At 29.6% G+C, this 226,628-nt stretch overlaps 22 protein-coding genes, 1 long non-coding RNA gene and 1 other non-coding gene across 35 annotated transcripts; 11 read left to right on the top strand and 13 right to left on the bottom strand.

Annotated features, from left to right (window-relative positions):
- Positions 1–19,976: 19,976 nt before the first annotated feature.
- On the bottom strand, positions 19,977–59,922 carry LOC134827327 (uncharacterized). Of its 2 annotated transcripts, none has more exons than XM_063839925.1 (2): positions 58,991–59,922; positions 19,977–20,106 (listed from the first exon to the last, which is right to left on the bottom strand). In XM_063839925.1, the coding sequence occupies exons 1-2, from the start codon at positions 59,560–59,562 to the stop codon at positions 20,040–20,042; spliced, it is 639 nt and encodes a 212-aa protein (XP_063695995.1). In that variant the 5' UTR covers positions 59,563–59,922; the 3' UTR covers positions 19,977–20,039. The 2 variants fall into 2 exon arrangements, with proteins under 2 accessions (XP_063695995.1, XP_063695996.1); XM_063839926.1 differs by lacking the exon at positions 19,977–20,106 and adding an exon at positions 48,337–48,422.
- A 1,286-nt stretch (positions 59,923–61,208) lies between these two features.
- Positions 61,209–66,160, bottom strand: LOC134827500 (phospholipase D2). Of its 2 annotated transcripts, none has more exons than XM_063840173.1 (6): positions 66,122–66,160; positions 64,690–65,059; positions 63,799–64,631; positions 63,506–63,741; positions 62,550–63,345; positions 61,209–62,489 (listed from the first exon to the last, which is right to left on the bottom strand). In XM_063840173.1, exons 2-6 carry the CDS (start codon positions 65,052–65,054, stop codon positions 61,237–61,239), a joined length of 3,483 nt encoding a protein of 1,160 aa, XP_063696243.1. In that variant the 5' UTR covers positions 65,055–65,059; positions 66,122–66,160; the 3' UTR covers positions 61,209–61,236. The 2 variants fall into 2 exon arrangements, with proteins under 2 accessions (XP_063696243.1, XP_063696242.1); XM_063840172.1 differs by lacking the exon at positions 66,122–66,160 and adding an exon at positions 65,750–66,059.
- A 3,118-nt stretch (positions 66,161–69,278) lies between these two features.
- LOC134827523 (uncharacterized) lies at positions 69,279–77,590 on the top strand. The gene is made up of 7 exons (XM_063840207.1): positions 69,279–69,393; positions 70,280–72,690; positions 72,744–72,889; positions 72,949–74,076; positions 74,137–76,701; positions 76,763–76,933; positions 76,994–77,590. Exons 2-7 carry the CDS (start codon positions 70,362–70,364, stop codon positions 77,252–77,254), a joined length of 6,600 nt encoding a protein of 2,199 aa, XP_063696277.1. The 5' UTR covers positions 69,279–69,393; positions 70,280–70,361; the 3' UTR covers positions 77,255–77,590.
- Positions 77,561–78,157, bottom strand: LOC134827532 (uncharacterized). The gene has a single exon (XM_063840220.1). The coding sequence runs from the start codon at positions 78,102–78,104 to the stop codon at positions 77,631–77,633; it is 474 nt and encodes a 157-aa protein (XP_063696290.1). The 5' UTR covers positions 78,105–78,157; the 3' UTR covers positions 77,561–77,630.
- Positions 78,158–78,398: 241 nt separating this feature from the next.
- LOC134836351 (uncharacterized) lies at positions 78,399–82,994 on the top strand. Its single transcript, XM_063851573.1, has 5 exons — positions 78,399–78,513; positions 78,571–81,380; positions 81,442–81,705; positions 81,767–82,590; positions 82,652–82,994. The coding sequence occupies exons 1-5, from the start codon at positions 78,498–78,500 to the stop codon at positions 82,929–82,931; spliced, it is 4,194 nt and encodes a 1,397-aa protein (XP_063707643.1). The 5' UTR covers positions 78,399–78,497; the 3' UTR covers positions 82,932–82,994.
- A 105-nt stretch (positions 82,995–83,099) lies between these two features.
- Positions 83,100–85,365, bottom strand: LOC134827089 (zinc finger protein with KRAB and SCAN domains 5). Its single transcript, XM_063839632.1, has 3 exons — positions 84,769–85,365; positions 84,041–84,153; positions 83,100–83,968 (listed from the first exon to the last, which is right to left on the bottom strand). The coding sequence occupies exons 1-3, from the start codon at positions 85,363–85,365 to the stop codon at positions 83,152–83,154; spliced, it is 1,527 nt and encodes a 508-aa protein (XP_063695702.1). The 3' UTR covers positions 83,100–83,151.
- A 399-nt stretch (positions 85,366–85,764) lies between these two features.
- LOC134828932 (eukaryotic translation initiation factor 3 subunit B) lies at positions 85,765–88,691 on the top strand. The gene is made up of 5 exons (XM_063841925.1): positions 85,765–85,963; positions 86,112–86,156; positions 86,249–87,750; positions 87,820–88,138; positions 88,201–88,691. Exons 1-5 carry the CDS (start codon positions 85,870–85,872, stop codon positions 88,293–88,295), a joined length of 2,055 nt encoding a protein of 684 aa, XP_063697995.1. The 5' UTR covers positions 85,765–85,869; the 3' UTR covers positions 88,296–88,691.
- Positions 88,692–92,871: 4,180 nt separating this feature from the next.
- Positions 92,872–111,388, bottom strand: LOC134829766 (SH3 domain-binding protein 5 homolog). The gene is made up of 4 exons (XM_063843015.1): positions 110,970–111,388; positions 101,573–101,635; positions 94,930–95,107; positions 92,872–94,865 (listed from the first exon to the last, which is right to left on the bottom strand). The coding sequence occupies exons 1-4, from the start codon at positions 111,024–111,026 to the stop codon at positions 93,850–93,852; spliced, it is 1,314 nt and encodes a 437-aa protein (XP_063699085.1). The 5' UTR covers positions 111,027–111,388; the 3' UTR covers positions 92,872–93,849.
- LOC134827965 (probable cytochrome P450 6d4) lies at positions 103,057–105,178 on the top strand. The gene is made up of 3 exons (XM_063840881.1): positions 103,057–103,733; positions 104,288–104,922; positions 104,984–105,178. The coding sequence occupies exons 1-3, from the start codon at positions 103,057–103,059 to the stop codon at positions 105,142–105,144; spliced, it is 1,473 nt and encodes a 490-aa protein (XP_063696951.1). The 3' UTR covers positions 105,145–105,178.
- Positions 105,296–106,889, top strand: LOC134827959 (probable cytochrome P450 6d4). Its single transcript, XM_063840874.1, has 2 exons — positions 105,296–106,022; positions 106,124–106,889. Exons 1-2 carry the CDS (start codon positions 105,343–105,345, stop codon positions 106,788–106,790), a joined length of 1,347 nt encoding a protein of 448 aa, XP_063696944.1. The 5' UTR covers positions 105,296–105,342; the 3' UTR covers positions 106,791–106,889.
- A 389-nt stretch (positions 111,389–111,777) lies between the features above and the next one.
- LOC134838087 (ATM interactor) lies at positions 111,778–113,983 on the top strand. Of its 6 annotated transcripts, none has more exons than XM_063853545.1 (2): positions 111,778–113,155; positions 113,831–113,983. In XM_063853545.1, the coding sequence occupies exon 1, from the start codon at positions 111,916–111,918 to the stop codon at positions 113,059–113,061; it is 1,146 nt and encodes a 381-aa protein (XP_063709615.1). In that variant the 5' UTR covers positions 111,778–111,915; the 3' UTR covers positions 113,062–113,155; positions 113,831–113,983. The 6 variants fall into 6 exon arrangements, with proteins under 6 accessions (XP_063709615.1, XP_063709614.1, XP_063709613.1 ...); XM_063853544.1 differs by having other exon boundaries at positions 113,795–113,983; XM_063853543.1 differs by having other exon boundaries at positions 113,760–113,983.
- A 235-nt stretch (positions 113,984–114,218) lies between these two features.
- LOC134834319 (lysosome-associated membrane glycoprotein 5) lies at positions 114,219–118,067 on the top strand. 2 transcript variants are annotated; one of them, XM_063848953.1, is made up of 6 exons: positions 114,219–114,307; positions 114,377–114,456; positions 116,424–116,543; positions 117,127–117,432; positions 117,490–117,698; positions 117,761–118,067. In XM_063848953.1, the coding sequence occupies exons 1-6, from the start codon at positions 114,271–114,273 to the stop codon at positions 117,801–117,803; spliced, it is 795 nt and encodes a 264-aa protein (XP_063705023.1). In that variant the 5' UTR covers positions 114,219–114,270; the 3' UTR covers positions 117,804–118,067. The 2 variants fall into 2 exon arrangements, with proteins under 2 accessions (XP_063705023.1, XP_063705014.1); XM_063848944.1 differs by having other exon boundaries at positions 117,127–117,698.
- Positions 114,382–116,314, bottom strand: LOC134834311 (UDP-glycosyltransferase UGT4-like). Its single transcript, XM_063848934.1, has 2 exons — positions 115,854–116,314; positions 114,382–115,800 (listed from the first exon to the last, which is right to left on the bottom strand). Exons 1-2 carry the CDS (start codon positions 116,107–116,109, stop codon positions 114,464–114,466), a joined length of 1,593 nt encoding a protein of 530 aa, XP_063705004.1. The 5' UTR covers positions 116,110–116,314; the 3' UTR covers positions 114,382–114,463.
- Positions 118,068–121,540: 3,473 nt separating the features above from the next.
- On the bottom strand, positions 121,541–121,705 carry LOC134828254 (U1 spliceosomal RNA). Its single transcript, XR_010161884.1, has one exon. It is a non-coding gene; the product is annotated as a U1 spliceosomal RNA (small nuclear RNA).
- A 920-nt stretch (positions 121,706–122,625) lies between these two features.
- LOC134838253 (uncharacterized) lies at positions 122,626–124,244 on the bottom strand. The gene is made up of 2 exons (XM_063853745.1): positions 123,977–124,244; positions 122,626–123,910 (listed from the first exon to the last, which is right to left on the bottom strand). Exons 1-2 carry the CDS (start codon positions 124,059–124,061, stop codon positions 122,739–122,741), a joined length of 1,257 nt encoding a protein of 418 aa, XP_063709815.1. The 5' UTR covers positions 124,062–124,244; the 3' UTR covers positions 122,626–122,738.
- An 831-nt stretch (positions 124,245–125,075) lies between these two features.
- On the top strand, positions 125,076–125,653 carry LOC134827425 (uncharacterized). The gene is made up of 3 exons (XR_010161791.1): positions 125,076–125,237; positions 125,294–125,390; positions 125,518–125,653. It is a non-coding gene; the product is annotated as an uncharacterized LOC134827425 (long non-coding RNA).
- A 3,209-nt stretch (positions 125,654–128,862) lies between these two features.
- On the top strand, positions 128,863–131,031 carry LOC134838365 (homeobox protein SIX2). The gene is made up of 5 exons (XM_063853881.1): positions 128,863–128,989; positions 129,187–129,334; positions 129,480–129,719; positions 129,798–130,202; positions 130,720–131,031. Exons 1-5 carry the CDS (start codon positions 128,863–128,865, stop codon positions 130,871–130,873), a joined length of 1,074 nt encoding a protein of 357 aa, XP_063709951.1. The 3' UTR covers positions 130,874–131,031.
- On the bottom strand, positions 130,962–133,484 carry LOC134838364 (probable cytochrome P450 9f2). Its single transcript, XM_063853880.1, has 3 exons — positions 133,059–133,484; positions 131,672–132,521; positions 130,962–131,615 (listed from the first exon to the last, which is right to left on the bottom strand). Exons 1-3 carry the CDS (start codon positions 133,338–133,340, stop codon positions 131,188–131,190), a joined length of 1,560 nt encoding a protein of 519 aa, XP_063709950.1. The 5' UTR covers positions 133,341–133,484; the 3' UTR covers positions 130,962–131,187.
- Positions 133,485–133,625: 141 nt separating this feature from the next.
- Positions 133,626–135,622, bottom strand: LOC134838362 (probable cytochrome P450 9f2). The gene is made up of 3 exons (XM_063853877.1): positions 134,601–135,622; positions 134,321–134,545; positions 133,626–134,253 (listed from the first exon to the last, which is right to left on the bottom strand). Exons 1-3 carry the CDS (start codon positions 135,544–135,546, stop codon positions 133,826–133,828), a joined length of 1,599 nt encoding a protein of 532 aa, XP_063709947.1. The 5' UTR covers positions 135,547–135,622; the 3' UTR covers positions 133,626–133,825.
- Positions 135,623–136,282: 660 nt separating this feature from the next.
- Positions 136,283–137,949, bottom strand: LOC134838363 (probable cytochrome P450 9f2). The gene has a single exon (XM_063853879.1). It carries the CDS (start codon positions 137,898–137,900, stop codon positions 136,308–136,310), a length of 1,593 nt encoding a protein of 530 aa, XP_063709949.1. The 5' UTR covers positions 137,901–137,949; the 3' UTR covers positions 136,283–136,307.
- A 1,171-nt stretch (positions 137,950–139,120) lies between these two features.
- On the top strand, positions 139,121–148,298 carry LOC134836107 (long-chain-fatty-acid--CoA ligase 1). Of its 2 annotated transcripts, XM_063851313.1 has the most exons (8): positions 139,121–139,259; positions 141,203–141,449; positions 143,511–143,665; positions 146,082–146,255; positions 146,316–146,787; positions 146,852–147,792; positions 147,851–148,024; positions 148,098–148,298. In XM_063851313.1, exons 2-8 carry the CDS (start codon positions 141,428–141,430, stop codon positions 148,233–148,235), a joined length of 2,076 nt encoding a protein of 691 aa, XP_063707383.1. In that variant the 5' UTR covers positions 139,121–139,259; positions 141,203–141,427; the 3' UTR covers positions 148,236–148,298. The 2 variants fall into 2 exon arrangements, with proteins under 2 accessions (XP_063707383.1, XP_063707391.1); XM_063851321.1 differs by lacking the exons at positions 139,121–139,259; positions 141,203–141,449; positions 143,511–143,665 and adding an exon at positions 144,645–145,100.
- Positions 148,299–149,601: 1,303 nt separating this feature from the next.
- LOC134830493 (sodium/hydrogen exchanger 7) lies at positions 149,602–154,158 on the bottom strand. Of its 3 annotated transcripts, XM_063844007.1 has the most exons (10): positions 153,823–154,158; positions 153,619–153,727; positions 152,488–153,554; positions 151,696–151,961; positions 151,576–151,630; positions 151,405–151,434; positions 150,997–151,097; positions 150,825–150,933; positions 150,661–150,765; positions 149,602–150,292 (listed from the first exon to the last, which is right to left on the bottom strand). In XM_063844007.1, exons 1-10 carry the CDS (start codon positions 153,961–153,963, stop codon positions 150,257–150,259), a joined length of 2,019 nt encoding a protein of 672 aa, XP_063700077.1. In that variant the 5' UTR covers positions 153,964–154,158; the 3' UTR covers positions 149,602–150,256. The 3 variants fall into 3 exon arrangements, with proteins under 3 accessions (XP_063700077.1, XP_063700069.1, XP_063700085.1); XM_063843999.1 differs by lacking the exon at positions 149,602–150,292 and having other exon boundaries at positions 150,595–150,765; XM_063844015.1 differs by lacking the exons at positions 149,602–150,292; positions 151,405–151,434 and having other exon boundaries at positions 150,595–150,765.
- Positions 154,159–162,225: 8,067 nt separating this feature from the next.
- LOC134827008 (uncharacterized) lies at positions 162,226–163,207 on the top strand. Its single transcript, XM_063839534.1, has 3 exons — positions 162,226–162,341; positions 162,420–162,829; positions 162,890–163,207. The coding sequence occupies exons 1-3, from the start codon at positions 162,257–162,259 to the stop codon at positions 163,205–163,207; spliced, it is 813 nt and encodes a 270-aa protein (XP_063695604.1). The 5' UTR covers positions 162,226–162,256.
- Positions 163,208–165,244: 2,037 nt separating this feature from the next.
- Positions 165,245–166,099, bottom strand: LOC134826998 (zinc metalloproteinase nas-13). The gene is made up of 3 exons (XM_063839523.1): positions 165,916–166,099; positions 165,555–165,863; positions 165,245–165,498 (listed from the first exon to the last, which is right to left on the bottom strand). The coding sequence occupies exons 1-3, from the start codon at positions 166,097–166,099 to the stop codon at positions 165,245–165,247; spliced, it is 747 nt and encodes a 248-aa protein (XP_063695593.1).
- Positions 166,100–226,628: the final 60,529 nt, after the last annotated feature.

Raw genomic sequence — 226,628 nt, 5'->3', positions numbered from 1 at the left:
TGCCATTTCCTTCGTCATTTTGGTTCGGCAGCGAAATTCTATTCATCGCGCATTTATTGTTTATTGTTGTCGTTCACAAATGAGCGCGATATCATTGACACTCTGGATGGATGGAAATAATTTGTCTCTGTGTTCACATGATGAGCGAGAAGGGTGCGAAATAACAATAAAAATGTTGCACGTGATTATTTTTCCTACGAATTAATATATTTTGTTATATAACATCATTAATCCACAAAATGGAACAATAGAAAATGTTTTCTTTAATAATATCAGAATAATACTGAACAGAAAAAAAGAACTACACTCAAGTGTCGATATGAATGGAGAGTCCTCCTGCATTGAATGCATATTGTATAAAAAGTGTATTACGTAACAACAATAAACGTTTTTTTCCTCTCTTACTCGCAGCTCGTATGATAATAATAATGAAACAGACTTCATACATCAAGTTCAATCACCGCAAAGTTTAATAATAAAATGTTTTATATATAAACGTGACTAGATTGACGACAGACCTAACACACGCACACAAACTCACGTCATGGGACTTCGTCGTCGTCGCCGTCGACGCATGTGTGTTTTTTCGTCTCTACTTCAACAATAATAATCGCCGCTGCTACAAAATGACTTTTGATGCATTTTTTTGTGCGTTCATCCATCGATGATGATGATGATGCTACAAAAGCTCATTATGATAAAAACTATTTTAAATATTTTAACCGAACATATTAAAATTTCCAAGTACTTTTGTGCGCTGCGGTGAGTAATCTCTCGGCGCGGCGCGACATATTGATCGTGTCCAATGACGAATGATGGGTACAGGAAACCAACAACATATTTATTCCTTTCATAAATAATATAATAACTACAGCAATAACAATAATCGCAATTTGAATGAATTGATAATATTATCATTAACATAATAATGCGTGTGCCTATTATAACATCCAGCGGCAACAAAACATTCCAAAATAAAATACTATTAATACGATGCATTAAGTTAAACATTAAAAGTTCGTTCAATTCAATGTGAAATTTGTAACATTTTGATTTCATAAATAAGGCCGCTCCAAATGAAAATTAAAAATAAAGTCCAAAATTTTTGAAAAAAAAATGGGGGGGGGGGGGGCAAATAAAAAAAAAATTTAAAATACTTATTTTCATACAAAATGACAAAATTTTAGCAATTTTTGATCGTTGATCAACATTTTTGTTGTTTTTTAATAATCTTCTTTGAAACTTTCAAATTAAAAATTGATTTTAGATCATTTTTCAAGTTAAAAATTGAAAAATTAAAATTTCATAAAATATAACTGTCAAAAAAATTTGAAAAAAAAAAATTCAGTAATTTTATGGAAAATATTTTTAGAGAAGAAAATTCAAGTTAAAATATTATTTTCAAAACAAAAATTAAAATAATTGAAAATTTTTTATAAATTTTTTTGAAAATGTCTTGAAAAATTATGAAAATACGCCAAAAAACGATCAATTTTGATGAAATTTTTAACTTTTTTTTTTATTTTGCCCCATTGGATTTTTGACTTTTAAAATGGGGCATCGGACTTTATTTTTGATTTTCGTTTGGAGCGGCCTAAATACATGCTGATCATGCGTTTATGTTTTATAATTATCACAACAAATTATTTTTATTTCTGCGGCGAAATGTTACACGTTTTTATTTACTACTGGCGAGAGATAAAACACGTCGTTCCATGATAAAATGCATCCATTATGTTTCATTTATCCTGTACACTTTTTTATTGCTTTTATTCCGCAAAAAGCACTTCTTACTGTTTCACGCCTCTTTTCACATCCTTTCAGAGAAACTTTTTTATTTTGAAGTTCAAAGTGGTATACCTGCAAAGAGAAACAACAAAAGAATAGTTTTGTTAATTAAATTGGATAAAAGTAATTAAAAGTTTGTTTTTGTTTGTTTGTTTGAACACAGTTTGAAATTGCCACTAAATTCGAATAAAATTATGCTTATTCGTCTTACTTTGCCGTTCTAACGGAGGAGAGAGAATACAGATGACACTCGAGACGAGAGAGAGACAAAATGTTGAAAAATTAACTACAAAAGTTATGGGAAAATTCGAGCCAGACACTTTTGAATGCGTTTCGGTGTTTAATTTAGAAAAAAAAAAGTTTGTCATAATTTGCAAAAAATATTGTTTATAATTAAAATGTTTTTGGTCATTGTAGATTTTTTTTTCTGCGAATTTATTCGTATTTCAGAATTTGAACTCGTTTATGCAGCTATTTATTAAAAGTTCATCTTCTTCAGAATTTAAAGAGGTTGTTTATTAAGTTTGCATTTAATTTTATTTAAAAGAATTTTCTTCTTTATATCGAAATTGAATGAAAAAAGGAAGAAAATGAATACAAAACTAAAAGAAACTTTTCTATAAATATTTTTCTTTTTATTTTTTTCTCTCTATAAATTCTTCAAAATGCAATGCAATGAAAGAAATTCCAAAGTTCTTGCAGAATTTTATTGATTTTCCCAACATCTCAGAATAATAATATCATAAAAACATATTATTATTAACTTAACATTGATTTCCATTCAAAGTGCGAACATGATGATTCCCATGGTTGTTAACAAGCACACACACGAAATATACGATTATCGCATTTAAAAGACACATACTTTGCTTATCACCTTTATTCGATCGGAACACATATTTATATATTCCCCCATGCCGCTTAAATTTAGGCATTAAAACGCTAAAAACGCATGAAAATAAACAACAATACACTTGAAAATATTTTGATATTTCACGCATTTCAAGGAATACACATTTTCAATTTCAGTCACACATACGTGATTCGCTTCCGGCATAAATACGACAATATTTGTTCATATATATATTCTCTGTCGTCGCTCTTTACAACGTTATTTAAAACACATTTACATAAAATATCACACAGAACACTTCATAAAATCACAGAAGAAGATGTGAAAGAGTGCGATAATGAAAATAATTTTTTGAAAAGAAGACATTACGATTGTCAACAATCGCAGAAAATGAAATCTCGTTACACCGTTAAAAGAACATACACAATTGGATTAAGAGCTTTCAAAGGATAAAATTACAGAAGAACAAAAGTCAAGTGCGGTTAAATATTAAAATGTATGCCTCGAAATCTTTATTGATGAATTTAATTTTTTACCCAAAAAAATAAGGGATTTTAAAGCGGAAACAGCTTTCTTTGCCTCTCCTGCTTATATTTTTTTTTCGTTTTAGGCCGTTCCAAATTTTTTCCGATGTTTTTGTCCCAAAACATTTTTTTTCAAAATGGGGGGGGGGCAAAATATAAAAAAAAAAGTTTTGAAATACTTTTTCATACAAAATGACAAAATTTTAACAAATTTTGGTCTTTCATGAATATTTTAGATGTTTTTATAATATGCACATTTAGATTTGATGATTTAATATTGATTTGAAGTTAAAAATTTTAACAAAAAAAATTTCATAAAAATAACCGTCAAAAATTTTTGAAAAATAATTTTTAGGAAATATTTTTATAGAAGAAAATTCATGTAAAATTTCGATTTTCAACACAAAAAATTTAAAAAATTGAAAATATTTTTAAAAAATTTTGAAAATTCCTTGAAAAAGTAAGGAAAATGACCAAAAAATGGTCAATTTTGATGAAATTTTTAACATTTTTTTTTATTTTGCCCCATTGGATTTTCGGCTTTTAAAATGGGGCAAGGGACAAAAACATAGAAAAAAATTTGGAGCGGCCTTATTTAATTTCTTGACATATTTCTTTCAAATGCATTCCTCGACAGTTTTCGAGAAATAAAAAAAAACTCACACACACTCCCCTCCGGAAGTTGAAAACTAAAAAAAATGTTTTCAAGTACCCTGCTAACTAGTTATTTAACGTCGAGTGTCAAATGCGTGCATAAGAACGTTTATTTGCAAGTTCAAGTGGCTGTTTTGTGTGTCGACGACGGAAACTGACTCGTTTTGCACTAAATGCGAAAGGTAACAATGTTGCACATTATAATATTTGTGTCGATGGGAAATATTTCGCGCGACATTCCGTGGCAAATTAACGTTATAAACACGCACATATCTTAAAATAATGTGTATAATTATCACTTCATAATGGGTTTTTATGCTTTGTGCATGCGGCAACGCGATGTTCTCTATGAGCTTTTGAGTTAATCGATTCTTTCATCTCGTTTCATCTCGCGCGGAAAGTTACAAAGAACTTTTTTTTCTCCTCCGATGTTGTGAATTAATTAGCGGCAAAAATCGTGATACTTTGCTTGGATATTTAAATAATTAACATTTATGATTATTTTATTAAGTCTTCTGTTCAAGTCAAAATTCCGATAAATGAAATATGATACCCGTTTTGTCTCGTCTTCGAGATATTTTCTTTCGCGCCCGATGGATGTTTGTTGTTTGAGCAGATGAATAAACAGCGTCTCGACTTCATCATCTTTTTGATTCATTAAGTTTCGTGTTTTGTGTTATTGTCTGCTGAAATTTCGTTAATTGGGAACTTGTTGATTTAGGAGATTAGTTAAAATCTCTGTGACAAAGACAAATTTCATTCGGCGCCCATTATTATTATAAACTCAACTAATGAAGGGTGTTGATGACCTTCATTCAAATTTGATTTGGTTTCTCGTGTGACAAAATTCTTATCGCATTTCTCAGCAAGATATCTTGATTATGCGAAATTCGCAAAAAAAAAAACTATAAAAATCGGCAAGAATTTCGTCAATCCAGACAAAACCTGTACACATGAGATTTGAAAATAGTTTCTCTCGCAATTTCTTGATGAAGCTGATAAAATGTTCAAGTTAATAGTATTCTCCTTTCCCTGTTCATAACAACCAATATGTCTCGCAGGAATGTCTTGTACCTTGACACAGAAGCGCTATTCACGGAGTTCAATATCCGATTATTCTCGTACTATAACTAGTTTTCTTTACACTTGCAACACTGTAAAAAATTGGTGTCTCGCAAGCAAAAAATTCCGCGAGACACTTTGCGAGACACCATGAAAAATTTTAAAATTTTGAAAATTTTTGGAGGAAATTTTTTTTTTCGATATTTTTTGTTAATTTTATGATTGAAAATGGTTAGCAGATGAATTAAGTGACTAAAGTGAACTTTTATTTCTGCAAATTTTGCTCAAATTTTTGAGATATTTTGTGAATATTTTTCTTTTTTCTCCCAAAATAACATTAAAATGAAAAAATTATACGTTAAAAAAACAAAAAATGGGACATAAAAAATGAAATTGACGGAGAAATTAAGAAGCTCTTAACTTATAATTTTAATTAATTTTTTTAACTTTCTAAAAAAATTTAACAATCTTAAATAAAAGTAAAGTTTTGGTAAAATATTAGTTAAAATCATCAGAATTGAAGAATTGAATTTTTTTTAATTAATACAACTTTTTTTTTTTAATAAATACTACTATTTTTATTGATAGACAATAAAACTTGTTAAAAATTTAAAAATTCGACAAAAAAATTTCAGAGTTTCAAAAAAAATGAGAGAAAATAAAAAAAATAATTTACTTTTTTAAAATTGGCATTTTTTTTTTTTGATTTTTATAGTTCAAACATTTGATCGAAAAACGAAAGTTAATGCGTAAAAAATATAAAAATTTGCGCAAAACATTAAAAAATTCAATTTCAGTAATTCAGTGGTTTTTCACCAAATATTGCATTTTAGCTCAATACTTAAATATTTTGCCAAAATTTTCCTATTTTTTACTCATGAATTTTTGATTTACCATCCTACCCGGGGCTATTTGTTTTATACTTTTAAGTTTGATTTTTCCATATTTTATTTTTTTTTTCAATATCATTTATTTTATAATTTTTTTACTTTTTTACACAACAAGCAATGTGTTATTTTATTTTCATTTATTTTTTGTTTTATTTTTCGTTCATATTTTAGTCAAATTCAGTCTCACACATATACCACAGAAATTGACACAAATTTAGCGCTATTCATTTGAGTAATCAATATTGCAAAAAACGATTTTCTCCAAAAGTTTACTAAATAAAATAGTTTTCGCAAAGTTTACACTTGCAAGAAACACATGTACGAAAAATAAAAATTTATTATAATCAAGTTCTTGCTGCTTCTGCCTCGAAGTAAGACGATAAAATGTTGCGGAACGTAAAAGTTTTTTGACAACGATGTTGCGGTATTTAGTGTTTAGTAACATCAACGTTGTTGTCGTCGCGTCGCATCGCATCGCTATCATGTCAAGTATTTTGTAAATAAAACTGAGCAAAATGTCAATCAAGTTGTTTATGTCTTAATTTTTCGAGTTTCGTGTGTTTATTTTGCTCGCGAGAGATTTTTTTCTGCTTATTTCCTGCGCTAATCATGAGAAAGTTAACATATTGTTCGTTCTTTTGTTGAGATTTTTTGAAATGAAATGCAAGAGCAGATCATGAATGCACATCATTCACAATGGAAAACCATTTCAAGTGACGACGCGTCGGTTTCCTCCTCTGATTCTTTTTTTTTTTTCGAGACATGTGAGATGAGACGTGAGTGAATAAATAGAATGGCAGAGAGAGGCACGTGCGCGAATTATTTTATGTTTTTACAGAATAAAAGAACTTTTTTTTTTGTTCCTCTTCTTCACATAAAAGTACAAATATGAACGGGAAAAAATCTCGAAAGTAAATGTTTTGCTGCAAAACAAGCCGCATTTTAATCCCAAATGATCCCAATTGAATAATAAATAGCAAAATAAATTGATAATGGATTCTATTAAGTTTGAAAAATGTGATTGTTTTTCTTTCATTTGTGCTGCTTGAATTGCCTTTCAACAACAATTACTTCCGTACGTCGAACGTGATGTTTGTCGTTAACAGCATCATTAGCTACTTGCAATTTTCTTGTTGATGATGACCCTCAGGACAATTGTTCGGGATTTTCTCTCTTTCATTTCGATAAATTAATTAATTAGAGACTGTCGCACTTTTGAAGCGTGTCGAACAAAAAAAAAATCTTTTAATCTTCGATAACATCAAGGAAACTCATGGCAGTGTTCTAATGTTATTTTTTTTTTTTGTTCACTGCATGCTTAATCCAACTTTTTAATAATAAAACTGAATTCTAAGTAATTTGCATTACAATTACTTTAGGCGACGTCGCGCTGATATGTCATGTGCAATCCCTTTTTGTCGTTCACTCTTTTTTTTTTTTTTTTGCTGAACGGTAACGATGTGCGATGTAATTATCCTGAATTTCGAATCCCCTTCCCGTTTTTCCCATCTCTCGTCGTCTATTTGATTTAGAAATACGGTTAGAAAGATGTGAGATCGAAAAAAAAAATTGAAAGCGATGAGAGAGGGATGTCATGTGATTTCATTTAAGGTATTTTCGTTGCGAACGAATTTTTTTCATCTAAAAGGAAGTAGAATGAGATCGACACATGAAGACAAATGCATTGTTCGTGTCTATCGAATGAAGCTTTAAAAATGTTTCTTTCATTTTTTCGGATAAGGCCGCTCCAAATGAAAATCAAAAATAAAGTCCGATGCCCCATTTTAAAAGTAAAAAATCCAATGGGGCAAAATAAAAAAAAAAGTTAAAAATTTCATCAAAATTGATCGTTTTTTGTTGTATTTTCATAATTTTTCAAGACATTTTCAAAAAAATTTATAAAAAATTTTCAATTATTTTAATTTTTGTTATGAAAATCATATTTTAACTTGAATTTTCTTCTCTAAAAAAATTTTTCATAAAATTACTGAATTTTTTTTTTCAAATTTTTTTGACAGTTATTTTTTATGAAATTTTAATTTTTCAATTTTTAACTTAAAATGATCTTAAATCAATTTTTAATTTGAAAGTTTCAAAGAAGATTATTAAAAAACAACAAAAATATTTATCAACGATCAAAAACTGCTAAAATTTTGTCATTTTGTATGAAAATAAGTATTTCAAATTTTTTTTTTATTTTGCCCCCCCCCCCCCCATTTTATTTTCAAAAATTTTGGACTTTATTTTTGATTTTCATTTGGAGCGGCCTAAAAATGAATTTTGTGACCTTCAAACCAGTTTCCTCCCTTGTGCATCAAATCGCTTAGAAATCCTTTCTCGCGTAACCAAACAAATATTTGTCCAAGAGAACCCTCAATAATTTCGTGTTGTATGCGCTTTAATCAATAAAGGGACATCTACACTGATCTTCATGATGCGCGAGTACTACTTTAGTCCTTTTGAAAATACTTTTATTATTAGATACACACACACACTCACATACGCAAACATGACAAGGACAATAAAATAATTTTCCTTTTATCAAAACTTTTGTGCGTTATGAGGGATAAGGGATTGACCACGACAACCCTCGTTTTGTTCAACATTTAATTTCCTTTTCTACCCGTGCATGCCCGAAAAATTGCATGAAAGTGTACTTGTGAATGCACATCTCAGAGAGTCGGTAAACTGTAATCACAAAAACCGAACAAAGTAGTATGCACTCGACTGACAATCTAACTAATAATGTTTAATTATAAATACATGCACGAGAGAAGAGAAGTGTGTCCCTTTATGTAAAAGATCCATGTTTTTAGCCGTTGCATAAATTATACAGCTTAGAGCAAAACAAATTACGTGCGAGACGGTTGTTATTGTTGTTGGCCAATGTCGTCGATTTTCTGCCAGTGTGCCGTTTAAGGTATTAACATTATTGCATATCAAGATTAAAAACAGGATTTATGAATATTTTTCATGCCTTTCCTATCTTCAAACCCGAAAAAATATTGTCTCCGTTGTCTCTATCTCTACAACAAAAGGGTTAGGACATAAAAATTTTAACAGTTTCATGCTAAACAATAAATAATAAACGCTTTAATATTAAAAAACAGTACCTTCTGGTCATCTCTTTAAAAATTATTTTAAATAATTCAAAACGAAAAATTTTTAAATCGTGAATATGGCATATTTTGTTCCGGGAATCCGTTTATCCTAAATTCAACTACATAGGTAAACATAGATTTAGATTTTTTTGTATATATTTTTATTTTTTGGTTTGATTTGTAGCCAAGAGCTTCCAAAAATGTGCATGAATACTAATACGATTAAATTTTTTTTATTCGTCTCCATGGCGTATGATAGCATGGAATCAATATCTTGGCACGATTGTACAAACCCGACCCGATCAGAGTGGCACAAGGCTTTAGAGCAAATTTGTATGCATTTTTTAATAGTTTTTTTTTTGGGCATTTGCGTTTATGTCGTCGAATCGACTCGATTTTTGGTCGTTCAGTTGCCAACCGACAAAAAAAAAATCATTAAAAAATACATTTTTAAAAAGTGAATTGACCACATCTGTGCATCTTTTTTATGTCATGTTGGTTGGTCAGTCGACAACGAAGTGCAATATACACACTGTTAGTTCAAGGCTCTCGCAATATTTTTATGACAGTCATGCAAATAAACAGTTCAGTGTGTGGTCAACAGAGAATTTTTGTTGTTGTTCTGATATTATTACAATGTGTTCGCATGCACTTTCTTCAGCAATATGTTGCGAAATTCGGGGAAATAATTATCGTTTTGAGTCATGAGGTGCCAATTTCTCATGAAACTTTTTTTTTTGTTGTTTATCACGCACATCAGGAAACTGTTTATCAATGTTCTTGCTTGTTTGTGTGACTGAGAGAAAAAAGTAATTTATATTTATTGCATCGTAATGTAAATATATTACACATAAAATTAATGTCATTTGTCACTTGGCTACAAGTGTAAATATTTATAAAGTATGAGTTTGACTTGTCCTTTAATTATATGCCTTGTAATTATTTTCATGTTGAAATGCGTGACAAAGCAAAGTGTTGAAAACTTGAGAGAATTTTTCTTTGATCTACAAAACTTTATGTTTTTATATAAAATTAATTTTGCACCTGCTGAGTATCATAACTTTTTCTCTTTTTTTCTTCTTGTTTAAACATTTTACAAACTAACGGCGAGTCAATTTGATTGAAATTAATTAAACGATACTTTTTTTCCATTTTGCACAAAACTTTTCCCATTGAATTCCCTCTCCAGACGTCTTTTTTTTTGTTTCGTTCAAAATCCGGACCATTTTTCATCTCAAAATGAACCATAAGGCAGTAATTATAGGTCTATTGCCTGTTCTGTCGTTGTTTCATCATGCAAATGAAATAGATACTGCACACACGAGAGCTTTGCACAGCAAACAGCAAAAGTGAAGAAGCATGAATAATAAAATAATTTATGAATAACTTTTTTTTTTCAAATTTTATTATATCGCTTATTCTTTCTTTACTTTACTGTAATTGTTATTCTCTACCGCTATACCACATATTTTTCATTTTTTTTTTACCGTCGACACTCGTCGAAAAAAAAAATGTGACTCCAGAATTTACATAATATGCATAATAATAGCAAATAGGACAAATAATAACCACTTTGCATTACAATCCTTTTTTTCTTCTACTTTTTTTTATTTTATAAAATTTTTTACATTGTTTTTTTTTTTGCATGTTTCGCGCTTCATACGGGTTTCTACTTAAATAACTGAATTTGTAACGAGTGTGTGTTTTATTTTATTTATGTGTTTTTTTTTCATGAAAAAAAAGAACTTTTCACGAGAAAAATATTATTTAATTCTCCGCTAATTCATTTTATTATATTTTTTATTATATTATACACACGATACACAGTTGCTCTCATTGTTTATTAAATATGCAACAAAAAGGTCTGAATTAGCGAATGTCCGTCGATATTGCTTGTTTGTGTACAAACGAGAAAAAAAAATAAATGAAGCACAATGCAATTCATTCACTGCAGTAAGAGTTGATTTTCCTGTAAAATATTTATAAAAAATATAAATATATAACAAGAGGACAAGAACCCAAGAGAGATGAAAAGAGAGAACTTTTAATGACCTTTTTTATATTTTTTTTTTCAACTTTTTTTTTATGATTTAATAATGTGATTAAACTTTTATACGTGTTTATGTCTTTGTTTGTGGATTTCGTATCAAGTTACATGATCTCAAAGTAAGCCATGAGGATGTTTTTTTTTGTGTAATATAATTGTTTAATTCAATCATGTTGATTTGTCTGGTCTGGACTTTTTTATTTAGTTAGTTCAGATTTTTTTATATACCTACTGCCAAAAAAAAAGTATACCTACAATAAAAAATGAATGAATTTTTAATATTTTTATATATTTTTTTTTATGGAAAAATGTGCTTTTCATTAAAATTGATTCAAATTTGATAAGTAAATATTTCATTCATTTTTCTGACAGCAGCATTCGCGCAAAAATGAAGCGTTTTTCATGCTTTTTTTCCTCTTCTCATCATTACATGTCCCGAATTCCCGAAAAAATATCAACATATGTGATGTTTTGATGGTGTGCGGTATTAAAAATCATTGTATACATTATTAAATTTCCACTATTATACACACTTAACTAAGCAAATTACATTTTGTGGCCCCCTGCTATTGCTCTTCGACGATCTGAACGCGTTCGAGTTCTATTTTTCCTTTTTTTTTCCAGACATGCACAATGTACCGACAATAACACTACAGGGATTTATGAAATATTACTTTAGGTTGCGGTTCTATGATATATAGTCGTTTGTTATATTTAAATATGTACAAAATACAAACAACTATCGCAAAACAGCATTTACTTTTAAACAACAACAACAAAAAAAGGGATTTGAGCATTTTTGAGTTTTCCATCGTTTCAATTGCCACAAGTACTTTTGAAGAAAAATCACTCAGGAGGCAGTAATTGATACGATAATTGCTTACATTTACTCCCGCAAATGATTTCTTTAATGAAGACTTTATCTTTCTCTTTTGTAAATTTACTTCCTACATAAAATCATTCACTCGAACACACACTAAAATATTTGTAAATCATAATTTTTTGACAGGCTTTGTCTAAATTTCGTATTTTAAATTCATACCATTTACGCCCGAGTTAGATTTTAGACATGATAATGATATATGTGAAAAGTACCTTTTGAATTTTAGTTTTGAACTCGACATAAGAGCGTATTGTATATCAATCCAGCCCTTTATGTTTGACCTAAACCGTACAAGAACAAAAACGTGTCTGCCAAATATGAATATTCAGAAATCGTTCAAGTGCTGCAAAACTCATTTTTTTTTCTCGAAGGCTTGAAGTTAATTCCAAAATATATAGTTTAGGTACTAAAGTTAATAAATAATAAAATAAATGTTTATTCATACAATATTTTTTATAGAGTTGTTCAAAAAAATGATAGTCAAGTTCTTAATGATGATGTTTAATTAAGATAAAAACACAAATGAGGAAAGAAAAAGAAGAAATCCTAACTTTTGTTGTTGCGTTGGATTAAACGTTCAAATATTGGTCAAATAATAATAAAATATTACGTTCTACGTTCTTTATAAATTTCTAATTGAAATGTAAAGTTAAAAAAAGAGTATTTTGTTTATTTTTCGTATCAACTAACAATATTAAAGAGTAAACAGTTAAACACATGTATAGACGATCAACAAATAAATGTTTGCTAACTAGATAAGGAACAATTTGTGCAAACTTTATAAATTTTTTTCGCAAATAAATATCCCATTGATATTGTATGTTCCCCTTTTTCATAAGTTCTTTCTTTATTATTATTATTATTTTCACATGTATACTGCAATAAAGTCGTCTTGAAGGGAGAGAGAGAGAAAAAGTTAATGAAATATGTTGACTTGCTTACTTACCGGGATTTGGATTTTACGACACGTCGTTCCTGCTAATTGAAACTTAATACGAAATTCAGACGGCGTGAGAATAATATCGTCGTCTAACGTTGCTTTCAAGTTTGTTATAACGAAGCGTAATGAAGTAAAAAGTTCTAATCAACGATACGATAAACCAATTAATGCTCAAGCGCACCCCAAAAAACTTTATTAATTCCCGTTTTAAATGCATTTTCATTATGTATTAGTCAACTCCCGCGTGGTGTCCCTCGCATGCAATGATCAAACATTCATAAATTATTATCATCGTCGCATTATTAATAATCCCTCTCTTGCTGTCTCTCCATTTGTTTGTCGCTGCATAAGTTTCCAGACAGTGAAAAATTTACGAGCGAATTAACGAATCAGGAATAGAAAATAATTTAATCTTAGTTAGAGAGTATACTTTGCTTCGTTACATGGTCAGCGGGATTTTTTTCGATTCGTTTCTTAATTAAAGTTGTTGAGACACCCTCTTGAAACAAATGCTTGATTGTCCATTCAAGAAGGAAACTTCTTTTGGAAACCACACTCAGACACATTTGTTATGTGAGTATCCTTTTTATTATCCGCATTGTAGAACAATAAATAATTTTTGATACAAATTCCGAGATTATCCTTCTACTCGGCTCAAAATTAAATATTTACATTAACAGCTTTAATTATTTATTTATAATTGTATGTTTGATATAAACATCACTTTTTTTGCTCTCGTTGTTGTTGTTGTTGTTGTTATTTGCTGTTATCAACATACGTCGAACCTAATGAAACATTGCCGCCTGAGACTCCGCAAAAAAGGTACAAAAACATTATTATTCATTTAAAATTTTATACATGCATCTCTAATCTACGACACATTTTGTCTCTCATTCCTTTTTTAGGCAAAACAATGTTTAGAGAACACAACTGCGTAGAGATAATTCAACTTTTGTTAACTCAAAAAACACCAGAATTTCTAATTTCGGCAATTTTGTAGCAGAAATTAAACAATTTCCATGCAACGTGAGAAGGTAGAACGAGCGAGAGAGACACCAAACACACAAGAAAAGGGTCGCATTTATTATTTTGTAGTACAAATTTATATAGTTTCTGTGTGCTCGTCATCCTCGAAGAACACTTGTCGAGGCAATATCCGAATGTTATAATGTTGAAAATCTTTGTGGTTTCCTTTTTATATCTCATATATAATTCAAATATTGTGGAAGCGAATTCATGAGTCTCCTGCTCCTCGTCGTTTTCACGCATCGTTATTGCTGAGACACATTCCTTTCATGAAACAGGAAGAGCAATGCACATGGCGGGCGAGCGATAAACTGCCTGCAGTTGCCAAACTCTCTCTCTTAGGTTTTAATTATTTTAATGTGTATTCGTTTCCTCCGGTTTTAAAAGTACATAAATACAAGACTAAACTAGTTGAGAGAGAGATAAAAAGGGAAGATTTAAACAATTTGTCAACCTCTAATATAATGCAATATAAATTAAAAAAGTTTCTCTTGTAAGGACTTTTATTCGCTGTGACATTTTAAATCCATTTAATCCACTCCATTCAAAAAAATATACAAAATCGTGACGAATTGCTGCATCGGTAACCTTGAATCCGAAAAAATTAAACGTGATCCGTTTGACATGATCTTGCAAAAAAAACAAAAAAGATCAAATTAACTACGCGGCAAAAAATGATGCGGAGTTTCATTGAAATTGGAGTTCTCTCATAGAATTTTCGGGCTATTATTTTTGCTGTATGTAAACAAAAAATACAAGAAGCGTATAAAATTACAATCTACTAATAATTGCATTCCGTAACATTTTTACGCAGAGACAGACAATCATCCAGTGCGCGCGAATTATTACGGGACAATGGCTTCGAGCGTAAAACAACAACTCTTGTACAAACAAAAACAACAAAAAACTTAACACGATAAAAAATACTAATGAATAACAGATTCGGTTACCATAGACGGGACAAATCCGCTCCTCGTTGTTGTATTTCTTGTTGCTGTTGTTTGTATATTGCTGTTAATATTCGACTAATAAATAAATTTTTCTCCTCTCCTGGATGGTTTACTTTTAATTTTTAAGCTTCCACGAATAAAATATATTTACGGTCTATTCACAGATTTATGGCTTCAGGCTACATTTAAATCATGAAATCAAAACAGTGAAACGGCGTATATGGACCCGCTGCTTTGTTTTGCGTACCACGCATTTAAATTTACCTGATGCATGTGATGTGCAACACAAATAAATAACAGAAAAGGCTTACATTGGGAAAAAATAATCGCACACACACATATTCAAATTTACCGTTCGAGACAACAATGCCGCAGCATCAATTTAGGAGTAAATATACACAAGCACCCACATTACTTGTCACACACGATTTTTTTTTCACGGCTCAGGGATGGCTATGGATAGAGAGAGAGAGAGACAATTGGTTGTTAAAAGGATTCAAAAGATTTGGGCACTCATCCGTATCGAAAGAGAGGCACTCTTGAAGCTGTTATTACACATACGCGATGCATCACGCGTGTGAATTTTAATTAAACACGGGTGAGTTAAACTTTGTATCGCCTCTCGTCATCGTTTGTATTCAAATTTATGCATGCAGATCACAAAAAAAAAATAACGAAGAATATTCTTGTGCACTCCCAATAATATTAATAACAAGCAAACAAAAATTATGCAAAAAAAAGATTGAAAATCATCCGCGGAACGAACAGCTTAACTGCATTTTATTCTGTTTTATTAAAAAAATATTTTTTGAACTTTCATTAAAAATTTATTAATTATGAAAAATTAATGATATTGTTCTATATATTATTGACTCATTTTTTAAACATTTTTTCCCAAATTTTAAAATTAAAATTTTCACACATTTTCATAAAAAAATAATTTTCTATTAAAATTAATATTCCAAATTTTCAAAAAAATTTTTTTTTTTATGAAAAACATTGAAAAAACTCAAAACAACAAAAACATTGATTAACGATCAAAAATTTTTAAAAAATTTAGCATTTTGTATGAAAAATAGTATCTCAAAAATTTTTTTTTTTTGCCCCCCCCCCCCATTTTTATTTCAAAAATTTTGGACAAAACTATTGCGTTTCATTTGGAGCGGCCTAATTATGAAAAATTAATGATATTGTTCTAAAAAATTTTTTTTTTTTCCAATTTTAAAATTTTTTCAAAAAAAAAAATTTTTTTTTTTTATGAAAAACATTGATCAGAGTAAGTTTCATGAAAAGGCGAAGAGAAAAAATTTTTTTTTTCCATATTTTCAAAAAAAAAATTTTTTTTTTTTTTTTTTTGATGAAAAACATTGCTCCAGACAAGTTTCGTGGGAAGGCGTTTTACGAAGAGAAATTTTTTTTTTCCAAATTTTCAAAAAAAAAATTTTTTTTTTTGATGAAAAACATTGTTTAGGGTAAGTTTCATGAGAAGGCGTTTTACGAAGAGAAAAAATTTTTTTTTTCCAATTTTTTTTTTTTTTGATGAAAACCGTATTTACGGTGAAAAATTAAAAATTTTCACTATTAAAAATTTAATTAATTATAAATTTTTTTGAAAGTTGTAAAAATTTCAAAGAATTTTCATCATGTTTAAATTTTTGTTATGATTTTTTTTTAAATTCCTTTTTTTTATTTTTTTAGATTTTCATAACTTGTCACAGACTGAATGATAAACATCTTTTCAAAATAAAACCGAAATGCAGTAAAAAAAAAAGCTACAGCAGCACAATGATGTTGATGACGATCGAACGACGAGGTAGAGAGTGTATTGCACTTTACACTTGAATCTGTTTCGCTTGCCTGAACTCGCTTGCATGACCATCATCAACACGATGGCAAAGAAAGACGAATGTTAATGTTAAACAAATTCGCAACAAACGAGCTGCTGGAGGCACCATGACACAAAAAAAAACTGTTAGATTATAGCTTCGAGACGCCCTTGTGTGTGTTTTTCCGCCGAAAAAATGCGACGCAGGATGGCGATTGGATTGATGAAGCCACATAATACAATATACAACACAATACAAATAACGGCATCGAACTCACGAAAAAAAATGTATGAGACCGGAATAAAAAATAATATTTTTCGTCTGTGTTTTATGCGTGCGTGCTTTTTGTTGATGTTGCTGCTCTCCGTCAACATTGGGAGTCGCATTACAATACCAATCTTCTTCTGATTGTTAACTTGATGGAAGTTTTATGCGAGGCACTTATTGGAAAAAGATTATTAGATTATGTGCATTGACGTGCAATTCATACGAAGTTATTCAAAATTTTATGAGGTAAGCGAGAGCAAAAAAAAAAATGAACGAGACGGGCTTTGATTGTATCGCGCCTGCATAAAATTAATGATAAAAAATTTCTATAAATATATTTTTTTTTTCATAAAATAATATTAATATACAAAAAATTGTCTGTTTTTGTTGTTCATTCAGTAGATTCGCCATCATCAGAGGACTCTGTCTCTTGGAAAAAAAAATGCACAAAAAAATCGTGTAAAAAACCGTCTGTTGTTTGTGCCATATTTTACATAAACATGCTAAAAACGAGTGTAATTGAAATTTGTGATAAGGCCAATGCATAGACGAGAGGAGAAAAAGTAATAAAATGATGCAAAGCCTCCACGGGATATCATCGAGTCTCTCTCTCTCTCAGACATTTTTAATGGGAATTCATAGCACATTCAATGTTAATGTAATCCTATTATTATTATTTTTATTATAAACAACGTTGCCCTGCTTCACAAAAAAAAATAAAAATAATAATTCAAAGCCCGATATTGAATATTGAAAATATTATTATAATGATTTATTCATAAGAATGATAAAGATTCTTCCGTTATTCAATTTTTTGCAACAAATTTTTCAATTTTCGAACATCTGTCAAATGCTTCAAGAACAGCTTTTTTTGACACACTGCAAGATAATTTAATAACAAGCTGTAAGCTCATTATCTTCTTGTTATTTATCATCGTCGAAGTTTATCTAGAACGGAGTTTCTCTTTATCATCATGCATGCTAGTTATTATGTAAACTGATAAAAAAGTGCATTAAGCTTCATTACTTTGCATATACAAAGACACAAAAAGACGCACAAACACACGCACGCAACATTATCATCATCATCATTTGTAAATAGCTGCAAAAACTAAAAAAGAGCTCGAGCTCACAAAACATCAGCAACATGTTAATGCCAACAACGTATGCTGAGTGCAGATAAATAACATGTTGAATAATGATAAAAAATACGGCATGAAAAAAGACATGTGCTTAACCTCAAAATGCATCGTAATGTGTGTGTTGCATACACAGCAATAATAATAATAATAGTAAAATAATGCATTACATTTGCAGCGAGTGGTTGTTGTTGTGACAAAGTTGCGTCACGTATGAACACTTTTTTGCCTTTTGTATTCATGATGGATTTTAGTCATTATGTGGTACGTGTTAAATGCAATTACATACGATTATTGTTATTAGCTGTGTACAAGTCCAATAAAATAACAACAACAGCCTAAAGCGCGATGTCACTGAAAATGCAGGTGCACCAAAAATACATTCGTGTGTGTGAGGAAAAGGACCAACGTGATTTTTTGTTCCTATATATATTTTTATTTAAAACAAGAAGCAACAAAAAAGTAACTTGAATTAGCAACCAAATTTGAATTGTAGTATATTTTTGTAACTTTTGTTTTGAATGTCAAAATTAAAGATGAAATGCAAAAAAAATTTTTTTTCTTTCAAAAAAAAAAAAAAAATTAAAAAAATTTATTCGAAACAAGTTAGCCCGAGTTCAATTTTTATATTTTGACTTTTAATTTTGTTTTGAATCAATTTTTTTTTATTTTTTTTAATTTTTTTAATATTTTTTTTGAAACATTAAAGCCAAAAAATTTTTTTTTTAAATATTTTTTTTTTAAAAATTTTTTTTAGAATATTTTTTTTTTCGAAAAATTTTTTTTTTTTATTTCAACTTTAAAGTGTTAAATTTATAGTTTTCCAAAATAAACTTATCGATACTTTTTAAAAATTATTTACTGCAAATTGTACGACTTTTATTTAAACAAATCAAATTTTAAAATATTTTTTTTTTAAAATTAAAATATTTTTAAAATTGCAAAAAAAAATTCAATAACTAAAAAAGTTTTAGTGAAATATTTGGTAAGAAAGAGTTTGTAAATTTCCACGTGATTCGCAGGCGCAAAATCAATATAAAAATGGTAATAAGAGGCTCTGAGTGAATTTTTTTTTCAAATTTCTCCAAATTTTTTTCGTGAACATTATGGGGGACGTCATAACTATTTTTCTCATTTTTATTTAACGTATATTTTCTAAACACTGATCGAATCCACATTTTTGAATGAAAATACAATATAAAAATGGTAATTAATGATGAAGATCTGAAGAAAAATTTTAAAGAATTATTTTGAAAGTTATGTTTTTGTTAACGATCATATTCTATATAAAAATCAATTTTAAAAAAAATTTAATTTTTTTTGAAAAATTTTCTGCTATGAAAAACATAAAAAAAAACAAAGTAGTTCATGGAACATATACTACAAAAAAAAAACTTGACACATGTATATCTAAAATATTTGTTTCACATTTGTTTCGTTTTAATTAAACATCATAATCTCAAATCCCAACCGACGCGTCGTTGAAAACCACAAAACACTCAAAACAGATTATCATTTAATAACTTTTAATAACTTTTTGGTCGTTTCCGTTGTTCTTTTGTTATTTGTTTATGTGTTTCAATCAAAAATCATCATCATTCCCGTACTCATGCACACAATTGAACATCAACAACGCAAAAAGTAACCACAGACATTACTTAAATTGAAACATTTCGCGGCAATATTTTGTTTCATATATATTTTTTTATCGGAATATGTCATGATCAAGTATGTGTGTGTGTGTTTTTTTGTGCGTTTGGTGCTCTATATATTAAAAACAAAACGGGAGTATCATCGACTTTTTTTTCATTCATTATATTTGGTCGCGTGCCAATTTACACACAACATAAATAATTGATATTGGCACTTATTTTATTTATTTGCATGTGGTCTTTCTCTGTAATTTACGAACATTTTTATTTTTCTCCTCAAACGAAATTGTATGACAACAAAAAAAAAACGTAATTTAATTAAAAATGTTTCCTTATACAAAATTAAGTGAATAAAATGCATTCTATTGAAATGCCGGCCGACCAACAACGTGAACTTGGGAACGACTAAATTATAGTACTCACAATTAAATTTGTTTTTAATGACATGGCAATCCCGTTTCTCTGTGTTTAATGAGGTTAAGAACATATTTCAGCTGTACATACCTGCAAGAGAAAAAAAAAGAGAAAGGAAAAAAAATAATTATATTAGCAACTTCGTTACAAAGATTTTTGCTTTAAAGCAAGTAGAAGAATAAAAAGTAAATTAAAAAGGACATCACTCCCCATTTTTCTCTCTCTCGCACGCAGAACGTGACAATGGGAAAAAGAAAACCGAGAAAAGTCTTTAATAACTAATTTCCTCTTTTGTCAAGGCATGACAGAAATTGTTGATGAGGATGTTTTGTCATCAGATTCGTAGAGAAAATGCATCATTATTATTATCAATTTACACAAAAGGACAAATATTAATTTAAGCACCCTCATTTTCCAACGTTTTATTTCATATCATCATTTAGGTCTCCTACACATTACATTACGGGTCTTTACGTTGGTTTTGTCATGATGATGATGATGATGTTGATCAAACTGAAGCTTGTTGCAAACAAACATATATCCGCACTGCACACAATGAAAACAAAAAAAAAATAAATATATATTTAGAGAAAATAAAGGAAGAGACGTTTTTTATTTGTCTCTAAAAGTGCAAAAAATACAAAACGTAGAAAATGTACACAGGAACACATTATTATCATGTCTGCTAAGCCCAACCGTCATAATAATAGAAATTTTTTGTGCGTTTATTTTTTCGATTATACCTTTATCCATTCTTCTTTCGCTTTTGTCTCTAACGTCGAGGCAGAGAACATGTGAAAGAAGAGCGCGTTTCATTTTTATTTTTTTTTTTTTTTTGGCATCACACATTTTTATTGGAAAAATTTGGTCGATCATTCTGTTACATTTCCCTTTTATTTCTCTAATAGCCGGGCAATAATGAAGTTAACGGACCACAATTGTCGTTGTTGACTCCTTGTGCCATTAAGCTTTCGTTCGTTACTCATCACGACATTGCAAAAATGCGTTTTACGAGCAACGGAATGAGAAAGCGGATTAACACATCGTCTGCCCGTTTTTTTTCTCTATCCGAAAAAAAAAGTTTGCAGTTCGATAAAACATTTTTTTTTTTTTGGGAAGAAAATGAATATTAATTAAATACATTAGCATTTTTCCGTCTGACTCGACATGATTATCGTCGTTGATGATACGATGAGAAGGAGGAACATTTTAATCGTTTCAGAAGAACAACAAAATTAAAAATGATTGATAGAATTAATTTTATAAGCTGTGTGGGTCTGTTACTCCATGACCAATAAATGATTTATGGCAGGTCGAAAGGAGAGATAAAAATTTGTAATTCATGGCAGTGCGTTAACGAACCCGTGTCGTTTTGTAAAACAAGCCAAAGGGCGGCTAATATCAACAACATTGATTTTCGGGATTACTTTTTTTTTTTTTGAAAGGTGAACCGTCGTCATTATAATTTTTTCCATTCCGCAAGAAAAAAAAAACGGGAAAAGTGATTTTTCAAGTGATTTCGAAAAAATATTCGAGTGAGGTTAAAAATGCTTGAGTGAATATTGGCGACGATAACAATCGTTCGATCCAATTTTGATTCTCTTCTGCTTCAATTTGATAATGAGAAACCCTGTGCATGAAAGTGTTCATGTTTAAAATGAATAAATTGAATAGAAATTGACTGTATAAATAAAATGGTGCTCATTATTATGATTGTTATTACACATTTATAGACCCACTCTACGATTTTTATTATATTTTATTATACTTACTACTAAATTGCATTCTTCTTTCTTCAAATAAACAAACATGCCACATAAAATACAATACAATAGAAGGCAATAAGTGAGTACATAAATATCATGCACACAAAAAAATTGTTCCTCTCTAATGTTGTGCTTTGTTGAATTTTTGTTCACAATGCACATAATAATAGCTTCGAGTGTCTCTCGTTCTCTTGAAAACTTAATAAATCGATGGGGTGGATTCTCCCCTTTTTTCTTCTTCTTTTTCTTCCTGGTACCTTTTACAATATTTATATTATAAATAGACAAATAACGCGTTACTGCATACATATTTTACACATCACCCAACAATTATATTGCCTCTGTCTCGCTCATCGCGTGGAAAATGTGTTTGAATTTACTTTTCCTCCATACCATACATACACACGTAATAACAAGCGAAACCGAGAAAAATGAATGGATTTATGAGAAAATATTATGATTACACACTCCAATATTAAATATTTAAACTCTTAAAGCAATTATAAGAATTCATGTAAAAGATAAATTAGACTTCTGTTCTGTTTTACACGAACATATATGTGCGAAAATTGTGGTTTTCCTTCCGGCGCGGAAATTTTTGATCAAAGAGTTTTTTGTTAGCTGTCGGAATCACTTAAACGCTCATTAAAAATACATTTTCATAATTATTTCATGCAAGTGTCCAAAATTCAATTTTGCACGGTTATTATCCTTCAAAAACCCCGCAATTCAAAATGATCGATTGCTCTGATCCATTCACAAAAGTTATTTTTGTTGTAAATGTTATAAAAAAATAATAAGGCCGTTCCAAATTTTTTCCGATGTTTTTGTCCCAAAACATTTTTTTCAAAATGGGGGGGGGCAAAATAAAAAAAAAGTTTTGAAATACTTTTTCATACAAAATGCCAAAATTTTAACAAATTTTGATCTTTCATGAATATTTTAGATTTTTTTATGGTATCTACATTTAGATTTGATGATTTAAAATTGATTTGAAAGTAATTTAAGTTAAAAATTTTAACAAAAAAATTGTATAAAAATAACCGTCAAAAATTTTTGAAAAATAATTTTTAGGAAATATTTTTAGAGAAGAAAATTCATGTAAAATTTCGATTTTCAACACAAAAAAATTTAAAAATTAAAAATATTTTAAAAAATTTTTGAAAATTCCTTAAAAAAGTAAGGAAAATAACCAAAAATTGTCAATTTTGATGAAATTTTTAACTTTTTTTTTATTTTGCCCCATTGGATTTTCGGCTTTTAAAATGGGGCAGGGGACAAAAACATAGAAAAAAATTTGGAGCGGCCTAAATGTTATAAAAAAAATAATAAATAATTGAAAGAAAATAAAGACAACACGTAAAAATTTCTTAACAAGTCTCACCTGCCCTCATGTAATTCCTCGTACTTGTATAAAAAATAATAAAAAGATAACAAACATAAAAAGGTTAAACATTTTTTTTTTATTATTTTAAATAACTTGAACATCGTTTTAGTGTATAAATTTTATTTTTATCCAAAAGTTGAACGGATAAATTGTTAGTCGTATTATTAGGTATTATTTATTAGGAGTTCTTTTTCTTTGTTTTAAAATACTATACTACAGACCCGTTTGAAAAAAAGGTTGATTACATTTTATTGGCATATGTCAAATGGAATTATGATCAAAATATATAAAAATAAAAAAAAAAGTACGAGAAAGGAGCCTTGACAAAAACAGTGTCAGGTGTATTTTGTTGAAAAGGTGTCATGTGTTTAATATTGACAGAAGTCAAAAATGATGATGATTATTATCTACCTTGCTTTTTTGGTATAAATAAATAAAATAGGGAACGATTTTTGTCGTAAAGAAAGGAAGATTCTGTCATCGCCTCAAATATTTATAGTATTTATTTATTGATAAAATAATTGTACATTTAAACCTTGTTTAATAAATAATAATTTTCATCGTTGTCGAAACAAAGCTCGTGATTACGAGCAAACTAAGTGAACAAACAAAACGTGAGTAACATAATTTATTTGCACAGATGACATGACGCACATAGCACACACAACTATTGAACAATGAAAGCATAATAATAACAATAATAGCACAAGAACTTTGCCTTACTTTCAAGATTTTCAAGCATAAAATCGAAAGTTTTGACTGTCAATACGAAACCGAGACACTTGATAAATGTGTTTCTCGTTGTCTTACGTGTTTCATCGTTCTCTCGAACGATGTTCAATGTACCGAAGATGTCGGTTTAATGTTATTGTTTTACTTTTGAAAAGTGGGTGTAATGTTGATATACTTTTGAAAACTTGTATTAAACAAAAACAATAATATTAATCCTACGGAGGTATAATGCTCAAATAATGACGACAAGAAATGTAGAAACTTTTCGAATCACGTTTCTCGAGTAAAATAAAGTTTGTAACAATTTTCTAATCTAATTTTAAATCGCATGCTTATATTATGATTATTATATTACAACAATCAATTACAAATATATAATATAATAAATAAACAGTTATTTCAATATAATAACTTGAATAATAATATGTTGTAATAATAATCATCGTCTTCTTGGTATTTTCTGAGAAACATTCGAGAACATCGATTTCAAATTATATAATGATGAGCAAATTGCATAATTCCTGTTAACATTCAAATCAAATAGAAAAGATATTATTATTATTTAGGCGAATAAATTTAATATATCCATTTTTTGTCTCCCCCCCCCTCGGATTTTGTCGAAAAAATTCAGGGGGAAAAATAAAAATTAAATATAAAATACAAATATTTTTGACATATTTTGGAATTTTTATAATAAAAAATCATGAAAAATTACTGTTTATGGTAAAATTATACAAAAAACTAAAGAAATTTGCTTAATTACGACATTTTCTATTGAAATGTTGAAAAACATTTTTTTGAAAGTCACGTGACCAAAATTATTTTTTTTCAAAAATTTTTATTTTGGGAGATTTTGTTGATTTTTCTTTACTTTTAAGTTCAAATTTTAAAATAAAATAAACTAAAATTAAATAAATGTTAAGAATCAACGTTTAACGTCTAAAAACGTTAAAAAATTACAAACAAAAAATTCAAAAATATTTATTTTTTTTATTTCCCCCCCCCCTCGAGAAAATCCTCATGGGACAAAAAATGAAAATATTAAATTTATTCGCCTTATTTATATAGAAAGATGAATAGATAATAGGATGATGAGAAAACATGACTTTTAATGTTAATGACGGTGCTAATTATGAACAAACATATCACATTTATTAAAAATAATTAATGTTATGTGTGAGAATATGGGATTGGAAATGAAAAATGTAAACAATGTTTCAAATACTATCAAAGAAAGTGTCATTATAATTAAAGCTTATCTCTTAATCCCTTCAATTTGACTATAACCATCAAGATAATCGGTTTAAAGTTATCAACAATCGATGGCAATTATTATAATAATAAGCGATTATAACATGAAGAGTATTTATAGGTAAAACAAGTTCACTGACAGAGTCAAGAGTAGATAAACAAACAATAACGATTGAAAAAGTTGAATAAAACTACTTGATAATTACTCATATGCTTATATCGTCAAGATTTATTTACATTTGTAAAAAGTTTTCAACTCCGTTATTATATAGCATGTGTGCAAGGATTAAAATTGCAGTTAGTAAAGCAGTTTGTGTGTAAACATTTTTAATGGATTCACTTTATAAGCTACTTTAATACATGCGTCGTAAAATATAATTAACTTGATTTGAATTTAAAGTACAATAAAATAATAGCAGCTCATAATTGTATTATATGTATTATACTATTAAGCTCAACATAGGTTTTTAAATTAAATTCTTGTATAAAATTATCATGCGAGTGATTTGTTCTTCATTTCATTATGAATTTTTTTTCGCATTTAGCAAGTCTTTTCATAATGTGTTATTTTTTTTTTCATTCTTTTATTTTTCTTTCTTTTGTATGTTGTGAGCTACAATTTAAAAGGCCATTTTAATAATAATATGAAGGAACAATAATGATGATGATGATGATGATAGTATCACGCATTCATAAATATTTCATATTTATTTTTATTTATTTATCTCGTTTTTTTTTCAGCAGCAGTAGCAGACATACTTTTTTGCAATATTTATAACAGTTATTTCCTTTTCACGCGTAATTTGGTTGCTGTTCTCCTGCCATTGTGCATGTCCATCCTCAACGTGGCAAATATGGCATGTGGAGTAATAAAGTAAAGTCTGGGTAAATTAACTGGCACTTGCTACGTCGACGACGACGACGTGAATTGAGGATGGCAGCAGACTGAGCGAGTAAGAAAAATGGATGTATTGTAATAAAAATACATAAAAAACACCACGACACAAATGAACATAATTCATTTTAACATCTCCCCAATGCCCTTAGATTTTTGTTTCTTTTTTTTTTTGTTAATAAAAAAGGGCTCCAAATATTTTTATTTAACCGTTCGCTTTTTATTTTTTCAATAGAGAACGAGAAAAAATTATAATGAAATAAGTTTTAATGGTATCCAGTCTTCATCTCTCATCTCCATTAACTTCAACTGTTTTGTATTTTATTTATCATAAAGTAATAATATTAATATAATGGAAAAAATTAGGCGTGACTTTTAAATCTGAAGGTAAATAATAAAAGAAGGTATTTAGGCCGCTCCAAATGAAAATCAAAAATAAAGTCCAAAATTTTTTAAAATAAAATGGGGGGGGGGGGCAAAATAAAAAAAAAATTTTGAAATACTTATTTTCATACAAAATGACAGAATTTTAGCAATTTTTGATCGTTGATTAAACATTTTTGTTGTTTTTTAATAATCTTCTTTGAAATTTTCAAATTAAAAATTGATTTTAGATCATTTTAAGTTAAAAATTGAAAAATTAAAATTTCATAAAAAATAACTGTCAAAAAAATTTGAAAAAAAAATTCAGTAATTTTATGAAAAATATTTTTAGAGAAGAAAATTTAAGTTAAAATATGATTTTCAAAACAAAAATTAGAATAAATTAAAAATTTTTCAAAAATTTTCTTGAAAATTTTTTGAAAAATTATGAAAATACACTGGAAAACGGTCATTTTTGATGAAATTTTTAACTTTTTTTTTTATTTTGCCCCATTGGATTTTTGACTTTTAAAATGGGGCATCGGACTTTATTTTTGATTTTCATTTGGAGCGGCCTTAAATGATTAATAATCGTACTAACGGTACTTCTACTGAGATTTAGAGAAATCTAGTTTTTTTTTCAACAGCATCCTTCAGAAACAGAAATGAGCTCATATTTTACGCCATCAATATTTTCATCATGAGCGAACACAGCATGAATGCCCAACGCACGTCACACGCAGACAGACACGCACCTTGACCATCAAACACATACAGGATATCCAATATCGATAAATTTATCAAATCAATGACGCGTACTCTTTAATGAAACCAATGATTATGATGATAATGAAACACAAATGACACGTACGCGTATAATATGTTACCGCCCGCTGCAGCACGAAACAACACAACGAAATAATCGATCAAACAAAAATTTCTCCTTTTTGTTCCTTTTGCGAAAAAAAAAACATTACTTTTTTCCGTTGTTTAGGACACTCTCCCAGACACAAACACGAACAAAATTTATAATAGAAAAATAATAATAACAACGTTCGTTCTCTTTTCTCTGTGCTCGGCTTTTTTTCCATTTGACTAAACATTACAGTTACAAAAGCGACATCATCATCATCATCATCACGAAGTTGGAGCTCGAGCTTACATGAAATTGCATATTGCGGGCGTTTGTTTTGCAGTCCTTCGATGAACACAATATTTCATCATTATTACGACGAGTAGGTACAACGACGACAAAACAAAGCATCTGAAGAGGAGTGGGAGAGAAAATCGAGTCGAGCCAAAAATCTTTTTTTTTATTTATTTTTCCAATTGATGTCTCGATTTTGTCGTTTTTTAGACGTTTGCATGCAGATCCCAACATAATAAATGTGTTCACAGAGACGTTGGGCTGTTTCCTTTTTATAGACAATTGTTTTGTTAACCTTTTTTTTTTTACTTATAAACACATGTAGGCACAGTAACGGCTCAGATGGAAATTCAATTTTCAATGTTTTATCCAATTTTTTGATACTCTGAACAGTCTCAGTACACTTGACAGCTTTTTCGTTATTTTTATTGCTGGTTTTTTTCGCTTGTTTAACAAAAAGAAAGCAAATAATAGATCACAAACGGACACAAAAAAAAAAGTAAACGGAGAATTAATAAAAAAGAGAGTTTATGTGGTGTTAGCACGTAATAAACGTAATGAAATGTAGCAAAAAGGATTTCAAGTTGATGGACTCTTTTATTGCGAGGCGTTTAACAATCTCCCGCCAACTAAATTTATTGTCATTCTGTTGCGTGATTGACGTAATTGGACAACTTCTGTCGTTATAGCAAAACTTTTTCTTTTCTTCTGATGCATCTCTAAAAAAAAAAGGATAATGTGTGTGAGAAATATTAAAAAATTTTGAGAAGATAAATTTTTCTCACAAGTGACGTTAATTTTATTGCCTTTTCCTGCATTTCATTTCATGAGAAAGCATATGCATCAACGGCTTTCAAATGAAAGTACATTGAATTAGCAAAGCAAATTCGAATTGTAGTATATGTTTGTTACATAATCCTTTTGTTTACATGATTCAATGTTTAGAATATGAGAAATGAGTTATAAGAAAAAATTTAAAAAAAATTTTTTTGAACAAAAAAAAAAATGAAAAAAAAATTTTTGAAAAAAAATATTAAAAAAAAAAATTTTTTTTTGAAAAAAAAAATTCTTTGAATAAATATATAAAAAAAAAAAAATTTTGAAAAAAAAAATTTTTTTCGAAAAAATTCTCGGCTATGAAAATAAGGATACTTTTTTGCCCAAAAAATGACGTTTTTTCGCCATTTTTCCCAACTTTGAGGCCTGGGCTCGAGGTTTTTTTGTTCAAGCCGGGAAATTTTATGCCTGATTTCGAATTCCATGGAAAGTTTACTCTCGTTTAGCACCTTACCGCCTTTGATTCTGACAATTTTTCGACGTTTTCTCGATAGGGTATCACAAAATGTGCCTTTTTTATGCACCAAAAACAAAGTAGTATATGGAACATATACTACAAATAACTTCATTCCAGACGAGAGGCGAGACGAGACAAGACAAGACAAGCAAACCAATAATTTCGTTCTTCTAACTTTTTTGGGAGCACGTGCATGACGTTCTTCTGCATGCATTGGCGATGCGATGTTTGAGTTGCTGGCTGCTTAAAAACGTTCCGAATCTCAGACACTTTCTAACAAATGTGTTTGTTTCTGCATTGCAACACGTCTAAAAAATCTCAAATAATTGAATAAAAATAACTTTTTCGTTCATTCGCGCACTTGCATTTTGTGTAAATATACATAACGGAACATGCTAATTTTATTATCCATCCGACAACGACCGACGTTTCGTGTTGAAGTAGTTAGCGAACAAAATAGTAAGTGTTAAATACTAACGAGTAACGACTCTTACTTGTCTGTCATGTTTGAGTGTCGTCTCATTTGATGCATTCGATGTTAATGAAAAATGAGGAAAAACTTTTTTTTTTCACTTTTATTGAAAACTATCATCAATGCGGAGAATGAACATCGCAAAGCGAGAGAGACAAAGAGATAAGTTATAGACAGTCGCTTCCTTTTCAATAACTTTTTCTTCCTATATGTTTGTTCATGCAAAACGATTTTTTATTGTGTTAGAATGCTTTTGCATTCGTCGGTTGCATAATAATAATCAGGCAGAAAGGAAGACAGATAAATAAATTCAGTCCATTGTCTCGTCTGTTCTGAATTTCCTAAACACAAACATTTGTCGTCGACGAGCATTTTATTATGACTGACTTCTATTTGTAATTCTAATTCTGTCATATTCTAAAATATATTCTACTTGCTTCCGGTTTATGACAAAATTACATAATGATCGGACAAGTTTGATTGTTGTTGTCGTTGTTGACCTGCTGTAAAAGAAGAGAATTTTGATATGCATATCGATAAAAAGTTTTTTTATTTTATTTTAAGGCGGCTCCAAATTTTTTTTCGAACTTTTTGTCCCAAAAACTTTATTTCAAAATGGGGGGGGCAAAATAAAAAAAAAGAAATTGAAATACTGTTTCATACAAAATGACAAAATTAACAGTTTTTTGTGATAAATCAATATTTTAGTTGATTTTATGGTATCTACATTGAGATTTGATAATTTAAAATTTATCTCAGAGTATTTTAAGTTAAAAATTTAAACAAAAAAATTTCGTAAAAATAACTGTCAAAAAATTTTGAAAAATAATTTTTTTGAAAAAAATTTTAAAGAAGAAAATTCATGTTAAAATACGATTTTTGATACAAAAATTCTTAAAAATTGAAAATTTTTTAAAAAATTTAGGGAAATTCCTTGAAAAAAGACCAAAAAACGGTCAATTTTGATGAAATTTTTAACTTTTTTTTTTATTTTGCCCCATTGGATTTTCGACTTTTGAAATGGGGCATGGGACAAAAAGTTCAAAAAAAATTTGGAGCGGCCTAATGCGCAAACGGAAGACAAAAAATCAAAGTTTCCTTTTTGTGTTCGAACAAAAGTTTTATTTTTTCCAACAATTTGTCCCTTTTTAACTTTATGTTGCCTTGAAAACTTAATGGAAATTGATGTGACATAAGAAAGTTTTGCATTTGACAAAATTGGTCATTTTTTCGGGGGCACAAATTGAATGAATGATCGGATATCGGAGGAAGGAGAAACTTGATGAAGTGCTAAAGGAGGTGAAAATTTTTTAAAAATTGAAATTTTCTCGTTGTTGTTGAATATTCGCGTGGAATGAACTGTGAAGAAAGCAAATAGGAAGGAAGACACTTTTTTTTTTTTTAAAGAAAATAGACGTTGAAAGGTATCAACACTCGCGCACTTTTCACACAAAATAAGAAAAGAAAAAAGAAACGTCAACGAAGACGACAGAAACGGAAATGAGTGTGAAAATGAAATAATGGATCCCGTCTTCCCTCTGCTTCGTCTTGTTGTAATTTTTAACGTCTTATCTATCAAGAAAGTGTTTGCGATGCGATACGATATACGATACGATGCTCTCCAGACTTCATTCGTGATATGTTAAGTAAAGTTCGGGAGAGAGAAAAAGAGTGTTGGAAACAAAAGTTGTCTACTTTAATTCTTAAAATAATGTATTTTATCAATGTTTTATGGCTTTGGCATGGAATGAGTGTGATAAAAATAGAGGCGAACACAGAGGCAAGACAAGACAAATTTTTGCGGAAAACTTTTTCTTTTGTTTGTATTTGTTCTTTCGCCTCAGCATAAGAAAAGTTATCGCTTCACAAGCGATTTTGCATGTCCATCCGAGAAAATGCAATGAATAGAAATACGTCAAAAATGCGATAACGAGTGAAAATTTTACACTTTTTTTTATCAAAATATTTACGCTTACTCACGTAAAAAAGAGCAAATCCCAGCAATTTTCCTTTTTTGTATTTCTTCCGAACAATTCCCTTGGTGCATTCCTTTTTCCTCGTTCTTATTCTTCGTCTTCTGTATAATTTGTTCCCCGAAACATTATCACCAAATGCACCCTTTTTGTTGAAAAAAACAAATTTTCCGAGAGAACACAATTTTTGATTTATGCGAGCACGCACTCCTTTGCCTAATTTCTCCAAAAAATAATTTGAATAAATATTCATTCATTCAAAACTTATTGAAAAAACGTTTTCCATCTCCGCAGCGTCGTAACTCAATTAAAAGGCACTTTTGATTATTTTGTGCGTCTGTGCGTAAGGAAAGTATTTTAAATTTATTAAAAAGATATTTCATTGTTTTTATGTGATTATAATGAATTGCCTTTTGTTTTACTTTCCAGAGAATCGGGTGCACGACGAAAGTGATATAACCGCATATGGAGTGAGAGACACTTTTGCTATTATTTTTTATTAGAATCATGGAAAAAAGTCTTAAAAACGACCCATTATAGGATGAAAACTCCGTTCAATTTATAACTTCCTTTCAGAAAAACTTGTGTTAAGGACTCATATATCATATTTTACGGAGCAGCAGGCACTCTGAGCACAATCACACAAAAGACCAAAGCACACATCAGATAAAGTTCGTAGACGTCTTTTCCGACGAAGACAACAACAACAACAACAATAACAACAAAACACAACGACGACATTTACCAGAAGAACACTTTGTGACGAGCAATTTATTTTTGCAAAACTTTTGTAAATGATTCTTTTTTTTTCTTCGTTCGTAAAACGTTCTTTCAGTAACGCAGTAGCCGACACTCGACAATGTCATCGTGTTGCGTTGCTAAAAAGAAGACAATCTATTTTTAATCAAAAGAACGAAAAAAAAGTAAACCGGTTGTGCGTGACATGCTTACCATTACAATACATACATTTCGTGGCTAGATATATTTTCCGCGCGTACTCATGACAAATGGATTCAATTTTCCAAAAGATTTTCGCGAAGACAATGCACGCAACTCGTTTACTCAACCCTCACATGATGTAACAAAATTCTGACATGCAAAAAAAAATTTTTTTTTTATTCCTAAATTAAAAAGTTTTTACATTAAAAGTAAAAAATATGATTCAATAACAAAAAAAAAAAAAAATAAAAATTGAAAAAATAAAGTGAGAAACTCGTTAAAAAATTGAAAAATAACAAAATTACGGAAGACGACACGAACAAAGAAAAAAATGAGTTACACAAACATTTCATTGGCTGACTTGCAGTTTGAGATTGAGGAAAAGGATTTGTATGTAAAGCAGAGGGAACTTATTTCCCAAACAACAGTTTTAGCAGAGCAACTTTTAGAGCCAGAAGAAGATGAAGTTTTGGAAACAAACGATAACAATCTAATCGAAAGTTCGTTCAATGAGGAATCAATCTGTGAGTATGAAGAAGAAGAAGAGGAAAAACAAGAGGAAATTGAGGAAATCGAAGTTTCTTTGGAGAAAAGTCTTTCAGTAGTAACAATACAGAGCAAATACAAAGAGTATCAAGAAGAATGTTTGAAGTACATGATACAACCCTTATCGAGAATGGCTACAATTGGAGAGATTACTCAATTGAACTTTGCGGTAAGTGTCTCAAAAGTTGAATTTTATCATATTTTTATTGAATTTCTGTCATTTAGTGCTTAACTTTGGGAGATTTTCACATCAGGATAATCCTAAATCATCTTTTGGATTATAATCTCTTGCAACTGACACACTTGAATCTCTCGAAAAATCCATTAACTCCGTGTACGTGTGAAGTTCTTGCAGATTATATTATGACAAACGCAAATTTGTCACATTTGGTCTTGAGTGAATGTTGGTAAGTAATATATATATATTTGAATTCAATTGCAGACAATTTTTTATAAATAAATATCATCAAACACGTAAAAAATGTCACACATTAAAGGATTGGTCCCGAGGGAGTGGAAAAGTTGTCTGATGCTCTCGCATACTCAACGTCGCTCAAGTACATAAACTTATCGAAATGCGATTTAAATGATGCTGGGGGAGTGACGGTTGTCGCAGCAATGCAAATAAACGACTTGTGCCAAATACTTGATCTCGGTCATAATAAATTGTCCTCTCGAACAGCTGCCAAATTGGAAGAATTGCTCGCGGAAAAAGAAACACTCGAGACACTAATTTTAAATTGGAATGAATTTTATCCGGAAAAAGGTGAGAGCAATTGTTTTCTGTCTCAGCTGCTATCGAAAATTAATTTTCGTTTCATCTGCTGCATAGAATCCATTGTCAAGATAATGAAGGGATTAGAAAGGAATCAATCACTCAGGGAGCTCCATTTGGCATGGAACGGCATAACGGGACCTGTTTTTACGAAATTTCTAATGAAAGCATTAAAAGGAAATCAATCACTGAAGACGTTAAATCTGGATTTTAATTTGTAAGACACAAACATTTTTATTGACCAGAGGTTTAACCATCTGTCTTACCTCATTATTTTTAGATTGAAGGGTGACGACATCACAGGGTTGCTGAAAGCTGTACAAAAGTCCCAAAGTTTACGGAATTTATCACTCAAGGGAAATCCTTTTACTCGTGAAGATGCGTTGATTCTGTTGGATGTGTTTGAAGAAACGACAAGTTTGAAATTTTTAGACATTGGCACAGAATTTTGGCAAAATGACAATTTTTTGGCGAGAATTAAAGACATTCTACAACAAAATCCCGAGTTACAAATCAACTATCAACCAATAAGGATAAAGAAAAATCCCCAAAAAGTCAAATTAAAACCAATTATCGTTGATCGCATACATTTCCTATCCAAGAAGGCAATGAACGGTAAATCGAAGAAGAAAAGATGGGACTTTGCTGACTTAATGCATGACATAATTGACAAGAAACAAGAAGCAAAAGAACAGCAAGTCATCGACAAAGCCGACTTTCATAAAGTAATTCTTCAAAAACGTTACAAAATCCCAAAGGAAACAATTGACCACTTAATGGATGAATTTTCACGAGTCATTCCTTCGTCAAATGCCAAACGGAAACCCAAAACAAAAGTTGATTTATTGCAAATGTCCGAATATTACTTGAATCGTTTTAAAATACAGCCAAGAGTGAAGGAAGCACCGAAGGAAAAGGAAAAGAAATCTCGAGGAAAGAAAGGGAAAAGGAGCAGAAGCAAGCCAAGCCACAAATAGATATCGAAAAACACGTGTAAGTCTATTAACTTCTTGCATTTCAATTTCACAAGACAATTTCGGAGGAGAAAACGGAGGAAGGATTAACACACACACACAAACAAACAAAGCTGATGAAGGGTAAATGAAAATTATATTGACCGCAAATATTGCTCGTTGTGCGAATCTTTATTTACATACAAAGTCTTATTGCTTTTCTCTCCCTTTTTAGCTTGATGTCAATTTGAACGAAAATCCCTTTCTCCCATAACAATAATACGCCATGGTCTACGAGGAATGTGATAAATGTGATTACCATCGACAATTTATCGGAAGATATTTGCGCGTTTGTGTCACTTAATTGAATCAAATTCAATCCAATTTCTCGTGTTTTGTGACAAAGTGACGAGCAATTCGTAATCCTTACACGTACAGACAGAAACAACTTGAGACAGATATAATTAATTTTGCAGCGTTCGCATTTTGTGTCTCAAACCAAGTTAGGCAGAAAAAACACACGTATTTTTTCCGGTACGATCTATAAATGTTTATCTAATTGATTCCTCCTGTCCTGTGACGTGATAAGGTTCTCGACACTTAAGTAAACAGTCAATCAAAACAAAATCTCACCCCGACTAATTTCAACAAACAAACACACAAAAAAAAAAACGAAATAAATCGATATTGTCTGATGATCCCGACATTTTTCTACTAAATTACGTTTTCTTTTTGTGCTTTTTGTACATCGTGTTGTCGTGAATTTCCTTTTTTTTCTCTTTTTTTTTTTTCCTCCATAAGAAGAAAAAGTCATTGATAAGGTTTTGTCATCGCTTTGTTTGCCAAAATGCAATGCGCGAGAAAAAAGGAAGGAAAGGAGGGTGATTTTCAAATTTTTATCACGAACAAGAAAAATTACCGAGCATTAACATATTTACATGAAGTAATAATAACAAGATCATGAGAAGAAAAATAGTTGGTTTCCATTTCAGCGCGCTCCGTCACACATCAAGCAACACTCTGTGTCTCGAAAACTATGAGGAAGTTGCGAGATTTATGGTTTTCTGAATGTTTTTTTGATTATTCGATTTAAAACTTTCGTTCCACAGCAAAAAAAAAAGCAAAATCCTGTCAAGTAACAGATTTATTGTTTTAATTAATGACTCAATGGTTATCATTATGGACCACAGATTTTCAAACAAATATTTATAAAGTTTGTTTTTCTTTCCATTTTCTCCCTCCCTCCCTACTCATTTGCCAAAGGCTGACAGGCAAATCGATTGTGACAATAATTTCGGGTAATATCATCAATTTAGCACGTCGTCCATCTCCAACTCTCGACTCGTTTTGTGTATGATCGAAAAATTGTCCTAAATTTCTATTCAAACATCATCTTTTAAGGGTTAACATGAGAAATATATTGTTTAAATAATAATAATAATCATAATCTATAAAATGGAGAATGTCATTGAAGTTATCTATTTCGAACAATCTCTTACCCTTTTTCAGCAGCAAAAGATCCCATCTCGTCATGTTTTAACAATAATAGAACACGACCAAGGATACAATTTATTTATAGATACCATACAGTAGATAAAATAGGTTTATTTCGTAACCATCTCTCTCGCACTCTCTGACATGCATATGGTGAATGTGTATATCGCAAATGCATTTATATTTTCATGTTTATTATTAAATCAGTCTCCAGCTCCCTTGAAAGTACAGGAAATAATAGAATTGAATCACCCTCATAACCTTTTTTATATAAAAATAAAAATATACACACACAGACAGGGAGCAAACACATGACACGACAACCACTATTAATCCAATATATTGACTCAGTTGACGCTCCGTGATCAAAATATGTACAAAATGCGAAAAAATGGTCGGCGATGCAGTTAATAATAATATCTACGGAGGGAGACACACGTATAAATCTCAAGAGATTTATTAAATGAAATATAAAAGTAATCTACGGAGAAATTTGTCTGTTTTTGAATGTTATTCCAAAATGGTAATTTTGCAGTGAACTTGAAAGGACTCGCGGCGATAAAAAGGGTGTGAATCCTTTGATCTGCCAACGACAAGTGTGACGTGCAAGGCCAAAATGAACAAGTGTTTGTCATTTAAGCGATAAGAAAGCAGCTGACCTAATATCTGCCTCCAAACATACATATCTGAATGACATGTCGAGAAACACTTTTCGTTATCATCAACACTCTATCAACAACCCAAAATATAAACACACAGAATTTCTGATAATAAAATTTTCTTATCTCGTCAATGTCAATGTACGTTTTTTTTTGTATTTTGTTGCTTTACGTGATAAGACGTCAAGTAAATTGTGATTATTAATAATATTTAATAATGAAGTAGCCATTCAACAATTCACTCGAGTAATCATAAATAATAAAGGGGAAATGTTTGGTAAATGATGTTACCGAATGCAATAAAAGTAAGGGAAGTAAGTAGTATTCACAAAGGATTGATGTTACAATTATTAATATAAAATACAATTAAAATTATTTTATGGTGCTCATCATGCATATTAAAATATTTGTTTGTAACATTCTTATCATGGTTGCTTGATGGCAGCAATTTGAATTATTTTTTATCATTAATTAACGACGAATAAATAAACATAAAATTAAATAGTTTCAGAAGAAATGGATGGAAGACCTCCAACACTGCAAAAAATTGGTGTCTCGCAAAGTGTCTCGCGACCAAAAATATCCGCGAGACACACGCGAGACACTTTGCGAGACACTTTGCGAGACATTTTGCGAGACACCATGAAAAATTTTAAAATTTTGTAAATTTTTGTAGGAAATTTTTTTTTTCGATGTTTTTTGTAAGTTTTTTGATTAAAAATGATTAGCAGATGAATTAAGCAACCAACTTAAGCTATTACTTCATCAAAATTTGTTCAAATTTCTGTGATTTTTTGTAAAAAATATGTGTGAGTTTTAACTTTTTTCTTATTTTGACTAAAATATGAACGAAAAATAAAACAAAAAATGAAAAAAAGTAAAAAAAAAAAAATTTAAAATAAATGATATTGAAAAAAAAAATAAAATATGGAAAAATCAAACTTAAAAGTATAAAACAAATAGCCCCGGTAGGATGGTAAATCAAAAATTCATGAGTAAAAAATAGGAAAATTTTGGCAAAATATTTAAGTATTGAGCTAAAATGCAATATTTGGTGAAAAACCACTGAATTACTGAAATTAAATTTTTTAATGTTTTGCGCAAATTTTTATACTTTTTACGCATTAACTTTCGATTTTCTATCAAATGTTTTGTTTGAATTGAACTATAAAAATTTAAAAAAATTGCCAATTTTAAAAAAGTAAATTAATTAATATTTAATAAATTGTTTTAAATTTATTAATATATATTTTTTATTTTTTTCAAATTAAATTTTTTTTTATCAAAAAAGTAATATGTACAATTTATTAAAAAAAAAAAACTAATCATCTCCAAGAGCGAAAAATTCTTCAATTCTGATGATTTTAACTAATATTTTACCAAAACTTTACTTTTATTAAAGATTGTTAATTGTTTTTAGAAAGTTAAGAAAATTACTTAAAATTATAAGTTAAGAGCTTCGTAATTTCTCCGTCAATTTCATTTTTTATGTCCTATTTTTGTTTTTTAACGTATAAATTTTTCATTTTAATTTTATTTTGGGTGAAAAAAGAAAAATATTCACAAAATATCTCAAAAATTTGAGCAAAATTTGCAGAAATAAAAGTTCACTTTAGTCACTTAATTCATCTGCTAACCATTTTCAATCATAAAATTAACAAAAAATATCGAAAAAAAAAATTTCCTCCAAAAATTTTCAAAATTTTAAAATTTTTCATGAATTTTTCATGTCTCGCGGAATTTTTTGCTTGCGAGACACCAATTTTTTATAGTGAAGACTTGTCATCGCCGTTTTAATGAACATGTTGCATTATAGGACGATCATCTATTTTTTTATGGTTTGAGTTAGTTAATTAATTGCATTCCAGGTAACTTTTACGATTATTATTATCATTTATTATTTTTTATTGGAAGAAAACGAGCTTGTCGTTCCCACAAATATCATGATCTTCTTCTCTTTAAAGACAAGGAAGATCGTAGAAGTTTACAAATTAATTACCATGACAATAAAATATATGCAATAATAACTTTTCCCATTTTGGTTAATTAACTACTCGACGACAAGATGATCGTTTGTTGGTATAAATAACTAAACTTTAAAGTACTGTAGACTGAAATAATAATGCGAAATGTTGTAAGAAAATAAATAATTAATAAAAGTTGCAGCTGCGTACCAATATTAAGTACTATTTGTTAATGTATTAAAAAAATCTTGTAATAATACGAACCGCACATTTTTCCGCACCAAAAACTCTTTTGAGCCTACACTTTTTGTGTGTGCCATTATTATACCATTACTCTCAACTAAATGGAGTAATACTATGATTATATTATTATTGTTGTTTTTAGCATGTTATCGACTAACCGGCCTACTCACTCACACAACTCACAACAAAAACATTTTCTTCGCTTGTTTGTACAAGACATTTATTATAATATTTACCTATGTTTATGTTTTTATTTGGTTTTCGGAATCAAAGCACATGTACGACGCGTCGTCAACAACGACGATGGAAGAAAAAAGAAACCACTTATGATAAATTTCATACACATTTTTTTTTTACAAATACGACTCTCGAGACATGCTTCTTGTTGTGCTGATAAATAAATACATAAATTCACAAAACAACGATACGAAACATGAAGTGAACATGGATAACAAATAACTAATTGAAATGTGAAGGAAATGAAAAATGTAAATATTATGCTTATTTTGACATTTAAGAGGATTTAAAGCGAATATTTCAGACGTCTTTTGAAATCGTTCTTATTTAATAATGCGATAAAGAAAATCTGCATTGAAAATCATAACAATTTTTTTTTTTGTATTTGATGAAAATTCTTCATCGTCTTTGCTATGTAAATCTGCGTGATATAATGAGCAACAACAAAAGAGGTTTTAAGCAAATTTCCATTCCGCGTTCGTTATGAAACAGCCAGAAAAACTCTGATTGCATTCCGTAACAAAACCAAAGCAAAATTGTTTTAAGCGTCGTCGTCGTCGAACGAACGAACGAACGAAAGTTGTCAGCAGCAAGCAAACTTCTCTCTCTGTAGAAAATAAAATGTTTTGAATTATTTTAAAAGGTTATTTTTAGTTCAAAGGTGCATGTCTCTCTCTTCGTATGATATTGCACTTATGCAGGCGATATATTTTGCATGTCACAAAACAAAGCAAAGCAACGCATCGTCTGTGCGTTTGAACGACAACGAGGAAAATACTTGAAATTTCAACAAACAATTTTTATTTAAATTTAAAATGAAAATATTTGTATATGATTATCATACGTTTTCAAAACAAAAACAATATTTAGATGGATATGACTTGAATTTTTTCTTTTCATTGTTTTTCAATCAGTGAGAAACTTCTCGATTCTGTGTAACGAAGATGTACATGTTTGATGGTTTTTATACTTAAAATTGATTAAAAAATACGAAAATTTACTTTGAATGTTAATTTGAAGGTTTTAAGTCTTAAAAATTCATAAATATAAAAATACGTAAAAAAATACGTAAAAATCTCTTTGAAAAAACTTTTTTTTTTTTTTTTTTTTTTTTTTTTTTTTTTTGTTTTGTTTTTTTTTTTTTTTTTTTTTTTTTTTTTTTTTTTTTTTTTTTTTTTTTTTTTTTTTTGATTAAAAAACTTGTTCAGGACAAGTTTCATGGGAAGGCGTTTGACGAAGAGAAAAATTTTTTTTTTCCAAATTTTCAAAAAAAATTTTTTTTTTTAATTAAAAAACTTGTTCATTTTTTTTTTTTGAAAAAAAAATTTTTTTTTTTTATTAAAAAACTTGTTCAGGACAAGTTTCATGGGAAGGCGTTTGACGAAGAGAAAATTTTTTTTTTCCAAATTTTCAAAAAAAAATTTTTTTTTTTTGAAAAATTTTTTTTTCCAAATTTTCAAAAAAAAATTTTTTTTTTTTTTTTTGATTAAAAAACTTGAATGTCCATTTTATAGTTCTTAAGGTTGAAAATTGAAAAATATGAAAATTGGAAAAATATCTATTTGTTCGTTTTTAAGCTTGAAATTAATCAAAAAATACATTAAATTGTTTTTGAAGTTAATAGTACAACAAGTTTGGTTCTCATCGACCATCGAATGAAGTCAGATAAATTGGATATGAAATGCTCGAACAACACCCGCAGTGCAGTTGGTAAGTTTTTATCTCATTTTTTTATATGAACAAGTTTACTGTTGTAATAAATATTATAAAAATCAATAGATTCAACATACGCACCAATAACTTTTGTGTCGAAAACATAACCACAAGTACGGCGATAAAACAGCATAAATAAACATAAACGTGTTTAAAGGCTTTTTACTCGAGTTTGTCTCTTGAACTGTGTGAGTGTTGTTGACAAAACTCACTTACTTAATTTTGTATCAAATTTACAAGTTGACATTGTTGTGACTTGTCATGTCTTGCACATAAACTTTTATTCTTCTTCTTCTTCTGATGCTGCATGGGATTTTGTGTCACTGAACCGAATGTATGTTAATAAGCGAGCAAGAAGGAAGCACTTACGAGCAATCTCTCTCTCTTCACTTTTCATGCATGTGATATCGTCGTCGTCGTCGTTGTCGTAACTAGACTTGACACTTGCTCAAAGCATTTTACTCGATTATGTGCAATGGTTGAACGCACCTTTGATGCATCAGCTCTTGTTTGTTTTAAATAACATTCCAAGCCATTTGTGTATACCTTTGAGAATGAAAAATAAAAACTGTAAAAAAAAACGTAGGATGCAATAACATGGATGATTCGTTTCGCTTTCAAGCGTGTGAGAGAAAGAGAGCACTTGACACACTTTGCTCCCCTTTTTCCTGATGAACCGAGTAAACGATGAATGAAGTTATCCATCAGAGATTCTAATCAACGGTGTTAAAAATAAACCACACAGGCGGCTTATTACTCACTCTGTGCTGATGGTTGAAATAAAATGCTCGATAGCAAAAAAAAAATTTTTTTTTTTTGCATAAAACGATAAAAATACAATAATAGGTCATTCGCATTGAGTCACAAGCAATCGAGCAGGCACAACATTATTAGTCAACATTTATATTTACGAGCGACGTTGAAAGGAGTGGTTCAGTGTGAAATATTGTGAGCAATAAACTTATGCTTTTATTTATTTGTTTGTTACGAGTGTCGTGTATATCCGCCGTTCATGCGTTTTTAAACAGTTAATTCCCTTCGCCGAAAAAAAAAATCTGTAAAATCGTCACATCAATAAATTAAAAAAGTTGCTGTGGCTTTTTTGTGCATTAACACGAAGATACTTAATATTCAAAAGAACAAGAAACAGGAAGTTGCAAATAATAAACTTGCGACATTGATATGAGGAGAAAGTCATTAAACCCCTAAGCAACTCTAATTAACATTTCTCCCCTGTTTTTTTCGTTGCCTTTGTTGTTCGCCAAGTTTGCTCCGTCTTCTGTCAATACAGTTGGATGGAAGACCAAAAAGGGTGATATTTGATACACATTGTTGCCATCATCATCATCATCATCATGCAGGATGATTTTATCACCATTGATTGCTGCCTTGCATGTTTAACATTTTTCTCGGGAATTAAATTGCGCGCACAACAACATGCACGGCAAAAAATAGAAAATCAAAAGGATTCGTAAAGCATGATGATTTAGCACATCATTTAATCGCACTCAATACATTTTTTTTTTGCGAGTCCCCTTGTTGTTGACGACGAATTGTTCTCCGAAAGGGTAAGGGATCTTGATAGTAATGTTACGTTATTACTCCTTTATTTCGCCGCCGCCTGTTTGAATGAAGACGAACGCTTATTTAAAATAATGTAATAAAAGCAGTTCATGTGAAAAAACCTCATGATTCGTGACATTTCTCACACGACAACACGAGCGCTTTTAGTATTTGTTCTCGTCAAGCCAATGGAAATTCGTAAAAACCATTTTTTTTTGTCTCCGACGAAACGCATCTATTTTTATTAGAATTGAACAATCATCGTCGTCATTGCATTCTCTCTCTTGACGAGCGAAAAAAGGGTTCTTCATTACAATACTCTCGAAAAAATGTTGTTTCCTCTTCTTCACTTTTATGATCCTATGATGCGAGAAAAAAAAATTGAATTATAAAAGGAATGTCACTCAAAACAGAAAAAAATAATAAATCCGGGATAAAGGTTACTCATACAAAAAATAAATTTATTCAATTCAATTGATTTTTTTTTTGTTGCTGTCACCCGAATACGGCAATATGTTATCTTTTCATATTATAATATGCGAAAAAAAAATATTAAAAATATGCAGGCACACTTCATGAATTTTATCATTAAGGATCGATCAATCGACGAATGTAATGTATTCCGAATGAATAGTAATTCAATTTAGAACTCATTTTTTTGTTTGAGCGAAACGAAATTTATTGTTAATGATGTAAAAGTAAATCGATTGTTGATCTACCGCAGCGTGATGCTCAGCAAGACGTGCAGACTCATAAATTATGATACTTTTATCCATGAAATTCACTTTTTTTTTTCTTTAAATTACCACGAACGAAGTAATTGAAGTGTATGATGTAACATATTTAGTTCTGATCTTTCGTTTGCTTGCTTGCTCTCTTGCTTTTGGGCATTGAAAATGGCAATTTTATACAAAAATTATCACGATATTTTTAGAAGACGAGCCAACATGGCACGTTTTCAGCAATTTTTTCTCTCTCTCTGTGCATCTAATGCTGTGCCACAGAGCAATATCCTTCGGCAAATTAGTCTGAATGAATTGCATGGGACTGACTGAATTTTCAAAACAGCACTTTTCGTCAGCGCACGTACACACGAAATTCAATATAAAATTTGTTCATTTGAACCGTGAAAATGTACTATAATTAAATTGAAAATTCATTTCCCTGGCATAAACCAAATAGGAAGTTGGATTCAGGCGCACAAAGTGCATTGCGGCGCCGCTCACAAAATATTTTGCTGTAAAAGTAAATAAAACTTAATGGAATGCTAATCTGGGAATGAAGAAGATACGTTAAGCCATCCATCGTCCATCCATCACGGCGTAAGCGAATATTTGAGTGAATAAAGGAAATGTCAGAATCAATATTTTGTGTTCGCTCGGTCTATTAATAAAACTGTCAAAACTTTTGCTGTATATGTGAAAATTATTCGAACATCACATATCTGCCCATTTTTCATGCAGAAAACAAAGTAGTAATAAGTAGATGAACGTAATAAAACATAACAATAATGAACATCGCAAACAAGTTCAAGTCCTGGAAAATTACGATAATTAATCAAAAGCAGAGAGAAAGTTTCTTTTCCCTTTTCTTCGTGTTTTGTTTAGTTTTTGCTCCGGGCGACGATTCAACTTGCAAGAAGGAGTTTCGATGCACGCTTCAATGGACTTATTGATTTACTGTAACTTACAACTTTTGCTCATTCACACATATTTTGGCAACTAACACGAGAAATTCTTTTGCACCAGTAAAAGCAATTAAGTGAGAAAGAGCATTTGAAATGATTCCAACAGGGTGTCATGTCAGTATCGCAAGGTATAAACGTTGACAGTCAACGGAGTGTTTACCGTCATTTATCAAAATAATTGTGTTACCGGTTGAATGGATCTGTATCGAAATGCAAGTTCATACATTTTTTTTCTGCCTTTTCCCTTCAAAAAAGGGCTTCAGAAGAAACTTTCTAAACGAATGGCGATGATAAGTGCTTATCATGATTGAATTATCTTATGATGTGGAAAATTTAAACAAAGTTTACAAATGCCGTACGTTACATGCTACATCCTACTTAGACTCGTCTTTCAGTTTGATAGATATCTCCAGCACGTACATTAAACAAATTTTAATTACAATTTAACCTTTTCGTTTTCGTCTTCTTCCGAGTTGTTTGCTATGATGGCGAAATGGGGATTTAACGAGCTTCTAATGAAAAATTTATTTGTGTTTACTTTTGAACACAACTTTTAATTCGTTCTTTTCAAACAATTATCCTGTTAACTGACCCGAAATTTGCCACAGAAGAACATTAAAAGAGCTCATCGTCAGCCACGCAGAGAGCATAAACTCATAAACATCAATTACGACACTTTTTTTTTTGCTGCAAGTTATTATGCTAAAAACTAATTAACATGTATTGCACACGTTGCGTTATGGCGTCATTCATTAATGGCATCGGTAAAAATAGGGCATTTTTTGACCCCCCCTAATTGACGACGTGTTTTTTAACTTAACCCCTCCCCCTCACTGAAAAGGAAATTTTTAGTACCAGTTGAAATTTCAATAAAAGCCTGTGAAAAATTTGAAAAAAAAAACTCAAATTAATGAAAATTAAAAAAAAATGATTACAAAGTCTGAAATATTTCAAAAATTATTTTAAATAATTCAAAACGAAAAATTTTTAAATCGTGAATATGGCATATTTTTACGACGTCGTACATTTCTGTTTACCCCCCTCCCCCCCTCGTCGGATTCCGTCGTAAATTTGATGAACCCCACCCCCCCTAAACTGCCGACGCCATTAATGGATGACGCCTTATGGGGAAGAGAAAAAATGTTTTTTAAAAATGCAGCAGTTAATATTACAAATTTATCGCTTACCGCAAAAACGTCGTGCACGGAGGCGCATAATTCATACTTATAATAATTTGCATCTTTTTATCATTTTATTACTAAAACCATTAAAAGTTGGGTGTAATTCTCATATGTCGTATCGTTTTTCGAAGCGATAAAAGGGTAACTTATACTGGTTGTTGTTGGCATAAACGGCAATTAAAGCAACTACTCTATAACTTGCTTAATTCGATCACACAGAGATCGTCTCAACTCGTCAGAATATATGTTGCGAAGTTAATTAAGAAGTTGCAAGAAACGAAGATATGTGGGTTTCGTACTCGACTAAAACTATTATTCAAGTTATTTGCATATTTTTTGCCTATTTTATGCTTTGAGAGGGAAATGTGTGACTTTTGATATTTTTATTACGATGATTAATATTTCATTTTATGCCCGCATGTGTTTTCCGCTCCTCCTGTGTGTCAATTAAATTTTGGGCTAATTTGCATCAGGAGTAACTGCAAACAAGCAGCATTCAATTAACCTCGTAGAATGTTAATCAAAGCGAATGAAAACCCACAAACTTGATCACAATCATCGATTGTGGTTTCATATTGCATTTTGCACTCTTGCATAACAACAAAACCAATATCCGCTGCTACTCTCAACTAATATACTACTATTTATATTAGAGTAGGTCGAATTGCGATGCAAGAAAAAAAAAAATCAATCACGTTGTTGATTGAAATATTTCCTCTATCTATTGCATCGAAAGCAGCAAGAGTTGCGCCAAAATTGGTAGCAAAGTCATTTAACGTTTATTTAATAGGCATAAAAAAAAACAATTTTCTATCAGAAATTCAATCAAATGATCATTCCTCGTGCATGTTCGCCGACTTTTGCCAACCAACCTCGATCATTTATTATTACTGCTACTTTTTGCCGTATCTATGTTTTGCTGTGAGAGACCAACTCTCAATTTAAAAGTAATAGTAGGTGTAGGTTACGTTCCGTTTTGTACAATTTATTGCACATTTATTGCTAATTTACGTTTATGTTCCCATCCAACTTAATTACGAGCGAGATAAATAAATAACTAGATCGTTTGGAATCGTGTCACAATCATTAATAATGTAATCTGCTTCGATGGAGAAGTCTGGTTTCTTTTCGTAGAATTCTTTCACGAAACAAAAAAAACAATAAATCAACGCAAAAGTTGTCACATTCACGAGAAATCATTGAAAAATGAGTAAAATGACAAAATAATCGTTTTAGCAAAATAAACATTTGAGTGTCATTGATGCGGATGTCATTGCATTATCAAACGAACGAGTCAAAAGTCATTCAAGCAATCAAGTAGAATGCTTACGGATTGTTCAAGCATTTAAATTGAATTCCTTCTAAGAACAGATTTCTTGTCTTCTGAAAGATGCGGGAAATGTGAAATAAAACGAAATAAATGAAAATACTTCAATTTTTCAAATTTTTTGATTAAAAATTTAAAAAAACTGAAAAAAAAATTAAAATGAAAATTGATACATTTTTTTTTAAATAAAAAAAAAAATTGGAAAATTAAAAAAAAAATTGGAAAAAAAAAATTTTGAGAAAACATTTTTTTTAATTTTTGAAGATTCCGAGTACATTTTAATTTTATCAAATTTTTTTTCTCAAATTTTTTTTTTCAATTTTTCTGATATTTTTAAATAATTTTTCTTAATTTCAATTTTTAATTAAATTAAAAATAAAATAAAAATACTTTAATTATTCAAATTTTTTCAAAAATTGAAAAAAATTTTAATGAAAGAAAAAATTGAAACATTTTTTTAAATAAAAAAAAAATATAAAAAAATTGGAAAATTAAAAAAAAATTGGAAAAAAAATATATTTTAATTTTCTCAAATTTTTTTCTTAATTTCATTTTTTTTTAATTTTTATTATTTTTCCTTGTTAAAATAATTCAAAAAATTTAAGTATTTCATTTCTTTCAACATTTCCCGCATCTTCCTGATCTATTCGTGCTCGCATAACTCATAAGAACATGCAAAAAAATTATTTCTATACATTTTACCTTGAATTATGCAAAAAACGAACTAAAGAACAATATGCACAAAAAACAACAACAACAAGCTGCTGAAGCTGCTCATAGCACATTATTATATTATTATTATTATTACGTTTGTTGGTTGATCGTTTGTGTATTTATTTTGCTAACCTTGGCGCGTTTAAATTGCATGCACGTTCGTTTCTGCTTTTTTTTTTTTTTAAATGTAGGAATACAAAAAATATATAAATAAATTAGTTAAGACAAAAAAAAAAGTGCATGCATTTAATTATGTAATCGACGAGTAATTGACAAATCGACGGTATCATAAATAATTTCCATCAGATAACGATAAAAAGTTACATACAACTGCCTTGGATCAGAACGAAAAACTAACGATGCACGAAATAACCACCAAAAATTATTATTTTATTTTTCCATTACCATTAACACTGCTGCTTGCTGTGTCATTTATCATGCTTCTCAGTTGGAAAAAATTCTCGTTTTTTTTTTTTGCTGCAGTTATTCTAGCAAGTTACGACACAGAAGAGAGTGTAACATTAATAATTGCATATAATTTATTTAACAGTCAGGAAATGAACCTTTATATTTGTTTAAAATTGCGTTTGTATGCGACGACGACGACGAACACTGCAAAAAATGACCGTCGAAGTTGTACGACGACACTCATTCATTCACTGCCAACACTTTATTTTATATTTTTATATTCGCATCTATTGCATACGCTTTAATGTACTCTACTAACATTGAATTGCAGTTTTTTGTGTGTTTGTGCATAAAGTGTGTGTGCAAAACTAGCGGAACGTAAGAATGTTGATGAACGAGTAATTTGCTAGATTTTTGATGAAGATTACTTTTGCAATTACCGTGAACATAAAATTTGTTTGCAATGGATGGAAACATAATTACAATTTTTTTCGAGAGAAAAAAAAATGTAAAAAGCTGCAGTACTTTGCTCTTTTGAGTCAATTATTACCATAATTCTGTTTGATCAGTGTATTCATAAACTTACTTCTTGCTGCTAACTGCTAATGAAATGATGTCCCTTTAATATTTACATTTTTCGTCTTTTTTTAATAAGAAGAAGAAGGAGGAGGGAGATGCTTCCGAAAAAATGATGTTTACTTTGTACAATAAATCAATATTTACCTGCAAAGAAAAATTAAACAGAAAAACTTTTATTAGAAATGTCCATAAATTACCATGAAGAAAAGTAAAGTAAATTATCATCAAAAGTTCATTTTTTTTCATGTTATGTATTTTTAATAGTATTCTTGAACCACACAAGAGAAAACGAACGAAAAACTTTTTTTGTTTCTATTTAAATGAATGTTAACATAAACAAACAACAATCATCTGCCTCAGTAAACATTTATGTTCATTTATGTAAATGTGATCTATTTAAACCGGACGTTATCGTTCATGTGATGTGACATTCGTTTACATGACACACGAACAACATTACTAATATATGTCACATAATATTTTATGTTAAAATTTTTTAAGAAGTTAGAACAACAAGTTACGTTTTGTTCAGACATCTTTTGAAAAATATGAAACATTTTTTTTTTTGTTAAAAAGCATAAAAGGTAAAAACTATATTTTATAAATATTTTTAAAAAACAAAAAAAATAATAATGCAAAAAGAAGAAGATAATTAAATTATCATAAAAAAAAATTTTTTTAAATGAAAATTAACTTGAACTTTTTATTAATTAATGAAAATCAGAAAAAAATATGAAAATTAACTTTTAACTTAGGCGAATAAATTTAATATTTTCATTTTTTGTCCCATGAGGATTTTCTCAAGGGGGGGGGGATAAAAAAATAAATATTTTTGAATTTTTTGTTTTTAATTTTTTAACGTTTTTAGACGTTAAACGTTGATTCTTAACATTTATTTAATTTTAATTTATATTATTTTAAAATTTGAACTTAAAAGTAAAGAAAAATCAACAAAATCTCCCAAAATAAAAATTTTTGAAAAATAATAATTTTGGTCACGTGATTTTAAAAAAAAATGTTTTTCAACATTTCAATAGAAAATGTCGTAAATTAGCAAATTTCTTTAGTTTTTTGTATAATTTTACCATAAACAATAATTTTTCATGATTTTTTAATATAAAAATTCCAAAATATGTCAAAAATATTTGTATTTTATATTTAATTTTTATTTTTCCCCCTGAATTTTTTCGACAAAATCCGAAAATGGGGACAAAAAATTTATATATTAAATTTATTCGCCTTATCATAAAAAAAAAATATTTTTTTCTATGAAAATTAACTTGAACTTTTTTTTTAATTAATGAAAATCAGAAAAAAATATGTTCATATATATTTAAATATTTAATTTAATTTATATAGTTCAATATTTAATTTAAAAAAAAAATGAAAAATAGAAAAAAATTATTATATAATTATTTGAAAAAAAAAATATGAAAAATTACTGTTAAATTAAATTTTTCGAAAAGTGACGTATTTCGTAAAAATCGTAAATATTATAAAATAATAAAAGGGTCATTGACCATGTATCTATTAGAATGTTGTTAACTAGTTTGAAGCATTTAAAAGTTAGTATTCATCACATGTACGGAAAAGAATTGGAGATACAACATAGATAAAAATGTTTCAGCCTTCTTGTGTTACTTTCGTTCTTCTCGTTTTGTGTCTGCATGAGTCAAAGAGGAATATCGCACGAACCAGTCTTACACTTGTAACTCATTAATAATAAAAATTCTTATAAAAATTGTAAAGAACGAACGAGAAAAAAACAAGCAGATGAAGAAAACACGTTTCATTCCAACTACTTTGCTGTTACATTTTGTATGAGTGAGCTTTTAATAAAAATAATAAGCTTTCAGGCGATGATTCACTTTCCCGCAACGAACCTTTAACAAAACTTATCAAAGGAAAACCACATCACACAAAACCGCTTTTGTTTTGTCAATCTCCTTTCTATTTTCCATGGAATATCTCCGTTTTAATTTTTTTTGCGTGAAGCAGAAAATAAATTCATATAATTATTATCACCCATCATACACAAAAGACATAAAACATTCAACAGTAATGAAGATAAACTTAACCAACTGCTGCTTTTTGGTTTTGCGGTCAAGTTTGTTTGGCAAGAAGACGATTGAATCGTAAAAGTAGAACAATAAAAAGAAAAGAAATGTCCAACCCTTTTCCCAAACAAATCTCGTATCATGAATAACGTGTCGTCGTTAAATCCTTTTTAAGAGGACTTTCTTTGCCTGTCTCGGCAAAATGTAAATAGTAGTGTGTTACACAAAAGAAAGCAGAAAGGAATCGGGACATTGAATAAATTTACTTACGGCATTATCTTATGGGATCTTTTGTTTCTAACATCGAGGCACGATAATGTCTTCAAAAACAGACTTTAAAATTTTCATACACATTTTGTCACTTCGTTGTCGCCAAAAGCTATTTTCATTTTGGCATTACCGGCTTAATGGAAAATGGGAATTTAATGCTCGCCATTTTTCACACGCAAGGTATGTACCGTGTAGCATTTTCAATCAAAAATTTAATAAAAAATCGCATTCCCCTCAGGAAACTTTTTTTTTTGTTTTAAAGATTAACGTGTGTGCGTCTTCCGTTTTAGTGAGCAAGAAGTCAATAGTCGATCCTTTATTTTTATTAGAAATTAAATCGACCATTTGGGAGTCTTGTACCTACAACACAAACAATGCTTAATGTTGCAATGTTCAAAGAGAAGAAACCTGTTTTGCTGTTGCTTACCCACTTTTTTTTAATAATATTCTCGTTTCTTTATTGCTAATCGTTTGTTACGGACCTTGCTACTGTCAGACATCGTTTTTGTTGCTGCTGTCGAATGTCAAAAGGAGTCAGCAGATTTTTGTGTGTTATAATCCAAATTGATGGGAAAAGGATGTTGTTGTGATGTGATGCAGATTCTCAAATGCCAATCGAAATATTTATTATATTAAAATTTTCGTAAAATTTTTGGTAACAATGTGTCGTTGTCCCATGCTCTGAAGTATGCAGTAGCAGTAGGTAAAGGGAATGTAAATTCCAGAAGTATTTGAATAATTTTTCGTTCGTTTCTCTCCCTGTCCTGTACCTGTTATGATGTTGTTATGGTTATGCAGTGGACAAAACACAGCAAAAAAAAATGTCTTTGAGTTCATAAATTGGATAAAAAAGGGATCGCTTAAGTGTTTCTCGAAACATCGTGCAACATCGTGAAATGGATCCTAAATAATATGTCTCGTAGTAGTAATGCATTTCGCTCAAGGGTGTTTTAAACTGTTATTTTTTTCTGTTTTCATCTTCACTTGCTTTTTATTTAGTCAGAATCTCTCGTTTTTCGTAAAAAAAAAAAAAAAATGTTGCGAGAGATGCTTTTCCGACATTCGCTGTGCCTTCAAGCAATATTTTGCTCTCTCTTCCTCTGTTTCTGTTCCTTCTTACATAAACACAATTTAGTTAGATGCAGAAAAATAACTATCTTCGTATTCTTTTTGACCGTGTTTCATTCACGCATTCATCTAAAGTTCAAATGACTCGACAAAGTGCACGAAGAGGAATAAATAACTGGTTAGACGATGTATATATTTAGTTTACAAACACAGAAAAAAATATGTTTATATAAAATTTATATTTATACATTGAAAAAAAAAGGAAAAAAAAATGCATCAACACACACACAAAGAGAGGAATTAAAACAAAAAGAAGTTAGATGATGAAAGATTTACAAAATCAAGATAACAGTGCAGCTTGAATGCATTTCTTTATTATTGTGCGAGACACAAAACTTGCGTTGTTTGTCACAAAACGGCTCCCAACTGCCGCCTATGTCATAACTTTTTATGCTCATGGCGGCGAGCGGTGTTTAATTTCATCTCTTTCTTTGCGCTTTTCTGATTGTTTGTCCTCTTAACTCCCGTCATCGTCAAAGTCCGATGATAATTAAAACGTTTTTCATGTATCCATCATCAAGCATCGTCGGGTCTCTTTCGAGAGAGAGATAGAGAGTAAAAGAAGAGTCAATATTGATGCACTTCAAAAAAATATATAAGGCCGCTCCAAATTTTTTTCGAACTTTTTGTCCCAAAAACTTTTTTTCAAAATGGGGGGGGCAAAAAAATAAAAAAAAAAGTTTTGAAATACTTTTTCATACAAAATGCAAAAATTTAAACAATTTTTGGCTGTTAATAAATATTTTAGTTTTTTTTTGTGGTATCTACATTGAGATTTTTTAATTAAAAATTTATATCAGAGTATTTCAAGTCAAAAATTTAAAAAAAAAAAATTCATAAAAATAACTGTCAAAAAGTTTTGAAAAATAATTTTTTTGAAAAAATTTTTAGAGAAGAAAATTCATGTTAAATTTCGTTTTTCAATACAAAATTTCTTAAAAATTAAAATTTTTTGAAAAATTTTTTAAAAATTTCTTTAAAAAATTTGAAAAAAGGCCAAAAACGGTCAATTTTGATGATATTTTCAACTTTTTTTTTTTATTTCGGACAAAAAGTTAAAAAAATAAAAAAAAAAAAAAATAAAAATAAAAAAAAAAATTTCGTACAAATAACTATCGAAAAATTTTGAAAAATAATTTTTTTGAAAAAAAATTTTAGAGAAGAAAATTCCCCATTGGATTTTCGACTTTTGAAATGGGGCATGGGACAAAAAGTTCAAAAAAAAAATTTGGAGCGGCCTAAATTTTAATGAAATGAACAACTTTATCTATTCATCGCGTTCTGACATCATTTGTCCTAAATTTAAACGATTGCGACTCCAGACGTGCATTTCTGTTTGATGATGTGCAATTTCGCATGCAAAAATCTTCTTACCCATACACTAATTTATTGCACTTCCAATTAAATTAAAACACAAATCACATGTTGTCAACATTATTATCAGATGTTTTATTATTATTGTTATTATTTTCCGTTTTTCTTCGTGTAACATATTTTGTTGTTCGTGCCCTATTCGCATATATACATATGCACTTGCACGCAGCAAATACGTATAATTATCGTTTCTGTCTCGTCTTTTTATGTCTTTTCATCTTCCTTAATAGCCACACATGGTCCCGCTTTCTGTATGCGCGAACCACGAACGTGCTGTACAAAAAAAACATGCACACGCAACATTTATCGCATGTTAAAAAAAAAACTAAAGACTTTTTTTTTGTAATATTACAGGTTTTTGTACAATACACACACCTAACTAACTAAGGGAACAGGTTTTGCATTCGCACGAAATTCGCCACAAAAGGAGGAAAACTTTCCGGAAATATCTTCTCCATCCTCATTTTTTTTTTCGTGACTTTTGTCCTGCGAGTTAAGCTTCAGACACTCCTCAATGGTTAAAAAAGAGAAATGATACACGGAAAAAATTCACTGCATTTTTTGTCAAGAGCCATAAAAACATTATCCCATAACATTAACGACATTTACAACAACCAAAAATAAATAGCACAGATTTGTTTCGTTGTCGGCGACGTACGTTGTCGTCACCCCTCGACGTTGCTCTCCATCCCCTTGCTCGAAGTTTGGCCAAATGTATATTAACGTTTTGATCCTTTCCAAGCAAAGCACATATAGAACCTCTCTTTCACTATCGAACGACGACGACGACGACGACGGGCGAATGAGGTAAAATCAGATGATTAAATAAAATATCACACACACACAAAAAATGTTCACATAAAATGGCTGCTGCTGCTGCTGTTATTTTATCCCATCGTGAACTACCTACCAAAAAAATCCCGTCAAAAAGAATAACACAATTATTTTTTGATACTTGATCCCAATCCATTACCATGGGAAACGCCACAGCTACCGTTTTAATACTCTCTTTCCGCAGACTCTCACTCCCTACTCGCATTATGTTTTATTATATTAATACTACAAAAAGCATCATTGGATACATTACTCACTCGCTCTGTGACGAATCAAAAATGAATGAAAGTCCTAATAATAAAACATTTAGTAGGAGTTGCATCAAAAAAAAAAAAAAAAAAAAAAAATACAAAAAACTTATATATATGAACATTAACGCAGTGTGTGTTCCATTTTTTGTGATCTTTTGTGTGAAACTCACATTTTATTTTTTTTTATGAAGCGCGAAAAACAGGAAGTCATAAAGGGAAAAGGGCTCAGTCATCATCAGGAATATTAACTTTCGCTTCATAAACAATAATTTCACACACAACAACAACAAAAAACATCAAGGTTCAAGGTTTCCTAATGTACAAAAAATTACTTGGCAAGAATTTCTCATTTCATATCATTCCATACCGAAAAAAAACATTCCGCGCTAAAATATTGCAGCAAGTTTTGTTGCTGTATAAAATACTCATTTTTTCTATCGGTAAGGCCGCTCCAAATAAAAATCAAAAATAAAGTCCGATGCCCCATTTTAAAAGTCGAAAATCCAAAGGGGCAAAATAAAAAAAAAGTTAAAAATTTAACCAAAAATTACCGTTTTTGGGTGTATTTTCATAATTTTTCAAGAAAATTTCCAACAATTTTTTGAAAAATTTTCAATTTTTTCTAATATTTTGTTTTGGCAATCATATTTTATCATAAATTTTCTTCTCTAAAAATATTTTTCATAAAATTATTAAATTTTTTTTCAAATTTTTTTGACAGTTATTTTTTATGAATTTTTTTTCTTTAATTTTTAATATGAAATATTCGAAAATCTATTTTAAATAAGCCAATTTCAACGTAAATAGTAAAAAAAACATCAAAATATTATTTAACGCTTAAAAATTGATAAAATTTTGTCTTTTGGTATGAAAATAGTATTTCAAAACTTTTTTTTTTATTTTGCCCCCCCCCCCCCATTTTATTTTAAAAAATTTTGGACTTTATTTTTGATTTTCATTTGGAGCGGCCTAAATATTTTTGTATTGCAGAGCAATGAGAAGACTACTTTACGTCGTCATCTCTTCTTTCTCAAAAAAAAAAAAAAAAGTATAAGAAAAAATCACGATTATTGCGTATAAATCTGTACAAACCAATGTAGTGAGAAAGATTTGCAATTTTTTGCATAGAGAAGAAAAAAAAACAATATTCTTACGACCTACTGTAATAATAAAAAATTCAACAAAAGCTGGCAACAAACAGGCGCGACGATTATAGTATTCTAACTACTTCATATAGGTAGGTACTACATATGAAATGCGAAAAGAGAGCAATGTACTCCCATTCGATTCGTTCGGTTAATCGAGTTCCGTATGTGCATTTGTGGCAGAAACGAACGATGATCAAGTCAAGTCGTCGAATGAATACGTACTTATTATTACGTTCTTTTTTTGCGTTCGCACTGTGTTGGAGATTCGCGTTTTTTGTTTAGAGGTAGTTTCAGTCAGTCTAAGTTCGTATTGCAGAAAGAAGGAATGATGATGATGGTATTTTTAGGTAAAGTTTCAAGTAAAAAAAAAAATTGAAAACTCTATTCAAGAACTATTAAAACTTTTCCAATAACTCGCTCCTCTCGTTATCTTTAAATAAAATTAAACTTTGTAGAATTTTGTACTTCAAAAAAGAACCATCGAAAACTGTTAATGACTAATTTCCCCGAGGAAATTCAAAAATGCCTAAATCTAACATTTTCTAAATTCCATATGTATACGAAAATTGATATTTTAGGGTTTTTTGTTTAGGGACTAATTTTATCAAGTTTCTCTTACACACATGAAAAAACACAATATGTATGGGAATTTACGGTGAAAAATTAAATTGAAAATAAATTTGACAATAAATAATCGTTTGCATATTAAACCATTTTTGTCCCTTTTCTGAAATGTGATTCGAGTGTTTGTGTGTGTTTTGTTTGTAAATAATGTTATTAATAATAATGAAATTGGACATTTGTAACATGTGTTTCTAAAATAATGTGCCCGTTACGTCCTAAATTGTGATCAATTGCACTGTGCTTTGCTAATTTATTCCGTTTGAGTCAAGGTCTTTTTTACCGCATTTCGAAGAAAAAATGCAGGCCGCTCCAAATGAAAATCAAAAATAAAGTCGTTTTTAAAATAAAATGGGAGGACCCTGAAAATAAAAAAAAAAATGTGGGCAGTCCCTTGGGTTGTGAGGTTTGGAATTTGAGTGTTAAATATTTTTTATTTAAAATTTTTTTGAGGAGTTAAAATTTGAAATGAGGTGAGAAAATTTGAAAATAGAGAACATAAATATTAAAAATTAAAGATGAAAAAAATTCATAAAAAATAACTGTCAAAAATATTTGAAAAATAAATTCAGTAATTTTGTAACAAAAAAATTAAATAATAAAATTTATGAAATTACGAAAAAATTATTGAAAAATTTAGGGCTTTTTAAAAAAATTTCTAAAAATGAGGGGTTGAAAAATTATGAAAATACGAAAAGCAAAGATTTTTATGCAAATTTTCGAAATGCGGTTTTTATTTTGCCCCATACATGTCGTTCTTTAGACGGGGCTACTTTATTTTTGATTTTCATTTGGAGCGGCCTTATTCCGTGAGACGTGAGAACGGCGGCAAAACCCGATAACGCGAGCAAAAATAATTACTTTTTACTACAAATCGTGTTCATGTCGTCATAAATAAGCAAAAATGAGTTGAAAGTGAAAACTAAATAAATAACACTCGTTCCTCATATAAAATATCGTACATTGCATAAAAAAAATTGTTTACCGCGTTATTAAATAATAATAATTGCCGTGCCTATATTTTGCACTTTATCGTACTATGTATTAGAGTCTACATTTTTTTTTTTTTGAAGAGATGACGACAACAGAACGGTTTTTTGCTATTTTTGGTTTATTATTTATGTCTGTGACGCTTCGTTTGCACAAGTGATATGAGATCTTTATATCTCGTACATTAATAATAATAACAAAGCGTTTTTGTCAGAGAGAAGACGAAAAATTTAAGAATTTGTTAAAAATTTGTGTGTGTGAAACAGAGAGAGAGACTTGAAACTTGTTATCGCTTCTGTTTCTCATGTTTTTTTTTTTGTATTGTTTCATACAAATATTTCGTACCGCATGACGATAAATACTTATATTTAAACCTGATTTAAAAACCTACCGCAAATAAATACAAATATTTTGTTCATGAGATCAAAAGTTTTTGTATATAATCAGTTAATCTGTAATATTTAAGTAATGACAGTTGAGTCATTATTTTATGTTTTGTATTTCAACGATGCTATTTTACAGCAAATTTTGCATTGAAATTGATCAATTCTCTCTCACTCTCAAAATATTTATTCTCGAGATACGTTTTAAATTATTTTGGCACATATACGAACGTTTTATTGAATAAAAAATAAAATATAATAATAAACGCGAAAAATGTTCGGTTTTGTGTATATGATGAGATGTGACATATAAACGAACATTAAGAACGTCGCGTATACGGAGTCATGGTCACATTCAACATCGACAGTGAACTTAAATTTAAAATTTTGTTGGGCAAGGTATTTTAAAATTTATTGATCTTTCTCTCAAAAAAAAAAATTTTTTTTTTTGTTTGGTTCATGACAAAACTGTCGACAGATACGAGACAGGTAATTTTGATAAATAAATGTCGTAAATAATTGTCTTTGTTAACCTGTCAGAGTGTGGATTACTTTGTTTTATTATAAATTAGAGTAATTGGTTCTTGTTTGAGAGAGGAAACAAAAGAAGAACAAAACACTTTGAGCTAATTTAAATTCGTTCCAAATAAACAAATAATTTAATGTGAATTTGGCAACGTAACGACATGAACGAAGGACAATCCTCCCCTTTTTACATGTCTTGGCACTTATGTTAAAGAGATAAGCACAATTTTAATCTCAAAAGTAAGTGTAAAGTCATCATCTTCTTGTTTGCATCTTGTGTCGTTACAAAGTATCGGGTCGACGAGGAAGACAAAATTTTAGTGCATAAGAAGCTTGAGATCATTTAATTTATATTGTTTTATTGAGCATCAGACAAACAAATTTTACGGTGCAACACTAAAGAAGGGAATTTGGATTAAATTTTGTACATGTGAGTGTAACCGCAAAATTTCCTTTAAAAACACATTTTAGGACGACGAGAGATTTTATCATCATCATCATCAACGTGAACCATCATCTTTCTTCGTCTCAAAAATTTATTTGAAGAGCTTTACGGGTGTTACGGGAATTGCTAAGTCAGGTTCTCTGTTCGTGTGTGAGAAAAGGAATAAAAATGCTTTTCGTACGATTCGACATTATTTCTACCGTAATGCTTGTACGCAGGAATTTCTGTCATGCACAGAGGAACGTTGTCGTCTTCTTCTTTTGGTCGATGAAATATCTTATAAGGTTGTTTCGTGTCGTGTTGCGAGAATGGAATGAGAAACGCAGAACAAAAAACACACAAATGAAGAAAGAGGAAAGCAAATGAACACAAAGAATCGACGAAACACGACGACGGACAGTGAAAACAACGAACGAGCGACGGCACTAATATCACGTTTTGTATTTTATATATTTTTTATTTAAACTTTGCTGTCGAGTATCTTCCTCTTTATTTCCTAAGTTTCCTCGATGTCGACGTCTCGTGTACACAACAAAAAAAAAAAAAAGAAAAAGAAAAAGTTTTGACAAAAAGGAAATTGTGATAATTAAAAATTGTCCGAAAAATTTCGAAGGATGATGGAAATTATGATAAGAGTTAATGATGCAACGCAAATTTTAGGGAGTCAGTGAACTTGTTATACATACCTGTCTGATGATTCTGACGAGTCATATCGATCGGCGCATCGTTTCTTGCGATCTTCGATGTCTTGCAAATCTCTCTGCAACTTTGTCAACGTGATGCCGGGCTTATTTTTCAGCAAATGTTTCGGCGATAATAACGCGGGAACAGCAGGACTCGGCATAATATCCTTCTTGGGCGTAATTGTGGTCGAACCTTTCGTTAATCCTGTGATCGTTTGTTGTTTGTGCAACATTGATACGGATGACACAGATATGGACAAGTTTTTATTACTATTGAAGAGCACACTTGTGTCATGCTTCTTAGCACTGTTATTGTTATTCTTAATACTAAAACTTTGTTTGCCATTCAATGCACTGAAATTAGCACTTGTACACTTTAGATTATCGAATTTATCTTTGATTAGTTGGAAACTTGCCGCAAGAGATTTGTTTAGATTCGGATTGTTGTTTAGAATGTTGTTGGCTTGTTCGCGCACTGCCTTGCTATTCACAACGACAATCGGCGTAATCGATGTCGAGGCGACAGTTAAGGGAGCTGTAAATTTCGGCGGAAACTTATTCTTCTCGGGATCCATTATGCTCTGTTGTTTACAATTTCACTCTGTTTTTATTCTTTCAATTTTTATGCATTATTTTGCTGTTGCATTATTTATTCTCTATTGAATAATCTTCTCTTTTACTCTTTCTTTCTTGCGTATTATTATTTCATACAATTTTTTGCTTCACATACAATTCACATAATAATAACCGCCTTTCAAGTGCAGTTTATTTATTCACGCTGTTTGCTCGCTCACTCGCGATGACTTTACTCGTCGTCGTCGTCGTCGTCGTACGACTATTAAAAAATTTGTTTCCTGATAAGTTTTTTTCGCAGATTTTCACCAAAATAACTCGATGTCACTCGAAACTGCAAAACCATAAATTTTCCCGTAATGCGGTTCTCAAGGAAAACGTAATGTTTTTAAGCACTAAAAGTATGATATTGGAATTTTTCCCCTTGTGTATGTAAGAACATTGAACACGACACCATCTTTCCTGAACAACTTAACTATAAATGAGACACACAGCGAGCAAAACAACTGAATGAACCGTCGAAATGTGTGGTGTGTTGAATTGCTGAGGTGAATTTGTGCGCCGAGAGTTTGCTCATTTTTCAAATACTTGCGAGCACGAAACACATGGGGAAACCTGTCTCGTCGTCGTCGTACTGTATTAACATATTGTTGTAGGTATTCGAACGACGAAAATACGAAGCTTTCCTAAAGCGGTAACTGTACACGACGAACAATATGTTAGAACATATCACAGCTGCTCGCACTGCGATACACAAAATGCCATCTCTCTCGCGGTGCGTTTGTGGGACACTTAATTAAATGCGAAAATGCTTGCAATTGATTTTATTTTTGTCTCTCCATATGGAATGGATTTTCATGAATTTCGAATAACTTTTTTTAATACAAAATTTCACGAAAAATCATTCATGTTCGAAATTTATTCGAAAATGTGAAAATTTCTTCGAAAAACACGACGGAAATAAATGAAATGAATGAAGTACTTCCTATATCGAAAGCTCAAAATGCTTTTAACGTAATTATTATTTGAAATTTAAGTTCATTCTGAGACGAATGAAAATGATGAATTTCCAAAATTTTTGAATTTAAACGACAGTTATTTTAATTTTGTACTCCTCATTTTTTATCCGAAATTTTAAAAAATTTTATTTTGAAATTAGGCCGCTCCAAATGAAAATCAAAAATAAAGTCCAAAATTTTTGAAAATAAAATGAGGGGGAGGGCAAAATAAAAAAAAAAATTTGAAATACTTATTTTCATACAAAATGACAAAATTTTAGCAATTTTTGACCAAACATTTTTGAATAAATTCTTTGGAACTCTCATATTAAAAAATGATTTAAGATCATTTTAAGTTAAAAATTGAAAAATTAAAATTTTTTAAAAAATAACTGTCCGAAAAATTTGAAAAAAAAATTTTTATTTTATGAAAAATTTTTTTTTTAAAATATGATTTTCAAAGCAAAAATTAAAATGATTGAAAATTTTTTATAAATTTTTTTGAAAAATCTTGAAATTTAGTGAAAATACAACAAAAAACGATCAATTTTGATGAAATTTTTAACTTTTTTTTTTATTTTGCCCCACTGGATTTTTGACTTTTAAAATGGGGCATCGGACTTTATTTTTGATTTTCATTTGGAGCGGCCTTATTTTTATTTAATTAAAAATTCCTATCTAAACCCATAAAGAGATTGGCATGATTCCTTCTTTGCTTGTAGCAGGCGGCGTAAGAACTTCCTTTTTGAGGAATTCCAATGGAAGATCGACTAGATATCCTTCAATTTGTTCGATACGTTTTTCGGCAGCTTTAACATCCGTTTTGCACAGAGGATCCTCTTCCAAATAGCTCTTCAATTGCACAAACGTTTCCGTATTGTTGGTCGGAATACAATGGAAGACTTCGTCAAAGATGCGTGTATTTCTGTTTGACGTTCTTCGCCAAATCCCGTTGTAAAATTGATCCGAAATGGGATCCGTGACGTCGATTTGTCGTTGATGCGGTTTCGGCTCTAAAATTCCCAAATGTTCTTTGAACAAGAATCTCCGTAAACGTCCTGCGTAGAGTCCCGATGGGAAAGTTTCTCCATTCATGCGCCCATCCTCGAAGGCTTCGTCTTGAATGATAACCGCAACTTCTGAATCTCGCTTTCCGATGAGCGAACGATCGTTGATGTTTGCTGATCCGCAAATAATTGTCTTGTCATCGCAAATTAGCAACTTGGAATGCACGTAAATGAGTTCGGTGATGGGAAAACCATCTAATACTGAATGCGTTCGCAAACTGTGGAAAGTAATGTATTGAAAGGGGTCTTCGACGCCTGCCGCGATCAAACGTTGAATAAGAGAGTATTTTCCTCGATTGATGGAAGAATAATTCCAATGCGTTATTACACGAACAGCATTTCCTGTTGTTCCGCCAACGTCTCCTTCGAAGCCCGGAAGTAAAGGCATTACAACGAAAACACGAAAAACTTTATTTTCCTTCACAGCTCGCATAATTCGTTCAAATAGCCGTTCTGCAATTCCATTTCGAACATTTAAATTTCCCCTTTCCAAACTAATGAAGAATTGATTTTCGATGTAAATGTAATGCTGCGCTTTTGTAATTGTATCGATGTAGGCTTCGTGAATTGATTGTTCAACATATTCAGGATCTAAAAATCCTGCACTCCAAGATGACGACGATCGAAGAACTTGACACGTTACTCGACTCAAGGGAATTGATATGAAATTCGGATCAATTTTGATCTCTTGATATGTACGAGGCATGAGATATGGATATGATAAGTTATCACGAGCTTTTTCTAATTTCACTGAATTCCATCGTTGAATGAAATGACGAGCAGCGTCACGAGCTGAGGCACCAACAACAACTGTTGCAATATCATGCCATGGCATTCGGGGGGTTTGAGTACGATCGACAAAATCTACAAAAAAAAAATTGAATTAAAATTTTATGAAAAAAAAAAAAATTAAAAATTTCTTACCATCATGAGGCATATCAAGATTAATGAAATCTTTGTAGATGAAATTGCAATAATCTTTTCCAATCCAAAGTTTTGCCTGTCCCGTTAACGTTTCAACCATGGGATCTGTGTACTTTTGAGATGGATCTTCGACGCCTGCACAAGAAGCTTCTTTTATTTCATCATCGTTAAAATGCAAATTTCTACAAACATCGTCTTTTCCCTTCTTTGTCGCACTTTCCGGCGCAACAATTTCCGACTCGTTCAAAGATAACAAATTCATGAAATCACGTCCTTTTGTTTTGACTTTATCTTTTACTGCTGATAATCGATTTTTTCTCTCCATTTCCGGCGTGTTTTGCTTTTGACCTGGTTTAAGTTCGGCAACTTGTCGCATAAAAGCGTCTTCGGGATCTTCAATTTGCACGACACGTTTGCTCTGAATTGGAGTCGAAGCATCTACAGTATCAACTCCCGTTGCTTTTGTGAACATATTCGAAGCTCCTTTGATTAACATTGTGATGGGATTTTGCAAAGGCGTCGAAATACTTCCCAAATCTGTTAATCTATGCATATGATCATCCCATCTTCCGTAACACAAATCAATTCCTCCAACAAAGGCGTATGTTTGATCAATTATAACTAATTTTTCGTGATGCGCCCAAAAGAAGACTCCAACTCTCGCATGATCTGGATGTCGTAAAACACGAATATTCTCATGCAATGAAGCTAACTGTTGTTTACTGTAAAAACTGTTAATTCCTAATGCCATTTCAACTTCCTTGTACAAAAGGACAAATATTTTAACACCTTGTTTCTGTGATGGGGCAAAATAAAAAAAAAAAGTTAAAAATTTCATCAAAAATGACCGTTTTTTGGTCTATTTTCATAATTTTTGAAGGAATTTTTAAAAAAAAATTTTTTTAAAATATTTTTTTTAAATCGTTCAATATGTCATCAAAAAATAATTTTTTTACCGCTTTACGAAGGAGAATTTTATCAAGTCTCCAATACAATCCATCAATTGCGGGGCGTTTCATATAAATTTCAGGACTTAACCACCAATCAGCAATGTAAATTTCATCTTGAGCTCTTTCAAGGGCATCAGCAACACACGACATATAACTTGCGCCATCAACAAACCATCCTGCGCTCATTCCCGTACGAACAGGTGCAAATGAATTGTGCGGATTTGATTTCACGAATTGACTTGCTAAAAAATTCTTATTAGAATTTTTGTTTAAAAAAAAATCTTGTTGAAAAAACTCACCTGAATTATTTGCGACATGTTTAATATACTCTAACCATTCTTTTGTGCTTCGTCGTGTTGCGCCTTTTAACATAACAAATCTACTGTGATTGTACAATTGAATTCCATTCTTCATTCCTGTGCTATAAACTCCTTGCGAAACATCAAATCCTTGATCAAATAAACCAACACATCGCACGACTCCGTCTTTTGGTCTAATATATCCCCAAAATGTGTCTTTTACGAAGAACCAAGAGTTTTTCCATCGCGAACACATGCCTGTCGTACAAAATTGATTACAACGAAAACAACAATCTGTACTGAAACATCCAAAACAATCACATCCCGATTGTCCGGGTCTTGTTGAACCGCTTCTCTTCTTCAAGGCGCCTTCTTTTCCTTTTCCTCCGAGTGACGAAATGAACGACAACGGAGATACTTCTAAAAATTCAACAGTTTCGGGATGTTGACGATAAATCGAAATTGTGAGAAGATTCTTTAAAAATTCTTCGAGTTGTTTCATTCGAACGGGAATTGATTCAAATGGCACTAAAGCATCTGGTTTATTGGGAAATCTCGGAAGAGCTCCCTTTTTTACTTTTTTCACTTTGCCATCTTTTTCATCCTTTTTTGTCTCATCGATAATTGTGGTTTGACCATTTTGCTCTTCTCCATTTGTCGCATCATTTTCTTTCGCTCTAAAACTTGCGCGAATCTCCTTTTGTGCTTTTGTGAGAAATGGAAAGTTCAACGACGCTTTGAACATCATCAATTGTGTGTGCAATTTCTGAAAATCCGTATATCTTCGTTTAATTTGCCACGTAAATTGTCCATGCTTCAACGTTATTGTATATCTGTGAATAAAAAAAAATCAATTAAAATTACAATTCAATCATCAGAATCATGACTCACAAATTGGGATTCAGCAAATGATATGTTACATTCCGATCAAAGTCGGTAATCTCAACGTTAATATCAACATTTGGCAGAAACAATTTCCTCTGTTTCTGTTTAAACTTTTCGGGGGTATTGAAAATTGTACTATGCGGGATCTCCGTGAGTGCTAAAACATCGTCGTGCGTTCGATTGACGATATGTTTTTCGCCATCTATCGTTATGACAGTAGCATCATCTAAACCTTCGATACCGAGAGTTTCATCGAACTCCGAATCAGGGGAAAACTGTTGTTCGATCAGTTGGAAACAATCAAAGGCAGAATGACGTCTCACGGTTTCTTCTACAGCTATATTTTGATTAGATTTTGTTTGATTCGCCATTTCCTCTGAAATTTAAAAAAAGAAAAAATTTAATGAATATTAATTGAAGTTAATTTAAAGAAGGCGTCAAAAAGAATTTTGTTTCATTAGAAAACTTTCTTTTCATTTTTCGCAAGAAGATCGTTAAAAAACACCTGTTTCGATAACAAAAATATTTTGCTTATCATCGAGAATTTCGATTTTGTCATTAACTGATAAATATCAGGATAACTTCAAGTTAGTTATCTCTTCATTTGAAGTCAATATCGGCAGAATAATAATTAGCTAATGAAAAACTGATTTTTTTGCCTTCAACAAAAAGTATGATGATAAGAATTTTTTCCATTTTTCAAAGACAAACAGATGGAATTTAAAAAATTCCGCAATATGATACATATCAAAATATTTCCCGCTTTTAATTAAAAATACTAAACACAACAAACGTTTATAGTACACACATAAATAAACAACTTGTTCTTTTCTTATAAAACTTGCAACAATTTTTTAAATGATTCATAGGAAGCCGCACTTCAGTGTGTTGTCTTGTCTTTTCGTACATATATCGTTGAAAGTCACTCGTCTTTTAATATATGACTTTATTGCGGTATAATATGAGTTTTAATGACGTAATCGCTTTAATTTGAGCCAACAAACAGTTTTTGTTACAATAATAACGGCCCTTTTAGTTGACACACATTCATTTTTTTTGGCTTTACCTGTGCTTTGAAGAAGCATCGAAATGCTTCGATTTAACGGAGGCACAGCACTCACAGCCATTATTTACACTTCTAACTTCAATATTTGTCTTGTGATGACTAAATTCAAGTTTCACACTGTCAAATCTACGATAATCACAAAATTGATTCGTTGACCCTGAGATTTTCTTTACTACATTTTTTATTAGTTTTATTTACTACACAACGTTATTCTCAAGTTTATTTTGACTTGACGTGCACGCTGATTATTATTTATAAATACGTATGAATTTTTCTTAAATAATTATGTAAAAGAATTTCAGTCAAATGTGTGCCGTGTCTCGTTGTGAACTGACGAATATACGAGCTTTGAACTCTTTTACGCGAGCCTACCTGTTTCGTTTCGCCGTGTGTTCGGATCCAATTCACTGATAACTTGTCTCGTCGTGTTTTATTATCTTTTCCAAACACAGTTGTGTTTTGATAATAATTTCGTTTACTATTATTTCATTAGAGGAAGATACTTTGCAACATTTTATATACTCTTTCCTCGCTTTTAAGCGAAATAACAATTACAATAACAATAAACAACAAAAATAATCACGTAAAAAGCCCGAATATTCAAATAAACTACTGACACATCTTTTTTTGTGTATTTGCCATGCAATAAAGAGTAAAAAATTATATTTTTAAAAGAAAGGCAAAAACACGCACTGACTGCCTTGACTTTACAAACAAAACTACTCTCAAAATGTTGAAAAAGAACTGTAGAAACACATTGAACCGAAACAGCTAACAACAAACAACTGAGAATTCCGTCATCATCATATGTTTTCAATGGATACTCTCTCTGTGTGTTGTTTACATTTTCGTATGCGACTACTCCGTACCTTTTTATACTTTGAATATTGATACTCATTCCATTCATAAATTAATTGCAACATGAAGTAGTGAGAGAATTACATACAGACATGCGAGATTTGGGTGAGCTCTTTGATGACGATATGGCAATTATAATTATTTTCCCGGGTTTTTATTTGTTTACGATGTACCATGTTTTATGGATTTTTGACAACCGTGAAGTATTATAGTTCTCTGAATTCTAAATTAAATAACTTGATAACAATTTTTTTTTGATATCAAACTTACGATCTTCCAAATTAGCAAAAAAGTTTTTTTTTAAATTCTTTGATTTTTATGTTTTGAATTTCTGAAAAATTTGAATTTAAAAAAAAAATTATTTAATTTTTATAAAATATTCAAAAATTTAATGAATTACTAATTCTTTAAACGAGACTCATGAAAAAAAAGACTGAGCATGGGCGTAGCAAGCCGAAAATTTTTGGAGGGGCAAGCAGATCGAATACAGCTTCCGATCCCCAAATTTTAAAAATTTATTTTGAAAAATTTTGGGGGGGGGCTACTGACGACTTTTCATGATTTATCGTGCCTTTCAACGTGTCATCTTTTACAGTCAAGATAAACTTTTCAGGCTTTCAAATTTTGACTTCTTTGAATTTTTCCTGCATTATTTAAGATAAGAAAAGTTTTCCGTACAATCGACTTCAATAATAATAAGTGTTTTATTTGATTTTAACGTCAAGAGATCAAACAGCGATATTCGCCGTTGAAGATATTCAGCATGTGTCGGGTCATCCACGAAAATCCAGAAGCTAATGAGATGTATTCGATGGTACATTGCAGTCCATGGGCATCAATGATGAAGTTATTGAACTCCTTCCCGGCATCATTTGTGTGGCGATTGTCGGAGTAAGTCATTGCTGACGCATAGCCAACGGACTTCCACGCTTCGAACAGCCAGGCATTGAGATCATCCTCATTCTGATGGGCTATTTTTGCCGGGATGTTGTGCCCTGCCTCAACGACTGAGACGAAGACCGAATCTGCCTTCAACTCTGGCCCTTCCTGCACAATTTCGTTCGCAACGACGAACATCTTGCGGAAGTCGCCGCCACGACGGGAATTGAGGTCGTCCATCGTGGTCCCTGCGATCTTCGCCTCAATGCCCCGACAGATATTATAGCATTGGAAGTCGATGCGTTGATCAGCCTGGTAGCTTTCTCCACAATACTTCCCCAACATAAAGGATGCAGCTAATAGGTAGTATACCCTTATGCCGTAGAAGTTATGGAGATGAGCTTCGATGAATTTGGTGACCTCGGATGTGAAGATAAAGTACGTTACCGGGCAGTCGTACATCGATGAGGATCGCTTAAAACACTCCCATCTGTAAACATAAAATGAAAAACGTAATATAAAAATATGAAGAAAGGAAATCAAAATAAAATTAATGAAATTACCGATTTAAGGGATTAATGCTTAATAAAACTGATTTTTGTGAATTGAATGTGACTTTATTGAAGTAAATAATGAGAAAAAGTAAATGCAAATTCTTACTTGTTGTTTTGATGATAGGAAATAATAAAATTTTTAATTTTGAGTATGTTTTTTAAAGTAATGATCAGTTTATTTTCGAATTTTTATGATGTTAATTGTTAAAGCTGATTGTTGATGCTAATTGTTACTTAAAAGAATTGCCAAACCATTTTGAAATGCGGATTTTTTTTGGAAAATATGTTTTTAGTTTTTAAATTAAGGTTAGTTTAAAAAAAACAAATATTTATTTCTTTCAAAAGTACAAAGTTCAGACTCTCACAAGCGCGTAGCGTCAAGTTTTCAAAGCAAATTTTCAAAATTTTGGGATCGGAAGCTGTATGTGTTCTGTTTGCCCCTTTAAAAATTTTCGGCTTACTACGCCCATGGTCAGTCTTTTTCTACATAAGTCTCGTTCAAAAAGTTAGTAATTCTTTAAATTAAAAAATTAAATAATAAAAATTAAACAATAAAAATTAAAATAATTTTTTTTTTAATTTTTCAATTTATTTTTTTTAGAAATTCAAAACATAAAAATCAAAGAGTTTAGAAAAAAAACTTTTTTCGTCTATACGTCAGCCGAAAGTATTACAATCACGTTTCATTGCGCATGTCAGTAAAACGCTATTTTGAAAAACACTCCTATTGCGTTTAACTTTTGAACTGTCATCTGTTGTCTGATTTTCGACTTATATATCACATTAAAAGGAAAATAAAATGAATGAATATCGCTTGTTTGACTTTTGATATAGAATCTTTGGATTATTTTTCATAAGATTATCAAAAATTTTAAGAGAATTAAAGTTTATTATTGAGAAAATTTCAATTTGCATCATTTTATAAAATACCGCGTGCCATATTGAATGACTTTACCATTGTGTTGCGATGAGTTAGCGTTTTATAATGTTGCGATATTTCTGAAAATATTAACAATTAAATTACTTATAAAACTCTCAATTAAAAGAAATTTTAATGGAAATGGGTTTCTTTATTCACAAAAGTAATAGTTTAGTCTTCTGTTGTTCATTTATTTGCATTTAATTGGGAATTTTACCGAAAATCGTCTTAAGCTTGGGTTAAATGATTTGTTTGGTGGGCAAATGAGGTTTAGTGTATTATTCTTGCTTTTTGACAGAACCAAAATAACCCCGTATAAAATTATTGTGTTTATCTTTTAACAAGAAGGTTTAACAAAATAATTGAAAATTAATTAAATTGAGTTATATTAATCGGAAATTGACAAATAATTGCGGAAATGTGTTGTTAAATAGGTAAATAACTAATATAATATGAAATATTAATGCAAAATACCAATAAACAATGTGAAAATGTGTGTTAAATATAGGGAAGAATTTTTTTCATTTTTGCTACCACTTTAATGTATGTGACAAATGAAATGACGATTCTCCGTCTTTTGATCAATTTCTAAGTTATTTTTTTTTTCTTCCTTCAAATGAAAATAGCTCTCTTTCGTTGTAAATACTATTAATGAAGGGAGAATGGTAACCTTCATATAAATAAGAATAAAGACGGAGAAGCTAAAATTCGTTTTATGATAGAAAAAATATTTTTTCCGTGCGGAAAATTTTCAAGCGTCGTAAAAGGGTTGAGCGAGTGACAGAAAAATAACAAAATGGCGCCGCGTATAAACTTCTAGATTAGCAAAAAAAAGATCGGATCGTGAAAAATATTGAAAAATATAATAAAATAATAAAGAAATAAAGAGTAAAATAAGGTAATGGGGAACAGTGAAAGAGTTAAATGTAAAAAGTAGGAAATGCAAATTGAGGTTATGTGCAAAAACTAATGAAGCGTAATAACAAAGAAAATGACGTCGTAAAAATAAAAATTTTGATCAAATGATATTATTTTAAGTTGAATTGAGTAAAAATGTGTAATTTTTAAATACTTTATTTTCATTTTCCGTGGAAAAAATTCAATGAAAATTTTTGGCGTTGTTCAAGTATTTCGTAACAAAAAAAAATTTTTTTTTTTCGAATATTTTTCATTTGTTTAATTTTACATAAAAATAATAAATTTTTGATTATTTTAAGAAATGATTTTTGTGTTACGAAATGTTTGAACGCTCCCTGCACGTGTCGAAAAAAACCTCATTGTCTAATATTTGTTTTTAATTCTTCTTGTTTTTATTTTTAGTCAAACAACATAAAAAACTGTGATCTACCAATAATTTGGTGCATTCCTTCAACATTAACAACAAACAAAAGACATCACGAAGATGAAAATTTCTCGCGAGGAATACAAAAACATCCGATACATCTGCAAAAAGTTCAACATTTCTCCCGAGTCATTTCGCATCAAAACATTAGCAGCAACGCTCGATAAGCGTCTTCTTCGTCGTCGATTTGTGTTGTGTTTTGCCGTGAAACACACACGAAAGGGACACTTTCTTGTTTGGAATTCCCTCAAACGAATCGACATCCGTGACAAATTCCTCAAGAAAAATGCACAAAATCGTAAACACAAGCATATCAAATGGCGTCGTGCTGTGCGAAAAGTACGAAAATTGGAGCCCATTAAGACAGAAGAACAAGAAGAACCGCTCGAAGAAAATGAAATTGAGACACAAGAAGTGCGGGATAAGTTGAAGGAGCAACTTCAGCTCTTACAACAGGGAAAGAAAAACAAGTTGATTGAAGAAACGAGTTCAGATCCCGTTTGCAATGGCACAGCACACAGTCCAAAGAGCTCCAAATGCTCCGAAAATGGTATGAATGGCGAGTGTTTTGACGATTTGGATGACATGGAATCGCTTCGTGTTACGCCCGACATTACGAGCGAATGCGAAGAAAAAGAACTCGTCGATCATAAAACGCCTGTAAAGGAAAATGACGTAAAATCCGATTCAGAACACGAAGAAACACCCAAATTGTCGGATACGGGATACAATTCTCCAGCTGTTACTCCAAGCAAGAAAGGATTTCTTGATTCGTTGCTGAACAAATTCAAAACAACCGACGTAATAACAGAAAAGCCAACGACGCGAGCATCAAAAAAGGCAAAAGAAACAATTGTTGAGGAGGAAATTGTCGATGAAGAAATGTTACCTGAACCAATTCTTGTTCCGATGGCTATTGAACCTGAGCCTCGTACAACGAGAATGAGAGCTCGCAAAACAATTCATCAGATAAAGAAAGAACCGGAAGATTCAACGAAAAATGATTTGTTCAAATTGGGCGAAAAAGATGTCCCGGGTCTTTTAGCGACGCCCAAAGCAAAAAACACAAAAGTTTCAGCATTCGTCGATCAAGAAACCGCAGCAGAAGTAAAAATCAAATTAGAAAAGTTGGATGATGATTCCAACAATTTTGATCAGAAAGAACACGAAGGACTCGTTTGTTCGGGAATTAAGCCGCCGCATCTTGAGAAACCAAAGAAATTCATGGATCTCGAACGTCCTCGTACAGTCTATGAGAAACGACAACTGATGCAAAAGAAGAAAGGCATCCAATTCCTCATGATGGAAAACGAATCGAAGATTTACAATGAACTTGCGAAAATCAATCGCGAAGATTACGACTACCAATTCAACTTTCCCATGTTGACAGCTTTGCAAAAAGAGACTGTTCCTTATCGACGAGATGCTTGGCGTGCCTTGAGTTTTCTCAAAACTGAGAAGAATCGTTTCTTCTACAAAGTTCTCTTCATTGACGGCGTAAAATGCAATTTGCTCGGAAGTAGAGGAAATTTCGATGGCAAAAAGAAATTCAAAACAACTTCGAGCCCATTTCCCAAATATTTGGCGTACAAAAACAAGAATCCGTGTTGTAAACCAATCAAAATGCCAAAGAATGTGAAATTCAACTTAAATATCCCGCAAGCGAATGCTGAACAGGAACAACATACGACAAGCAAAAAACTTCTTGATTACGACAAAACGATGTTAAACATGAAACCTGCTCCTTTGAGTGTAAAACTTCGTAAACAAACATCTCGTCTCAGTACAGATGAATGTTTAGGTCCATTGGAGTTGTACACAATGCCTACTGTCGAATTGGAAGTTCATCCAAAAGTCGGAAGACAATTAGATCCGAAAATTCATCCATATCTGAAATATTTGTTGCCATACGAGAATATCACAGAGACATGGGCACGATTTTCCGTCTCTCTGTTGAAAAAAGATGAAAAAGACATTGACGGAGACGAGAAAAAGTTTTCCTTTCCAATTCCGTATTCAAATAATCAAAACAAAATTATGGTAAGACGTCGAAAGGAAATCGCTCACAGTACCAATATCAGTATTGAAGACAAGGAACTCGCGGAAGACCTTGAAAAGCCATTGACTTTTACAAATGTCATCAAACCAAACGACAAATTGGGACAAGAAATCGCAGATATCCTCACGGAAATGACAAATTCGGTAGCGATTGGATTGTCAGAGAGTAGTTTCATTCAAAATGATCCCGATTTGGATTACACACAAAATGACAAACCTTTGGAAGTTGCTCCTGTGAAGGCGGTAAAAGAAACAGTTTTGTCGAAAAAAATTGTTCGAGAATTGAGGAAACTAAATGCAACTTTTATCACAGCAGCAGAAAATCCAACAAGTAAGAAAATTTTCTCAAATTTATCATAAAATCCTAATTTTTTTTTCTTTCAGCAAAATGTAGCGAAAAATACTGTGAACAAGGATGTGTGTGTGAAAGTTTATCTACATCGCTCGTTTTCAAGAATCATTGTAAAAAACAGGATTGTATGATCGAATGTAATTGTGCTTCGAACCGTTTTCATCAAGAAGATATTAAAGTAAGAATTTTTTTTTTATTTGTCAAAAAAAAAATCTAATTTTTTTTCTATTTTCACAGGATTGTAATTTTACGAGCGATGAAGTTCAATCGTTGCGTGAAAAAGCAACTGCTCGTCTTGCTCCAATGGAAAAAGATTTCACTCCAACGCTCGTTCTTTCAAACAACAGTACCTATTTGATTCCCGGATCAGATCGTGAACACTCTCGTCGCTCAAAGAAAGTTCCTGCTCGTTACAGTGACTATGTTGATCCGAGCAAAACAAGTATCGCTGCAGATGAAAGTTCAGAAATTGTCCCGTTAACGGAATTGACAAAGACAAAATATACTCCGAAAGATCCTCTTGAAGCTGCTGTTTTCCAAATGAAACATTGCAATGTCGTATTACGCCCATTAAACCATGTTAGTCAAATTGAACCGTGGTGTATGGTTCATCGCTTGTACAAGTGTTTTTGCAATGGACAAGCTGTTGAAGGGCGTCCTTTTACATTTGACGATGTCGAGGAAGGTTTGATGGAACGTTACGAGTATGGAAATCGCAAGCCTCGTTATGAATTTGAACGAAACGACGCACGAATGCCATTGAAACGTGATCGTCGTACGTCATCTGGAGCAAATTCAACAAATACATCGCCCTCAGCGAAAATTCGAAGAACATCTTCAGGTATGATGGATTTGGATTCGTTAGATCTTGTTCGAATTGACACGAATACAGCACAACGATGCTTCCCAATTGATCGAAAATACATAAAACGAGATCCACGCGAAACAAATCTCAAGAAAACAGCGATTAAAAAGTACGAAGAGAAACATTCTTACACAGAAGCGTTGTTGAAAAAGAGATTGGAAGAGTGTGAACGTCATTTCCATCGAGAATTGCGAAGAAAATTAGAGCAAACAGACAAAAAAGCTTTAGAGCAAGAAGTAACAACGGAAGAAGATGATGCTACTGAAGAGCAAGATGATTCAATGGGCAAAAATAAACGTGTCAAAAAACTTACACGCCCCATTCGTTTGAACATTCGAAACAGTCCCGAAGAAATTATGACAATATCGATGCTAAAGCCATTAATTACGAAAAATGTCATTTTAGTGGCAACAGGAAAAAATAAAATTTATGCCAAAAAGGATTATTTCTACGCTGGAAAGTTGGATTTCACAAAAGTCTTGAAAAAGACAAAAAATACTGTAAGAATTTTTTTTTAATTTTTTTTTTAATTTCCTTAAAAAAATATTTTTTTTTTACAGATTTTTATTATTGAAAAAACCGATGAAGAAGTAGCAAACTGTTCTGATTTCTTGCGTTTCAATCCTCTCATCCGAAGAACAAAACTTGTCGATTTAAAATTGATTATAAACATCATTTTGCAACCCGAAAATGAGAAAGCCAACAATTTCTCCTTTGATTTGGCTTCTCAACATGAACAAGGAGTTCAAGAAGAAACAGAAAAAGAAGAAATTCCTTCATCTCAAGGCACGTTAGCAATTGAACCCTCTGACGTAGCTTCGGAAATCGGTAAGAAGAAGGTACAACATATCAATACGATGATCAGTAAAGCCATGCAATACATCTGTAAATTACAAAAACAAAATTCGCCAACACTTGTTGAACCGACTCAATCCAAAATGTACTTTTTCACATGGCGATGCATGATTCAAGGATTTCAACAGGGCTTATTGTCTGTTTGGGAAATCCGTTGTATTGGAAATCGATGTGCTGTAGTCGTAACACAAGCAGGAAATTACCCAACGATTGAATATTTGGAGGAGATTAAAAATATTCGAGATTGTACAGTCGAAACTCCCGGATTATCATTGTACTCGAAAATGTTGTTGCTCAAAGTAGAGAATGAAAAGACGAAAAATCTTTCTCTCGTTCTTTACGGAGGCATAAACTTTTGGCGTATCACGGGTTTCGTCAATAGTGAGACAAATTATCAACAACATGGAATAATTGCGCGTCCCACGCCTCAAACGCATCCTGTATTATCGGCAAAAATCAATCATTTATTCAATATGTTGCATCATCGTCGTGAATCTGAAATTAATTTTGACGAAGTACCTGTAGAAAAGAAGGAAAAAGCTCCTGTAAAGCCTCCCGTCTATAAAACAAACATCAAAATTTGTTCAACTGAAAACATGCCATCAATTCGAAGTTTGTTCTTGCCAATTCCCGAAGTTGCTCATCAACGTTGGTTCATGTTACAAATCGAAAATGACTTTTCAGACATTTTCATTCCGAATTGGGAAGATTACTTATCGTACGATAAAGTAACGTATGCACTTCAACTCGCAAAAACACATTCGAAAACGGTGCGTGTCACAATGAACGACAAATTTCCCGAAATTTATGCGACGCCAAGACGATCAAATTGCATCTTTTTCGGGCCTTATAGCATGAAAAGCGATATCGATTACGTGTTGTGTCAAAATGTCGATGGAAAAATTATCGATCGTGAAACGTACGAAGAAAAATACAAAGTTAAGAGAGATCGTGCAACAATCGGAAGTTGGCTATATCCGAAGAAAGATGGAGATTCAACAAGTCCCGAAGGCGAACCAAGTCCAAAAGTGCGAAAAGTTATTGTGAAGAAAAAGTCACTTGACAAGACAAACAGCGAAAAACTACCTTTTGTCATTAGTCAAGTACAAACAGCGATAACTGATCCAAAGTTGATTCCCAAAAACGAGAGTTCAGATGAGGAAAACACAGCAAAACGACTTGTCTTGAAACGAGTTTCACGCGAAATGATAAACAACGACTTGAAACGTCAAAAGTTAGAAAATCCGACAAATCCGTTGAAAGTAACGTTATTGAAGAAAGCTGGCGAAGGCGGATATGCTATCAAACCAGGTACAGGTCTCAAACCTGTTCAAGTAGTTAAACGAACATCGTTACCTGAAACAGGAATAACAGATCACAAATTAACGGGAAAGCGTATTTCTCTTCCCCTGAGTGCTGTAAAGTCGATGAAAACGATGATGTTACAAAAAGGAGTAAAGTTGATGAAAACAGCTCCAACAGTTGTTGCAAATCAAACACAAGTAAAGCCTGTAGGACAAAATTCTGCTTTGTCAGATAAACCAAGTACTTCGAAAGAACTGATAAGACCAAATGTAGTGAAACGTCTTGCCATAAAAACGAATTCAGGCGTTCAAATTACCTCAGTTGTTCGTAACACAGAGGAGACTGAAAGTAAAAAAGTTAATGATGTTCCTCCTCCGCCAGTTATTAAAATTGAAAAAACACCTGTAGACAACAAAAAAGTACAAAATATTCAAAAAACGTTGCCATCAGCAATTACAGTAAGATCCTTAACTCCTGATCAAAACAAGAAAGATTCTTCAGCAATGCCTGCAATTAAAACAGTAACAATTAAACCTTCATCAACGGATGCTAAAACAACATTACCGGCGAAATCTCAAGTTGTTATCAAAAAAGAAGATGAAAAATCTGTTCCTGTAACTAACAAACTTTCGACAAATTCAACTACTTCGACAGCATCAACAGTTTCAGCAACAGAAACTGACGTCGTTCATGGCTTTTACATCAGTAACGTTATTGCGATTGGTCGTATTATTGCAGAAAAACGAGTGAACAAATTAATTCTCAAGATGCGAAATTCGGATGGATATTACGTTCGTCGACAATTCATGACGGGACAATCAATTTTGTACCTAAATCGTTATTTGCGAGGACTTGTGCATAGTTTCATCCCTGAAAATTTCATGCTGAATTGGAGATTTGAAACAAACAAGGAAATTGTTGACAAATATCCTGAACATGATCCCAATAAAGTACCTCGAAAAATGGTATGTTTTTAAAATTTTTAAATTTCTTTGTAAAAAAATTCATAATTTTTGTTTTTTGTAGATCATCACGAGACAAGGAGGCATTTCATTGAAGCAATCATGGGATCAACTCGCCTATTTGGAAAAGTACGACAAAAATCAATACCTCAAAATATTGCTTATTAAATTAGCAGAAGATTGTTTCCCTGAACAAAAGTTTACCAATTGGGATGTTCTTCAAATTTTGCAAACGGTGAGTTACAAAAAAAAAAATTTTTTTTAAACAAAAATTTAATTTTAATTACTTCGACAGTCACAAAAGGAAATTCTGGATCTCGAAACGAAATCTCTTCGTTTAACAAAAACAAAATCGGAAGAAGAAGAAAAGAAAATAAATTTACTCCTCAAATTAGATGCCCTTAAAATGTTGTATCCTGATGTGAAATTGCCAACATCTCAGCCAACAACAAATGTGAAACAAGAAAAAATTGAGGATAGCGACGATGACGATGTAGTTGAAGTAGTTTCTGTCAAAAAAGGCATTGAAGTTATTTGTCTAAGCGATGACGACTAAAAACCGGGATTTTTCCATAAAATGACCTTATTGTGATAAAAGTTACTAAAAATGTTTTTTAAAGTTAATTAGGTTAAAATTATTTTTTTACAATTGAAAATTGTTTGAAGAGATGTAAATACGGTACATAATATTTTTTATCATTTAAAATTCTAAATGTATTCTTTAATACATATACTAACAACATTCGTTGCCTTTGTTTTAAAACTTTATTTAAGACATCAATTAATTTTAAGAATTTTTATCTTTTTTTCTTAAATTTTTGAAATATAATATGTAAATTGTTGGAATAAAGCACAAACCAAATTGAAAAAACAACAACTTCTACAATTTATTCTAATAATTTTATTTATGTTCTATCTTAAAAAAGTCACTTTTATGCCTCCGCTTTGGGCTTGTAGAAATTATACATGCCCTGTTTGAGTTTCAGCGGTATTTTTGGTATTGTGTCTGTTTCTTTTTCGATGCACATAAGTTCTTTTAACATGGGCGGTAAATCCATCGTACTCGGCACTTCTCTTATTTTAACCTCAGGTAATGGCGGCGGAGTCCAATCTCGTGGCATCAAAATAAAATCTGGCTTGTATGTTGTCGATTCCATTTCAACAGGTCTATCGATACGATGTCCTCGAAATACTCTCTCAACATAAACACGAACTTTGCGATTTGGTTCTTCGGGCAAAGCTTCGACTTTCAAGATCCGCATGTAACAAGGTTCGGGATATCTTTCGAAGGAATTTCGCTTGAAATAACGCCCGACACCGAAGTTCTTCAAGTTGCCAACAATCTCCCAAACTGTCTTGCCTACTTGATTCGATGTTCGACCAACATATTTTATTACTGTTGCCATTTTTGAACTATTTTTTCGGAAATCACAAAAATTTTTCCCTTATTTTTTGTTGACATTACAGAAGGGCGATACAATGTTTGAAAATATTCACTTTATTATTTTTTCAAGAAATTTTTCAATTTTTGTGAAAGAAAAATACAATTTTTTAAAGAATTATAATAATTTTAAATATTTTTGTACAAAACAATGTAAAAGTTTTAGAAATTCTGTTGAAAATTTTGATTGTTTTCATTTAAATTTTTAGAGGCATAAAACATTTTTGATAATTGTATCGCCCTTACCATCTGTCAAATATTCAAAAAAGTAAACAAATCCACATGGAGTTGAAGTCGATTTTAAAGACTCATTAAATAATTGAATTTAAAGTACTTTTCAACTTAACTATCCTCAAAAATGGATCACGCTGAAGGTAAATATCATTTTCTCTTATTGAAAGTCATTTTTTAATTCGAATTTTGTTTTAAAGGACTTCGATCGTGGCTTCAAAACAACTATGAAACTTTTCCCGAAAGTTTAAATTTTGGAATGAAAATTATTCAATCTCCAGAATTTCCATTAAACACAAAGTATGAAACTGTTTTTGAATATTTCTGCGAAAAGTTGCCCGAGTATCGCAAAACTTTGATAAAATCAGGAGAAAATTTCGACGATGGATGGAAAGTTGTGAATCAATTTCTTTCGATGTCTTTTCCATCAACTGCTATCAGTGTGAGAATGCAAGAAACAATTGTCGAAACAATTTGTACAGAAGCTAACAAGACATCAAAGTCTCCAAACAAAGGAATTCTCGAAAGTCTCGTGAAAATCATCGAGCATAATTGCTACAAAAAATTCTTCAAAGGAAATTTGGAGAAATATGCAAATGTCATTGCTACAATATTTGAATATGCTTCGAGCAAGGCATTCTTTGAGGATGTTGACAGTAATTTACTTCAAAAAATAATTGATGATCTTGCTCATTACGTTAAAGGAGCACGTATCAATACGGATTTCCGTCAAATGTTTTATGAAACGATTCTTGGACCATTTACTGCTTTTGTCAACACTCAAGAACAACATGAAATCCCGTCGTCTCGAACGGATTTGCTCAATTTCTTGCAACAATTGTATTTTATCGAAGAAAATTTGGAGCTTTATACTAAAATAATTGATGGCGAAACAAATGAAGACCTCGTCAATGTTTTTGACACGGAAAATGCATCGAAAGAGACATTTTTTGTTTTGATCGAAGGCTTTTTAAGAGCTTACAAAACCGTAAATTCATCATTTTTGGAATTTCTTTTCGAACGTCTTTATAATCCAGCATTAGAAGTTCTTTCTGTCGAAGATTGTCTCGAATCGACAATTAATTTCATCAAATTATTGAAAAAATATGATATCAAGATACGTAAACAAGAAGTCGTAGATGAAGTTGACATGATCGAATATTTGCGTGAAAAGATGGAAAATATTTGTACTGAATACTATGAGACAATGACGAGCAAAGTGTTGGAATTGGTAGTTACGACAGTTTCTTACAATCCATTGATCATGGAGAGAAGATCGTTTTCTGTTTTGGTAAATTGCATGTTTGTTACCAAAGGAACAATGGCAATCAACGAGTTGTATGAGAAATTCGTAAAAACCATCATTCGTATGACGAACGATTTACGACGAGGAGAATATTTTGTCGTTTATTTGATCAAAGCTGTAAGAGAAAAGCTCGAAAGTTACGAAATTCCAAAGAAATTGAAACGAAAAGCTCTGAATGATGGAAAAAGCAGTTCGAAAAAACAAAAACAAGGAAACGGCGAAGCAACAGAACTCAATTCGTCAACTTCTGTATTAGATGAAACGCTTCTCGAACCAAATGAGACATCAAAATTTAAAGAAATTGCATATGCTTGGCCTTATGATGCAACGAGTGAAGAGTTTTCTCATCTTATATCGCTTTTAACGTCGCGACAAATGATGACAGCATGGAGACTTTTGTGTGAGTTCTTGAAAGAAGAACTTTCAACTCTCGATTCATCTGCAACGGAAAACAAATTGTTCATCATTGATTTGCTTTCGTGTTTGTTGTGTCAATTTTTATCAAACAATCAACTTGCAGAGCAATCACATCTCTATTGGGACGTCATTGTCGAACGATGTGATGTAATGAAGGATCTTTTGAAGACTTTTGGCAAGGCACTTCTTCATATGGAACACAATCGACGTCTCATCAACGCTTTTCTCTCAATTTCCTATGAATTCAGTAGTTTTGAGTCCCTTTTGTGGAATTATTGTCCTGACTCGATAGCAACTGACAAAACTCTGAAAGAGCAATATCCTGATTTGCCGGAATTGGATTTGAAGAAGCAATCAAAACAACTTTTCGACTATTTGGATCAAGAGGAATGGAAATTAATCGAGCAACGAATCAAAAATTTCGGAAAATTCGAATGCTGTTACAACATTGGACTTATTCACTTACAAAAAGTGCATTCTGCATTGTTATTCGAAGGCAACAAAGGATTCAAGAAGAACTGGAGTAATTTAGTTGATCTTGTAATGTCTGACGAAAAATTAACAATTGCCTTATTGAACGACGATGCCGTTAATACTTGGTTTATCGAACATTTGGATAGAAAACAATTAACAAAAGTAGCGGAAATGTTGCTAAAAACACCGCAAACACAAAAAATTTCATTCATCAAGAAAGATTTCATGGAAATATCGGAAATGGCAAATTTAGTATCTTTAATGGCATTCAAAGATATTTGTTCAACGAAGAAATCAACACTTGAAAATATCGATTTTGCTGAAATTTTAGAACTAAATGTTACTTACGTGACTTCTGCTATTAGTGAGGCACTTTTGAAATCTGAAAAAACGAAAGAAGTTCGACACGATTCGACAAATATTGATCTTTTGTGTCATTTACCTCTTGGAAATGTTTCGAGGGAATGCAAAACTATCATTTTTGGGCTTTTGTTGGGACTTTTAACTGACTTGGGTACAAGCGAAAGTCACATTGATGAACGTAAAAGAGTTATGGGATGTTTATCGGTATTGCTTCACTTCCCAGATGACTTCCCTGATATCTTTCAATATTACACAATTGATCTTCTATTGACGACTTTAACACAAATCGATGGAGAAAAAGAACTTCTTCATGATATTTTCAACCAATCAATCTTTTACATGACTGATGTAACATACGAAACTATCAAAAAATTCGTTAAAAGACTGAAGAAGGATGCTTCCAAGCCAGTTCTTGATCTTTGTACTGTTATATTGAAATGTTTATCAACTGTGAGTTTTTTTTTAATTTTTGTTAAATTCAATTTTAATTTAATTTTTATGTAAATTTCAGGTTCATTACATCAAAAACAAGCAATTTACAAAAGATGAACTCGAAAAACTTGAGTACAAATATGCTGATGCGATATTTTCATATATAACTTCGGAAATTGCAACAGAAAATGCTGAAGAATTGTCAAAATCTGAAAAAAAGTTTATCAAGAACTCGAGTGAATCGTTTCAAGTTTTGTTAAAGTCCTATATCGGTAGAAAAAATAAGACGGATGATCTTGTAGAAGAACATAACAAACTTTTGACGAAATATTTAAAAGCAATGGTAATTATAATTTTTGTTTGTTTCCTAAAATTTTCAACAAACTAACATTTTTTCGTTACAGGGTTCTAATGGCGATGATGAAAATACAAATTTAGCAATAATAATTCTTGAAAACAAAACGAAATTCCAACTTGAATCAGAGACAATTTCTGGATTACTTCAACGTTTATGGGACAAATTTATCCAAATCTTGTCTATTGAGAAAATTGATCAAGGCTCTGCTTTGGATAAAGCGAAGAAAAATATAATTTCTCTCATTTTCGGGCTCAAAACAAAAGAAGAACTTGAAACAATCTGCAAAGAAATTGAAGAAACTGTAAAATCCGCTCCAACAAATTTCCAATCTGTAAGTCACGCCACACGAATTTTGCTTGAAATCGCTGAACATGGAATCAGCAAGAGCAAAACTAACGATGCTTTGGAGAAAAACAACACTTTTGGTATCTATGCAAGACAAATTTTGTCTCAAATTGTCTCGCACACGTTTGAAGACAAAGTTTTAACGTCTCAAGAATGCGTTTCGTTGGTAAAGGAAATCCTTCGAACACAAATTGCCGTTTCTTCGAACATTCGAGTTCCTATTTCATCGGATATGGTAAACGAATGTATTAGTTTCATGTTGAAAATTAACTTGAAAAACCTAAAAGTTGTTGATATGGAAAGCGTTACAACATTTGTCGATCTTCACAAATTGATGGCTGAATTGATGTTCATTTTAGTGACACAACGATCCGATCAAACGATGAATTATTTGCCTTCATTGTTGTTATTGTTCAAAGATTTGCTTTTAGTTATCAGTTTGTACAGAAGTGAACGCCCCATGGATGAGGCTTTGAATAATTCGGAAATTTCGTTGTTAGCTGATTTGGCACATAAACTTGAAAAGTAAGAAATTTTTTTTTTTTTTTGAAAAATATTTTTTTAAATAATTTTTTGCCTTTTTTAGGATAACGAATCAACTTATCAAACACGATAGAGCACTGAAATTAGTTACTCCTTTCCTCATCACGTCTGTGATCGAAACAATGACCGCAAGCAAACGTTCAACGACTTTACATGACAAAGTGAAAAACATTTTTAAGAATATTTGTTACTCTTTGATCGACATAACTGACAGTCATCATCATAAATTCATCCTCAGAAGTAGCGAAGAAGCGACGCGAGACATTTACAACTTATTGTATAAGGAATATCAGAAATTCAGAGCCTTCAGAGGAAAAGTTTAAATCTTTTATATGCAAAAAATATATTTTTACGATAGAATTACAATCGATATTGTATAAAAATAGTGACTAGTTATTTAATTTCACATTTAGGCCGCTCCAAATCTTTTATATGCAAAAAATATATTTTTACGATAGAATTACAATCGATATTGTATAAAAATAGTGACTAGTTATTTAATTTCACATTCATGACAAGAAAAAAAAACACAGCAAAGTAAATTTAAGACATTATTTGTCCATGTTGTTGCAACTGAGCCTGCAGTTGCTGAGCTTGAACAATTTGTTGTTGGATCAGAGACTGTTGAATATTATTCAAATGTTGTTGCTGTCCATTTCCCTGTTGTTGTTGAATATTTCCATTCGTATTCTGAATTTGTTGTACATTTGTTTGAGCTCCATCTTGAGCTTCTCCATTCTCTCCGGGTTGTCCCTGATTCAATTCCGCCTTTAATCGACGAGCAATATGACTTCTTGTATGCTTTCTCAAATGATCTTTGCGATAAAAACCTTTACCGCATTCGGAGCAAACATGTCGTTTTTCGCCGCTGTGAATAACAGCGTGGAGCGTCAATTGTTCCTTTCGTTTGAAGCCTTTCATACAAAAAGTACAAATAAACGGGCGTTGCGGATTATGAGATTGCTTGTGACGTGTGAGATGATCTTTGCGTTTTAATCCAGCATTGCACACATCACACACAAATTTTCTTTCCAAATTATGTCCTATCATGTGTTGTTCAAGAATTCCTCGTTCAGGATAACAAACTTGACAATCGGGACATTCGTATAACGTACTGCCATCCAAAGCTGTCGTTAAACGAACTTCTCCGGGCTTGAGTCTTGGTTTTCTCTCCTTTGGCGGTTTCTTTTTCTTCTTTTTTTGCTTTTTGACAGCAGGAGTTGTTGCTTGAGTTACTTGTTGTTGCGTATTTGATACGTTATTTGTCGTGTTATTGACTTGAGATGCATTTCCTTGATTTACATTTACTTGATTTTGAACAACTTGAATGTTTTGTAAGTTTGTATTTTGTTGCAATTGAGTAGAATTTTGGATGTTATTTGTAGTAACGGGCTGTGTGATGATCGTTTGTGACTGATTCTGTTGTTGTAATTGTTGCTGTTGAATAATATTAGCGATAGAAGTCGTTGATGGAAGAAGACTTGAAGTTAAGTTATTCAAGTTGATTTGAGATGTCGTCGTTTGGGTTTGAGATATGTCGATTGTCTGAAAAAAGAAAAAAATTAAATTAAAAAGTAGGACAAGTTTCATGGGAAGGCATTTTACGAAGAGAAAAATTTTTTTTTTTTTTTTTTTTTTTTTTTTTTTTTTTTTTTTTTTTTTTTGATGAAAAACATTGTTCAGGGTAAGTTTCATGAGAAGGCGTTTTACGAAGAGAAAAAATTTTTTTTTCCAAATTTTCAAAAAAAAATTTTTTTTTTTTTTTTTTTTTTTGATGAAAAACATTGTTCAGGGTAAGTTTCATGGGAAGGCAAATGACGAAGAGAAACATTTTTTTTTTCCAAATTTTGAAAAAAAAAATTTTTTTTCATGGGAAGGTTTTTACGAAGAGAAAAAAATTTTTTTTCCAAATTTTCAAAAAAATTTTTTTTTTTTTTTTTTTTGATGAAAAACATTGTTCAGGGTAAGTTTCATGAGAAGGCGTTTTACGAAGAGAAAAATTTTTTTTTCCAAATTTTCAAAAAAAAAATTTTTTTTTTTTTTTTTTGATGAAAAACATTGTTCAGGGTAAGTTTCATGAGAAGGCGTTTTACGAAGAGAAAAAATTTTTTTTTCCAAATTTTCAAAAAAAAAAAATTTTTTTTTGAGTCAAAAACTTACCGTTAATGGATTTTGAGTCTCCTTCTTGATATTTTCCGCAGAGTATTTCAAGAAATGATGAAGAGACAATGGTAAAGTACTCGCAGGAAGATGCGAAAGATAATCCGCAACTGAAGTAGCTGGCGTTGTTAATGTTTGCCAACTCGTGTTCACGTTCTGCAAAACGCGTTTCGTATCAGTTTGCTGCAATAATGCTGTAATATCTTGCGTTAAGTCGGAATGTTGTTGTTGAATAACATTATCTTTCATCTGAAGATTATTCGTAATTTGGTAATTGCTGTTGGAAAGGGTCAAATTACTTTTCGTATCGTTATTGGGCTGAGAATACGAAACTGTTCCATATTGTGCCGTTGTTGCTGTTTGATTCACGTATTTGTTGATAATATTATTTGTCGAAACAACATTTGTCTCCAAATCATTCCGAAATTTTGTCTGATTGAAATTATTCGAAAGATTGTTTGTATTGTTGTTTGATGTTGAGCTACTTGAAGTGTTTGTGTTATATCGCGTTTGATTGTTTCCCGAATTGTTTTCCTGCGTTGTCGATACAAATTGATGAATTCCGGGAAAATGTGTACTGAATGGAGAGAAATTCATGATGATCCGATGTGAATTTAATTGATAAAATTGAAATTTAATCCTGCGGCATCAATTCACCATTTTCAATTTTTATCCTTTTTTTGACATTTGGAAATTGGATGGAAAGCTTGAAAAGCGGGCGGAAAACTTGCGCAGAAAACTTGTTTTTCACTTAACGTTTACGAAGTATTTTTTTGTCTTGTATTAAAATTTAAATAATTATGAAAGGAAATTTATTTAAAAATTTTCATTTTTCATAATTTTTCATTGGAAAACTCATTCACGAGAAAAAAAGGATTTAAAAATAAAAATTTTTATCCCGTTTTTTTGAAGAGAGGGGATATGGAAGGAAAAAAAAAATTTTTTGTAAAGCCCTATTTTATTTGACAACGTCAAATGGGTTGACTGAATGAAACAAAGTTTATTGAACAGAGTTCCCGCAGTCGAATTTTCACGTGTCGGATTTTATTTTTCAATAAAAAAGCCCCTCAAAAGCGAGTGATAAAAGCGAACCAGTGAAAAATGGCGAGGAAAAAAAACGAAGAATACAGCGGCGATGAAGAAGAGCCCGATTTCGAGGATCCCGAAGGATTCGTAGATGATATAACTGACGAAGGTAAGAGCCGCCTCGTAGCTGTATTGATTTCTGTACGAGATTTGACAAAAATGGACACGAAAGCATTTATGCAAAAATTTATCATAAGAAACATGGAAAAAGTAAAAGCCCTCCAATGCTAATTTCGAGTTTTTTCTTTTCTTTACAGAGCTCTTGGCTGATTTATTGAAAAAGAAGCCATGTGAAACCGATGGTATGTTTGAAAAAATGTTTTAACCAAACACACAAAATTGTTTTAACCTCTTGTTGAATTCGCTAATCGTTGACATATATTTTTTTTCGCAGGCATGGAAAATGTCGTTGTTGTAGATAATATCCCGAAAGTAGGTCCAACTCGTCAAGATAAGTTAAATAGCATTATCCGGAAGATTTTCGGTACTTGCGGAACAATCGTGAATGTCGAGTATCCAAAAGACGAAGAAGGAAACACGAAAGGATTCGCTTTCTTGGAATACAAGGATAGCACGAGTGCTGAAGAAGCTGTTAAAGTGTTGAATAATCATCGTCTCGATAAGGCACACACATTCAATGTGAATCTTTTCACCGACTTTTCGAAGTACGAGCATATCCCCGAAGAATGGTCTCCTCCTGAACCGCAACCCTTCAAAGTGCAAAATGATTTGTACAATTTCTTGTCGGAGCCTGATGCGCACGATCAATTTTGCGTCGTTGCTGAAACGATTCCCAACAGCGTTCAAGTTCAATTTTGGCAGAATACGCAACCTGAACTCACGGAGCTGTTAACGCGTGAGAAATTCACGGAGAACTTTATTAAATGGTCCCCCAATGGCACGTACATCGTAACTTTCCATAAGCAAGGCGTTATGCTATGGGGAGGCACAAGTTTCACGAAAGTCAACAAATTCGCACATCCCTCAACGCAAATAGTCGATTTTTCGCCGTGTGAACAATATTTGGTAACATACGGTCCATCGCCAAGCGGGCAAAAGATCACAATTTGGGATATCCGAAGCGGATTGGAAAAGCGTTCGTTCGTCAACGAGAACATGGATAACATTTCGATGTTCAAATGGTCGAAAGACGACAAATATGTTGCTTCGATGGGCGATGGAGCAATCCATATTTACGAAACACCCAGTTTCTATTTGCTCGAAATGAAATCCATCAAAGTACCCGGAATCAAGAGTTTCAGTTGGTCTCCGACGGAAAATGTCATAGCTTATTGGGTTGCGGAAGAGACTGATGTCCCGGCGAAAGTAACGTTACTCGAGATTCCTCGCAAACGTGAAATTCGTACGAAGAATTTGTTCAACGTAGCTGACTGTAATATTCATTGGCAAAAATCTGGCGATTATTTGTGCGTTAAAGTAGATCGGTATACAAAATGCAAAAAGGACAAGAAAGATACCGAACCAAAATATTACGGAATGTTCTATAACTTTGAAATTTTCCATATGCGCGAGAAGGATATACCCGTTGACTCGGTTGAAATCAAGGAAAATATTCATGCGTTCGCATGGGAGCCCGTTGGATGCAAATTTGCCATTATTCACGGCGAAGCAAGTAATGCAAGCGTTAGTTTTTACGAAACGAAGAAAGGGCAAAAACCACAATTGATCAAAAAAATGGAGAAGAAAGTTTGCAGTCATCTATTTTGGTCTCCGAGAGGGCAATTTGTCGTTCTTGCAAACTTACAAGGAGGCTCATTCGAGTTTGTCGATACAAATGACTTTGTTACGATGAACAGCGGAGATCATTATCGAGCTTCTGACGTTGAATGGGACCCAACAGGAAGATATGTCATGACAGGAGTTTCTTCATATAAAGTAAATTTGTGCACAAACACATTTTTTTAATAATTTTATAACTTTTTTTTGTTGTAAATAATTTTTCAGGTTAAAGAAGATCACGGATATTACTTATGGTCGTTCCAAGGTCGAATCCTTAAGCGATGCAACTTGAAAAACTTTATTCAATTCTCATGGCGTCCTCGTCCCCCAACGCTACTTTCTGTCGAACAACAGAAGGAAATCAAGAAGAACTTGAAGAAATACTATCAACAATTCGAGAGCAAGGATCGTATGAGAATGACACGAGCATCCAAGGAACTTCTCGAGAAACGCGCCAAACTCCGTGAACAATTCATGGAATACAGACAGAAACGTATTGTCGAATGGGAAGATCAAAAACTCAAACGTTTACAATTACGCAACAGTAAGTTCTTAAAATCAAATTTTTTTTTGTGAAAAAATTTTTAAAAAAATATTTTTTTTTAGATATTGACACTGATAAATTAGATGCCGACGCAAGCAACGTAGAAGAAGAAATTGTCGAATTTTTGGTGAAAGAAGAAACAACTCCTCTCGAGTAATCAACATAACCAAACGACTGTATTCAATCCACGGTGTCTTATTTCAATTTTTTACCTAAAAATTATAGCGGGACATTGTGTGATTCTTTTTCCCATTTTTTCCATCATCCAACAAGAACTTTGTAAGACTAAAGTCAAGAACAAGAAATCGCGCATTTTTAGTAAAATTTTCTACGATTCTTCGATACCAATTAACTTCAGGTCAAAACTTTTAAATAACTAAAAAGAACTTAGCTGATATAGATATTTAATGATGAGCTATGAAGCAAATTATAAAAGTTATTCAATTTATTGTAATAAATACTATATTAATAGGAAGTATCAAATAATGTTTTCAAATGTAGTAAACAAGAATAAACATTTAATAAATACTTTTTGTTCGTGCATAGTCTTCAAAACAAACCTTTAATGAGTTTCATTACCGTAATGTAGAGAATGCTAAGAGAATTTAAAAATCTGTTCTCTTAACGAAAATGGAAGTTAAAATTCGTTTTCTTAATATTTTTTGTTTCAAATTCTAATTTTTAAAGATTAATTCCAAATGCATAAAAATTTATCAGAAGGGCTCTAATTTATCATTTTTAATCATTTTATAACTCAAAACTGCCAAAAAATTGAAACTGAAAAAAATTTTTCCTTTGACATAGTTTTGTTTTAAAAACTAAATCAAGAGCAAAAAAAACTGTGTCAAAAACTGTGTCAAAGCAATTTTTGTCAAATCTTGCTCCAAATGGATTGAAATTTGTCAGAGGGCTCTAATTTATCATTTTTAATCATTTTATAACTCAAAACTCATTATAACTCAAAACTGCCAAAAAATTGAAACTGAAAAAAATTTTTTTCTTTGACATAGTTTTGTTTTGAAAACTAAATCAAGAGCAAAAAAACTGTGTCAAAAACTGTGTCAAAGCAATTTTTGTCAAATCTTGCTCCAAATGGATTGAAATTTGTCAGAGGGCTCTAATTTATCATTTTTAATCATTTTATAACTCAAAACTGCCAAAAAATTGAAACTGAAAAAAAATTTTTTCTTTGACATAGTTTTGTTTTAAAAACTAAATCAAGAGCAAAAAAAACTGTGTCAAATCTTGCTCCAAATGGATAAAAATTTGTCAGAGGGCTCTAATTTATCATTTTTAATCATTTTATAACTCAAAACTGCCAAAAAATTGAAACTGAAAAAAATTTTTTTCAATAGTTTTGTTTTGAAAACTAAATCAAGAGAAAAAAAACTGTGTCAAAAACTTTTTGCCAAATCTTGCTCCAAATGGATAAAAATTTGTCAGAGGGCTCTAATTTATCATTTTTAATCATTTTATAACTCAAAACTGCCAAAAAATTGAAACTGAAAAAAATTTTTTCTTTTTTGTTTTAAAAACTAAATCAAGAGCAAAAAAACTGACATAGTTTTGTTTTAAAAACTAAATCAAGAGCAAAAAAAAACTGAAAAACATTTTTTTCTTTGACTGTGTCAAAAACTGTGTCAAAGCAATTTTTGTCAAATCTTGCTCCAAATGGATAAAAATTTGTCAGAGGGCTCTAATTTATCATTTTTAATCATTTTATAACTCAAAACTGCCAAAAAATTGAAACTGAAAAAAAATTTTTTCTTTGACATAGTTTTGTTTTAAAAACTAAATCAAGAGCAAAAAAAACTGTGTCAAAAACTGTGTCAAAGCAATTTTTGTCAAATCTTGCTCCAAATGGATTGAAGTTTGTCAGAGAGCTCTAATTTATCATTTTTAATCATTTTATAACTCAAAACTGCCAAAAAATTGAAACTGAAAAAAATTTTTTTCTTTGACATAGTTTTGTTTTAAAAACTAAATCAAGAGCAAAAAAAACTGTGTCAAAAACTGTGTCAAAGCAATTTTTGTCAAATCTTGCTCCAAATGGATAAAAATTTGTCAGAGGGCTCTAATTTATCATTTTTAATCATTTTATAACTCAAAACTGCCAAAAAATTGAAACTGAAAAAAATTTTTTTCTTTGACATAGTTTTGTTTTAAAAACTAAATCAAGAGCAAAAAAACTGTGTCAAAAACTGTGTCAAAGCATTTTTTTTCAAATCTTGCTCCAAATGGATTGAAATTTGTCAGAGGGCTCTAATTTATCATTTTTAATCATTTTATAACTCAAAACTGCCAAAAAATTGAAACTGAAAAAAATTTTTTTCTTTGACATAGTTTTTTTTTAAAAACTAAATAAAGAGCAAAAAAACTGTGTCAAAGCAATTTTTGTCAAATCTTGCTCCAAATGGATTGAAATTTGTCAGAGGGCTCTAATTTATCATTTTTAATCATTTTATAACTCAAAACTGCCAAAAAATTGAAACTGAAAAAAATTTTTTTCTTTGACATAGTTTTGTTTTAAAAACTAAATCAAGAGCAAAAAAAACTGTGTCAAAAACTGTGTCAAAGCAATTTTTGTCAAATCTTGCTCCAAATGGATAAAAATTTGTCAGAGGGCTCTAATTTATCATTTTTAATCATTTTAAAAAAAATTGAAACTGAAAAACATTTTTTTCTTTGAAGTTTTGTTTTGAAAACTAAATCAAGAGCAAAAAAACTTTGTTTTCCAAAAATTTATCTTTTTAATCATTTTATAACTCAAAACTGTTTTGTTTTAAAAACTAAATCAAGAGCAAAAAAAACTGTGTCAAAAACTGTGTCAAAGCAATTTTTGTCAAATCTTGCTCCAAATGGATTGAAATTTGTCAGAGGGCTCTAATTTATCATTTTTAATCATTTTATAACTCAAAACTGCCAAAAAATTGAAACTGAAAAAAAATTTTTTCTTTGACATAGTTTTGTTTTAAAAACTAAATCAAGAGCAAAAAAACTGTGTCAAAAACTGTGTCAAAGCCATTTTTGTCAAATCTTGCTCCAAATGGATAAAAATTTGTCAGAGGGCTCTAATTTATCATTTTTAATCATTTTATAACTCAAAACTGCCAAAAAATTGAAACTGAAAAAAATTTTTTTCTTTGACATAGTTTTGTTTTAAAAACTAAATCAAGAGCAAAAAAAACTGTGTCAAAAACTGTGTCAAAGCCATTTTTGTCAAATCTTGCTCCAAATGGATAAAAATTTGTCAGAGGGCTCTAATTTATCATTTTTAATCATTTTATAACTCAAAACTGCCAAAAAATTGAAACTGAAAAAAAATTTTTTCTTTGACATAGTTTTGTTTTAAAAACTAAATCAAGAGCAAAAAAACTGTGTCAATAATCATTTTCTAACTTAAAACTGCTAATAAATTGAAACTGAAAAAATTTTTTTCTTTGACATAGCTTTGTTTTGAAAACTAAATCAAGAACAAAAAAACTGTGTCAAAAACTGTGTCAAAGCAATTTTTGTCAAATCTTGCTCCAAATGGATAAAAATTTGTCAGAGGGCTCTAATTTATCATTTTTAGTTATTTTATAACTCAAAACTGCCAAAAAATTGAAACTGAAAAAAATTTTTTTCTTTGACATAGTTTTGTTTTAAAAACTAAATCAAGAGCAAAAAAACTGTCAGAGGGATCTAATTTATCATTTTTAATCATTTTATAACTCAAAACTGCCAAAAAATTGAAACTTTTTTTTCTTTGTAGTTTTGTTTTGAAAACAAATCTTGCTCCAAATGGATAAAAATTTGTCAGAGGGCTCTAATTTATCATTTTTAATCATTTTATAACTCAAAACTGCCAAAAAATTGAAACTGAAAAAAATTTTTTTCTTTGACATAGTTTTGTTTTAAAAACTAAATCAAGAGCAAAAAAAACTGTGTCAAAGCCATTTTTGTCAAATCTTGCTCCAAATGGATAAAAATTTGTCAGAGGGCTCTAATTTATCATTTTTAATCATTTTATAACTCAAAACTGCTTTGACAAAAAAACTAAATTGAAAAACTGTGTCAAAAAATTTTTGTCAAATCTTTGACAGAGGGCTCTAATTTATCATTTTTAATCATTTTATAACTCAAAACTCAAAAAATTGAAACTGAAAAAAACTTTGTAGTTTTGTTTTAAAACCAAATCAAGAGCAAAAAAACTGTGTCAAAAACTGTGTCAAAGCCATTTTTGTCAAATCTTGCTCCAAATGGATTGAAATTTGTCAGAGGGCTCTAATTTATCATTTTTAATCATTTTATAACTCAAAACTGCCAAAAAATTGAAACTGAAAAACATTTTTTTCTTTGACATAGTTTTGTTTTAAAAACTAAATCAAGAGCAAAAAAAACTGTGTCAAAGCCATTTTTGTCAAATCTTGCTCCAAATGGATTGAAATTTGTCAGAGGGCTCTAATTTATCATTTTTAATCATTTTATAACTCAAAACTGCCAAAAAATTGAAACTGAAAAAAATTTTTTTCTTTGATAGAAACTGAAAAAAAAAAGCCATTTTTGTCAAATTTGCTCCAAATGGATTGAAATTTGTCAATTTTAACTCAAAACTGCCAAAAAATAGAAACCGAAAAAAATTTCTTTGACATAGTTTTGTTTTGAAAACTACCTATTTCAACAAACGAAGGACTTGTCAAGAAAAAACATTTTTTTACATATTTTAACCATAGTTTATTATTTATTTTCTCAGATCAATTTCAAAATAAACAACTTTTAAAATGTTCTCATTATATTCTTAATTCTCTATTTTTATTAATTTTTACCATTTTTATTGTATTTTTCTCTTAAAATGTCAAATTTCTCATTTTTTTAACTTTAATTAAAATTAAGACTATAACAAAGCTTGATCAATACTTTTATCAATAAACTCTAACTAACCCTTATATTTGCGAGACATTTTCAGACTCTTTACGCTCACTCTTTAATAAAAAAGATATCTTTTGAAAGAGCGATCAATTAAATTTACACAATTAAAGCTCTTAACTATTTCTTCAATTCAATTTCTTTTAAAATTACTTTTTGCACTTTCTTCAATTTCTTATTTTTATTCGGATTTCGTGATACGTAAAATTAACAAGAGTCAGGTATGGTTAATGATTATTTTTTCTGTAAATTTTATTATTGCTACGTATTTTAAGTTTTTTTTTCTGTATCTGTGCTGTTTTGTTATTTTTACTTTTTTTTCAGATGTGATAATAACATTGAGATATTATTGTAGGTTTGACATAAAAAGTTGAGAGTACGAGAAAATTTCTATTTTTTTTTATATTGTTTATCAGTAGATCTGGAAACTTAATTAATAGGTATTTTGAAAATCATGAGCGATGGGATTGTATCATTAATTTTTTTTTTACTAAAATTAAACTAAAACTACGTTTATCAGGAAAATAAAACTCAAACAAAAATTGAGAGAGGATTTTGGAGAAGAAAAAAATTATAATTTATTCAAATTTTTTTTACGAAAGAAATTTTTTGTTATTTTTGTGACAAAATACGAAATAAATACATGAACAAACAAACAAACGTTCAACTATAACGTGACGTCATAAAAGAGAAGAAGAGACAGAAGTAGAAGAAAAAGTATAAAGCACCCTATTCGTAAATGCTTGTAAAGTCTGAGTTTCTGTGCTGACATCGCGCGGTGAGTGTTAATGCTTAAAAAATATTTATTGTGACAATTTGCGCCGTCTTTGTTGTTGCGTCGATGGCACATCACTGGTTGGAAGCATGTACATTGAGACATTGGCAAGCGGTAACGGATCCGCCTTCTCGAGACGTTTGAGTGCAGGATTCGTTGGTGTGGAAGGTAATGTAGCTGTTGACGACGCTTTGTGTTTCGGGCTATTCGGTAAGCTGCTCGTGTTCTTTTGCGACGCTGACAATTCGCGAATCATCATAAGATGATCAAGTTTATCGACAGTTGTGTGAAGTTCGTGTTCCCAATTTGTCGTATCTGTGGGTTGTCCATCGCCGCCTTCGACGGGACGAACTGCGAGTGTTTTGACCTTTTGTCGCAACTCCTCGAGATCCAAATCATCCGGATCTTCTTCGTCGGGATCCTTTTCACTCACAGCTGAACTTGCTACCGTCGAATTCGTCGTCGACGGATACTCGCATTTGTCTAATTCTGCCGTAAAATCGGGCAACGTTTGAGGCAATAGAGATGAGTTCATTGTCTGATTTATTTTTCGGTTAGCGGATTTTGTCATCTCGCTGATATCACAGCCAACACCCGGTTGACGAGGCCCCGGAGGAGGAGGTTCGTGCAAATCGCCGCGTTGTCGATGAATATCTTCGCTAATTTGTTCGAGATTTCTCAACGATGTCGCATACGCTGTCTTGCAAGCCTGTAATTGTGCCTGAAGTTGTTGAATTCTGCCTTTTTGCGTTTCCAACTGATCTTGACACACTTGTTTCTCCTCGAAATATCGACGTGATTTGTTGATAGATCCGCGATATTTGTCTTCTAATTCTTGAACACGTTTTTCCGCCGCACTAAAAACTGCAGCTCTTCGTTGATGTTCAGCTACTGTTTCAGCCTTGTTCTTTTCAGCTTCCATTACCTTGAGTGTAGCATGGTTGAGCATTTCTTGCCACGCATTATCGAACTGCCATTCGTGAGAGTTGCTCATGAAACGTTGTTCCGCCAATGCGACAGTTTCTTTTGCAGCTGCATGGATTTCTGTTTAGAAAGAAAAAAACAATAAAAATATGTTTGAAACACGAGAAATTACGCAAAAAATTACCATTAGCACGTTGATATTTCACCGCAGCTGATTGACATTCAATTTGTGCTTTTCTTGCTGCTTCAACAGCTTCGTGATAAGGCCTTGCTTTCTCAATTGAAGAACCCAGCTTCTTGACCAACAGCTTAAGTCTCCTCGTTGATTCATTTAGTAAAATATTGAAAGTTGCATTCGCTTCCTGAAATTGAAAAAAAATGATAGAAATCGTTATTTTATGTTTGTTATTGAACAAAGATTAATGAGAAAAAAAGTCGATAAGACACAAATTGAGTTTTTTTTTGCTACTAAAGGCGCGTGCGAATGTTACATGATTGGATCGACAGACAAAGGAATCGAAAACGACACAATAGACCGATTGATAGAATCGAGCATTGATAAGAAGATAAGCATAATTGAATTTGAATCTGAGTATTTGCTCTCTTTTTCTTCTTCTTTGTCGACAAAATTGATTTTTTCTTGTGAAGTTTAACAAAAAACTTTAATTAAGTTTTTCTAATTAAATTTTTTTCAAAGAGTTTGCATAATTTTTTACAATTTGTCACTATTCTCAAGACGACGACTTTTGTAACACCTGCTTGCATGTTGCCCGTTACGAAAGTTCATGATCCATGACATGTCTTGTTATCGTCGCCCTACCTTTGTCTCTATTTTGCCGTCGTCATTTAATTATTCATGTTTCTATCTAAATTTATGAAAATTACTATCGAGACAAAATAAGGGTATGGCAAACACGTGCAGAGAAAAGTCCTTCGAAGTACAAGGCTACAAAAAGTCATCAACATCGCATCAATCGATTGCCAAAATAATAATCGTAACAGACAATCCGGAACAAAGTAGGAATGTTGTTGACAACAAATACTCGGCCTACTTCTTTAAAGATCGCATTATTGTCTCGTTTGGTCAAATATGCCAAATAAAAAAAAAAATTCTGTGTGTAGGAATTTTATGACTCAGAAAATAAACATCGACGACGACGAGAAAGCGAAAATATTTTCAGCGAGAGACACGTTTAGAACATTAACCGCCAAGAACAGTAAATTGAGTGTGAAAACAAAAATGTACAAATTACGCAAGATTTAATTTCCCTTTGCCTTCCTCTGTGAATTTACACGATTTTCTGTAATTTCGTATGCATAAAACAGGAAATTTAAATGGTTTAAGGTAGAACGAAAAAGTTTTTCGTTGATTGAATTACTTTTTAACATTCGATGCTCGGAAAATCGTTTAGTAGTTTTTCAAAAGTGCAAGCACGTGAATGTTAATCATGTTGCAAAAATGTAAAGAAAAACATAAATACTCGTCTAACCGCATAATTATAAATATGTAAGTAGAAAAACCTGAAGAAGAAGAAGCCATATATATAATTCAGATTTTCTCGTTTTTTTTTCATACAAATAGACGAGCGTTCATGGAAAGGAAAGCACTTTCGATTTTATCGACATGGTTTATTCACTCTCTTATCATGTTTAACCTTTTTGCATATTTAACGAACAAAAATGTAAAAAAAAATCATCCTGTCAAAAAATTTAAAAAAATAAATTCAGTAATTTTATGAAAACATTTTTAGAAGCGAAATTTTATGTTAAAATTTGATTTTTAGACAAAAATCAGTAAAAATTGAAAAAAAAATTTAAAAATTTCTTGAAATTTATGAAAAAGTCCAAAAACAGGACGATTTTGATGATATTTTTTACTTTAAAATGGGGTATCGGACTTTATTTTTGATTTTCATTTGAAGCGGCCTTAATGAAAAAAAAAATGTTGGCAAGGAAGGAATCTTCTAATTTATGAATGTAATGAAGCAAAATTGATTGCATGAATTTTTACAATAATTTATTTGCGGATTTTTTCTATTCTCTTGGGCAGTTCGTCGTATGTAGCACGAGTAAATAAAGAGGATTACGAGTAATTCCGTTAGTTATAAATTGTCCTATTTTTCGGTTAAAGCTGCTTTCATTCACATATTTGACTTTTAGTGCGAACAATATTCCCCTCGCCGCACACAGTTCTACTTGAACTATTTCTCATATTTCGTTTTGTGCGCTATAATTTACGATAATTTTACTAAATATTCTACGGTTAGAATAAAATATTGCCGTTATTTCACAATGAATTATAAGTACCGCGTGAATATATGGGCTTTGTATGATAATTTGCTTATTCGACTATAAAATGTTCGTTCTAAGCTGTGCCTAATACAAATCGAATTGCACTTCAATCAAAATTTTCTGGAAAATCCGATTAAAATCAATAAGAAACGCGAGTTTTCGTGTAAAAACTCATCGGGGGGAACATATCCCTCCCCTTTTGTGAAGTAAATTGCATACTTTTGATTCTTTCTTGCATTCCAACAAAATGAATATTGAAGAAAAAATCAGTGTCATTCCATAAAATATGTATAAGGCCGATCCAAATTTTTTTGTGCGCCCTATTTTTAGTCGAAAATTTTACAAAATAAAAAACGGTTGAAAATTTCAAAAATTGACCGTTTTTTCACAATGAATTTGTAAAATTTTTTTTGAAAAATTTCAATTTTTAAAAATATTTATATTGAAAATAGTATTTCAACATGAATTTCCTTCTTTAAAATTTTTTTCCAAAAAAATTTCTTTTCAGAATTTTTTGACAGTTATTATTATGAATTTTTTTGGTTTAAATTTTTATCTTGAAATACTCTGAGATTAATTTTAAATTATCAAATCTCAATGCAAATACCATAAAAATAACTAAAATATTCATTATTGATCAAAAATTGTTAAAATTTTGTCATTTTGTATGAAAAAGTATTTCAAAACTTTTTTTTTATTTTTTTGCCCCCCCCATTTTGAAAAAAAGTTTTTGGGACAAAAAGTTCGAAAAAAATTTGGAGCGGCCTAAAACGAAAAAAACAAATAAGAATGCAATCATGTTATCATGCACATATATGCACTTAATTAAACGTTTGCATACTTTTACGACTTGAACAATAAAACTTTGTTTGTTTCCATATCACAGAACTTTTGAACATGCAATTTACATTTGTTCGCCATAAATAAGTAAATTTTAGTACAAAATTTTGTAAAAAAAATGGAACGCGTTATAATTCGCAGATTTTGTCACCAAAATGTTCATTTTTTTTTTAATTGAATGAAATGCGAAAAAAGTCACAAAAACAACTAGTTTACTGTTTTTATTCCCGTAAATAAATATTTAATGTTAAAAAATGAGAAACAATGCACGTGGTCATGCCTGAGAAAACATACGTTCATTCACACTTTACAACTTTACATGAAATAGCATTTTTTTTATTTATTTACAGCAGTTTCAGAGTCAAAACATTTTTTTTTTGTATCATTCCGTGACGAGTTAGAGAAATGTTGAAATCCCCCATATATGAAAGTATTTTTTTTTTGTGTATCGCGATGGAAAAATTGTCACATGTGAAATTCCATTCAATTTACGCATATTTTATATTTTTAGACGAAAAAACTTTTTCTTTGTCCCTGAGAGCGAGTTATTTATATTTTTTCATATTTTCTGCTCGTGGCATATCATTACGCTATTTTGATGTACAGACAGTTAAGTGGATGATCGTTGCGGATTTATGTTTGTTTTGAACTGAAATAACAATATTTTCATTAAAATATATAAAAATAGAAAGAGTCACATGGCGCATCACATGAGGAAAAGACATTTAAATTGTTGATTTTTGTTTGTCTCGTGTGAATTTGCATATTTTTTGATCATTAAAAAGAATTAAATATTTGTGTTTTTATTCTATGGGGGTTTTCAGATTTTATTTTTTGTGAAAATTCAGAATCAAGGTCTTCGAGAAGATTTTTTGTTTGCTTTTCAATCAAATCATATCAAACATTTCAGTTCACTGACTCGTCAAAGTCATATCCATTGTATTGCGGGATTATTGTGTCTCTGCAAAAAAAAAACTGACACGACATTCGTTGGAATTATGCATGATGGTTTGCAAGATGGCACGATGACAAGCTGTTATATGTTATTTTTTATTACAAGGAAAGTAATAAATTATGTAAAAAAAACAAGTGAGGCACATGTTCCTTTTCGCTCTTTCTCTGTTCCAATACATTTTTCATTGTCTCTTAAAATATTAAACTTCATGTTTCGTGTCAAACTTTCGTTTTGATTTCGCCTTTAACCTCGTGAATGAGAAAAAAAGGAAGAAAAACATTTGGAAATGAATGAAATACCTGAGGGACAAAATTTATGTTTTTACGAAGGTTACACGATTGATAAATTACTGTTTTTTCTCTACTTTTTTTTTGTGAATCATGAACTTTATCGTAGCTCCAATGGATAATGAAGTGACGAAAAAACTGTTAACCCTTTTTTCGTGGCTTAACATGTTTTTGCTCAATCCCGACGTTAAATGCTATAATCTTACCACACAATTCAGATAAGCTACGTTGATCGCATTAAAATAGCAAAGAGGTTTCTTCAGCATAAAACAATGAATAATGCAAAGTTTTGCTCTGCTAGAAAGAACAATAGCGCATACTATTAACATTTTTTGTGTTAACAGCTACCTTGTGATATTAAATATACGCAAGCAACATGCAGATTAGCCGACTTGAATGAAGTCAAGGTATGATGTCGGCTCTTTAAAAGACGAACGACAGGTTAAAATATTGTTGAACATCATCTCGCTGTGTGAAAAGAAGTGAATGTTTGTTCTGAGAATTATTAATATTATGCAAAATAATTCCAGACAGAGCATCTTCTTAAATTCTGTTGCTGTAATAATATTGCCAATCATGCTAATTACAAAAATAATAGCAACAATCGTGCAACGAAGCCAATATTCGTGCAAATACCGCAATTCAATTCGACTCTTCTGCCATGTAATTATGGTATTGTATTTTCAACGTTGATTCCATCGATAAAGCAAAAACGGTGTCTGTTTATGTTACATGGCTACATCAATTTAACGATTTGTTCAACCTTCATTGCATGTTTAGCGCATTATTGTTAGTTGTACAAACTCTAACATAGTCCGTTATTTTCATACAAAAATTTATGCAAAAATACGCTTTGAACAATTTCTAATGACACTCATTAATTTACGATTAAATTGAGGTTTTTTTTTTACTTCATGCTATTTTAGACGTCGAGCAATTTGTTGATGACATAATCAAATTTACCTAAAAATTACTTTCTTTCTTTCTTTGGAGACATTTTTGTAAAAAAAAACTCGAAAAGTAGCGATTATTTCATCAAAATAGAAAAAAACGTAAAGTTACATCGCTCGATACAGGAAATAAAAAAAAATGTTGTGCAATCAAATAAAATGTATGAATGAGTTTAGTTGTTTGTGCGTCGTTCGATATCGATTTTATCACTCAAAATTATGTAAATATCGAAGTAATTTCAATCAAAATCAAATATTATTGGTTCTTCCGACATTTTATGATCGTTTGAACACTTTGCGGTGCAATGTGTTGATAAATAATGCAGCTTTTAATTAATCACACATATCGCTTAACGATGCGAAAATTGAACAATTGTTTTGCAAACAAACACGATACTTTGGCATTTCTGCGAAATAGTGTGGGAAAATACGAGTTAATTGCTTTAACCTTTAAAAATGTTTAATGAAACAAGTGATGTGCACATCAGAGTGTTGCGGCGCGCGCTGTTCTGTAAATTAGTTTGTGTGGTTTTTTGTTTGACATGTTTCGCATCTTTAGTGCATTGTTTCGTGTGTTTGATGAAATGTTTGTGGCTAAACAAAGGGAGAGGAGTAATTGCCCTCGACATTGCTCACGGTATTTTTTGGATATTACGAGGTCTGTGAACTATCGAAAAAATTGAATGTCATCTAAAATGGTAAGTTTTAATATTTTAATCGAAATTTTTTAAGATCTATTTCAATTAATCCAATCCAAGCATTTAAACTTGTATTTTTTTTTTGTGGATAGACAACAAATTGTCTTATTCCTTCCATATACAAAGTGCAATCAGAAGGGCAAATGAAAAAAAAAAAGCCCTTTTGAAATACAGTTTTCATACAAAATGACAAAATTTTGTACAAGGTATTTTTCGATCTTTCTGAATATTTTCAAACAGATATTGTAACATTTTAACATTTACAAATTACAGAACAAAATTTTGAAAAGTTTGTTTGCGTCCTCACCCGGTCAACCGGCAGTTGTCTATTTGTAACGAAATGACAGAGATTTTGGATCAATTTGTAAAATTTTAAATTCTTTAAAAATTTTCATGAAAAAAATCCTTTGCGGAAAATGTGCAAACAATTCATCGAAAACATTTTTTGATTCCATTAAATTTTTTAAGAATGAAACTTTCAAGTTTGTTTATTTTATTTTTTTTTAAAAATACTTAAAATTTTTTTTTTTTTTTTTTGCTTTTTTTTTAGTTAAAATGTCTGTTTTTTTTTTTATTTTTACGCACTGGCATGATGCATTTTAGTAGTCCGGGAAATTTGATGAGAATTTTTCAAAACTTTTTTTTTATTTTGCCCCATTGGCGCTACGTAAGACAATTTTGTTTAGTTGGAAAATTTTCAGATGATGTTCACTTGACTGCCTTAATCGAATATTATTTTATAAATCTTTTCAATTAATCCAATCCAAGCATTTAAACTTGTATTTAAAAGGAATAAAAAACTCACCTCAAGTTCAATTTCCAGTTTATTGATCCCATCTGTTGCTGTATTCAGGTTCTCCAGTTCGATCTGAAACGACAAGAAAGAACACATTGAACTCCATATCATTACACAAAGGCAATAAAATAGATGGTAGATGCAGTAGATCGAGAAAAACGGATAGAGAAGAAGTGAACGAGAGAAAAACAGGTCTATTAAATAATACAAAACGCTGCTGACTGCATAATAATACTTAATAATTACAAAGTTAAATTCCCCCGGCAATCTCAACTATTCAAGCTATTCTTTCTTCCTCCATTTCTTCGTATTTATTGCCATTAAATGTGAAACACACCAAGAAGAGCATTTTAATTTTCTAATTAAAAATTGTAACAATTTCATTGTTATGCAGAAAAAAAATGGAATTAACGGAAATGAAATGCGAAAGTCACGTCACAGATCACGCAAGCAACTATTGTGTTAAAAGAGTACGACACCTTCAGTCCATTCTCTTGTTCTCATTCACTTAGTTATCAAGTAATTCTCGTTGACACACAACTAACTCTATTGTTAAGATATTTTTCAAAAGGCTCATAGTCTCAACATTTCTAAAGAGCCCGAAAAACTTTATTATTGTTGCTATAACAACGCGTCTCGTACGAACAATTTAACATTTTTTTTCATCTCTTTCGATGTCATCGCAGTCTTTGGTATCATTATGTATTATTCTATACAAGGTATTTATTCACAAAAACCGTCACGAGGTATTTTTGAAGATGACGACAATACAAAATGTGCCTATAGACGGCTATTTAGGTTGCTATTTTGTTTGCATTTATTCATGATGTTGTTCGCTTTTTTTCATCTTCATTCAAATTTTATCATATTTTAGTAACGAATAGATGCTGTTTTTGTCGTGCAAATTGTTTTCGTGGAAGGAGACACACATAACGGAATAAAAGGGTAAAAACTGCGTAAATTGCAGCACATGTTAACGAGATGAACGAACGGTACAAGATGGTACGAGCAAATTAACTTCGCATATGTATGTGTAGGACGACGAAGCAAAAAAACAAGTTTGTCGTGAACTTTCAGCTTCTGAATGAAATTTTATGCGTAATTTGAGATGTTGTTTGAAAGAATCCGCACAAACAGTTGTTGCTGATTGACGTCATTTAAAAAGCGATTAGATGCCATCTGAATTAACAGTTCTCGATATGATTGATGGAAAACTCATGCTAATTGCTGTTTTTCGTAACTCGCACGTAAGAAACAAGGTAAACGTCTTTGCGAGACAAACAGAAATTCGCAATATCATCATTACTCCTGATCCGGTCTTGGATGAAAATAACAAGTTTGATCTTCAAAGACGATGATTGACAGAAAAATGTCATGGGTGTACCTATTCACAGAAGTTGAATAATAATTACTGTTTTGATAACGAAAACTAATTTCAATCATTACATTCCCTCAGTTCAATTTAACTATTTGCTTTGAACAGACGATCAAAAATGTTTGCAATTTACTTTTTTACCATCACTTTTGTTGCGTTGTACGCATTGCTGAAATACATTTTCACATATTGGGAGCGTCGCGATTTCCCATATTTGGAGCCTACATTTGTTTTTGGCAATATGAAGTCATTCGTGTTGCGAAAGCGTTCTTTTGGTCTTGCAATTTGGGATTTGTATCGAAAAACGACGAAACCTGTCGTTGGCGTTTACATGTTGACCAATCCGGGAGTTCTTGTGCGTGATTTGGAGCTCGTGAAAAAAGTTCTTGTTACGGATTTTGATCACTTTTATGATCGTGGCATGTACAATAATAAGAAACGAGAACCAATAGCGTCGTTTCTTGCTGCTGAACGAGGCGAAGATTGGAAAACTTTGAGACAAAAATTGTCTCCGTTATTTTCTTCGGGTAAATTGAGGCTTATGTTTCCAACGATATTGCAACAAGTCAAGAGATTAGAAGAACATTTGAAACCGATGGCAGAGAGAAATGAGATTGTTGGCATGAAAGATATTCTCATCAGATACGCATTGGATGTTGTTGGATCTATTTTCTTCGGAACTGATGTTAATACGATGCAAAATCCTGATCAAGATTTTTATCGAATGAACAAAATTTTAAATAGCCCGGATTTTAAAGAGAATTTACGCATGGGATTAGTTTTCATTGCTCCAAAGTAAGTTTTTTCTCTCTAAGGCGAATAAATTTAATATTTTCATTTTTTGTCCCATGAGGATTTTCTCGAGGGGGGGGGGGGGGGTAAATAAAAAAAAATAAATATTTTTGAATTTTTTGTTTGTAATTTTTTAACGTTTTTAGACGTTAAACGTTGATTCTTAACATTTATTTAATTTTAGTTTATATTATTTTAAAATTTGAACTTAAAAGTAAAGAAAAATCTCCCAAAATAAAAATTTTTGAAAAAAAATAATTTTGGTCACGTGACTTTCAAAAAAATGTTTTTCAACATTTCAATAGAAAATGTCGTAATTAAGCAAATTTCTTTAGTTTTTTGTATAATTTTACCATAAACAGTAATTTTTCATGATTTTCTAATATAAAAATTCCAAAATATGTCAAAAATATTTGTATTTTATATTTAATTTTTATTTTTCCCCCTGAATTTTTTCGACAAAATCCGAGGGGGGGGGGAGACAAAAAATGGATATATTAAATTTATTCGCCTAAAAATAAAATTTTTAAAAATTTTTCGTTATTTTTATTTTTCAGAATTATCGATTTTCTTCGAATGTCACCTTTCAATCCTGAAGCCAAACGTTTTTTTCTCGAGCTAACTACTGCAACAATTAAACATCGAGAAGAAAATAAAGTTGATCGCAACGATTTTATGAAATTAATGCTCGAATTACGTGAATCTGAGAAAGGCACAACGCATCAACTTTCCATCGAAGAAATTGCTTCGAATTGTCTCTTGTTTTACAATGCGGGAACGGAAACCACATCAGGCACTGTTGGTTTTCTCTTGTACGAATTGGCATTGAATCCGCAAGTCATGCAAACTCTTTTGCACGAGATTGACGAAACATTGGCAAAAAGCAATGAGATATCGTATGACATGATACAAGATATGACATATTTGGACATGTGTTTGAAGGAAACATTGCGAAAGTATCCTGGCTTGGCAAGTCTGAATCGAGAATGTACGAAAGATTATCGAATTCCAGGAACGAAATTTACAATCAAGAAAGGCATGTCAACGATAATTTCTGTAATGGGTTTGCATTATGACTCACGTTACTTTCCGAATCCAGAAGTGTTTGATCCTGAACGCTTTCGAAAAGGCAATGAAACGTACAATAAAGATGCTTATATGCCATTTGGGGATGGGCCTCGTCAATGTATCGGTAAGAAATTCGTTGAAATTGAAGAGAAATCAATCATTTTCTCGTGAAATACCCTCTTTAGCTGTCAGATTGGGATTCATTGAGGCGAAATTAGCGGCTGTGATGCTACTGTCGAAGTATAAATTTGAAACGATTCATCAAAAACCCATGGAATTCGATGGATATGCGTTAACGTTGCAAGCGAAGGATGGATTGCCATTAAAGATATCGCTCAGACATTAGAATACATTACAAGAACACGCGCCAACAAGATGAACCTCGTTCTTTCTTTCGAAAAAATCAATCATTTGTTTTATCTTTCTTTTTTTATCATCAACATTTCTTCTTATCAGGTGCAAAAACATTTAAAAAGGGCAATTTTGGTTAAGAAAATTTTTAGTTTTGTATCAATTGTCATTCAGTCAAGACACTTTTGTAACAATGATTTTCTTGTATCTCATATTTTTAGTGATTTTAGCCATTTATGGTGCATTAAAATATCATTTCTCCTTTTGGCGACGTCATGGCATTCAATATCTCGAACCAGAATTGATTTTTGGCAACATTAAGCCTTTTGTGAAGAAGTACAAATCGCTCGGGATGAATATTTGGGATTTGTATAACCAAACCAAGAGACCTTTCATCGGGGTTTTCATGTTTTTCAATCCGGGAATTCTCATAAGAGACGTAGATTTAGTGAAAAAGGTACTCATTACGGATTTTAATCACTTTTACAACAGAGGTTTGTATTTGAATAAGCAAAAAGCGCCATTAGCTGTCTCCCTTACGACACTAAAGGGCAAGGAATGGAAAGATTTGCGCATGAAATTGAACCCTTTATTCTCATCTGGTCGAATGAAAAGTATTTTTCCAACAATTGCTTTTGAAGCTGATCGTTTAGAGAGATATTTCGAAGCACGAGTCATGGAAGGAACAGAAATTATTGAAATAAAAGATGTTCTCATAAGATATGCATTGGATGTGATTGGTTCTGTGTTTTATGGAAACGACACAAATACAGTTGAAAATCCGAATCAAGAATTTCGGCGAATGTTCAAGTTGATCAATAGTCCAAATTTTAAAGAAAGAATTCGAATGGCTTTACTTTTTATCGCCCCAAAGTAAGTTCTTGAACAAAATTTTTTTTTTAATTTTTTCTTAAATATTTTTTTTTTAAAGTTTTTTTTAACATTAAAAATATTTTTTTTTCATTCTTTTTTAGAATGCTCGATTGGTTGAACATGGATCCTGTGAACTCTGAAGTTACTAATTTCTTCCTCGAGATGATACGAATGACAATCAAACATCGCGAAGACAACAAAATTTATCGAAACGACTTTATGCAAGTGTTTATCGAGTTACGTGAACAAGACAAGGGCACTGATAATGAATTTACAGTCGAAGAAATCGCTGCTAATTGCATTTTGTTTTATAACGCGGGCACAGTATCGACTTCCGGAACTGTTGGATATCTCTTGTACGAAACAGCGCTGCAACCTGATATCATGCAAAAACTTCAATCGGAAATTGATGATACTTTGGCAGCAAATAATGGAGAATTTTCGTATGACATGTTACATGAAATGACATATTTGGATCTTTGTGTGAAAGAAACTCTTCGAAAGTATCCTGGATTGCCGCATCTTAATCGTGAGTGTTCGAAAGACTATAAACTTCCGAATACGGAATTTACGATCAAAAATGGAACTCCTGTTGTTATTTCCGTCATGGGATTACATTATAACCCAAAAAATTTTGAAGATCCTGAAAGATTCGATCCAGAACGTTTTCGAAAAGGCAAAGAAACGTACAATAAAGACGCTTACATTCCTTTTGGAGATGGTCCTCGACAATGTCTCGGTAAGCTTTTTTACTTAAAATCAATTTAATTTGAGGAAAATTTAATTTTTTCAACATTTTAGCTGTTCGCATGGGAATTTTAGAAGTAAAAATCGCTGTTGCAAAACTTCTTGCCAAATTCAACTTTGAACCTGTCAACCACAAACGCATTGAATTTGATACTTTTGCGATGTCGCTTCAGCCGAAAGATGGTTTGCCCATGAAGGTGACTCTGCGAACTCGTTAACTTTTTTGTAATATATACAATTAGCGTTATCAACCAGTATAATGAGCGACTTCTCGCAGATAATCTCATCAACGGAAAAAAACAATAGCAATTAAATCATCACCGAAGCTCATTTAATCAAGCACACATACAACAATGAGACATAAAACAAAAAAAAACATAATAAAAAATCGTTTTCTCGTAATTAAAATTCATCCGGCGTTCACATATTTCAGTCAACCGGGCATTTCGCGTGTAAAAAAAAAACAATTCCTACTTTTTCCAACTTGCATGTCTTTAACACAGTGCGAACTTTAAACTTGGCAAAAAACAGAAATTCCAATAACCATAACCAGTTTTGCTTCGTTTGCCATATTTATTCGAAAAGCGTGATAGGTACGAAACATTTGTGCGAACGTAAACAGAATAAGCAAAGTGTTTGAAAATAAAGTATTCTATTGATTACGTATTTAAAGCGTAAATATTGTTGTTATAAAATTTAAAATGCTTACAATAAAAGTTCAGTTTTAATTGATCGAACATTTCTTGTGTTGTTTATTTACATTATCTGTGGAATTTATGTGTGTCTCGCACCGAGAGTTAGTTAATCATAGCGTTATTTATCAATTGAACCGCATTCGAGGCGTTGCTATATAGATAAAAGTGAAATGAAATCGTTGAACTGAATGCCTGCTGTTGTAATTTAACTCATTATTATCATGATTCAGAGTAATTTTTTTTGTCGTTTTATTTTTATCAGTTGCTATCTTATCATCACAAACGACTTCTGGAGAGTCATTTCCATGCCGACGAGCGACACGTTGGGAATTTACTGCATTTTGTGAATGGACATTAATCTCTTCATGCTTCATGATAAGTTAATGAAATTTTTTTTAGAAAAATTTGTCCCATGCCCCATTTACAAAATTCGAAAATTCAAGGGGGCAAAATAAAAAAAAAATTAAAAATTTCATCAAAATTTTTATTATCGCGTCTTCCCATTGATAAGAATTTCACAAAAACTTTAAAAAATTTTCAATTATTAAGAATTTTTGCCTATTCGTCAAATGTTTTTAACAAGAATTTTCTTCATTTAAAGATTATTTTCGACCATTTATTTTTTTCAAAATTTTTTGACAAAACAACAGACAAAGAGCACATTTTTGTTGATAAAATTTTTGATTGAAATACTTTCTGAGATCAATTTGAAAATTACATATCTCAATGTAATAACACATAAAAAAAAGATCTCGTTGTATTATCGTTTCACTTAAAATTTTGTCATTTTGTATTAAATATTATTTCAAATTTTTTTTTTACCCCCCCCCCTCATTTTGAAAAAGTTTTTGGGACAAAAAGTTCGAAATAAATTTGGAGCGGCCTTAATGAAATAAGAAAAATTGTAGCATTTACGACAAATTGCTCAAGGGTTGACGTCAATATCAAACTTTTTTTCCGTTTCAAATACAAAAATTTTTATTATCGCGTCGAAAATTCCCATTGATATGAAATTGATTTGAACTCAACTCATTACGTTATCAGCTGAATCTTTATGCCTCGAGTGTCGTCAAATGTTCTGACGTTTTTTTTTCTGTCATTGCGAGACGAGAATATTTATCGACAATTTATTGATATTTATGCGGAATAACTAACAAAACAACAGACAAAGAGCACACTATTTAGAGATTGTATAAAAAGATTGAATTTATTTTCTTGACTTGATTTGAACAACTCACAAAATCGTGATGCTGGAATAACACAAAAAAAAATGGATCTCGTTGTATTATCGTTTCACTTTGTTTTTTATGTAGTTCGGGGCAAAGGTCGTTCACGATTCTTCGTTGCGGTTGCCCACATTCAAAAAGTTTTCAAGATGAAACCTTTCAAAGGTAATTGTGCAAGAGCTTCTTTTAATCAATTTACTGCTTTTCTCTTCTTGTTTGCACAAAGAGCGACGAAGATGACACAAAAAGTTTCCTAATGAGTTTAATCAATATTTATTGTGACGTTTGGTAATTTACGCTAATTTCGAGTAATTGCTTTCTGTACCTCAAAAGGGTTCGTGTGAGAAAAATTTCGACATTTTGTTTACTTAACGCATTAAGATTTTGTACCTAGGTTGCATGGTTCTATTTAGCCTTTATGCTTTACTAAATTCAGAATCTTATTAATTTTTTTATCGAAATTGAGAAGAATTTTTACCGCTCCATTTTTTTTTAAACGCCAATTTAAAGCAATTTCATGGCGAAAATCAATTAAAATTATTCGATTGGGATTGTGAAGAATAAATTTTTATTTACAAGACCTTTTTTTTTAAACGAGAAAAATGAAAAAATCATATTTTAACTTGCGAGTTTTTTAAAAAATATTTTTATTAAAATTTAAGTCCAATTTATTTTTCAAAAATTAAAATTCAATTTTTAATGAGAAAATTTTTGAAGATTTTAAAAACAAAAATTGCTAAAATTCTGTTGAAAATGAGTATTTCAACTTTTTTTTATTTTGCCGAAAAAAATTTTGGACTTTATTTTTGATTTTCATTTGAAGGGGCCTTATTAAACTTTTTTTTGATGAATCTGGCAATTTAAATAAATTACTTTCATTTTCGTTTAATCAACAAGGAAGACAAGCCAATTTAAAGTAATTTATAAGCACTTCAATTATTTTATTTCTTGTTCTTGTGCATGTGCGAAATCTTCAATTACCGCTAATATGAAATTATTCGATGCCCTTTGGGATTGTGAAGAATTTTTGTATTGATTTTTCTTTACAAAAATTAATCAAAAAATTTTAAGATTTTTATTTTTTTAAATTTTTAAGAAAAAAATGTTAACTAAAAATACCAACTTTAAAATTGAAAAGAAAATTTTTTCAAAAGCACTTTTAGATAATCATCATATTAAAAACTTTCGAGGAAATTGCTCATCATAAGACTTAACGACCCTTTCTGAACTTTAATTCATGCAAATCATGCAACAATGGCAATTCTCTTCATTTTTTTTTTCTGCAAAACAATCACAATTTTCAAAGATTTGCTTGATTCATGATGCATTTTGATCCATTTCATTGCACATTCACAGGAAAGAAAGTTTTTTCGGTGGTTGCTTTGTTTTCACGATGTTTTCCCCGTTTGTTTGTTTCAATGAAATATGTTTCGAAACAAATGCAAGAGCAAAAAAAAAATGAAAGCAAAGAAATGTTTTTCATTTCAGCAATGATCGGCATAAATATTTGCCTGTAAATTGTATAATATTTTGAGTTTAGATTATCGTCGCTCTTGTTGCTGCGAGCGAAAAAAGTAAACATTAAACAAGTTTGACGGGAAGTGAATATTTTTTTTGTTTTGCGCATTTTGTCAAACTGAATTTATGAGATAAAGATTCTCAAGAAGAAACAAAGTATTGTTTTTTTTTTTCGCAAAGTATCACACAATTCTTGATTAAATTTATTCCGTATCATGTTTGAATATTCATAAATTGTGCTCCTAATCGGCGTATTCCGTATCAGCTTATGCACTGGCACGTAAGAATTTTCATTGTTTATTTACCTGCATGCATTAACATCACACGAGCGACATGGCAACAACAACAGGTCATATATATGTACGAAAGTAATGTGGGAGAGGCAACAATATTTTATTTGTAAATAGTACACATGACTCAAGCCTCGACACACACGAAGCTTTTAACTAAATGTATTTTCCTAACTCGTTTGCGCGATGAATCAGCAAATCAAATAAGGCGCACACGATAAAATACATAAATTTCGTGTCCTCAAACGAAACGCGATTCTGAAGGAAAGTTGACTCAGACTCTTTTTGTTTCTTATCAAAAATTAAACGATAAATTTACGTCACACTCGGGCAATAAAAATCAATTTTTGTTTTGTTTACCCAAATAAATCACAACAATAATAACCGTATAAATCTGGGTTAGTTGGCAAACGATTGCGAAATGAGATTGCTTATAAGAATCTAATTGCACAAAAACTTATAACAACTCACCTGTATCCTCGGATCCAATTGTTCTTCGGGAACTTGACCTGAATCTGTATCATCCATTATTAAAAATATTTTATTTTATTTTATTGCTAACTATTCCGGGTTCATTTGAGATTTACTACGTTTTAAATATTCTCGGAGACTTGTTATTTTTGAGTCGTAGAATTTTATTTATTTTTATTATTATTTTTTTTTGCCTCTTTGTGTAGATGTACGGGAATTAATTCAATTTTCACTTTCTTTTTGTCACTTTTCAGGCAATTTCAGGAGGAATTTAATGCCTTGCGAGTGTTGTGTTGCGATTAGATGGTTGGATTTTTGATATTTTCAGGTGTAAATCCCGCAGAAGTTAAATAATAATAACTAAAGAAAAAAATATTCAGAGCAATTTACTGCGAGTTTGAAAATACACCCGAACAAATCGAAATCTCAAACAACACTGACGAAATTTATTGAGAAAGGTCCGAACTTCTATGAGTAACTTTTGATTTTTGCACCAAACTTGATAAACTTTTGATGCAGCATGATGAAAAATAATTTAATTTACACTTTTGCATTTATATTTGGACAATTTTCTCGGGAAATTCAGTGAAAATGCGAAAAATAAAGTCGTTATTTGTGAAATAGTATTCGCTAATTCAACTAAAATGAGACGAATGAAATTGATAAATTGCAATTTTGCTAATTCAATTCTCAGATGGCGCTGTAAAAACGAAATCCATATCCTGTTTGGCGCCGGAAATGCGGAGAAAATAAGAAACAATTTGACATATTTTTTATTTATTGAATTCTCGTCAAAACATTCTCCGAAAAAGCTACTTAATTTATAGATTTCAATAATAATTTATTAAAAACTCAAGAAGGAATGCAGAGAAGAAGTGCAGAATAATCAACCAAGCAGGTTGAACAAGGAAATTTTAAATTTTGATCAAAAAGGAAATCAAGGAAAATGTCTGTGGAAATTGTACATCATCATCAAAGGCACATAATTCCTGAGCGATCAGAGTTGTTAATTGGTCACAAGACAATCAAATGCAGCGAACAAGGTTGTGAGAGTACGTTCAAAAGTCAGAGTAATTTGACCTTGCATCTTTTAAAAATACATAAGAAAAATGTCAGTCTCGCGTTTCGACATCAAGATCAAGTCGACTTTTATTATTGCCCTGAAGAAGATTGTGTTTACAATCGTGCGAGAAATATCGAGAAAAACAGATATTATTTTAGTGAATTGAAACATTTGAAGCAACATTTTCGAAAAGTGCACAAAGAAAAGGAATTCGAGTGTTCAAACTGCAAAAAGGCTTTTCCGGATGAAATAACCCTCAAACGACATGTAAAAGTTTGTGGACAGAAATTTTATTGCGGAATTTGCGGATCGTCGTATAAGAGTCAAACAAGTTTGGTTTATCATGTCAAGCAAAAAGGGCATTCTTTCGAAATGACCGAATACGATGCTCTGTTGGATGTTTATGGAACAAAAGATACAGATGAAAGCAAAGGAAAACCAAGTAAGACGAAGAAAGTGAAAACTCATCAAGCGATTCAAACTGAACAAACGAAAATCAAAACAAAGAAACGTCCCGGAGTAACACAAACAACTCAAACACTCGCGCAAACAAACAAACGCTCAAAAGCAACAAAAGAAACTCCGTCGGAACAAACTCAAAAGTTAGAAGCTGCCTCAACACAAACATTACCCATCGATATATTTGATGATCCAATGTTAACGTACGCCGATAATTCGTCTCAAACGAGTCATGATCTCATTTCGCACTTTCACATGGAAACACAAACAGATCCCAACGCAACAACAAACCTAATGGAAACTCTCACCGAATACGATCCTTTGCTGTTCAACCATATGCATACCCAAACGACAAATGAACTGCTCGAAGACACTTGCTTCGACATTCACACTCAAACACATTTCGATACTGAATTCGACTATTACACGGATTATCAGGAACTCGTATCCACGGAAACGCAAACTTGCAATCCGCGCAATAATTTATACGCAAATAACTCGTCGTCATACACCCAAACTTCGCAATCCATTGAAGCACTAAATCAGATTGACATCCACACGCAAACATGATATTTGTGCAGAGAAAGGGATTTCAATCTCTTGAACGACTGCTTTTTGTTCGAGTACAACAATGGAGATTACAACTTTAATGAAAAAGCCGAAAGTGAAGATAATGAATTCTAATTTAAAAGGTTAGGCCGCTCCAAATTTTTTTCGAGCTTTTTGTCCCAAAAACTATTTTTCAAAATAAGGGGGGCAAAAAAATAAAAAAAAATTTTGAAATATTTTTTCATACAAAATTCAAACAATTTTTGATCATTAATTGATATTTTAGTTGTTTTTATGGTCTATATTGAGTTTTGATAGTTTAAAATTGATATAAGAGTATTTTAAGCTAATTTCTACAAAAAAAAAATCATAAAAAACTGTCAAAAATTTTGAAAAGTAATTTTTTTGAAAAAAATTTTAGAGAAGAAAATTCATGTGAAATTTCGTTTTTCAATACAAAAATTCTTAAAAATTAAAATTTAAAAAAAAAACAAAATTCGAAAAATTCTTGATGAACTATGAAAAAAGACCAAATAATGGTCAATTTTGATGATTTTTTCAATTTTTTTTTTATTTTGCCCCATTGGATTTTAGACTTTTGAAATGGGGCATGGGACAAAAAGTTCAAAAAAAAATTTGGAGCGGCCTTAAGAAAAAGAAAAAACGTCTTATTGCAATATTATTTTTAGCACATTATTTATTGATTTTTTTTTAATTAGTTTTAATAGTAAATGAAATTATATTACTCAATTAGTGTACATTCCTCGATAATAATTTTCAAATTAAAAAGAGCTCAAAAAATTCTTGAAATGTGGAAAAATTTTTGACTGAAGTAACAAAAAATGTTTTATATGGAAAAAATCTCAACGTACAAGTTTCAACTTAAAATCTTCTTAAAAACATGAAAATCTGATTGTTAACTTTTAATGATGTACCATAATAAAAATTAAAAAAATGAAATAAAATGAATCTATATTTATGTTAAAAAAGTAAAAATAACGAAAAAATTTTAAATATCCCCTTTTTCCATTTATATCAATATCCTTAAATCAATGCGCATGCCTTAAATCTGTCATAAGTTAAAAATCTCACTTTTCTTATCGTGTCTTCCAATTTCATTCAAAAAATAAAATTTTGAAAAATTAATAACATCAATTAAGGAATAATTAAATTTAGCTAATAATATTATTAAAAATTTATATAAATTAATTGAGGAAAAACTTTTTCGCAATGAATTTGGAGTTTTTTTCAATTGTCATATTTATTGGTAAAAAAAAATTTAAAACTCAAATATTTAAAAAAAATTAATTTATACAACTAAAATATATTTTTAAAGGTCTAATAAGCGGTATAACTTCCCAAAGTTTATCTACAAAGAGACCATCAGGAAAAACGGGAAAAGCTGCAAAAACGACGGTAAATTTTATTCAACTTTATTTTTCTGTAAATTATGATTTTTCAGACAGGAACAACATATTTTGACTAAATTTTTGATAATCCATGCGAATAATAAGCCAATTATTGTTACAGCAAAAATAACATCCAACATGTAAAATTCCCATAAATGCAACTTTATCGCTTTGCTAATGAGAAACTCACGAGCCTTTTTATGTTTCGCAACATATTCTATCCAATAAATTGCTGTCTCCATTGGTTCTTTCAAATTGTCATTGAATATTTCAGCTACTTCTTGAGCTCTGATTCTGTATTTCTCGTCGTTTAACAAATCGCTAATTGTTTGATTTAAACTTTCATGGGTTATTTCGTGCAAAAATTGTTTCTTTCCATAACCCTCTCTCGTTGCTCGTGCAGCATTTTTGAATTGATCATTGAAAAATGGTATAATTAGCATTGGGATACCATTAAAGAGAGATTCTTGCATACTAAAAAGTCCTCCGTGAGTGATAAAGAGACGAACGTTTGGATGTGCAAGAATATCGTGTTGAGGAAACCATTTCCAAATGAGGATATTTTCGGGTATATTTTCAGGGACAACACCTTCAAATTTCCATAATACTCTTTGCGGTAAATTTCTAAAGACTTCAATGAAAGTTTCTTGTAGTTTTTCCGGCATATCTTGCCCTCGAATGTTTGATCCAAAACTGAAATAAATCACACCGTGCGATGCTTCGTCAATGAATTTCTTCAAATCCTCAGGCAATGGATTCGTCGGTCTCAAATGAATACCTCCAACATTTATCAAATTGGGCATTGAAGGTCTCGGATGATCCAAAGCAACGTGACTATTAACCAAAATCAAAGCAACTTTACGTTCTAACTTGTAAATATCTGGAAAACTTTCATTTTTCATCAATTTCATATGAGGCACAAAATATTCGTCAATTAATGCTTGTTGTTTCGGATAATGATAAAAATTTCGCAATGCCCAATCAATCGAACAAATCAGTGCATTGTGAGCACGTTCGATAAATGACATTTCATCATTATAGGGCAGCAAATGATGAGAAACAACAGACCAAGGAGTGTAATATCCGTATATGCGATCATAAGCATCCGAATATCCGAAAGTGTTTAATGTCACGACAGGCGCTCTGTACTTGTAAGCAAACATCAACCAACTCTCTTGCATGAATTGCTCGGCGATTATTATGTCAAAATGGTTTTCGTCGCTTTTTATCAAATGTTGAACTTTTTTGTCTTGCAATCCGTGCTTCGAAGTTGCATATCCAATATCATAAATATTAAGCAGCGATGTTACATGAGAATGGCTTTTTCTTTCATAAAATTGCTTGAACGACACTAAAATTGTAAAAAAAAAATTATTTCAGTTTTGGACAAATTTAAAAACTTACCCATCGAATCAGGATTGAAAGGCGGATCAATTAAAATTTCCGTATAATTTTCATGCCCATTTAACAACAAACCGCGATCCGGCTTGAAACTTGTAATTGCTGTAACTTCATGTTCTCGTCTTAAAAGCTCTTCAATTAGATATTCGAACATGAGCCAATGACTTTTGGCAGTGAAAGGAAATAGCACTAAAATTTTGTAACTATTTGCGGGCAGTATCGAAAAAAATAAAAACACAAAATATTTGTAAAAATGCATCTTGTGCTCAAGTCTGTGTACACTCTTCAATTTCTCGACTTTGACTGACTTTGAATATATTTCTTAATGTTTTTATGTACTTTTCTATTTTTATCTCCGAAAGAATTTCTTGTTTATCAGGTAGAATTTTTTGTTGACGTTGGTCGGGTACGTTATCTGGATGATGATTTTATTTTTTGTCATGACTCATTAACGTTATATCTGTTATTATTATCACACGACAAAACAGAAGAGGCATTGACCCAATTGCAATCTATGATCTATTGTCGTTTTTTTTGCATAACTAATTTTTTTGCAAAAAATTTTTTTTTCAGCCATTTCCATCAACTTCAGCCTTGTATCGCTTAAACAACCAAAATGGAGTTACTTGCACTCTTGTTGAATCTGATGCCCTTCTTACCATTCATTATTTTGATAAAGCAGGACAGAAAAAGGTAATCAAATAAAAAAAAAAGTTAGGCCGCTCCAAACGAAAATCAAAAATAAAGTCCGATGCAACATTTTAAAAGTCAAAAATCCAAAAAATCAAAAAATAAAAAAAAAGTTAAAAATTTCATCAAAATTGATCGTTTTTTGTATTAATTCATAATTTTTTGACATTTTCAAAAAAATTTACAAAAAATTTTCAATTATTTAAAATTTATGTTCAAAATTTCATATTAAAAATTTTTCTTCTCTAAAAAAAAAAATTCATAAAAATAACTGTCAAAAATTTTTGAAAAATTTTTTTTGAAAAAAATTTTTTATGAAAAGAAAATTTTTCAATAAAATACGATTTTTGAAAATGATCTTAAAAATTGGAATTTTTTTTGAAAATTTCAAAGAAATTTTTGAAAAATAACAAAAATGTTGACCCAAAAAAACGTCATTTTTTATGAAATTTTTAACTTTTTTTTTTATTTTGCCCCATTGGATTTTCGACTTTTAAAATGGGGCATCGGACTTTATTTTTGATTTTCATTTGGAGCGGCCTTATTTGGATTTTTCTTAAATTTAATATTTTTTTTTGAATTTTAGGATGTTAACATGTACTTACCGGATCAAGTAGATATCAAAGGAAATTGCGGAGAAGATGAATCAAGCTTGATTGTTACACACGAAGGTTTTACGATGACTTTATGGTTTGCAAAGACTCCGGGGCGTGAGAGATGGTATTTGCGTAACAGCGAAGTGACATATTCAACTTCGAATCCGAAATTTGAGAATATTTATCGACCTGGCATTGATGTTAGATTAGTTTCTGCTGAAAATTCGTATTATTTTGCAACGCCTGCGGGAAGATCTTTCCTTTGTGCAAATGATACAGTTGTAAATTTATCAGGCGTAAGTTTTTTTTTCGTTATTTTCATCAGAAAATGTTCAAAAATGTATGATTTTCAGGATGAAGATGATCGTACAGGTCACACTGCTGAACTTTCGTTACGAAAAGTACATGTTCAAGCATTCATGTTCAAGAAAAAGAATGCATGGGGTCCTGATTTCATTTGTAGCGCTACAGGAACGTATCGTGATGAAGCTGCTCCATTATATACGGGACTTACATTAGCATTTGCAGGCGTTGGAACGATTGCTGGATATGGAGTTTACAGGTAAGATACACGTTAATGTAAAATTTATTGTTTTTTCTAATGAAAAAAATATTTTTTTTTAGATATATGAAAATCAAAAAATTCCAATATGGAACAATGGCTTAAAAACGACACGAAATTTTATTTCAAGTATGTAAGAAACCGCGTGATGTGTAAAGAAAGATCCGCAACAATATTACATGCATATCATTAGAAACAAATTAGAAATTAACCATAAAACTATATGCTTCATGTTTCTTTAAAATATAAGATAAAAGTGTCGAAATTCATCGTCTTCCATGGTAACAAATTCAAATAAAGTCTTCCATTTACCAATCAAAAATTAATGAATAAGAATTGATGTTTGTTAAAAAAAAATATGTATTAGAAGTTGTGTTCTGAAAAAATAATAAAATTCTGTTTAAAAATAAATATTACCAATTTAGCTTTTATTGAAACGTATTCTATTATAAAATCAAGATTATATGAATATTTAAAGTAAAAATTAAAAAAAAAAATATGAATTATATTAAAAGTTAAATACAGTGTATTATTAAGTTTGAAACTTTTTTTGTCCTTTCAAGGCCGCTCCAAATGAAAATCAAAAATAAAGTTCGATGCCCCATTTTAAAAGTCGAAAATCCAAAGGGGCAAAATAAAAAAAAAAGTTAAAAATTTAACCAAAAATGACCGTTTTTGGGTGTATTTTCATAATTTTTCAAGAAAATTTCCAAAAAAATTTTGAAAAATTTTTAATTTATTCTAATTTTTGTTTTTGAAATCATATTTTATCATGAATTTTCTTTAAAAATATTTTTCATAAAATAATTAATTTTTTTTTTTTCAAAATTTTTTGACAGTTATTTTTTATGAAATTTTTTTCTTTAATTTTTAGTAAAAATTAAAAAAAAAAATATGAATTATATTAAAAGTTAAATACAGTGTATTATTAAGTTTGAAACTTTTTTTGTCCTTTTAAATTATTTCAATGAAATTTTTTCCGATTAATAATCTGGTTGGGGAATCCATCGACCATATGCATTGTATCGATTTCCGTATCTTTCGTAATAAGTATCATAAGGCAAACCGCTTCTTCCGCGATATCTGTCGTAATGATAGTTCAAATTGACATTCGGCGGAGTGCGAACAACTTCGGGCAATGTTGTGTAATAAATAATGCGTTTATTTCTGTTCTCAGGACTCAATGGGGGAGCTTCTGTTGGCGGATATACACTCGGCGATGTACTTGGCGGAGGTAAATACGGATACGGCGATGGATAAGTATTTGGTAAAGCAGCAGGAACATATGGAGGTTGACGATTCTCAATTGGCATGTCGTACATCTTATTGCTTGGATAATAATTTGGATTGTAATTGTAATAGGGATCAACCATGGGACGAGGAGGCATCATTGGTACATAATCTTGTCCCGGATATGTTCGACGATTATCGTAATAGTCACGTTGTGTCATTGGCGGAGCATATCGATCGATGTAATTCGCCTGATATCCTTGTTGATATTGATATCCATTGTCATACATGTTATATCCTCCCATTGCTGGATATTGCGGAGGTATACGTTGCGGATAATTTTTGTGAAATAGATCAAAGCTACGAGTTTCAGGATAAATCGATTTTGCATCTTGTCGAGATTCAGCTAAGTCAAGTTGTTTTGCTTCTCGTCCCGATGTTTCGCGATTGTTGTTCGAACTGTCGCGTGTACGTGAAACGAAATTTACTCTTGGTTTCCTTGAACTAATTCCCTCATTTTGTGATGTTTCAGGTTCTTTTTCGCTAATTTGCCCATATTGAGATTCTTGATAACGACCTGCGTGTGAAAGAAGTTTTTCCGGCGACGGAAGAGATTCGTCTCTCTTATTGCCTCCGGGATCATCTCCAAAAACTTGTATAATATTAAGTAAGAGAATTACTGCTATCGAGACTAAAAGTAAATGTCGCATTTTGAGAGACACGCGATTTTAGATCTAATGCGTTCGAAAGTTAAAGCTCAACTGACTCGATTAGGCATCAGTTTTGTCGAATGATCATCAGAGTTAATTGTACGCATGAAATTTTGTGATAATAATAACATCATGCAATTTTTATCGGGCATTCATCCACGTTATTCATGCACACAGCGAAAAATGTGAACAAAGCAAACCGAAACCTATTATCAATTGGTCAATTCGAATAATAATTGCTTAAAAGCGCTATATAGGAGGAAAAGAGAAATTATGATTCTGGGTCTGCTAAAGCTCCAAGAGTAGATCAATAACCTGAATAAACACGTCAATCCAAATACGATACGATAAATAGGTGCGTTGCTGCTTTGTTGGTCTATGATGATGATGATGATGAAAAACCACGCCACACATTTTAAACGGTTATAATTTATAGAAAAAAATACGAGATAAAATTGTATTCAAACACCGTGAATCCGCCAAAACTAACAAATATATTTTATGACATTTTTTACTGCTTCATCACCGCTGTGTTCTCATCAACGCATTTAATCGGGAAATCAGAGCAGATATTGTGTAATTTTTTACCAATTTTTGATTGACAAGGAAATGGATCATGAAGATTTATTGCTCAATTGTGTGAAATGCAACAATGTGTGATGAAATTGTCCAAATCAATATTTGACTGCCTTAGTGCCTTGAATTAGAAAGTAAATTTCATTATTATGTTTTTATAGAATTATTTTAGATTTGATAGATAAAAATAAAAATTTCTATTAATTTTTTTTTAAATTAAAAAAAAATATTTTTTTATTATTTTGCAAAATTTTAATGTTCATTTGCTTTCTTGAAAATTATTTTGACTATGATTTCTTAATACTCATTAAAAATTGAAATAAAACAAAAAACGTAAATATTTATAAACATTTGTTTTTTTTTAATTTATTTTTAGGCCGTTCCAAATTTTTTCCGATGTTTTTGTCCCAAAACATTTTTTTTAAATAAAAAAAAAGTTTTGAAATACATTTTCATACAAAATGACAAAATGTTAACCATTTTGAGCCCTTAATGCATATTTTAGTAGTTTTTGTGGTATTTACATTGAGATTTGATGATTTAAAATTGATCTCAGAGTATTTCAAGTTAAAAATTTCTACAAAAAAACTTTATAAAAATAACTGTCGAAAAATTTTGAAAAATATTTTTTTTGAAAATATTTTTGAGAATGAATTTTTCATGTTAAGTTTCGTTTTTCAATACAAAAATTCTTGAAAATTAAAAATATTTTAAAAAATTTTTGAAAATTTCTTGAAAAAATAAAGTAAAAGACCAAAAAATGGTCAATGATGAAATTTTTTACTTTTTTTTTTTATTTTGCCCCATTGGATTTTCGGCATTTGAAATGGGGCAGAGGACAAAAACATAGAAAAAAATTTGGAGCGGACTTATATGCTTTCAAAAATTTTTTTCTCAAATTTTGTTCCTTTTTTATCATTTTCATGAGCTTTAAATCAAAATTTTTAATTTGATGGTCAATATATGAAAAATCCGTAATTTTTTCCAATGTCTATGTTCGTTTTTAAGCTTGAAAATTGAAAAATATAAAATTCCGTAAAAAATACGGAAATTTTTTCTAATATCTATTTGTTGAAATTTATCAAGAATTAATAAATATTAAAATACTGAAAAAAAAATTAATTAATTAAAAAAATTAACTAATCGTGATAGAAATATTTTTATTGTGTTCAAAGTTATTTAAATATTTTTTTTAATATTTTTTAAATGCAACATTATTAATTACATCAAATATCATAAAACAATATAGGTATCAAATAAAACATAAGCAAATAATATGAAAATTATTTTTTTTTTCAAGCCTATTTTTTTTGTTTTTATTTTTTGTCGGGATAAGCGCGAACGCAAATCCCGGCTACCAAAAATTACGCACACCAGTTATCCACATTAGGGATAATGGCGAGAGTCAGCTAATCCGAAGTGCAATGGAAAAGCCTCATCCCGAGAGAGCTACCTTCATGATCATAGCAAACTCTTGTGCCAGGTAAGTATGAGTTCCTGACATTTTGCCAACGTATGTAAAGAAACGAAAACATTTCTTGTTTGTGAAATACAGAAGGAATTTAAAAGAAAGGGGAAGTAATAAGAAAATTATATTTCTTACGGAATTGAAAGGTTTTACTCAGGTAGACGTTTCAATAAGTAAGAAAGAGAAAACTATATAAAGAACAAAAAAATCCTTAAATTATTTTGTTTAAAATGTAGGTACATTTTTTTGCATATTTTAAAAAATAAAAAAAAATTAATGAAGACAACAAAAAAAAAATATAAAAACCAAATATGCCATTTTTGACTAATTGAAAGTTATTCTATTCCCAAGATAATAAGACAACAATACGCTAATGAACTCGATTTATTAAATTCCCTAATAAAGTAATTTTCGTCAAACCTATCTACAAGTATCAAATTCATGTCATAACTTTTCCCTAAAACAAAAAAAAAGTTTACCCGTGTCGAAGTCATGTAAAGTAAATGCGCATAAATCATTAACCCTACTTTCACGGTCCATGGAGACAACTTTGTACATCTGTATTAAAACTATTTATTTTGATTTTTTTTTTTTTCCAAAAACCTGTTCAATTATTCATCTTTGATACAAATATGACACTAATTAACCGAACATTTATTCGACATATGCTTTTCTGTGCATCATTTCACGAAAAAAAAAACAACAAAACAGGGTGTGCTGTGATTCGTAACCATAGAAATGATTCCCGTATGTCTAGCTGAGTAAGTTGAGATCCAAAATAATTGTCTAAAATTATTTCAGTGTGGCGATGAAAAGGGGATGAATTTGATACTTTTCTTTTTTTTTTGTTCAAAAATTGTACACTGCGCGCAATGAACTGAAAATTTTTAAACAGCGGCGCATGTTGGCAATTATTGAAGACTTTAAGAGAATCAAAGTTGACTTGATAACGAAATGCTACGAATCAATCGTAAAATTTATTGAGACATATTTTCTATAAAACACTATTCTACGTGTAAATATTCTACTTGTACAGATACGATCAACGTTTTTTTTCTATTTTTTACTTAAATTCAAGTTTAATTCGAGTTGATAATGTTGTCGCAGTCCTGTCAAAAAGTCATTCAAGTCGCACATATACATGTAACCTGCTTCAATGTATGCCTTTTCAGCCTTTTTTGATTTCTCCATTTTTTGTTTGTCGTCACACTTGTAGTATCTTTCGTATTTTTGCCCGCAAATGTCGTTGCAAATCGTGTAACCGTGTATGCGATTTTCAATTGACTCGCGTTTTATGTACGGATTGTTGACACTAACGATGACGAACCATTCATCCGTTTGAATAACGTGAATTATTTTGTAAAATGCCTTTGGAATGGGAATTTTATCGGGATTTCCGGGTATAAGATACAACGGGACATTATCATATGCGAAAATGCCAAATGTACCGGTAAATATTTCCAAAATGTAATCGGGATTGTTTTTGACAATTTTTTTGATGCCATCTTCCATGTTCGACCAATTTCCATTGTTGATGCTTTGCCATTGGGGAGCAGCGTTTATTAAATGACACGTGATGAGTTTCTTTGGAGCAAACACAAAATCTCCTTTTGGCGCCAAATGACCTCGAGCAAGGAATTTTTTCGCACTGTTAACATCAATTAACTTTTCTGCCTTTGCACGATTGAGTTGCACTCGTAAACTGTCAAAGGCAATTCTCTTCGTGTAACGATTGTTAGCATTTATTCCTCCAAAATATCCGCGATATTTCCAATTGTCAGGACAGTCGACGTTTGGTTGTTGTTTCAAATTCGTTTTAGAGAACTCATGACGAACGAAGATTGGATTACTTGCTTCCATGTCATAACAGACGTCATACAAGCGACGAAACTTTTTCGCTCCCGCAATAAATAAGTCAAAGCCAACACGTAATAAGGTACCTTTGTTTGAACAAACGGTATTTGTGTGTAAAATATGGGGCTCAAAGTTCGATGTACATGTAAAATCATCCAACAAATCCATTTCTGTGCCGTCTGGCGTTTGATACGTCGTATTTCCGAGACATTCCATCATTTCGCAAAATTCGGGACAACACACGCCAATTTGAGCTCCATGAGCGATATTTATCACGCCATCGCCTTCCTTGGGCAATAAAATGTGACGCAAATCTGATGACAAGAACAACGGTTGTCGCGGTTTGAATTTGTCAGTCACTTTAATTTGACATCCTGTAATAAAATCGATTGTGATTGTGAGATAAGAATCTAGAAGTTACGAATAAATAATATATTCACCTCTTTGTAGAATACTACTGCAAACGCATACGAACCACATTTGTATGAGATTTGCCGCAAAAATTGACCTCATTTTGATTCTCATTTTGTGATTTTAACGAACTGACTGGAGTGATTTATGAACAATTCAATAAATTTAGAAATAATTGACTCTTGAACACAATTATTCTGTTTGCCGTTCGTGTAATCACAGTCCCTCTTGCTATAGAGAGCAACATAAACTGTCTCGTCTTGCTGCTATCGCGTTTACTGAATGAATGACTTAAGTATTTGAGACGCTCCACAATTTTGTTCAGAATGTACTCAAAATTTTATTATTTTAATTCTCAATAATTCGACTCTCTTTCTTCAGCTCACACTCGAGACATGGAGAATGTTCAGAAAGTACAAAAAACATCAAAATATTTTGTTATCAATACAAATGAGTTGTGAAACTTGATTTTTTTTACATCGATTGACGAGTTTTTCGAGATCGTAAACTCAAACAGGTTGTAAAAAAATTTTTTTTGAGTAAATTTTCAGAACGTTTGATTGATGAGAGTTGCTTTTGCATCTATTTGAGCACTTTGAATCACAGCAATAATAGACAGACGCGTAATTTTCCAGTTTTTAAGTTTATAAACGGACTAATTGGATTATGAAACACATGTACGTTGTAGATATTGATGTTGTTAGAAGCGATGAGAACGCATGTCATTATTATTAGCTTTTATGCAAATTTAAGAACTGGAAGAAAATAATTGAAATACGACGATTTTTTTTTTTGTTTAAATGTTCAAAGAAGAGTGTGACCAATTTGCTCGTTGAATTCGACAAACTTTATGGATTATTGCACAATATCCTTTAATCCAAATTTGATGACATTTTCCTGCCATCGTGTTATTTTTATTGTCGCAAACCCCCATTGTTGATGTGTAACAATAACTTTTCTCTAAAAGAACATGCCGGTTCAAATTTTTCGAAATGCAGAGCAAAAACGACAATTACATGCTCATTACACAATACCACTCGAAACTGAATGCAATTTACAACAACAACAAACTGTCATCGCATCATCAACGTCAATAGGTCTGAAGTGTTTGTTGCACTAATAAAATGTGTAGTAAAATGATTCAAATGAAATAAAATAAACGATTTTAATCCTCTTTATTATTTTTCATTGTACTTCTGTGCATATGTACGAAAATAGCAACAACGATGTCAGGAACGACAAGAAAAGAGGAGACAGGATGTACAGTGTGAATTGAAAAGTAACATACAGGTAAGTAAAGATTTAATCCCTTGTAAATTTTGTATTGTAGACAAAACATTCGGTAGAACTTTTGACACAAAATTACACAAACATAATGAATGAGATTTTCGGGCACTTATGAATGAAGTTTATTTACATAATTTGTGGGCTGCATAAGATGAGGTAATATATTTTTATGAAAAAATCTTAATTTTAATAAAAAATCTTAGAGATGGCATCATTTCATTGCAAATTTATATAGAAAACATATTTCTCAAAAATATTTTTCTATTTTTTTTATCATTCACAGATCTTCTTCCTTTAATTCTTTAAAATTGTGTCTCTCTAAAACTGTCGAAATTTAACACTCATCAAAAATATTTGCAATGGTCGTCCCAAATCTATTATTATTAATACATATTATTATCAAATTGAACCAATCAGAGGATTATGGGTGCTAATAAGTTGTGTTGTTGATCAAGATTACAGAAAGTTTGTATTTACGTTGAAATTGTATTCAAAATCATTGACATTCCGTTCTAAGCTTCATATCTCTTTTCAATAGAAAGAAGAATTATCCTTAAAAAATAAAATTTAAACAAAAATATTTTGAAAATTTTTCTTGTTTTAAGACAACTTTCGTGATAAGCATTCCAAAAGGATTCAATTTTTCAATCAAACCACTATTTACATTATTTTAGATGTAAAATATACGAATCATTATTTTATTATGTCTTTTTGTAGATGTTCAAGTGTCATGTTACACACCCAAAAGTGGATAAATGTAATAAGTTTATGTAATAACAAGCAGATTACAGATTTCTCTGTGACATCCCTCGAGTTTGAAGAATATCGAAGCGAGAGGTGTTAAATGAATATCACACAACAAGGGGGAAAATTAATAAATAGAAGAGGATTGGTAGTCATAGAAGCATTTTTGTGATACAACTTGTGAGATTCGCTACTCGAGTGTCTAACGGAGATTTACAAATAATGAATTTTGTTGACACCCTTTTTAGAACATTTTTTTCAGGTTTGATTCAATTATTACAATAATAACGGTAAGTATTCGTGAAATTTAACACTTAAGAGAAAATTAAATGAACATCGTTTTTTCTATTGAATATTTAAAGATAATTTTTTTATAATTTTTCTATTTTTATTATTTTTTATTTTTTTTATTTTATTATTTTTTTTTTAAATAAGGCCGCTCCAAATGAAAATTAAAAATGAAGTCCAAAATTTTTGAAAATAAAATGGGGGGGCAAAATAAAAAAAAAATTTGAAATACTATTTTCATACAAAATGACAAAATTTTTAACTATTTTTGAGTGTTAAATATTTTTATTTATTTTTTTTTAATTATCTTTTTTGAGATTTGCTAATTTAAAATAGATTTCAGAATATTACATATTAAAAATTAAAGAAAAAAAATCATAAAAAATAACTGTAAAAAAAAATTGGAAAATAAATTCAGTAATTTTGTAAAAAAAAATTTAAATAAGAAAAATTATGTTTAATTACGATTTTTTAAACAAAAATTATTAATAATTTGAAACTTTAAAAAAAAATCTAAAAACATCTTGAAAAATTATGAAAATACACAAAACGGCAATTTTTGATAAAATTTTTAACTTTTTTTTTTTTGCCCCATTGGATTTTCGACTTTTAAAATGGGGCATCGAACTTTATTTTTGATTTTCATTTGGAGCGGCCTAATTTTTAGTAAAAAAAAATACTTGAGCGCATTTTTTTATGTTTTGCACAGTTTTAATCTTAAAATTAACAAGCTCATCAAGTAAATGTAAACATCGCCAACATATATTAAAGCCCAAATTAGCTATTAACACGTGAAATTGCAAAAAAAAAATGTAATTCAAATCATGTTCATTTGTTGAATTATGTTGCTGCAGAACTATGTTCGCATCAGTAAATGATGTTAAGGCACGAAAAACTATGCAAACAAAAACAACAAACAGGACATGTATTAATCAAAACAAACATAATTATGATTCTGATAAACAATTAATAATCTGAATGTGAGTTTTATTTGATACAAACAATCAAGTTCGTTGAGTGTTTTTAGACATGCGATTTTTTTTTCTTCGTTTTCTTTCATATATGCGTCGCTGTTTCCGATGACGACTCTGTGATCTGCATGTTTTGGAATATTGTATCAGATTTCTGCTTTCTTTGCAGTTATTTGTTTGTATTTCTATATTTTTGCTGCTGCTTTCGTTTATAAACATTTTTTTTTGTTTACTTTTCTGAACGTATTTAGCTCGTTGTTTTAGAGAATGAATACGACAAATGCAAGAAATATGAGAAAAGAACATCAAGTACATGAAACAAAAAGTTAAACAAATTAAATTTTGTTGTAGGTGAGAAAATAATGCAACTTAATATTCTTTGTTGGTTCAAATAGTTGCGGACTTGACGCTTAAAATATTATAATTATGACAAATTACGTGAGTGATGTGAGGCGATGATGAGATATTTCACGAGAAAATATTTAAAAATTTTATTCAGATAAAAATGGAAGTCTTCAAAAGTGTCAAACTAAAGAGCATGCGCCTAAATTTTCAATGGGCGGATGTTTTCTGTTCTCCCCTTGTTTTGTTTGGGAGAAAATTATGAACCATTTTCCTTCATAAACTTATATTTGTTGATATTTTCAATCATTTATTATCAAAAACTTTTTTTTTTGTTTTCAGTAATTTTTGCATGGTTTGATCATGACAATGAAAACACAAATTCGAATCGTGGGAATGGAATTTGAGTTAAAACGAAATTTTGTCGATGGAAATTTTTGCCCTTATTCAGCATTTGAACGTCACTTAAATGTACCTATTGGATATATGACTAACAATCACGTACAATCCAAGTGTTTTGCCGAAAAAAAATGGGACATTGACTCAAATCAGAATTCTTTGCCGTGTTGTGTTCGCGAAACATCAAGGGCATTCGCTTTTGACTCGAAAAACACTTGTTTTGTTATCATTTCACCGCCAAAGTTCTTTTATAATTCAATCAACTCCAAAACAAACATCTTGGAAGAATTTTTAATTAAGCTCTTGCAAGGATTCGCTTAACATATCGCAGCATAACAACACATAAAGCAACATACTAAAAGTGAAAATAAGAGGCGTGGCTTGCAAAATATATCCCTTATTCATGTTGTTTTTCTTCGTCGTTCATATATTTCGTTCATTCATGCATTCTACTCGCTTCGTAACTTGCGCTATAACAAACAAGAGGAATAAGGACAACATAACATTTGATATGTGTTTATTTTTCTATATTAAAACAGTTTGTTAGAACCGAATTTAAAACTACAAAGGAAATTTTCAGTTAGTGTGCGCCTGTGTTTTAATGAAACAAGACGTTTAGCGGTTGAAAAATTAAAAAAAAAAAATTATGAACTATTGAAAATATTGACTAAAAAAGAATTAGAAAATAAAAATATGAAAAATTATTAAAATAGAAAAATAAGAAAAAATTTACTTTAATGAGATGTTTATTGAATATTAATAAGAAAAATTAATTTACAAAAATGAATTTTCAATAAATCTCAAATTCCGTGTACAAATATTTATAAAATTGTAATTTAGTGTAAAAGAAAATTAATTATAAATTCGTCAAATATCATTTAAAAATGGATTCTTCAGGATTATCTCCATTGGGAGACTTAGATTCAAGTTCAGGCGGCTCAGAAGGCACAATTCCGGGATATTTATCAACTTCAGTATCACATTCGCATCAGCAAGGATTATATGTTAATGGTAAGTTATTTATTAATTTCTTTTTAATTAATTAAAAATCTCTGTAAAAAAGTTTTTAAACCAATTTTTTTTTTGCAATGAAAAATTATTGCCGTCGGCTTTGATTTGTCATTATGGCGTTTTTATCAATCGTTTACAAATTGCTGTAAAAATATTAAATTTTAGTAAAGTCATCGCAATTATTATTTTGTTTGTAGGTCTAAACAATCGAGACAACTTGACTCCGCCTGTACGTTCATTGTTTTTCTCGGAAAAATGTCAGGAATTTAATGCATTAGCAGCGAACGATAAAGAATTTGACAAAAAATTTATCGAAAATAATTATCAACACATTAAAATGCAGTCGTCACATCACTCGATACATCATCCCGTTATGCATTCTGATTTAGCAAGTTATTATGGTTAGTTCTAAAGATTTCATTGATAAAAGCCCTTTTTAATCCCTTTCTTTTACAGCAGATAAAAATCTAAATGATTTGGTACAAAATAGAGAAAACAACAACACATACTTACATGGACCCATGACTCATAGTATAACACCTCCGAATGTTCTTTCTTCATCAAATGACATCGAAAATAGTGCGAATCGACGATATTTGAACTTTAGTCCCGATCAGGTGCAATGCATGTGCGAGGCACTCCAACAAAAGGGCGATATTGATAAATTAGCTTCCTTTTTGTTCAGTTTGCCTCCCACAGAGTTGATGCGAAACAACGAAAGTGTGCTGAGGTAATTATCATGTTGTTTTATTTAATGGGAAGGTGTTAATTTAGGGCGAATCGTTTTATTTTTATTTTTTTTAAACAGAGCAAGAGCGTTAGTTGCATATCACAAAGGAATGTTTCACGAGTTGTACAGCCTATTAGAGACTCATTATTTCTCGCCCAAATTCCATACCGAACTTCAATCACTGTGGTTCAAAGCACATTACAGAGAAGCGGAAAAAGTTCGAGGAAGAGCTTTGGGAGCTGTCGACAAATATCGCTTACGCAAGAAATATCCGTTACCAAAAACCATATGGGATGGCGAAGAAACTGTTTATTGTTTCAAGGAAAAAAGTAGGAATGCACTAAAAGATTGTTACACGAGAAATCGGTATCCAACGCCAGATGAGAAGAAAACATTAGCTAAAAAGACAGGGCTCACGCTGACACAAGTCTCGAATTGGTTTAAGAATCGAAGACAAAGAGATCGAACACCCCAATCAAGAACGTAAGCACTTTTTTGACAAATTTATTTGACCTGAACACACATGTCAAGTTAATTTCTTGTAAAAATTTATGTTAAATAGTTCGCTCGGGATCAAAGACATACAATTTGTTGCATAAATCTTTTATTTTTACACAAAAAAAATTAGAAAAAGATAGTTTTGAAGCACATGTTTTTAATATGCATTGATTCTTTTGTCTCCAAATTTATTGAATAACGTTTGTAACAAATTTTTTTTTTTGCTTTTTAAAAAACTCATTTTTTGTAAAATAATAATTTTTTTTGACCACAAAATATTTATATTTTTTCCGTTATCTCTTCTTTTATTTTAATGAAATTTTTTAAGTTCAACTATTATTTCTTCATTTTCGCTTTTAATTTGAACTTTACAAAAGTCACGTTTTGTTTTGACTACTTTTTACTCAGAATGAAAATAATAAAGAAAGTACAAAGCTACCGACTCTTAATAATTTTCGAGTAAAGCAAAATAAAAATGTTTTTAATTCTTTTTATTTCACAGGGACTTGATGATGCCAATGTTGCCCGTTAGCCCATCGATGGATTCGGGATTTGCACGCTCGTTATTCAACAGTTCATATCACGGTAGTCACGGATATATTGGAGGAAATTGCCAAAATGACAAATATTCAGAAGGCATGTTTGTTGGTCAATAGCATTTGTGCTGCTTGGATTTAAATTAAATTAAAAGACATTTTTAACGACTGCAAAGAAGTAAAAAACAATGAAATACAAAAAAAGGAAGTGATGCGTAAAAATGCATTTTATTACCAATAAAAATCGTCTAGCTACTGTGCATTAAGCCATTTCGTATTTCTGACCTGAGAACAAGTTGAAGGTCAAGTTAGTGCAATAATTCTAATGAAAAATCTTACAAAATAAAAAAGTGAACAAAATCTAATGTAAAACTACTTATAATAATAGATGATTTATTACTATATATTAAAAAAATCGAATAAATTTCGTAATTTTATCTTCTTAAACGATATTTCAAATGCAAATCATTTGCGGGTGTAACGTTAAAAGAGCCCAATTTAACTTTAATTGAATTTTCTGTTTCTTTCACAAAGTCAATTTCATATTTTCGCAACATATAAAAGAAGAAAGTTTTAATTTCCATTGATCCAAAACGATTTCCAATACAATAACGAGGCCCAATACCAAACGGTAAATATGCTCCTGAAACAATTGCATCTTTATTCTCATCAGAAAACCTTTCGGGATCAAATTTCTCAGGTTCAGCAAAAAAATTGGGATCGTGATGGAGTGCAATAAGCGGAATAAAAACGGCATCGCCAACATTCAGTGTTACACTTTGTCCCGAGGAATCTTCGAGAACGTATGGAGATGAGCATACTCGATCAACGCCTGTAACGGGAGTCCATTTTCGAAGAGTTTCTGAAAAAACATTAAAATTTTTAAATGTTTTTATTTTTACATAAGCTCTGAATTACCTGATAAAACCATATCTAAGTACTTTAATTTATTGATGTCTTCATACGTTGGATGACGATCTCCTAAATTATCCCAAGCTGTTATTATTTCTTCATGCAAACGATTTTGAATGTTTTTATTGAGAGCTAATTCATAAGACATGAATGTCATTGTCATGCTACTCGTTTCGAATCCCGCCATAAAAAATACAAGACACTGAGCAACGAAATCATCCTCAGTCCAATCAATTAAGTTCGAAGTTTTTTCAAAAATTTCTTCCGTTTCATTTTCTTCTAAAATTCGACCTTTATTTTTTGCCTCAAGCAGCAAATGAATCAAATCAGGCCTCGAAATTTTTGTATTTTCACGTTCATGCAAAGTTTTCAAAATTATATTTCGGAAAAACGTTACCGATTCCTTATCCAAAATTGTAATTTTCAGCGATTTCATTATCCAAGGCAAAGTATTTGACAGAATAAATTTCAGCGTGAACAAAACAGTTGCCAAACAAGAAATTATCCTTCCATGTTTGTAAAAATCATTTTTGGGATCTTTCAGCGAGTTTACTTCCAATCCAAAGGCAGTTGTTGCAATAATATCATTTGAAAAACGACTCAAGAAATCAACTGCTTCAAATTCAAAACTATTTTCGTGCAAATCTACATAAGCAACGGTTCTTTCAGCACATTCGCGAATTAGTTGGAACATAAAACGCATTTTTGCCAAACTGAATGCCGGCGAAAGAACTTTTCGCATTTTTCGCCAACGATTTCCTTTGATGGCAAAGAGATTTCTTCCGACAATTGGTTCAACAGAGGGATCTACTGTGAAACGATGATCGAGGAAATTGTCACCGTCTTTGATGCAAACCTAAAAAAAAATATTTTTTTTAATTTTTTTTTATTTAAGGCCGAAAATCAAAAATAAAGTCCAAAATTTTTGAAAATAAAATTGGGGGTGCAAAATAAAAAAAAAAAAATTTTGAGATACTTATTTTAATACAAAATGACATAATTTTAGCAATTTTTTATCGTTGATATTTTTGTTGTTTTTTAATAATCTTCTTGAAATTTTCAAATTAAAAATTGATTTTAGATCATTTTAAGTTAAAAATTGAAAAATTAAAATTTCATAACTGTCAAAAAAATTTGAAAAAAAAATTCAGTAATTTTATGAAAATTCTTTTTAAAGAAAATTCAAGTTAAAATATGATTTTCAAAACAAAAATTAAAATAATTGAAAATTTTTTATAAATTTTTTTGAAAATGTCTTGAAAAATTATGAAAATGAAATTTTTAACTTTTTTTTTATTTTGCCCCATTGGATTTTTGACTTTTACAATGAGGCATCGGACTTTATTTTTGATTTTTATTTGGAGCGGCCTTAAATGTTAAAATAAACAATTACCTGTTTAATGAGTTCAGGATCTTTCAAAATGTAGAGAGGTTTTAGAAAGTCGAAAATTCCCACAAAACCTTGTTCAGGATGATTTTTAAGGATTTCAATGTACACTTCCATGTAACTTTTTTTCTTGGTTATCGCAGAAGCAAGAGATCCCAAGAAAAATGTTGGTTTCACAAACACGACGCCTCGTTCCTTGAAATAACCATTATTTTTTGTGACAACATGATAGAAGGAGACACAAATGACGATAGTTGTAACTATCACTGTTAATATCGATTCCCACATTTTGACAGGAAATATGTATTGCAGACAGTAGTTCTTATTAGATGCGACGACAAAGCAATACTAACGTGATTTTTTCAGAAAACTTTAAATAAAACGCGAGAAACCCATATAGGTATTTATTTATATAAACGACTTTGTTATAGCTCTCCATTCATTATAATAATATAAATAATGTTGATAACGACGATCACCAAGTATAATATTTGCGTTCGTACATTGGTGTAAAATAGATATTTTTGGACGATGTTTGTTGTTCTAAGAACTCAAATAAAATATTTAAACACATACACGAAAAAAAGAACAAAAAGCAAATTTATATGCAAATTTCTTTTGGTCACGTTTTCAGAACGAACCATAATTATACACATAATACTTTGGTTGTAAAATATACACGAAACGACCTTGACAATCAATATTCACGTTTTCAATTCATAAGCTTAATATCTAAATTATCGCTTAAACTTTTGTAATACTCGAATTTGAAATCAATTCCGTAAAGATAATTTAAGCCACATTCCTTTTTCGGGGATCATTGCAAATGTGTTTTTCTTAAATTGCACGGGAACTTGCGTTTTTTCACTTCTCTCAATTCTAAATTTGCTCAAGAGATTGTAAAAGATACATTTTCCCTCCATCATGACGAAACGATTTCCGATGCACATTCTTGGCCCAATACCGAACGTCAAAAATGTATAGGGATTAATTTTGTCTTTGTTTTCGGGCAACCATCTCTCCGGCACGAATTTATCTGCGTCTTCGTAATATTTTGGATCTCGTTGCAATCCAATAACGGGTAAACTAATGAAATCTCCTTCTTTGAATTCGTGCGCTTTGCCTTTTGAGTCGACGAGAGTGCAGTCTTTCGTACAACGACGATCGTTTGCGATGTTAACGGGCCACAAACGAAGTGTTTCTGTACAAATGGCAGAGAATAATAATGTGATTATTAGAATAATTTTATGACATCATCATCAACTAACCTTGAACTACGCAGTCAAAGTATTTCATACTTTGGAGATATTCATACGTGATGGGTTTGTCGCCATGAAGTTTATTTGCTTCGTCAATTTCGGCCAGTAACTTATCCTGAACTTCTTGGTTTAGAGCGAGTTCGTATGCCATAAACATGAACCATGTAGCAGCTGTTTCGAAGCCCGCGAAAAAGAAAACGACGCACTGAGTAACAAATTCATCCAAATCCCATTCTAAAAAAAAAAAATTTAAAAAAAAAAAAAAATATTGTGAAATTCGAAGACTTACTTTTCGAAATGATCTCTTCTGTATCGTCGCCCTTGACTACATACTCATTATCGAGTTCCTTATCAGTACTTTGAACGCCTTTTTGATTTTCAATATACATATTGATCATATCGGGTCGCACAATATTATTATCGATGCGATATTGGATCGTGTCTTTAACTAAATCGATAAAATAATTGGAAGCTTTGATGTCGAGCAAATTAATTCTGAATAATTTGAATAATTTTGGTACAATAAAGATGAAAAAGAATTTCATAGATGCTACGGAATCAAATGTCGTTAGTTTTTTGCCCATTAAAAAGAATTCATTCTCTTTTTCTTTGATGGAATTGACTTCTAAACCGAAAATTGTTGTTGCAATTGTATCATTGCAGTATCTGTTGAACAAATCTTTGATCTCAATTGTCACTTCTGTGCCTTTCGCTTGTTCCTTGAGCGATTCAACTGTTCCAAGGGCGCAATCGTGCATCAATTTAAACATCGTTCTCATCTTTGAGCCCGTAAAAGCCGGCGAAATCATGTTTCTTGTCACTTTCCATTTTTGATCTTTCATCGTGAACAAAGATTTGGAAAAAAGTTTGTCAACATCAGGTACTTCGCTCAATACGTGATTCAAAAAATGATCAAATTTCTTCACAGTTATCTCTCTTATCAGTTCGACATCGCGCACAATTAACATAGGTGTCACAATTTGCATAAAACCCGAAACACTTTCGTCTTGCATATCGAAATAATTCTTTCGAAACGACTCGAAAAAGGTAACTTTTCGCAACATCAAGTCATTTACGTGCCCAAACCAAATACTTGGCGTTCTGTGTGCAATTCCGCGACGTTTAAAGATTCCATTATGCCAAATTCGCCAATAGTATAAGACGGTGAGTGCAGTGACGACAAGTACGCCGGGCAGAGATAACACAAAAGTAAAAAGTGAACCTAACAGGTTCATGATTGACGAGATACTGAATTAAATGTGGGAAGAGACTTCGTTTTATACATGTATGGTTATTAATTGTTTGTTGTTTATTTTACGTTCTCGGTTTTTGTTCGCGTGGATTTTTTGCGTATCATTGTTGTGTCTCTCGGCTTTTGATAAATTAAGTTAATTGTATTGGGTATATTTACTTAGCACTCGTTCGATCGATTCGAACTTAATATCTTATCAAAACGCTTTCAATATTAATTAAGGCCGCTCCAATTTTTTTTCTATGTTTTTGTCCCCTGCCCCATTTCAAAAGCCGAAAATCCAATGGGGCAAAATAAAAAAAAAAGTTAAAAATTTCATCAAAATTGGCCATTTTGTAGTCCTTTTCCTTACTTTTTCAAGGAATTTTCAAAAATTTATTAAAATATTTTTAATTTTTAAATATTTTTGTGTTGAAAATCGAGAATTTACATGAATTTTCTTCTCTAAAAATATTTTCTAAAAAATATTTTTCAAAAATTTTTGACCGTTATTTTTATGAAATTTTTTTGTTAAAATTTTTAACTTAAAATACTTTCAGATCAATTTTAAATCATCGAATCTCAATGTAGATAAAAACATCTAAAATATTCATGAAAGACCAAAATTTGTTAAAATTTTGGCATTTTGTATGAAACAGTATTTCAAACTTTTTTTTTTTATTTTGCCCCCCCCCCCCATTTAAAAAAAAAATGTTTTGGGACAAAAACATCGGAAAAAATTTGGAACGGCCTAATTTGCAAAATTTATTTTCTTGTTTTAAAATGTAACCAAATTCCATTTTTAGCATATGTACCAAAAGTTCCTTTTTTGTATTCCAATGGAATGGGCGTCTTTTCGTATGCAACAAGTTTAAATTTGCTCAAAAAAGTAAAAAATAAAATTTTAGCCTCCATTAATGCGAATCTATTTCCAATGCATTGTCGAGGTCCAATTCCAAACGGCATGAAAACTCCTTGATCAATTTTATGTTTATTCTCGTCATTGAAACGTTCAGGATCGAATTTTGAAGGATTTTCCCAAAAACGAGTGTCATGATGAAATCCAACAGTTGACAGAAAAACTGCATCTCCCGATTGAAGTTGAATTTTTTGTCCGGTTTTGTCTTCCAAAGTATACGGTTTGTTCGCGACACGATCAACGCCAATATTGGGAGGATGTTTTCTCAAACTTTCCTGAATTACCATATCCAAATATTTCATTTGCATAATTGTCTCGTAATCGATTGGTTTATCGCCAAGTTGCTCAAGAACATCGTCAATTTCTTGCAAAAGTCTCTCTTGAATATCTTCATTAATCGCTAATTCATACGCCATGTAGTTGAACAATGTTGTAGCTGTTTCGAAGCCAGCAAGGAAGAAAATTACGCTTTGTGCGACGAAATCATTGTCACTCCAATCGTGCTTCAAAGGTTCATTTCCAACAAAATATTCGTTTTCTTCGCCTTTTTCTACTTCAATTTTTCCCTTTGTCTTTGCCTGCAACAGAATTTGAACGAAATCGGGTCTTGATGTTTTGTTAACTTGTCTTTCTTGCATCACATCAAGGAGGCATGTCTTGAAGAAAGACGTATATTCGTCTTCCAATATTTTGAGACGAAGAAAAGCTCCCAATTTGGGCCATGTGAGATACACAAAAAATCTCATTGTTCTTGAAAATTTGGTAAAATCCGCCATTTTATATCCTTTATCGTAAAATTCGTTCGTTTTATCCTTAATTGAGTTCACTTCGATGCCAAAAGCAGCAGATGCAATGACATCAACACTGCATCGCGTAAACAAATCTCTCGCTTCAAACTCATAAATCCCATTTGTCTTCTTCGCTTCGTTCACCAAATAATCCGTTGTATTGCACAAAGAATCGCGAATCGACGAAAATAAGAAACGCATTTTTGTGCCTGTAAAAGCGGGACTCATGATGTTTCGCATCAACTTCCATTTAGCATCTTTGATGACAAATAAATTTCCTCCAAATATTGGATCGACATCTTGATCGATCGAGACACGATGATTAACAAAACTGTCAAAATCCTTGATACAAATTTGCTTCACCAAATCTGGGTCGCGAATCATGAGAATTGGGCGTGTAAACTCAAATGATCCAAACATTCCGACATCCTTGAATTGATTGTAAATTGAGAGATAATGTTCCCAAAAGTTTTTTTGATGCGACATTATTGACCAAAGATTTCCGAAAAACGGAACAGGTTTCAGATACACTATGCCACGTTTTTCGAAAAAGTCATTATTCTTCGTTGCCCAATAATACAACAGACTAAATATGATAATTACATAAATTGTCGTTTGGCAAAAAAGCAACGAAATTAAAAATGATAACATTTTTAAAGTTCTTTACGAGATGACTTCACGAACGATACTAAATCGAATTCTATAAAAACTCTTGTTTAAAAATGTTTATAGTATTTACTCGACGTAAATATAATATTTGATGATAATTTCAATATACACAAAGTACAATGTACAAAGTACAAAGTACAAAGTACAAAGTACGTATAGTACAATCTTTTAGGCCGCTCCAAATTTTTTTCTATGTTTTTGTTCTCTGCCCCATTTCAAATGCCGAAAATCCAATGGGGGAAAATAAAAAAAAAATTAAAAATTTCATCAAACTTGATCATTTTTTGATCTTTTTTCTCATTTTTTCAAGAAATTTTTCAAAATATTTTAAATTTTCAAGAATTTTTGTATTGAAATTTAACATGAAAAATTCATTCTCAAAAATGTTTGCAAAAAAATATTTTTTAAATTTTTTGACGGTTTTTTTAATAAATTTTTTTTGTTTGAGTTTTTACCTTGAAATACTCTGAGATTGATTTTAAAGTACCAAATCTTAACGTAAATACCATAAGAACAACTAAATTATTCTTTAATGACCAAAATTTGTTAATATTTTTCCATTTTGTATGAAAAAGTATTTCAAAACTTTTTTTTTATTTTGCCCCTTCCATTTTGAAAAAAATCTTTTAGGACAAATACATCGGAAAAAAATTGGAACGGCCTTACTTGATAACTAAAATAAATTTTTCTATATATATGTAGATTGAAGTGTTTTGATAAACAAAAGAATCAAGCAAACAATCTGGCAAATTATTATCAGCTGACTCAAATTATCTGACTCGACTTTGTTATGGTATCAGAAATACTTCTGAATCAGAAAATCAGAAATACTGATACTTATGGTATCAGAAATACAATAACAAAAAAAAAATTCAATGAAGTTAACGAACAAATTAGTTTCATTGAAATTGAATTTTTGAAGTTTTTATTCTGTTCAAAAGAGGGCATTCATTTATTTTATGTAATTTTTGCATGTAACAAAAAAATATTAAATAAATTTAATTTTATACATTTTTTAATAATTTTAAAATTAATAATTTAAAATTTATCAAGAATTTTATTAAAATAAATAATTAATAAATTATTTTTTTTTTTTAAATTTCGAATGTATAAAACTTTTTCGAACTCGACATTCGAAATTTAAGGTTACCTTGTGAATTTTTCGTTCTGTCATTCAGTTTCTGACACATTCATAATCATGAATGGCAATTGCGTTTACTTTTCTTAAAAATTATATAAAAAATATCAAATAAAGTTAAAAGTAACACTGAAATTGTTAAAGTTACTTGTTTCATAGTGCTTATTCCGATACGCTTATGCAAAGTTTCCTGTCAATTCACGGTAAAAACACAACTTGAATTTCGCAGAAAAGCGAAAAAAAAATCAATGATAATTGCTATGTGCTAAACTTCTGTAACATACCCGGCATATATTTTGCGTTCGGTTCAAATTTATCATAAAATTATATTTTCCTGTGCAAAATAAAACAAAAACTGTACAAAAGGTTAAAAATAAACTGCAAAAATTAGAAAAGAAGTTCGTTTTCGAGCGCGTTTGTCGTCGCTTTACATAAAACAAGACGGAAAAATTGAATGAAAAATTGTGTCAAATATTGATTTTCCTATTTGATTCTTCCCTGAACTAAATAGCTACTTAGCCGTTCATTTATTATTAAATTATTCTTGTACTGGCTTCTTCCGTGACGTCAGTTCAATGAAAAAAAAACGTAACAAGGGAAATTTATTTTGTTACTGTTTTTTTTTTTTAAGTTTTAATGATACGAATGAGTGATTAAAAATTTATGAGAGAACGTATCATAAGGTTTATATCGTGCGACTCTCTAGAGTTATCGATAAAAAATTATATAATCAGTTGTCTGTAACTTGAAATCGGTAGCAGTGTTTTAGAGAAGTTTAATTCAAGCCGTAAAGCACGTGTTATTATCATTCAAGTATGATACAAATTCGTTCTCGTCAGTCACTCAAGATAATAATACGAGTAAACAAAAAAAAATAACGGAGAATGTAAATAGAAATCAATACGAGAGTACAAAGTCTTTCGCTAACCATTCATTAAATTCATCTTAAAAAGTCTCAATCAGATTCGCCATCTCTGACCAAATCAAATATTTGAAGCGGTTAATGATCTCTTTAGTGCTATTTTTGTCGTGTCGCTCTTCGTAAATAAATAATACGCAAAAGACGATCGACAGAGCATAGTTTTGATAATGTAGTAAAAAATTTATCGAGATTGATTTGCATGAACGTATAGGAAAAAAACAAAACATTAAGAAACGGTATCTCGTTTGTTTTGAGATTCAAGGTTTTGGCTATTCAGCTCTTCAAGCTTCGATTTGAAAGTTTAAAAGGGATAAAAAATTCAAATGTGAAGAAAAAACTTCAGAACAAAGAAATCAAGTCCAAATAAGAAGAAAATAATATAAAGTGCATGTGTATACAATTCTTTATAAACGAACAAAGAGAAATAAATAGTGTCTCAGTGAATCATTTGCAAAATGGATTGTTGCAAAATGCATTTAGAACTTTAGAATTTAACCTAACGGGTTAAGGCAGTTAAGAAATTCGCGACAATTTAAAGAATTCACAATAAAAACAGTAAAGTACGCATGCTGTCTACTCCTTTAATTACCTCTATGAATGTAGTTGTGCATAAGAACAACCACGTGAACTCTCTCGTCAGACGAGCCTCATGCCATAATCAGCAGTTCTGTGACGTGACGACAATAAGAGTGAGAGTTTGCGCATTGTTGGTAAAAATTATTTGCAGTTTTTGTTGTGTGTCAATGTTGATCGGCGATGTCGGTATCGTCGTCGCAGTGATTTGTGTTCATCTACAAAAGATAATTAATTAATTGTAAAGCATTATCAGAAGTTAACAAAAGGTGAAATAGGGCAGTTCAGTGTTAATATTCAAGACAGACAAAAAAAAAACAATTAAATTAAAATTAAAAAAAAATCGCTAAAAACAAAAATATATGCAAATGTTCTGTCAATTTGAGTCACATCCAGTCTACTATAGATGGTTGTGAATTATACGGAAATTATGGCGCATTGATAATAATAATAATGAAAACCATGAAGGTTGATATGTGTGTGGATAACAAAAACGTCATTGGATTAAGAATTTGTTATATGGACTTTGATGGAGTTACGCTATTCTTATCATCAATATTGTGCCGTTTAATAATCGATACGCAATTTTAAATCGTCTCTATTTTAAAATTAAATTTAAATTATAGTTTTGCATTTTTTTTTTCTTTATAGGTTTTATAACATTAAAATCACAACATATTAGCAATATTGAAAGGACACAATATTAATACTTATATAAATAATTCAGTGCTTAAAAATGATTTGATATTATTGAATATCAAAAAAAAAACTTTAAAAAAGGTTCTAACAAACATCACAAGCAAGTTAAATATTTAGAAACATTATATAAATAAAAATAACTTTAAAAATAAGATATTGAAACTCATCAATTCCAACATGAGTAACGGAACAAACTATTGTAAGTATTAATTTTTTATATTATTTTATTTATAAGAATTCTATTTTATTAAAAAAAAAAATTAAAAACATTAATTAATTAAAAATAATTAATTTTTTACAAAAACTATTTTAATAATTTAATTTATTTATTAATTTATTTAATTTATTAAATTATTAATTTTTTAAAATAAAATGTTTTTGATAAAATTAAAATATTTTTATTTATAATAATTGTATTTTATTAAAAAAAAATTAAAAACATTAATTAATTAAAAATAATTAATTTTTTACAAAAACTATTTTAATAATTTAATTTATTTATTATTTATTTATTTAATTTATTAAATTATTAATTTTTTAAAATAAAATGTTTTTGATAAAATTAAAATATTTTTATTTATAATAATTCTATTTTATTAAAAAAAAATTAAAAACATTAATTAATTAAAAATAATAAATTTTTTACAAAAACTATTTTAATAATTTAATTTATTTATTATTTATTTATTTAATTTATTAAATTAATAATTTTTTAAAATAAAATGTTTTTGATAAAATTAAAATATTTTTATTTATAATAATTCTATTTTATTAAAAAAAATTAAAAACATTAATTAATTAAAAATAATTAATTTTTTACAAAAACTATTTTAATAATTTAATTTATTTATTATTTATTTATTTTTATTAAATTATTAATTTTTTAAAATAAAATGTTTTTGATAAAATTAAAATATTTTTATTTATAATAATTGTATTTTATTAAAAAAAAATTAAAAACATTAATTAATTAAAAATAATTAATTTTTTACAAAAACTATTTTAATAATTTAATTTATTTATTATTTATTTATTTAATTTATTAAATTATTAATTTTTTAAAATAAAATGTTTTTGATAAAATTAAAATATTTTTATTTATAATAATTCTATTTTATTAAAAAAAAATTAAAAACATTAATTAATTAAAAATAATTATTTTTTTACAAAAACTATTTTAATAATTTAATTTATTTATTATTTATTTATTTAATTTATTAAATTAATAATTTTTTAAAATAAAATGTTTTTGATAAAATTAAAATATTTTTATTTATAATAATTCTATTTTATTTTAAAAAAAATAATTTAAAAACATTAATTATTTAATTAAAAATAATTAATTTTTTACAAAAACTATTTTAATAATTTAATTTATTTATTATTTATTTATTTAATTTATTAAATTATTAATTTTTTAAAATTAAAGTTTTTGATAAAATTAAAATATTTTTGTTGAAAATAAAATATAGTTAAAAATAAAAATATCTAATTACCTTCAATTTGTATATCAAGTTCATCCCTTATATGTACAAATAATTTTGACTTACATGGATTTTAGAGCCTTATCATTGAAATCGATTAAAACGTATCATAGTGAAAAACTGTTTAAATCACTGTCCTACATGAAGCTATAAATGTTCATTGTTATAAATAATTACTGATATCAATATCTCTCTACGTCGCTAAAGTACTGAATATTAGTCTCAATTTTTTTTAAACAACTCTGTTATCTACAAATAATCGTCGTTTTATTTTTTGCGTTTCATGATGTTTTTACATCAGTCTTCTGTTGACAGTTGTTTTAATCTGTTGGGATTTTTCAAACATTTTTTTTTCCTTTTTTTTAATTAAATAAATTTCAAATTGAACAAGTTTATCATTAATTAACTTAGAAAGTAAAAACTTGTCAAAAACAGGTTAGTTCGTTACAAATATTATTTTTAAAAAATCGATCGTACATTGAAAAATATTAATTGCATCTGTTGCAAAGACCTTCATACGAGTTCAAGGTTTCTCAATTATATCGATAACTTTAATTGATTATTTGCTCTACATAATGATTAGGGAGGAAATAGTGATATCAGGTTAATGTAAACTCATGTGATTCATTTTTAATAATAACATCCATGTCTGTCAATTGATTATAATTTTTCTTCCATTATCGTTGACCCATAAATTTTATTACACTTGATCAAGGTTTAAATTGTTATGATGGAATAAAGTGAATGAACTTACATTATTTTACCTTTCGTTTCAGGGGAAAACATGGATGATTGCTTACAATATGTCGGAGGAACTGTGGGAGCTGTTACGTTATCGAGTATTGCGGCAGCAACAGCTTATTATTACGCTACAAGACCATCCCCACAAATACCGTTAGTGCCTCTTGAAGATCAATCGCCGATTTTAGACGTAAGTTATGACGTTGTATCTCTGTTTTGCGTTAACGTCATCAATATCTTTCCAAGCTCTTTATAAAATTCAGTATTTTGTCTATTTTTAACTAGTTCTATTTTAAATTTTATCACACACTTGCGGATCAAACCTACGATATATTCTTTTTATTCAATTTCGTTACTTACTCATTCATAAAAAGTGAGAGACTTTTTCTGTTATTTTAACATTGACATCCAATTCTCGTGAGAAGTTTCTTATTAAATTAACTTTGAGACACTTTCATGGTCGACGAGCGTTCGGACTTTATCATTCTCGACATGTTCGAACGATATAAATCGCGAGTGTGTGTGCAAAATGATGATGATTATTATTATTTCTCATCTATAGAAAATATTCTGCTTTACTCATCTTTTTCTTTCTATATTGTCATGCATATTATGTTTGTAATTGAAATTATTTTGTCTCGGTAGTCAACTTTGAGAATCTAAACGATTCAGAAGTGCGCATCATTTCAAACTTTTTTTTCGCTCAAAGTCTCGTTGCTTCAAAAAACTCATCGCATCTTAAACAAAAAAAAAATAAAAATTAATAAATATGCATAAAAATGAAAAAATGACAAAATAAGTGAATTAGTGATAAGACATAAAAATTATTGGAAAAGAAAATTTTATGATGATAAGAAAATTAAATTAAAAAAAATTACATTTAAAAAAAATAAAAATAAAGAAAATAATCAAGAATGAAAAGTAAATAAATGCGTGTACGAAAAACTGTTATGTAATTAGGTATATGTGTTCAGAAAGTGTACCGATTTATTCATGGTTAAATTTTTAAAATTAAAAAGATCAAAAAATCTCCCAACCAACCCACAGTTTATTTGATTCAGCATCAACCCATCCAATTTCGCACGAATAAAGCGGAAAATTGATGTTGTCCCAATTATATTTTTTTCTTCAAATTTTAGCCTTTTGCCGGCGCAAGCTGATTTAATATCTTTAAAGACGCTCATTGTGCGCGAAAAACCCTCTGTGATTTTTTTTTGCAATGACGTTGAAAATATCTTGTGAAATAACGAATTTTAATGTTTTCTTTTAATTTTATTTATTTGGGACGACAGACTATGTCGCAGTCTACTACAGATTTATGTCATCATTTTATTTTGTAGCTTTGAATGTTCTCGCATTTGAGGCAAATGGTCACCTGTTTTTTTTTTTTGTTGAATTCTTTAGAGCATACAATTTAAGCAATAATAAGTGCAAAAACATTTAAAAATACATTTTTTTGTTTCGAACAGATGAAAATCTTTAAAACAATAAAACAAAAATACCATAAAACAGTTAATAAGTGAGTAAATAAAAAAAAGTATAAATCATAAAGAATGTCTTGTTGCGGATCAGCAGCGCCTTTAAGGCCCCCAATTGATTTTGCACAGCAAAGTGAAACATTAAGGGTAAGGTTGAAAATTATCATTCGAAAAAAAAAAAATTAAAAACATGTGACAAAAACAATAAGATTAACATTTAATCAATATCTTATCAAATGATTTGAAATATTTGGTTGTCATGATGTTTTACTAAATTTTTAACATATTCAGAAGCACAGTGTCATTAGACTTATTTTTAGTAAGGTATATGAATATGAAAGAGGACTGTTTAAAAAAATGTTTATATACGATGAGACATGAATAAACACAAATCATTAGGATGTCTATTTTTCAAACTGAATTTTGTCTTACCTTATGACTTGCCTTGACACAGAGCCAAAGTTGGAAAATATTTAAACTGTCATTCACTTTTCACTGTTTTCAAACAATACAATCAATATAATAATGATAAATTAACAAAGCTAAAGAGAAAATCACACGTCCCAATTATGACGCCAAAAAAACTATCGTTGTAGCTGAGCAATTTGCGAACAATCTTAAAAAGAGATGAAGAAAGAACTACATCATGTGATGTCTTGCCAAAAAAAAAATTACCCGATTTATGAAAGGTTTGTCAAGATCATATGGTCATCTCAGGAAATAATTTAAAAGGTTTTCGTAAATTATAAAATGAATAAAAATAAATTGTTGCTTCTTTTATCGTCAAAAATTAGGAAGTCAAAATTTTATGATTCTGTTTATTTACGAATCTGTCAACGCTGAGCATTGATCAAAGGAGAGCTCTATTTTGAATGTGTTTTTTTTTTAAATAAATATTTTACGATGCACATCATTGAGAATTTCCAATCTATACGTTAGTATATACTTCAAAAATACGGAATAGTTTTTAGTTTTGCTTTGAAAATATTACAATGACAGACGATGAATTTGTATTTGCGATGGTTAATTAATTGTGACAGTGATAATAAATGAGCAATTAAGGGGATATCTTGATGATGCGATGAATTATATTTTTATTTATAGAGAAAATTTTGGATTTTTTTGCAGGGTCCTGAACAAATACACGTCTCCAAGTTTTACAAAGACTCGAGAGATGGAAAATTCTTGAGTTATCTGCATGAAGATGCTCGAACCCTTTACGAAACATTTAGAAAAGGTGCTTACGATTCAAATAACGGACCATGTTTGGGTTGGAGAGAACCTGTAACAGCGCCCTATTCGGTAAGAATATCTTTAAATTTATCTTTTTTCTTGCTTATGGATAAATTTTTACATTTTTAGTGGATGACATACAACGAAGCATTATTGCGAGCAAAGAATTTCGGATCAGGTCTCATTGCATTAGGATTGAAACCGGGCCCCCAAACTCTTGTCGGCATTTATTCACAAAATAGACCGGAATGGATATTATTCGAGCAAGGATGTTATTGTTACTCGTTAGCGCTTGTGCCGTTATACGATACTTTGGGCCCCGATGCATGCTCGTTCATTATAAATAAGGCTGATTTAAGTATCGTTGCTGTCGAAGATGATGCACGGATAAATTTGTTGTTAGACAAAGCGCCTCGTGTGCTGCAAAAGATAATTGTAATCAAAGAAATTAAACCTGCGACAATGCAACGTGCGAAAAATCGCGGAATTGATGTATTGACATTTGCTGAAGTTGAAAAGTTAGGTGCGTTACACAATCATCCGGAAGTTCCCCCAAAACCAACGGATTTATGTACAATTTGTTATACATCAGGAACAACGGGTAAGTTTCACATAAAAAAATTTTAATTGCGAATTTTGTAAAAAAAAAATTAATTTTTTTTCAGGCGATCCAAAGGGAGTTATGTTATCGCATGCTAATCTCGTAGCAGCAATTTGTTCAGTTAATTTGCAATTCGGAGATCATAAACTGAGATCTACAGATATCATGTTGTCGTTCCTTCCTCTTGCGCATATGCTTGAGCGTGCATGTGAAAATGCCGTTTACTACTTTGGCGGAGCTGTGGGATTCTTTTCGGGCGATATAAAACGCCTTGCTGACGATTTAAAAGCCTTACGCCCTACTGTTATGCCTGCTGTGCCTCGATTACTGAATCGCATCTACGACAAAGCCAATTCGGAAGCCGCCAAATCTAAAATCAAAAAGCTCATTCTCAGTATGGCAATCAATTCGAAGGAAGCAGAGTTACAAAAACGCATAATTCGGCGCAACAGTATTTGGGATAAACTCGTGTTCAAAAAGGTACAAGACAATTTTGGCGGAAACTTAAGACTTTTGCTGACAGGTTCAGCGCCTCTTGCGCCAAATGTTTTGACTTTTATGCGATGCGCACTCGGATGTGTCGTCGTTGAAGGATATGGACAAACAGAATGCAGTGCTCCGTGTACATTGACGGTGCAAGGAGATCATGATACAGGACATGTTGGTCCTCCAATTGCTTGTAATGCCGTGAAACTCGTAGACGTGCCCGAGATGGAATATTATGCGATCCAACAACAGGGTGAAATATGCATAAAGGGCACGAACGTGTTCCTCGGATATTACAAGGATCCAACAAAGACAGCAGAAGCAATTGACGCCGATGGATGGTTGCATACCGGAGACATTGGCGAATGGAGGAGAAATGGCACATTGAAAGTTATTGATCGCAGAAAACACATTTTCAAACTGAGTCAAGGCGAATATATCGTTCCTGAAAAGATTGAAAATGTCTATGTGCGAAGTCAATACATCGAACAAGTTTTCGTTCATGGAGAAAGTTTGAAGGTAATTTATTACAAATTTTCGTTTAAAATATCAAAAACTATATTTTAACATTCAACAGAGTTGTGTCGTTGCAATTGTCGTCCCTGATGTAGAAGTTGTTAAACGTTGGGCAAACCATAATGGTATCGCAGGAACATTGAGTGTGCTTTGCAACAATCCAGATGTAAAAGCTCTTATTTTAGCGGATATGTTAGAACTCGGAAAGAAATCAGGTTTAAAATCTTTTGAACAGGTTCGTCAAATAAAAATATTTTATCATAATTTTCTTATCATCAACCCATTTTTTTTCTTTTTTCAATTCACAGGTTAAAGACATTTATCTGCATCCCGATCCATTTTCTGTACAAAATGGTCTTTTGACGCCTACCTTTAAATCAAGAAGACCGGAAATCAAAAATTATTTCAAGCCCCAGTTAGATGATATGTATAAAACTTTAGATTGAAACGGTACCAATGATATATCAAAATTGTAAAAATAAATAAATGTGGCAATTATTTCTAACATACCTAATAATTAAAAACGAGTTTATTAAGTACGTACTTTAATATAAAAAAAAAATTCAAAAATAAATTGAAATACTTAAAAATACATGAAAATTTAAATTATAAGTAGGAAAAAAATATAAATTAGTATAAGCTTGTTTGGTAATGAGAATTATCATCAAAGTGAATAAAAACACACATCACATTGTCTGTTATAAGACCTAAATTTTCACTTTGTGGATTTCTTATTGCTCAATTACAATGCACTGCAAGTTGTGAACTTTTTAACATTTTCCTGCTAGATAAAAAAAATAAACATTTTTAGACTTAATTTATCAATCCAAATATAAAAAAAACTTTTTTTTCCTTGTTATAATTAGCGATAAAATTATTATTATGATGAATAGTAAAATGCAGTGATGGTTGAAGCCAAGCTTTATTTTTTATTAAATCAATAGATATTATTTGAATAAGTTATTGTTTAAATGAATTGTGACTAAAAAAGTAAAGAAAATTCTTGGAATTTTAATTTTTTTGTTTTACTTTATGTTATTGAATCATATACATTATTACTTAAAGTAATTTTTGGATTTGGTACTATATTAAATAGGAGACATGTAATGAATATTGGGAAAGAAAATAAACTACAAATTTATCACATAAATAATCATCACACTTAAATTGTTTTTTTTTTCAAATGTAAATAAGGTATTTGTCCCATTTTGGAATCCAAAAATCGAGTAACAAAAAATTGTTTTAAAAAAGCATAATTTTTTGAAATTAAAAAATAATATCTAAATAAAATAAAAAAAGACTTAAACTAAATTTTAAAAAATTTGGTAAAAAGAAGCATACATGTTGCAGATAAAGTGAAAAAAACAGACAAGATCGATAGTATGTAAAAGTGTATTTGCGTGAAATGAATGCTTAAAATTTTTAGGAGACCTTCAGATTATAAAAAAATTAAAAAATGAACATTATTTTGATAATTTAGAAAAATAATAAACTTTTGTTCGACAATAGTTTATAAGAAAATTGAAGAAATGGTAAAGATCAGAAAAACTAATAAAGAAATCTCCTGAGAAAAATCTTTTTTTTTTCGAATATTTCATTCAAACAGATCATGAAATATTTAAAAATTATATTTTTGTTAAAATTTCTCTCGATTCAGGTATAACTTTTGTTTTGAATGTCGGAATGAAACAAATGAAGGCTTTTGTAATTTGAGGGATTTAAGGAGTTCTGGGCTCTGACAATAAAAAATGCTTTTTTCTCATTCTTTAAATTACTTTTTATTCTTAACATTTTTGTTTTTATTTTCAATTCTAGTTTGTAGAACGTTGAAGCTTACATTTCAATATGTTGTTATATTTTACTCAAACATTTGATGAATCACAGCCATTCTCCAACGTAAAAGCATACATATTTATTAATTCATCTACTTAATTTTTTTCAACTAATAATATATTTTTTATTATTTTTTTTTTGTCTTCATAGAGGATTCAATTCACATTTTTATTTTTGGCAATTGTAACTAACTGACTTCCTGTTTAATTTTCTTCCTTTTTTTATGGTTAACATTTTTACAGAATTTTCAATCAAGGCAATATATATATTTTTTGAATGAGTTGAAATATCATGACTATCTTTTTGAAAGATCAACTTCAGTATTTAAAAAAACTTTTTTTTTACATTTCGTTAAAGTATATTTTTCTAACTTATATTTTTCTATTGAAAGTTACCAATAATTAACACAGCAAAATTATATCACACATAAATAATCTTTGTATAACAAAATATATATATATTAAATAATACTCTAATTAGAACATAAAATGTCAATCAATTTAATTTCAATGCTCGAAACATTTTTCTTTTTTCCTTTTAACAAAATTTGGGTAAGTACTTGCTTTACTTTGAATTGAAGTAAACTAAAAATAATAGGATATAAAATATAGTAAATAAATCAACCTAAAAAGCGTCAAGCGAAAGGATTATCGGGATCTTCTATGTAATGCTGAAAATTAAAATAAATAAAAATCATAAATAAATAATAATGAAATTAAATAAAATTAAATAAATTCACTTGAAAAGGAACCTAAATCCTCTATTGTTTCACTAATTTCTTCGGTAACATTTCTCGTCTATAGATTTTTAATTAAATTTTTATGACAATAAATATATTATAACATCCAAAAGAGGAACCAACGGATGCGTGCAATTAAATTGAAATATTTTTCGTATAATATCCAATATTTTATAATATTTTTTATATAAATTCCTTTGTTTCTTTTTTTGTATTTGAACATAAATAACATTTTACTCGCGATTCTTATAACTAGCTAAAAATGTATTTTTATCGTCAGAAACTAAACGTATACTTACTCTTCCAACTGAATTTCTCCTTACATTTCCGCTTTCACTGCGTGACATTGACTCATTTATACAAAGATCCGAGTCAGAATCCCCTGTTCGACGAACTGATGGATCCTGAAATCAAAAAAATGAGAGTTTAAGATAACTTTTGATAAAATTTTAATATTTAATACTTGATTTAGCTGTTCTGTGGTTGTTAGAAGTCTCCCAATTGGAGTAAGAAATACGGGAAGAGTATCCAATAAAGTAGGTCTCGAGTGTGTTAAAAAGGGTTTCATATACCTAAAATATAAAAATGAAAAAATTAGTTAAAAAATCAAAACACATACAACCAAATGAACTTACTTTGAATCAAAACTACCCCAAACACGAGCTAAAACTGCTTTTTCGTTGTTGTGAGGCGTTCCTCCGGGTGTTGTTACTCCTGCTTCTGCACTTTGAGGATCCTAAAATTTGATCAAATGTTTAAACACTTTTTATAAATTTTTTTCAACAACACAAAACGCATGCTAAAAATATTTTCCGATAGTTTCAATTGACAATTAAAACATTGAATGGGGTGAAAAATGTCAACTAAAGAAATGAAACATGCTAATTTTTTCTTACCATCGTTACAATTATGGGATCAAAACGTGATTCGTGCAAATTGGATTGGTTTGACTGAATATGAAAGGCGAATGAAAATAAATTTGAAGGAAAATGAAATTGAAACAATGAACATCGAAGAAATTGAGAGAAACAGACTAAACATACCCCATTTGTATTTTCCATCGTGTTGTATACCTTTTTATAGAATTTTTATTTTTTTTGCAATGTGCGTTGAAAGTGACGAAAGATAAACGAATCAAAATGTGAAGTGAGTGAGGCAAAAAAAATTTTTTTTTTTTTGATAAAGTAAGATAAATTAATGTTATGAGAACTTACGCTTCGAACTCCTTGATAATTGTTCAATTGTTCTTGTTCTTCATCTACTCCGTGTCTAATGAAAAAGTTGAAATTTAAAATTTGATCTAAAAAAAATGAAAAAAAAAAAAAAAATCTTACGGTATCTTCAGTAGATTCAATAAATACGACGAAGCTCCTCCTTGAACAATTACTGTAATGATGACTATGAGTGAAGTTGTTGTTAACATTGTTTGTCGTGCATCCGATACGGTATTTCTGATTGCCAATGCGAATGACATTGCTCCTCTGAGTCCCGCGAAAAAGAGCATATGTTGATAATTAAACGGAATTGCAGGCTTTCTTCCTAAATTAAGAAGCCATGAAAGCGGATAGATGTTAACAGCCCGACCAATTAATGCGCATAACTAAAAAAAATATAAAAAAGTTAAATTTTAAAACTTAAGTTAGGCCGTTCCAAATTTATTTCGAACTTTTTGTCCGAAAAACTTTTTTTCAAAATGGGCAAAATAAAAAAAATTTAAAATACTTTTTCATACAAAACGACAAAATTTTAAAGTTTTTGAGATTTGATAATTTAAAATTTATCTCAGAGTAATAAATTTCAAGTAATAAATTTAAACAAAAAATTTCGTAAAAATAACTGTCAAAAAATTTTGAAAATAAATTTTTTTGAAAAAAATTTTAAAGAAGAAAATTCATGCTAAAATACGATTTTTAATAAAAAAATTCTTAAAAATTGAAATTTTTTTTTTAAATTTTGGGAAATTTCTTGAAAAAATATGAAAAAAGACCAAAAAATGGTCAATTTTGATGAAATTTTTAACTTTTTTTTTTATTTTGCCCCATTGGATTTTCGACTTTTGAAATGGGGCATGGGACAAAAAGTTCAAAAAAAATTTGGAGCGGCCTTATTTAAAAGTAACAACTTACAAATCCAGAAACGGTAAACAACATGTCAAAATGATGTTTCGGAAAAGTAAACATCGACACTCCAATGTAGGAAAAGATGAAATTTTCCGCGAGGAAATTAAGCAACTCGAAAATTTGTTTTGTTCGTGCTCTTGAATCGGGCGACAAATTGTTGTAAGTGTAATGAGCTTGACAAATTCCGCAAAATAATACAGCAACAACGCCCGTTAGTTCAGCAGCTTCTGCAATTAAGAAAGTACTGTATGACATCAAAACAAATAATGCTGATTCAAGTAACGGGAAATCCTTGACTTTTGTGAATTTTGTCATGAGAGCTGTGCAACATCCCATCGTTGCTCCAATAATAAGTGAAAAGAAAAACACGCCAAAGAAATCGCCGAGTGCTTTTATGAAAGCATGTGACTCAAAATCGCCCGTTGTTGAATAATGTTCGCCATAATTTTGTATTGATCCTGATAAGACAATAGCTACTGCGTCATTTAATACACTTTCGCCGAATACTAATGCATATAAGTTAACATCGACATGCATATCGCTAAAGATTGCAAGGATCGTAAGCGGATCTGTTGGCGAAATTAAAGCTCCAAAATATAAGGTATCCAAAAAAGTAAAGCTGCTACTTAAACGTTCAGGCATTATTTGAACAACTCCGTACATTAAGCCTCCGATAAGGAAAGCTGATAATGTTGTTCCAACGATGGCATATGTAAAAATTGCTCCCAAATTGCGAAAAAAGTATTTTCGTTTCAAACTGTATCCCGCATGAAATATAATGGGCGGCAAAATTATATTGAAGAAGATTTCGGGATCAAATGTTGCCTTGAAATCAATTTCATTCTCTTCAATGCCAACAACTTGACTTCTGAACGTATACGCATACGTTTTATTTTGCTTTGGTCCTTCATTATTGACAACTTGTGCTTGTGTTCTTCCCGGAAAATCGAACCAAAGCGTATCAGGAGGAATACTCAAATTATATTTGGGAGCTTCCGTTTCAGGAATAACTTTTAAATGAACCACAGGAGTTGTCGTGCCCGCATATCGGATAATCGCTCCAACAATCAAACCTAAATTATTCATATTATTAAATCTAATGAACATATGGAAGCGAATTATTCGAAGGATACGAACCATAAATGACAGCAAGTCCTGTCTCGTGTAACCAAGCAACTCGATGATGTTTAAAAAGCCAAGTTGTAAGTACTGTTAACGCAATCAGGACTGTGTAAACCAAAAGATTCTGAAAATAAAAAAAAACACGGAAGCGAATTTCATCAATGATAAGGGATACGTGTTACATTGAAACGCGATAAGTTTTTTTTACGTCTTACTCACCAATGAATCAATCTGATGTAATTTTGTTGCTTTTGCATCTAATTCAATGTCTGTCTTTTCTGCATTGATGCAAACTCCAAATATGAGAAATATCGTGATGAATGCAAGCGACAATCGCATTTTTCGTAATTTTATTCCCATTTTTCAGAGAGTCTCTCCATATGATAAAGTAAAAATACTTCGAACGATTTCTTGTCGTCAATTCGGTTTAATTGCGATGCGAGGACAATTTAATATCAATTTTGAGTAAAACTTTCAAATCCTTTAAATGTCCTTCCTGTTTTTACAGTCTGATTTTTCCTTTTCGATTTTTTTTTTCAAAACAAATAGCAGTATTATTTTCCTCCGAATACGAATCTTGAAGTGAAATTTGCTGATGTGCCTCCCATGATGAAATTCGTTACTCACCTAAATATGAAAAAAAAGTTCGTTATTAAATTTTTAGGTAATTTTAAGACATTTTTAGCTTTTATTAATTCTTATGTAAGGCGAATAAATTTAATATTTTCATTTTTTGTCCCATGAGGATTTTCTCGAGGGGGGGGGGGGAAATAAAAAAATAAATATTTTTGAACTTTTTGTTTGTAATTTTTAACGTTTTTAGACGTTAAACGTTGATTCTTATTATTTTAAAATTATTATTTTTATCTTATTATTTTAAATCAAACAAAATTTTTCAAAATAAAAATTTTTGAAAAAATTTTTTGGTCACGTGACTTTCAAAAAAAAATGTTTTTCAACATTTCAATATAAAATGGTGTAATTAAGCAAATTTCATAAAAAAATTTTAAAAAAAATTTTGATAAACAGTAATTTTTTAAAAATTTTTAATATAAAAATTTCAAAATATGTCAAAAATATTTGTATTTTATATTTAATTTTTATTTTTCCCCCTGAATTTTTTCGACAAAATCCGAGGGGGGGAGACAAAAAATGGATATATGTATTAAATTTTTTCGCCTAACTTTTTTTTTTATCCAAAAACTTGTTGCTAATAATCGATTTATTTCTTTAGATTTGATCAAAAAAAAAAAAATAATAAATAAATTGAAATATGATGTTCATCATTTTTGAGAAACTAACAACAATTCTTTTATTATTTTTTCTAAAGACTTAATTGCTTTTTTCACCCATTTAATTTTTGTTGAACATTACCGAAGAAGTTTAAACATTCTCCTATTTTTCCAATTTAGAAACATCAACAAACAACAAACGAGAGAGAAAATCAACAGAAGACCACAGAGAGGCAAACATCAAACAAAGAAACTTTTTTAATATAATGAAGAATGGATGTTTTTTCTCGCAAGTCCGTTTTCAAAGAAAATTGTTTGAAGATTACAGCGTTGAAGAAAAGGAGATGGACATGGAGTTATACTTTGTGCAGTAGCTAAACTAAATGGAGCATAAAAATCTTAGAATGAAAAAATTAAAAAAAAGAAAGAAAAAGCGAACTTTCTCTATTACAAGATTATGCCATTAGCTTTGAAGAGCAAACATCATTGTTTGCACCTTTTACATAGTTCTGACTATTCGTGACACGATCAAGAAAGCAGATTTTATTCTATTTGCCGTAGATTTTATTTGTTTTCCTGTCGTTTTCTTTGATTTCATTTTTTAACCTTTTTCTCTTTCAAGGCACTACTTTGGGAAAAGTGAAAAGAGCAAAGGAAAAAACGCTGAAGAAGAAAATGGAATTCCAAAGCAAATATGGAGTGAATAAAAATTATCATAAAAAGTAATGCATAATGCATTTTTTTCCGATACGACACATTCGCAACGGTAAGGAAGTAGTCTATTTGCGATGAAAGCTCTCTTTAACTCTTTTAAGCATTTTTATTATTCGAAAAATTCCTTTGTTTCTACGACAACGATGCTCCTTTCTCCATCCGCCTTTTTTTTTTTTTTGTAATAATAATCTGTAACATTATGAACATTTACTTTATCTTGCAGTGTTTTCGCGCTAATAGAAGCCCCGTTTTTTTCACTTGAATGAATAAAGTTTTTAATGGATTTTAAGAAGTTTGTCATTTAACTATGGCCTGCAAAATGAAATGGCACGAAAAAAAATCCGCATGCATGTCAAAAGTGTTTCGGCTCGTCAGGCAACACTGCAACCTCAAATGGGAGCCCATTTACATATAAATGTCACTTAATTTGATCCCTTGTGAGATATCTTTTGATTTTCCTGCATTTTTATTATTACGATGTACGATGATGATGATGAGTGACACGCCGTTTAAGCGCAATGCATCATGAAAATCTTGTGCCTTTTTTTCCGCAGCAAAAGGTTGAAAATTGAATTCATGTACCAAGCAGTCAATCATGGTACTATTCACTCCCTCTCATACAACAAGAGAATATAATTTAAATTTTTTCGTTATTTATCAGAGATTTACATAAATCCACAATTGTTTTGTCACTTTTCGTGTAGTTCTGTATGCAAAAAAAAAAAATTGACATTTCTTTTTTTGAAAAATTTTTCTTCTTCATGCCGTATCACGTGTGAGTCGAAGCTTTACAACTCAACAAAAAAGACAGGTAATCAATCATTGAATGTGTGTTTTTTCCCGAATATGTTTTACATATTTATATTGTTTTCTTTTGTAGGATATAAAAAGCCGGAAAAAAGAAGGAAAATTTAAAGGAAATTCGATGTAATCGTTTCCTTTCGTCAAATTTTTTTGCTCTCAACTATTTTTACACTTTTTGTGCACTGAACTGAACTTAACTGGTTTCGAAATTGTTATCGATAAACACACCTTTAATTCTTTTTGTGCTATACTCAAAAACAAAACAAAAAATAATAAGCTATAGAGTTCAATGATCGCTTTGACAAATTTATTGACGATGACAAATGATCAATTTTTTATGTAATTGAGAAAGAAAGAATTGTTATATAATGTTAAAAATTTTGCGAGTTGAAAAGCGAGCGTTAACAAAGCAGAAAAATAGGATATTGATTAAAACATCAAAATATTCGAGTCACATTGTATCTCTTCCATCTCATGGCAGAATCATTAAGATTGCAAATAATTAAAATGAAACTCAATAGTTTTGTCCGAAATTTAAAAAAAAGGGGGGGCAAAAAAAAATTGAAATACTTTTTTTCATACAAAATGCCAATTTTTTTATTAATTTTTGATTTTTAATCAATGTTTTTGTTGTTTTGAGTTTTTTACATTAATATTTGTGTATTAAAAATTGATTTAAAAATTTTTTAATTAAAATTGAAAAAAATGAATTTTAAAAAAATAACTGTAAAAATTTTTTTGAAAACAAAAATTCAATAATTTCAAAAAAAATATTTTTAAAAGAAAATTTTATGTTGAAATACGATTTGAAATACGAAAAATTTTCTTAAAAGTTTTATGAAAAATTATGGAAATTCACCAAAATTCGCTAATTTTCGATAAAACTTTTAACTTTTTTTTTTATTTTGCCCCATTGGATTTTCGAATTTAAAATGAGGCATCGGACAAAACTATTGAGTTTCATTTGGAGCGGCTTAATTAAAAAAAAACCAAAGAAAATTTATTATTATGATAATATTTGGGAAATTTTTTCTCTTCTAATGAGCTTGGCGGACTTCTTGCTAATATTTTATGCGTGCTTTTCACACACCCAACTTTGTTTGTTTATTCAAGTGATAAATTATTTATTTGCGTGAATGAATACTAAAACAAGGTTAAGTAATTTTCCTTTCGTCGAAAAAAAAAAAGATACTCTTCACATATAAATCAGACATCACACATCCTCCGTAAAATGGCAAAGATAAAAACGAGTCTATATTTTCAGGTTAATTAAATTCAATATTGACCCTTTTAACACTTGGGTTTTAAGAAGATTTAATTCTGCACAATCAAGGAAAATGCCAATTTATTTAGAAAAACAACACAACTTACCGATTACTAATTTGACCCTTTGTGAAACGAAAGACAACCATTAAGAGATAAAAATGAAATAAGGAGAATTTCCACTTGATTTGTCATGAATGGCAATATTTTTACCAACAACCGATGAAATTCTCGAATTATTATCACGTTCAAGATGTTTTGTTGTTTTCTTACCTGATTATGGAATATTTTGTATCGCTTGACACGTGACCAGGATGCTATTTTAGTGTAAAAATTATGAGTAATCTGCTTGAATTGACATAAGAAACTTTGTGATTTACAATTTTTTTCTACTATTTGGAGGACTTTTTCAAGTACTTCAACTCTTTTCATAAGCTTAAGAACAGAAACTTTACAAAAATAAAATAACAATGATGCTTTTTTTTATTTTCAGCAATATCAATCGAGAAATTTTTCCATTGCAAGTTCAAGGAATGCAAGCAAAAAATCAATTCATATCGCAAATTTTAGCAATCTTTAGGTTTAAAACTTCTTCAAAAAATGGACCGAAAAATCACGAAAGTTTTTCATGTAGTTTACAAGAAACGAGTCATCTTGAAGAAAAGATAAACCATGGGGATATTTGTGTCACTTTTATCCTGCAGCGAGCGAAGAATTTTCAGTTGGAGGATATGTCTCTTGATCCCATTTAAGAGTGTGTGCATGAACTTTTTATATATTTATGTAATTGTATTGTTATTGTTGTATGCTTTTGCAGGTGAAACAGAAATAAGAGCAGAGGGATGACAAAAACCCGAAATGTTAATGTTCTGTTAAATTATGTAAAGCTATGCGCTTGTCTATTTTTCTATTCATTTTTTGTATTTTTTTTTTTTTTTGTGTTGTCTACCTTAAAATGGCTTAGAGGTGTTTCGTTGTTAAATTTTTTATCTGTCAGGCAATTTTTTTTTTGTTTTGTTGTTTTTCAATGTTATTTTTATTTTTGGATGTAAATAAATTTTTTCCACAGAAACATCGGAATAATTTTGAAAATTTTATTATTTTAACAGCAAACGCGCGCGCTAAATAACTAAATTATTTATTGTGGCTAATTCATGTTTATCCATGAAATTTAGCGTAAAATTTATTAATAATTCATTTGCTTACTGCAAATCGGACCAAAACACAACAGGACATACGCGAGAATTATGAATAAAATATTTGTATAATTATTCATCGGGTATAACCATAATGGGCTGAACTTTGCTAAAGCAAAAAGTAAATTATTTGTTCAAATATGGGCACGTTCGCGTCAAATTTGAAAGAGTTGGAGGATTGTTGTTTCGAAAAACAAATTATATGTCCATGTTGTCCATCTCGAGACATAAAACTTTTGTTCTGGAACTTTTGATTTGGCAAAAATGACTTGAAAAAAAAAAATCAGAGTTTTTACCTCCAAACTTTTTTTTGTTTTTCAAATTCGACCCAATATGAACAAAAATCATTTTTAGAATGAATATTTATTCAATTTTAGGCTTAAAAGTGATCAAAAAATGACTTGCAAAAAAAATGCAAAACTCCCTTTGAACTTTCCAAATCTGGGGGTAAATATCGATAATATGAACAGAAATGAACTTTAGAATGAATATTTATTAAAATTTAGGCTTAAAAGTGATCAAAAAATGACTTGCAAAAAAAATTCAGTGAGTTTGAAAAACTCTGATTTTTTTGTTACGTCAAATATCGACCCAATATGAACAGAAATGAACTTTAGAATGAATATTTATTCAATTTTAGGCTTAAAAGTGATCAAAAAATGACTTGCAAAAAAATCAGAGTTTGAACCTCCAAACTCTGATTTTTTTGTTACGGCAAATATCAACCCAATATGCACAGAAATGAGCTTTAGAATGGATATTTATTCAATTTTAGCTTTGAAATCCATCAAAAGTTTGTTAAAACTTGACTTGAAAAATTTCATGACCGTTTTTCTTCTTTTTCGAGGAGTACGAAATTAGGGGTACAAAATTATGAAATATATGCATTTCAATGGAAAGTCTGTAGTTGATAAAAAGTTCGGAAAATTGAAATGAGGAGTATGAAATTGTAAAGTGAGGACAACAATAAAGATATGTATGTAATATCGAAATGCGGTATAGTATGTCGTTCTTTAGACGACTACTTTTTCTATTTTTTTCTCTTCTAATGAGCTTGGCGGACTTCTTGCTAATATTTTATGCGTGCTTTTCACACACCCAACTTTGTTTGTTTATTCAAGTGATAAATTATTTATTTGCGTGAATGAATACTAAAACAAGGTTAAGTAATTTTCCTTTCGTCGAAAAAAAAAGATACTCTTCACATATAAATCAGACATCACACATCCTCCGTAAAATGGCAAAGATAAAAACGAGTCTATATTTTCAGGTTAATTAAATTCAATATTGACCCTTTTAACACTTGGGTGTCTCGTAAGAAGATTTAATTCTGCACAATCAAGGAAAATGCCAATTTATTTAGAAAAACAACACAACGTACCGATTACTAATTTGACCCTTTGTGAAACGAAAGACAACCATTAAGAGATAAAAATGAAATAAGGAGAATTTCCACTTGATTTGTCATGAATGGCAATATTTTTACCAACAACCGATAAAATTCTCGAATTATTATCACGTTCAAGAAGTTTTGTTGTTTTCTTACCTGATTATGGAATATTTTGTATCGCTTGACACGTGACCAGGATGCTATTTTAGTGTAAAAATTATGAGTAATCTGCTTGAATTGACATAAGAAACTTTGTGATTTACAATTTTTTTCTGCTATTTGGAGGACTTTTTCAAGTACTTCAACTCTTTTCATAATCTAAAGGAAAAAATTTTACAAAAATAAAATAATAATACTTTTTTTTGTTTTCAGCAATATCAACCGAGAAATTTTTCCATTGCAAGTTCAAGGAATGCAAGCAAAAAATCAATTCATATCGCAAATTAAGCATCTCATCCGGTTTTTGTCTTCTTCAATTGGACCGAGACACGAAAGTTTTTCATGTAGTTTACAAGAAACGAGTCATCTTGAAGAAAAGATAAACCATGGGGATATTTGTGTCACTTTTATCCTGCAGCGAGCGAAGAATTTTCAGTTGGAGGATATGTCTCTTGATCCCATTTAAGAGTGTGTGCATGAACTTTTTATATATTTATGTAATTGTATTGTTATTGTTGTATGCTTTTGCAGGTGAAACAGAAATAAGAACAGAGGGATGACAAAAACCCGAAATGTTAATGTTCTGTTAAATTATGTAAAGCTATGCGCTTGTCTATTTTTCTATTCATTTTTTGTATTTTTTTTTTTTGTGTTGTCTACCTTAAAATGGCTTAGAGGTGTTTCGTTGTTAAATTTTTTATCTGTCAGGCAACTTTTTTTTATTGTTGTTTTTCAATGTTATTTTTATTTTTGGATGTAAATAAATTTTTTTCCGCAGAAACATCGGAATAATTTTGAAAATTTTATTATTTTAACAGCAAACGCGCGCGCTAAATAACTAAATTATTTATTGTGGCTAATTCATGTTTATCCATGAAATTTAGCGTAAAATTTATTAATAATTCATTTGCTTACTGCAAATCGGACCAAAACACAACAGGACATACGCGAGAATTATGAATAAAATATTTGTATAATTATTCATCGGGTATAACCATAATGGGCTGAACTTTGCTAAAGCAAAAAGTAAATTATTTGTTCAAATATGTATTTTTGAGAACATGCATTTGGGATAAACATTAATTAAAACCCATCAGCAAAATGTTATTTTGACTAAACATTCATTTTGAGTAAATTTGAATTTCTTGCATTAAATTTTGACTTTAATATATAAAAAGTAAATAAATATAATAATTTAATAAAATATAATAATACATGTATAACATATAACATATAATATAATATAATATATAACATAAAATAATAAAAATTCACAAAAATTTTAGAAAAATAATTAGATTTTGCCAATAGGGACTTGTTATATTTAAATTATGTATCTTAAATTGTTTTGAATTTTTATATATCTTATATAACATATATCATAAAAAAAATTGATATTAAATTTAGAAATGTCGATTGCGAAGATTATAATGAAAAAGTGATCGAAAAAAGTCAATATAAAGATTATAATGTTTAAGATTTCTTGTCGGTTACCCTTTTAAGTGATAAAAGTTGTTCTGTTGATATAAAATTTATAAGTAATATATTCTTGTTCTGTTCAAGAGTTAATAAAAAAAGATCTTATATGTCATGTTTGATGAATCTCTTCATTTTTGTCTTCATTTTAATGTTTATATCAATTGTACGACAGTCGATTGATGTCATAAATAAAGTCTTACCTGTGAGATTGTTCAATATTTCTTTTTATCTTGTTAGCATTTCCTTTTCTCTTCTTCTGTGTATACAAAATAATATTCTTTCTCGTTTTCGCAACAGCAAATATAACTTCGCAATCGCATATAAATAGCGATCAACGATGATCAGGCTCGTTAGACTTTATTTGAACTTCTTAAAAGCGTGAGGTGTGTTCTCAATACTAAAAAAATAAAGTTAAAATGTTGAAAATTTCTTTAGTAACATTTATTTTAAGCGTTTTGGTTTGCAAAAGTTTGTGTTATGAATTCAACGATCCCGAATTCAGTGAGTAATTTGATTTTTTTTTAATTTTTATTAAATTTTAATTAAATATTCTTTAATTTTCTCAACTAAAACGTATAGACAAAATTTTATTGGATGACTTAATTGAATATGAGGCATTGGCGGATGACGAATTGCCATTGCAAGATATTGCAGACAGAGTAAGACGTGATGTTAGCGAAGTTGCAATGATAAAAGAGAAGGAGAAGGAGAGCAATTCAAATGCAAAGGAAGAAAAATGTAAAAAACCACATTTTGGTCGACACAATCGTTGTTGTAATGATGGATTCGAGAAATCAGAAGAGATGAAGGCACTGAAAAAAGAATGTTTTGGCGAAATGAAGAAACATCGGAAGTCACGCAAAGAAGGAGACGTCGCCGATAATATGAAGGACGACAGTACTTTGGATGTATTTTCATGCGAAAAAGTAGAAAAGAACAAAAATAATGTCGTTTGTGCGATGGAATGTGTTGCTAAGAAGCAAGGAACAGTAAGTCACAAAATTTTTAATTTCTCAATAGTTTCGTTTTAATTTCCGATTCGCTTTTAGTTAACGGACGAAGGCATTCCCGACGTTGATAAACTCAAAGAAATCATGAAGAAACAATATAAAGAAGATGCATGGCAGTTGAAGCATATTGATGATTTTGTCGATTCGTGTTTGGCTGAAGTCGCAGCTAAAATGGTGATGCAAAAAATGAATGCAACAACTACAATGACGAATGAACAATCAAAATGCAATGCAGGACCTTCAATTATGGCACATTGCTTATGGCGAAAAATTGTTTTGAACTGCCCTGAAGAGTTACAAGACAAATCTCAACAATGTCAAAACATGCGCGAAAAGGAACAAAAGAAGCAAAATTAAGCTTGATTTCAAATAATCAGAATGTCTTTCAATAATTATGTTTTTCTAAATGTGAAATTGATATTACGAACACAAAATAACAAGATTAATTCTGTCCCTCCTTCTCATTTTTAAGGAATCTGCATTTCCATGTACCAATGTACTATTTAAATATTAAGCTCCAAGGATTATACAGATTAAGAAGGCTTGACTGCTTTTTGTTTTCTTTTTAAGCATTCGGTTGTCTAAATAAACAGTCGTGTTCTTGAATGTGAAAATGTTGAAGAAGATGTAAAATTATAAAGAAAGTCGAGATTAAACAAACATCATTATGAACATTGTCATCTGAATATTAATCTCAAGCGATTATGAATGAAACAATTACAAGTTAGTTAATTTTTGAACTTTTTGTGCAACCTCTTAGCTTGGTCCTTTGTAATATTTTAACTTGTGTACATTTTATCCCTTTTATTCACTCCATTTTTCGTTCTATTGAAAACATTTGTGCTCGTACCTCTCATGATGAAAATGAGCTTCATCATAGAAATACCCTGCTAATATGACAGAAACTAAATAAGACAATGAGAAGAAGTAAAATAAACTAAAGTTATGTGTTTGTGTGTATCCTTTGGGAAAACAAATGCAAATAATTATTATTAATATTGTCTTGATGTCATGTCTTTACATTTATAGTTTATATTGCGACTACAACGAACGACTTTATTGAGATAATTAGTGAAAAGCTCGAAGGATTTGTTAAGCTAAAATAACACAATTATCTGTTGTTTTCGTGTCACACATTTTCGAAAAACTGTTTAACCGAAAACTTTTTCATCGCCTTACCGCACAAAGGTTATTTCTTGTATGTAAATATTTAACCGAAGTGCATTAAAGCAAAAAGTGGTTTTGAAAAAATTCGAACACATAAATGTTGTGTGTGCAAAACTTTTTGTTGAAAACCCTTTTTGGATACCTTTGATGTTTGCCCCAAAAATTTATTTTCTCTGATCAATTACTCATGGAAACCTCAAAAATCCTATTGTAAACTTAAAATAGAACAATTTTACATAAAATTTAACAAGATATCCAATTTTATTTTCTCAACTTATATTGTTATAGGACATTGTCCAGTTGTGTTGTACTTTTTACTCAACTCGAAAGTGTCATCGAATGACGACGACGAGGAATGAGATTATCAGAGAGTGTAAAATAAATAGAGAAGGCAATCTAACATTCGAGCAATGGACATTCGAAACTGCCTCTTATTGTATTATTTCATTTTTGTGTAAATATTTGACCATGCTACAATAAATTCTGATTATTTCTATAATGTTCTGTTACACTTTTTACTATAAGGCCGCTCCAAACGAAAATCAAAAATAAAGTCCGATGCCCCATTTTAAAAGTCTAAAATCCAATGGGGCAAAATAAAAAAAAAAGTTAAAAATTTCATCAAAATTGATCGTTTTTTGATGTATTTTCATAATTTTTCAAGACATTTTCAAAAAAATTTATAAAAAATTTTCAATTATTTTAATTTTTGTTTTGAAAATAATATTTTAACTTGAATTTTCTTCTCTAAAAAAATTTTTCATAAAATTACAGAAAATTTTTTTTTTCAAATTTTTTTGACAGTTATTTTTTATGAAATTTTAATTTTTCAATTTTTAACTTAAAATGATCTTAAATCAATTTTTAATTTGAAAGTTTCAAAGAAGATTATTAAAAACAACAAAAATATTGATCAACGATCAAAAATTGCTAAAATTTTGTCATTTTGTATGAAAATAAGTATTTCAAATTTTTTTTTATTTTGCCCCCCCCCCCCATTTTATTTTCAAAAATTTTGGACTTTATTTTTGATTTTCATTTGGAGCGGCCTAACATCGTTTTTGTAAGTTGTCTGTATTTTTAACAGTTTTACTCTGTCCGAAAGTATAATAAATAAATTTGTTATTTTTCGTTTTGTTATTTTTGTCGTTTTAAAAGGACTCGGTTGTTGTTTATTTTCCTAAAATATAAACATTAGTCCATCATTGTTCAGCATGTTTTTCATATTCACATCGATGTTTTGTTGTCGTTGTCATTTTTTGAACAGTTGTACATTCTTCGTACTTTTTCCAAGTCAAGGAATGATGGGCCTTCTGTTTGACCTAATTCCATTTCTGTGTCATTGAGAGCTACCATCGTGAAAAGATCAGCTTGTTTGGAGAATGCATTTCTCGGATAATGCATGAGACTTTTGAAATCATACGGTAAGTCAAAAGTTGTTGCAAAATCGGCAGGAAGTTTAATGAAATTTTGACGAAATTCTAAAAATAAATTTAAAAAAAAATATGTTGATTAAAAAAATTAAAAAAATATTTACGTGGTTTAATATTGTCCCATAAAACTTTAATATGTTCATCTCGATCTGGTCGACATTGTTCATGAAATAATCCCGTAACGTGTAAAAGCTCATGAATGATGGCGCCTGGTCTTTCTAAGCAATGTTGATTATAAGATACTTCCATTGGGACATCTACATTTTTTCGATATCCAATTTGACTTCCGCATCCCCCTGCTTTTACGAACTTTATATAAGTGTCATTTTCTTCGCGGTACTCAACAAAATCCACACATGTATCTTTTTCTATTTCGTACATGGCATGCAAAACTTTAAAACGATCAAAATGAGCTACAAATAAAAATTAAGAATTAATTTTGGATACGATTAAAAAAAAACTTACAATAATCTTCGCTAAAAATGTACGGAATTTTCGCATTGGGCCATTTGTAATCATCAATATTTATAGCATTTCGATCCAAAATTGAGTTACTTTCAAACAAATCTTCAAAATATTCGTCAGAAGCTCCGATTAGTTTGAAAAGAAGCACAAACAATGAAAATCCACGTTTGAAGAATGAATCCATTTCTAAACAAATAAATTGAATTGCAGTTAATTGCTTGTTTTTATACACAAAGATAAGGATATATTGACTCAAAATGCATTCAAGCGCGAAAATGTAAATTAATTGATTAACATAAATGTAAACAGTAATTCTAATTACCTGCAATGATTGATAATGAAAATGAACATGACACAATTGCGGATGAAAATCCATTTAGCGACAAACGGCATAGAGTCATAAATCTTTCAATTTCACATCTTACTTGAAAACTTTGTAATTTGCTGCAATATGGCTCACCTGAGACAGCTTTTGCCGCACACACTATGGAATGAGGAGCAGAGTTGAATTTTCTTTTGTAGCTTTCAAAGAAAAAAAAAGAAAAGAAAGAAAAGTAAATGAATTATTAGAAAAGTTCTTCTATGAAGTGAGTGTCAAAAGTAAGAAAGTGAGAAGTTAAAAATTGAATTTCCATGTTCTTTACCTATGGAGTATGTTAACGCTTTAATTTACGACTGAATGAACAATTTGTGAATGGATTTTTTTTTTCGCGTCTTCTGAATTTTATGGAAATCAGAACAAATCGTGCATAAATTAGAGATTAATGATGTTATAAATGTGTCAAATCAAGAAGTTTCATTGTCAAACGTTTAAAAATTAGGTCAACTCTTATAATTAAATTAATTAAAATAATTTAATTTTTTTTTTCGTTTTATAAAATATATTTATTTTTTATATTTTTAAAATTTAATTTAATTTTTTTTTTCGTTTTACAAAATATATTTATTTTTTATATTTTTAAAACTTAATTTAATTTTTTTTTCGTTTTATAAAATATATTTATTTTTTATATTTTTAAAATTTAATTTAATTTTTTTTTATTTCGTTTTATAAAATATATTTATTTTTTATATTTTTAAAATTTAATTTAATTTTTTTTTTCGTTTTATAAAATATATTTATTTTTTATATTTTTAAAATTTAATTTAATTTCAACCCTTGTAAAATCTGCCAATGTAACTTTTAACTTAATATTAAAACTTAATATTTGTTTAACGTTTGATTTCAATTAACACGAAAAATCGAATAAGAACATAAATAATAAAATCTAATAAGAATCTGAAGCAAACATCAAAAAATTTCCGAAATGTATTCAATGAATTCTTCAACAAAAAGCTCTGTGACAATTTCTTACTTTACTCACCGCAATTCCTTCAAAGATTTATGTACTTCTATCATCAACACCTGCGTCCTACACTTTGTCTTGGCACTTTATAATTTTTCTCTCGTTTTTATTACGCAAGTAAGCATACGATATAAAAATTATACTATGATTACAAAGTGTTTGCACCATCTTGAGAAAAGACGGAAAATGTATTTTTTAACACTTGACAAAAGTTTTACTTGACATCATTAACCAACAAACTGGAAGAGATTAATGTACATTAAATATCTAAATAAAAATGTGAAAATCAACATGAGATTTCAGTTTTGAGAAAGACTTACCTTGGTTTGAATTAAATTTCTCCAAACATTTTTTTGCGACGTCTCTCCAATTACATTGAAAGATAATCTTGTAAAAAAACACAGATAGAGGATACATGTATCAAATTCCAAAGTAAATGGATTTAATTTTTTCTTGCGTTAACAAAGACCTTCCTCCGAGGGTGTGAAGATATTACATGAATACGATTGTCCTGTTCATCAAATTTTAAGGTAAACCACATAATTTGCCTTTCTTGATCTGTGTGGTTCTATTTATTATAGGTACATGCTATTACATACCATGTTCCGGTTTAAAAGGGATCACATTACTTTTGATTATACTCTTGATGTTTCAATTCCATTTATTTTTTCCCAAAGATTTTGAATTGATTTTGGTAGCAAGAATTGAAAAGAAAAACCTTTTTTTTTCGTCTAAAATATTTTCCGTAACTTTTCAATAATGCTCGAAATTCGGATTTTTCAATCATGGAAGCACGTTACATCAAATTACTATGTTGACGCTTTTTGCAAAAAAAAAAGCAAAACATTTGGAGACAAAGACAAATATTGCCGAATTTATTTTTCGGTTTCTGTGTTTTATTGCTTTAATTTTTTGGTCGATTTAAATGATTCGTTTCATTTTTTGGGCTACCGCAGCAAAAGTAATGTTAAGAAAGGTACTTTATTGATGTGGTCATGACGTTTGTAACAGAATTGAATCAGATGTCGAATTTCGTTCCTTTCCCATGTAATTTAAAAGTTTGCAATCAACGCCCAGTCACAAAATGTGCGAAGAGCCATCGAGAGAGAATGAAAGGACTTGTGTATTTTTCATTAATTCGACAAGTTTTCAAATGAATTTGTATGCAAATTAAGTTATACATCATCGTCATCGGTTGAATGTTGCCAAAATGGAGTTGTATCAAGCTCGAGAGAATATTTCAGATTGAAAATTGTACACATTAACCATTTGCCAAACCATAATCATTACAGCTATCTGTAAGAGAAGTGAAATAAACATCTGAAAATTGTGAGTATTTCGGGAAATTAGAAGCCAGATTGCTTTTTGTCGTTAGTATGAAAAATGTAATGAATTTAAAAAATGTAATTTCAGTACAAGCTTCAACATAGTGAAAAACAAAGTTATATCTCAAGGATAAAAAATCATAATAGCTCTTAATTAATATAAATATTGTCATTCTTATCAGAACTCAATAACTTGACAAATTGCGTAATATATTTTTATGAAAGGTCCATTTTTTACTCTCAAGACATCAACATGTTTTACATTATCATCACCCAAGCCTCTTATTTTTTGGCAAATGGTCACTTAATGACCAACTATTTATCCTTATTTGTGTGTTTGAATAATGGTTTGTGATACGCCTCTAATGTGGTTACTCCTGCCAAACATTACAAACACACATCATCCAACAAAAGTTTATATTTCATATGAATCTATGTGTTTCCTTGCCATCATAATCTAAAATATTTAAACAAATTTGTCCTCATAATGAGACAAGAACATTGAATATACATTTGCACAGTGACACAAACCAGATGCAAACAACACTTATCTATCGAAATATTTTTTTTTAAAATATTTGTAAAGAAAATCATTAAAAGTCAAATTAGTAATCCTTTTTCTGTACGGCAAAGATAAAAAATAATTTAAAAAATGTACATGTTTTACCGAAAAACATTGGCAAACATCTTGACTTTAAAGATTAAGTGTTGCAATAGAAGATTGCATTCTCTTTCAAAACGAAAACAATTTATCAATAAATGGAGTGATTATTTACCATAAACAAACATGCACTTGGGTTACGATCTTACAATGTTTCATGTACATGAGCGCAGGTTGTCTGATCTGAAAAATCGTTTTAAAAATGTCTTGCAAGTGGTTTAGAACTGCTGTTAGGCCGCTCCAAATTTTTTTCGAACTTTTTGTCCCAAAAACTTTTTTTCAAAATGGGGGGGGGGGGGCAAAAAAATAAAAAAAAAAATTTTGAAATACTTTTTCATACAAAATGACAAAATTTTAACAATTTTTGATCTTTATAAATATTTTAGTTATTTTTATTGTATTTGCATTGAGATTTTATAATTTAAAATTGATCTCAGAGTATTTCAAGGTAAAAATTTAAACCAAAAAAATTTATAAAAATAACTGTCAAAAAATTTTAAAAAAAAAATTCAGCAATTTTATGAAAAATATTTTTTAATACAAAAATTCTTAAAAAATTAAAATTTTTTTTTAAAATTTAAAATTTTTTTAAAAATTTAAAATTTTTTTAAAAATTTTGGGAAATTTCTTGAAAAAATATGAAAAAAGACAAAAAAACGGTAATTTTTGATGAAATTTTTAACTTTTTTTTTTATTTTGCCCCATTGGATTTTTGACTTTTAAAATGGGGCATCGGACTTTATTTTTGATTTTCATTTGGAGCGGCCTTATTTCGCAATATGCACGTGAATAGCAAGTAAGAGCATGTTTTTGAATAATTTCTCCTAATAACTCTATGGTATGGGAGTGAGAATCGCATCTTAGATCTGAAACGAAAAACGACTGTGTTTATATTTTGTTCGCAAAATTTTTAAAACAAATTGCTTTTATACTTGTTATACCTTATCTAAGAGGCGTATAGAGTTCCCGAAGAAGTATCTTGAGGCGCCATATGTGTGATGTTAATGTTAAAAGGATTTAAAGAAGTCAAGCAGATTCATGCTTAATGTAACATATATACGACTCATATGCGCGAAGACTAATGAGTGCACGTAAAAAATGTTCCGATTTTTCTTGCACATGTAATAAAATATGTTTACTCTGTTTTAAGAGAGATCTTTTTTATGTCTAAGAGGTTGCGCTATTTTTCGTTCCTGTTATAAAATAACACAAAATAATAATATTATTAGTACTTACTTGCTTAAGGAATCGTGATACATGAAATACTTGTAAAAATTTCATTCATATGTAATGCCAAAGTCTTTGTCGGTGTGTTCTATCAGCGAGATTTCAACCTAAAAGTTTATAAGGAGCAATAAAACTCTTATTTTATTGATTTTTTTTTTTCATATTTTTAATTTTTTTTGTATTACCTCCTTTCGGCTCCTATTTTTTATTTGTGTTTGCATGTCATCACGTTTGCAAGTGTCTTCCATTCATTCATGTTGTAACAGTATATGTCAATCGATTTTAATATTAAAGCTGAAAAAAGTTAATATAAAAACAATAAAATAAAAAAAGGTTAAAAACAACAGCTGGCAGTTTGCTGAGAAATTCAGAATCTCAAAATAATAAGAATAATGTTCACATTACCTTACAAGCAACGACGAGGCGATTTCAATCGAAAACGTAGCACAAAACAGAATTAAAAAGACAATGAAACGCCCTCGAAAACCCTTCAAGATGGCAATTTGTGAGGTAATTTACAAATCAAAGACGTGACACATTTTTTATGCGATTTTTGTATTTTACCTGTTTCTTGAAAATTTTACTCCTTAGGCGAATAAATTTAATATATCCATTTTTTGTCTCCCCCCCCCTCGGATTTTGTCGAAAAAATTCAGGGGGAAAAATAAAAATTAAATATAAAATACAAATATTTTTGACATATTTTGGAATTTTTATATTAAAAAATCATGAAAAATTACTGTTTATGGTAAAATTATACAAAAAACTAAAGAAATTTGCTTAATTACGACATTTTCTATTGAAATGTTGAAAAACATTTTTTTTTTGAAAGTCACGTGACCAAAATTATTTTTTTTCAAAAATTTTTATTTTTATTTTGTTGATTTTTCTTTTCTTTTAAGTTCAAATTTTAAAATAATATAAACTAAAATTAAATAAATGTTAAGAATAAACGTTTAACGTCTAAAAACGTTAAAAAATTACAAACAAAAAATTCAAAAATATTTATTTTTTTATTTCCCCCCCCCCCCCCCTCGAGAAAATCCTCATGGGACAAAAAATGAAAATATTAAATTTATTCGCCTTATTTCTTTTTTCATTCATAAATGTTAGGAGACACAACATTCGTTCGATTAAAATAAAATAAAAAAAAATTAGTTCTGATGTTCTCAACTACGAAATGAACGGCGCATGAACATTTAACCCGAACACATTGAGTGACTTATATTTCTTCTGATTTTCCTTCAGTCTGTTGTGATCTATTGTTCTGGCAGCAACTTGATTCAAATTTATCCAATGTTTTATGGAATGTTCATGGCAAAGGGGTGAAAGGTAACACCTGAAGAACGTATCGATTACTATTCAAATTCTATTCCAGCCCATTTCAAAAGAATCTAAAGAGATATGTGATAAAAATTTACATTGTCATTCTGTCTAACAATGATTTATTATCTCTGTTCCAATTTTATATATATATTTGTGGAAAACCGTAAAAATTTGTTCGATTAGAGAAGAACTTTTGTTACTTTTTGCTTAGATAAGAAAATACGTTTCCAACATAGAGAAAAGATTACAGGCGAACACAAAGAAAGTAAGGGAGCTAAAGCAAACAATAATAATATGGTGATGTGATGATGCCAAATAATAAATTCATGCATTTACATCAATGATTTTTTTGTCTATATTTGTTGTAGGTTAGCATATTTTTTATGATAATATGTGATCCCGTTCAATTTTGGATTTTATTTGTTCAAGAGAAAAGTGCAAGTCGAAAGGAAATGTTTTAAAAAATGCGTAAATTTAAAGCAGACTAAAAGCAATTCAAGGAATTATTTCGTCGTTCCCCTGTTTTTGACTTGATTTGACTAAATTAATGTATTGTTGCCGATTAATAGAATAAAATAAAAAGAAAAGCGACGACGACGGACTTTCGCTTTTATTCTCTTTCAATTTATTGTTTATGCCAATGGTACAAATTGTGTAGGTCGACAGACGTTCGACAGGAAACAACAATTTAAGCGCCGAAAATAATTTTGGAAATGGATTTTCGTGAGAGAGATGATTTGTAAAAGCTTTTTTTTCTTCTTGACGATAAATCGATAATTGTGCACCCTCCAAAGAATTCAGAGACTTATTGTCAATGACATCTCAATTCTATTCAATTGTTTCAAGGCAAATGCTTTAAAAAATTACGTGCTCTTTACTTTCATTTTTTGTGGCTGCCTGTCAGTCAAACGTAAATAAATAAAATTCCAGATAGACGAAAAAGTTAAGGCTTATTTTTATTCTGAAGAACAAAAAAAAAAAAAAGTATTAAGAAACGTCGAAAAAAGAGAAAAGTTTTTGCATAGCAGACTCTTCGTCTTTTGCCAGCAAGCAAGAGGCACGCGTGATTTTTCTTTTGTATTGGTTCAAGGAACCGTGGAAGATTGATTCGACATTTAAAATGTGTTTCTTTCACTCGTCTGTGACTAAGTGATGTGAGTGTCAAGTTTGTCGTTCGCATCTCGGCGAAACAAAAAAAAACACGTTGAAAGATTCAAGCGCACAAAAATGTCCTTTAAAAATTTTCACATTTTTTATTTGTCATTGGATTGTCTGTTTTTCTCGTCAATCATTCATGCCAGTATAACAATTGTCGCTTCTCGTCATTAGCATTTATGTAAATATAGCAATGTTTCTGGAGAAAAATTTTAATTTTGCTGCGAATGAAAATCATTTTTGACCTAAAAAATGTTATTGTACGTTTAAGGCGGATATTTTCAAACCAAATTATTATAATTAAATAATTAATAGCACTTAAAGACTTTTATAAACATTTTTTTTTTGTTCTTTTTCATTGGTTCAATGATAACAAGAGAGATTCGGGCGCCGTATCGTCACAAACATAATAAAAATAATAAATAAATTTAGAAAGACAACAAACATTTTCTTTAATTTCTTTTCATAAAAAAAGAAGAAAAGAAAAAAATATAAAGACGACAATTTTAATTTTGGAGAATGATAAGATAAAGCTGACCATAAAGTGTTAAATCTTGTTTCTTACAGTTTGTTTGGTTCATATTTATTATGTTATCAAGGTTTTCCATTGAAGATGTTTCTTTCTTCTTTCAACTGTATGATAATGAGTTTGTGTTTACGACGTTAACAGCTTTAACACCTGTCTATAAATCCTTTTAACAGAAGAATGTTTGAAGTAACCGAAATTTCTTGTTTAACATCACTGAACGGCATAATGTTATTATTATCAAATTAAGATAACATTTATCAAAGAGAGACTTTTCAAGTTCAAATTTTGAAGAAAAAAAAGAAAAAATATATTTTTTTTTATTATTGTTTGGAATTTCATAATATTTTAAACAAAAGTAATTTTATGCTACTTTAACCATTATTCAATTAACACTTTTTAAATTTTTTCTGTTTTAATTTTTAATAAAAATTCATTCATTTCTATGTTATTAAAGATACTTTAGGCCGCTCCAAATCAAAATCAAAAATAATATTCCGATTTATTTTAATTATAGTCCGAATGGGGCAAAATATTAACTATTTTATATTCGTACTGAAAATTTTCCATTTAATATTTGCATCGATATTTCTAATAATTTATATTCAATTTACCCCTAAATTTCAACATTTTTATAATTTTTTTAAAAAAAATGCCCGTTAAAAAACGGTCATGAAAATTTTTTGACAAAAACGATACTTGAAAATAAAAAATAATTGGCTTTTTTGAAACTTGATCAAAATTTCATTGTTGATATTTTTGTTAGCCAAGTTCTTTTGAAAATTGGTTGAAAACTAAAATAGTTTTTAGTTCATTTTTATATTGGTTGAAGATTTTGCATGAAAATTTCCATATGTTAAATTTGAATTTTTAATAAAATCTTAATTCTAGTATTCAAAGTAATTTCTATTTTTTAAAGATAGGCTTGAGGCTTTTAAAACTCTATTCATTTTGTGAACATGAAAATCTTTGTTGTATTAAATCAAAGCTTTACAAAATTTGAACCTATAAAATGGAAAAATCTTTCTCATTGTTGAAAAATTAATATGACTATAAAAAAATTTCAACTCTTTATTGGTTGACTAATAAAAATAAATTACAAAAAATTTTAAAATTTTTATTATTATAAGTTGTTGCTTCAAAATTTGAAAAAATTGAGTGATTTGCATAAGCTAAACCCAAGATATAAATTAAAGTACCGCATTTTTTCTATTTGAAATGCGGTAAAAAAAATAATTTAATAAAATTGATACATTTAAAACCAAGACATTATTCAAAAAAATTAAAAAATTTTTAAGATTTAATTTTTTTTTTGAAAAAGGCATACATTATAATTTTTTCTTCTTTTTCTCAAATTTTTTCATAAACTTCTCCACATTTTTATTTCAAAATTTAATTTGACAGAACTTAACAAAAGGGACTTTTATAAAATTTTAATTTTTTAGTGCGTTTTTAAAGCCCTTATTTTTTACTTAAATTTTTTAAAATTTTATTTTTAAGTTTTTTAACACTTTTAAAATATATTATATTTTTTATTAAAAATTTTTTTTATATTTTTTTTAAATTTTTAAAATTCTTTTTTTATTTTTGACTTTTTAGGAAAATAAGGCTAAACATTTCAAATTTATTTTATTTATTTAATTAATTAATTATTTATTCTTAAATTTGAGGAATTCACGATAATATTGGAATTTTTTTTGATTTCTATTTGCATTATTTTTCGGTAAATAATCATATTAATTTTGTGATTTTTGATTATAATGGATTTATACATGATTATATTATATTATGATTATATATATTTTTATAATATATTGTAATAAATGTATTTTGTTCAGATTTCATTTTTTTATTATATTTTAGATAACATTAGTTTGCATAATAAAACATTCAAAGCAAAAAATTAAAAAAAAATACTAACATGAATTCTTTGCTAAAAATGACTTTTTCATAAATAAATTGATTAAAGTTTATAAAATTTTTATTTCCTTTAATTTTTTTTTTATTTCGAGTCTTTCTGATGCAAATAATCCTTATTTTAGTTCATAACATGAAAAGGTCATGCTCCAAAGAGAATGTAGAGGAGAAGGCAAAATGTGCTTTTATTTTATTTTAATTGTTTTATATGTGACATAATAGTTGTGTGTTGTGTTTTTCTAAATTTGTGTCTCTATAGAATGCAGTAACGTATAATATGAACAAAATTTTGCGGTAGATGAGGTTTGTATTCCACTTTTTGCATCAAAAAGCAAAAATAAAACATTTTGGCGTTAATTCCCTAATGGTTAAATGACGTTGATATCTAAACAGGTCAGTTTTTAGCTTTGATGATTATATCTTCCAATACAGTTCTAATGTGTTTTTGATGATAAAAAATATACCATTTTTAGGTTTTTCTCACATTGACAATAATTAAGTTATTTTTAGTTTTATTTTTTTCTAAATTTATTTTTAAATTCACTTAAATATAGAAATAATACTTTTTATTTTATTTTTCAGATTCCGACCTTTTACCACAAAAAAAAAGAAGAAGAAGAAAAATAATATTAATAAAAGTAATGGATTTCCCATAGATAAATGCATCTTGGAAGGGATCCGCCTCAACAATGTTCAATGATGCCCGTAAATTATTGTAAATAGTTGGTAATGGAGAGATCTCTTATTGAAAATTCTTCTTCGCTACTGATCTGATATTCATCAATTTTCTTTTTTGACGTATGAAAGTCATGTTTCTGCGGTGTAAATAACTAAAAACTATTAAATTCTTGTGTGTGCTCGGCACATATGAACGTGAATCGGGATGATAATAAATGAATATTCAAGTATGGAGCAAAGGCGTGTAATGCAACTTGATAAATATCTTCGTGATTGCATAATATATTTGATGAAAATTGATTGATAATCGAAGATGGAGCGGATATTGCATCGAGCAAAGGAATGAACCGTAAAAGTGAGCTGTATTTTATATGCAAAATGGTATCAAAAGGTTAATACATTATTTTTTTTTGAATTTCAGTGAATATGCATGTAAATGATCGTTTACCATTATTGTGGTTAGTTTGAACATCTCCGTCGATCGTCGTCGTCACGAATGAAAAATTACTGAAATTGCAACAATAAATTGAAAAAATTCTCTACCGTACATTATCAAGGATTTTGAAGCTGCTCTTCAAGTATCTTTCTTTTACTACTGAAATTACTTTCTGTGTTCCCATCGAAGCAAATGTCATTTTTTATGAATGTTTAGTGTTTTTACCTGTTCAGTACTCCCTTCAACTCCGAACAGACGTTGACTGTGAAAACGTTCATAAATAATTTAAATCTGTCATTGTAATCGTTTATTTATATAAAATACCAAACAAACTTTTAAAAGGTATTATAAAGTTTACAAAATTTTTCTAGTAGCAACACAACAGGTCTCCTCTCCATAACTTTGTCGCCCATTCTTGTACGTGCTGTCACTATATTTTTATAAATATTTATGGTAATCGCTTTTCAGTTAACCATTTTCCTTAAGTGATATGCCTACTTTTATAATTTTCATTGTATTTTATTTCTATTTATTTTTTTTTTATCTTTTCTCTTTTATTATTATATGATATCGCCCCTCTTGTTTCTTATACTTTTCAAAAAAAAAAAATTATCAGACTTGAGAAAATTCTGTCCTTTTAATATTTTCATTCTTCTTCTTTGTTCTTCCTTTTCTTCATCATAATATTTAGATGAAAATCTAAATTAACATTTAAATGATTAATGACTCAAGTTCGCTCTTAAATAGACTTTCTATATGTTTGTCTGCGTGTTTGTTGTTGTTGTTGTTTTCAACAACCAAGTTCAGTGAAAGAACGACAGATTGGAAATCTTGGCATTTTCTGATTTAAAAAATGTTTGGTCATCAAGTGCCTTCAATACAAGTCAAGGCGAAAATGCTTAGATGTAATATTTTTGCAAAGTTTTAAAAGATTTTCGGGGGATATTTACAAACAAACATATTGATGACAATCTTTTTTTTTGTTTTGAAGACAACAACTACAACCAAACTTTGACAGGTCTTTTAAATAAATGAAAGAAAAGTTACTACCTCGGTTATTTTCTTACTTTGATGGAAAATATTTTTTAAACAAAAAAATACTTGTAAATTGCGTGTAATAGTATTTTATTAAAAATGTTTCGAGAATGATTAATGAATTTCCGTAATTTGTTATAAATGAAGTAAACAAAAAGAAAAACGTATTGCAAAGCAATGTGATTTTAACATGAAATTGACATATTTTCAGTCTTTCTACTATATTAAATTTTGTATATTGAACCAAAATCAATAAGATTATCAAAATATAAACACAGAAAATCAATTATGAAATACCTTTAAAGTAATACATCTGAAGAGAATTCTTTCATTTTACATCAAATTAAGATATATTTTTGATGAATACATATTATATATACAATATATGTATTATATTATATATATTATACTATATTATATTATATTATGATCAACATTTTTTTGTTTTTTAATAATCTTCTTGGAAACTTTCAAATTAAAAATTGATTTAAGATCATTTTAAGTTAAAAATTGAAAAATTAAAATTTCATAAAAAATAACTGTTAAAAAAATTTGAAAAAAAAATCAGTAATTTTAAGAAAAATATTTTTAGAGAAGAAAATTCAAGTTAAAATATTATTTTCAAAACAAAAATTAAAATAATTGAAAATTTTTTATAATTTTTAATTGAAAATTCTTGAAAAATTATGAAAATACAACAAAAAATATCAATTTTGATGAAATTTTTAACTTTTTTTTTTATTTTGCCCCATTAGATTTTTGACTTTTAAAATGGGGCATCGGAGTTTATTTTTGATTTTCATTTGGAGCGGCCTAAATATTTTAAAATTATAATTATGAAATACCTTTAAAAAAAAAACGATCTGAAAAATTCTTTTTTGAAAATTTTTGAACATTATATTAAAATATATTTTTAATATAATATATAATAAATATAATATAATATAATGCATATAATATATATATATTTATTAAAATTTAATATAATTATTATATATAATAAAAATATTATATATATTTTGTCGTTTGTCTCTTGAATTTCAAATTATTCATGGTTTCAATAATTAAAATAAATATAATTATGTCAACTCTTCATATCACTTCATTTTTTATCTCCTCTACTCATACAATTATACATTCATTTCCTTCAAAATTTTATTACATTCGTTTTTTATAGTTATTTTCTATGTAATTAATAGTAAACGGTTGTTTGACGGTAAAAGAAAACTTTTTTTGACAAATGTTAGAAACGAAGGGTTGTTAATAAATTAATTGATTGTCAAACATGATTTTAGTATTAAAAGTTACTTAAATATTTATTGTGGTTGTTTTTAAATTCTTACAGATGCATGCAAGCAGGTGTTTGTTTATTTTATGAGTTTTGATAAAATTTTTATGAACTCCTTTCGTTCTCTTTCGTTTGTCTTTTAAATTAAAAAATAAAAAAAAAGAATTTGTCATAACATTTTATTATAAAAATAAACAACAACAATGTTGTTACTGTTTGCTCAAAAGTTAAAATATTTTTCTCGAATGATGTGAAGGAATCTTATTCATGTACAGAATTACAGAAATTATATACATTTTGTCTGAAACAGAAGGAAATGTCTATTCGGGTACGTTAATTTGTAAAATTAACATTGATTTTCGAGTGCTTTGAGTGTCGTCTCGAGCGTGTGTGTGCCGTACAAGTGAGAGACTTTCTAAGTGCACAAAATATATTTAAATTGTTTCGCAAATATTTGCAATTTCGAGGACAGAATAATATATAAGAGGGATAATTGTGTGCCTTTTCATCATCAACAACATTTTGCGCAACACACACACAACTTACGTGTATGTTCTAATTGAGGACATTCTCTCGCAAATAAATGAATAATTTGTTTTTGCCATGAATTTTCATCATCAGCAGCATCTCGTCGTCATTAAATACAGACACGACGTCATAGAGGGAACAAACAGAAGAGGATCATTTGCTTAAGACATTAACAATTTATTCATGCATAAAAGGTATATATGTCCCGCGTGTGTGTGCGAGATGGAAATTTATAACCATTATCGCAAATTATATTAGCATCCCGCACACAGAGGTCATGTTTCGTGTATTGCAAGTGTAAATATGATTGATTAAAGTAAAATAATAATTGATTGGATACACTTTGTCCTGCTTAATTTGGCTGATGTTACAAATGTAAACGATAATTTTAACTCGATCTAACACTTTATTCTCATGATACCGCGCCGCCGTCTGAAGTGTCAAAACCACTCCTCCACGAATCGAACGATTAATGAACGTCGATATTGGTACCCATCATTCATCTACTTCTCGTTCTCCAAATTAATGAAGAAGATACTCTACGATTGATAAAACATTAAAAATAAAATCAAAAATATTTTTTTTAAGAGAACGACTTTTAACTTGCTTCTGACTGACTTTGATTAATAATCTTCTTTTGTTCGTTTTAAACGAATTTAAGAAGCTATTAATTAATGCGCTATCTAAAAGAAGGAATTTGAAGAGCAAGGCGTGTTACGTTCTCTTTAAGCTCAGAATATCAGCTCAGGGGAAGTTACGTGTCTCGACGGAATTAATATTTATCAGAGAAATGGTTAAAAGTGATAACAACGAGTAAGTATATTTGATGTGAAATAAAATAATAAATGGATTTCTTCTAAATTAATAGTTTTCGAAAATATTTAGACTACTGTGTATTATAAATGATAAGGAAGAAAATGGAACTAAATGTCCAATAAAACAATTTATCATCAAGAAATGGGCTTGCGGTTTACCGCCAAGGAACTAAAAGGAAAAGTAGCTCATGTTATTCTACTTCGGTATGAGACGAAAAGACAATCGGTAACATTAAAGAAATAAAGACGACGACGACAACAACATTCCAAGTGAAAAGTCAACAACAATATAAAGTGTAGATAAGGATTAAATTTATACGTTATGCTGATGCACACCATAATCATTTCTTTATTCTTGATATTTCTTCAAGCCTTGATATGCGAACGGGAGATACATACCTTTAAAGAACGCGCTATTGTCTGCTAAAAAAAATAATATATATATCGTGCATGCCATTATCATGTTCTTTCTCTCATTTTCTACGAATGAACGTAATAAACATGCATTTTGTGTGCGCGTTTTTTTTTTAACAAAAAAGTGAAATAAAAAAAAAACAAAAATAATTCCCAATGCTTATCTAAATTAAATTAAAATTCACCCTTAACAATCTCACATAAATTTCTGTTGTGTGAGACTTTTTTAATGCTTAGCAAAGTAAAATAATGAAAAGACAAACAAGACGTATTAAAATTTATGTTGTTATAAAAAAAAACTGTATAAAAAATGGTAATCATATCATTATTATAATAAATATAAACACACGTGAGGTAAACATTAAGCGCACATTAAAAGTGTAATGCCATGTAAGGTGCCTTAATTTGGATGTCAATACATCGTTATAAGAAATATAATAAATAACATGTGCAGGAAAAGAGTAATAATCATAATTTTTAAACAGGAGAAAAGTTAAAAATTGAAGTTAACAATTCGAAGGTCATTTGTTGTTTATAAAAATAAAATACAAAAAATTATCAACATATAAATTTTAAAGGTAAGTTAAAATTTTTGTTAAATATATATAAGGCCGTTCCAAATTTTTTCCGATGTTTTTGTCCCAAATTTTTTTTTTCAAAAGGGGGGGGGGGCAAAATAAATAAAAAAGTTTTGAAATACTGTTTTCATACAAAATGACACTATTTTTGAGTGTAAAATATTTTTTATTATTTTTTTTGTAATTATCTTTTTTGAGATTTGCTAATTTAAAATAGATTTCAGAATATTACATATTAAAAATTAAAGAAAAAAAAATTCATAAAAAATAACTGTCAAAAAAATTTGAAAAATAAATTCAGTAATTTTGTAAAAAAAAAATTAAATAAGAAAATTTATATAATTACGATTTTTTAAACAAAAATTATTAAAAATTTTAAACTTTTTAAAAAAATTTCTAAAAACATCTTGAAAAATTATGAAAATACACCTAAAAACGGACATTTTTAATGAAATTTTTAACTTTTTTTTTGCCCCATTGGAATTTCGACTTTTAAAATGGGGCATCGGACTTTATTTCTGATTTTCATTTGGAGCGGCCTAAAAAATTTAAAAAAAATTCTTGACAAACTGAAAAATATCAGAAAATTGATACATAAATCATTTAGTTATTCATTTTGTTCGTCTTTGCATTTGTAAATGTGCCTTATGGGCTTATGAAACGGAGAGATTTTCCATTTAACCATACATTCGCTCTATTACACGATTCGTAGACAGCGAACAAGAGACAAACATATCTCATAGCTTACGAGAACAAGATGTTTCTAGTCTACTAGCTGTTGAATGAATTACTTTCTTCCTTTCATAAGATATTCATGAGCTCATAAAATAGCTTTTTCAATGCATTTCTATTCTTTCGCTTCTTGTGTCGTGACTGCTACGATGAATACTACAAGCAAACCAAGTACAAGAACTACATTATCGTTATTATTATTATCGTTATTGAAGCAAGTAGTTGTTCCTTTATATGTATTACATACAAAAATATATATATGGTTCTTTTCAAATATCAGTTACACACTAAAAGGAAATGTTTCTTGTTGTCTGTAATGGAAACTTCAATGAAAGACGTCCTTTTTCATATAATTTTTTTAAATCTGAAAAAAAAAATTTCAATTTTATTAATTTGACGGTCAATTTTACGATAAATTTAAATTTTTTCCATAAATTTAATTTATGTTGATGTTAACCCTACTGATATTTGTTTTATTTTGTGCTTAAAAAACCGTTGTTACTCTATGGTAATGCAGGAAAATGCAATTGTGTGCACATTTTCCTTTTACCGTTTCTTTTTTCCTTATCAAAAAGGAAAATTAATCTAATATATGATACATGAATTTCTTTTCATTCAGTTCTTTTGTAAAAATTGAAAGTTCTCTCTATTTATGAATAAGTTAACGTCGATGACGCTTCCAGCTAATTTCCTACCTACCTCATAAAAATAACAAGCAGCAATTCAACGGAACAGATTTCAAGCAACTTGTCGTTTCTTTTCTTTGCGAATAGATGATCCGGAAAATATGATGGATTACTTACGTCGGTTGCATGATAAAGTTAACTCTTTTTTTTTTATCGAATTTTAATAACTTGACTTGACTTCACTTTTTGATTTTTTTTTTGAAGGACCTCCAACGTATTTTTTTTTATGAAAATCGCAATTTAACTTTTTGAATAACTTTTTCTTCTTTTCTTCGGGATATTATTATTAATATTCTATCCCCTTTTTTATTTATTATCGCACCCTCTAACTTTTTTTTTTATCTCATTATTAATAAAAGCTGAAAATAAATATAAAAAGTGGTATTAAAGTAACACAAAAGCTGCAGACACACAAGCAAAATATGAGAATGAGATAGTGTAATTTACGTTTTTACCAAAAAGGGCCTTATTAATTTTTTTTCTCCATCTCAACGTTGTTTGCTTCCCATTTTAATTTGAAATTCTTTAACACACAGCAATGAAAAGTCCCATTAAAATGGTTCATATTTTCCTTTTAGCGAACCATTTTCACTTAGGAATGGTTTTTTTCTTTATCCAACCAATGAATCACATTAACTTTATTATGCAAATTCGGGAAACTCGTCACTCAAATAGATTCACAATTATTTCAGAAAATGTATTGAATTGGCAAAGCATTGAATAAATGAATTGTAAATGTAGGTTACGTTTTTTTTTCTTTTTGAATAAAATTGCGAATTTGAATATCTAAGAAAAAAAAAACCACTTAAAAATATAATTTAAAATGGTGAATGTAATAACTCAAGGGAAAATGATGTAATTTTCTTGTTTTTGTGTATCAATCATCAACTTTTTTTTTTTGTAAACTCCTCTCGCGATGAAAGCTGAAGAAAGGAAGTAGATGCATGTAATTTTATTATTTTTTCTACATTTTTTTTTACTTATATGGAAATTGTCGTCTTTTTAATCATTTTTATTCCCTCGTTTTTGCTCATGTAAATTTGTTCCGAAATTGGCGGTGATGATGTTGGTTGGCGCTCAAAGTTCTGTGAACAAAAAAAAACAAAAGAAAATGAAAAAAATTCCTCGGAGTAATATAAAAATAAAATGAAATGAACTTTTTGATTCTTCATGAAAATGTTATAAAGAAGAAAGTAAGGGAAGAAGTGTAAAATTAAACCGCAAAAAAGAATAAAAATCAACGCACACCTAAAAAATTGTCGCGTGTTACTCACAGATTTAGTTGCAAAGACAAATGAAGGCAGGAAATGAGGGAAAATAAAATTTTTGACAAATGACCTCAAAGTAATGACCCGTGTTACCGTGCTATCGCCTTCTCGGTTTTTGTTTTACATCAAAGGTGATGTAAAATTATTACTTAAAAACTGACAGAACAATGCTTGGCGTGCGTGAGGGTCCAAATTTTTTTAATAAATGGTAATAAATATTTATGGCATGCGGATCATTGTAACGCACAAATGCACATTACCTTATCTAGTTAGAAATTAAATGGTATATAATTTTAATTTTTTTTTTTATTAATTTAGAGTTTAGGTGTGCTTTTATGCATAAAATATTCAATTTAATAAAAAAAAATGCTTGAACTAAACGGAGATATGCAGAAGAAGCGAAAAAAGCAAAAGAAACTTAATCTTGGCAAGCTCCTTGTTGTGTGCACGAAGTCACTGGAATAATTTACTTAGCAAGAAAAACAGACAAGAACAAGGCATTTTGCAATTTTTGCTTTTCTCGTTCGTTACTTCTACTTCCTTGCACTTCAACAAATAATCATTTTATAATAACGTTGTTTAATCTTGAATAATTGTTTGGAGTTTGTGTTCGTTACAATATGTCACCGCAAGGGGCTTCCATAGCTTTTACATAACAAAATAATAATCTTCCGATGAAGAAAAAAAAAGGTTTCAAAAAAGGTCGTAAAATCATTTTAGAATGAATTTGATATAATTTAGTTACGAATTCACGATACATTCCATTGGATCTTTAAATTCAATCAATCATAAAGAACTGAAATCGGATTTAGGTAGGGAGGTTCTCATTGTATGAGAAACAGTTGACATAGAGGCAGGAATGTTTGGACACCCTTTGAAATCTACGAAAATGAAATTTAGTGCACTCAATTTAAGTTAACTGATGAGATTTTTCTTCTACTCGATAAACGATTGTTTCGATTTGTTCTGATTGATTTTTTTTTTTTATTTTTTTTCAACATTTATTGAAAAACAATTTTAAGAACATTTCTATGATACAATTTTAAAAACAAAATATGACCACTCCAAATTTATTTCAAACTTTTTGTCCCAAAACTTTTTTTTCTGAATAATGGGCAAAAAAAGATTTGAAATACTTTTTCATACAAAATGACAAAATTTAAATTTTTTTATAATTAATCATTATTTTAGTTGTTTTTATGGCATCTACATTAAGATTTGACAATTTAAAAATTATCTCAGAGTATTTTAAGTTAAAAATTTAAAGAAAAAAATTCTTAAAAATAACTGTCAAAAAATTTTGAAAAATAATTTTTTTGAAAAAAATTTTAAAAAAGAAAATTCATGTTAAAATACGATTTTTAATACAAAAATTCTTAAAAATTGAAATTTTTTTAAAAAATTTTGGGAAATTTCTTGAAAAAATATGAAAAAAGACCAAAAAACGGTCAATTTTGATGAAATTTTTAACTTTTTTTTTTATTTTGCCCCATTGGATTTTCGACTTTTGAAATGGGGCATGGGACAAAAAGTTCAAAAAAATTTTGGAGCGGCCTAATTAAAATTAAGAATTTAAGCAAAATGTTCAAAAATTAAATTTTTTTTGTTTAATTTTCTAATTGAAAAAAAAAATAAATAAATTTGACAATTTTTTCAGAGACAAATAAAAAACATTCTCGCATTTTAGGAAAAAAAATTAACTTAGTCAATTGTTTCGTTATTTATGTAAGTAATAAAGTGGCTTTTCTCTATTTTTATAACATTCGAGTCGTTTAAAAAAGCTGAAGATATACCTACTCAATTTCAATTGAGTGCGATTGGTTTGCTATCTCGCATACTTAAGCTCAGCTCGAGACATTATTGCAAACGTCTATAGATTTAAAATGTGTACGAACGAAACAGATGATGTCCATTAGTATTTCAATTGTTTTTTTTATTGTCGTATTTTGTCTCTTAAACGAAGAAGAAGTAAAAGTATTTCGTTGGGAGTCCTTTAATTTAAAAAATTCACTTTCTTTTATTTGCTTTCTATCTCAAAAGTTATATATAAAAATATTGGTTACTAAATTTTAAAAGTTTATATATTTTCAATAAAACAGAGGGTATAAATCAAAAATTTTGATAATATAAAAGTAATATATGAAAGAAAATTGGGACAACAAATATTATTATAACTTTATCTTACAAAAAAAAAAATGTAAAACTCAATAAAATACATACAATATCGATTGTAAATTAGAATCCAATTTATTACTTTAGCGTGCCAAAGAGACGCAAAACAATGGAAAATCATTTTGCTACCACAATGTGACCCATTATTTGGGTGATCAACACATTCATTGTGCACGTATAATAAATTTCTAAATCTTTTTCTTACAATTCTTGCACTTCAGGTTGCACAAAAGGTTTTTGAAAAACATTTTTTGTATTTTTACGACATAGAAATCTTTTTGTGTATTCATAACAAAAGTTATTTTGTTGTTATTTTTCTTATGTTTGTTAGAAACATCAGATAAGAAGGACACTTGAAACGCATTGTTTGGAAATATGCAACAAAATGCATCAATGATGCCACTCTCGATTAGATAGAACGATTTTGGGGTTCCATTATTACCTACAGGATTTTTGTAAAATATGTATGTTTTATATACTACTTTGTTTTTGATGCATAAAAAACTTTTCGTAAACAGAAAAAAATAAAAAAAATTTGTCTGAATAATCGACGGATAGGTTAACTTTCCATAGAACTTGAAACAAGGCATGAAATTTCCCGACTTGAAATAAAAATTCTTACGACTGAAGCTCAAATTTGATAAAAATGACAAAAAATTATTATTTTTTTAATTTTGCATGATTTGCCTATTTGATGGTTAAAAAGCTTGAATATTGATAAATATTAAAATATTAAAAAAAAAATACGTAAAAAATACGGAATTTTCTGGTATGTAATTTTTGTCAAATCTTGCTCCAAATGGATAAAAATTTGTCAGAGGGCTCTAATTTATCATTTTTAATCATTTTATAACTCAAAACTGCCAAAAAATTGAAACTGAAAAAAAAATTTTTTCTTTGACATAGTTTTGTAAAAAAATAAATTTTCAAGAGCAAAAAAACTGTGTCAATTTTTGTCAAATCTTGCTCCAAATGGATAGAAATTTATCAGAGGGCTCTAATTTATCATTTTTAATCATTTTTTAACTCAAAACTGGCAAAAAATTGAAACTGAAAAAAAAAATTTTCTTTGACATAGTTTTGTTTTAAAAACTAAATCAAGAGCAAAAAACTGTGTCAAAAACTGTGTCAAAGCTATTTTTGTCAAATCTTGCTCCAAATGGATAGAAATTTGTCAGAGGGCTCTAATTTATCATTTTTAATCATTTTATAACTCAAAACTGCCAAAAAATTGAAACTGAAAAAAAAAATTTTCTTTGACATAGTTTTGTTTTAAAAACTAAATCAAGAGCAAAAAAACTGTGTCAAAAACTGTGTCAAAGCTATTTTTGTCAAATCTTGCTCCAAATGGATAGAAATTTGTCAGAGGGCTCTAATTTATCATTTTTAATCATTTTATAACTCAAAACTGCCAAAAAATTGAAACTGAAAAAAAAATTTTTCTTTGACATAGTTTTGTTTTAAAAACTAAATCAAGAGAAAAACTGTGTCAAAGCCATTTTTGTCAAATCTTGCTCCAAATGGATAGAAATTTGTCAGAGGGCTCTAATTTATCATTTTTAATCATTTTATAACTCAAAACTGCCAAAAAATTGAAACTGAAAAAAAAATTTTTGTCAGAGGGCTCTAATTTTTTTGTCAAATCAAATTTTTAATCTAATTTATCATTTTTAATCATTTTGCAACTCAAAACTGCTGTTTGTTTGATGGTTGTAAAGCTTGAAAATATAAAAATACACAATTAAAACTTTCAAAATATATTTTCAAAATTTTTGATGTATCAGTTTGGTTGCTTTATTTCTGACACGAAAATACAAAAATATACTCAAATTCAAATTTGCTTGCTAATTCAAGGCATTTTATTAATTTTTTAAAATTAATTTTATAGTGAGAAAAAAAATAAAGATTTATATGAAAACAGGAGACTTATTGTGCACATTTTATTGTCTGAAAATTTAACAACCGTCTGGATGTTGCAAAAATTTCTTATCTGATGACGATCACATTAGGAGACAATAATATGATCATGAGATATTGCACTGTGGTTGTCCACAGACAACAAAAAAATGTATGCCAAATATTAATCTTCAGGACATTTGGTGACTTAATTGATAAAAATCATCTTCTTTTGAATTTTTTTTTTCGTGTGGTCGATGATTGTAATGACAAAAGAAGAGTACGAAACATCCGCATTTATTTGTATAAATAAACAAGCAAAATGGGATTATTGGATTTAATTACGATTGACACAACAGATAATTTTGTGTCTATTGTATTCGAGTATTTTTATCTGGAATTTTGGAATTAAACGAGACACGGGTCGTTTTTTGCCAACATTCGATGAAGGAGAAAAACCTCTTTTCGTTAGAAAGTACTTAGAAAGGCGTTGAACGATAAACTTTTTCATACTTTTTTTCGGGGAGAAATAATGAAAAAGAAGACCACATACTGACTTATCCATTCATCAATCATTACGAACGTTTATGAATTTATGACAGACATAATATATTCTTTTCTTTTTTTTCTCCGTTTCTTGTTGTGCTCAATGTCATGCATTTAAATACTTAGACCTGTAGTTTTGTAAATATTATTGTTCTTCTTGGTAACAGTTTAACAGGATTTTCGGGCGAAAAATGCAGACAGGCGTCAAAAATACTTGCGGAGATAATAGTATTATGATCAGTGAAAACAAATGAAGGTAGTTTTGACACGATTTCACTTTTTTTCTTCTTAATTTAGATTTTTTGTGAACTAAACTTTTAAAATTTTAAATTTTTTTATGATTTCAGCGCCTGAAATGAAAAGAAATGAAATACAATAAACAGTTACTGAATTCTTTTAGAATTCGGTTTTAATGATGGTCAAATGTGTGTTTCTGTGGAACTCCTTTTCGGCCTCTTCGCAAGAAAAGAGAGAACAATTCGATCGGCATGCAAACAATGAACAAGACAAATGAACATTTGCTACACCTTTCATTTGCGTTGTGTCTTCTTATAACTCTTGATTTATTGAAAGAGCGAGCACATGCACAATAAAAGTCCCGAAGAACTTTACATTTATTTGTTTCAAATAGTGCAAAAATTGGTATTTTATGACACCTGGAACAATAAAACCATTAAAGGAGAAGTACAAAACCATATAATTGGTATACAAAAGCGACAAGAGAATCTTTTGCTTTTATCTCTTTTTGCGCTCTACACAAACAATGGTAAGCTACAAATCTTCCTATTGTTTGAAAAATGTAGCTTTTATTGAAATTGAATAGAGAGCGGCGGCGTAACTTTCATACTGAACGACTGCCGTTTTATTCGAGAGACAATTAGAGTTTCTTCTTGTGACTTTGTAAACTAAAAAGACATTATATGCCGAAATTTTCCATGGAATTCCTTCATAGGACACGCATAAAAAGCATAGGGGCGCTAATTAATGGATTTCAAACTGCTGGAATGTATCCAACGTTATTATGATCGTATACCGAGAAATTTATTCGATTTACAAATTTTTTCGTGTTGAGACACTTCAGTGAATTTTTTCTTCATTGTTCGAATAAAAGACCAACACAACATATTTATTCATAAGGTCATATGTTAATGTCACAGCAAGTGTTCTATGAGCTACTATATCTTATCATATAGAAGATATCCTGTGTTACGAAATTATATTAACGAAAAATTAACATAATAATAATATTAGACGTAATTAACATTAATAATACATATTTTCTGTCAAAAGAGAGCAAGTTTCAGGCTATTCTATTTGAAAATATTCTTAAAAAAAAAATATTAAAAAAAAATATTTAAAAAAATATATTAAAAAAAATATTTAAAAAATAATATTAAAAAAATAGAAAAAAAATATTTTTGAAGTTTTCAACTTCTAAAATCATTTTTATATTTTTCAAAAAAAAAAAAAAAATAAAATAAAATAAAAAAAATATTAAAAAAAAAAAAAAAAAAAACAAACTATAAAGCATGAAACAAGTCTGCTTGAAGGAAAACGAAAAAAAAACAAACTATAAAGTATGAAACAAGTCAGCCCCGAGGAGAACGGAAAAAAATTGTGCGCCAAAAAATATAAAAATTTGGGCGAATTTTTTATAATATCTTATAACATTTTTTATAACATAGTTATTTTTTCACCTAAACATTCAAAGTAATGTCATCTTAATTTTTTATCTTAAATCAAAAATTCAATTCAATAATTTTTGCCCAAATTTTTATTGACTTTGCAGTCAATATAAAAATGGTAATAAGAGGTTCTGAGTGAAATTTTTTTTCAAATTTCTCCAAATTTTTTTCGTGAACATTATGGGGGACGTCATAACTAACATTTTTCTCAATGGAACATATGCTCTGAGACGTATAGTTTTCTCAAACACTGATCGAATCCACATTTTTGAATGAAAATACAATATAAAAATAAAAATAAAAAAATGGTAAAAACAGACAATTTAATGAATTGCCATATAAATAGATACTATTTTACAAAAGTTGAAAATTTATTAGATACAACAACGATATTTTAGTTCACTTTTATTGGTAAAGATGCAGATGCCAAAGACAGTTTTCGTTGTCGCGGACAAATGCAACCGAAAATCTAAATAAAAATATATTTTAAAGAAAAATAAAATGAAACAAGAAAATAACCATGAAAAGGTGTTACTTTAAAAGTCATTAAATACAGTTCTCTTTTCAATTTTGCCATCATTGATTTATTATTTGGGTTTTTGTATTGCTCTCTGTGCGCTTCTCTCTCCCGTTGATACTCTGTCTGCTTGTTTTATTATTTCTGAACTTTTTGGATAATTGCAAAAAGCTGTAATCGATGATGTCTGTGCCATTGTTTGTGCATTCAGGGTCCGTGTCCTTCTTCTTCGTTGGGGTGATAAATAATTCTGTGTTCTATTTAAAGATCGTTTAGATTTACCTGGGGACCATAAACGGTACGATGCATGCATTAACGTTGTTCTGCAAGAGAGTAAAATTTTATTATTTTGTCCTTTTTGTGCATTGTTATTTGTTTGCAGTGACAATGGACACCTAAGATAATTTATTACACACAGTTGGCATTGAATCTCTTTTGTGGATTTTTATTGAATGTGAAATTCAATAAATATTTCCTCGCATATTCATTTAATAACAATAATAATCAATATCAATAAACATTTAATCAACACGTTATTTTCATAATTAAACTTTTGGACCACCAAATTCGATGCTTTCTTTAGAAAATTCGAAAAGAGAGAAATAAATCACACATTTGACAAATTTCAGTAACTTAACAACCATATTAAACTATATTCGTGTGTGTGTGTGAGATGAAAATTGTATATGCAAGACATAAGAAGTACATAAAAAAAAGTTTTCAAGTAAATTTATGGCTGATCATTGGAAAAATACTGGTTTTCAATTCCTATCCTCCTACTTCTTCTTTCTTCCTCACTTTTCTTGAACGAAAGTATGAAATAGAAGCAAATAAATTGTCTTCATTTCTTTTCTACATGTATCATGTCTAATAAAATAAATTTTCCGAGCTTTCTCTTAAGTCATAAATAAAACAATTTTTAACTCCTTTAAAAAATGTTTCCTCACTACTCTTTTTCCATCCATGCCACAGATCACAGTTGTTCATAAAGTTCGCCAAAAATGTATGGACGAACATTGGAAGTTACATGGAGCTGAATTACTCTTCGCCGTTCTTTCATCTTCTTCTTTGCTCCGCAAGCGACAAAATTGAATGTATCCAATATATATTTGTAAAAGTTGAAAAAGTTGATATGGTCTGCATATAAAATTTTTCCAAGGAAATAAAATATTGTTCGGTGCTCTTGTGTGTTATGGAACAAAACGAGCGACAACGAGGAAATAAAAGGAGTAGAAAAATAAATCTATTGGGGTCTGACATAAGAACTGAAAACGTTCAAAAAATAAATACACTCTCGTGCTACTACTTTCACACATATTTAAGGATTGGTCTTCTTCCGTTGCAAAATACTTGAAAATTTCGTAGATATCTTTACTTAAAAAAAAAAAAAAATGTGAGATTTCTATCCAAAAATTATTCTCAATTGGTTTGGCATTAGATATGTACGCTTGTGTCATGTGCGGTTAAAAAGTACTTGACACAAAAAAGTATTCTTAAGGTAAAAATTTCATAGATTCATGCTGTGTGCAACACCTTAAGGGAGATAGATGCAAACACAAGACAAAATGAAATTGCACTTTTTCTCAGAAGGATGTAGAAAAATATTTGTCACGCAGCTATTTCACATGTTACTTTGCATAGATCAGTATGAGGTAAGTTGTTTATGCCTTTTTGAGGTAAAACAAATGATTGCAGTTACGAAACTAATTATTAATGCAACAAAAGAATTTACATGCATTTTTTTCAAGATAAATCAGAACTAAAAAAAAATAATATGGATATTATATCATAAGGCCGCTCCAAATTTTTTTCTATGTTTTTGTCCCCTGCCCCATTTCAAAAGCCGAAAATCCAATGGGGCAAAAAAAAAAATTAAAAATTTCATCAAAATTTACAATTTTTTGGCCTTTTTCCATATTTTTTCAAGGAATTTTCAAAAAAATTTTTAAATATTTTCAAATTTAAAGAATTTTTGTATTGAAAAACGAAATTTAATATGAATATTCTTCTCTGAAAATATTTTCAAAAAAATTATTTTTCAAAATTTTTTGACAGTTATTTTTATAAAATTTTTTTGTTTAAATTTTTAACTTGAAATACTGTGAGATATATTTTTAATTATCAAATTTCATTGTAGATACCATAAAATGGACTAAAATATTGATGAAAGACAAAAAACTGTTAAAATTTTGTCATTTTGTATGCGAAAAAGTATTTCAAAATTTTTTTTTTTATTTCCCCCCCCCCATTTTGAAAAAAATGTTTTGGGACAAAAACATCGGAAAAAAATTGGAACGGCCTAAATTTATTAATTTTTTATCTATCGAAATGTTTCATGAAAAATTTTCTTTTTTTTTTACATGAGAAATGCATAAAAATAATTACAAGAAAAAACTCATCAATTCGCATTATTCAATTTAAAATTCTCCAATTTTCTGTATGAAAATAACATTATGCATCAGTAAATCAGAAAATTGAATTTTGATGAAAAATTGATGGAAATATGTTTTGCTGCGTTATCTGATGCACATTTGCTGGATGTTTGATTGGTTTTAAATAATGTTTGACAAGGACGATATAAAAAAAAAGTGCATTGCAATAAAATAATTGGGAGCAAATATTTTAATTGATGTTATGAGAGGTTTTAATTGCCTTTAATTAAAGCTTTGTCTTATTTCGTCGTTCAACCCGCAATTCATCAGTTTTTTTTTTATTTTAAGGGAAACGGAGATCGATGACTGAATTCCAGATAAATATTTGTAACAGATCACACACGAGCTATCGAGCACAAGATAATGAGATTATGTTTGGAGGGCATTTTGCTGTTGAAGAAGACGAAGAAGAAGTAGCAGCCCACAAAATGAATGTTAAAACTGTCAATTATATAGAAGGCATCGACTGCACGAAGATAAATCAAGCAAAAACTAGCAAAGCATCTCAAAATTCATCAATCTGAATATACACGAATTTAAGTACGGAGAAATAAATGTGTGTAAAATTATCCCCATAGGTAACATAAAAATAATAATAAGTGCCTTTTGTTTTTTGAGGCCATTTAAAAAATATAAATCCACACTAATTTGCGATGTACACGCGTTTATAGACGTCAGACATGTATTTCCTTTTCTTTGAATTTTTTTCTTCTTCTTCAGTTGAAAAACACAAACAACATAATAATGTGCCTTATAGCATTTCACCTGAAAATAATATGCAAGCAGCTCTTTTGCTTCGTCATCTCCGTGTCTCGTTCTTCCTTCGTGATGTTCTTAAAACAAAAGAGATTCGACCATCCGTAGCTGGAAGATATGTAAAAAGAATAAGAAGTTGTGTTATGGATTGTTTTACAATCGTCACGGTTCGAATTATTTGTTGGAGGCAAACAGTGCGCAATATTATTCAATTGGTAGTTCATGGAAGACGCTTCTAACAATAGCAATTATTTTATTTTATATGAAGTTATGATGGTTTTTTTTTAGATTTAATTATAAAATAATTATTTAGGCCGCTCCAAATTTTTTTCGATGTTTTTGTCCCAAAACATTTTTTTCAAAATGGGTGGGGGGGCAAAATAAAAAAAAAAGTTTTGTAATACTTTTTCATACAAAATGACAAAATTTTAACAAATTTGGACCCTTTATGAATTTTTTAGTAGTTTTTGTGGTATTTACATTGAGATTTGATGATTTAAAATTAATCTCAGAGTATTTCAAATTTTAAATTTAAACAAAAAAATTTTATAAAAATAACTGTCAAAAAATTTTGAAAAATAATTTTTTTGAAAATATTTTTAGAGAAGAAAATTCGAGTTAAATTTCGTTTTTTAATACAAAAATTCTTTAAATTTGAAAATATTTTAAAAAATTTTTGAAAATTTCTTGTAAAAATATAGAAAAAGACCAAAAAACGGTCAATTTTGATGAATTTTTTTACTTTTTTTTTATTTTGCCCCATTGGATCGGCCTTAACTTTTTTTAAATATCATTTTTTTTATCAAATCGGCGGAAATGAACGTATGAAAGAAACATATCGTATTTTTCTGACTGACAGAGTTCACCTGCTTTTTAATATTTTTATATATTTCAGGCTTTTTAAGAAAGAATCAAAAAAAAGCAGCATACAAACAACAATTAGGCAAGTGAATGTAATCTCATTAAAGTATTTAAGCAAGATATACAGACGAATGTTTTATTTATTAACATAAAAAAAAAATTATAAACCATGTTCGTTGATTACAAAATGTGATGCAAAAAATTTGCATTGCAACTGCATGGCATAATAATGTTATTCATCAAATATTATGTTTGACAGCCATAGCGAAATTTTATATTTTCTCGTGCAGTTTAGTGAAAAAGTGAAAAAAAAAATGTCATTTTAAATATTACAAATCAAGATTTTGAATTGTTTGAATATTTTTTAAAATAATTTATAAAAATTAGGAAAAATACGCTGTTGTATGAATCCTTAAAACTTTCACTTGACAGATTTTGAAAAAAAAAATGCAACAAACTGTTGTCCTTATCATAACAGGAATTTCGTTTCAACAATAAAAAAAAATGCTGCTGGTTGGTCGTGCCGTGGCATTCATGCTTTATTGCTTTTGATCACACACGACAACTATGTAAATAAATGCAATCACACACACACAGAACCTACACGACGATAAAATGATGTTTTATTTTATTTGAATACCGCGAACATATTATTCAATTTGTTATACATGGCTATGTAGATCTGCGACGCTCGTTTGCTTGATGATGACGACAAAAAAAAAAGGAACGTATAAAAGGTAAATTGGAAATGAAAACATGTTGACGGTGTGGCAAGAGCGGAGAAAAACTTAACGAACTGTATCATGATTTGTTAGCAGGCATGTGATGTGTATATGTGTGTGATTTTTGTTTGAGCATTCGTTAGCTGCATTTTCCATGTCAGTCATTTATTTGTTTCATAAAATATCTAGTTTTGCATAAATTTTGCTTGTTTAATGGCATTGTTCGCGTGATTTATATTGACAAGTGACCGAGCAGAAAAACTGTTTTTTTTTGACATGATGTTTTTGGAAATGTTCTGTGTTTGATGAAGTCATAGTTTCCAAGAAATTTTGTTTACTTTACGAAAAAACAACAAAAATTATCGTGTCATCTTTCATTTTCTTCTTTTTGATGAGAGACGTGCAATTTGAGACAGTTTTGTTACAGCTTTTAACCACAGGCACAACTGTCTTATCATCATTATTGCACTTTTAAAAACATTCATACAGGATGAAAGCTACACGTGAGATGATAATAACACTAAAAGGATATAAAAATCAGGAGAAATATGAGATTATTTTAAGTACTACTCACACTCGTTGGCTCGACTCGACATCATGAAGTTTCTTCTCAGGAGGTAAAACGTGATAATAATCTATTTTTTTTTCTCGTTGTAAACCTGCGATGAAAAAATCCTCGTATTGCAAAAAACTGTAATCTGATTACTGCAAATTGTGTCTCTTTTTGTATTTGCTAATGATAATAAATGTAGAGAAAAATTGTGCAATTTTAGACTTTTGATGAAAAAAAAAGTTAAGAAGATAAAAATAGATAGTGATTATGACAAATATTTGTAAAAAATAGTTACCATTGTTGAGTTTCCGAGAAATCCTCATTTCATATCAAAATTTATGATTTCACCTGCACAACTTTCCTCCATAACATTAATAACATATTAATAAATCTACCATAAAATTAAGGATAAAACCTTTTTTTTTATACAAATATCATTTCTCTCACGGGCATTAACATTACACCTGTACGTATCATCTTCGCTTACTGTCTCGCATTTATTCTAACACGCTCTATTATTAGATGAAAATAAATTTTAAATCCCGCTTCTTGGGCATTAATTATCGTTAAGAACGACGAAATCCTTAAATTTCTTTTTTTTTCAGGATTTTGCGTTGGATTGAAACTCAATTCACTTTCGGATGATGTTTTTGTCCATTTCTTAACATGCACGTGCATAACGAATTCGAGTGAAACATTATTCTTTGTCTTGTAAAAGTAAATTTATATACAAACTTGACTGTTTTTACGATTATTTTTGGACGTGATAAAAAAAAAACAACGATGCACCTGTAAATATCAAGCGGAGATTATGTAGCAGTTTTTTGTGTTTAAAAGTAAAATAACAAAAACGAGAGAACAGGTATACGCATATAAGAGAACCGTCGCTCGTCGTAAGATATTTGATACTTGTTATATTTTAATGGCTTGTAAACCTTTGTCTGTATCGCGTTAAGAAGGTGAAACACAAAATAATGCTGAATAAGAGAATGGATGTGTAAGGCATTTATGTACAAGTTTTTATATGGGTTGAAGAATTTCGAACCGCATGAACAAGAAATGCCTTTATTACACAATTTAAGTTCACCTGCTCAACTTAATTATTTTTTATAAAATTTTTTATGAGTACATCGAAATGCTTTTCTCAATAATAAGATGTTAAGACGAGGACAGAAATATTTTTCGATATCTTTAAATTTTTATCTTTGATTTTTGATAGACTCCTTACGTCTCATTTGATTCTTTGCTTCATCGTTTTATACTTCATAAGAATTAAATTACCGTACTGTAGATAATTATTATGGAAAAAATAATACGTTCTATTAACGAAAATAGGTTACAAAATGCGTTCTATTAACATTTTTACGTGAAAATTTTAAATTTTTAACGAAATTTTGCAATTCTTCAATATTTTTAACAAATTTTTTGGGAAAGAATTATTTTAATGAATTTTTATTAATTTATTGAATTATTTTTTTATTTTTTGACAAATTATTTTTTAAAATTTTTCTAAAAAATTGCTAAAAAAAATACAAAAATTAATGGAAAACAAAAATGTTCTCAAACTTCAAATTTGTCATTTTGTATGAAAATATTAGTATTTCAAATTTTTTTTTATTTTGTAACGGATTTTTTTCCATAAGAATTATCTACATTAAATTATTATAAAAAAAACACCTTTTCACTTGTTGCTCAAAGAAATGTAAAATACTTACAAAACTTTGTTGCTCAATGTTGTTTCGTTTCATCTTAAAAAGCGTGCAAAACATTGTGTTGACAATGCAAGTGCAACTGAACAAAATATGCGCTTCACTGAGTTTGATCATTATTACTTACTTGCTTTGAAAAAAATGTTGCGTTTACGATAATAATACCAAAGTTTTCGTTTTTTTCTTCACATTTGCACTTTTTTCTTGTAATCAAAGATGACGGTTTCGCTGACGAGCAACCAACAACGTAATAATTATTACCGTTCATCATCAATTATAACGGACAGTGTGGAAAATTATACAGTGCACGATATCCCGAGAGAAGCAACCGACAAATCAAATGGTCACGCGAGCTTTTTCTGCTTCTTTTTGCTGACTCTTCTTCTTGTTCTCCCTCTTGTTCTTCTGTTACACAAAAAATTGCCTGAAATTATGATTTTTATTATAAATTTTATGTATAAAATTTCGTGCAAAAAAAAAAAGAAGGAAGGAAATTTTTATTGTTGTTGAAATTCGAGACAAGAATTTTTTAATTGGATAAACCAAAAGAAAAAGCCGTTCGGTTTTTGAACTAAATCAAATTATAAGGCGCTAACTTTTGGGTCGATAGGATCAAAAAGGGATAAGATATAAATTTATGACCCTTTTGGCGTCAACATCCCTTGACCGTTTCTTCTTCCTTTTCTACTTTCATAATTATTTATTAGGTTTTTAATTTCCTTTTTTTCATAATTTATAGATACAAACATTGTTTTTAATCATTGATTACTTTTCCGCACATTATTTAAAAGTCAAATTGTGGAATAAACAAACCGCATGCATGTAAAACTTAACCACAAAAATAATCCATTTGCTGTAACAATTATTGTTTTATTTGCAAAACAATTTATTTATTTTTCGTTGAGCCTTTTCGAAAATTTCAGTTGAAATACCGAGTTAAAATACCCCTAAAACTCAATTTTTTAGAAAAAATCAAGTATTTTTTTTTTTGTTAATTTAATGTTGATTGAAAACCGCACATATGTCCACAAAATGTGTAAATTATTGCTTACTTTAAATTTTCAAGTATAAATTATGGTGAAATATGAAACGTTTTTGGACAATCTGTACCTACTTTACAGTAGAGAGATGCATTTTTGTTGAGATGGGTTTCAAGATGCATATTAAATTAATTTTATGTCATCGATTCAAATTTCAAAGATGTTGATGTTTGCGAAGCGACATTTCAATAATGAGTTGTTAGAAGGCTGGGCTGACGATCATGATGTTGAAGATGCTTAAATTTTGAACATTTTTATGTAAATTTGAAAATTTTGTAAGATATTCGTTTAAAAATTTTTGGTTTTTAACGCACAAAGTGTGAAATTGATCATTTTCTTTTTATTTAGCAGTTAACGGTATTAGGCGGCAAAATGCACACGATATGTTAAGAGGCGTGTTCTGACCTTTTTGTCATATTTCATTTATTAATAATATAATAAAAAAAATGAAATGGTAGCGAGAGTATAGAATGACAAAAAATGTAAATTATGAAGTTCATTAAACGCCTGTCAATTTTCTAACCGCATTCTGCATTTATAGTGCAATGCCGACATATGGTGACTTTTTTTAACCGAAAAATTCGGTAGTTTGTTATCTGATTGATGCAACTTTCTCCGAAAATGTTCTGTACAACAATTTAAAAGTACGAGTAAAATAAAAAAATAAAAAGAGTTTAGACACCATCTGGCGAAAAATGTACAAAAATTCTAACTGAGCCGAGATGGAAACCTCAATATAATAAAACTATTGCATTTATTGGCTATTTTAAATATAAATTGATAATAAATTACGTAATAATATTCAAATGAGTGTCGTTTAGGTCTCGTCTTTGCTTCCAGTCGCAAGCTTTCGTTCCATTTTTTGCGGTAGAAAAATTTTTTTTCGACAAAAGACGAACTAAACGATAGGCAAGTGCAAATATAAAGCATCATTATAAAGCAATAATAGAATGAAGTTCTTATACTTGCTGTATAGCGCAACGCTCGATACTGTTATATAATAAAGGAGCACTGAAAATTTTAAAATGCATATATTTAAAGATTCATAATAAAGATAAAAAGTATTTTTGTTGGCGTACTCTATAACGGAGAAACACAATTTTGTAGAAAAAAAAAACAGGTTACTGTGTGAGAGGGTTTTGGCATAAATAATAATGCAGTTAAAATTGAAATAAAAATCGAAAAATCAATTTGGTTCCCTATGGATTAACATAACGATTATTTCTTCAAATATTTACTTAGGCCGCTCCAAATTTTTTTCTATGTTTTTGTCCCCTGCCCCATTTCAAAAGCCGAAAATCCAATGGGGCAAAATAAAAAAAAAGTTAAAAATTTCATCAAAATTGACCATTTTTTGGTCCTTTTCCTTACTTTTTAAGGAATTTTCAAAAATTTTTTAAAATAATTTCAATTTTTAAAATTTTTTGTGTCGAAAATCGAAATTTTACATGAATTTTCTTCTCTAAAAATATTTCCTAAAAATTATTTTTCAAAAATTTTTGACGGTTATTTTCATGAAATTTTTTTGTTAAAATTTTTAACTTGAAATAGTTTCAGATTCATTTTAAATCATCAAATCTCAAAGTAGATACCATAAAAACATCTAAAATATTTATAAAAGACCAAAATTTGTTAAAATTTTGGCATTTTGTATTAAACAGTATTTCAAAACTTTTTTTTTTATTTTGCCCCCCCATTTTGAAAAAAATGTTTTGGGACAAAAACATCGGAAAAAATTTGGAACGGCCTTACCAAAAAAAAAAGCATCTTATCAATCATCATAATCGTATCAATTATTGTCATGATATTCCTACCGAAATTATAAATGTATGTGATATTCTGTTCTAAAGACCACACACTGTTTGGAAGCTCTCGATGAAAGTACAGAAACCAGTTAAATTTTTTGTGTGACTGAAAAAAAAAACATTTCATCATATCATTTGAAATTAAAATAATTATCGGTTTGTTCATCGGAAGATGAAGAGATGATAGAAAAAAAGTTAAGATATTAAAAAAAAATATGAAACATACCTTTGGATTATTGTTAATAGTTGCTGTTGTCGTTGATGCATTAGACACAAACTCTTTCTTGACAGATCATTCATACGACGATGAGATAATTAAAGTTCCGTGTATCATTAGTATGGTAAAGAAATATATCGATGGCGGCGATTATCAACAAGGAGGCTTAATTCTTGCGAGTGTTCCCAACGAATTAAATGTCATAGGTCAACGAATTCTTCAAGCACTAAATGAAGATCCTGAACATAAGGGAACTATTTTAGTTGGAAACATTCATTCAGAACGAGTTCCTGAAGCAGATAAATTTCCCGTATCATCAAAGGCAAAAACTTACATTTTCTTTGTGGCAAACGCAGCGGATGTCAGTATCACAGTGTCTCAATTTAAACTTCATCCATCATGGAATCCAACAGCTCCTTTTGTTGTCTTGTTCATGGAACAAATGACGGATTTTCGCCTAATGGTGCAAACGAAATCTGTGATGCAAGATTTGTTCGAACATTCGGTAGTTGATGTCTTTGTGATATCGGCACGAGATAAGACAACTGTAATTCAATGCCAAACATGGTATCCGTATGAAGGGAAAAATTGCGGGGAAAATGTTATCAGTGTACGAACAGTGAACGAATGTGAGTTTTTTGGAGATGATAACAAAAATTCAAACTCTGAAGATGAGGATTTCGATGACGAGGAGGAAAACGATGATGATAATGATGATGAACTGTTTTTACTTCAATACGATTATTCGAATCTCGGGCCTAAATTACCATTTGACATGCATGGATGTCCTTTGAGAGTACAAGCATCAGCTTTGGAGCCTTTTGTCATTGCACGAGATAGTTCAATTGAAGGATTTGAAATTGTAATGACAAAAGTAATATCGGAACAAATGAATTTAATTCCAATTTTCAAAGTTCAAGATTCAAACGTTGCAATGAAAATGATCTCAGAGAACAACATAACAGGACTTTATGCTGATTTAGTGAATAACAAGGTTGATGTAATGATTGGCGGGATGTTTGACAACAAAGTCAGTTCAAAAATGTTATCAACTTCGATTGGATATATCGACGACGATCTAACTTGGTGTGTCGCAACTGCTAAAAACGCTCCAACTTGGATGAATGTATTTGCCATTTTTGATATCAAAACATGGATTATTGCTGTTGCTCTTGTTTGGCTTACGGGTATGATGATGTACTTGATGCTCATTTACGAGAACAAAAGCTCCGAAAATTTCATATGGTGTACATTGGTAGCGATGGCTGTAAGTATTAACGTTCCTGCGCCATATCAACCTAAAAGTAAATACATCAGAATATTTTTAGCATCTTTTTTCTTGTACGCAATGCATTTTAGTGCAGCATATCAAAGCTTTCTTGTGTCAGTTATTACTCGCCCGCGGTTTGAACCACAAATAAAAAGTCAAGAAAGAGCAAAGGAATTGGGATATAAATTCACGGGCGGCGAAAACATCAAAGTTTATCTCAACCGAAACGATTCAATATCGAATTATATAAAAGAAAATTTCGAATCTTGCAAGGATCTTGATGAATGTTTAGCTGAGTTAAGGGAAAGTGACGATTTATTGGCTGTCGCAAGCTCCAGACAACATGCAGAAAACAATTTGGCTGTCAGTGACGATGAAATATTTTGTTTTCCCAAAACAAGTAACATCCATTCGTATTCAGTCAAGATGCTCGTGCGAAAAGATTATCATCTCTTATCTAAATTCAACGATTTAATTGCTCGTGTATTAGAATCAGGACTTTTCGGAAAATGGTATAGTGAAGCAAAAGCGAGAAAAGTTACTGTAAAGTCGTTGCAGATGGTTGCTTCACAAAATACTGCTCAAGCTCTCCAATTAAAACATCTTGCAGGAGCTTATGGATTGTTGTTATTTGGAATGGCGAGTTCATCGATGGCATTTTTGGGTGAATTTATAATTTATTATCTCAGTCGGCACAAAAACTACCAATGGGCAAGATATTTAGATGATATTTTCTGTTCCAACTATCGACCTCTGAGAACGAGTTAAATCTTCAAAGTTCAATCTGAAATTGAAAAACATGCACAACAGCAGCAGCAATAACTTTCACAATAAATTTAAAGCCGCACTGTTTGGTGTCATACGCAGAAAATACACAACACAACACAATCACTGAGACAGAGATAACAGAAAATGACAAATTTCCTACAAACTACCAACAAACTGAATGCGACATACTCACGCATAAAACAACAATTATCATGTTGATGTTGCCACACATACGAGACAGAGGAAAATTTTGTTCGTGTAGTAACTTCTGCTTATTCATTCATTATGATAAACTCCGGAATACACTCATGTATTGTTTAATATTTTATTATTTATTTACGCCTTTCATATTCAAACTTACAACATCGAACGAGGCAACGCGTAACATAAGTTAAATAAATAACAAACATGAAAACACAACGGGAAAATGAGGCGGAAAATCGTTTTAATGGGCATAGAAATCTTTCGCCTGAACTTTTTTTTTTTTGATGATTCATTGTCATTCTTACACGACACGAAATAAAATATTTGCCATTCCTTATCATTGGTATTGTGACATTCAAATCGAATTTGAAACATATGACAAGATATTGCACTCAGACAAAATTTTTCTCGTAAGGCCATTCCAAATGAAAATCAAAAATAAAGTCCATTTGATAATTTTTAATTGAAAAAAGTTTGTTGAAAATCCAATGGGGCAAAATTTTGATTAAAAATTATTAAAAATTTAAAGAAAAATTTTTTTTTGTATTTTCATAATTTTATCAAATTTCCATAAAATTTTTTTTTTCAATTTATTCTAATTTTTGTTTTGTTTCTTGTAAAAATATTTTTCAAAAATTATTAATTTAAAATTTAATAATTTTTAATGAAAAGTTGAAAATAATTTTATGAATTTTTTTTTTCTTTAAGTTTCAATATGAAATGTTTTCAAATTTATTTTAAATAAGCTTTTTAAAGTAAATAGTAAAAATTTCAAATCTTTTTAAAAATTTTATTTAAATTTTTTAAATTTAAAATTCATTGTCATTTGGTATGAAAACAGTATTTCAAAATTTTTTTTTATTCCTTATCATTGGTATTGTGACATTCAAATCGAATTTGGAACATATGACAAGATATTGCACTCAGACAAAATTTTTCTCGTAAACAATATATTGACGTCTGGATATGCTCATTACATATTCTCTTTTACAATCTTCTCCTTTCATTGCACTTCAGTCTCCCAATCTCTTCACTTCTGCAAATAGAGAAGCATGTGTTATTTTCTTTTGTTTCTGCCAATGCACAGGCATGAAATTCAATTTCACAATGATGATGTACAAATGTCGTAAATTTAAATTTTTCTTGTTTTATATTTTGTAATACATACATGCAATAATGAAACCTCTCAATGGGGCGATGGTTTCCCCCGAACTACAAAAAAAAAAGTTGTAGATGTCAACTGTTTATTGTTAATCTTTGATGTCGCTTGTTGTCCCCATCCTCATCAGCGAATCCCATATGGGGGAAGAAGAAAAGAACAAAAATTTTCGTCGTCATTGTCGCTACTCGTTGTTTATATAATTTAAGTACCTGTTTAATATTCCAATGATGTAGCTTTCGTTCCAGACATAGAAAAGTAAACATAAAACGTTTATTATTATTTTCCCTTGTATCTTGCGTTGAATGTATGACAACTTCCCCATATTATTTTCCTCCTTATCCTGAAATTGCAGAAAAGTTTCGTTCAACTGCAGTATCAACAGCAGTGTCAAAAAGCGTTATTATTATTATTTTTTTTTTTGTTAATTTAGATAACAGAATCAAAACTTTGAGAAAACAAATTCTTCCTGTAAAAAATTATATTTTTTGTCATAAACAGCACGAAATTGCTTCACGTATCAGCTATTATCATGATATCCTTATTAGTCGAAGCGAATGAGTGAGTAACACATGTGAGCATCCAAAATAATTTTTTTTTTTTGTTAAGGCCGCTCCAAATTTATTTCGAACTTTTTGTCCCAAAAACTTTTTTTCAAAATGAGGGGGGGGGGGCAAAGTAAAAAAAAAAAATTTTTTGAAATACTGTTTCATATAAAATGACAAATTTTTAACAGTTTTTTGTGATAAATCAATATTTTATTTGATTTTATGGTATCTACATTGAGATTTAATAATTTAAAATATATCTCAGGGTATTTCAAGATAAAAATTTAAACAAAAAAATTTCGTAAAAAAAACTGTCAAAGAATTTTAAAAAATATTTTTTTTTTTTTAAATTTTAACGAAGAAAATTCAAGTGTTAAATACGATTTTCAATACAAAAATTCTTTAAAATTAAAAATATTTTAAAAAATTTTGTAAAATTCCTTGAAAAAATATGAAAAAGGCCAAAAAACCATTGGATTTTCGAGTTTTGAAATGGGGCATGGGACAAAAAGTTCAAAAAAAATTTGGAGCGGCCTAAACAAAAAAAAAAACTAAAATTCGAAGCTTTCTTATCTATACAAAGTTTGTACACCTGCTTTTAGCACACACACAGGCTTTGTCATTCATTTAGTTCCAGTTTTGCAACATGCAGACCGGAAATCCTCTTTCTTATTCTTAAAATCGTTCTCTGTTAAATGTTTGCCAAAATGACAATGTTTCATCAATTTATCATTTATTGACAATTTTATTCTGATGTCTCTTCCTGTAGAAATTTCATTTTGATAATTACAACAAAATAATGAAATTTAGATGATCTTATGATGATTTGTCGAAAATTATTGACAAAGAAATAGAAGGAAGTTGTCATTTATCATGAAAAACGATATTATTTGTTGTGAACAATAAAAAAATAGCAAAATTGGGCATTTTATGTGTAAAGACCATATCATGTGCGGATGATGATGGGATCAAATACTGTAATAAAATCTTCTTTTCTTTGTTCCATGATATTTGCGTTGTTCGAATGCTTTGAAGCTCATAGATAAAGAGGAATTGAATGGCTTTAAACCACAGACAGACGGTATGGTATATTTTTTATGAATATCGGACATAAAAAAAAAGATTTTTTTTCTACTATTCGATGTTGCTTGAATCTGCATAGAGTTTCGGGTACAGAATGAAAAAATGGTCGAGGAAAAGGTATGTTTATTCAAGGTGTTTATATTCTCTTTCCTCTTAAAGGATATCTTGCACAAGCCAGCGTGAGTTGGAACGAATATGTTCTCTGCTAAAATAAAAACAGGGACAATTGTTCATTGTCTGCCTTTTGCCTTTTCATTACTTCTTTCGACTGTATGACACAGACAACATATATCCTCCGAATCATTGTGCTGAGCAAATACGGAAAAGTATCCTAATGATTTATGTATCCTGTGTCTTGTCTTCTCTGCTCTTCCTTGCATGTTGTTGACAACAATAATCAATTGTTGTAATGCTCACCGGAAGTTTATTCAATAATTCACTTTACCACAAGCTCTCTTACGTTTTTAGTCAAAGCAAACTGATTTTTTACATCCTCGCTCGTGCAATCCAATCGTAATTACGTTGACACTATCTGCCAGCGTGTTAGTTACGTAACCTGAAAGAACACAGACACTCCTTATTTACCAAAAATATCAATATTATTTGCATTTTGGGATTAATAAAAATGTGCCACAATCGCCTTTTTTCTCTACTCGCTTGACCTAATTACTTTATTATTTTTATCATGCACAACTTTTTTTTGTCACTCTCGGTCTGTATTTTTTTTTGTCATCATATTCGTGCGTTAGCGTACCTATGTCCATTATTATATTTTCCCTGTTCATCATCACATAACGATCCCAACTTTTTTGCATGTATATTTTGTTTTAATGAAAACTATCCCGAATAGCGCGTGATATGTCGACATAAATTGCATGGAATGTAAATCATTTATAATAATCGACGAGCTTAATCGAGATAGTAGAGGGAGAGACTGAAGAATGAACGAACATTCCATTGCACATGCTGAAAATTGTGAGTTTTATATTTTTTTTAATCAATTTGCCCGTCAAATCAATCAAAAAAGTTCGATATCGAATATTTTGACAAAAAATTCCGACGAAAAATGCTTGAATATTAAAAATTATTTAGAGAGGATTTTTTTTTCTGTGTTGAGAAGAACAATTAAACTTTGCTTATATTATAAATTTGTTTTTCCGGTGTTTTTATCTCAGTGCAAACAATTAAAGATGATGTATTATTTACATCCTGCCCCTTTTCAATACCTTCGAGACGTGAAATCCTTTGTTGATTATAAATAAATGTAAGTTGAATTGAGGACAAAACTATGCCTTTGCTCGAAGAAACGATTACAATTGTAATCCGTCATTGCTTCCTTTTTGCCGAGTGTTATGTGTCTCCGCTCTTTCAAATTCAATAGATGAAAACCAGTTTCTTTCACAATTCTAAAATCTTTTAAGAAAGCAAAATTTGTTAAATACCATAACAAAAAATAACAAACAATTCGAGGCAAGAAGGTATTTATATACGATTAACGTTCATTGAATAATGATGATGATGAAATTTTTTTTTTGCCAAAGATTTTTCTTAATATTCTTACCTATATCCTTTTTACGTTACGGTTGAGATTGAATAAAATAGTTTTACCGGTGTTACTTTTTTTTTGTACAGGGGTTTGATTTATTATGGTTATTTGAGGTTTTTGATTTCTTCCGTAAAATGACTTCGTTTACAGATTATTTAAAGGTATTTACGCAGAACTAATACTATTTGTGAGTGAAAAAAGAATGACTGTAAAATAAAATATGTATAATAAAAATTAAATATAAAAAAATGTTTTAATAAAAATATATATTAAAAATATATGATAAAAAATTACCTTGAATTCGCTGCAAATTCAAATTGTAGCATATGTTTGTATTTTCGTTCCGGATGACAAAATTAAGCAAATTAGGTAAAGCTTAAATTAATTTTGAGGATCCTGAAATTATACTTTAAAAATTTTAAAGAAATAATTTATGAAAATCGTATAACTTTTGTTAATTGAATATTACACTTATATAAATAGCACATATATTATTTTTATAATATTGATTCGATTTAAAGTTTTTTACGGTTTTTGAGCTTAAAAATTTTTGATTTTTAACTATTTCTTCATTTTCAAGCTCACAAAAGTACATAATTGGCCAATAAAAATAATTTTTGTTCAGAAAAATTTCTTTTTTAGTCTCTAAGAGGTAGTTTTGGGAAATTTTTTATTTTTATAAATTTTTGCCATAAAAATGCAAAATTTCATATTTTTAAAAATGAGATTTTTCAACTCTTCCAATTTCAAGATTTTGGCAAATTTTTTGGTTCAAATGGACTTTTTATGCAATAATAAGGCAAAACAACATGAAAATCAAAAAATTCGATTTGGATAAAATTTTAAAATTTGATAAAACCAATTTGTATGCATTTGTGCGAATTATCCTTTTATCTATTATTTCTATTGAAATAAAACTGATATTTTTTCAAAAATTTTGAAATTTGAAATCTAGTGTATCTTAAAATACATCTTTAAGCATACTTTCCCAATATACTTTTTGTCAAAAATATAAAAAAATTTTTTTTCGCCCATTTATTTCTATATGAAAATCATGAAAAATCAAAAATTTCACTTTCATAATGTATATTGAAAATATACTACAATTATATATTTTTTGTTATAATATATATTATATATTATATTATATATTATATTATATATATTATATTATTGTATTATTTTATTATATTATATTATATTTTATTATATTTTATTATATTTTAATATATTTTATTATATTTTATATTATATTATATTATATTATATTATATAAAATATTAATATTAATATATTATATATTTTTTGTCTTGTAACTGCAAAAAAGTTTTAAGAAAAACTTTTTTTTAAACTTTTAACTTTTATTTTCTAAAAAAATATATAATTTAACTTAATATTTAAAACGTATAGTTGTTTCCTTATTAAACCAAGATTGTTTTTATTACAAAAATACAATGGGATCAACAAACAGCAAATAGAAACAAATCGAAAAGAAATTAAAAGCTTGTTAGTTTCTATATATTATCTCATCCTGCTTGCAAAAAGTATAGATTTACATAGAACGTCTGTTCTCATTCTTTTATTTTTTGCAAAATGTTTGCGTTCGTATTGATTTTCGTTTTTATTTTGTTCTTGTTCGAGACAAATAATGTTTATTTATTTTATTTCCAGGTGACTTGAGCAAAATAAAATGTTATTAGCAACAGAAACAGCAGTAAGTTATACATGTGTTTCGCATAGAATTGTGTAAGGAACATGAACAGATATAAGAGGATTACAAAAAAAAACCTACTTTTTTTTTGAAAATAAATAATTAGCTTTGGTTTTCTTAAATTATACTTACAACAAACAAGCCAATAATCCGAGTGTTTGTAAGATTCACAAATATTTAAAGATTATGGTTTTCTTGTCGGTCGACGTTTAAGATGAATATAAATTATTTTTGTAATACATACGTAAATCCTTGTAATTTTCGGTTAATTTTTTTCTTAAATTTTTAAATCTATAAAAATTGGGTAAAAACTACATATTTCAGAAAATGTAGAGCAGATGCTAAAATTCTAAATTAAATGCAAACTATTATCATTAAAGGATTGCAAATCATTTCGTTTTCATCTGTCATCTCTCCAATCATCGTAAAAATACAATATAGAGATACAAATTCAAAACCAATTTCACCAAAAAATTATTGAATTGTTGTTTATTTTTCTTTTTACCTCGTTCGTAATGCACATACTCGAATTCCATCGAATTTTGCATACATTTGGAATAAAAGGCAATCTATGTACCAAAAAAAAAAATTGTTAATACTAAAAGGCTACAATTATTATCGTTGAAATCAAGATGACTAGATAGAAAAATAGAAATTTTTGAATAGATTTTAAATATTTTGTGTGTGTCGAGCATTCCTGAAAGGATTATATGAAATTTTTGTCACATAACAATTTTTCCATAGAAATTTTGTATCCTTTTTTGACACATTTTTAATAAAGGTGTTGTGTTCTTTTGGTTTTGTACGTATCTGAGTTCCATGTGCATCCGATGCGATAATCCATGTTGCATTCTGTTGTGTGTTGATTATGTTTTTACTCTTTTTTTTGCATTTTTTTCCATTCCTGCGATGATGATGTTAAGCCAAGCCGCACAAACAACACAATAAAATACAGAATTGATGGACAGGAACCAAAGGCAGATGTTCTGTCAATGCAAATGCGTTTTTTTTTTGGTGAAAGAGGTAATTTGAAACAGTTTTCGTTCTGTCCTGATGCGTGCTTTTATGAATGATTAGATCAAAATTGTTGATAAAACGAGCTTTTCTAAAATAAAAAAAAAATAAAATATGAAATAATATTTTTTATGAATATTTTTTTTATGATTTTTTACCAAAAGCTGCTCACTCATAACACTTTTTTTCATTCATTAGCGGTATCTTTAAGGCAATATAACGAGCGTATGGACCATAAAATTAGATGAACCGCTCCGAAAATAATTATATGGTCACGTTAAAAGCATATTATCCGGCGAAGGAGCGTCAGTAACTTATAATTTTTTACAACTTACCATCATAAAACTATTAAAAAAAAAATCTCGAGTTCTTCAATGAATCCTGAAAATGTACTTTGCATTTAATTTAATTAATGGCTTGTAAACTGTCTTGAAGAATGGTTTAAATAATTCATTTGTTAACATGATATGAACTTTTTTTTTATTTTATTACAGAAGAACAATGATGATGATATCTGACGAGTATCTAAAAGTGATATATAAGGAGTTTCTTAAAACGAAAATTTGGAACGTGTAAATTAGAGGCGTTCAGGTGAATTTTTTCTCGTCCTTTTTGATGAGCATTGCATGACTTTTAGTTTTTTTTTAAATTATAAACCGATCGATCGAAGTAAGATGAAAAAAAAGCGTTTCAATGGCTTTTTTATGGTTCAAAAAAATCTTAATGCTGTTTAAAGGTAAAAATAATCTGAAGGTTTTATCGATTTCCGAGGAAAAAAGACATAATTTTGCAACCCTTTGCTTGCTTTTGGTCGTATTTTTAGCATAAAACGCAAAGATACAGGCAGGTGATAAATTTTAAAGTAGAAATAAATATGGTATTGATGTTTTGTAATCGAATTTCATGATTCCTATCTCTGTTGAATATGTCTCCTTTTTTCCCCACAGGTTTTTAGGTACTATACCTATTGTTGTGTCTCTCTTGTTATTTATATGGTAACCAACGAATATACAAAGATATGCGTTTAATCCCTTGAGAATGCTAAAATGGATATTTGTCACCGCATTCTAGACTCAAAAAAATAATCCTTAAATAACAGAAAATGGTTACTTTTTTTACAGACACGAAAGTTAATACAATGTGACCCTTTTTGTGTGATTTTTGTCATTCTATCGATTTTCGATCAACTCACAACAGCGATGATGATATGAAACTTTTTTTTTTGTTGTTGGTAGATTAACTCGCTCGTTCGCGTTTTTTATCGTTTCACGCACAAACATCAACAACAGACGAACGAAGCAGGTGCAATATTTTTAAATATCTCGACTTTAAATATTATTATTGGTCATTATTTTGCTTGCTTTCCATTTTTGTAAATCTTTTTTCAATTTTTTCGATAAAGTAAACTTACTCTGTATTCAAAACATGCTCGAGCAAAGAATTATTGGGCGATATTTTATGCAGAAAGCATTTTTGCATTTTCTCTTTATCTTTTAGCCTTCACTCAATTCAGCATTATTATTTTAGGTGAGTGTGTAAAAAACATAAAATATATAAAGAATCGGCGGAATGCATGTCATTATCATCGATACGCCAATTTTCTGTTTTTTTTTTACCTGCCGACGAATTGGCAGCTGTATTTTTTTGCAGTTTCCATAACAAGAAGAATAATAATTGGGTACATTATTGATTCTGACCTGTTCAAGTTTCATGCTTTCATAGAACTTGATGGACAAAGGGTTACTTTACGATGATAGCTTGATGGATGGATTTGGTTTATTGAATTAATTCATGAAGAAAAAGAAATGCTCCAAAAGAAAAAAAAGTATCAAAAGAGCCGAACCGCCCAATTAATTAATCTTTTTTTCATCTATCCAAATTAATTTAGTTTTCTTCTCTTTCTTTTTCAGGCATCCACAGCTCTAATGCGATATTTTTGTAATAAATCTTTGTCCATTAAAACCAGTATCAAATTTTGGAATAAATTAATTTTGACGACTGTTTTTTTCTAATTATTATTTTTTTCTTTTCTTTTGCATGCAAAATTACTTCTACGGAAGGAAAGGAAAAAGAATCAAAGAAAAATGTTGATTTATACTTTCAGCCTCTCATCAACCAGTAATTAGTCACTGTATTTATTTTTATTTTCAAGAAAGTTGACAGAGGCGTAGATTTCTTGTGAAAAGCATCAAGAAAAGGTTTAAGATTTCCATCTCTGCTCACCCAAGACGAAGGAGCATGAACAACATAATTATTTTCCCTATGGAAATGCTTCGGTATTTTTTTTTTGTATTGTTTTGTTGTGTTGTTCATTATTCAAACAAATAAACTTTTCAAAGTGAAGCTCGTTAGATTTTCCATTTTTTTTTTTGTGTGCTCCCGTAGAAAGCAGTTAATGAAGGAAGTGAAGTTACCCAAGCTTCACTTTGTCTTCTGTCCTGTCTTGTCTTTTCTTCTCTTGTCCTTTTAATGGAAAACTTTCTTTATTTATTTTTATTATTTTTCATACTCTTTATGACTTTTTTACACTTTCTTCGTTATATGAAGGAATTTTTTGCTTGCTGTCCAAAAACACTTCTTTCTTTATGTATAAATAAAAAAGTGTGGATGAAAATTCGCTGCTAATATGATTTGCATATACTTTATAGTACAGAAGATACTCTTATTTTAAACAAAGCAAAACTTTTTGGCTTATGCAGAAGAGCTCTTGATAGGTTTATGGTGTGTTTTATAGAATTTTTATTATCATCCAACGTCATTCGGTCCCATTGTCTTGCTTTAAGAGAAAAAAAAAACGATAAGCTCATAATTAATATTTGCTTTACATCATCATCTTCAACGCCTTACCGACCGACAAACTTTTTATTTGCAAACTTTTCGAATTCTTTATCATTAATTTTAATTTTTAAAATATTTTAAATAGCAAGTTAATGTTTTGTTCATTTTTTTTACAGTTCAGCTGCATCCTATTCTCGGAAAACTCAAACACACCTATGACAAACAATTATGAGATGGGTTTCAAAGAACCTCAGAGTACAAAGAAAACTCTTTACCTCTTTCAAACACAAAAGGGGTGAGAAATCTTTTATTTATTTAAAATCTATAAGGATCAAAAATGCAAAAAATAGAAAAGAAATGAAATCGTCAAAAATCACAATAAAATAAACCACAATTCGTCTTTCTGTCACACATATACATCCTTTCAAACATTTATTCCATTTTCATAACTGATTGTCATGATTATTATTTCTCCTTTTATTTTCTGTTTATTCTTGTTTCAGTATTCCAACACTATTTTTGTGGATGTTATTGTTCGCTTTGATTGTTGTTGCAAGCTTACTCCGTTCTATGATTTGTGGTTGGAATTGATTGAGTTATTTCATTTCTTGTTATTATTATTTTACTTTATTTTTTGTTGTTGTTTCTGTCGATGAAATTTCCTTTTGTCTGTCAATGCTTTTTTTTTACTTTATTTTCTTCCATAGCGTTACACCTACATATCTACAAACTGTCAATTGGGGTGAAAGATCTGATAAAGGAGATAATCTGGGATACTTTTTGCATTAGCTTGAAACGGATTTCATCCCACGAAGAACAAACGAGTGGTTAACAACATCATCCGAGAGACAGTCAAGTCACACGTAATAAAATTATTATTTTCTCGCAGTTGAGGTTAGGCATGAAAATGTCAATCAATTTTTATTATTCTATTCTGTGCCTTGTTTTGCTTTGCCACACAGAAAGCAAAAAAAAAAAATAAAAATCACAAAAAATTCAGGGCAATTATCGCATGATGAGGTTTGACGATTTTAGGTCGAATTTAATGGAATAATAGGCAAACAACGTTCAAACCTGATGCTCTTTCATTGTTTTTGTTATTTTGTTTTGACGATGATTTTTTTTTTTATGAAAAAATGATTTATGGGAGGTTTGTTGATTCCTTTCTTCCTGTTGAACAATTTTATTAAACTTGTATTTTATTATTTTTAGATCAGTACAAAAGTTTTTTATTCTCTCTTTTAGGCGAATAAATTTAATATATCCATTTTTTGTCTCCCCCCCCCTCGGATTTTGTTGAAAAAATTCAGGGGGAAAAATAAAAATTAAATATAAAATACAAATATTTTTGACATATTTTGGAATTTTTATATTAAAAAATCATAAAAAATACTGTTTATGGTAAAATTATACAAAAAACTAAAGAAATTTGCTTAATTACGACATTTTCTATTGAAATGTTGAAAAACATTTTTTTGAAAGTCACGTGACCAAAATTATTTTTTTTCAAAAATTTTTATTTTGGGAGATTTTGTTGATTTTTCTTTACTTTTAAGTTCAAATTTTAAAATAATATAAACTAAAATTAAATAAATTTTAAGAATCAACGTTTAACGTCTAAAAACGTTAAAAAATTACAAACAAAAAATTCAAAAATATTTATTTTTTTATTCCCCCCCCCTCGAGAAAATCCCCATGGGACAAAAAATGAAAATATTGAATTTATTCGCCTTATTAAGAAAAGGATAGGCAGTATGACTTTTCACTGTAAAGGCTTTAAATTTTATCGATTTTTATTTAATTATTTTTCTTTAATTTTTTAAATCAACAGCTCTTAATTGCCATCAGGCATGTAGCTAACAAGAAGCTAAAGAAACAGATTTATTTTGCTGTAAACTACCTTACTAATTTTGTTATTTTATTTATCATCCTCTTTTGTAGATATGCCCATGCAAGAAAGATAGTGAGTCTATAAAAACAGCTACAGGGAAATTAAAAGGCGAAGCATTCAGTCAATATAACACAAAGGTAGAAGGCAAGGCAGGTGTGAAAAGACAGTAAAAGGAAAAGTTTTTCTTGCCGTTTTCTACCTTTTCCATGGGTTTTTGTTATGTATATCTTTCTTTTTTTTCTTTTTGTAGGTACAGTTGAACTTATTTTATCATCGTCGTTGTAGCAGAGAGATAAACTACTACATGATTGGTCGACGACGACATCGAGACAAGAAAGAAACAAGAGAGAGATAAATAAATTGTGAACGACATAATTGAATTAGGAAGTAAAACAAGTGTTGAACAAGGCGATAATGCAATTAAACATATATTAGTAGTATTGCAGAAAGACAAGACGTTGCTCGAAAGAACGAACGATTCACGTAAATAATAAAATAAATAAATAGAACACGAAATGGAAAAGAAGGTAATTGGCAAATTATGAAAGAGGCAAAATTATTTGTAGCGGAAATCAAAATGAAAAGGAAATTAACAACAACTTGAGCAATGAGGACAACATTATTTAAACAAGTGCTGAAAACACAAGCAACCGTACCACTCTTTACACAACGTTTAACAAATCCTTTTATTTAATATAATTTAAGTAGCTATATATGATGAATATTTATGTTTATTTATTCCCAAACAACAACAATATGTTTCTTGCTCATAAATTTAGGACAAAATTAAAAACGTATTTTTATGCTATATACATATTTTAATAAAAAGCGTTCTCATGCAAGTGTTATGCATTTCGGTTCCATAATAATAGGACTCGTAAATACCAAAGTGTGTACATTATTTATATTATTTGTTCAAGGATTTATAGAGTTTTGACACGACGACCCGGGAAACGACTCGTTTTTCTCGCTATTAATACTCATGTGAGAATTTAACATCTCGCAATATAAAAAAAAGTTCATGCTGGCTAATAATAATACAAGAAACTCCGTATAATGAGTTAATTCTTGTTCGCGCCTGATATTATACAGGCTGGTTCGATGCTGTATAGTGAATTTGAAAAAAACGTTAAAACTCGAAGAAATTTTTTATTTTTGTAGTTAGCGGAGAAGTTCTTTAGTTTGAGGTGTATGAAATTGTTGTTAGGGTCATGAGGAGTACGAAATTGTGAAATGAGGTGTACTAAAATGTGAAAAGAGGAGTAATAAAATGTAAATTGTTCACATCGGTATTTTATTTTCTCCATAAACTTTACTTCTTTGCAACTAAAATGTGTCCTACATTTCCATACTCCTCACTTCACAAAAATATGATTTTCTAAACAAAAAATTAAAATGAAAATTTATTATAACCTTTTTTGAAAATGTTTCTCAAAAAAAACATATTTCAAATTTTTAACTTACATTTCTTACCTTTTGTCCCATTTTTTGACTTAAAATGGGGCATTTTGTACTTTTTTTTGAGAAACTTCTTCCATTAAAATAAAATATAAAATTTTGTAAAATTCACATTTTCGTACTCCTCATTACTCTAACAACAGTTTTATACACCTCACAACCTAAGGAACTGTCCCATTGACTTAAATTCTCCATAATTATATCTACCGATATTGTAAATTCATTGATATTTTCATGGATTTTGTAATTTCTATCGTACACTTATTTGAAATTTGGGTTCATTATACGGAGTTTCCTTCTTATATGTATTGAACAGAAGTTATAACTTGAGAAACGTAATTTTTTCACAGAAAAATGTTTTGCCCGAGAAAAATGTAACGTACTTAAATTTAATCTATTTTATATCGTTTTAATGCGTTTGATTTCAGGCCATAGATAACAACAGTAACGCAAGTTTTGATGCGATTGAGTGCATTTTTGACTGTGGGGTGTGCGAGTAAAATAATAAATTTGGTGTTTGCCGCAAATGTTTAAATATATATCATTATTTTAAATGTAAGACAAACAATGATCACTCGACATCGACGATGATGATGGTGATTATGATGTTACTGACCCTCGTTATAGAATCCATTTTGAACGTGAGCTGTATTTATTATTATTATTATTTTAGGTCCTCAATAGATAACATAACAACAATTCGGCAAATGCAATGTTTTAGTTTCATTATAGAAATAATAATCATTGTCAAATTTGTTTATAAACATGAATGAATGTTGTTCTTAATTGATTGAATTCGGCGGCGTCGACGACATCGTCGAAGGGAGCTTATTCAAATTTTAATAACATTACAATCCGCGAACACTTTTCACGTAGCATCAAGGAACAACTGTCAAAATATTCTCATGTCGATTCTATTTCCTTTGTATCCCTTCAAATTCAGGATATCCATTCAAATGAACCTTGTGATGCTTTTCACACTCAAAACTCCAATTTTAGTCAACACAAGCAGACACAAAAAAAAAATGATTGAAAGGGTATTACTCTCTGTTGTATCGCGCGCGTTCGTTGTATGTAAATGCCTCGAAGGGATTTCAAATAAAATTGCATCAATATGAGATTTTAACGGTACACAGGGTGAAAAATTTTGCATTTGATAAATTAAAACTCGTGTCATAGGCATGTTGTGTTGATGTTTGTTGCCATTCATTGCCATTAAACAGTTGCAATTTTTCTCACATGAATGAACTTTGACTAGAGGAATATTATTTTATTTGTTGTGTGATACAAACATTTTATCCAAATTAAATTGAAAGCATGGTTTTTTTTATTTGAGCTCAACGCCGCGCTTCGTTTCAACTGTAAACAATTTATTGAACATCAATCAAAATTCTGATTTTCAATATATTATTTATAGTTTGTTTTTTCAATAGATTTACATTTTTTTCTGATGCCTCATCTGATGACTTATTAAATTATGTAACAAAAATTTTTCATCACAAAATTTTAGGCCGTTCCAAATTTTTTTCGAACTTTTTGTCCCAAAAACTTTTTTTCAAAATGGGGGGGGGGGCAAAAAAATAAAAAAAAAAATTTAAATACTTTTTCATATAAAATGACAAAATTCAAATAATTTTTGATCATTAATGAATATTTTAGTTGTTTTTATGGTCTATATTGAGATTTTATAATTTAAAATTGATATAAGAGTATTCCAAGTTAAAAATTTCAACAAAAAAAAATATTTCATAAAAAGACTGTCAAAAATTTTTAAACATAATTTTTTTGAAAAAATTTTTAGAGAAGAAAATTCATGTTTTAAATATTTCGTTTTTCAATACAAAAATTCTTAAATGTTAAAAATTTTAAAAAATTTTTTGAAAAATTCTTGAAAAACTATGAAAAAAGACCAAAAAACGGGCAATTTTGATGATATTTTCAACTTTTTTTTTTATTTTGCCCCATTGGATTTTTGACTTTTAAAATGGGGCATGGGACAAAAAGTTCAAAAAAAAAATTGGAGCGGCATTATTAAAAAAAAATGCTCGAAGCCTAAATTTTAATTACTTTTGTGAAATGAAAAAAATTCTGTGTATGAAGATGAAAGGAAGGATCTTTCTTTGTAACCGAACAATCATTTCATTTCATTCTATCCGAACCCAAAGAACTAAAAGAACAAAAAAAAATGAAAGAAAGTCAGCAAGCTTTCCACACTTTTTTTTTTAGGCAAACGACGAATAACGCCGCAAAACAAAAATAACATCAAATGGCATCAAAAGCTGCTGTTGGATGGAAGTTTAATTTACAAAATAAATACATCCAGAAAGGCAAAAAAAATTCTTTAATCCATTGTTTATGCGTTTGCTCGGGTTTTTTTCCTTTTTCCATGATGAATATTGAATAAGAAAGTTCCCTTTGAAGTCTTGACAGGTCAAAAATAGGACAGCCCTGTACATTTTTTTGTTGTAACTCACGCAAGATTTTGCCATTAGGCAGTCGTCAGACACTCAATTGCATATCATTATTTGTCGAGTATGTCAACTTAACTCGTTACGTGCTTCGGCATCATTTTGAAAAAACGACTGAAGAATGCTCTACAAAAGGCTTAAAAATACATTGGTCCTTTCATATTGTACAACGAGAGACATGTCGGGGATAATGATGAGATGCAAAAATAACAAAAAGAGTCAAGTTTGTAAAACACACTTCAGCTCATTTTTTCAGCTTTTTTGTATGTGTTAAAGAATTTCCGAGGTAAAACAATCATCTCTCTATTTATATTTCCCCTGACATTCATTAAACACGTCTTGCTATTTCGCAACCGCATATCATTGTGTCGCACCGAAGCACGGGAAGATACATAATGAAAGTTCTTTCACGTCAATTTACATGCTTTATATCGCGCGCGCTACACTATATTTTCTTTATTTCTCTTGGTTGCTGCTGTTTTTGATCTCGTGACATTCCATTCATTCATTTTTTTTTCCTTTTCAAATGAAATTTGTTGAGTTTCAACATACAATGTCATTCATTTACTCCTTTTCTCTCTTGTTAGCTTTTGTCCCATGAAGCTAGATTTTTATGATTATGATGAATATAAATGCAATGCAATATTTCTGAATAATTAATGAAAAGCAAAGAATGTCACATTGGAAAAAATGCAACTTGACAAGTTTTTTCCAATTAGGCCGCTCCAAATGAAAATCAAAAATAAAGTCCGATGCCCCATTTCAAAAGTCGAAAATCCAATGGGGCAAAAAAAAAAAAAGTTGAAAATTTTATCAAAAATGGCCGTTTTTAGGTGTATTTTCATAATTTTTCAAGAAGTTTTTAGAATTTTTTTTAAAAAGTTTTAAATTTTTAATAATTTTTGTTTAAAAAATCCTAATTTTACATAAATTTTCTTATTTAAATTTTTTTTTACAAAATTACTGAATTTATTTTTCAAATTTTTTCGACAGTTATTTTTTATGAATTTTTTTTCTTTAATTTTTAATATATAATATTCTAAAATCTATTTTAAATTAGCAAATCTCAAAAAAGATAATTAAAAAAATAAATAAAAAATATTTAACACTCAAAAATAGTTAAAAATTTTGTCATTTTGTATGAAAATAGTATTTCAATTTTTTTTTTTTTTTTTTTATTTTCAAAAATTTTGGACTTTATTTTTGATTTTCATTTGGAGCGGCCTTAATGATTTTTTTCTGGATTTTCTGGCGAAAAACCCTCAACGTAAAAGCGCAAACATTTTTAAGTAGCTTATTTTTTTATGATGAAAAAAAAGGCAATCGAATGTCATGTTTACACATATATTTCATAATCCGATTAAAATAAAGAGGCGCGAAATATTTGACCAAAAATTTGTTGTAAAGCTATTTGACCTGCGAATTGGGCGTCAGTTGGTTAATTTGCGCTATTTGAACGTTGAAATGTGTAAATTTTTACCATAATGTTCCGAAATTTCTTCAAACGAAAAATATAAATTTATGGATTGAAGTTGGATGGCATGTTGTCGTGTGCGAGGGTGAAATTTCATGCTACGTGCACAAATAAGGGTACGTCACAGACAAAAAAAAAACATTAAAATGGACAGATGTACAGTAGTCTAAGCAATCGACGTGAATGACGGATGATGTGCGTATGTTTAAAAACATTGCTGGCTGATTACTATATGAAAAAAAAAATGAAAGAAAGTACAACTTAAGTAGAATGTTGATACAACAACTCGACTTTTATCTGTTACATTTCATTCAATTTAGGTTTTCTCCTCATATCTGATACAAAATAATGGCGGAGGGATAAGTTAATTGAAATGTAAAAAGCGAAATTCATGAGAGATTTTTCTTTTATTTTTGCTTCAAACCAATGAGGGAACATATAATGGACACGTTCAATGTCTGTTAAGAAAAAATTGAATTCCGAACACTTCATCATGAATTTACCAAATAAATAAAAATCTATTTAAGCATTTTTCTCTCGAGGAAACGTATAAGTTTTTACATCAAAAAAAAGGCGTCGTGTTGCGTAAAAAAATTCTACATTTTATGTTGGTTTCACATGCGATTTAATACGTTTTTGTGTAAATAGGATGGTCTTCTGTGAATCTTATTCGTCGATTATGATATCAAAATGTTAGTTTTTGCTTAAATGTGTTTCAAATGAAGGGAAATCGTCGTTATCGTTTGATGTTCCACGCCCAAGATAACACATAAAAACCCATGAATGTAATTAAATAAAAGGAAAAATGTATGAAAAAGTCCATTAATTCGACATGCTTGGTTAATTTTATTATTGAATAAAAGTGATAAGTTATAGGACAAACTTTTGTCTCTCATCTCTTCCTTTTTTTTTCTCGATTTTCTTTTCATCAAATCCTAAACGATTCTCAAAGGAATCAGAAAATATAAACGATTTGCTCAAACGAATGAGTTTGTGGCTCTGCTGATCAATCTCGGGATGAAGTAAGGAAAAAGTATTAAAGTAATAGTTTTTTTTTCATTTTCGTCGTACATAAATGTTTTTTTGATTAGCATGTTCAAACAAACAAGGACAGTTCAGTCATGTGATAAAATTGATGAGGTTTTAATCGAATTTACCAAATAAATATATGTACAGTGCACATGAAAATGTTGGAAAAAAAATTTACATTTTATGTTGGTTTCACATGCGATTTAATACGTTTTTGTGTAAATAGGATGATCTTCTGTGAATCTTATTCGTCGATTATGATATCAAAATGTAGAAAGAAATTTTTGCTTAAATGTGTTTCAAATGAAGGGAAATCGTCGTTATCGTTTGATGTTCCACGCCCAAGATAACACATAAAAACCCATGAATGTAATTAAATAAAAGGAAAAATGTATGAAAAAGTCCATTAATTCGACATGCTTGGTTAATTTTATTATTGAATAAAAGTGATAAGTTATAGGACAAACTTTTGTCTCTCATCTCTTCCTTTTTTTTCTCGATTTTCTTTTCATCAAATCCTAAACGATTCTCAAAGGAATCAGAAAATATAAACGATTTGCTCAAACGAATGAGTTTGTGGCTCTGCTGATCAATCTCGGGATGAAGTAAGGAAAAAGTATTAAAGTAATAGTTTTTTTTCCTCCTTCGTCGTACATAAATGTTACTTTTTGATTAGCATGTTCAATACAAACAAGCAGCCAGTCATGTGATAAGATTGATGAGGTTTTAATCGACCATATATGTACAGTGCACATGAAAATGTTGGAGAAAAAAATTTCAATTAAGGGTTTTTATACGTTAGAGAACTTTTTTCAATGCAAAGGACGATATTCTGGAAGATGCGGGAAATTTGAAATTATACGAAAGAAATGAAAATACCTCATTTTTTTTTAATTTTTTAGATTTTTTGATTAAAAATTTTCAAAAATTAAAAAAAAAAAATAAAACATTTTTTTCAAATAATAAAAATCTTTAGAAAATTGGAAAATAAAATTAAATTTTGGAAAAAAAAACATTTTTCGAACACATTTTAATTTTTACAAATTTTTTTTCTTAATTTTTTAATTTTTTTTATATTTTTAAATTTATTTTTTTTTTTAATTTTTTATTATTTTTCCTTTTTATTTTAAAATTATTAATAAAAAAATTCAAAATAATTTAAAAAAATTTAAATATTTTCATTTATTTAGTTTTATTTAACATTTCCCGCATCTTCCTGTTATCGTTCGGTCAATAAATAGATTAAATAAATATTACTCACGTTTTACATCATTTCATAGAGTACAGAATAAATGTACACTGACAAAAAATTTTTGAAAATAAAACATTGATTGAACGATTTTTTTATACTTTTTCACAGCGATCATTAACTACAAGTGCAAATTCACAACGAATTCATTGACTTTTTGCGAGAAACGTAATAATTGATAAGTTTTCACGGCATGGCATGAGAGTCAATCCTCTGGAAGTAATTGATTCGTGTTAAGTTGACATGTTTCAGCTACCGATGAAATGTGCAAAAAAAATTGATATCAGCGAAAACGAAAGAGAGACTCAGGTGACGATTCGTATCTTTACCGCTCGAAGGGATATAAAAATTGCATTAGGATAATGAGGATTAGGGATGTTTATTGCATGCTACAGCGCAAAAATGGCGAAATCGAGCACACATGGATTGAGAAAAGGGCAATTCAATTACCAAGAGGATTCGATCTATCGGAAGGTATTACAGAAAGATAAATAATTGAGGTTCGAGAGGGAGAAAACCGTTGCGATGTTCAATTCGAAAGATGACGGCGATGTTTATTATATGTTTTAATTGAAACCTGACACATATTCATTGACTAAATTTACAACAATTTCAAACAATAAACTTTTTGTTTGTTAACTTACTCATTTATATGCTGGTTGATGGTCCTAATTACCTCCATGAAATGTCTGTCATTTTTCTTTTGATGAATATTTTTACTCCGAAACGCCTCGTTTTAACATAAATTTCATTTTATCAAGTCTCGGATCGAGTAAAAAGTTGAGAAATTTTATATCACATTACGACGATCAACGCAATTTGATGTTAATGTGTGAACCAAACAATACAATGCTCGAACATGTCGACTCACAAAGGTCACACGTGCTTCATCCATTGTTCCAAACATTTTTGCACCCTATAAAATAATAATACATTTGTAAATAAATTAATAATTGACAGATACGATACATTTTTCCATTGTTTTCCCTCGGCGAACGCAAGATAATCTGCGTGCAATTTCAGACTTTTCAAGGGTGAGAGAGGAAAAGGTGTTTCTAATGACGTGATAATAGATTTTTCATGTACGCCAATTGTACAAATGTAGGAAAAGCGTGTCATATCAGCTTATATTTAGCAGTTAACAACAGAAAAACGATCTAAAACAAATATTTGATAAAAGTCTCACAATAAATGTCGTCGTTTTCGATTCGTGGGGATGGATTTAATTTATTTACAAATTGTCGTTTTTTTTTGTTCATCTCTGTGGCGAACTCACAATGGGTCTCTTCTCATATCTATCACACATCTGACAAAAAATCTAATTAAAGACGAATGATTTATGTCGAGGAGCCATGGTAAGAATGTGCATGTGACATAAGAACTATTAGATTATTAATTATTATTTTAATACAGCATTAATACAAATGGTTGTTAATATTCCTTCTGCGAAGTCGAAATGGCTTTATGCCACTTCCAATCAATTTATGAATACATGTTATTATAAATGACTCTCACTCCTCTTCTTTGTCGCGTCTTCGTCGTGAACCAAACTTCTAATCCAACGTAATTATAATGTCACAGAAGCTCAACAGTTTGTTAGCATCTTGTAGTCTCACATGTGAAACCTAATACTCGACGGTTTTTTGTGCGTCTGTTTCATTTTGTAATTTGATGATTTTCGTGAAAAAAAAAAGTTTCTTACATACAAGCTCATAATGAAATGTCGCACATTATTAATATTAAAGATTTTTTTGTACTCCTGTCATCATATCGGTACGTTGGCTGGAGTCAAGTGTGTTCCCAAGATTTTTTGTTGAAGGATCATAAATAATATCAGATTTAATAATTGTCATCGTGTCTAACATATCCCATGCATAGCAGAGAAATATTGCATTTCTGTCAACATTCTCATTAGTTTTCCTTCGCGGGATAACAATCATCTCGAAAGCAAGTCAAGTGATACAAAGGAGAGACACCAAATGGTCTACTTCCTATAATAATTCAGATTTTTTTTTTGTTATGCTTGTCCTTCTGAGTAATGACAAATGGATTATGTCAAGTTAGAGGAAGTTGCGTTTTATGCATATTAGAGTTTCTAAACTAATTCTGATGGAAATTAACATGAGCATTACCTGATGCATGTCTCCGAAACAAAATTGTCTTCGTGAGAAAAGTTTGAAGATTTACCTAATGCAACGTGACATAAAGCTATGAATATTTAAAGATTTAATAAAATTTCCTTTAGGCCGCTCCAAATGAAAATCAAAAATAAAGTCCAAAATTTTTGAAAATAAAATGGGGGGGGGGGGGCAAAATAAAAAAAAAAAAAATTTTTGAAATACTTATTTTCATACAAAATGACAGAATTTTAGCAATTTTTGATCGTTGATCAACATTTTTGTTGTTGTTTAATAATCTTTTTTGAAAATTTCAAATTAAAAATTGATTTTAGATCATTTTTAGTTAAAAATTGAAAAATTAAAATTTCATAAAAAAATAACTATTAAAAAAATTTGAAAAAAAAAAATTCAAAAATTTTATGAAAAAATTTTTTAGAGAAGAAAACTCAAGTTAAAATATGATTTCAAAACAAAAATTAAAATAATTGAAAATTTTTTATAAATTTTTTTTGAAAATGTCTTGAAAAAATATGAAAATACACCAAAAAACGATCAATTTCGATGAAATTTTTAACTTTTTTTTTAATTTTGCCCCATTAGATTTTTGTCTTTTAAAATGGGGCATCGGACTTTATTTTTGATTTTCATTTGGAGTGGCCTTAATGAGCATGACAAAAAAAAATGTGAAAAATATAAGAACCACTTATAAAAAAAATGTTTTTGCAAAAGCGTACTTAACATCAATTAAAAAAAATATTTTGATTCAAAGCGTCACTTAAATTCTCATTTATGAAAGAACGAACAGAGCAACGAACATCACAAAAAGTCAAGTCAAAAAAGTGAAAAAGTTCGTCATCACTCTTCATCTTGCAAATAGCCGCTATCATTGCGCGCCAACATGGATGAATATAGAAATTATTATAAAAAAGTTTTAATTTTTTCATCACATCGACAGCAAGATTGGTCGCAATAACATCAACGAAACAACAACTTGAAAAGCAAGTCACCATTTTGAGCGAAAATAAAAAAAAAAATTGCATGAAAAAAATATTTCCTTTTCAATATTTTTTCTTTTAATTAAAACTTTAATTTTATGAATGCACAAGAGGGTAGAAGATCAACATTCATTTCTATTCAATACTTTTATTTAGTACGTTAAAATGCATCCAACACACAAAAAAATAAAAAAAAAATTGTGAAAAAATACGAAAATTGTTTGAAATAAAAATAGAGCTTTTAAAACACATTTTATTTTCATTGGAACTTTGTGTTGGGGAAAAATTATCTTTGCTCTTGCACACTAAGCAAAACTCTTTATACGATATTATAATAAAATGTAGACCAGCATTCACTCTATTTTTATTTGTGCAAACTCAAGTATAAAATGCGAGTCAAAACAAATAGTGGGGTAAACTAACGAGCCTCTTTTTTCAATTCATTTCTGTACTTTTGCACATTACTCGCAATAATTCTATAAAATTGCTTTTTTCAACTATTTTTTTTTTTGAACAAAAATATAAAACTCAAGCAAATTTTCCATCTAATTACTTATTTATTCATAAAATTTGCTGCTAACCATTGCCAACTCAGAGTGAATAAGAATTTTAAAGATCCATCAATATTTGAAAAATAAACATCGGATTGGATTGAATGAATAGAAAAGCTGAATTAGATTTTAACAACGAAAAATATTTCAATTTTTTTTTTTTTCAAAAAAAATTTTTAAGAAAAAAAAAAGAAAAAAAGAAAAGAAAAAAAAAGAAATTTTTCAAAAAAATTTCAAAAACAAAGAAAATATTTCAATTAATGAAGTTCCAAAACTCATACTTACTTTTTTTTTTCCAAAAATAACAAAATTTAAAAAAAAAATGAGAAATAAAAAAATAATTTTTCGTATTTTCGATAATAATTTATATTTTTCATGATCATTTTGTTTTTTTTTTTGTAAAATCAATTTTTCATAATAATAATAATAATAACAATTTTTTGAATATTAATATTATTAATTAAATATATATCATATAAAATATTCTATCTTACAATATATTCTGTACAAAGGAATTTTCGTGTCTATCCTAAAACTTTAATAAT

Source organism: Culicoides brevitarsis, chromosome 1 (assembly GCF_036172545.1).
Source record: "Culicoides brevitarsis isolate CSIRO-B50_1 chromosome 1, AGI_CSIRO_Cbre_v1, whole genome shotgun sequence".
Taxonomy (NCBI): Eukaryota; Metazoa; Arthropoda; class Insecta; order Diptera; family Ceratopogonidae; genus Culicoides; species Culicoides brevitarsis.
Note: the sequence above shows the minus strand (reverse complement) of the source record. Positions and strands in the feature narration are given on the sequence as shown.

Excerpts from the sequence above, each read along its gene's own strand:
- LOC134827532 (XM_063840220.1), bottom strand. The coding sequence starts at position 78,104 with ATGGCAACAGTAATAAAATATGTTGGTCGAACATCGAATCAAGTAGGC.
- LOC134826998 (XM_063839523.1), bottom strand. The coding sequence starts at position 166,099 with ATGGATTCATTCTTCAAACGTGGATTTTCATTGTTTGTGCTTCTTTTC. Across the intron at positions 165,864-165,915 it reads CATTTTTAGCGAAGATTATT|CTCATTTTGATCGTTTTAAA; the intron begins GTAAGTTTTTTT and ends TTTTATTTGTAG. Across the intron at positions 165,499-165,554 it reads ATGGGACAATATTAAACCAC|AATTTCGTCAAAATTTCATT; the intron begins GTAAATATTTTT and ends ATTTATTTTTAG.
- LOC134834319 (XM_063848944.1), top strand. The coding sequence starts at position 114,271 with ATGAATTTGGAGTTTTTTTCAATTGTCATATTTATTG. Across the intron at positions 114,308-114,376 it reads TTCAATTGTCATATTTATTG|GTCTAATAAGCGGTATAACT; the intron begins GTAAAAAAAAAT and ends ATATTTTTAAAG. Across the intron at positions 114,457-116,423 it reads GAAAAGCTGCAAAAACGACG|CCATTTCCATCAACTTCAGC; the intron begins GTAAATTTTATT and ends TTTTTTTTTCAG.
- LOC134830493 (XM_063843999.1), bottom strand. The coding sequence starts at position 153,963 with ATGGGAATAAAATTACGAAAAATGCGATTGTCGCTTGCATTCATCACG. Across the intron at positions 151,631-151,695 it reads TTGAATCTACTGAAGATACC|ACACGGAGTAGATGAAGAAC; the intron begins GTAAGATTTTTT and ends CTTTTTCATTAG. Across the intron at positions 151,098-151,404 it reads CGATGGAAAATACAAATGGG|GATCCTCAAAGTGCAGAAGC; the intron begins GTATGTTTAGTC and ends ATCAAATTTTAG.
- LOC134827089 (XM_063839632.1), bottom strand. The coding sequence starts at position 85,365 with ATGAATTTCTCTCCATTCAGTACACATTTTCCCGGAATTCATCAATTT. Across the intron at positions 84,154-84,768 it reads AGACTCAAAATCCATTAACG|ACAATCGACATATCTCAAAC; the intron begins GTAAGTTTTTGA and ends TTCTTTTTTCAG. Across the intron at positions 83,969-84,040 it reads AATATTATTCAACAGCAACA|TCAATTGCAACAAAATACAA; the intron begins ATTACAACAACA and ends CCAAAATTCTAC.
- LOC134827327 (XM_063839925.1), bottom strand. The coding sequence starts at position 59,562 with ATGGATCCCGAGAAGAATAAGTTTCCGCCGAAATTTACAGCTCCCTTA. Across the intron at positions 20,107-58,990 it reads TCGTCAGAATCATCAGACAG|GTATGTACAGCTGAAATATG; the intron begins GTATGTATAACA and ends TTTCTCTTGCAG.
- LOC134838362 (XM_063853877.1), bottom strand. The coding sequence starts at position 135,546 with ATGAACCTGTTAGGTTCACTTTTTACTTTTGTGTTATCTCTGCCCGGC. Across the intron at positions 134,546-134,600 it reads AGAAGAGATCATTTCGAAAA|AATGGGATTTGGATGAATTT; the intron begins GTAAGTCTTCGA and ends TTTTTTTTTTAG. Across the intron at positions 134,254-134,320 it reads CTTTGACTGCGTAGTTCAAG|AAACACTTCGTTTGTGGCCC; the intron begins GTTAGTTGATGA and ends CCATTTGTACAG.
- LOC134827959 (XM_063840874.1), top strand. The coding sequence starts at position 105,343 with ATGATTTTCTTGTATCTCATATTTTTAGTGATTTTAGCCATTTATGGT. Across the intron at positions 106,023-106,123 it reads TTACTTTTTATCGCCCCAAA|AATGCTCGATTGGTTGAACA; the intron begins GTAAGTTCTTGA and ends ATTCTTTTTTAG.
- LOC134834311 (XM_063848934.1), bottom strand. The coding sequence starts at position 116,109 with ATGCATTTTTACAAATATTTTGTGTTTTTATTTTTTTCGATACTGCCC. Across the intron at positions 115,801-115,853 it reads TTTCAATCCTGATTCGATGG|TGTCGTTCAAGCAATTTTAT; the intron begins GTAAGTTTTTAA and ends TTACAATTTTAG.
- LOC134829766 (XM_063843015.1), bottom strand. The coding sequence starts at position 111,026 with ATGGATGATACAGATTCAGGTCAAGTTCCCGAAGAACAATTGGATCCG. Across the intron at positions 101,636-110,969 it reads AATTGGATCCGAGGATACAG|ATCGAACTGGAGAACCTGAA; the intron begins GTGAGTTGTTAT and ends TTGTCGTTTCAG. Across the intron at positions 95,108-101,572 it reads AACTGGAAATTGAACTTGAG|GAAGCGAATGCAACTTTCAA; the intron begins GTGAGTTTTTTA and ends TTTCAATTTCAG.
- LOC134827500 (XM_063840172.1), bottom strand. The coding sequence starts at position 65,810 with ATGGCTGTGAGTGCTGTGCCTCCGTTAAATCGAAGCATTTCGATGCTT. Across the intron at positions 63,742-63,798 it reads ACATGTCGCAAATAATTCAG|CAAGTCAATTCGTGAAATCA; the intron begins GTGAGTTTTTTC and ends AGAATTTTTTAG. Across the intron at positions 62,490-62,549 it reads TCTTGATATGCCTCATGATG|ATTTTGTCGATCGTACTCAA; the intron begins GTAAGAAATTTT and ends TTTTTTTTGTAG.
- LOC134836351 (XM_063851573.1), top strand. Across the intron at positions 81,381-81,441 it reads TATTGAAATGTTTATCAACT|GTTCATTACATCAAAAACAA; the intron begins GTGAGTTTTTTT and ends TGTAAATTTCAG. Across the intron at positions 82,591-82,651 it reads TTGGCACATAAACTTGAAAA|GATAACGAATCAACTTATCA; the intron begins GTAAGAAATTTT and ends TGCCTTTTTTAG.
- LOC134838363 (XM_063853879.1), bottom strand. The coding sequence starts at position 137,900 with ATGTTATCATTTTTAATTTCGTTGCTTTTTTGCCAAACGACAATTTAT.
- LOC134838253 (XM_063853745.1), bottom strand. The coding sequence starts at position 124,061 with ATGAGAATCAAAATGAGGTCAATTTTTGCGGCAAATCTCATACAAATG. Across the intron at positions 123,911-123,976 it reads CAGTAGTATTCTACAAAGAG|GATGTCAAATTAAAGTGACT; the intron begins GTGAATATATTA and ends ATTTTATTACAG.
- LOC134828932 (XM_063841925.1), top strand. The coding sequence starts at position 85,870 with ATGGCGAGGAAAAAAAACGAAGAATACAGCGGCGATGAAGAAGAGCCC. Across the intron at positions 86,157-86,248 it reads GAAGCCATGTGAAACCGATG|GCATGGAAAATGTCGTTGTT; the intron begins GTATGTTTGAAA and ends TTTTTTTCGCAG. Across the intron at positions 88,139-88,200 it reads ACGTTTACAATTACGCAACA|ATATTGACACTGATAAATTA; the intron begins GTAAGTTCTTAA and ends ATTTTTTTTTAG.
- LOC134827965 (XM_063840881.1), top strand. The coding sequence starts at position 103,057 with ATGTTTGCAATTTACTTTTTTACCATCACTTTTGTTGCGTTGTACGCA. Across the intron at positions 103,734-104,287 it reads TTAGTTTTCATTGCTCCAAA|AATTATCGATTTTCTTCGAA; the intron begins GTAAGTTTTTTC and ends TTTATTTTTCAG. Across the intron at positions 104,923-104,983 it reads TGGGCCTCGTCAATGTATCG|CTGTCAGATTGGGATTCATT; the intron begins GTAAGAAATTCG and ends TACCCTCTTTAG.
- LOC134838087 (XM_063853545.1), top strand. The coding sequence starts at position 111,916 with ATGTCTGTGGAAATTGTACATCATCATCAAAGGCACATAATTCCTGAG.
- LOC134827523 (XM_063840207.1), top strand. The coding sequence starts at position 70,362 with ATGAAAATTTCTCGCGAGGAATACAAAAACATCCGATACATCTGCAAA. Across the intron at positions 72,691-72,743 it reads AGCAGCAGAAAATCCAACAA|CAAAATGTAGCGAAAAATAC; the intron begins GTAAGAAAATTT and ends TTTTTCTTTCAG. Across the intron at positions 72,890-72,948 it reads TTCATCAAGAAGATATTAAA|GATTGTAATTTTACGAGCGA; the intron begins GTAAGAATTTTT and ends CTATTTTCACAG.
- LOC134838364 (XM_063853880.1), bottom strand. The coding sequence starts at position 133,340 with ATGTGGGAATCGATATTAACAGTGATAGTTACAACTATCGTCATTTGT. Across the intron at positions 132,522-133,058 it reads ATCCTGAACTCATTAAACAG|GTTTGCATCAAAGACGGTGA; the intron begins GTAATTGTTTAT and ends ATTTTTTTTTAG. Across the intron at positions 131,616-131,671 it reads CTTAGATATGGTTTTATCAG|AAACTCTTCGAAAATGGACT; the intron begins GTAATTCAGAGC and ends ATGTTTTTTCAG.
- LOC134838365 (XM_063853881.1), top strand. The coding sequence starts at position 128,863 with ATGGATTCTTCAGGATTATCTCCATTGGGAGACTTAGATTCAAGTTCA. Across the intron at positions 129,335-129,479 it reads CAACACATTAAAATGCAGTC|AGAAAACAACAACACATACT; the intron begins GTCACATCACTC and ends GGTACAAAATAG. Across the intron at positions 129,720-129,797 it reads AACAACGAAAGTGTGCTGAG|AGCAAGAGCGTTAGTTGCAT; the intron begins GTAATTATCATG and ends TTTTTTAAACAG.
- LOC134827008 (XM_063839534.1), top strand. The coding sequence starts at position 162,257 with ATGTTGAAAATTTCTTTAGTAACATTTATTTTAAGCGTTTTGGTTTGC. Across the intron at positions 162,342-162,419 it reads ATTCAACGATCCCGAATTCA|ACAAAATTTTATTGGATGAC; the intron begins GTGAGTAATTTG and ends TAAAACGTATAG. Across the intron at positions 162,830-162,889 it reads TTGCTAAGAAGCAAGGAACA|TTAACGGACGAAGGCATTCC; the intron begins GTAAGTCACAAA and ends ATTCGCTTTTAG.
- LOC134836107 (XM_063851313.1), top strand. The coding sequence starts at position 141,428 with ATGAGTAACGGAACAAACTATT. Across the intron at positions 141,450-143,510 it reads GAGTAACGGAACAAACTATT|GGGAAAACATGGATGATTGC; the intron begins GTAAGTATTAAT and ends CTTTCGTTTCAG. Across the intron at positions 146,788-146,851 it reads TTATACATCAGGAACAACGG|GCGATCCAAAGGGAGTTATG; the intron begins GTAAGTTTCACA and ends ATTTTTTTTCAG.